Here is a 288,358-nt window from a genome sequence, read left to right on the forward strand (position 1 = left end):
CACTTTAAGAACAATGTTCCCCAAAGTCAAATTGGAAGGATTTGGGGCATTTCACCCTCTACAGTGCACAATATAGTTAAAAGATTCAAGGAATATTATCAAATCTCATTGCGTAAAAGGCAAGACGAAGACAGATACAAGTTAAGATTTTACTATGCAAAGCAGAAGCCCTACATCAACACTGTCCAGAAGAGCTGCCATTCTCTGGGCTCGGTCTCATCTTAGATGGAAAGTAGAACAGTGGAACCGTGTTTTTTGATCCGATGAGTCCACATTTCAAAACGTTTTTGAAAAACATAGCCGTTGTGTTCTCTGGGCCAAAGGGGAAAAGGACGATTCAAGCTGTTATCAGTGTCATGTCCAAAAGCCAGTGTCTGTATGGGCCAGAGTTGTGTGCCCATGGCATGGGTAACTCGCACATCTGTGAAGGCACCATTAACGCAGACAGATATGTACAAATTTTGGAGCAGCATACACTGCCATCCAGCACCATCTTTTCCAGGAACGTCCCGGAATTTTCAGCAGGACAACTCCAAACCACATACTGGCCGAATAAGCAGAGAGTGTGGGTGCTAGAATGGCCTGCCTGCAGTCCTGACCATCTCCAACTGAGAATGTGTGGTCAGGGTTGGGGAGTAACGGAATACTTGTAACGGGATTACGTATTTAAAATACAAAATATATGTAACTGTATTCCACTACATATTTTAGTGTCACGTGTTCCCCGATGGTGCTTTGTGTTTGTGTGAGTGACACTGTGCACTTTCTTTACTTGTGTATTAATAATTTAAGTCATCATGTGGGCTTTTGTAATTACTGCAGTGATTAACAATACATTTTAAAGTGAAAAGCAGACTTTTAGTTTCAGAAGGTTAGTATATAAAATTTAGATAATTTAATAAAAATAAATAAATAAACGGTCAAATATGCAGGCTTTAAAATTACATCCTGTAAAAGCAGTGCCAGTATTTTACTGTAAATATTACTTTTTTCTTTCATTTTTTACATTGTACGAAGATATATTCCAAATTGTTCTTTGATCCCAGGGGATGCAAAGAAAGAGGGTAGGGCCACTAACTTAGTAGGGCTGCATTTCCCAAAAGCATCGTAAGCTAAGTAGATTGTAGAAACCATTGGTGCCAATGGTCCCCACGATCAACATAAGCTTGCAATGCTTTTGGGAAACGCAGCCCAGGTAGTTTAGTTGGTGGGACTGCTAGTGTTCAACCACTGACAGACACAGCACCATTTTTCTCCTAGATGAACTAAAGCACCTTAGGCAAACAAAGCCGCCGTTTGTACTACGTGCAACGTCGTTTTAAAATGAGTTAGTTTAGGGTGATGTTACCGTGTTTAATGTTACTGTTCCAGCCACAAGTAAAGCCAATAAAGCAGGTTTTTCTCTCCATGGACCACCGCTTTTAGTGCTGTGCCGCTTCTTTGCTTTATTAAACTTGTCATGGCCCCTTTCACTTTAAAAACTAAAATCTCTCCCCACTCATTTGTCATGGCCATGCTGTCTTTGTAGAATTTGTATTGCACATCATGTAAAAAAGAATACTTCCACACAATCTCTGAGAGACGGGCTTCAAAGTTGTCCATTTTAACGACAGTAACTTAGGTAACAACTCCTCAGATGGCACGCGTGATTGTAAATAAAAAGTTTTAACCAATCATCAACGCTCTTCCACCAGACCGAGCAGGAGCTGTTGGGGTGTGTCTGACTAATTTAATTAGTCAATCACAGTTAGGTACCAAAGTCAAACTGAGGCCAAGACTTTGACAAGATTTTTATAAATAATGGGAACATGTGAAAGAGAAAATACAATATACTGTATATATGCAATGCAATATATAAGCAATATCACACTCACAATCGTGCTATATGGCCCTACATCAGCACTGCTGTGATTCAGCCGCAGGCCGAGTGCCATAGGTAATCACAGCAGTGCTGATTTAGGGCCATATAGCACGATTGTGAGTGTGATATTGCTTATATACAACAGTTCAATGAACAAGTAAATTAAAAAAAAATTAGGTAAAACTGAGTACGGTCATAAAAATGCATTTGTGCATGGAACTACTTTCTTACGCGACGGATCACAATCTGCCATTGCTGGTTCAAACCAAATGATGAGACCAAGCCTATCAAAAATGACACTTTAGAACTATTGTCATGGCTTGGGCTGTCTCTAACAAGTTATTGGAGAAACAAGGATGTGTGTGTGTGTGTGTGAGTGTGTGTGTGAGTGAGAGAGAGAGATGGAGCGTGTGCCGCAGGGTTGCCAAGGTTTTCCCGCGGAATTGGGCTACTTTTAAACTGTTTCTGCGGGTGGATGTTTGACAATGACGTTTAAATGAAGGCTCTGTCTCTGTTCTGGCTTATGTAATTGTTAAAATGATCTAAAACTATGCAACGTGCAAAGGCCTCGAACTGTGTAGAGTTGCTATTGTGCTCGCTAATAGAGCACATACTGTACAGAGTGCAATTTCCTCTCTTGTGAGTAGCGCTGGGCAGTTTGCGGATCATTCAAAAATGGCTGATTCATTCATATGTTTCAAAACGATTCACAGCCACGGACATCACAACGTTACAAGAGCGAGGACATTGGAGAGTGCGCTTATTGTCTCTGATTTTGCCCATGTTTTTTGATTGCTGTCTGTTCGCTATGCATGCACATGCTTACCAACCAAATAAAAGGAGCCTGATCATTTTGATCAAATGAAAGAGTTATGAAGAGTTATCACTTTTAGCCATTTGAATTCTGTAACATCATACCTAACAACACTGCTCAGCACCAGGTGTGTGTGTGTGTGTGCGCGCATTGGCACTGAATGGACATGATAAAAAGAAATTGTGAATAACCCAAGGGCAGTGACATTAACACAAGCTCTTTGTTTAACATAAAAATGACTATAGTTATCTGTGTTTAATAAACTATGTATAAAGTTTACTTATCGCTTACCTAATAAAATTACACTTTATAAAATACAGCTATTTTGATGTTATGATGTTATCACAGTCTGGGATATGTCAATGATTAGCAATAACATTGATTTTGATGCATTATTATTTTTTGTGCAGTGTCAGATAAAAAAAAGAAAAAAAAAAGAAAAGAAAACACACTCAGGACCTTAGAGGACAAAAATGTCTGCATGAAAAAACTGCCATAAAAAATATTATACATTAATATTATTTTTCACTTTCACTGACTTAGATTTTTTAACCAACATCAGTCCTGATCATAACTACCAAATATTCATTAATTTTCAGGATTTTAACCCTTTAAATGCCAGTTTGTTTACATAATGCAACTGTTGTTTTTACACACACACACACACACACACACACACACACACACATACAAAACACACTTTGACATCCATACCAACACGCCCACACAATTTTAGCTGCATCATATATTAAATTGGCCTGCAGTGTTCTATAATACAGCAAATAGAAAAAAAGCATGTATTTGCTCCATAAGCTAAACATGAGAAAAATGTCAACATCTGTAAAATATTACAATTTAAAATTTTGAAGCCAGGGCTCTGGAATGAAAGCTTAATATCATAGAATTCATGATTTTATGCTTTAATGGCACTGGGATCAAATATTGCCGTTTTAATGGGTTTCAGTGGAGACATTTTTGTATTGAAGGTCCTGAGTGTTACTATTTTGTGTACACAGTGTATTATAAATGTATTTTAAATATCAAAATTCCCCCCGAAATACACACCTTTGGCAAAATTTATGCTGTTGGCATTGACATTGCCAAAATGATAAAAAAAAAGAAGAAAAAAAAAAAAAAGAAAAAGACAAAAATGTCCCGAAGGTTGCATAAGGGTTAAGAATGTTTATTAGGTTTATTAGGTTTGGGAGTAGAATATTTTGAGTTTTGATATTGGGCTAGTTTTATTGGTTATTGTGCTGGTTTCGAAACAGAGACCTGGCAACCCTGGTGTGCATCACCTGTTGCCACTCCCAAGCAGAGATGCTGTAGTGCGTTAGTCAGCTTTCTGAAGATAATGTCATTTTGGTCAAATTCATCCCATTTTCTCTGTGGAAAAATAACCATACTAGCAGGGGTATTCCTCCCTATTTTACGGTAGCTGGTGTGCAAGAGTCTTTCACTTTAGAAACTGCAATGTCCTCCGCCATTTTGAACAGTATTTTCTCTCCAATGTGGAAAGTCCGGTATGAGGTAAGCTCCTTAAGTTTGTGTAATTAATCAGTCTGTTGTGTCTCTCAGCTGTGATGAGCCTTAACGCTGAAGTTGTTTGTTTAAAGCTGTTTAAAGCTATTTCCTAGCTTTAGTAGTGTAGCAGCCTACTGGGCATTCAACCGATCACAATGTATTAATAACGTGAAAAATTACTATTACATAAAAATAAAAAAAATAAAAAATACAAATAAAAAAAATGTTCAGAACTTCTCAAACTACTTCAAAGCGTTTTCATCAAAAAATCCTACACGTGCAGCAATGGCAGCTTTGCAGATCCTTAGCATTTTAACTGTCAGTTTGTCCAGATACTCAGGTGACATTTCACCCCACGCTTCCTGTAGAACTTGCCATAGATGTGGCTGTCTTGTCGGGCACGTCTCACACACCTTATGGTCTAGCTGATCCCACAAATGCTCAATGGGATTAAGATCCATAACACTCTTTTCCAATTATCTGTTGTCCAATGTCTGTGTTTCTTTGCCCACTCTAACCTTTATTTTTTGTTTTTCTGTTTTAAAAGTGGCTTTTTTCCTTGCAATTCTTCCCATAAAGCCTGCACCCCTGAGTCTTCTCTTTACTCTTGTACATGAAACTGGTGCTGAGCGGGTAGAATTCAATGAAGCTGTCAGCTGAGGACATGTGAGGCGTCAAACTAGAGACTCTGATGTACTTATCCTCTTGTTTAGTTGTACATCTGGCCTTCCACATCTCTTTCTGTCCTTGTTAGAACCAGTTGTCCTTTGTCTTTGAAGACTGTAGTGTACACCTTTGTATGAAATCTTCAGTTTTTTGTAAATTTCAAGCATTGTATAGCCTTCATTCCTCAAAACAATGATTGACTGATGAGTTTCTAGAGGAAACTGTTTCTTTTTTGCCATTTTTCACCTAATATTGATCTTAAGACATGCCAGTCTATTGCATACTATGGCAACTCAAAAACAAGCACAAAGACAATGTTAAGCTTGATTTAACGAACCAAATCACTTTCAACTGTGTTTGATATAATGGCGAGTGATTTTCTAGTACCAAATTAGCAATTTAGCATTATTACTCAAGGATAAGGTGTTGGAGTGATGACTGCTGGAAATGGGGCCTGTCTAGATTTGATCAAAAATGATTTTTTTTTCAAATAGTGATGGTGTTTTTTTTGTTGTTTTGTTTTTACATCAGTAATGTCCTGACTATACTTTGTGATCAGTTGAATGCCACTTTGGTGAATTAAAGTACCAATTTCCTTCCAAAACAGCAAAATCTGTACATTATTCCAAACTTTGGCCGCCAGTGTGTGTGTGTGTGTGTATATATATATATATATATATATATATATATATATATATATATATATATATATATATATCAATAATAAGTCTTTATCAATATATATATTTTTTCATTTACTATATTTTCAATAATACCTACTTTTTGGCCCTTAATTTATGACACACACTTGTTCCCTTTAAGTCTAACAAGAGTTATGGATATATAACTATAAACTGTGGTAAAAGTTTCATGTCTATAGGACTACATCTTGAGTTATTTTAAGCTTTGCAGTACCTACTTGCCTGAATTGACAATAGAATTTAACATCTGAATACTGTGTCCTTGTCATACCACAAGATGGCAGTATAGAACAACACTTTTTTCTTTTCTTTTTTGGAACGACTGGAACAAGAATTCTTGTTGTGTATATTTTGCACATATATTTTTAACAAAACAACAAAACAAAAGTTTTTTTTATTTTATTTTATTTATTTATTTTTTTTACTAAATAAGCTAACTGAGGCAAAAGTTTTGCTCTGAATTTCTCCTCCTAGTTTGGGTTTGGTGAAGGCAAATGGAAATCTACCTGTCATCCCTGAATTATTGTACAGTAGATAACAATTTTTTTGAAGATATTGAAAGCTTTATAGAAATTTGCTCTGCTGGAATATAAAAAAAGAGGTAACATAAGCCTTGCTCTGATTATTTAAAATTGTGTTGCTACGTCATGCACATTGTTTGTGAATGGGAACAGGCAGAAGTCAATTTGGCTCTGTTTCAAATCAGACTAATCGGCTTTTGAGGCAAAATATATTCTCTCTAATCTCAACCTCTCCACTGTCCTCACTGAAGTGCAGAAAAAGGTAAAACTGCCATTAAGAAAATCACATTAAGGGGCAGAAATCTGCATGTAATCCCTTGTTTTCTGTCCTCTGTACATGTGTTGCTATTGTGCCGCTTACTGGCAATTTCCATTTACAGTAATCCACTATGCAAACACCTTCTCTGATCTAGCATATTACTATGAACTCAATCATTATACAATAAGTGTTTATTTTAATGATTTGCATTGCATCCTCAATTTACTTTTAAAGCAGACACTTAAAAAGCTAATAAAAATTACATATAACACACAGCAAATTATTGTCCTGCAACCAAATACTGAATGTTGCTATTATCTGACAATAACAGACAGCTCAAATTCAGAACTCTCCATGGACTGGATTCATTCAAATACATGGACAGCATTGACAGGCTCAGATTCAGCCTCTTTGAGTGTCCCATAGGTGTACTGTCAGGCCTGGCTGCACTAATCTCACGTCCTGTCACCAGTCCTGTTACTGTATGCATGTCAGCCTCTGGGATCCTCTGGGAAAGCCCATTGTTTCTCTTCCGCATGCAACTGGATGCTTGGATGGTACAATGATCAAGCAAAATAATCAACTGGCCTTTGTTTTAGACAGCCTACCTCAACAGGAGAAAATAAACTTATGGTAATGAAGCCTTATCATGGGCAATTCAGATGTGAGAGTGATGAGCTCTATGCCAGTCAAGCAGAATCATCCAACACAAGCCTAGACTTTGCAATGAAGTGCTGACAGCCAATTGTCTGAGCTCTGGGTTTCAATGCTTCAAACCCTCTGAAACACCTCCCATCCTCTGAACACCCAAATTTGCTTCTCACTGCTGTATTAATTTAGAAACACTTGTCTTTGTGCTATAGATCCATTAACACAACATTGGCAATATAGTAACATGGTAATATATTGCCAATATATTTGTGAGTGGACAGTCCAATGCAGTGGCCATGATGGATTTCAAAAGAGTTAATAAAAAAAGATAAAGAAGAGCTGCAAACTTCAAATTGTTTGGCAGCTGATGGATAACTTTGCAGGGAATTCTGCTAGCAAATAGTGGAAATCCTTTGGGGGAAAAGTGAATGTTCATAAGCAAAAACTGATATAGTCTAATCAAACATGCCTATCTTCACTTGCTTCTGAGGCAACTTTTGTAAGAAATACACTACATGCCCAAAAGTATGTGTACACCTAATTCTGATTAATAGTGTTGGAGGTTCCGCCCAGGGCGCTATAGAAGCTGGAACTGCTACTGTTCCAATGTGCTTAGTTCCATGGTCTAATACCTATTTTCTTTAATGACCATACACACTCAAATTTCCTTCTAATTTGAACCCCTTATTATGTAGAACTGTCCCTGGACTCCTCTCACTGGCTGCACCCATATCAGTTAAGTGCACCTCAGTAGCGTCGTCACACTCCTGCTAATTATTTGATGAATCGGAGCAATTGTGGGTTTTACGGCCACTGGAATGAGCTCTGTGCATGGGCAGGACAGCAGTGGGGGGGCAAACAGCTCCTCATAAACAAGTCTCTCCCTGACAGAACGGCCAATTCACTCAAATGCAGCGGCACCATTAACGGCTCTTGTAAAACCACTGATGACCTTTAAATATAACTCCATACTACGATACGGCCAACATCTGCAGACGATTATTATAGATCTGACAAGATTCTTTTAAAGAGGCTGCTTTGTCTCTTGTTGAAGAAATAGTATTGTGGTGTCCCCACTTAAATGTTCTGTTTTGGACACATGTTAATGTTTATATTTTGAATCTTTGCAAAATACATTGTTTTACAATTCCGAAATGGAACATTTGGTTTTATCTGTCTGTTCTCTGGAATTGGATTGAGTATGGCAGCATAGATCACAATGTGAGAGCACATTTGTTATTTTTTTAATTATTCAGTCTTGCCATGCTTTATTTTTTTTGGAACTTACTGAAAACCATGACCTTAGCTCCTGATGATATGTCTTAAGATATCAAATTCCTTTACATATTGGCTAACATTGCCATATCCACATGCATTGCAACATGATCACATGGGAAATCGATATGCTGCTTCTGAATGCACATGTACCCTGAAATAGACCAAATTCTGCCAAATTACTGACAAGAGCCACCCTCCATCAGACAAGTTTTTGCATCAGTTAAAGCATGTTCACCTTTCCTTGTGGCTCCACTGATGGCACGCTGCACAAGCAACCTTTAAGACACTGATTCTGGTCCCATGTAAACCAGAAAGTAAACAAGTTTGCATAAACAATGGTGCGGGATTCAGTTGCTTTTGCACTCTAAAATGACTTTTAATCACTCATGGTTAGGTTTAGGTTCTGGGTTAGGGGGAAGAGTTCATAAAATATTAATTCCTGTTGACTGTACTACATCATTAATGACTAAAAAGACAACTTGCTTTTGGGGCCACCCTGTGGACATTTTACCCACATTTATTTTGTAAATGTGTAGGGGTACACTAGCATAGTGATGGCTTCAAAGCTCCAAGACATGAACTAAAAGCCACAAATCTCCAATTTTTATTTAATGGGGTTCACTAAAATAGTTAATATGACAGCTGTAAATGGATGTTACAGGAGAGTCTTCTAGGAAATGAGTACAGGACCGCAGTAAGCTCACTTCCCCCATAAACGCCAGTGAGATTTGAGCCATTTACTGCACAGCAGGAGGGAGGCACAGTTTTTGAATCACACTCAGCATTTCTGCTTTCTGTTACTCTTTAGCAGAGCCCATAAAGTCAAACACAAAGAGACACGGAAGCAGCACTTCTGTCTCCCCATATCACCAAACTGGCAAATCACAGTGACAGAGCTGGAGACAAGGCAGGATAAGCCAATTACAGGTGGCTGGCTGGCAAACCCACCCTGGAGACCGCTACAGGGAATAAAGTTGCCTTCCTTTTTTAAATGTAATTTTTATCTCTTTTCTCATTCTCTCCATTTCTTATCTTTCCTTTTCATTCACTTGCTCACAAACATCCATTTCATCCTGGATAACAAAATTTGCTAAATGATTTGGATAGAGGAAAGAGCTATACCGTACAACGACAACGGTCCTGCGCCAATGTTCTATTCCAGTTATCCATCAAATCTGTATGATTTTTGGGTGATGTGGGACCTTTTCCCTTCAGGAGCCAATCAGGAGGTCTATTTATAGTGAGAGCTAACACAGTGGCCTTCTAAGTGGCAGATGGTATTTGGTGGGGAGTGGGGTGCAGTTTACAGTAAACAGATTCTTTATCCTTGGCAGGTCATGGGGAGCGCTAGAACACCATGGCCATTTAAAAATGGAACATTCCAGCAAACATAGGCTTGAGGAGTCTTGGAAAACATTTGAAAAGCTCAGCACTCATATTATCGATGATTGTAAGTGTAACGCATTATGTCAAAGTGGAAAATCTTTGCCCGTGGGCCAATTAGCGATGTACGGTCTTGTCTTACTTTCCAGTATACTTACAATCTGGAAATAAGGACAACAACTCTGACATGAAGGTTTACTCTGACAGATATGATGTCGTAATTAGATGCTTTTACAACCCCAATTCCGAAAAAGTTGGGACAGTATGAAAAATGCTAACAAAACCAAAAATTTTTGCCCTTTGCTAAATTGCTATATTGAAAGCACTACAACTACACATTATATTATGTTTTAACCTTGTGAATTTCATTTTTTTATTATTTATTTTTTTGTGTACAGTATGTACAGTAATTTTAAATCAGATGATTGCAACACGCTCCAAAAACGTTGGGACAGTCGAATGTTTTCCACTGTGAAACATCACCATTTGTTATAATAACACTTATTAAGCATTTGGGCATTGAATACACAAGTTTGTTAAGTTCATCCATTATGTAGGTCTTTAGCTGCACAATTGTAAGGGGTCTTCATTGCCATATGGTGTGCTTCATAATGTGCCACACATTGGAGACAGGTCAGGACTGCAGGCAGGCCATTCTAGCACTCACACTCTCTGCTCACACAGCTATGCACTTGTAACCCAGGCAGAATGTGGTTTGAAATTGTCCTGCTGGAAAATACAGGGATATCCCTGGAAAAGATGGTGCTGGATGGCAGTATATGTTGCTCCAAAATTTTTACATATCTATCTGCATTCATGGTGTTCTCACAGATGTGTGAGTTACGTATGCCATGGGCACTGACATACCCCTGGCCCGTACAGACACTGGCTTTTGGACCTGATGCTAATAACAGCTTGGATGGTCCTTTTCCTCTTTGGACTGGGGAACACAATGGCTGTGTTTTTCAAAAACTATTTGAAATGTGGACTCATTGGACCAAAAAACACAGTTACACTGTTCTACTTTCCATCTAAGATGAGACAGAGACCAAAGAAGTCGGCAGCTTTTCTGGACAGTGTTGATGTAGGGCTTCTTATTTGCTGAAGAATCTCTTGGCAAATTGACAAGTTTTGAACGATCCTTGCTCTTGTAGGACTAGGCTGTTTTTGGAGGCTATACAGTATACAGTACTATGACACAATTGCCTCACCTGTTTGACATCTCCTGTTTCACATTGCCTTGTTATTTCAACTCGTCAAATTGTTATTAGTTTTAAATTGCCCGTCTCAACTTTTTTGGAGCATGTTGCAGTCAACTGATTTGAAATTACTGTACATAAAAAAAAAAAAATAAAATAAAAAAATAAATAATAATAATAATAATAATATAGCAAAGGCTGAATGTAATTTACAAATCAAGCTTTTTTGGAATTGAGGTTGTACAAGACATGATATTTTGCTCACAGAGAAACATCTTAATGGATGACAAGGAGGGAGCACATGAGAGGAAAATATTGCTGTATCAGACCAAACACAGATGCAGAATTTATTAGGTCTGGCATTTGCAACACATTGTGAGCTCAGCAGGATAGCATCTGCATAAAGTGAGTGCTTCTCAGATTAAAGATAAGCAGCGGCATGAAATGTCAGTTTGTAACTCAGTGATTTGCTTGTTTCAATTGACTAGGATTGTATTTTTGCATAAAATATTTGTGCAATTAAAATAACATTTTCTAAAACAGAATAAAAAATAAAAAATCTAAACTATTTTCATCAGATTTTTTTAATGATAAACTACAGTGGCCCTAATTTGAGCACTTAAAGGGATAGTTCACCCAAAAATGAAAGTTCTCCCATTATTTACTCACCCTCATGGTATCTTAGGTAGGATTGCATGGTATACCAGTACTAACGAAAAATCGAGATACCAAACAATTTAAAACGGTACGATATCATCTTGTTGTTAATTTCAGTACCATATATAAAGTATGCTGCCATTAGCAAAATGTAATGTAATGTGAGAGTTTTGAGATGAAATCAAAGACCATTTGAAAATAATAATAAAAAGCCTCTATATGGCCAAGTGTGATCATTAAACAGCAGATGGATGTAATTTAATGAAATAATATACAGTCACATGCGCTGCGCGCCACAGTATGAATAAGGGGCGCCTCTCTGCCCTGTCATCTCCTTCACACACACACACAGGCACGAACACACAGGCACGCACACGAACACGCACACGCACAGATGCAACACACACTACTAATGCTTGATTTTCATGCAGTGTGTCCAATTGTATCCATCTGCAGAGCCACAGATCAGTGTGTTTAGTGTATAAATGGCTGTGAACTCTCAAATGAACTCTTTCTCCATTGCAGTTCAGAGATTTCAGCTCATGTGTCACGGGAAGCTTGATATAATAAACTCTTCACAAACAGGAAGAACTTCAAAGATCTTACAAAATGAAAGTCCTACTGAAATGAAAGCTCTATTCAACTGATTGCATGAAATTGAAGACATTACGACGAAATATATTACTACTGTATAAAAGTGTAATATTCAAAGCAGTCAAAGGGACAAAGATCATTTTTGGTGCAAAAAAGATCAATATTTAAATACTTTTTAACTATAAACCAGTGCTTCCTGCAGAACGGAAGCATGATTTAGAGTCAGTCATGTGATGACTTCAATCATCCACTAAAAAACACCTTGAGACCACTTGGTTAAAAACAATAGCAAAAATGGCTAGGGAAAGTTATTTCTGAGAAAAGGTCAAACATAATTTGTTTGCAGATGACATTAGCTTTGATTTTTTGGTAACACTTTACAGTAGAGTTCCATTTGTTAACATTAGTTACCAACATTAGTCAACATGAACTAACAATTAACAATACTTTTAGAGCATTTATTAATCTTAGTTAATGTTAATTTTCAACATATACTAATCCAATTATTTCATTCGAAAGTTTTATTTGTTAACATTAGCTAATGCACTATGAACTAACATGAACTTACAATGAACAATTGTATTTTATTAACTAACATTAACTAAGATTAATAAATGCTGAAAAAAATAATATATATATATATATATATATATATATATATATATATATATATATATATATATATATATATATATATATATATATATTGCTCATTGTTTGTTCAAGATACCTCATGCATTTACTACTGTTAGCAAATGGAACCTTTTGTAAAGTTTTACAGATTTTTTTGTATCTAATGCAATGGCATTTTTAAGTGTGACTTACTGTAGTCCAAATGCTAAATGCCACTTTACATAATGCACTACAACATCTATTATTGAAATATTATATTTTATGATGGGGATTTTTATGTGCAGGGTTTTTAATAAAGTCATTTGTTCTCTTGAAGAAAGTTGTCACCTTGAGCTGTTGCTATTTTGTCAGCAGTGTCCTAAAGGTGGCTAAGGCGTGGTATTAAGAAGCACTGGGATGCAGTGGAAGAAGACAGTGTCCTTGATTTTGGGAGAAAAATGGACACAGGTATTGAATGTCTTGAGAGACGGTTGGCTTATGAGCCACTGGGACACACTGTTTCCCAGTTTGTGGCAGTGATGGCCAGCCTAACAGCCAATGAATGACTATCCTCAGTGACTCATGACAAGGTCAGTAATACACTTTTCAATGAGCCCTCCAAAGAATGTGTTTGTGTCTGTGTATTAGGGCTGTCAATAATAATAATAATAATAATAATAATAATAATAATATCTTTTTTTTTTAGCCCAAATACAGACACAAACATATTTAAATCGAGGCCGCAGGCCGAGTGCCGTAGGTAATCACAGCAGTGCTGATTTAGGGCCATATAGCATGATTACGAGTGTGATATTGCTTATATACAACAGTTCAATGAACAAGTAAATTTTAAAAAATGAGGAAAAAATGAGTACAGTCATAAAAACGCATTTGTGCATGGAACTTTCTTACGCGATGGATCAGAATCTGCTGTTGCTGGTTCAAACCAAATGATGCGTCCAAGCCTTCGTTAGTAATTCAAAAATGTCACTTCAGAAATAGTATCACGGCTTGGGCTGTTTCTAACAAGTTGTTGGAGAAACAAGGATGGATGTGTGTGTGTGTGTGTGTGTGTGTGTGTGAGAGAGAGAGAGACGGAGCCTGTGCGATCACCTGTTGCCACTCCAAAGCAGAGATTCTGTCAGCTTTCAGAAGATCAGCTTTCTTAGTGATAAAATAGCCGTCCAAGTGGGGGAATTCCTCTCTATTTCGCGGTAGCCGGTGCGCAAGAGTCATTCACTATAGAAACCGCAATGTCCTCCGCCATTTTAAACAGTATGTATCCAATGTGGAAACTCCAGTAAGAGGTAAGCACCCTGAGTTCTGTAATAAATCAGTCTGTTGTGTCTCTCAACTGTAATGAGCCGTAATGCTGAAGTTGTTCATTTAAAGACATTTAAAGCTACAGTTGTGCTCAAAAGTTTGCATACCCTGGCAGAAATTGTGAAATTTTGGCATTGATTTTGAAAATATGACTGATCATGCAAAAAAACTGTCTTTTATTTAAGGATAGTGATCATATGAAGCCATTTATTATCACATAGTTGTTTGGCTCCTTTTCAAATCATAATGGTAACAGAAATCACCCAAATGGCCCTGATCAAAAGTTTACATACCCTTGAATGTTTGGCCTTGTTACAGACACACAAGGTGACACACACAGGTTTAAATGGCAATTAAAGGTTAATTTCCCACACCTGTGGCTTTTTAAATTGCAATTAGTGTCTGTGTATAAATAGTCAATGAGTTTGTTAGCTCTCACGTGGATGCACTGATCAGGCTAGATACTGAGCCATGGAGAGCAGAAAAGAACTGTCAAAAGATCTGCGTAACAAGGTAATGGAACTTTATAAAGATGGAAAAGGATATAAAAAGATATTCAAAGCCTTGAAAATGCTAGTCAGTACTGTTCAATCACTTAATAAGAAGTGGAAAATTTGGGGATCTCTTGATACCAAGCCAAAGTCAGGTAGACCAAGAAAGATTTCAGCCACAACTGCCAGAAGAATTGTTCGGGATACAAAGAAAAACCCACAGGTAACCTCAGGAGAAATACAGGCTGCTCTGGAAAAAGACGGTGTGGTTGTTTTAAGGAGCACAATATGACGATACTTGAACAAAAATTAGCTGCACGGTTGAGTCACCAGAAAGAAGCCTTTACTGCGCCAATGCCACCAAAAAAAAACAACAACAAAAAAAAACAGTTACAATATGCGTGACAACACCTTGACACGCCTCACAGCTTCAGGCACACTGTAATTTGGAGTGACGAGACCAAAATAGAGCTTTATGGTCACAACCATAAAGGCACGGGGAATCTTGTGAAAACATGAATGCAGCATGTTATCAGAAAATACTGGCAGACAATTTGCATTCTTCTGCACGAAAGCTGCGCATGTGACGCTCTTGGACTTTCCAGCATGACAATGACCCTAAGCACAAGGCCAAGTTGACCCTCCAGTGGTTACAGCAGAAAAAGGTGAAGGTTCTGGAGTGGCCATCACAGCCTCCTGACCTTAATATCATTGAGCCACTCTGGGGAGATCTCAAACATGCTGTTCATGCAAGACGACCAAAGACTTTGCATGACCTGGAGGCATTTTGTCAAGACGAATGGGCAGCTATACCACCTGCAAGAATTTGGGGCCTCATAGACAACTATTACAAAAGATTGCACGCTGTCATTGATGTTAAAGGGGTCAATACACAGTATTAAGAACTAAGGGTATGCAGACTTTTGAACAGGGGTCATTTCATTTTTTTTCTTTGTTGCCATGTCTTGTTTTATGATTGTGCCATTCTGTTATAACCTACAGTTGAATATGAATCCCATTAGAAATAAAAGAAATGTGTGTATGTATATATATATATATATATATATATAATAAAATATTTACATGATATGCCGATTAATCAACTTATTAGCAATTAACTGCATGTATCAATATTTGCTGACGAAAGTTCAATGACATTAAATATTTGTGTGCCGGACGAGTAAAGTATTGAATTGATATTACAAAGAGTGCCATATCATTGAACATAAGCACTCGCCTAATGTCTACAGCAATCCATTTTGTTATCAAGTTGTCAATCTGTCTGACTTATGTTCATACAGGAAGAATTCTTGTAATCTGTCTGTGCTATTTATTTTATTTTGTATTTTTTCATTTGTCTGTTGCTGTACACATGCATTAAACACTTTTGCTCGAATAGACAGCTGGATCAAACACAAAAGAATGCAGGGATCTTGAGACGCCTGTTTGCTAGTTTGACAAGACATGTTGCCTGTACAGCTGGAACTGACTGTCCCCAACTGCCACATAAAAAATTGCATTGATGGTAGGAACATTCCTTATTACATAATTTATGTACAGATTGTGGGCATCATCGATTGCGGTAATTTTTTTAACATGTTATTTTTCATAAAATGAATCACACTTGATTAACGTGTTAAATAGACAGCCCTAAATTTCAATCACTTTTTTTTTCTTCATATATACACATACAAGCCTCAAATGCAGTCATTATGCAGTCGTGGTGCAATCATTCGAAATTTAAGTTGCACCTATGTAGTGTAGAATGCAATCGTTTTATAATTAGTAAACAAGTCTCCTTACTGCTGAATGTAATCTTTTTATCTGCAGCCTCAAGGTACAACATTTTTTATTTTTATTTTTTTTTTCATTTAAGATTGAACAGTAAATTCAATTTTGTTTATCAAGGGAGAAAGAACTTGATAAGTATTATACTTTAAATTATGTATACTGTCATAAGAGCTAATGTATTTGAGATGAGCAGTCTGTAAAGACATCACAGAGGACTAGGAGGGACACAGGGAGTTATAGGAAGCCATGCTGGGTCCATCTAAATTACACAGTCCATAAAACTGTAATAGGAAGACGATCAGTAGCTTATATCAGTAAGACTTCGCAGGGTATTTACCTTTTTATATGGGCATAAATTTTACAGGGACCAAGGGCAGTGGAAACCTTGCTGCCTCAACTGAAAACTGTGCAAGTGACTCGAAATAGAGCCAGAGTCATATACACATGACTAAATATAGTGACAGAGATGGAAAGAGAACAGGAGTGACACATTAGATACTTCAGTTGATATAAATAACAATGGTTAATTTCTGATTTAAATGTATGCTGTGAACCTTACAGTTTCTAAATCTAATTTTAAACATTTTCTAATTGATAAACTCATTGATTTTTTAATTGAACATCTCTTTAATTAAACCAGTAATCTCAGATCTGTTCTTTTGTTGTCAATTAGATATTTTAGATATTGAAATGCTTGCTCTTATCACTATATTGGTGAGGTGAGGTCACTGTTCATTCAAAAAATAACTTTGTGGGTCACTTCATTGATGACCTTTTCTGTGTCCTTATTAATGATGTCATTAATTTATAACATTTATTACCTCATCTGTGAATGCAATATTTTATTGAAAATATTCTTAGCTACTTTAGTCATGGTCTCATCATGTTTACAATAATTTTATGGTCAGTAGTGGTCATTAAATCAAGAACCACATTTACATTAGCAATTATGAGAGATAGATGGTGTTGTCACAGATGACATCATCAATTTCCTCATCAGTGACCACAAAATTAACATTATTGGTTACCCTGTCGATGACCTCAAGAGTGGCTTTGTCAGTTTTGTCAAAATTTGTCAGTGACATCAATTGTGATCTCATTGATTAACTCATGTTAAGTTAATCTGTGCCTCTTTCAAGAGCATCATTATATTTTACAATTATTAATTTGGGAGATGAAAATATGGACATACCTGATTTGTCTTAATTCATTCTGGCATGTCACTCAGGAGGAACATGTATTATCCCACAGTGGTTCCAGGTGCAGTCAAACCAACAGGATATTTGTTGGTCAGATGTGAAATGTAAAAGTACATTATGTTCCCCTAATGATGCTAGCCACAACTAACAAAATTAAGCATTGAAATGACTCAGTATACTTCAGAGGGCGCACATGCTGCTTTTTCACTGCCTCCAATACATTGCCAAGGACTAAACAGTTTCCGTACTGCAGTTTTACATAGTCAACCTTTGACTATTGGCAATATTGACTATGGCTTCTTCTTACCAAGAACTGCTCACTTAGACCAAAAAGGACTGTCTGACAAATGTGTAAAACAACAAATCACATTTTATTTATTTTTTTTTTTCTGTACTGTTTAGGGTGGGTTTATCTGAAATAGCTGATACAACAAAACTAGACAGACAGAAAAAAACAGTGTCTGAGACCAGTGTCTGTCTGCACTGGTCTCAGAACAGGTAGAAAAGCACCTTATTTTCACCGTAACTCCATATAAAGCCTCTGAAAGCTAAATGTTTCAACTTTTGCATGAATACATTTATTCTCATTGTGAAAATGCACTGTAAAAAATAGGAATGCATTTACTAATGTTAATGAACAGAACTGTATTGTACATGTCACACCCCCTTCAGTCCTCCAACTCCAGCCATCATCCTATCTAACTCACCCACATTCTAATCAGCCACACCTGTTCCCAATCTCCTCATCAAAGACTATATAGATAATCACCTCATTCACTCAGGCTGTGTCTCATTTGGAAGGCTGCATCCTCCGGAGGTCGCATTTCTCGGCCTCATACGTCATCGAGGCTGTCTCCTTTCAGAAAAGCGAGTAGGACACTTCGAATGCAGCCTTGGAATTTGGAGGATGCAAGAGGTGTATCCTTCGTGGGCACTCACAACCCACAATTCTTTGCTTCAATGGAAATGTCTAAAAAAAAATGACGCCAATTTGCCCGTAAATATGATGTTCAAACGCAAATAATGTTAATTCCCAAGTTGAAGTACCTCAGTAGATGGGTGCAGAGTATATAATATGTATAATTATATTAATATATAATTAAAATAAAGTATTAGACTAAAACTACACCTGTAAAATCTATTTTCTTTATAACTCTCCTAAAATGTACCTCATACATTCCCTTCCAAAGGGACTTTGTTCTCTTGTTACTCAAAGCGCTCGCGCTTGTTAAAGAGTGGCGTGCTGTCATAGTAACCATGTTACGTTCCGTTTCCTTTTGTCCTATGAAGGCCGCCTCGTTTAAACTAGGCTTGTTTAAAGGAGGACACTCAGTATACTGCAGCCTTCAAAGGACGCATCCTACCTAGCACGCAGCCTTTGAAACGAGACACAGCCTCAGTCTTCATCGAGTCTCTTCTCAGATCGCACTGCTCTCTCCTTCGAGTCCTAGCAGTTGTTTTTCTTTGTATTGCATTTACCAGTTCTAATCTTCTCATCTTTGTTTTGTATATACAGTATTTTGGATATGAAATAAACACTCTGCACTTGGGTTCACTCCTATTTCGGTGTTCATCTCTTCAAGAGAAGGCTCGATCTACAAAATGAACCCAGCATAAGACGATTCGCTTCAATGTGTTCTCGACGCCCAGGGACAAACTCTCCAGTGCCACGAGGACATGCTGCACCAGATTCACAAATAACTGGATACGGTACTGAGTTTATAATCTGCTCCTTCCTCATCAGTGTCCAGTGAAACATCAAGTTCTGTGACACTTCCATCTGGAGCCACGTGTGCACCATCTCCCATTCACATGCAACAAAGTCCCTTAGGGTGCTTTCACACTTGGTTGGATTGCTTGGACCGAACCAGAGTTCATTTCCTCCCCCTGCCCCTGCTGGTCTGTTCACATCATATTTTGTGTCCGAACCGCTGTCCAATTACGTCATCAACATGAGTACAAGCAGCAGCTGTTAACTACTGTAACTAGGCAACAACTCAAGAAGACATCAGCTTCGCTGTGTTATTGAAGTATTCATCTTTACCACCAAAACTTTACATGCACAAAATGATAATTATGTTTGTCTGCTATGGATGCATTGAATGTGCAATGATGTGAAGAATATTAGAGTTTGCCTGCGCAAGCCAGCGGATGCGTTGCAAGAGTTGTTGTAGGGCTTTACTGGTTGTTTAGATCAGTGTTACTATCAGAAATAATTGGTAATTATTTCTTGTTATTAATTAATATTTTAATTAATTAATTGAATCTAACTCATTAAAACCTCATATGGGGCTCCAGTAAATGTAGTGCGCTACATTTGGGAGCGGGTTTGGTTATTAGCAATAATTAATAATTATCAAAGATAATTATTAATTATTAAAATAAATAGAACATTGATGAGAATCAATGTTAGCTTTTTTAATCCTTTAAATCAACAATTATCAAAGATAATCACCAATCATTAACATCGATGAAACATTAATTAAAATTAACACTAGCTTATTGATCATTCAAATTCAACAATCATCAAAGATAATTATCAATTGTCAAAAATCAATAGAATATTAACAAGGATTAATATTGACGGGGCACCACCCTGGAATCAGGGACTAATAACCAGATAGTATAACAGTCTCAATATTAGATTGTTTTCTTAGGAAAATCGACATCCGAAGAATATTGATTTTCGGAGAAAAAAAAACAATGAATGAAGGCTTGAATCCAAGCACTGACATCCCGTCTGCATAACACAGGTGTATGCAAAACAAACCAAAACACTTCTCTTTGAAGTATAATAAAGTTTATTTATGCAGTAATATCAATTAATAATTAATACAATGCAGTCAATAAACTTCCGACATACAACTACAAATTAAACAGTGATATGATTAGATATGGAAATCAAAATAATCCTATAACACATGAAGGTGTGTGTGTGAGAGTGTGTGTGTGTGTGTAAGGAGGGATGCGCACAAAATGGCGGACGTGACTCTCGTGGAGAGTATGTCATGCGAGACTTCCAAATGTGGGCGGAGAGAACCAGTCAATGGTAGCTTAGGGACAAAGCTGAGCTACTATCTACTAGCCAAAAATGTGTGCGAGAATGTTTGTTAGGGGTCGCGTGTGTGTGTGTGTTAGTACGAGAGAGAGAGAGAGAGAATTAAGTGATGGCCCCAAAGCCGATTTCGCGATCGTGGGAGAGAAAGTTGTCACTCAGAGATGCGGTGGATGGCTCGTAAACCGTCCCGCGGTCTTTGATTCTTTAATGGATAAACTCAGTGTGCCGGTCTCACCCGCGATGGCGGAAATGCACAACAGTCCAATGTGGTTGGACTACAATACAACAAATCTCATTCGTGATAATTAATACCCTGAGTGTTAATGAGCGGACTCGGTGGTTCGTAAACTGTACAAGCAATAACCTTGATACACAAGAATAACACACTATAATACAGGTGCATCTCAATAAATTAGAATGTCGTGGAAAAGTTCATTTATTTCAGTAATTCAACTCAAATTGTGAAACTCGTGTATTAAATAAATTCAATGCACACAGACTGAAGTAGTTTAAGTCTTTGGTTCTTTTAATTGTGATGATTTTGGCTCACATTTAACAAAAACCCACCAATTCACTATCTCAACAAATTAGAATATGGTGACATGCCAATCAGCTAATCAACTCAAAACACCTGCAAAGGTTTTCTGAGCCTTCAAAATGGTCTCTCAGTTTGGTTCACTAGGCTACACAATCATGGGGAAGACTGCTGATCTGACAGTTGTCTTGAAGACAATCATTGACACCCTTCACAAGGAGGGTAAGCCACAAACATTCATTGCCAAAGAAGCTGGCTGTTCACAGAGTGCTGAATCCAAGCATGTTAACAGAAAGTTGAGTGGAAGGAAAAAGTGTGGAAGAAAAAGATGCACAACCAACCAAGAGAACCGCAGCCTTATGATTGTCAAGCAAAATCGATTCAAGAATTTGGGTGAACTTCACAAGGAATGGACTGAGGCTGGGGTCAAGGCATCAAGAGCCACCACACACAGACATGTCAAGGAATTTGGCTACAGTTGTCGTATTCCTCTTGTTAAGCCACTCCTGATCCACAGACAACGTCAAAGGCGTCTTACCTGGGCTAAGGAGAAGAACTGGACTGTTGCCCAGTGTTCCAAAGTCCTCTTTTCAGATGAGAGCAAGTTTTGTATTTCATTTGGAAACCAAGGTCCTAGAGTCTGGAGGAAGGGTGGAGAAGCTCATAGCCCAAGTTGCTTGAAGTCCAGTGTTAAGTTTCCACAGTCTGTGATGATTTGAGGTGCAATGTCATCTGCTGGTGTTGGTCCATTGTGTTTTTTGAAAACCAAAGTCACTGCACCCGTTTACCAAGAAATTTTGGAGCACTTCATGCTTCCTTCTGCTGACCAGCTTTTTAAAGATATTGATTTCATTTTCCAGCAGGATTTGGCACCTGCCCACACTGCCAAAAGCACCAAAAGTTGGTTAAATGACCATGGTGTTGGTGTGCTTGACTGGCCAGCAAACTCACCAGACCTGAACCCCATAGAGAATCTATGGGGTATTGTCAAGAGGAAAATGAGAAACAAGAGACCAAAAAATGCAGATGAGCTGAAGGCCACTGTCAAAGAAACCTGGGCTTCCATACCACCTCAGCAGTGCCACAAACTGATCACCTCCATGGCACGCCGAATTGAGGCAGTAATTAAAGCAAAAGGAGCCCCTACCAAGTATTGAGTACATATACAGTAAATGAACATACTTTCCAGAAGGCCAACAATTCACTAAAAGTGTTTTTTTTTATTGGTCTTATGATGTATTCTAATTTTTTGAGATAAATGAACTTTTCCACGACATTCTAATTTATTGAGATGCACCTGTATTCTATCTCTGCCCAGACATAAACCTCTTACTTGAGTCGCATGAGGACGCAGAATGTGTGTTCATCCATCCTTTAACTTCGACTCGGATCCTTGAGGCTCGGGTGATGATGGGAGGCCGTTTCCTCACTCTGTCGGCGGGCGGTACGGCTGCTGATTCTCTTATTCTGAACACTTATTCTCTTCACTTCTGCAGGCAAATGGATGAAGATGTGGATTGCTCGGCGGTCTCCTTCGGATCCGTTAGAGTGTTCGGTGGAACACAGAGTAATCTCAACTCGTCCAGCGAGATGGAGTTTGTATGGCCACAGTTTTAAGTCGGACGTTACTTCCTTGTGCCACAAGGCTACACCTGAGAGCAGCATTGAGCTGCGTCTATGCACGACGAGCAAAGATTCTGGAAGCAAATCCCGGAAGCATTTCAGAGGTATTTCTACTCCTGATGATATCATGGTTGAGGGACGTTCTGTTGTGTGCCTCATCCAATAGGAGTTGAGAGTTTGATCCTTTAGTGAGCAAGGCTTCATGGGATTTGTAGTCTGTTTTGGACTCCCTTTGTTTGATTTTGGCGCGATTTTTATCAGTAAAATTTATGACTTGGTATGTGGGCCTGAGTTAGGTTTTACAACTGTGTTAGGCCTGCCTTTGTCTTCTATCTGAATACATGAGACCCAACAATGTAAAGACTGTCAGCTGCTCTCTGAAGGTGATTTATTTGGATACAAGCTGGTATGAGAAATTCATTAAACCATAATAATTGTGATCAGGAGCCTGCAAAGATGCAAATTATATGTCATCAATCAGGGTTCACTTCCGCGATTTGGTATGACTGTGTTCATATCAGCAGCGAACCGCACCAGAGTTCACATGAACCGTACCCCAGACCACCATTTCAAGTGGACTCGGATGCGGTTATCAGGTGTGCACCCGAGTTCGGAAAACAGTATTCACACCACCTAAACGAACCGAACTTTGATGTAATTCGAACTTGGGTGCGCACCAAAAATGCTAGTGTGAAAGCACCCTTAGCGACACCTCCCAGTTTCTCTGGCATTACAAACGAGTGTGATGGATTTCTACTCCAATGCTCTCTTGCTTTCGAGTTACAATCCCAGCTATTCCTTATGAAAAGAGCAAAAATTGCTCTCCTGACTGCAGTGGGGTTCATCTATCTGGCAACAGGGAGGTACTGTCTCTCAATCTGTTGATGTATTTATCACACACTTCCGAGAAGTCTTTGAACGACCAGCGTGTACTTCTCATCCCAGTGAACAGCTGAGTCACCTTAAGCAAGGTAAAATCTCAGACACGGATTATTCTCTACATTTACACACACTCGCTGCTGCCAGCAATTGGAATGAGCAGGCACTCAATACCACCTATCGTAAGGGACTTACGAGGAATATAAAACTCCAGCTCGCCAGTGTCGATGACTCTAGGGACTTAAACGACTGATTCAACTTTCCTTTCGAGTTGAACATTGTCTCCAGCTTTACCCTGATCAGCCACTTTCATTACCCTTCTACCATTGAGGAGAATATTCTACCATTCCATCATTAAATCTATCTTTGCGTTCGCCTGGGGAGGAGCTTATGCAGCTCTGTTCTACCCGATCAACATCAGCAGAACGAAGAAGGAGACAAGAACTATCAGCTGTGTTTGTACTGTGGAGTGGAGAATCAACTACTTTGTCCTGTCCCATCCGGATGCCCAGACAAAGCAAACTGAATGAAAATATGATTAAATCAAACATGTTAGTAAAACTATCCCAAATGCACTGAAGAACCTTGTATGAAATTCAAATAATAACTTGATAAACAGTCAATCTAACACGAAAACAATTACATAATAGCTCTAAAACCCTTCAAGTGCTGTCATATCTGCTATATTATCAAGATATCCTTTTTTATGAATGGAACCTTAGCACACCTTAAAGAACAGAAAATCACATTACATTTTCCAATGTCATCTTTGATACAGCATTTCCCACAGTCTGTTAAAAATGAGAGTTATTAACATGTCTAACTCCAGTGTGTCAGGATCCCTTTTAAGACCCCCCCTCTCCTAATGACTATGTGTGGAACAAGGTGTTGAGCGGTACAGATTAGCACCCTGTGAACGCTCCCTCAGAATAGAGTACTCTCGGAGGACATTAAGGGCTAGAAAATTACTATGTCACAGCACAACACAGTCTGGAAAAGGTCATCCACACAGCTCTCAGATACCAAGGTGATGTTATTTTAAGCATTATCTGGAGCAATTAAAACCCAGGGACAAGGAGTGAGAGAGACTGTGGATATTCAGAGCGTTGACTGAAATGCCGTGCTGTCTAATAAGTGAATCTTTACTGTCTTAATTCCCTCAGCAAACAGGAGAAATAGTAAAAGGTGGCAGAGAATGAAAATGATGTGGCACAGGAGTGGATTGGGGGCTGTCAGTGCAAAGAGTAGCTTGATTAGGAGTTGACAGGTAATTTGAATGTTAAAACATTGTGTTTGTTTGTGTAATTGTGTCTGTCATTCGGAAAAAAAATACATACAGGTATATATTATGAAAATGGCATGTTATTAGTAAAGATAGAGGTATTAAAGGAATAGCTGAAATAAAAAATTGGAAACTTTGTCATTGTTCCAAAATAATTTCACTTTTTTTTCTTCTGCAAATCACAAAGAATGTCACATTAGCTGATTTCCATACAATGGCAGTTGATAGTGCCTCACTTAAAGCTTAAAATGCAAACCAAAAGTGTTATAAAAGTAATCAGTGTGACTTGTGTATCATATTTCAAGCTTTCTGAAGCTATTTCAATCACTTTATATGATGATCAAGCCTAAATTTAAGTTATTTATCTTTAAATCAAATCAAATATATATATATATATATATATGTGTGTGTGTGTGTTTTAATTTTTTAACTAAGGCTGTACATTTTTAGACTTTACACTATCAGACAAAAAAGTATTAAACCGTATATTTTAAGGTACATGTTCAGGTATATATATATTTCAAATATAAGGAGTGTCACTGGGGTGTTACCGCTCTAAAGGGACCTTTTTTGGGTACATAATTGTACCCTTAAGGAGACGAAAAGGTACTATTCAGGTACATTTTTGTTCTTTGAGGAAAACAATTACATTTAACTTTAAAGGTACACAACTGATCCTTAGGGTACAATTATGTCCCCAAATGAATTACAAACTAGACGTCTAAAAAGGTCCCCTTCAGGGTACCACCCCAGCGACAGTCCTTGCACTTTAAAAAATGTCTGCTTATTCTGAGAGTGTACCTGAATTTCTTCAGCTGGCATTTTTATCACTGTAACAATATGATTTTATCACATGCAGACACTGAGTTATTATTGATGTTTTTTTTCAGAACAACTGGGTTGCTGAGCAAAGCTCTCCTTCACGGAGCATGAAGTCACTTCTTTGTTATGCAGAGGTTGTAATCAGATTGCACAAGAGGTCATGATGGTTCTTGAATGAGTAGGCCACTCTGACATAAGCACACCTGCTTCCATTATTACAACCCTAATGACAAACTCCGCATGCTGCATGCTGGGAGTCCAGCTTCAGAGGGTCCATCTCAAATGGCTGCAGGAACCGGCGACATGTCATCAACGTGCATCAATCGCCGGCGCTACACGAAATACTTCCCCTTCAAAAACAAAAAAAGAAAGAAACGGAGCCCTTCAGATAATGTCTTTCATGGTTCAGTGGCCTTACAGGGGTTCCTCCTGCATGGCCCTGAAATGGGCAAATTAATAGTTGCTTTGAAACAAATTGGAATTACACCCCTCGATGCATTAATGTCAGAATGCAAGCCAGATTCCCTGACAGGGCGAGGGGAGACGAAGCTTTGAGAGGCAATGAGATACTGAGATAAAACGGCATTTACACTCTTTTCTCTCCCCTGTGGTGTGAGGGAATGGTTAAATGACATTGCACACTATGAGTAAAGGACACAACACTGCTGGATAAAGACAACGTTCTGTTGGTGTGCCCAACAATGCAAGCTTCTCTGAATCCATGAGAAACACATTTTAGAACACATCCATCATTTGAGTGATGAAAGTAATGTTTTCATTATCAAACCATAATGCAGAGCAATATTTTATAAGATCTAAGAAATGCTTTCAATCCCTGACAATGACTCTTTAAAGCTTCACCCAAAAATAAAAATTCTGTCACTTACCCTTATGTTGTTCCAAACTTGTATGACTTTCCTTCATCCGTGGAACACAAAAAAAGATGCTAAGCAGAATGGTAGCCTCAGTCAACAATTACTTACTAGTCAAACTTTTCAACAATTGCATGGAAAAAAAAAAAAAAAAAAAAAAAAAAGATGCAATGAAAGCTGAGGCTAACTTTCTGCCTAACATTTTCCTTGTTCCACGGAAGAAAGTCAGTCATACAGGTTTGGAACATTATTTCAACAATATGAAGGAGAGTAAAACATTTTATTTTTGCATGTATGTTCCCTTTAAGACATTTAAGAGCACTTTATCTTGACTGACATGTTTAAATAGTTGTGGTATTGTTAAATCAATAAAAATAATAAAATATATATATATATATATATATATATATATATATATATATATGTGTGTGTGTGTGTGTGTGTGTGTGTGTGTGTAATTGAAAAAAATTACAAGTGATGTTTATTACGAATAAGACATTTTTAAAGTACCTAAATACAGACTCTTCTTGAATTCAAACTGAGGCAGCGAAATTGTTCCACCATTTGCATATTTGAAACAATCTTTAAAACACATGAATAGCCTGAACCAAATGTGAAACATGAGAATGGGTGATAATACTGAGGAATTATAATTATAAACAGCTCTATAAAATGAGGTTTGTAAAATAATAAAATAGAGTTTGCTCTTAATCAATTATTAATATACTCTATAACAGAAATCAACTTTCACTTATACTGTCCTTACAAGTTCGTCAATTTGTATAATGCATTGATAATAAAAAGAAAATACAATCCAAAAAGTAAATAAAAAAAAAGGAATAAAAGCTGATAAACAAATAAACAAAACAAAAAACACTGCTTGGAGAAATTCTGGATACATAACACCAGTATGATGATTAATCTCAGGATCCTTGCATACAGGTTGAGAGGCTTTGACCAGAGACAAATCACATGCCAAAAACAGCATCTAGTTAAGGTAAAAACAGGCTCATATGCCACTGCAGGATCATGTGCGTTCTTCAGTACAAACTGCTATATCTGCCTCATGACTGAGTCAATTTAGTACTCCAAAGACATTTCCCTGGGTTGAGCCCTGATATCCAAAATCCATTCATGACATCTCCCACAGATTTGCAGATGGTGGACTTGATCATACATCGAGTCTGTACATTTTCCTATACATTTTGTAAATATAAAGGTTGATGATTATAAACAGGAAATTAAGGGCATGTCATATTTATCTGGTTTACAAAGATGCATTTGCAGTTCAAGTCTGTTGATTTCATTTTTGAAAGTTATTTTGCATCCCACCATTTAGCAGGAAATGAGCTGATTGTGTACAAGACTGTTACTGTGAGGTATTTGGGATCGCTTGCTCTGCTGTTTCCTCTTTCACTGTGTCTTCCTCAACTTCTCTTAGTTCCTCTTCCTCCTGAAAAATAAAGAGAGTATTAATATTGGTAAGACAAACAGGTAGTCCCACCCCCAAACTCATGCCACTGGTAGAGCCAATGTTGTTGTGTTGGTTTAGCTGTCGAATCAACCTATGAATACCTTCCTTATAGTTGTCTCTGCATATTAAGTTGTGATGGAAGAAAGCTTTTATAACATTACACACTTCACTATTAAGTCAATATTTCTAGCATATACAAAGGCTTTCTTAAGCCTTTTTTTTTCATACATTATTCAGCTTAGGCATTTGTGTGTCCAAACAGCTGCACACGCAACGTCACATCTTACACCAATTTTTGTTACAATAAAATTAAAATCTCAGTTTGAATTTTCAAACAGCTTCTCAGAACTCCAAATCATGGTAATTTTAGCATGTCTATGGCAGTGAACAAAGAGCAACCGGCATGCTAGAGTCACTGACACAACCTGCAGATTTAGAGGAGACAAACAGGAAATGACAGCCATCTAAGTGTTTAAGTGAGTCTGACAGATGCAATTATCCCCTCCTCCAAAGGTTAATAAACACATCTACGCACAGCCACGTGTGATGGCAGAGTCCTGACCACACATTACACTCAAAATAGCAGAAAAGCACATGATGACTCATGGCTTTACTTACAGACCCCGTCAAGAGCGCACACGCACTTCAAACCAGGCATCTCATTAAAGCTTCTATTGTTCTTTCACAATCTTCATATGGTTACAGCAGCTGATCCGATCTGGTTTTATTGAATATCACTAAAGCAGTTCAAAAGGGATCCTACCCCTCTTTAGAGAACATAATATTTACCTAATACGGCTGTCAAAGTTAACACATTAATGCATGCTATTATTAAATAGGCAACTTTTTAACACAGAGCTTCGACTTAACAGTAAATAGAGAAAGACCTTCCTAACTGTTTATTTATAAATCAAATCTGGATGGTGTGAAAAGCAAAGCCATTTGCAGCATTTGTATGGTTGAATTCAAGTTTCATCAGAGCTTGACATGTTTGTGAGTGAAACAACACTGTCATTTGTACAAACATGAAGGTGAAGACCAAAAAAATAAATAAATAAAAATAAAACAATCTTGAAACGTAAGATTAAATATATAAAGTGTGGTGAATGTTGAATTATTGTATCTATTAGTTATTGAAAGTTTGCAGTGGGACCAGTGTTTCTATTTACAGTGCAAATATACAGTATATTCAAAAAAACAATACAGTATAGACACCGATACGAGGGGGACCTACACAGTATTAGGCAGGTGGTTTTAATGTTGTGGCTGATCAGTGTATATATACTGTATATACAGTATACTGTTTAACATGTCACTCAGTGTTTACATTCAACAGCACTCTGTGATCGCTCATATTACTACTACACTACTAAAGCTAGGAAATAGCTTTAAACAGCTTTAAACAACTTCAGCATTAAGGCTCATCACAGCTGAGAGACACAACAGACTGATTAATTACACAAACTCAAGGCGCTTACCTCTTACCAGAGTTTCCACGTTGGAGAGGACAAAATGGTGGAGGAGATTGCAGTTTCTATAGTGAATGACTCTTGCGCACCAGCTACCACGAAATATGGAGGAATACCCTCGCTTGGATGGCTATTTTTCCACTGAGAAAATAGGATGAATTTCACCAAAATGACATTATCTTCAGAAAGCTGACTAACAGACTATAGCATCATCAACAGGTGATCACACACGCTCTCTCTTTCTCTCTCTCTCTCTCTCTCTCTCACACACACACACTCTTTTTTCTCCAACAACTTGTTAGAAACAGCCCAAGCCGTGATTTTAGTTCTAAAGTTACATTTTTGAATTACTATATTGAGTTATTATGTACACATTTCACAGTACAGTTCCCTCGCTTTAACATGACTCTTTTTTTGCACAAAAAATAATAATATATTTGTAAAACATGATAATTGTCCACCCTCATTCTGACCCCTCTGTAAGAAATGCTGAATTTGGTGCTGCTTCTCCTTTAAGACTTTACAGTAAATGACCACTGTAATGATTGGCTCTCTGCTCTTGACTAACCTGTTCTCTCCTTGCCATCTCACTGCTCACTGCTGCTGGACAGGGCTAAGAAAGTGATAAGGTAAAGTAGTCGTTGATGTGTTGTTGTGGAGGTGATCAGATGCAAGTGTCAACCACACAGTGACATCACAATGTAGGAAATAGAGAGTGTTTTGGCAGCTTAGTTTTAACAAATGCTCTTTATGCAGCAAGGAGACAGTGTTGAATTCTGAAATTTACAGTGAGTTTTTATAATACAATGACTTCTTATATGTCAAAAGATCAAGGAACATTTGATTCCTCATGTCATAACCCCTTTAAAGGTGTCATGTACTTTTATTTTATTTTATAATGTTCACTAAGGTCCACTTATAATATTAGTAAGATTTTATTCATAAAAAAAAGTCATAATTTAGAAATAATTGTCAATTTTCTATCCTGTTTTTGGCCCTCTGATTAAAAAGCTCAATTTTCGGGTCATGTCTCCTTTAAGATTTCAATGTAAACACCCACTGCTATGATTGGGTAACATCCTTGCATATGAAATAAGTGTCAACACCCCCGTCTTTACCCGCATGGAATTGTTTTTAAAAAGTTTGGATGGTTAAAAATGGCAACCGGAGGAAATCAGCCATACATGTTTGAGCCAGAGTCTGATCTTGATTCTGAAGAAAATGAACCCCCTCCACAAACACCACGGTTACTGCAGTCTGTGACAGTGTGGTAATCACTCTAATTCATATTGATTCCTTGTCTATTTGCATAATAGGTATTACTTTTTATTCTCGTTTAAACAAAGATGTGACATAACGGTGTTTATCTTGTTACATAGTTGGGGCATTTTCGAACTATCTAACAGTCTGTAACATATGAACAGGGTTGGGGAGTAATGGAATACATGTAACAGGATTACGTATTTAAAATACAAAATATAAGTAACTGTATTCCACTACAGTTAAAATTTAAATAATTGGTAATTAGAATACAGTTACATTCAAAAATTATATTGATTACTGAAGAGATTACTTTGCATTTTATTGTCAAATGTTAGGAACATTAGGAATCAAATGCAAAGAGTCTATTTTTCCACAACCTGGCACTGCACAACGTTTTGTAAACTTTGCAGGCATCTCAAACCTCTTGTGGCTCCAATAATCCCTGTGTTTATCCCTGCCGTGCCGACTCTCATCTCATCACCACTCTAACCGCGAACCTGTGGGCGGGCCAAAGAGGCGATGATGAAGTAGGCGTTGACCTGTTTATGCAGAGGCAGACTTGTGCTGATGTATTCATCTCCATTACGAAATACAGACGAGGAAGTAGAAAACGAGTCGTTAGGAATATTGGTTTCAATAAAGCCTTTTTTTGGACTAACGAATAAGTTTTGAGTTCTGAAACTTACAGTATGTTTTTATAGTAATATGACTTCTTATATGTCAAAAGATTAGGGAACATTTTATTTCTCAATTCACCGACCACTTTATTAGGAACACCTGTACACCTACTTTTTCATGCGATTATCTAATCAGCCAATCATGTGGCAGCAGTGCAATGCATAAAATCACGCAGATACGGGTCAGGAGCTTCAGTTAATGTTCACATCAACCTCCAGATGGGGAAAAAATTTGATTCGAGTGATTTTGACCGTGGCATGATTTTTGGTGCCACACGGGCTGGTTTGAGTATTTCTGTAATTGCTGATCTCCTGGGATTTTCATGGGCAACAGTCTCTAGAGTTTACTCAGAATGGTGCCAAAAAAACAAAAAAAAAAAAACGGGAGTGAGCGGCAGTTCTGTGGACGGAAATACCTTGTTGATGATAGAGGTCAACGGAGAATGGCCAGATTGGTTGTTGACAGAAAGGCTACGGTAACTCAGATAGCCCCTCTGAACAATTGTAGTGAGCAGAATAGCATCTCAGACTGCATCTCATCTCATGATTTAACCTCCAGTGTGCTGTCCGTCTCAGAACAGTTTGAAATGCACCTTATTTTCATCCTAACCCTCCATGAACATTCCTAACCCTCCATCCTCCCTCCATATAAAGCCTCTGAAAGAAAAAGTTTTCAGTTTTTGGATGAACCTATTGATTCTCAATGTGATAATGCTCAGTAAATGTAGGATTTCTAAGGAAAAAAGCGCTAAAGTACACAAGAGTGCATATTGTGTTTAGCAGCGTGGCGTTTCACGATTAATCACTAACATTTTCAAAATGGCATATTGGATAAAACCAGAGACTCTAGTCTTTTGACTCAAACAGGTTTCAGTGTAAAAACTTAATTAGATTTCTTACCAGATGTAGTTTTTTTGCAGTTTCTCCCGAAGACAAACTCTGCTGTGTTCCATACCATGTTGATTAGTCACATGACTCGACGTCGAAAGTTTAACCCTTTACTAACAGCCCAGAGTCATAACTGAACTGAGCTTAACAGAACTCTGAACTGAGGTCAGTCGATTTAAATGAATTTAAATTATGCGTTGCATATAGCGAAGCAAAAATACAACATCCACACTTGTGTACGCAAAGTCGCACAAGGTTAAAGGTGAAGTTTGGAATTTTAATTAATTCCCCAAAAAGTGTAAACACTGTCTACAAGTTGCTATCAAAACACTGGTCTGCTTGTTTGAGCATACCAACCAGCCCAACATAGTAACATTGTTTCAACCAAAGATATGAATTTGAGGTGGGACTATCTGTTAAAATATTTAAACTGATTGACAGCCCTACTTATTACATAGTAATAACAGAGTAAAAAGTGTGATAATACACCCTAATATATTCCACCTTCATTTTTCAAAGAAATTCAAGCATCAGAATTGTGATCCAGGGCTGGTAAAATTTGGCTCCAACAGCTGTCTCAGCAGTTAATCTGAGCAGACAGCTTTGCTTTATTCAGCAGTGTCTCTCCCATATGGGTCTTGTCTCTGTCTGTGGATGACTTCTGATATGCAGCCAGGCCTTTGTGAAAAATGAGTTACTTTTTCCTGAACTCCGGGTACTTTGCTGTTGCTGGCCCATGGGGAGATATAAATCTCATGGTGGGACGACACTTCATGAACCTTGCTGCCGGATCAGCCTGTGCCATCCACCAAATCTCTCTGACAAGCCCGCCAATTTTCCAATTACTTTTTGCACCATACATTATCATCAGGCCAGTCAGCACTTAAATGGGAAAAGGGTAGGAGTGGGTCTGTTGCATGCTAAAAATCTCATAAAGTGCCTTGATTGAGCTTTTTCAGACTCCTGTGGACACACATGGAAGCAAACACACAGCTGTGGTCCCACACGGCATTGCGGTCTGTAATTTAGTGCTTAACCCTTAGTACTTAACCCTAGGAACAGCGTGACATCGGCACTCTTGAGTGTACTGGTCCTGGTGTGTTACCATTGGAGGATTATCACATAAACTCAGATCTTGTGGACAGCTACAGCAATTGCACAGTACTGCAGCCACACAGCAAAGTCACCAAGAGATAGAAAGCAGAAAATAACATAAGGAAAAACTTATTTTCTGTTCTCATATTTATCTTGATATGTGTTTTTTTTTCTTTTTTTTTTTTTTTCATCAGGACAAAGACAACGAGGACACTATAGAATAGGGGTGAATGGGGTAATCTGTGCCTCTTTTTACTCAAGTTGTAAATAAATATGCAGAATTTAATGATGTCTGTATCAACTGAAATTCACAGAAAGTGTCTATAACATATGGAATGCATTTTTGGGGGAAATGCTTTAATACATGGCATAATGTCTAGCAAAAAATATACATGGGCAATTCAAAAACTTGTATGATGACCTGCATACGTTTGCTTTGACATAACTCATTTTACCTGCCATATAGAAAAATCCCTTTGACATGAAAAAAAAAAAAAAGTTTCTAGCATAAAAAAAAGTAATGTGCCTCTCTCAGTCAAAGACAGCTATATATGATGGGCCCTTTCTAAATAAATGGCCACCTGACAAAATTTGAGACCAGCTTGATAGATTGAGGGGGCGACAAGTGTTACTCATAAGTTAAAAGTTACTCATAACTAAAAAGTAGTTAAACTTCAGTCAGGCTACTCTTTCAAACTTACAAGCTACTAACAAAAAGTAGCTAACTACATCGAAGCTATTTCAAATCAAAATCAAATCAAATTACTTTATTGTCACACAATCATATACACAAGTGCAACAGTGGGTGAAAGTCTTGGGTGCAGTTCCGAGCAGTCATGACAGTGATAAGACATATACCAATTTACAATAAACATCAGATTTACACAACACAATTTATATATCTAATATACACATAATTACACACAACACAATATACAAATAATAATATACAATGTAACAATACACACAATATAGAATACACAAACACACAATATAGAATACACAGTATACAATAAAAATAGTATATATAAAATATACAGTAGGTTGTATTGTGCTGTATTGACATTCAGGCGGTCGGTTGATAGTCAGTTGCCAGTGTGTTGTTAAGAGAGAATATAATTTATGACAGTCCAGTGTAAGATAATAAGATTAATAAAGTGCAGTGCTGATGTATATTGATCGTGAAAGATCAAGAGTTCAAAAGTCTGATTGCTTGGGGGAAGAAGCTGTCATGAAGTCGGCTGATGCGGGTGCTGATGCTGCGATACCGCCTGCCTGATGGTAGCAGTGAGAGCAGCTCATGGCTCGGGTGGCTGGAGTCTCTGATGATCTTCTGAGCTTTTTGCACACACCACCTGGTATATATGTCCTGGAGGGAGGGAAGCTCACCTCCAATGATGTGTCTGGCAGTTCGCACCACACTTTGCAGGGCTTTGCTGTTGCCATACCAGGCAGTGATGCAGCCAGTCAGGATGCTCTCTACAGTGCTGGTGTAGAACCGTGTGAGGATGTGGTGGTTCATTCCAAACTTCCTCAGCCGTCTCAGGAAGAAGATGCGCTGGTGAGCCTTCTTCACAACGGCCTCAGTGTGGACGGACCATGTGAGTTCCTCAGTGATGTGGACACCGAGGAACTTGAAGCTGCTGACTCTCTCCACCGGTGCTCCATTGATGGTGATGGAGCTGTGTTCTCTGTCTTTTCTCCTGAAGTCCACCACAAGCTCCTTGGTCTTACTGATGTTGAGGGAGAGGTTGTGCTCCTGACACCAGCGTGTCAGAGTGTGCACCTCCTCTCTGTAGGCTGTTTCATCATTGTCAGTGATCAAACCTACTTCCGTCGTATCATCAGCAAACTTAATGATGACATTGGAGCTGTGTTTTGCCACACAGTCATGTGTGTACAGGGAATACAGGAGTGGGCTGAGAACACAGCCCTGCAGGGCTCCAGTGTTGAGGGTCAGTGATGAGGAGATGTTGCTGCCCATTCTAACCACCTGACGTCTGCTTGACAGGAAGTCCAGGATCCAACTGCACAATGAACTGTTTAAGCACAGAGCCCGGAGTTTCACATCAAGCTTGGAGGGCACTATGGTGTTGAATGCTGAGCTGTAGTCTACAAACAGCATTCTCAAATATGTGTTCCTTTTTTCCAGGTAGGAGAGAGCAGTGTGTAGTGTAGATGCAATGGCATCATCAGTGGAGCAGTTGTTTTGGTATGCAAACTGCAGTGAGTCCAGTGAGGGAGGCAGCACAGAGCAGATGTAATCTCTGATTAGTCTCTCAAAGCATTTTCTGATGATGGGCGTCAGAGCAACAGGACGCCAGTCATTTAAGCAAGTGATTTTGGATTGCTTTGGTACTGGCACAATGGTGGATGCATTGTAAAGCATGTGGGGACCACAGACAAGGAGAGGGAAAATTTGAAAATGTCCATAAAAACACCAGCCAGTTGGTTCGAGCATGCTCTGATGACGCGGCCCGGAATGCCGTCTGGATCCGTGGCTTTATGGATATTCACCCTTCGGAAGGATCGGGTTACATCCGCTACAGACACGGAGAGTGAACTAACCTCTGTAGCTTCGGCCGCGAGAGCTCTCCCTGCGAGGGCAGTGTTATTTCCCTCGAAACGAGCATAAAAAGTATTTAGCTCATCTGGGAGAGAGGCAGCGGTGTTCACGGCGGAGTTTTTATTCCCTTTGAAGTCTGTGATGTTATTAATTCCCTGTCACATGCTTCTAGAGTCAGTGGTGTTGAACTGTCTTTCAATCTTGTCCCTGTACTGGCATTTTGCTGCTCTGATAGTTTTGCGGAGGGCATAACTGGCTTGTTTATGCTCCTCTGTGTTCCCGGAATTAAAAGCGGAGGTCCGTGCATTAAGTGCTGCACGAACATCGCTATTAATCCATGGTTTCTGGTTCGGGTAGATCCGTATAATTTTGGTCAGTACAACGTCCTCTATGGTATCAGCGAAAACCTTGATGTCGTCATCAGAGGCGGACCGGAACATCTCCCAGTCCGTCTTGTAGCACAGAATCTGACTGGTCTGATTGGTCGTCTATTTAAAGATGAATATATTTTAAAATATTTAACAATTAAATTATATTTAATTATGATGACATTAAACAATTAGGGTGACAACATTAAATTTAACATATAAATATGGTATAAACTAATAAAACTAGAAAACTCCCTATTTTACATAACTGAATTAAAATATCAAGATAGGCAGCAGCAAGACACTAAATATTTCACTTCAAAAAAGAAGGCAAAGTTAATTTAAGGCTACACAGGGGCTCCAGTGAAATGAAGTGTCTGGATGAAATAACTCACTAAAATAAATTGGAGTTCCCAATGCTAAATATAACTGAATCGTTTATTGTAACCGGTTCATTTACACAAACTGTCCAAAAGAACCAATTCACTCGAACAATTTGGAATTCTTAGCGCTACATGTGAGAGAGAGAGGTCGGTTCAGGTGAGCGTGTTTGATTACTACCTCTGCTTCATTGCTGCGTGCGCAATCCAATGTGACAGCTTGTTACAGGAAAAGCTGCACTATTGTGAAAATAGCTGAGCTACTAACACGCTACTGAAAAATGTTAAGTTAGCAGTGTTGCTACTTTAGTTAGGTAATCCCCAGCACTGGGGGCAACACATCTTAAACCACATGTCCATCCGCAATCAGACGAAGTGCACTGGCTTTGCCAGAAAATGGTTTTACTGTCCTGTATTTGTCAAAAAAAATAAATAAATAAGAATAATTCCAAAATGTGAAGTTCCTCTCCACTGCACAGAGCTCCCATTTCAAATCTCTCTTTTTTTTCTAAAATAGGGTGCTCATTTTGCTGACAGTGTGACATTTGCTTTGTGAGGCAGAGACATCGTGGAGATGCTAGCCCTCTGCGGGCCTGATCACACTGACAGGCAGTGGCTTTGTGGGATATCTCCATCACTCTCCTCCAGGGACAGCTTGAGCTTTCATTCTGCCATTCACTCTCCATGCAGCAGCCAGCCCTCTGGCTACTGCTTATACATGTATGATAATGAAATGCCACATTGTTCATTCTAATTACATTTTAGATTTTAAAAGGGCAAAAAAAAAAAAAAAAAAATGAAAAAAAAAAAAAATGAAAAAACAAATTAGCTCATGTGAAATACTAAGGGAAGTGCACAAGAGCTTAAGCCAACAAAGATGGAAGAAAAAGCGAGAGCATGGTCTGGACCCTAGATGGCAACAAAAGCCTGTGGCGTGTTAATGCGGAGTCAGAGACCCCTGCTGCCTTACAGCCACACAATCAAACCCCCCTTCCTTTTTTTCTCCCTCTCTCCCATGTTATGTGCCGTAAACTTCATAAAGTGGGATTACAATAAAGCTGTTTAAATATATATATATATATATAAAACATAAAAAGAATTAAAAATTTACAACGCTGCTTTTACTTTAATAAGCTTTAGCATCCTTTATCAAGCTGACACAGTCCTCAAAGAATTAGCAAGCTAATTAGTATAACTTATATCTTTATCGCGTTTTCTGCCTTCATTGTATTTATTTGTGCATCTGTGTTAATGTGAGGAGCGTTTATGTGACAGAGGGAGAGAAACGGCTTTTCAGTCTCCCCTGTCTGATAAGTGCTGGCATGCGCCTGCAATCCCGCTTGCTCTGCCGAAGAAAGAATGATGTCCCATAACAAAGATGAAAACACACAGCATGTAAGAAAGCAGGAGTAACATCTAGAGAAAATGAAGTGCTCTGTCTCAAACCAATGGGTATCTTCAAGCATTGGAGGGAGGGAGAGAGGGATGGATGGATGGATGGATGGATGGAGGAATGAGAGAGAGAGAGAGAGCGCTATCTGGCACAGGGATTATTCATGATACCTCCTTACCATCTCTCTTCATAGAGATGGAGGAAAAATATTAACCAGTAAAAATAATTTGATAAAGCTACACTTTCCTAGAAATTTTTTTTTTTTTAATTTATTTTTTTTGCATATAATACAGTATATTAAGGATCTAATTTACATGTCTGGGTTTGTATAGCTAGCTGAATCTTAAAAGTAAAGGTTCTTTATAAGCATGTATGATTCTTTGAAGAACCTTTAACATCCATGGAACCATCACATTGCACAAAAGGTTCTTGGTAATGGAAAAAGGTTCTTTAGACTATAAAAGTGTTCTTCAAAAAACTTTTTTTTTATAAGGAGGTTCTTTGGGGAATCACAAATGGTTCCACGGCATTGTTGTGAAAACCCCTTTATGGAATCTTAATTTTTAAGAGAGTTTTATTTGTGAAAACAAAATCAAATCAAAAAATGAGCCTATGAAATGAAGCATATTTTAGACAGGTTTTTGTCAATTACTATTTTCATGACAATAAAGCACAAACTCTTCCTTATTTTTTTGTTACAGTAATGCAAAAAACAAAAAAACAAAAAACAAACAAACAAATAAAAAAAAATCCATCTGAACTTACTGTTTCATTGCAATGAATAGAGAGACATTGTTATTATTTAAATCAGTATAATTTAAAGGCAGTACAAAAACTACTTACGTAGAAGTTTCACATTATACTAATAGATGAAGGTATTACTGTATTTATTCTCATTAAGGAAACAAATTATATAGTGGTATATCTTGCACGTGAAAATACCAGGAGATCAGCAGTTACAGAAATACTCAAACCAGCCTGTCTGGCACCAGCAATCATGCCACGGTGTAAATCACTGAAAACAACTTTTTTCCCCATTCTGATGGTTGATGTGAACATTAACTGAAGCTCCTGACCCATATCTGAATGGTTTTATACATTCCACTGCTGCTACACAATTGGCTGATTAGATAATCGCATGAATAAGATGATGTACAGGTGTACCTAATAAAGTGGCCGGTGATATATATACACTGGCGGCCAAAAGTTTGGAAGGAAATTGGTACTTTAATTCACCAAAGAGACATTCAACTGATCACAAAGTATAGTCAGGACACTACTGATGTAAAAAAACAGCACCATCACTATTTGAAAAAAGTCTTTTTTGATCAAATCTAGACAGGCCCCATTTCCAGCAGCCATCACTCCAACACCTTATCCTTAATTAATCATGCTAAATTGCTAATTTGGTACTAGAAAATCACTTTTATCACAATTATATCAAGCACAGTTGAAAGCTGTTTGGCTTGTAAAATTAAGCTTAACTTTGTCTTTGTGTTTGTTTTTGAGTTGCCATAGTATGCAGTAGACTGGCATGTCTTAAGGTCAATGTTATGTCAAAAATGGCAAAAAAGAAACAGCTTTCTCTAGAAATTTGTCAGTCAATCATCATGCTTCATTTTGAGGAATGAAGGCTATACAATGCTTGAAATTGCCAAAAAACTGAAGATTTCATACAAAGGTGTACACTACAGTCTTCAAAGACAAAGGAAAACTGGCTCTAACAAGGACAGAAAGAGATGTGGAAGGCCCTGAAACAACTAAACAGGAGGATAAGTACAACAGAGTCTCTAGTTTGACGCCTCACATGTCCTCAGCTGACAGCTTCATTGAATTCTACCCGCTCAACACCAGTTTCATGTATAACAGTAAAGAGAAGACTCAGGGGTGCAGGCTTTATGGGAAGAATTGCAAAGAAAAAGCCACTTTTGAAACATTAAAAAGTAAAGGTTAGAGTGGGCAAAGAAACACAGACATTGGACAACAGATAATTGGAAAAGAGTGTTATGGATCTTAACCCCATTGAGATTTTGTGGGATCAGCTAGACTGTAAGGTGTGTGAGAAGTGCCCAACAAGACAGCCACATCTATGGCAAGTTCTACAGGAAGTGTGGGGTGAAATGTCACCTGAGTATCTGGACAAACTGACAGCTAAAATGCCAAGGATCTGCAAAGCTATCATTGCTGCACGTGGAGGATTTTTTGATAAGAACTCTTTGAAGTAGTTTAAGAAGTTCTGAACATTTTTTTTTCAAATTGTAATAGTAATTTTTGATGTTATTAATGTCCTGACTATACATTGTGATCAGTTGAATGCCACTTTGGTGAATAAAAGTACCAATTTCTATCCATAAGAGCTAAATCTGTACATTATTCCAAACTTTTGGCCGCCAGTTTATATACATATATATATATATATATATATATATATATATATATATATATATATATATATATATATATATATATATATATTAATGGCTTTATAGGCTTCATTTTCTTCTAGACAAATACGCTTTCTTTTGCTTTTGTTCTTGACTGGTTTCCTGAGATTCGCCCATCTACATGAGTAAACAAATATCTGTGTGGTTCTGGTCTACAAACAAGTACCCAAGGACATGGGTGTGTGTTTTTGCGTGTTTCACTGTAGTAAATACGACAGTTGCATTCAGTCATAAATACTTGCTTCATTAGGCAGCTGAGGCTGTGTGTTACATGCTACATTGAGCCACCTCTGTCCCTATTGTCTCTTTCGCTCACACACCCACTCCCTGCAAAACCCAATCACCAGAAAGCACAATTAAATTTCATGACTATGCATATTTGCGCTTCCCATTTTCATTTATTACAAAGGGCATTCATTAATCTACCTTTTTCCCAGAGAATGGATTTTCATTGTAGTGAGGTGTGACAGATACTGAGGTGAACTAACCAAGAGATGGCTAATTAAATCAGCAGTAAAATGCACAAGCGAGACATTTCTTTTCTTTTTTTTTTTTTGCCCACATCTGATAAGAGCCAATGCTGAGGGGAAGAGGTGTGGTATATGGAAAGGAAGAGGTATTTTCTCTCCATTTCCAATTTCAGATGTTTGAGGTAAAATATGAAATCACAAATAAATGTAAGAGCTCAAACTCAGTGAGAAAATTGGCTGCCGTGGATGGATGCTCTCAGCAAATTAATAGATAGCAAGCTAAAAGTTAAACAACATTCACCATAAAAGCAGGCGCAATAAATAACACACTATTAAAATCGCAGCTAAAACACAAACTCACAGGTGAAAGCAAATGAGTCGCATCTGCGAAGAGAGGCAATGAAATGAATGATGGTAGGACCGAGGAGTGAACCCTGTTACACACCTACATTTACAAAGTATAAAGGAAGCTGTCTTGGGGCCTTTTTTCACCTATTAAAATCAGTCTAAGGTGATGCTTTTTCAGCATGCAGTGTGGTCAGAATAAGTGATGTATGTAGTCATAAAATCAGAGAACCTCACCACAAAATCCTTTAACAAGTGATCAGAGGAAAACCATTTGAGATGCACTTCATAACCTGACTACTTGTGACCGGTGCAAGAAAAAAAAAAAAAAGGTTCTCCCAGATAATCTTGAATTTTAATCTTTCTTGAATTTTAAATATTTCCTTGCAGGTTTTTGTAACCATCAAATTTTAAAACCTTGTTTTAGTGTAATGGACGATTGACAGTTTAGTAGGTGGTTCTTTGCTGCAATCCAGAGTGCATCAAGACAGATTTGCATTAGGACTACAAATATGATGATGGTCATGCGTTTCCCAATTTTGGTAACATTTTGGACCCCATTTACACTTGTATTTAACACTGACCACTTCTGATCGGATTGCCTGAAATGGATGTAAGCACCAGGTATAAACAGGGTTTTGGTTCAGCATGCACTAGTGTGAATCAACAGAGGTGTCAAAGTCCTTGCAGGCCAATGGAAATGCTTTTTAAGCCAGGCTCAGGAAAGAATCGAGACCTCAACAGCACATGATACTATGTGTGTGTGGCCTTTCTGTTATGAATAGCATGCTGTTTGCTGATGCCCATTAATATGAATTATAGCATCACTGAGATACACTCCTCTAAGGCTGCATTTGTTTAACAGTGTGCAGGTCTGTAGGTATGCATATGGGAGTTTGAAAGAATCAAATTTGTTTTTTTTTTTTTTACAAATTTGCTAATGTGTGCAAACATTCCCATAACTATTACAGCATCTTCCTCTGTCAGCAGATATTGGGGGGGATATCCCATCAAATATAGCCAACTTACATAAGACACTGCACATGCACTTACAGTCAAACAGACTCAATGCACTCTTCACAGTTCTGAGTAAGGTCAGAGGGTTGTACATTCTTGTCATGTTCAATGTCATCTTTCAGTGCTGTGATAAAGCAATTCTGTCTTGTTTATTATTAATGCATGTGGAGGGGAGAGCCTCCTCTGTATGCTCTTGTTGTTCTCTGGTGGGTTGACAAGCATACTCCACATGTCTCACCTACTTTTTTTGGATGAACTAAGGAAGCAATCACACCTTTTAATGTTATTTTATGTATAATAGCTCGTTTTTATGAACTAAGATTACAGACAGGGAAGGTTTTTATGACTGTGCTTTAAGACAACATTGCGTTTCTGTGGATGTTATTGAGTGTAACAGTCTGGTTCGGGAAGTAAAAATCCCATTCAGTTTTTCCATAGGGGAATTGATTATTAAAGATAATTTAAACATATGAAGACCTACCATGAGCTCTGAGGTTGTAAATCAATGGTATGTGCTTTTGCTGAAGCCATCAGTCTGCATTATTTCAACTTCTTGGAAAATTTTTTTATTTATTCGCATAATTCCTGGTAAAGAACTACACTACCCATGATCCTGAGAGGGAAATTCCACCAATCAGAGAAACCTGGCAAACAAACTGTGGTAACAGAGCCCAGCAGTGACCACCCACTTCCATGATGCAGTGTGAATGACGCAATCTGAATATTTTGCAATATACTTTATACTGATTCTATACTTATGATCAACAACTTTAAATCAACAGTTTTTTTTTTTTTTTTTCACATAGTTTATTTTTATTACATCATTCACAAGGCTTCATGGTATTGTAGTTCATTTCGTCATGAAAGCAGTCAAGTATACAATCTTGTGCATTTGTCTTTTTGTCCAATTTTTAAATACGTTTTAGCTTCAAATAACATTTTGTAATGATCTGATTCACCCCGGAGCTGGTTGGTTTAATTTGTTTAATAGAAATGTCTATTAGAAATGACTGGGGAAAATACTTAAAAACCAGGACGGCTGAAAAAGTGGGCAGACACTGGACACTGGTCTCTCTAAAACTGCAGTGTGTCATTTCTGCGCCACTAGCAGCACCAAACAGAAATGCAAAAATTACAACTGTTTCCAAACAGATTTATTTTAGTACTTTTGTGTACTAAGAATTATATAGTCAGTAAGATTAATTCAGTAACCGCTCTGACTGATGTGTTTTTGATTCACCTAAAATAAAGGGCTCATAAGAGTCATTCCTTGGGAAATCAGGCTAAATTTGTAGCATCTGGTGTTTTACTTAGTAGATTCAGTATAAGGCAGCGCTGCAGTAATTACTGTCCGAGTATTTTAGTAAGGTGTTCCGCCCGCATCGGCAGAAAATTGTGTGTTCAGGAACCATTTACGGAACAGAAAGTCATGAAAATCATACTGTTCCGGTATTTAAAAAAAAGGAAATTTGATTACATTTGATGTTCTCCATGCCCTTACCTTTTCAAAGTGGTAAGCACAGAGAACTTAGAGCATAAAAGAAAGTAGGCCAAAGGTTAACTACTGTATGAAATGACCAATGGACTAGGTTGCAGCCACTTTAAACAACGACCCTGTGGGTGTATCATAAAAGCTTCTTCATCACTGAAGGGTCCCAACGGTCCACCTTGCTATCAGGTTGTGTCATAGAGGCATTGTAGTTGAGTTGTTAAAATCCACTAAATGCTGAGAAAGTGATCAATGATACAGCTGGAAATTGCCATGGCATCTCCAGGGTCCTGTTTACTCTGTAAATTGGCCCCCGAGAGGGCAGGAAGCATCCGGCTTGCCGAGTTAAAGTGATGGACATGGTTCTGGTACATTGATTTTCCCTATGTCTGAACACTCTCTCCATACAACTCACCAGCAAACAGAGAACACTGAGGTAACCTCTTGCAGGATCATGCTCCCTTTCTCTAATCTTTAACCTTTGGTTTAGGCTGTGTCTCTGACTGGTACACAGCTACAATAACTCACCTCTGTCAAATTCCTATATATGACTGACCTTAGCTCTCAAAGCACCATTGAATTGGCCTTCAGCACAGTTTGGGACTGACACAAGATAGGGTAACCTGAAGGAGAACTGCTAAATCCTTTCAGCTATTAAGATGATGAATTTATGGTTTTTCCCCTTGATCCTGTCAGGTAGCAAGCAAAAGACATCCAGTATCCAGATGAGTAACAATCTCTGATGTCCCCTACAAATTTCATTCCATGGTAAAGCCTGCAGAGTAAGGGACTTAAATAAATAAATAAATAAAAATAATAAATTTTCCCCTCATGATGTTTCAAAAAGGAGTCGTACTTAATTTACAAGTTGGCTATTTCATATGGTCTCGCACAATGTTGTTCACATAAACTCGTCCAACTTCATCACATGCAAATTCCCGGATGTCTAATGTGGAAGTAAGCATGAGTTCCACGCACGAGGCATTAAGGACATACTTATTAATATTATGCCCTTACCTACACCCCTTAACCAATCAGTAGAGTGTGTAAACATGATAGGAAGCTGTTGTGTGTGACAGAAGCAAGTAATTGTCACGTATTAGATGGAAATGATGTCCAGCGACGTCATTGGCTGTAGTGAAAGTCGTAGGAATTCAAACGAGTGCAGTCGCACGATATCATATGAATTAGCCAAATTTAGAAAAGTTGTACGAATCCTGACAATTTCTCTGTGAGAGTGTGTTGAAATTTTCATTTCTGAGTTAACTATCCCTTCAACAACTCAATCCCATAAATAATGACACACTTCAGAAAGTGTCTATTTGACTTATAAAGTGTTACAGAGACAACCAAGAGGACAGTCCCAGTAAATTAGGGTAGTTTAAATGTACCTCAAGGTCAAGTAGTAGCCTACTTCAAACCCTGATTTGTGTCGGGATGATAAAAATGCATTTCTCTAACTGTTATAATTGCTGCAGTAACAAGGCTTTTGACCCCAAAGTCTGCAGAGTGACTGAATTAATAACCCACAAAAGCCGTTCTTTAAGCATTTTCCATTCCAGCTAGAGCAGGGTGCGCCTCGTGGCATTTCAAAAACACAGCATATCTGCTGGAATGTTTTATCACGAAGGTGAGCTGCGGTGACATACGGGTGTAAATAAAGCTCAAACAAGCCCCTCTCCAGCACCTAACGGGCTCTCTAACAAAAGGCCATCCGTATATTATGGCAGAACTGTAATTTTATTACTCGAATCAATTCAGCAGGGCTCTGAGGTGACAGAAAAGGATGTGGCCTTCGCTGGCCGGGGGGTTTTCTAACATGCGCAGGCAGAAAAATATACAGCCTGCATAATAAACTCAACTCCAGCTAATAAAGCCTTTATTGCTGGGCCATGTATGAACTGATACTACTGGCCCAGTTCTCTTGCATGTGCATAAACTAATGAAAATGAACTTTTCCCTTTCCATCTTTTTGGGGCGGGGGGATAGGCAAACATAATTAAGCGATATAATAACACAAACATCTCGACGTGACAAATCATCCACAGAGAAACAACTTAAAAAAAAAAATAATAATAATAATCAAGACCTACAAGGAAAAAAAATAATAATACATTTATGGTGATGAGTGAAATGAGTGAAAATAAAGGCAATGAGTGAAATAAATGCACTGAGAGACAGATAACTGCATGACAAGCTCAGAAGTGTCTTGCACCCTGCAATTAACAACTGCCAGCACTCAGGGGCCCCAAACAGAGAGACCTTCCCCCCACAAGGTAAAAAGGGCATCATCTCCCAGTGCTGCTTATCTGGAACAACACAAGGGCCAAGGTTTGATTCATGTAGCACCATTTACTGGAGCCCAATATGTAACAGAGGGCCCAATCTCAGAGTCTCCAAGTCCACACCTCTGGAAGAGCTCAGGGGCCTCTGAACTTTCAAATATATGGGTGTTTCTTCAAATTCTGCACTTTTATCACTGCTGACTTCTAGAAAGTATTCTCGTAATACACTTTTCATACTTTAATTTTTAAAAGGCTACTATTGATGTCCAATGTACATGCATCGGAGGAGATTTGTGGAAACCGCATTTTTAACATTTTTAAAATAAAATGGCTGCCCTCTCTGTCTTGCTAAGGCATAGCTAACATTGTATGTATCTTATTACACACGACTAACTAATATTTTCACACTTTTTTGCATAATATGGCAAAATTACAGCTTGATTGGAAAATACACCCAATGTGATATTTACCTAAGTTCTCTTCAAACATCAGTTGTCTTGTATTTCATGGCAAACATGCTAATATCACTTGGTAACTTGGTTACCAAGTACATTAACTTTGGAAAAACTTTATTTGGGGCAAAATTGTTTGGTGTGGTGGAAATAAGCCCAGAGCTGGGGGACAGTCATACTTTTTGATCCATTTCACACAATAAATATTGAAAATGTTTATGTTTATTTCACTCTATGTTTAGATGATCATAGTTGCAAACATAATAATATGAATTTTTAAAATGGATTTTCATAGTTTAATATTGAAAGTCTGGGTCTGGGACAAAGACTAAAAAAGTCAAATCTATACAGAAAAGGCATTTGAAAAGTACCATAAATAAATGACGAAGGCCTGGTAAAAAGTTTCCTTGCAAGTTTTAATGTGACCTTCATAAAAAAATAAAAATTAAAAAAATAAAGTAAAAAGTTGATATAAATGCATATGGAAGCTAATATGTTCATATAACTATATTAACTTTGATAATAGATCTGACATGTGTTTATAGAGGGATGGGTTGAGGAGAGTTTGACATTTGTGCCCCAGAGCCCCATGGTCCTTAAATCCAGCTCTGGCCCTATGTATTACAGTTTAGGGTCTATAATGAGCTGTATGCAGAGAGAGCCTGTCAGTGGGACCCTGGGTTTGATTGAGTGGCTGAAATAAAAGATGGCTCTACAAGGTGTGAACCTCTCGTCTCTGTCTCTCTCCCACTAATGCACCCCGCTCGCATCTAGAAGTCAAGGCTGGAAGGGATAACAAATCGCCTCTTCAGTTCCACACTCCTGAAGCGCTGCTACTTCATTCCGTGGCAACAAACCAAAGTGTTGCTCCTCTTTAATGTCGAGGCCCACAATCTTGCCGAGGAGGAGAATTACGGATGAAGCCGGATGCATTTTAAGATGACATTTAAAAAAAAAAAAAAAAACATCCAGACCAACCACAGGTAAAAAGGTTCACAGCATGGCAGAATACAGAACTTTAAATACTTAAACACAGCGCTCATCTCTGGAGTGATCTTTGATTCTTATAATGGAATCAATTATGTTTCAAATGGCAGTCAGTGCTAAAAGACTTTTACCCTTTATGTCTGTATTAACAGTATGATGACTCTTTAGCCAAACACATCGATGACGTTTCAAGTAATATAGTGGTAATCTAGTTCTTAGAAAACCTGTACAAATCCTTGTTTGAATGTCTACTCTATCACTAAATATATTCCATAAAAATATATTCCAAATAATTTCAATAACAGGGTAGAATTTTTAGGCAATGTTCACAATTAAGTTGAATGTGGCCCAAATCTGGTAAAGCAAAATCTCAGGAGATCAGTAGTTACAGTAATACTCAAACCAGCACATCTGATCACATTTTTCCTCATTCTGATGGTTGATGTGAACATTAACTGAAGCTCCTGACCCGTATCTGCATGATTTTATGCACTGCTGCCACATGATTGGCTGATTAGATAATCGCATGGATGATTGTTGGTGCCACACGGGCTGGTTTGAGTATTTCTGTAACTTCTGATCTCCTGGGATTTTCACGCACAACAGTCTCTAAAATGTACACAGAATGGTGCCAAAAACAAAACAAAAATCCAGTGAGGGGCAGTTCTGTGGATGGAAATACCTTGTTGATGAGAGAGCTCAACAGAGAATGGCCAGACTGGTTCAAACTGACAAAGTCTATGGTAACTCAGATAACCACACTGTACAATTGTGGTGAGAAGAATAGCATCTCAGAATGCTATTCTGAGATGCGGGTTGGTGCTATTTTGGCTGTATGAGGGGGACCTACACAATATTAGGCAGGTGATTTTAATGTTGTGGCTGATCTGTGTATGTATTTATGTACATTAGGTCTCAAATGTCTCAAACAGAGATAGTTCACCCAAAAATGACAATTCTCTTATCATTTACTCATCCTCATGCAATCCCAGATGTTTATGACACTCTTTCTTCAGCAGAATGCAAAAGAAGATTTTTAGAAGAATATCTCAGCTCTGTATGTCCATACAATGCAAATGAATGGTGATCAGACCTTTGTAACTCCAAAAATTACATAAAGGAAACATAAAAGAAATCCATATGACTCCAGTGTTTAAATCCATATCTTCAGAAGCAATATAATAGGTGTGGGTGAGAAACAGAACAATATTTAAGTCCTTTTTTACTCTAAATCTCCACTTTAACTTTCACTTTCAGATGTGAAAGTAAAACTAAACAGGCAACACATGCGAATAAACAGAATAGGCCACTGTGGCTTATAGTGTGAACATAGCCTGCGAGCCAATTGATGCTAGTTTAAAAAAGTTAAAGAGCTGCAGCAAACAACAAAAAGGAAGAGTTCCATTTCGTGGATCTTGAGCTGCATATGATCGCTATGGGACACCGTGCCAGTAAAATCACGCCAATTTATTGGCTGATGGCACTTAAGCGATGCCCCCTAGGGAGCTACGCCACGGGCAACAGAAAGGCGCTCGCTTTTCTACCATTGAGTCAGATTTTCTGAGCTTCAGTGCATGAATTCTGAGCGTCTGGCCCGTGCTCATTATGGCCGCGTGTCTGCCAGCGCCGTACGGCCGTATGACTCATGGGAGGCCGGCACAGATGCCGAGGAGATGGGTGCTGAGCAGCAGGCCGACCTTAGGTTCTCTCTGTCACTCTCCCCGGATTCGGCTCGACGTTCTCCCGTGGAGTTTACACGCTGGCATTTGCATTCTAGCTCTGAGGCCTGCACAGCAGTTTCCTTTGGCGCTGAGGACGAAGACGCCATGTCTTGCTGGAGGTTATTACACGTGCAGGGAAGAAGCTGCACCTGGACTGGCCGGATGAAACACAGTAGGATGATCGTAAATCCATCTTGGACGACTGCTTCTTTGTAGGCCAACATGTAACTACGCTGCATGGGCTGATCTTTTTTTCCCCGGACCTCCATCAGGAGACTTCAAAGTCCTGGGATCAACCTTACTTGGGCAGAATTACAAACCAATTGGCCAGAGAGTTTTCAAATGTGTCCTGGCAATGGAGGAGATGCTGACAGCCCATCCCTCTCCTTCTTTGGTGGCAACGTGGAAGTCGAGGCCTACTCTTCCCTCGAAGCCGTGCAGGATGACTTCGTCCTTGTTGAACAAGGCCTACCTGGCTTTGGGTCAAGCGGTTTCGGTTTTGCACATGCTGGCAGTTTTGTAAGCCTACCAAGCCCATTTTATGTTGGATTTAGATAAGGGAGCTGGACTGGATGCTGAGGCCATCGTGTAACTATGCCAGGCTACTGATTTGGCGCTAAGAGCTACCAAACACATTGCACGTGCTGTTGGTCGGAATATGGTGGGCCTCGTGGTGGCAGAACGCCATCTGTGGCTTATGCTCACAGACATTTGTGACAAGGACAAGGCCTTCCTAATGAACACCACTGAGTCACAATCTGGGCTGTTTGGTGATGCAGTACAGTCGGTGGTGGAGAAATTCCATGCTGTAAGACAGCAGACTGCCACATTCCAGCAGATGCTTCCTTGCAGAGAGAGAGAAAAGCCCGTTGCAGCTCCGTGGCGCTCACGTTTGGCATCTTCGCAATGTCTCACCAGAGGACTGCATAAGGCGCCGGACATGAGTTTTGCACCCCTCAGAGGTCATTGGGGTCCTCATACATTCCTGCAATGTCCACGTAAGCGTTTGGATGTTGGCCCATCCCACCCTTTTAAACGGCCGGCAGGACACCAGATGTGAGCCCGAAAGACTTGTGGTGAAACGAAGGATGAGCCCCCATTCAGTGAACGAAACTGGACCGGAAAAACATATCCGTTTCTCTCCTGTTTGCCCTTCGGACAGTACTGGGATGAGTTCACCATTGTACAAGCCTCAAATGCCCGACAACCAGAATATGGTTCTCCCACGCAGCTTGCCCTGGGGAGCAAACATGAAAAAAATGCTTCCCGAATTCAGCGTCTGTCTCAATGACCAAGGGTCTCAAGACATGCATAACAGAATTCGATGTTCATCAAGCACAAGTGCACACAAAACACACAGTGAACGTAAGCACCACAAATTGTCCCCCCATAAAGAATGCTGCGGCCATTGTGGCGAACCAGTTTTCTCAAATAAACATTCCCCCCAATGTTCACATGCTCTTCCCCATTCAAAATACCAGGGAGAAGGTTTTTTTTGCCAGCGTGCCTACTCTAAATGCATATCATGGCGCTCATCATTTATGCCTGAATACAATAAAGGCAGAAACATTATTAAATCTCATTCAACCAGCCACAGTAGTAGAGGCACAAAGGCCCCCCTCCGCTGTGCTGCTGGTTGTGGGGCAGTCGTCAAAAGTAAGCCAAGCGCACCATCTAGTGTTTACAGGTCGTGCTACAGGCGAGAGCCATGCATTAATTAATTTGTCTGCCCGTCTAGCGGCTTGGCAGCAGTTGCAGGGCGATTTGAACTGGGTACTTTGAACGATAGAGCATGGTTGTGTCATTCAATTCAGACGGGCTCCACCAGTATTCAATGGGGTTATTCCGACAGGCGTCTCTGTCCAGGAAGCCCCATTTTGATTTGGGAAATTCACTCTCTCTTAGAAAAAGGGGCAACAGAGGAGGTTACCCCTTCTCAGAGAGAATGCAGCTTTTAAAGTCATTATTTTCTGGTCCCGAAAAAAGACAGCGGCTTGCTTCCCATTCTGGATTTGAGACATTTGAATTTCACCCTAATAAAATGTCAATTCAGAATGCTGATGCAGAAACAAATAATGTCACAAGTACAGCTGGGAGACTGGTTTGTGACAATAGATTTTAAGGAAGCTTACTTCCATATTCAGATTGTTCCGAAACAAAACAGGTGTTTTCTCAGATTCGATTTTGGGGGCAAAGAGTACCAATTATGCATCCTTCCATTCAGACTTGCACTGGCACCACGCACTTTCACAAAATGCATGGATGCAGCTCTTACACCCTTGAATTATCTCGACGATTGGCTGGTGTTAGCTCACTCAGAGACTTTGGCTGCCCAACATCAAGATATTGTTCTCAGCCATTTGAGCAATCTAGGGCTGCATTTAAACTTAGATAAAAGCGTCCTGTTGCCAGAGCAACAGACTCTGTTTCTAGGTGTGGAGCTGGACTTGCAGGCCATGCAGGCACATTTGTCTCCAGCTTGTGTTGTGTCATTATGCCAGTGTCTTATGATGTGCAGAGTGGGATGTTTTCTCCCTGCGAGAACACTTCACAGGCTTTTGGGGCTCATGACCTCGATGTCCGCTGTCATTCCCCTGGGCATGCTGCATGCAAGACTTTTCAGTGCTGGATGAACTCCACAAAGGGACTTCAACCACTGACGCATGCACTTCGTCCTTTCATAGTGATGCGTGGGTGCTACCAAACTCTACTGCCATGGAAATGGACCCGCCTTCTGGTGTCGGCATTCCGTTGGGACAGGTGTATCGCCACAAGGTGATAATGACAAATGCCTCCTCCACGGGTTGGGGCGCTGTACACAAAGTTCATCCTCCATGGGTTGGGGCACTGTACACGAAGGTTGTCCAGTCTATGGATTCTATGTCACGTTACTTACGAAGCGCGTGGTTTACCTTCACCTTCGGGTATTCGAGCCCATTCTACGAGGAGCATGGCATCCTCATGGGCTTTGGCTAGAGGTGCATCCTTGGAGGATATTTGTATGGCGGCAGGGTGGTCCGCTCCGCATACATTTGTTACATTTTATAATCTGGACGAGAGTTTGACTCCTGCTTCCCAGGTTCTCTCTGTTGGAACAGGAGTAAATTCATAATTATTTTTATTCAGATGCTTTAGGGCCACTATATGCTTGCCACATGGGCTTAGGAAACTGGCAGCTACTGTTCGCATGGCGTGAATGTATTTAATTCCCATTGCGATCATACACAGCTTGAGTTCCATGGAAGGGAACGTCTCGGTTATGTATGTAACTTTGGTCCCCTGAGGGGAACGAGATGCTGTGTAGCTGTCCATACTCTCTAGCAGCTGCATAGGCTTGTGCCTTTTGCATAAAATCTGACTCAATGGCTGACTCGTGTCTTTATGGAGCCCGTGATGTAGCTCCCTAGGGGGCGTCAGTTAAGCGGCATCAGCCAATAAATCGGTGTGATTGTATAAGGGCTTCAGACCCTTGACAATTGGACTGTGTCCCATAGCAATCATACGCAGTGTCTCGTTCCCCTCAGGGAACCAAGTTTACGTACGTAACCGAGACGTTTTCCTGTTACCTGTCGTCACCACTATAATGTTTAGCTTGGAAAAGGATATAAAATGATGGCACTAGGAGAAGCAAGACATCCAAGGAGGATAACATATACCAGGTAGTGAGTGTGAGATAAGACAGCGGATCCTATGAAAACACTCAGCACGAGTGTGTCAGCGAGAGCAACTGAGCGAACAAGAGCAAGGAAGAGAGACAGAGAGGTGTGTGGCCTGATTGTCATAGGAAATGTGTGTGTGTGTGTGTGATTAAACAGGACTGTGTCTGGTCTCTGAGGGTCCAAAGGGAGCGGCCGGTGTCACTGCAGGCTGTCACTGAACACATTCTAAAGGCAAAGACTTGTTTAATCCCTGTGGCCCTTGTACACCTCCCACTGTCTAAAGCTTTTTTCTCTGTCGCCACTCGCCTTCCATTGCTTTTGTTCTGAAATGCACAGCTCTCATTCTGTAGCAGCAGGTTACCGATCCGCAGCGTTTCTTCTACGCCTTTGACATATAATAGCCCTATTTACAAGAGATACACAGCACACACAAAGGGGGTCTTGCTGCAAGAACATAATTCTTTATCAGCTGATTTTATGAGCAAGAGATTAGGCCTTTTTACATGCATTTGAAACAAATGTGTCCTGGGTGAACAGATTGTGAGCGCTTTTATCTCAGGAGCTGGTAAACTTTTGAACACATTAAAGAAATGCTTGTTTAACGAACATTATGAAGCAATTTTGAGAAACATATGCTGTATTTCAAACCCTATGGGAAAAAAAAAAAGCTCAGAGGTTACTCGTTCATAGCTCAGGAGACTATAATGGATTTGTTTCACTGAAGTATCAATTTTGTCTCTAATGTTTCTTCTAAAAATTATTTTAAGAAATTAAAACAAATTAGATATTTGCTGACATATAGGATGTGTGTTAGATTACTTCTGACACGTAATCTGCTACTGATTACAAATTACACAACAAAAATTGTAACGTAACAAACTTTTAGATTACACTTTTTAGGTAATCTGATTTTATTACTTTTGCATTAACTGTTGTATGTTTTGATGAAAATCTAATTTTAAATTTAGGCACCAATTTACACTCCTTTGATTAACCTCCTGAGACCTGAACATGACTGCTGTGTTTATTTTTCATTTCCATTTTTGATTTGTAACTAGTAGCCCCTAATAAACATGCAAAATAATAATAATAATAATAATAATAATAATAATAATAATAAATAAAATAAAAAAAAATAGAGCAAATAGTTTTCCTAAAAAATTATGTACTCATAAGGGGACAGCAGTACTAAGTTGAGACATTTATATTAATAATAATAACTAAACTAAATATAATACTAATGACAATCTCAATGTTCTCTCTGCACAGTCAAACAAACAAGTGATATCCAGTGCTGAAACATTTTACCAATCAGAAATTTGCATAATTCTGATACACGTAATGGCAAGTATCGTCCAAGAAATACCGATCATGTTAAAATAAAATCATACATTACAAATTCTGAATCTATGTATTGATTACCATTGTCCCATGTCTGCCAACCATGTGCATACATCATCTGCAGCCTTAAACTGAACTTTTGACAGGATGTTAGGAGTGAATGCATTTGGCTGCACAGGAAAGCTAAAGTATGCTCCCTTGATCCCTAATTTGAAAATGACTTAACCTCCAGTGTGCTGTCTGTCTACACTGGTCTAAGAACAATTCGAAATGCACTTTACTTTCCTCCTAACGCCATATAAAGCCTCAGAAAGCAATCATTTTCAGCTTTTGGATAAAACCATTGATTCTCAATGTGATAATGCACAATGAATATAGAATTTCTTAGGAAAAAAAGGCATTTAGTCCTCGTAAGTAGTCACTGTGTTTAAAAGCGTGCTATTTCACAATAAATAACTCACATTTTCAAAATGGCATATCGGATGAAACTAGAGACTCGTGTTTTGACTCAAACAGGTTTCAATGTAAAAACGTAATGATGTTTCTTAACAGATGTGGTTTTGTTGATGTTTCTCCCAAAGACAATCTCTGCTGTAATCAGCGCCATGTTGTTTTGTCACATGTCTTGGCATGTCAAAATTTTAACCCTTTACTGACAGCCCAGAGTGTTCTGAACTGAGATCAGTCAGTTTAAATGAAATCAAATTATGCATAGCGTATAGTGAAGACAAAACACAATGTCCACGAAGGTGGACACGGGGTCGCAAAAGGTTAAAAAATTAGTAAACATGAAACCCCCTTTCCCCCCCGCCAACCACTCTAAGGTAATGCAATCAATATTATTAATATTATTATAATTACAGTTACTGTAATATGATTATGCACATTTAAAAATGCAACCTAAGTACTTCCAGATTACATGTAGTGTATTACTACCCAACATTTACATTACATTTTTATATGTGGCAGACGATTTTTTCCAACACTGTTGGATTATAGAGCTATAAAATTAATGTGATAAATATATTTTAATAATTTGGTCTTTGAAGGATTTGATGAGAAATAAATTCATATTGAAATCTTCACTTCTGAAACTTCAAAGGAGACACATGTAAGGTTACAAGGGTCTTTTTCTCATGAGACAATTCTGACAAGCAGGAGACCTTGGAAAAAGTCTCAATTTGCTCTTCATTTCATCTCATTGCTGTTTAGATACTATAGAAATCTCATTTGTGATTTTCTTTCCCATGGGAAAGGCTTCAATCATTATAAGACAGCCAAGATGATAGAAGACAATACATGATATATAGTGTCATAAACACCATAACCAACATGGTTTCCATTTATCTTTGCATCTCCACGCTAAGCTTAGAATGCTAACTTTAAGATAATTGCTAACCATCTTGCAGTGTCTGCATTCAATCACGCTCTTTGCTTTAACCTTTTAATTATAGTCATAAGCAATAATTCCATGTTACACTTTTCGCCACGTAGTCAGACCACCATAATTTTTCATATTTTACTTTCTCTTCAGCAAACATCAATTAACCCCCATTTTCCATGCTGCTAGAGTCTCACTAGCTGGACTGTCCATTTAAATATAAATTTTGAAGCAAATGCATTTATTAACTTAATTAGGTTTCCAAGATGACACATACCACCTTTGATTGCACTGTAATTCAAAAAGAGATAGAAATTAAATGTCTGGGAGAACACAAATGCACTTGCCATTTTGCAAAGATAATATTTAAAAATAAGTGTACGGGAAAGCCTAAGCCAACAATGAGGATCTACTTTGCTTTTTAAGTAACCGCTGTTTGGAGGCATGCTGAGATGTGTGGTGGCTCTGAGTCCTGAGTTCCTGAGGCTTGGGGAGGAAGACATCTGGGAATTAAAACAGTGGCCGTCTTACTCAGCTGGTGGCATCTGAACGCTCTTGCAACTTCAAACACCAGCCACTTTGCTTTTATCCGTAATTAAGAGAGCAAGGGAGGTGATAAGCCCGGTTAGAGTATTTATAGTATGTGTGGTATAGATTTCATTTTGTATAAACTTTTTTTTTTTTTTTTAATTCCCTTTTCTCCCAATTTGGGATGCCCAATTCCCACTACTTAGTAGGTCCTTGTGGTGGTGCGGTTACTCACCTCAATCCAGGTGGCGAAGGACAAGACTCGGTTGCCTCCGCTTCTGAAACCGTCAATCCGTGCATCTTATCACGTGGCTCGTTGTGCATGACACCGCGGAGACTTCAAATGTGGAGGCTTATGCTATTCTCCGCGATCCACGCACAACTTACCACACGCCCCATTGAGAACGAGAACCACTAATCGCGACCACGAGGAGGTTACTCCATGTGACTCTACCCTCCCTAGCAACCGGGCCAATTTGGTTGCTTAGGAGACCTGGCTGGAGTCACTCAGCACACCCTGGATTCAAACTCACGACTTCAGGGGTGGTAGTCAGCGTCAATACTCGCTACCCATCCCCCCCCCCCCCCGCCCATTTTGTATTAATTAAAATTATATCAGGGAGTGCTACAGAGAGATTTAGGATACTTCTTTAGCATTAAACATTCTGCGCTGTAAACGGTAAAGGTGTTCAGTTCAGTAAAGCTATATACTATATAAGAATTAAAGCAGCAACTACTGACTAGTCCATTGTATCTCTGACTTTGCAGTAAAATTTAGTGCAATAAATGGCAAATTTTGAATAACATTCAGGCCACCTCCCTGGTCCGTGTACCTTCGGCTAATTTGTTTTCTCATTTTTGTCTTCAAAATGGTATAACCAATAAACCGACTGTTTACTCATTTTTCATATAGAAAGAAATGATTAAAATTGAGAAAACACTTTTATTTTTCATTTTTTATTTTCATATAAGAACTATAAAAACAGGAATTCAGCTCAATTTCTAGTTTTTTCTTTCAAGCACTTAAAATAAGTGTACAATCTTATAATTTCATTTGCACAAGTGGATGGACATGACACGCCCATTTCTACTGATCGGTTAAACCTGCAATGTCATCTGTCTTTCCTCATTCCTTCAGAGCAAGAGCCTTTTCACACGGGACACAGCGAGTGCTAAATCACCTCAAGTTTATCACATTGAGGACAGCTTTTTTTTTTTTTTTTATAGTCAATGCGGTGTTCACGATGTGGTTTCAGGTGCACACGATGCCATGGCAACAGTCAGAAAGGACTTTGTTTTGCCTGACATGTCTATCTGTACACCTTTTTAAAAGTGAAATATATACAGTATGCTATGTGTTAAACAGAATAGAATGAACCTTAAATTTTTAATGGCAACAAATAGTTTTTTGATAATCAACAATTTGATTATGGTTTTAATATTATTACCCAATTATAATAGCCGGCCTTATTAATATTAGGCCTATACCCCATGTGAGAGCCTTGGATTTTTGGCTTGATGTACCAGCAATGAGATTCTCTAAGACCAGTGTGGATTAACGGGCAACACTTTTAATACACTTAATACATTTACCTTTTTGATAAAAAAAAAAAAAAGTTTAATAAAACAGATGATCAATTACTCAGATGATCAATAAATTTATTACACTAGGGATGATAGGGTGAGAGAGCGTTTTCAGTTTCAGATAATTAGGTCTAATTATTATTATTTTTATTTTTTTTAATAAATCAAGAAAAATGCAACTGCATGTCAGCGAATGTCAATCAGGAACAGGGCGTGTTTAGCTGCATTTTATTTCATCAGTTCAATGGAACGGCGAGCTGGCCTCGGATAGGCGGTAAGTGAAAAACTGCACGCAACTCGCGCCATAACAATAAACTTGACAATTGCCGAATAAAGACTGGAAAGCAAAAGGTGTAACTACGAATGAAAATAAAAAATGAAAGAGAATAAAATAAATAATAATACATGAACAATACGGGCGGAGATCCTTCCCTGAACAAAAATCCTAGGTCTTTTTGTGTCCTTGTCCTGCGAGGCTTATTCACATCCAGTGAACATTTGTATTTCAACTTACGTTTCCCCTGCAATTATTGGCTTGATTTAATTTATATTTAATTTAACAACAACAACAACAACAATGACCAGATAACAAAGTACATTTAGTTACAGTTAGATCTGTTGGGCCTCATGTATTCAGATAGAAGACAAAGGCAGGCCTAACACAGTTGTAAAAACATAACTCAAGCCCCCACCTTCTAAGTCGTAAATTTTACTGATAAAAATCAAGCCAAAATCAAACAAAGGGAGTCCAAAACAGACTACAAATCCAGAAAGCCTTGCTCACTGGAGGATCGAACTCTCGACTCCTATTGGATGAGGCACACAACAGAACGTCCCTCGAACATGACATCATCAGGAGTTCTGAAATGCTTAAAGATTTCACTTCCAGCGACTTAGTTCACCGAATACGGAAATAGCTTTTTGCTGCTCTCCGGTGCAACCTCGTGGCACAAGGAAGTAATGTCCAACTTGAAACTGTAGACATACAATCTCCATCTCGCTGGACGAGTTGAGATTACTCTGTGTTCAACCAAACACTCTAACGGATCCGAAGGAGACCGCTGAGCAATTCGCATCTTCATCTGTTTGCCTACAGAAGTGAAGAGATTAAAAGATTTCTCTTCCATCTTCAATCAAGTCGACATTTCTGAGTTCTCCGCCAGCCCGCCGAGAATCAACAGCCGTACCGCCCTCTGAGAATCAACAGCCGTACTGCCCGCCGACAGAGTGAGGAAACGGCCTCCCGTCATCACACGAGCCTCAAGGAACCGGGTCAAAGTTAAAGGATGGAGGAAAACACATTCTACCTGTGTCCGAATGTGATTCAAGTAAGAGGTTTACGTCTGGGCAGAGATAGAATATTATAGCGTGTTATTCTTGTGTTTCAAGGTTTTTGCTTGTACAGTTTACGGACTGCCATGTCCGCTCATTATTAATACTCAGGGTATTAATTATCACAAATTTGTTTTGCTGTATTGTTGTCCAACCAAATTGGATTGTTGTGCATTTTCACCATCGCGGGTGAGACAGAAACTGAGTTCATCCATTAGAGTCAAATAACGCAGGACTTTTACGAGCCCCGCTCGTAAAACCGCGTCTCTGAGTGATGAACACAGCTGCTTTCTCTCCAGCTATCGCGAAATCAGCTTTCGGGCTGTCACTTAATAATCTCTCTCTCTCTCTCTCACTAACCACACTGACACACACACACACACACACTGTCACACACACACCTTATGTGTTATAGGATTATTTTATTTCCATATCTAATCATATCACTGTTTAGTTTGTAGCTGTAAGTCGGAAGTTTATTGACTGCATTGTATTAATTATTAATTGATATTACTGCATAAATAAACTTTGTTTATATTACAAAGAGAAGTGTTTTGGTTTGTTTTGCATTCGCCTGTGTCATGCTGATGGGATGTCAGTGCTCAGATTCAAACCTTCATTCATTGTTTTTTTCCCGAAAATCTATATTCTTCGGATGTCGATTTTCCTAAGAAAACAATCTAATATTGAGACTGTTTTACTATCTGGTTATTAGTCCCTGATTTCAGGGTGATGCCCCGTCAATGTTAATCCTTATTAATATTCTATTGATTTTTGATAATTGATAATTATCTTTGATGATTGTTGAATTTGAATGATCAATAAGCTAGTGTTAATTTTAATTAATGTTTCTTTGATGTTAACAATTGACGATTATCTTTGATAATTGTTGATTTTAAAGGATTAAAAAAGCTAACATTGATTCTCATCAATGTTCTGTTGATTTTAATAATTAGTAATTATCTTTGATAATTATTAATTATTGCTAATAACCAAACTTGCTCCTAAATGTAGCGCACTACATTTACTGGAGCCCCATATGAGGTTTTAATGAGTTAGATCCAATTAATTAATTTAAATATTAATTAATAACTACAGAAATAATTATTAATTACTTCTGATAGTAACACTGATCTAAACAACCGGTAAAGCCCTACAGATCTGTGCACAGCATCCCAATTCATAATTTTCCTTATAAAAAAAAAAAAAAAGCACTGCCACCCCATCCCGCAGTGACAAAAGTGAGTTGGTGAGTTAACTGGCTGTCCTATCCAGGTGTCCATTGCTTGATGAGACTGCAATAAACATGCAATAGTCAGAAGTTTTTCTACGGAATATTAATGGTCATCAAAATGATTAGAATCTATCTGCAAAATCAATCTGCAAATTTTAACTTGGTGAACTCTTATTTGCTATGAACGGTGTTGAGGTAGAACAGATGATGGTGCGTGTTGACCAATCCGTGGAAACAGGAGTGTCAGGCCAGCCCACATGTACAAAACTGTTATAATCTGGGTTTATATGCACGAATGAAAAATTTGTTTTGTTATTTTTGGCTATTTCTTTTTAAACTGAAAAACAAGCAGATACAACATAAATTTTTGTGATGTGATAAAGAGACATAACGGAAATGTGATAAATGAATGGTTTATTGGTTATTTAGTTTTGAAGATAAAAACGAGAAAACTAATTATCCGAAGGTACACGGACCCTCCCTCCACACAAATCAATTTTCATTTGAAACCTCCATTTTCAGTTTCCTAATATCACAGTTTTCAAAGGTATGCAGTAGAGAGCGTTTTTTAAAAGTTTCCGGTTATGGTGAAGGAAAGTTAAGTTTTAGTATGGATAATAGGCATAAACATAGCTAAACCAATTCATTTTTAACCAAAAATATATTAGTTTGGACGTGGCCTTACTACACATCACAATAAATTCATGCACTTTGTACAGTCTTAAAGGTGCTGTGATTTAAATTTGTCTTAATTCAACCACATGCCCTCTCTCTAAAAATCCACCCTCAAAAATAATACCACAGCCCGAACCCAGGCAAAGAGCATTTCTGATTGACTTTGTTTCTGTTTAAGCTGTGGCCTAGTGGCTAATGCATGCGATTTGAAACACTGAGCCATGGTGCTCATGCAGGCAATGTGAGTTAAATTCTGCTTGCAATATTTTCCAGTCTTACAGTACTGCACAAAAGTCTTAGGTGCATTATCTTTTTCACACACAAAAAAAAAATACAAAATAAATAAATAAATAAAAATCTCTTAAAATGGTTATTTTATATATTATGCTTTTAGTGTACGAGTAGGAAAAATCTATTTTAGATTTCAACATTCCCTTTGCAAATAGAATTGAATATAAGAAGAACAAGGAGCCCTACAACAGATGGTATGGCCCCCACAGAGTTCGGATCTCAACTTCATTGAGTCAGTCTGGGATTACATGAAGGGACAAAAGCAACAGACAGCCTAAAAAGACAAATAAACTGTGGCAAGTTCTCCAAGAAGCATGGGACATCCTATCTGCCAACAACCAAGAAAAACTTTGTCCAGGCGTATCTAGGAGAAATGGTGCTGTTTTTTTTTTTTGTTTTGTTTTTTTACTGGAATTTGAATGACGTTAATTGATAAATGAAAACTATTATTTGCATTATTTTTGAAGACATCCTCACTATACAACATTTTTCACAAGTGCCTAAAACTTTTGCACAGTACTGTATTTCTCCCTTAAACTGTATACCCATTATTTCCTCTCTCTAATATCTCTCTAATATTTCCACAATAAAAAGCGTCAACAATTAAGAGGGGGCAAAGATATTATTTCAAAACTAGAAAAAAAATACAGTACATAAGGAATGTCATAAAATATTGATACATCAATTATTGATCAGCATGTTATTTTCTCGCTACGTTTTTGAAGCATCGATATATTACATTAGCCTAAATGTTGTGCTTTCCAATTCACAGTTATTTGGCCTTCCGTTCAATGCAGTCCGATGTAATAGCTTTGGGAGACCACAAGGAGGTGATATAACATTTACTGTATATGTTACCACACATTTACTGTCTATGTTATTGTATAAACTTTTACCACACTAAAAGAAGCTAAATATTGTGTAGCTATGTTTATAGTTGGACATATGAAGCCGCTTAACGTGGTAGAGTTCCTTTTTCAGAAACATGCTAGAGTAAATTAAATTATAGCCTGCCACTCACACTTTACTAACATTATATTGAGACATGTGTGTTAAGAGACAAAGACTACTGTGCAACAAGTAGCCCTATTTATATCTAAAAAAAAAAAGCCGATATAGATCATTGATCTTCAGGAAACTTTTCTGATTATCGATGTGTGAAAAAGGCATTGATCCCAAGGCTAGTATATATACAGTTATCAATATAAACCAACAATCTGAATAACGCCTACAATTTTTAGGACAACCAATTAGCCAAAATGGAATACTGAGAGAAGACAAGAATATAGCGGTAGCAATCCCATTGGGGAATTTTTGTTGAAGTCCTGTCTACATAACAGTTTACTCTCACCTTTGATGAAGAGGTGTCACATTCCTGACAAATCCATCCGTAGCCTGTTTTTTTGGGTGACTTTTTCAGGGGAGGGTCCAGACAGCCGAAGTGGTAACATAGCCGACACTCATCACACCTGTGAGGAAAACAGGCAGTGCGTTAGCAGCGAGAACACATTAAAATGCAGCTGCTGTGCGACCACGCACACACAAATAGCTTATACCCCGCCCAAGAGGCCAGTATGGCCCTAAACAAGCAGATATGATAGATGGTGACAGAGCCATTTGCTGTCAGGTAACAGACGCTTAATAGATTCAAAACACACTGGCACACAACCTCTCACACGGCCTTGTACAGCCATCATAAAACACGCTGCTCGATTGGTCCTGCTGAAATGAGTTTCAGCTCATCCTGTCAATAAATCTCTATTGGATAGTTATTCCAGAGTCAAGGTGTCAAGAAAGAGACTGAGATTCTGTCCTTATAGTTTTGCTCAAACACCATTGCAAACAATATTTTTTTTTAAGTAAAACAAAAAAGACCTTCCTTCGATTGAGTTGTTCCATTTCAAAAGAGTGTCTAAAATGTTAAAACGGTAACCCACACATTTTAATTCAGTTGTTACTTACCCTGATGTTCCAAACCTACATGCTGTAATTATTTGCTGTGGAACACAAAAGGGAATTTTTTTGAACAATCTTAACACAACTGTTTTCTATGCAATGGCACTTCATAGTGACCATGTCCGTTAAGCTCTAGAAAGACATGAAAAAAACATGAAAGTTGTCCATACGACTTGTATGCTATATTTAAAGTCTTCTGAATTCATATGATTGCTTTATGTGAGGAACAGACCAAAGTTAAAGTAATGATTCACTGATAAACTTCCCTTCCAGTGAGCTGTTCAAGGAAAATTCCAGATTTAGTTAACCTCAATCGACAGCATTTGTGGCATAATGTTGATTACCACAAAAACTAATCCCTCCTTTTCTTTAAAGAGGCTCTATTATGCTTTTTGGGATTTTACCTTTCCTTTATTGTGTAATATAGCTGTTTGTGCATGTAAAAGGTCTGCAAAGTTACAAAGTCCATGCCAAAGGGAGTTACACTCTCCCACAGAAAACACTGCTTCTGAACTGCCTGAAACGCCTGGTTTGCAGTCCAGCCATTTCTTCCGTGACATAGCTACGTCACTATGTAATACATTTGCATAATGCCCGCCTCAGGAATGTGCTACTGTTGGGCCTCATGTATTCAGATAGAAGACAAAGGCAGGCCTAACACAGTCGTAAAACCTAACTCAGGCCCACATACAAAGTCATAAATCTTACTGATAAAAACTGCGCCAAAATCAAACAAAGGGAGTCCAAAACAGACTTCAAATCCCATGAAGCCTTGCTCACTAAAGGATCGAACTCTCAACTCCTATTGGATGAGGCACACGACAGAACGCCCCTCAACCATGACATCATCAGGAGTAGAAATACCTCTGAAATGCTTCCGGGATTTGCTTCCAGCAACTTTGCTCGCCGTGCGTAGACGCAGCTCATCGCTGCTCTCAGGTGTAGCCTCGTGGCACAAGGAAGTAATGTCCGACTTGAAACTGTGGCCATACAATCTCCATCTTGCTGGACGAGTTGAGATTACTCTGTGTTCCACCGAACACTCTAATGGATTCGAAGGAGACCGCCGAGCAATCCGCATCTTCATCCATTTGCCTGCAGAATTGGAGAGAGAACAGATTTCTCTTCCATCTTCAATCAAGTCGACATCGCTGATTTCTCCGCCAGCCCGCCGAGAATCAGCAGCCGTACCGCCCGCCGACAGACCGAGTAAACGGCCTCCCGTCATCACCCGAGCCTTGAGGAACCGAGTCGGAGTTAAAGGACGGATGAACACACATATTCTAGCTGCATCCTCATGCGATTCAAGTAAGAGGTTTACGTCTGGGCAGAGATAGAATATTATAGTGTTTTTCTTGTGTATCAAGGTTATTGCTTGTACAGTTTACGGACCGCTGAGTCCGCTCATTGCAGCTAATACTCAAAGTATTAATTATCACGAATGAGATCTGCTGTGTTGTAGTCCAACCACATTGGACTGTTGTGCATTTCCGCCATCGTGGGTGAGACCGCCACACTGAGTTTATCTATTAAAGAATCAAAGACCGCGGGACGGTTTACGAGCCGTCCACCGCATCGCTGAGTGATAAACTAACAGCTGCTTTCTCTCCGTCACTTTATTCTCTCTCTCTCTCCATACTAACCACACACACACACATACACGCGACCCCTCACGAACATTCTCGCACACATTTTTGGCTAGTTGATAGCTTCGTGATAAATCTCAGCTTTGTCCCTAAGCTATCGTACAAGCGGATACACGCGATAAACTGGTAGACGCCATTGACTGGTTTCTCTCCGCCCACATTCACGGCCATATTCTCTTAGCCAGAAGTCTCGCATGACATACTCTCCACGAGAGTCACGTCTGCCATTTTGTGCACGTCCCTCCCTCTCTCACACACACCCTCATGTGTTATAGGATTATTTTGGTTTCCATTTCTAATCTTATCACTGTTTAGTTTGTAGTTGTAAGTCGCAAGTTTATTGACTGCATTGTATTAATTATTAATTGGTATTACTGCATAAATAAACTTTGTAATATTTCAAAGAGAAGTGTTTTGGTTTGTTTTGCATACACCTGTGTCACATGCTGACAGGATGTCAGTGCTCGGATTCAAGCATTCATTCATTATTTTTATTTTTTTTTCGAAAATCGATGTCGATTTCCCTAAGAGAACAATCTAATATTGAGACTGTTATACTATCTGGTTATTAGTCCCTGATTCCAGGGTGGTGCCCTGGCAAAATTAATCCTAATTAATATTCTATTGATTTTTTTGAGAATTGATAATTATCTTTGATGATTGTTGAATTTGTAGGATCAATAAGCTAGTGTTAATTTTAATCAATGTTTCCTGTTGGCAAGGTGTTAATTACCTCGCAAAGCTCCTCGAAGTTTATCTCAGAATCAAGAGAATGTTTTTGCTCAATTGTCAGTTTAGGAAGTACTAATGGTTCCACAAAGTCTGTGGATCTTAACACACCACCAAAAAACATGGGTTGTGTCCCCATCTTCTGATTGGCATCGCCAACTTCTAGCAAAAGTGGAGCCAGTTCTGTAGCATGTCATCTAAAAAATTCAGTGGCAAAGCCGTCTGGCCCTGAAGACTTGCCTGTAGGCAAGGTGTTAATTACCTCACAAAGCTCCTCCAAGTTTATCTCAGAATCAAGAGAATGTTTTTGCTCAATTGTCAGTTTAGGAAGTACTAACGGTTCCACAAAGTTTCTAATATCTTCATCAGTAGACGAAGACGTGGAACTATAGAGATCAAGATAGAATTCTTTAAAGCATTATTAATATCAATGGCTGAGGTAAATATTTCACCACCAGCAGATTTCACTAAGGGAATGGTAGAAAAAGACTCTCTCTGTTTTATATATCTAGCCAGGAGTTTCCCTGCCTTGTCCCCTGACTCAAAGTATGACTGTCTTGCCCTGAACAGCCAAAACTCCACCTTCTGCAACAAAATAGTATTATATCTGTATTTCAATTGGGTCAATTCTCTGAGGCCATTAGACAACATTTGGCATTTCAGCTCTGCCTCTGCACTTTTAATATTCCCTTACAATTCCACGAGTTCTTGTGCTTTGGGTTTTTTGGTGAATGAGGCATACTATATGATCCGGCCCCTAAGAGCCGCCTTAAGTGCCTCCCAAGCCACGCCCACAGAAGATACTGAGGACCAGTTGGTCTCCATTTAGACATTGATTTCAGCCTTTAGCATTTATTGGAATTCAGGATTTTGCAAAAGGGATACATTAAAGTGCCAACTTGATGATTTATTTTTCTCCGTATGTGGCAACACCTCTTAACACACCAGGGCGTGATCTGAGACTAAAATGTTTCCAATTGAGCAATCAACAACAAATGAAATTAGGGATTTGGATATCAAAAAAAAAAAAAAAAAAAAAAAAAATCTATTCTAGAATCAATCTTATGGACTGATGAAAAAAATGTATAGTCCCTACCAGATGGGTTCAAAAGTCTCCAAATATCCGAAAGACCAAGATTTTTACACATCCTGTGAAGCATCAGTGTTGCTCTAGGGGGCTTACACACTTTTGCTTCACTATGATCTAGGACTGAATCCATCAAAAGATTGAAGTCTCCTCCCAATATTATATCATGAGGGGTGCCAGTGGTTTGCAACATCCCTTCAAGATCTATAAAAAAGCCCTGATCATCAGCGTTAGGTGCGTAAATATTAGCCAAAATCAACCTTTGCCCTTCCTAATTTATCTTTAATCTGTTTGAGACATTTGAATTGTAAATGTTTATTAATCAATATAATGACTCCCTTGCTCTTACTTGTGCCAGCACTAAAGAAAGCATATCCACCCCATATCTTCCCAAATTTTTCAGCTTCCTGCGGGGAGAGATGTGTTTCTTGAAGAAACACTATATCATATTTCTTATGTTTAAGAAAATAAATAACCTTCCTTCTTTTTATGGGGTGCCCCAACCCATTCACATTCCATGTGGAGAGAGATAGTACACTTATATTAACAACTGACATATTGATATAATAGAAAAAATAAATTGTGTGCCAAAAACAAAATTATGAAGACCACATTCCCCATTAGTGAAACATTCAACCCCCGAACATCCCCCCGAACAAAACAAACAGAAAAAAGTAAAACGTGCGCATTAACCCCGCGCATGACAGCGCCAACTGGAGACAATCTCTCTAAACTCAAAAGGTCCATGAACGCCCACGAGTCCCCACAACAACTTTGCCATCGGATTGCTCAATTTAATTACATAACAGAAAATACTTTGTGAAATAAACCCAGTCAATAGGAAGAATGAACACAAAGAACATGTAAATTCATTCACAGAACTGTCTCAAAGGTGTGATCTTCCACAAAACAAATTTCAGCTGATATAAAACCATTCAGATTCCTCGGACAGACAAATGAATGTTCAGTGAGCTGGCTGGTATGAGTTCAACGGATGACGTAATCATTCCAATGTCTCGTTAAAAAAAGAAAAAAAAAAAAACCTCAACAAAACAAACCACAGCCAGCAGGAGGAATAAGCACGAAAAACGAACAGATGAATCAACAGCTGTTCCAAAGGAATGTTATTCAACAAAGCTCCAGCCGCTAGGTGGAACAATACAAAAAGAAACAAAACCGGCATCCCGACTCCCCCGGATGATCGAGTCAATTCACTCAGAGACTGCATAAAAGTATATACCATGACTTACACCATCCGTCAGCTTTATAAAAGACATCCTTTGTGTGAGCATGTATATATTTTGTGGTCATCCATAATGTCCACTCTCAATCTGTCCGGGAACTTCAATGCAAAAGTTTCTTTAAGGAAAGTGTTATTCACAAAACAAGCTTCCAGCCTCATGGTGGAGCCAACGCAAAAAACCTAAAATGTCGCCCAGCTTCCTCAAGAGTAAGTACAGCGAGTCAGGCCCACTCACATGAGAAACATCCAATGGTTTACTCAGACATTGATTCTATAAAAGACATTGCCAGATTTGGACATGTGAATACTTTGTGACCGACCTTCGTTTCTATTCTCAGTTAGGCAGGAAACATCAGAGCAAACGAGATCTTTTTCTGATGTAAGAGTTTCTTGCATTCCTTGAACCGATCGCGTTTCTCTCGTCGAACTCGCAAAGTCAGGGAACAAGAAAATATTATGGTTCTTCCAAGAAAGCTTCCCTTTGCTCCTCGCCTGGCGCAACACACGATCTTTATCGGATGATCTCAGAAATCTGGCCAGAATCGATCTGGGCCTGTCTCCCTCAGCAGATCTCCGAGCTGGCACTCTGTGAGCTCGCTCGATTTCCAGCTTGTGGCCTGTTATGTCGAGCAGACTCGGGAAAAACTCGTCTAGGAATTTCACCATATCTCTGCTCTCCTCATGCTCAGGAATTCCAACAATTCGAACGTTATTCCTGCGGTTTCTATTCTCAAGATCTTCAAGCTTTTCAAGGAGATGTTCCAGATCAACTTTGGTCACGGGCGGATTAGCGGTTAATTCCCTCTCTGAAGACTCCAGAAAATCGATTCGTTTTTCAACATCAGTCACTCTTGTAGCTAACTCAGAGAATTTAGTTTCCATCGCCATAATCGATCGACGTATTACAGCAAGATCCTCCAAGTCAGCAAGAATCTTCGTCAACATCACCGACATGTTGGACAACTGACGCCGGATCTCCTCTCCCGCCGCGCCATCCAAATCGAGTCCCCGGTCTGTAGGCCTGTTGGGTCTTTCATCCTGAACACGTAAGTGTCTTTTCATATCTCCAGAGCCTGAGGATTTTGACTTCTTTGCCATGTTTTGCAACAAAGGGCAAATATGTAACTGGGTGTATCAAATTTCACCAGATTATAACATGAGATTAATCGAAAATTCAGCAAAGTGCGCAGAGGTCGTTGCTCACACGTCCGCTCCTTGCATGGCGTCATGTGATCTCTCCATCACCCACTCTTGTAACCACATCAGTAAATTTTGCCTCCATGGCGGTGATCGATCGAAGTATCACAGTAAGATCCTTCAAGTCAGTAACAACCTTCTTCAGCATTGCCGACGTGTTCAGCATCTCCCGCCGCATTTCCCGTATCTCTCCGACTAAATCGACTCCCTGGCTCGCGGCCTGCTCGGGGTTGTCAGCTTGAGCACGTAAGTGTCTTTTAATGTCTCCACAGCCAGATGATTTTGAATTCTTTGACATATTGTCCTCCTAGAACTGTTATAGAACAGAATGTATTGAATCTCACCGGTTTATGTCATAAAAAGTATTAAAACTAGCAAAGTGTGCAGAGCTTGCCGTTCACACGTTCGATCATCGCATGGCGTCACGTGACTACCAATAATGTGTTTTTTTAACATTAAAGCATGTAAACCTATTCTAGTAGAACCCCCCAAATTAAATTTTGAACCTGTAAATGAGCAGAATATGGGCTCTTTAAAGAAATCATGTAAACTACAAAGTTTCAGAAGTGACAACCGTATTTAAATGTTGGAGTGAATCCCCTAAATTATCATTCCACATGTGTACAGAATACAGGACTGACTCCCACAATTGTGATTACTGACAAGTGTAGCCATAGCAATGCTGCAGTGTCTCACACCTGTGAAACATGAATGCCGCCAGTTTAACCCATTTTTTGTTCGCTGTTTTTGAGCAAAGAGATTATCCACTAGAGGTGTATTATCATCTGACAATGTTTAGTTAACTGCTGTCGACAGAATCTCCACGTTTTGTTCATGCACATCTAAGCGGCTGTTGTTAAACAGCGCATGCGCTCTGAACTGTAATGTAAAGGTTACCCCGAGACCGCAGGGCAGATGAGAGAAACTACTGAAGAGACAGACAGACTGTAATTTGTGAATGAAGACACATACCTCTGGAAGTGAGATTTAAACCAGGAGAAGACGGACACATCTCACACGCGCCATTAAATCACATCATTAACAACCAGTAGTTCGGTTCTGTACACACTGTGTGGAATTTTTGAAAAGCGGTTTCCACTACCTGAATTTTTCTGTTTTCTGTTGAGTTAATTCGGTTTTAGAATGCGGTTGTTACTCCCATATTTTACTGAACTGTGTGTGTACAGAACAGGATTAAGCACTAAAAGGTGAACTGACAACCAATTTAGTTGCATTGTGTACGTGGCCAGTGAGGACCTTACAATGGAATTAAATGGGGCCAGTTTTTGTAGGATTTAAAGGCAGAAATGTGAAGCTTCTAATTTTATCAAATTACTTACATTAATTATTCTGTTAAAATTGTATTATTTGAGCTATATAGTTGTTGAAATCAAAGTTTTTTTTTAGTTTTTTTATTAAACGGTCATATTAGGGATTTAGAATTTACAGCATTACATCATCATAGTAATGAAGTTGTAAAATTGAACATAACCTTACACAGAAAAGGTTAGTAAGCTGTTTTATCATACTAAAATAACGTTAACATGCATATTGTTTACGTCTTGTGGCTATACTTTTAAAATAGTGAGTATTTTAATGTTTACGGATTGGCCCCATTCACTTCCATTGTAAGTGGTCATAATATTCCTTTAACCCTAAAACTGCTGCAACTACTGTAGATCAAAGTCAGTGAATCGAACTCATGAACCATATTAGTTCAGAGTTGATCTGGTTAATAAATCGTACTGAATGATTCATTCAAAGCTCACTAACACAATTATCCAGTCACAGAGATCGAGTCAACAGCTCATTGGAGGGGAAGATTATCAGTGAATAATGGCTTAAATTTCTGTCTGTCCCTCACACAAACTATTGCATGACTTCAGAGGACTTGCATGGAATACAGCACACAAGTAATTTGGAATATTTTATGATAATTTTTTTCCCCCTTTAAGTTTAAATAGTAAACAACCGACCTATTTTATTTATAAGATTATTGTAAGAAGTTCTCATTTAACATTCATGAGCTGCAATTGCTCAAAACTCACATGCCCTTCACCCTGCAGTCCAGCTCTCCCCTCTCCTTCCTGTCCATAATTAACTAATTATGTTGTAATCAATACAATAGATTCTGATTTGGCAATGCAAATCAGATAAAGCCGATAAGAGCCAGCAAGGTCAATAGGCTCCTTTCCCATCCTCGTCTCCATTACGGGATGGAGAGGCACCGCTGTCTTATCAGTGAGTCCGCAGGATGGGGGGAGAGTGGGAGAGAAAAAAGAGGGAGACAGGGGCAGACGCCATCTTTTTTCAGTCAGGTGGCGGAGTGGAAACTTCAAAAGGGACTTTTGCGGAGGCAGTGTTGTTCATTGTGTAAATGAACCCAATGCTGTGTGATGTGGAAGCCCTTTTCAAACTCAGGCCCATCACTGACTTCAAATGCTAATTAAAGGACTGGATGGGATGTGGCTCAGTGCTAATGAGCATATAGTCGTATGCTCAAGACACAAGTACACCTTCTGCCAACACTGAACAGTTATATTGCAGGAAAAGGCTAACCCGATCACATTAATATAGTTTTCTGGGCAATATTACTGCATATTACTGAGAAAAGACCAAAAGCAGTGCTGTTCTTTGCTATATTAATTGCAATTATTAAAGGAACAGTTCACACACAAGAAGTCGAACACAATAGTATAAATTTTTGAAGAGTCGTTATGCAATTCTTGCCATATTGACAAAATTCATAGTGATCAGCGACTGTCCAGCTCCAAAAAGGCAAAACACACCAAGAAAGCACCATAAAAAGGATAATAATAGTAATCCATAAGACTTTAATATAAAATATTTCAAGTCTTCTAAAGCCATATTATAGGTTTGTGTGAGGAACAGACTCATATTTAAGTCATTATTCACTGCTAAGTTTCCCCTTCACCGGAAAATCATTTTTAGCCTGCTTCAGCACCCATAACCTCCTAAGACCCGAGCGTGACTGCTATGTGCATTTTCCAATTCCCTTTTTGATTTGTAACAAGTAGCACCTAATAAGCAAAAAAAAAAATATGTGGACAGTGGGACTAACTTGTGAAATTTTTTAATAATAACAAGCTATAGAAAGTCAGATTTTTTTTCTTCAAATTGTTTATTATGTTTCCAGGAGTGTTGGTTATTTATGTTTTTGAGATGTTACAGACATTACAGCTGATTTTCTGTAAAGCTGAATAAATAATTCTTATTCAAAGTAATGACCAGCATCATCCAATCACCGTTGACCATGTTAAGATAAAATTTAGCATTATAAATTCTGAATCTATGTACTAATTACCATTGTCCCATGTCTGCCAAACATGTTGAGTGGTCCAAACATCATCTGCTGTCTAAAACTGATCGGATGTTAGGAGTGAATGCACTTAGCTGCATAGAAAGCTGTAGGATGTCCCTTGCTTCCTATTTAGTGAATGACTTAACCTCCAGTGTGCTGTCTGTATGCACAGGTCTCAGAACAGTTTAATTTACATTAAAATGAAATGAAATGACCCACAGATGTGTTAACATTGAAAGTTATTCAAAATAACTAACATGTTTTTTTTTTCAATTTTTGAGGGAATAATGTCCAAAATCCACATATCTGAGCCCTGATGTGCTTAAAAATGAATGATTTTTTAAAAACTGCATATCAAATGAAACTAGAAACTACTCTTTACACCCAAACAGGTTTCAATGAAAAAAACGTAAAAAAGGTTTCTTACCAGAGGCAAAGTGCTGGCTCTGCGCCCATAGAAGTGCTTCACTAAAATTGACTCCATGCTGTTGTGTCACGTGACTCATTGCGGCAGAAGTTTAACCCTTAAATGACAGTCTAGAGTGTTTTGCGAACAGTATTCAGTCGGTTTAAATTAATGAAAATTATTTGTTGTGTATAGCGAAACCAAAATACCACATCCACGGATGGGGACACAGGGTCACACAAGGTTAAAAATGGTGCATAATTGCAAAGTAATGCTGTTTGTCGTCAATGGCGTAGACGCGCCATTTTTAAATCTAGATGCAGATGTGAGCTTCAGTGGGGTAAAGATTATCAGTTAATGATGACTTGAATTTCGGTTCTCACAGAAATCTACTGTATGACTTCAGAACACAGAGCACAAAGGTCATATGTACTACTTTTATGGTGTGTATTTGCTCTTTTTGGAGCTTGAGAGCCCCTGGTCCTTATGAATTGTCAATGTATGTGAATAACTGCATTGTGACTCTTTAAAACAACAAATGCATAGGAACGACATAAAGGTGAGTAAACAACAGTTTTTTATTTGTCATGAACTCTTCCTTAAAGGAAAAGAAGACACAAAAACATGTAGCATAGACTGATGTTTGGCAGGTTTACATGATATCAAGAGCATCTTTCAAGATGAAAGATAACAATAATGCCACCTCCTCATATTCAACAGAGTAATATAACGCAAGGCTGCACATGCCTCAGTCTGTTTCTGACTAAGCAACCAGAAAAACTTCTGAAGTCCTAAGGGAGCCCTTCAAGGTGCCTTTGTGAAAGGGAATGAGACTACTCTTACCTGTGGTTACCATGCCAACCCGCTATTTCCCCTGAGCTTGACGGAGATGCAACAGGGCAGTCAAAGACAAACAAAACTAAGAATTCCCACTGGATCAACACTAGTCTAGGACCTCAAGAAGACAAAAGTGTAACTTATCAGTTTGACTTGTTCAGTTATTAAAATAAATGTACATAATTAGGGTGCATGGGTGATAATGACTCAAAATTCAAGCTGGTATTTTCAGACACAAGAGCATCAGTGAGGTCAGACATTGGTATTGGCATTCTAACTCACTTGTTCAATGGGGTTCAGGTATGAGCTTGGCGCAGGCCAGTCAAGCTCTTCCACAGCAGACTCAGTAAACAATTTTTTAAGGACCTTGCTTTGTGCACATGGGTATGCTAGAATAGAAAAGGACTCTCCTCAAACTGTTGCCATATATTTGGAAGCACACAATGCTCTAAAATGCCATTGTATGTAGTAGCATTATAGTTTGTCTTCACTGGACTTCATTGAGTAACAGAACTTGTTAATTAGGTGGTGTCAACATACTTTTTGCCATATTCAACAACTATTTAGTATTCAGCAACTTAGCCTGCCCCGATGAATGAACTATGCTGGTAAATGAAAGTCAGCCAAACATAACAGAGGTCATTTACATATAGAAATCTTAGAGACAGTTTCAAAAATGGCCATAGAGGGATAGAAAATGGTCATACATCATGACAGTTTTCTGGTGCAAAAAACCTCTACTAACATTAGAAGATTATTTAAGTGGGAAATTAAAAAATGCAACAAAAGTGTAGTATAAATCCCCTTTAATATCAGCTCTAAAATGCCAATTTGATTAAATTGCATCACAGCGATTATATATAATAAAGTCATATCAACATGCTGTTTCTTGCTCTGTTGAATAAAAAAATTAAAGAAAATAAACGTTTTAATTTCCCTCACCAACAAACACCGCGTCTCTTTATCCCACATGACACTGCAGCAGGAGTAATTTCATAAGCTCATTTAACCCTTTAAAACCTGAAGCTATACCTGCCTGACCCCAGGTAGTCCCTGTTCACCAGTAATGTGACATCAAAAGAAAGAAAATTTTGACTTCCCGGTGTAAATTTTGAAGTCAGTGGTGTAGCCGTTGACATTAGCCATTACAAAGAGTTTTATGCCCAACTTGGTGGGCTTGGCTTTCATATACTGCTTGAAGGATATCCTGGCTTTAGTGGCAACCATCCTCTCATCAACAGCAATGTGCTGTTTAGAGTGGTAAATAGACATGCACCTGTTCTTCATAATGTCCAAGAATGGCTTCACTCTGTGGAGACAGTCATACTCCTCTGTGCCCCATTTCTTATCATACTCTGCATCTTCCATTGGATCGCTGATATGCAGATTGTAGATGTTCAGGACATTATCTCTGGACATCACAGTGGCGGGAAAGGGGACATGAAACAGAGTCTTCTTCCTCCAAAAGTCCCTCATTTTTGGCAGTTCCATCACCCCCATGTAGATAAGCAGACCAATGTACTTCTTAATTTCTTCAGGGCATATATCAACCCATGTGAATTTCCTATCCCTCTCCAGATTTCTCACCACATTCTTATTTGTGTTTGCACACAAGATCTTTATGACCTCTTCATCAAAATATTCAGTGAAAATATCAAGTGGAGACTGTTTCCCAAAAATGAGTGGAGGCTGCACTCCAGGGTTTCTTTTGGGGGTAAACCTTGGAACATTGGGCACTATATCAGGCTCTGCCTCCATCTTGCATACTGTTTGTGCCTCGGTATGCACGGTTTCTTCCTGTTTCTTATCCATATATTTATTGTGACAGAGCAATGAGAAAATGGCTTGCCCTCGGTGACAGACTGTCAACTCAAAGCTGCCTCTATTACATGATCCTCCTCTGTAGTGAGAGAGAGGGTAAAGGAAAAGAAAGAAAAAAATTCCAGCTACTAAAAAATACCCTTCAGTTTGCTCACATCCTGTTATACTACCTTGCCATAAAGATTGCCTTTCACTCATTAGTGGAAGAGTTAACGAGAACTAATGTCCTTCTCTTTTATTATTTTCTACATAAAAAAAAACAAATGGAAAAAAAAAGTTTAGTAAGACAGCCAGCTAACAAGTTCATTTCTGTTTCCTGTGTAAGCAATGCATAGTGTATACAGCTGTCACGTGACAAAAGAACAAAGGACTCGGACCAGATGACTCAGGAGGTGAACTAATCATTTCTGTTTAATGTGTATGTGCATAGCGTATACAGCTGTCATGTGAAAAAAGAACGAACAACTCGGACCAGATGACTCGAGAGGTGAACTAATCATTTCTGTTTCCTGTGTAAGCAATGCATAGCGTATACGGCTGTCACGTGACAAAATAACGAACGACTCGGACCAGATGACTCAGGAGGTGAACTAATCATTTCTGTTTCCTGTGTATGTGCATAGCATATACGGCTGTCACGTGACAAAAGAACGAACGACTTGGACGAGAAGACTCGAGAGGTGAACTAATCATTTCTGTTTCCTGTGTGAGCAATACATAGCATTATACAGCCGTCACATGACAAAAGAACAAACGATTCGGACCAAAAGAGTTGAAAGGTGAACTAAGCATTTCTGTTTCCTGTACAGCGCCTATGCGGTTTTCAGGTAACAAACAAACAGATGTTGCGCAATGCGCATGCGCAGCCAACACAAAATGAACGAATCACTCTCTGAGACTACTTGTTCTTCTGAGTCACATAAAAAATTTGTTCAAAATGAACTAATCGTTCATGAACGATCCATCACTAACACACACACACACACACACACACACACACACACACACACACACACACACACACACACACATATATATATACGGGGCTGAGCAGGCATATCTGTGCAGTAAAGGGGAATTTAAATCACCCCAGGCTTCCTTGCGAAAAGAAGACAAATGACCAGGAGTGTGTGTGTGCGCTGCGCTAATGAGGATGCGGCTATTGCTGCACACAGTCGCCGATTGATTTTGTATGAATCTCCCACTCGGGCAAATAAAGAAAGAGTGAGAGACTCCTCCGCTTTCTGCGGAGGGAAAGTTTAAGACCTGCGGCAGCCATGGAAAACTTGCATTTTATTAGTGGAGCGTGCCCCGATTTGCCATTTACTCCTTTAATTACTTTGCCTTAATTAAACTTTTGTAACATTTGTTGTGTATCACAGTTTAATATCTTTGAATTAAAACACTGCTCAGTGATACAGACCCAAGCCGATAGACGGCCATATAATGATTTCTTAATTGGAATTCAAATTGACAATACCCAATCATCATTGGCAGATCAACAGGAAGTAACCTTTCAAAATGAACTTTTTTTTTTTTTTTTACTTTCCCACTTTCATGTGTGCCAAAGAGATCTATTATAATGGGTTTGCTTTCTTACTGACTACTGAGAACAAATATATTTCTACCCTTTGTGTAAACACTATTCCTTTTACAAGACATTTTGATTATTCAATAGTGTGTATTGTCAACTAAAAATACATAATGTATCACTGCTCCTCTGTTCAAAGCAATGGTGAATTGTGAACTGCGTTAATGAACTGGTGTTCTGACATCTTGATCCAGGGGAAAACCATTTGATTTATAACTAAGTGGACACACTCTCATACCAGAAAAACATCATACTTTTCCTCCATCAACAGGCCTATGATCAAACTCTACACTGTATTTCAAGCAAGACCCTTATTAGAAGAAGCATCCATTCAAAAGGAGATATGAGCCACATCAGATTTTTGAGCAAAGTGGATTTTGAAGCAATTTCCAAGAAAAATTATGTCTTTGATAATGAAGTACCAGGAGTGGATTTAGTGATTTGTGGGCCCTAGGCAAAGAACAGGAATGGGGCCCTCTTCACTGTTATTATTTTATTATTTATTGTGGTATGCCATGAAAAAAAAAAAAAAAAAAGTGGCAGCTCATTCAAATAATCACACAATTTTCTTCAACAACATTCTTTAATCTCTTTCTATGCCATAAAGTTTGCAAGCTTTGGCAAATATAATAAAAAAGTTCTTTCTAGTTCTTTCTCAGAGGTGCTCATTGTAGCAGCCTGGTAAATTTTAAACAAAACTTTGTTACCAGATGAGTCTGTCTCTTCTCACAAGAGTTGCCTATAGCAGCCAGCCAATCAGAATGGATTTTCTGCCAACTTTCACGAGAGAGCATAATAAATAATCACTCACATTTTAATTAAACCCCTATCCATAAAATGTTTTATATAATTGCATGTTTTATAACTGATAAAGAGCACCTATTATGGTTTTTAAACGTGCCTAATTTTGTTTTAAAGGTCTCATACAATAGATTTACATGCATCCAAGGTCAAAAAACACTTTAATTTGCTCATAATTTAAATTGCAGCATTACTTTTTTTCCCCCAGTGTCAAAAACGACTCCTTCAATGGTCCGTTCTAAAGGATTCATTCTAAACTCCCCCTTTCAGAGAGCCTACTCTGCTCTGATTGGTCAGATGTCCCAGTCTGTTGTGATTGTGTACCGCTTAGTGTAGTGTTTGAGGGTGGGTCAAAGCTGTTCGCGAACAGCCAATGAAGACCAGAGGCGGGTTTTTTGTTACCAAATTATGTAGGTTAGTGCAGGAAGTCTGGAATTACTAACGACTCATTTCAGGTATTCAGAACCGGTTCTTTCTTTTGGAAGTCAATAACTCCATTTGTCATGCACTTTGATTTTTGAAACTTTGCAGACGTTTTTACATTCACAAACGGTTATATAACGCACTACATAAAACCATAATAGGTGCTCTTTAATATTCATGTTAAAGCTACACTATGTAACTTTTGGCCCTCTAGCTGTTAAAAAATAAAACCGCATGCGTCTTGCGGAAGAACATTGTTTTGGTTGTGCTCCGGCTCTGCTCCTCTGCACGGATGAATGTGGTTCAAGGCACCGGTGAACACATGGATACAGGACATCTTATCAGAGTGAATGGACAAATAAATAACAAAAGGAAAAGACAGATATCCGAAACATGCCATCTGAGCAGGTAAGTGCCATATCTTATGCTGTTGTTTTGACTTATTGGAAACATTGATGTTTTGAAATAAATGACATTGCAAAAGTTAGGCAACGTTCGTTAACATGAGACATAACGACTGCTAGTCTGATAAGGTCAAACGTGGTAAAGTTTTTATAACTGCAGGATATTCTGACCAAATAGACCATGGTAATAACTAATTTATAGATTGTCATTGTTACCAACCAGTGGTAAACATAATTTCAAGACTCACATGTCCTTGGCAAGCCTAGGACTAAAGGATTTATTTATATAAGTTATTGCTGTTATAAAGAAAAATACACACATGTGCTATCAAGTGAAACATTCTGCACCGATTACAGTATAATTATTGTATTTCACTACACACACACACATACACACACACACACAACTAGACATAAACCATTTCAATAAAATAACTTACCTGTTGAGTAAGAAAAAGCCACCTCTGGGTCGCTTTTAAATCCTTTCAGTTGTCACCATCTCTGAAAAGCCAAGCCGATGTTGATACGGGTTTTATTACGAACTCTGTCGCTTTCCCTTTTTGCTTGTAGACTCTGTTTTTACAACCGGTGATTCCCCGGAGGTTTGCTGTTTTGAATGATCCATGGTCAATTTTTCTCGTTCTTTGTGACAGCAAACTTTCAGCTTCAGCTACTCCCACACACACGCTACAGTAGCCGGAGCTTATTTTCTCTGTGTATGGATATGACATCAACACGCATGGGCGAATGACGTATGAATGCAATTTCCCACTAAATCTGTCCTGACAGCTTTAAAATATAAATCGTTATTATAGGTTTATCAAAGTGTATTTGGGTAAATACATGGTTTGGTAGATGGATTTTTGTTACACTCATTAATAACATTTTTTTATTTTTTAACAAAAAAAGCTAGTGTAGCTTTAAGATAAATGATTGCAATTTCTAAAACTCCATCACACCACAAAATATGAAGGCCTAGTTTCTTATTTCCTGATTTGTAACTAAAACACTAAAACTTTGATTTTAAATACATGTTTTTATTAACATATTCATTGTGGTGCTTTATAAATAGACCACTAATCTGAATAGGTTAGAGGAACTCATCCCACTAGAGAAAAATGCTGAATCCAGTGTTTCCCAGTTAGAAGCTCACCACTACTAAAACTCATCCTCTAGAAGTAAAGCATCTAGACATTCACAGATTTTCAGGGAAAAAAAGAATAATACCTCACATTTTAAGTGATCACCTCTCAGTTTCTGCCGCTCTTTTTTACGTGCAGTACATAAATTGTGGTTTGCGGATCTAGAATGCGGCCGTGTGACCAGAGCGTAGCGCAGAGGTAACATTACCTCAACTCTGAAAGCATGGCCATGTGCTGAAGTTGGAGCACTTGAGACTTCCTTGCCAGTTACCTCCATGAACTTGCACAATTGTGTAAAACCTTGGAATATTCCTTTATTTGCTTGATCTCCATTGACGGTGCTGAAAATAACAGCAATATTAATCATATCGGCGTGATAACAGCGATATTTCAAATTTCAGCTTATGTTATTTTGCATTAATAATAATAAAAAAAATATATATATATTTTGTATTTTTAGGGGGCCCTTAACTTTTAGGGGCCCTAGGCGGTTGCCCACCTTTGCTTAGTGCCAAGTCTGCCTCTGTGAAGTATGATTATTTTAGATTATAAAAAAAGAAATGAAATCACGCATTCACACTTGACTACATTTGGTCAGTTCGATTAAGTCATGACTTTCCGAAAATAATTTACTTCAAAGGAATATAACGGTTTCAATACAAGTTAAAGGGATAGTTCACCTCAAAAAAAAATTTTTTTACTCACCCTCCTGGCATCCCAGATGTGTATGACTTACTTTCTTCTGCTGAACACAAATTAAGATTTTTAGAAGAATATCTCGACTCTGTAGGTCCATACAATGTAAGTGAATGGTGACCAGAAATTTTAATCTCCAAAAATCACACACGTCAGCATACAGGTAATTCATAAGACTCCGGTGGTTTAAGGCATGTTATGATAGATGTGGGTGAGAAACAGATCAATATTTAAGTCCTTTTTTACTATAGCTCTCCATTTTCACTTTTGCATTCTTCTTCTTCTGTTTTTTGGCAATTCACATTCTTCTGGCATATCACCACCTACTAGTCGGGGCAGGTCAAAGATGACACTGGCGGCCAAAAGTTTGGAATAATGTACAGATTTTGCTCTTATGGAAAGAAATTGGTACTTTTATTCACCAAAGTGGCATTCAACTGATCACAATGTATAGTCAGGACATTAATAATGTGAAAAACTGCTATTACAATTTGAATTTGTTTTTTTTAAACTTCTCATCAAAAAATCCTCCATGTGCAGCAATGACAGCTTTACAGATCCTTGGCATTCTAGCTGTCAGTTTGTCCAGATACTCAGGTGATATTTCACCCGACACTTCCTGTAGCACTTGCCATAGATGTGGCTGTCTTGTCGGGCACTTCTCACGCACCTTACAGTCTAGCTGATCCCACAAAAGTTCAATGGGATTAAGATCCATAACACTCTTTTCCAATTATCTGTTGTCCAATGTCTGTGTTTCTTTGCCCACTCTAACCTTTTCTTTTTGTTTTTCTGTTTCAAAAGTGTCTTTTTCTTTGCAATTCTTCCCATAAGGCCTGCACTCCTGAGTCTTCTCTTTACTGTTGTACATGAAACTGGTGTTTCAAGGATAAGGTGCTGGAGTGATGGCTGCTGGAAATGGGGCCTGTCTAGATTTGATAAAAAAATTACTTGTTTCAAACAGTGATGGTGCTGTTTTTCCAAAACAGCAAAATCTGTACATTATTCCAAACTTTTGGCCTCCAGTGTGTGTGTGTGTGTGTGTGTGTGTGTATATATATATATATATATATATATATATATACATATATATATATATATATATATATATACACACACACACACACACACACACACACAGTACTGTGCAAAAGTTTTAGGCACTTGTGAAAAACTTTCAAAGTGAGGATTTCTTAAAAAAAAAAAAAAAAATACATAAATATTTTTCATTAATCAGTTAATGTCATACAAAGTCCAGTAAACAGAAGAGCTAAATCAATATTTGGTGTGAACACTTTTGCCTTCAAAACAACACCAATTCTCCTACTTACAACTGGACACAGTTTTTCTTGGTTGTAAGGATGTTCCAAGCTTCTTGGAGAATTTGCCACAGTTCTTTTATTTATTTAGGCTGTCTCAATTACTTCTGTCTCTTCATGTAATCCCAGACTGACTTGATGTTCAGTGGGGGGCCCTGTGGGGACAATGCCATCTGTTGCAGGGCACCCTGTTCTTCTATTCTATTCGCAAAAGGAATGTTTGGAAGTATAAAATATATATTTCCTATTGACACACTAAAGTAGCAGATATAAATAACCATCTTAAGACAAATGTTTTTGTGAAACATCTTATGTGCCTAAGACTTCTGCACAGTACTGTGTGTGTGTGTGTGTGTGTGTGTGTATGTATGTATATATATATATATATATACACACAGTTGTGCTCAAAAGTTGCATACCCTGGCAGAAATTGTGAAATTTTGGCATTGATTTTGAAAATAGGACTGATCATGCAAAAAAAATTGTCTTTTATTTAAGGATAGTGATCATATGAAGCCATTTATTATCACATAGTTGTCTGTCTCCTTTTTAAATCATAATGATAACAGAAATCACACAAATGGCCCTGATCAAAAGTTTACATACCCTTGAATGCTTGGCATTGTTATAGACACACAAGGTGACACACACAGGTTTAAATGGCAATTAAAGGTTAATTTCCCATACTTGTGGCTTTTTTAATTGCAATTAGTGTCTGTGTATAAATAGTCAATGAGTTTGTTAACTCTCACATGGATGCACTGAGCAGGCTAGATACTGAGCCATGGGGAGCAGAAAATTACTGTCAAAAGACCTGCGTAACAAGGTAATGAAACTTTATAAAGATGGAAAAGGATATAAAAAGATATCCAAAGCCTTGAAAATGCCAGTCAGTACTGTTCAATCACTTATTAAGAAGTGGAAATTTCAGGGATCTCTTGATACCAAGCCAAGGTCAGATAGACCAAGAAAGATTTTAGCCACAACTGCCAGAAGAATTGTTCGGGATACAAAGAAAAACCCACAGGTAACCTCAGGAGAAATACAGGCTGCTCTGGAAAAAGACGGTGTGGTTGTTTCAAGGAGCACAATATAATGATACTTGAACAAAAATGAGCTGTATGGTCGAGTTGCCAGAAAGAAGCCTTTACTGCGCCAATGCCACAAAAAAGTCTGGTTGAAAAGTCCTTGTTTGTGCAGGTGAGGAGATGTAGTTCATCCATTTTGTTAGGAAGAGAGCCTAGATTCAAGAGATGAATACTCGGTAGTGCTGTTCGAAAACCGCGTCGATGGAGCTTGACCAGCGCGCCTGCTCGTCTCCCTCGCCTGAGTCTCTTGAACAACACAGCCGCACCTTCAACTAAAATGTCCAGCAAAACGTCTGAATATTTAAAAACCAGGAAAAGATTGTCTAGTATATGCTGTCGAATGTTCAGCAGTTCGTCTCTGGTCAAACTGACATCTGCGGCACCATCATGATGAACATCATCATTAAAGCTGAAGTGTGTAATTTATTTTGTAATCACTAAAAGGCATTACACTTTTTATAGTGCCAGAGACAGAGTGTTTGCAGTTTTTGAAAAAATAAAATAAAAATAATAATAATAACCTACGATTGGCTTATATATAGTTGTTTCTAAATATTAAGCTGGGATAGGAGAAAGTATTCTACCATCGAAAAAGTTACACACTACAGCTTTTAGAATGGTTTGTGAATCCAGCCATAGGTTGGGATTTGAACCTGGGTTCCTAAATTTGCTAAACAAAAATTATACAACTACACTAACATGTATCACACATAGCGATCGCTAAGGGCACCAAGTGAGCCGAGACTGCCATTGATGCACCATAAAGAAAATATGGTGCGGGGGCCTGGGTAGCTCAGTGGTAAAATACGCTGGCTACCACCCCTGGAGTTCGCTAGTTCGAATCCCAGGGCGTGCTGAGTGACTCCAGCCAGGCCTCCTAAGCAACCAAATTGGCTCGGTTGCTAGGGAGGGTAGAGTCACATGGGGTAATCTCCTCGTGGTCGCTATAATGTGGTTTGTTCTCGGTGGGGCGCATGGTGAATTGAGCGTGGTTGCCGCGGTGGATGGCGTGAAGCCTCCACACGCACTATGTCTCCGTGGCAACGCGCTCGACAAGCCACGTGATAAGATGCGCGGGTTGACTGTCTCAGACGCGGAGGCAACTGGGAATCCCGGACTGAGGCAAATCACTATGTGACCACGAGGACTTAGAGTGCATTGGGAATTGGGCATTCCAAATTGGGAGAAAAAGGGGAAAAAATCTGGTGCATGATGCCCCTTCTTATGTTCTATACAAATAACAAAGATCCCAACCACCAGCATATTGCAAAAGGAGTTTCTGAAGATTCTCTGCGCTATGAGTTGCCATGTCATCCCTGTTCCTCCATGGTTCCTGTAACACACAGGCGCCAACTACTATCTGCTCTGCACACTGCCCGTATGGGCCCTGTCACAAAGTCCTTGATGTTATCAAAGCAATTTAGGTCTGCTTTAATCATTGGGAAAATTGAGCTGCTCGTCCCTCTCCTCCCCTCCAACTCTCTCTTCCAAACTTGGATGGAATCCAATCACTCATAAGAGAGTTTATTGATTGATGTAATCTTATTGGGATGTGAGGTGAGGGGAAAAACACGATTGATTGCTTTTGTCTGTGACACATGTTGCTCTCAGCTAGCGATGCGTATCCCCTTTCATCTACTGTTTAATCTCTAAGAGCAGTTCTTAGAGACCCCCTGGCTTGCTCAGACTCCCTCCTCCCATCATCTCCCTCGATTTTCGGCGCTGGGTAAAAGCCTGGTGGCTCTGTTGCTTGATCTCTTCTCATCCTTTTACTTAGAACTCTATTTCAGCATGACGCTCCTTTTAAAGCCTGAGCCAGGCGGCCGGGTTCAGGACAGGGGCCTTCGTCTACACAACCGGTGATTAGAGAGATATCTCATGACAACTCTGTTTATTCAAAGGAGGTTTAAATACCATATTGTGCAATTATAGATTCCCCTGGATATAAGTAAAGGATATATTTAAGTAAAATGGGCTCATGGCTGATGTGCACACAGTTTTACAAATGATTACTACAGCAATCATCTTGCATTTTAAAGAGACACTAGCAATCACCAACATCAGTTTCCTGGAACACTTAGGCCTGAATGGAAAATTCTACAAGTGATAGCAAAGGGCATAGTGAAAAATATCATGATGAAATTTTGCCTTGTTTAAGATGATCGGTCTAAATTCATCAGTGCCTTAAACAGCATTACAATTTGAATGCAAACGATGGTACTGTTGATGGCAAATTCACCAACATAATAAAAAGTAGAATACACTTAATAATTAAACTTCTTGAATGCAAAATAGAAAAGCTATTCTTTAGAACAAATGGTAACACTTTCAAATAAGGTTGTGTATGTTAACATTAGTTACAATGCTATAGAGAACATGAACAATTTAAAATGTAGTTTTACGGCATTTATAGATCTTGATGTTAATTATTTTCTACATACACAAATACATTTTTAAATATAGCTGCAAGCGGCAATTATCGGGGGCCAAGCACATGTGGAAAAATGACAAAAATAATCTGATTTGAGAGGAAAGATCCTGTGGAACCCTAACCAGCACATTCACTGTTTTCTTAAAGAGCACCTATTATGGTTTTTCAAATATTACCTTTCATGTAGTGCGTTATATAGCTGTTTGTGAATGTAAAAAAGTCTGCAAAGTTTCAAAAATCAAAGATAGTGGTTCGGGTTTATATTCCGATGCATCATTGTCGGACTCGTGCTCAAATTGGCAGACCAATCACAACAGACTGGGACATCTGACCAATCAGAGCAGAGTAGGCTCTCTGAAAGGAGGAGTTTAGAATGAATCCTATAGAACGGATCATTGAAAAAGTCGTTTTTGACACTGGGAAAAAAAAGGTAATACTGCAATTTAAATTATGAGCAAATTAAAGTGTTTTTTGACCTTGGATGCATATAAATCTATTGTATGAGACCTTTAAAACAAAATTAGGCACGTTTAAAACCCATAATAGGTACACTTTAAAAAGTAATTCATGTTTTATTGTAGGTCAATTTAATATTTAAACCATCTCAGCTGCAAGTTTAAAGTTAATCCATAACTGAGATTTAAATCAGAGTTTAAAGTAATGGAGCAACAGGATTAAAGTTAATTCAGATTTACTGTGAAATTTAAATCAGGATCTGATTGAGGATTTAAATGTATTGTGCAAACTTTTTTTATATTTTACTGTACTGTGCAAACGTCTTAGGCACATAAGATGTTTCACAAAAGCATTTGTCTTAAGATGGTTATTTATATCTTCAACTTTAGTGTGTCAATGGGAAATATAAATGTTAGACTCCAAACATTACTTTTGCAAATAGAAAAGATTAGAATAGAAGAACAGGGTGCCCTGCAACAGATGTCATGGCCCCCACAAAGCCCCCCACTGAACATCGTGTCAGTCTGAGATTACATAAAAAGACTGAAGCAATTGAGACAGCCTAAATAGATAGAAGAACTGTGGCAAATTCTTCAAGATGCCTGGAACATCCTATCTGCCAACAACCAAGAAAAACTGTGTCCAGGTGTACCTAGGGGAATTAGTACTGTTTCAAAGTTGGTCACACCGAATATTGATTTTAGCTTTTTTATGTTTATGTTTATGTTTTTTTTTATGGACTTTGTATGACATTAAGTGATAAATGAAAACTATTTATGTCATTATTTTTGAAGACATCCTCACTATGCAACATTTTTCACAAGTGCCTAAAACTTTTGCACAGTACTGTATTTTTATCCTATACGGTTCTGGAGTTAATTCAACTGCTTTGAGCACAGTTGCACAATTAGTATTTTCTTAAGGTATAGCACCCCTAGCATAAAAAATGAAAAACTCTGCATGCTACCTCAGAGTGTTCCATTGTCTATGTGTAAAAAGTTTTGTTAAGTTTGAAAACTGCGCTCACAAGATACAGGCTAATTAGTAATTATAGGCCATGCCCCAATACATATTTGCTTATATCTTCGGAGAAATATGACATATCAAAATTCTTTCAAAAATGTTTTGTCAGGGCGGTCTGTAGATGATGTATACCAAATTTTGAGCCAATCGGACTAACGGTCTAGGAGGAGTTCGAAAAAGTAGGTTTAAAAAAAAAATCAAAATGGCGAAAAGAAAATATAGATGGAAATGAAATCGGAGATATACATTTTGTAGGGCTTGACTCAAGGAATCATATTTTTTTTTCTAGCCATTACGGCCCAACACAGACACCATCCTGGAATGTAAAAGAGTTAAAAGAGCCATAAAAAGCCCACCCTAAGCCTGACATTCTGGTCCCTAGATATGGCTGGACTCCTGCACCAGGAAAAAATAACAGCACACCACTCCATATGAAACTGCACAATTTGAAGTATCATTCATGTCTGTAACACAAATAATGCAGGACTAGTTACACAAGTTAGTACTTAGGGGGGTTTGTTTAAAAGTATGAGCAATAGTAATTGTGATGCTTACCTTAGCAAACACCACTAATTACAAACCCCATGAGGATCTAGCAAAATGTCTTTCATCTCATTCGAGGACATAGAACAAAGTACATTATAACAAAACTAACAAAAAACATTGCTATACTTCAGATAAGCTATAGCTAAAATGCCCCTTTAATGCCAAAATAAAGGCAGGATTACTTTGTAATTGTTTGAAGATTGTAATTAATTAGGTTTTATGCTAAGGGATTAATCTGCATGGCAATTTTGACTGGCTCTTTTGTGGATTAAGTTCCTCTGAGTGAGAGCAATTTCCAAACTGACCTTAAAAAATGCTCTGGTGGTGGAAACGCAAATCCGACAGCTACGTTTAATAGCTAGCTAATGAACTGACGAAACACCAACATTGTAAACCTGTAGACATTTGAAGAAATACTTCTACTGAACACAATGTTTTCTCTTAGCAAACTGAGACAATTAATACTTAAATTCGATAGAGCAATTGAACTTGTGTAGCTGTATTGGCTTTTCCAACATTATCACACAAGAAATCGACATGTTGCTTCCAAAAGTTCATGCACCCTGAAATCAGTCCTTTTCAGCCAAATTACTGAAAAGCACCATTCCCCATAAGACGTTTTTGCATCAATGAACACATTTCCCTCTAGCACTACTGATAAGGCATAATGCAAGCAACCTCTGAGACACGTGTTTTCACGAGGAAACTAGGAAGTAATTGTGGTCACATATATAATGTTGAGCACAATTCTGTGATTGTATTTCTACTCTAAAATATTATAATTTTTTCTACACTGACGGTTAGGTTAAGGGATGGGGCTCGAGTTAATAAAATATGCTGTTGACTATGTTACATCATTTACAACTAAAAATACTACTCGCTTTTGGTGCTACTCTGTGGACATTTCACCCGGAAACTGGAGTTTACCACTGAGGATGTGCCACTGAGGACCACTGATTCATATTTTAGTAGGCATAGACTGATTTCAACAGCAAAACTTTCTACCGACTCATGCTAAATGGATAGTGTGTTCAGTCTGTTATTTACCAGGATCCACAATGTTTCCAGGGCTTACTAGGAAGTGTTTTACCAAAAAGACACTTTGCACGTCTTTAGGCCCAGTACTCTCAACCCATATAGATGGTTCAAACACAGCAAATTTATCACTTGGGTCCAGCGCAATTACTTGGGGAGCGACCACGTGATGGGATCAATATAGCACAAGGCACTCAGCCATTGACTGCCAGCTGTGACAAAGTGCCCCTGTGGCTTTTTGCGAATCCCCCTCTATTGAGGGAGTGGATCAGCCTTTGTGAGCCTCCCTCTTTTTGATTTACTGTTGAGGTGGGAATGGCATTATTAAGAGGCCTTTGTTTTACATGGAGGAGAAGCAATGAGGGGGCTTACAGTGAAAGTTGGAGCGCCAGACAGATGCCCTGACAGAGTAACTCCTCTTTATTACCTCATTACCACACGGCTCACTCATTTACTGTCTTAGTTATAGCCAGGATGGGCATGTGGGGCACTTACTTTAAGAAGAATTAGCCACCTGCGGGATGGCAGTTCATTTCTCAAAGTAGACAGCAGGGGGCCATGGTGTCCCAAATTCAGTATTTTGACTGCCTCTGTGCACTTCCTGGTAACAGCTGATTGAGGGTAAGTTCTGTTATTTGGCCTAAAATGGTGGAGGTTAAACTGTTTAAAAGGGGGCTGATTCCAAATCAGCTGTTAAAGGGATGTTTATCCATTTTATTTAAATAAAGTTCTGTCATATTAACTTACCCTCATGTAGAATAAAGTCCTATAGGGATCAGATTTGTGAACTTATAGTTCTTCAACCAGATCTGGTTTCAGCCAGATTCAACCAGATAATTGAATCAGCGAGCTGACCTCCGGATCCAGGTAAGTCCGATTCGTGAACAAATCGTTCTTTCAACTGGATCAACCAGATTCGAATAGATCATTGAATTAGCAAGCTAACCGCAATATCCGGATCTGTCTGATGCGTTAAAAAATCATTCTTTTAAGGCTTTTATTTCAATAAATTGGTTGATCGGGTTCATAAATCAGACCGATCCAGTTCTTGAATTCAACTCAGAATTAGTAATGATCTGGTCACAACAGTTCTTAAGTAAACAAATCACTTGAGGGGAAGATTATCCGTCAACAGATTTCTGTCTATCAAGCTATCAAACGTCTTCAGAAGACATGGGGTACAGCGCACTACTTTTATGGTTCTTTTATAATGCTTTTTTCAATTTTTGGATCTTTACAGACGAGGTCACTATAAAATATCACTGTATGGAAAGAGGAGCGTAAATTTTTCCTTTTGTGTTCACCTGAAATAACTCTGAATCGTGATCAGTCTGATACATGAACTAATCATTATTTTGAGTCAGTTCTTTTTTAATAAACCAGTTGATCCATTCACCAGTCAGACTGATCCAGATCTGGATTTCAACTCAACAGCACCAGTTGCAGCTGTTAACAGTACACTGGATGGGAATATTAGCAGTGAAAAACAACTTAAATTTCTGTTCCTCAAACAACGCTATCAGATGTCTTCAGAAGACTTGGAATGCAGCACACCAGTCGTATGGACTACTTCTGGTGCTTTTATGATGCTTTTGTCCTTTTAAGAGCTTGACAAACAAGATCACTATGATATATATCTAAGTATATGGGTTTGAAACAACATGAGGGTGAATAAATAATTACGTAATTTTTATTTTTGGGTATTCTATGCCTTTAAATCCTGCCGCAACGCCCCACAGTACCTTGACTCCACTCTGGACCCTTTCCAGACAAGTCTGTTTTGGCAGCAACAGATGCAGTACACAGCCTTCTACCAGGCTTTTGCTAATTAGTTAGGCACCTCTGGGCTGTGCAAGTCATCTAACAATTACACAAAGAAGGGGGAGGTGCTGAATTCAGAATCATATACAGTACACGCAAATGCTCTAGTAAACTGAGTAGGATAAAACACATTGTAGAAGCCATTTTGTAATAGATTTTAGCTGCTTGGCCAGTCTTCCCACACTCTGCAGTCCTAGCGCTTAGAATTTCTCTTTAATGGTGGTGGGGAGTGTGAACGAAAGAAAAAAGAGGTGAAGTCAGCAAAAACAAAATGCTGCCATTAAATCATCTCCCTGGATCCTGTGTCAGGACTGTAATAGGGAAGGCGCTCATCATCGGAAAGGTTACTGCTCTTCCAGAACATTTTCCTCCCCCTCTTTTCCTTCCCCGGTTTCAAACCGGAACGTAGCTGCACTGCTTGTCCAGCCGAACTGATTCTATCTATCTGGTGCAAAATAAGAGGCTCAGAGCTTTGGTGGGCTGACTCGTGTTTGTTGCCTCCACAGATCTGCAGCTTGTTCTTGTCGCCATCGTACAAGCACAAATGCTATTCACTTACTAGCAGTGAATAGCCTGCTGTAGCAAACAGATCATGAGAATCAGTCCACAAAAAATTTGAAAAGAGCTGGCAGAAATCACCAGTTCCAATATGACTGTCTGGCTTCTACATAATTTCTGGGAGTCAGGGTGCACAAGTTTTTATCACTCCACCAGGGAAAAAAGCAATGGTATCTGATTGATACAATAAGTGCACTTCTGAGATAGAACTAATTACTGGACTTGCCAAAGCTTAAGAGGTTAGTGGCATCATTCGGTATGATGGTGGAAAAGTGCTTTTAGACATTCAGAGTTTTGTCTGAGGCACTTGAAAGTAAGTGCAGTCATGAAAACTCTCAGAAAGACTTGGGCATGTTAATGTGGGTATAACATATTGATAGAATATTGGTCTTGGTGGACTGGATCTGCCGCTGCTGTTGCTGCAGTGCAAGTACAGAGACTTGCTATTGCTAGAACATACATACTGAGTTAAGCATGTGGACATGCTGCTGCACAATTAGAAAAACACAAGACATGCTGCTGCACAATTAGACATAAATGAAATCAACATGTAGCATATCTAGACTGTGGAGCTGGAGAGGTGGAGGGTTTCAGTAAAAACTTTTGCAGTGTGTTGCAGTGAAACCGGCTTACTAACAAGTTTAAATGTTAGGCAAAGAGAGAGTACACAAGTTGACTGGCTACCCAATTATACATCAAAAGACCTATAACAGCTTACATTATGTGAGCCGATCGGCTTGACATATCACATGTGAGCGAGCTGATTGACTAACAGATAAGTAAAAAAAAAAAAAATAAAAAAATAAAAAAACTACCAGCTTGAGCTATTCAGAGTTACCTGCCTGTATTTAGTAATTTATCTACTGTAGATACCAACAAGAAGAACTGCATATTCCACTTTGTTTTCTGAGTTATGTTTGTGAAATAGTCTGCACTTATTACATTTGGGTCTACACACATTTACTGCTATTTTCTCCAGTGTTCCTCCGGCGTAGTGGGCGACAGCACATAAGTTGTAGGTCAGAAGGTTGCCGGTTTAATCCCCACAACCACCACCATTGTGTCCTTGAGCAAGGCACTTAACTCCACGTTGCTCTGGGGGGATTGTCCCTGTAATAAGTGCACTGTACGATCCATTAACTGGCCCAACTGAGACTCATTCATCGTGATGTCAATGAGGTGAAAAAGTCAAATGTTTATTAACGCTTGCATTGTCCCTGTAATAAGTGCACTGTAAGTCGCTTTGGATAAACGCATCTGCCAAATGCATAAAAATTTAAAATGTAAATGTTGTAAATGAAGTGGGTCATTCATAGGAAGAATAAGTTGAAAATTGCACTAGATTAATGCCTTTATACTAAAGTCTGCCTCTGTGAGACTAGGCTGTGGCTGACTATGGCTGTTGGAGTCGGACACTGAAGATTTTCTAGCGAAAAACGAGACAACGTAGCTGTTAGATTCTTGATTCAACCTGCACGATCCATTAACTGGCCCAACTGAGACTCATTCATCATGATGGCAATGAGGTGAAAAAGTCAAATGTTTATTAATGCTTGCATGACACAAACGCCTCTGTCTTAAAAGCACACTTACCCAAAAAGATGAATGGCAACGAACATACTGCATATTCACAGGACATAATCTCATTTTAGGTCACATTTAAACATTAACCAAGAAGCTAAAAAAATAAATTAAAATGTCACATATTTACATTAAATAAATAAATAATAATAATCATAAAGAGTTCAAATTAAAAATATTCAAGTACAAATGAACTTTTCCATCCCAAACTATTTGGAACAAAAATGGCAGCATGGCTTATGCCAGAAACACATTTTAAAAAAAGGCAAAAGAGCTCTATACTTTGGTAAGCTAACATCACACGATTCTACAGGTAACCTGTAATCTAACAGGCTCCATCTTGCAGCATTATCTCGGCAAAGCAGATGCAGTAAGTGCCCTGACAAACACTTATACACAGTATGCTGTGAGCTAGACAAGACCACAGTAGAGAAGACAGATAAAGCTCTGGCTAAAGATACAGAGAGGGTAAGAGGTTAAAGGGCAGCTGAAGTCAACCAGAGTGGAGAGATGTGCAAATCCCAGTGAAGGAAGTGTTGTGTCTACACCAGTGCGAGTAAGCAGCTTGAGAGGAACTGAGGGGCAAGGCTGTTCCCCATGGCATGAGGATAGGAGCCACAGGGTACTGTCAGAGTGGTAAGTTTGGGGCATCAGATGTCATCTGCCCGACATCCTGCCACGGAATGAGGCAGCAAGGCTGTCAACAGTGCAATCCACTGTGGTATGAGGGAATGGGAAGGAGGGTTTGGGGTTCAGATGCTATAAGGAGTTTCCAAAGTGTGTAAGGATGTCTTTTTGCCACTGCAAAATATACAGTTACTGTCAAGCCAAAATACCAAAACAGCCTACTTTCACAATTAATTAACGAGTTTTAGCATTCTACAACTTGCCTTATTGCGTAAATCTCATGAAACCTGTCAAGAACATGTCCAGGTCGTATTTCTCCCCAAAATTAGAAAGAAAAAATGAGAAGTCTATTTAAAGACTTAAAGATTTTTTGTATTGTGACATTATATATATAAAAAAGCCTTATATTTTAATTAGTGAAATGAAAAAATAAAATAAAATAAATGATTAAAAAAAAAAATATTCATTATTTTTTATATGTAATATTAATACATTGTTTTTTATATTGCCTTTAATTTAAAATGTTAAAAATTACTACATTGCAGTAGTGAGAATTAAACGAGTCTCATTGAGAATAATGCAACTTACACTCAAAAGTAAAAAGTATTGACCCATTACATTAAAGAAAATGTGCTAAACTGTCATGTAAATTCTGTCATGTAAAAGTCACAAAGCAAAAAATCGAAATGCTCCTGAAAGAGGCTTCATTTTATTTATACTAAATAGAATTTCCATTTTTTTATATTAATTTGACCCGGACATGTTTTCGTGAGATTCACGCTATTATTAGTGATGCTACAGTAACAACTACAGTGTAAGTACGGATATTATCATATTGAGCTATACTGAGCTATATTACACAACCACAACTAGTAAAAATTTCCAATACAATACAATAAAAAAAATAAAAAATAAAATAAAACATTTCTACTATCTAATGACTTTTCACCATATATTTCGCACAACACAAGCAAAAGACAGCAAAGAAACAGTAGCATTAAGACCATTCATAACAAAAAGCAATAAAAACAGAAGACACAATTAGCTTTCAGAACCATATTTGACTCAGTCAACACAGTTGATTAGGTCATGTGATCAGTAGTTAAGCTCAGAGAGAGGGAGGTGTAAAGTATTGTACAGTCAGTGTGTGAAAGAAACAGAGGAAAAAGACTTTGAAAACAAAATGCAAGTCCTGGAGGCCCAAAAGGAATTGGACCTGAAGACAGCTTGCTAAAATGGTGAAAAAGCTCAAAATCCGAGATCCGGCTTAATCCACAGTGCAATACAGTACATGATCCCCAAACCAGTGTCACTGTTCACGTATTCCAGAAAGAACCGTTTAGCAGCCCTATAGGTGTGTATGTGCCTTCAAACTGGCTAACTGATAATCCTCACATAGAGTCCATAAAAAGGCCTTCTATAATATCCAATGAGGGCCGATTTTCTCCCTTTGCAAATGCAATTTAAACTTTTTTTTTTTTTTTTTTTTTAGTTAGTCCACATATGATAGTCGGACCATCGTTTAACCATGATCAAGTCCATGGCGCGGTCCGCTTTGGGCAGAGGACGGTCGAAGGTGGCGGTCAGAAGTGGCCATCTGCGACTCCTCCTCGACCCGAAACGCCGCTCTTCAAACCAGTTAATTTGCCTCTCGCTCTCTCTTTCTCCCTGTCTCTCTCTCTCATCTGTCCTTTTCTAGGGAAGGGTGGAGGAGGTGGTGCCCGGCTCTCACAACCTGTTCAATGCAAAGATAGAAAGAGTCAGGGCAACACACCTCACACCACAGTTGAGGCCAAATACCAGCTCTAACTACCAGATTTAGCATGATGTTGTTAAACGCTGCATAACAACAATACAAGTCAAAAATGTTGACGTAACTGCTCTTTATTCATTATGACCATTTTCCACATTTTAGAGTGATAATAAAGTCACCATAACTATGTAATAAGACAAATGGAAGTACAGGAATTATGTAGTAACCATGGTCAGAAATAAAACAGGGCTCCATGCAAAAAATCCATCTAAAGGGACAAAAATGCCACAGAAACTCAAAATGTGGAGGCAAAAAGTAATAACTGTATTTTGTATTTGTATTGTATTCTAGACCTAGTTACGTATTTTAATTATTCATATGGAGAATTTATTATAAAAAAACTGATTTAAGACTTTAGTATTTAGTATTCAGTAGTATTTTACATAAATGAATGACATAATATATAAGTTAATTTCTGATACTGGTAGAGACCAAAACTAAAGTTAAAATAATCAAAACTCTCTTATATTTTAGATTCTTTAAAGTAGCCACCCTTTGCCTTTTTAACAGCTCTGCACACTCTAGGCTTTCTCTCAACCAGCTTTAAGAGTATTGAAGTATGTATGCTGGCCACTTGTTGGCTGCTTTCACTAACCATTAGTTAGAAAATAAATTTTCTTTGAAAAGAAAGTCTAAGGAAATTCATGTAGACACCACTTATTTCTGTCTACAAACTAATTGCAAACATTTAAGGATAAGCCTTTTGATAACAAGATTTAAGATCATAAGAAACATAAGTCAAACACGTCCAAACTTTTGACTGGTAAAGTATATCTCCTAATCTCCTTTTTCAATGCATTGTAAAAGCTTTAAGGCTTGTCTGAAATACATGTAACTTTCAGTCAACCTAATATACCACTCTAATTACCCAAAACAGCTTCTCGTGATAGAAGCGGCGACTATTTGTGATTTCTATTATGTGAGCGTCAATTATAAGTCTCTTAACCAATGTTTGCTTATATTTTAGCTCACACATAACAAGGTTATGGCATTGAAAAGTATGACGAGGAGGTGTTAAAGAAGCAAAAAAGACAGGATAATTGATCGGGATCTGCTTACATTAAAATAATCCTGTTTGAGGGAACCAAAGCCTTATACCAGGGGCCAAATGCTGACAGTAAATCAGACAGCTCATTACTGCCAAACCAAGTGAGCAAATATATGTGGCAGCCAAATAGAGAGGGCCCTGTGGAGCCGGTGCTGCCTCCCACTCACACATGGATGGCAGAGTACCTAAAATGAAGCCTGAACTTTAATCATGACGAGAATATAACTCCCCTCCCAGATCAAACACACTCTCACACGCACAGATGCTCAGAGACATGCAGCACACGGGCTTACCCACCTCACTAGGTTTTCATTGTCACCCGGGCCCTTGCAGGTGGTGCACTCGGTCCGCGTGTCATCGGCTTTGGGCTTTTTCTGCAGAATAGACTGCCTCTGTCTTCGCTCCCGTGGTGAAGGTTCCTATGGAAACGCGAGCTATTAGAGGCGAGCACCATGTGTTTGAATGAGGCTGGTGAGTGGAGAGTACTGATATTGCTGTGTAAACATACACAAGCTGTCTTCTTTCATCATGCTCTCTAAACATTAAAGGTAGATGAGTGAGATTGACAGTCTTAAAGAAGTGTGGTGTGAGAAGAGGAAGTCAAAGCTCACCTCAATCTTCTCCTCCTCGCAGATGGACGTTCGTTTCCTCTTCTGGCCTCTGGTTCTCTGGATTAGGGAAAATGACATTAAGTGGTCTCAAAATAATGCACATTTTACTTAAAAAAACAAAAAACAAACAAACAAAAAAACAACACAAAATAGATACTTATTAATGCTATTGGCTTTCAGATTCATGTATTTTAGATGAGTCATAGAATTATATTAACACTTATATAAAAAATATCTTCAAATATGGGTTTAAAAAAAAAAAAAAAAAAAAAAAAAAACACTGAACAATTCTGGAAGCCCTAAAGCACAAGGTGAAAAAACGTCAAACAATAGGACTGATCTTGTACAACGATTATTAAGATTATTTACATTTGTTGCCCATTAGCTGCATAACAAATTCATTTGACTAAGTCAGTATAAATCAATAAAAAAAAAAAACTAAAAAAAAAATAAAAAAAAAACTGTCAGAGCAATCAATTCATAATTTTGTAAAAAAAAAAAAAAAGAAAAAAATATTTCAGATGGACAGGGAAAACGAAGATGAAAAAAGTACCACTAAAACTGAGACTGAAAGTGTATTGCAATGTGATGCATACGGTGCTTGCAGCATTAAAAGCTACATTGACTACAATGGTGGAGATCTAGTTTGGTTGTGTTAGACACGGCGTCTAAAACAATAACTCACTTAGTTTGAAATAACTTAAGTCATAATAACGATTTGTTGATTTGATATATATATATATATATATATATATATATATATATAAAAGTCACAATGCGCTTCAGGGCTTTAATAAAAACATGTAAAATTAGATTTGAAAAGCCGCTCGTAAAAATCCAGTTAAGTGGATTGTATGGTAATGTGATGCTGTTCAAGCCCTGTGGCACTAAGCTGAACAGAACAAAGTTTACGCTCTCCATGAGTAAACGGCTCATATAGAGCAGCTGGTGCCTTGCAGCTCACTTTAGCTACTACAGATGTCAAACAGAGGTGCTTCCCTCTAATCCAAATCTCTCATTCAGTCGTTCTCCCCCTTGTATAATATAGAGGGATTCAATCCCTTTGTTTAGAGCCCAAACCAAAGCCCCAACCACAGCCCCTCTCTTTTCAAATATAAGGCCATTCAGCAATTGGGTCACCCCTGACTGTTAAAGTGGATTTTTGTGTGTGCCATGAAGCGAGATTGAGTATCTAAACTCATTCTCCACTGCACTCTCTGCTTTTTCACTCAGATACATGTTTTATTATAATTTTTCTTGTCTACCATCGGCAGATCAACTCTTCATCTCCAACAGTGGCCAATAAATAATGATAAAAAAACAGAAATAAATGTGAGGCACAAATCAAATCAAACATCGCCACCTTAATAAAAATGGTGATATGACTGTGCCAAGCTGGGGCTTTTTAAAAAGGGAAAGAAAAAAACGACAACATATTTAAACAGATTGTGAAAGCATTTCCATCTGTCGCCCTTGGCTTGCCACCACACAGCAGATGGAACACTTATCATTATAAATGCTAACTGCTTCCACACTGCCAATTGGCACTTAAATGCCTCTGCCACTTTTCCCTTGATGGTGGCACCAAAGAAAGGCACTCGTTTATTTCATTATTCCTTCATTACACAAGGTAATCTATTAAAGGCTAGATCAGAGGAGAGCCTGTGCCGAGAACCTAACATTCATTCTAAACGCAATGGCAAAGTACAGTAAAGAGGGTGAAAGGCTGACACAAACAAATTTCTGCACTCAGAAGAGGACAGTCAAGACAACTCAGCTAAATCCAACTTTTTAATTAAGAACCTCACATTACTAAACCTTTAAACAACATTGAATAAATTTTCACAGGATTGGAAAAACTACTGGTGCATACAGAGGCACCATAACAGTGTACCCCTACTGCTGAAAGAAAGCTAATAGCTTACAATTCTTGTAAAATAATACTCAGAAAGGGGTAGTAATGAAAAACAAAAACAAAAACAAAAAAATCATTAGTTTTTTACATTTTCTGAAGAATTGAGTTAGCAAATAGCTCGATGCCAGGGCATTAAGTGGTTGAGAACGTTTTTTTCAGACTGGTTTATAGTGTGTTGCAATGTTGTTGCTAGGGTGTCCGGATGGTTGTTAAGGTGTTGCTAGGTTGTTACGAACTAGCCGATTAAAGCGGTTACTTAATTACAAAAGAGCCCACCTTAACTACAAATGTCCTATCTGGACTATATATGAATTCCCCTTTCAAAGTCTATACGATTTCTAGCCCAATTTATGGCCAGCATAGTGAAAATTGTATCGAACTGTTCAATAGTTTTAGAAAAAAATAGCACACCTCAAAGTGATCCATGTCTGACTTACATACAAAAGTTGAAAACTCAGGGTTAGGGGTTATTTAAATTTTGGAAACATAAATTAATAGAGATACTTGTGTTCACAAACACCAGTAATTTACAGCAAAATCTCCATGCAAAATGCCCTCAGCCTTTCAAATAATTCATAAAGCTTTTCAAGTCAAATAAAAAGTCTTGACAAAATCTCAACGTATGTCAGTTATGAGAGCCGTATGAGTTTTGGGGCCAGTATTCAGAGGTATTGTAACAGTGCAGCACATCAGAGAGCAGTGCTGTGGGTGAACACTACTGACTCCTGAACAGAGGGATGGCGGGAGGTCGATTAGCTGGCCGTGATAAATCAGAACACAGCTTTACAAGGGCTTGCCATGGCGACCACGGCTGGTTAAGAGCATTAAAGATGCAAGGCAGGGGTCCTTTCAGCCTCTACCACACTATGGAGTGCAAGTGAAGATAAATTCTGCAATGAAGCATCTTCCTCTGGCTGAGTTTAGCCGGATCTATAGAAGAGAGCGAAAAATAAAAGCCTTTTAATCCAGCTGTTCTCTGCTGAAGGCTTCGCCTCATTTTGGGCACACATCTCGTAGACAGTAAAGGGAAAACACATTAACCCTGCCGCTCATAAGCAAGCACACACTCAAACGGCAAACAAAAACGATGTACACATCATTCCTTTGCTTTCTTTTTTTTTTTCCTTTTAAACCTCTTTTGACAGCCATCAGCCAGAGTGGCTGCAGTGTTGCAGAATGGCTAAAATTGTGCTTTAATTTTGAATTTGGTTTAAAAATGGCCAGAGACAGGTTTATTGACAAAGCTTTAAAACAAAAGGTTGAAAAATACAAAATAAAGGAGGACTGGAGAGCTTGTCTTTTCTCAGATGGATATCTTTTGTCTTCCTTAAGGGAGCCGGGCTGCCAGAGTGCTATCGCAGGATCAGAGAATGCTGGACAGTGTTAAGCAGAAGCCATGGAGAGCTTGAAAGACATAATTGAAAGCCCTATTTCAAGTCTGGGAAAACACACATACCGCACACACACACCTACCTTCACACCTCAATGTGGTGCTTATACAGCCAGAGGTAAAATATGCTTTAGGCTAGTCGTTCAATGGAGAAATAAATAATGTTTCAATAAAACTGAAACACTGAAGTCGGGATAGGGAGGCGTTGTGCTCTTAAAATGGGATTTGAATGATGGCTTTAGTTAAGCTGTATCTTAGTATCAAGGTGAATCATAAAACAATTGAAGATAAGTGTTTAGGTTGTCAGTTGTTAAGGAATCCACAAATTTCGCCACCGTGACCTTGCGTCTCTCAATGAGAACCTTTGTGAATGCTCCACAGACTAAAGAACAGGTCAATTAACTATTTTAAGTGAGGAGCAAAGAATCAATTTAAAACTTAATGAATGACTGTTTCACCCAATACAACAGCTACAGTCTAACTACAGATCAGAGAGCTGGACCGAGGCACAAACTGGCCTAGTTTTGTCTATAGTCCCTTGAGCCAAGTTAGAAGCCGAACTGCAAGCTCATATCAGTTTTGCTGGAACAGCATGAGTGGATAAACTGTTTGTTATTAGAATGGGTCATCAAATTTCCCTTAGGTGATTTTCACACTGGGTATGTTTGCTACGGTCTGAATCTGGGCGCGATTGTTCCCGGTGCCCCCCAGAGTGTTGGTCACATATGATTCTGTCGAACCCCAGTGCTTTTCCGTCATCAACTTGCGTCATCACAAATGAACACATGATAGAAAACAGCACACGTTGCTATATTTGTGTTTTTTTGTATTAAATTTGTGTCATTATGCACACCAGAGTGAACAAAACTTGCGACTCTGTGTTGCCAGCCGTAACTCAGCAGTTGTACATGTCCAAGAGAAGGCAACTATCTCGGATGCTCACAAAATATCTTTTTGAGGACACAGATGGGTGCATGCTCACTCTCGCACATATATAGAAAGCACCTCACCACTTCTGTGTCCCACATTGCCTCCCTGTCATTCATGGTGCATGTACAGGTGCATCTCAATAAATTAGAATGTCGTGGAAAAGTTCATTTATTTCAGTAATTCAACTCAAATTGTGAAACTCGTGTATTAAATAAATTCAATGCACACAGACTGAAGTAGTTTAAGTCTTTGGTTCTTTTAATTGTGATGATTTTGGCTCACATTTAACAAAAACCCACCAATTCACTATCTCAAAAAATTAGAATACATCATAAGACCAATAAAAAAAACATTTTTAGTGAATTGTTGGCCTTCTGGAAAGTATGTTCATTTACTGTATATGTACTCAATACTTGGTAGGGGCTCCTTTTCCTTTAATTACTGCCTCAATTCGGCGTGGCATGGAGGTGATCAGTTTGTGGCACTGCTGAGATGGTATGGAAGCCCAGGTTTCTTTGACAGTGGCCTTCAGCTCATCTGCATTTTTTGGTCTCTTGTTTCTCATTTTCCTCTTGACAATACCCCGTAGATTCTCTATGGGGTTCAGGTCTGGTGAGTTTGCTGGCCAGTCAAGCACACCAACACCATGGTCATTTAACCAACTTTTGGTGCTTTTGGCAGTGTGGGCAGGTGCCAAATCCTGCTGGAAAATGAAATCAGCATCTTTAAAAAGCTGGTCAGCAGAAGGAAGCATGAAGTGCTCCAAAATTTCTTGGTAAACGGGTGCAGTGACTTTGGTTTTCAAAAAACACAATGGACCAACACCAGCAGATGACATTACACCTCAAATCATCACAGACTGTGGAAACTTAACACTGGACTTCAAGCAACTTGGGCTATGAGCTTCTCCACCCTTCCTCCAGACTCTAGGACCTTGGTTTCCAAATGAAATACAAAACTTGCTCTCATCTGGAAAGAGGACTTTGGAACACTGGGCAACAGTCCAGTTCTTCTCCTTAGCCCAGGTAAGACGCCTCTGACGTTGTCTGTGGTTCAGGAGTGGCTTAACAAGAGGAATACGACAACTGTAGCCAAATTCCTTGACATGTCTGTGTGTGGTGGCTCTTGATGCCTTGACCCCAGCCTCAGTCCATTCCTTGTGAAGTTCACCCAAATTCTTGAATCGATTTTGCTTGACAATCATAAGGTTGCAGTTCTTTTGGTTGGTTGTGCATCTTTTTCTTCCACACTTTTTCCTTCCACTCAACTTTCTGTTAACATGCTTGGATTCAGCACTCTGTGAACAGCCAGCTTCTTTGGCAATGAATGTTTGTGGCTTACCCTCCTTGTGAAGGGTGTCGATGATTGTCTTCTGGACAACTGTCAGATCAGCAGTCTTCCCCATGATTGTGTAGCCTAGTGAACCAAACTGAGAGACCATTTTGAAGGCTCAGGAAACCTTTGCAGGTGTTTTGAGTTGATTAGCTGATTGGCATGTCACAATATTCTAATTTTTTGAGATAGTGAATTGGTGGGTTTTTGTTAAATGTGAGCCAAAATCATCACAATTAAAAGAACCAAAGACTTAAACTACTTCAGTCTGTGTGCACTGAATTTATTTAATACACGAGTTTCACAATTTGAGTTGAATTACTGAAATAAATTAACTTTTCCACGACATTCTAATTTATTGAGATGCACCTGTATGTGTTTGTTTTTGGGCAACTAATGTCATCATGCTTAAAATGACAAAAACGCATGACCAAGTCATTTACGTCCTGAACAAGTGTGCACCCAAGTTGCTTTCTCAGTAATGCGAACTGTGCCTCAGTTCCATTGCAACCGAGCTCAGACCACCTCCTACAGTTAGTCTCGGGTTCCGTACTGCGGTCCACAAAACAGCTTTCACATTACCTACTTTTCATGTGAACTATGACTAAACTGGACTAAACTGCCAGTGTGAAAGCCCCTTTAAAGTCTCCATAAAGTGCTTTGACGAGTGTGGTTTGATTAGGTGTTTTGGCGTATTTTTCTACTGAAACAGGAAGTGGGGCAGGAGACGTTAAATGATTTGTCCCATTTTTAAAGATAGCTAATAGGCTTTAGTTTACAGCCACACACACATATTCCTTTTCCACCATGCTGTTCATGTCAGAGCTGCTTACCGGGGAAACTTGAGAACCGATCTCAATACTGGACAGCTTTTCTAAAGACTTGAGAACTGAATGATGATCTAATTGAGAACAATTAATCCATAGCCAGCCCAAAAACAAACACAGCGCATCACAATCACAAACAATAAGGCTGGAGCCAGTTCTAATACAGATGAATAAGAAAACAAGCTAATAAAAGATAATATATTCATGTTCTGAATCACAATACTCTAAGCATAAAGAATAAAGAACACTAACTTGAGCTGAACATCCCTCCAGCTGCACAAAAAAATATTAATAAACTTGAGCAACTTTCCTTGCATCCAGTTCCCGTATTGCCGTGTCCCATTCAGAAGTGATCATCCCTATGCCTTATTCCCTTCAAAGACAATTACCATCCACTGTGAAAGCTTCAGATGGCTGAAAGGTGATAACGGTCAGTCAGAACTCACTTTTTAAGCGATTCTTATTGGAAAATTTGTTTGGAACCCTACAGCATGGATTGTGCTCCCTTCGAAGATCCATGTGAAGGCATGATCAGCACCAGTTAAAACACAGCAAGGCATGCTGAACAAATGTAGGGGGAGGGTGCATTTTAGTTCAAGAAAGCATTTGATTAGACAAGGTTTCTTGAGTCTCTTTCCCAGGAAGAGAGAGACTGCAGATTTTAAATGCTTATATGTTCTGAAAACTTATTGTGTCGACGTTTAGAAGTACACTAGATATTGGTGACCTTAAGGCTAATAGTTATAGACTAAAAGCAGCCAAACCTTAATTTTTATTACCAGGGGTCTTTAATATTTTGAAATAATTTTGGGTGGCACATTTCATCACAGATTGTTTTGTGAAACTGTTACAATGCAATGCAGGCTTTGCAAAGAGCCTGTTATTTAAAGTCGGGGCAGTGGCAGCTTCTGTGGACCTGGCAGCAAACCTGCAGTTCATGTGTGAGTGAGCAAAAAGCAGCTGACAAAAAGTCAAAGATAAGGTGGAACATGGTCATAATGCTAAAAAAACAAAAACATTATAAGTAGACCTCTGGGGAAAAAGTGACTAAAAATGTCTGATACGACCATTTTAAAGTATGGAATTTTTTCATCAATGAACTCGTGATCTCATGATCATATACTCACAGTCCCTTTCAATTGGAGCTTTTTGGGCCCTGGGTTAATTTCTTGAGGGATAAATTTGATTGGTCCCTTAATCTGCCTCCTGGACCTTTTGGTTCCATCGAGGTCTTTAATCTTTTGAAATAAGTTTGGGTGGCACATTTAATCACAGATTGTTTTGTGAAACTGTTACAATGCAATGCAGGCTTTGCAAAGAGCCTGCTACTGAAAGCAGGGGCAGTGGCAGCTACTGTGGACCTGGCAGCAAACCTGCAGTTCACGTGTGAGTGAGCAAAAAGCAGCTAACAAAAAGTCAAAAAGAAGTTGGAACATGGTCATGATGCTAAACAACATTATTTTATCTGTTATGACCATTTTAAAGTATGGAATTTTTTCATCAATGAACTACTCACAGTCCCTCTCAATTGGAGCTTTTTGGGCTCTGGGCTCATTTCTTGAGGGATAAATTTGATTGGTCCCTTGATCTGCCTCCTGGACCTTTTGGTTCCATCTGGTAGTGTCTCCATGGCGATATCCGCCTCATCACTGCTGGCCTGGTCACACTCAGAGCATTGCCTGGAAAAGGACGAAAAAGACAAGGAGAGATAAAAGAGTCAGGTATTCTTTTGCTTTCATTTGACCTTATCGATTTGTCTATCCTGAGCAATCTTTGAGATGAGAGAGTGGCCTTTCAAGGTCCATGTCAATGTTTTCCATCTGAAGCTGATGTGTGGCATTCATTCCAACAAAAGGGTTGTTAAATATGCCACACAAACAATATATAGAATTGAAACTAAAGGAATAGCTGGATTCTTTAGTGAGAGCAAAAGCTTTTTTTATTATACAGTATTACTGTCTCAGGGGCAAGCAGTTGCAAGTAATTAGGTATGACTTGGCCCCCCGCACAATTTTATCTTTGAAATGCTTTCTAATTTCCATCCAGCAGCGCGGAACAACATCACGCTTTCTTATTCATGGATTAAATGAATTACTCGAATCAGCAGCGAAAGCACTGGGCTCAGCTTGACAAATAAACAAAACACAGAAATGCTCATGCACACAAACTGCAGAGCTCTACATATATTTTCAAAATGACAGTTAGTATAACCTTATGAGAGTAAACACAGGGACTTTTGAAGCACTGAAAATGGAACATTACTCATAGACTTTGATCACATTTTCCAATTTTAATTTCATCATTCCTTTCAGTCTTGCTCTCCAGTCCTGGAGTGTTCCTGTAGCTCAACTGGTAGATCATGGCACAAGCAATGCCAAGGTCATGGTTTCAAACCCTGGGAATGCATGAACTAATAAAAATGAAAACATTCAAAGCACTGTAAGTCACTTTGGATAAAAGCATCAGCCAAATGCATAAAATCTCAAAGCTCTCACCAGTAGCTGTTTTTGGTCTTCTTCGGCATGCGTGTGAGAGGTGGATCTAGGCAGCCCAGGTGGTAGTGAAGTTTACAGGTATCACACAACAGTAAAAGGTGCTGGTCTTGGTTTTTCTTACATATTCCACAGCTGCACAGAACATAAAACCATTTTTATTTACAGCATTCAACCTTAAACAATGCTTTGTAAGACATTATAAGGCAAGATATCTTAGACATTTCTCTGACTTTCAATGCAAAATATTTACAAGTACTATAGGTCAATGATGCCACCTACCATGGGAACATTTCAATGTTTAAAAACTAAATTAGAATACCACTGCACAGGTGTAGTGACTGATGGTTGGCACCTGTTGATATCCTATATATCTTAGACTAGGGCTGCAAGCTGACCTGTAGAGTACAGCTGGGAGGTTGGATGACTTTCCAGGTGATCCTCCCTCTTTCTTGTTTGGCTTTCTCTCTTTGGGAGCCTTCAGGACTGAAGGAGAGTTCAATTTCTACAAATAAAGACAGCACTGAAATTCAACCACACTTCAAACAGACACAAACTATTTAAAGAGCAAACAAACAAGCATAATATTAAACTAGATCTTCTGAAAATTGTTTTCCTGTGCAAAAGCCGCTGCCAAGATGATGGGTTGCTGCATATTTAATGGTTTCTAGCATGTTGCTATGTGGCTGTGTGATGGATCTGCTATCAGAATTACCCAGAAAATCACAACAAAATTGTCCGTAGCCATAAAACAAGGGACAGAATGAGGTGGTCAATGATAGTCTCTTTTATTAGGACTCGCTAAAGCAAGAATAAGGATTAAGTCCAACATCTCCATTGGTGAGAAGGAAACAATAATGAAAAAGTACAAATTTCAGCAAAAAATGGCATTCAGGTTAGATGCAAGAGAGAAAAACAATATTTCAAAAGTATTCCAAGTTTCAAAAGTTGCATTTGCTTAAGCCTCTTAAAATTTTCAGAGGACAACTCACAGCAATCATGATCAGGACTAGACACTTCAAACTAACTAACAAAAAGACTACCTAAACAAGACACATGCTGAATTTAAAGGAGGTGGCCAGCACCATAAACATACAGAAGGGGGTATGACAAAACACATAATTACACAAACACTAACAACACATGTCCTGGAACAAACATCATCAGAGCCATGGATATAATTTTAGTTCATGCAAAAGGCATTCTGTTAGACAAAATCACATTTATTCAACATTTCAACTTTTCCAATGTCCTCTAGAAATTCACAGTTGGTATTTTCCATCCACCCCTTAGATTTCCTATAAAACATTTCCATTTCCTGTTTGCAACTCTTTGCTGCTGGACCAGTTCATCTTGAAATACCCACCACAGGTACCAAACATTTTAATCAAAGAAATGATAACAGATCTAGAGCCTGTTTTAAAGTTATATTTTAGTCAAATCGAATTGTAGTATTTTAATCAAATTATTTTAGTAACATCTTAGTCAAAAAGGAATTTTAACTGGTTTTAAATTATATTTTTCTTCAAGTCAGCTAACTAAGCCTGTGCACTAACTCAGTATAATGGCAAATAAAGATGGTAAACCAAACCAGTGTTGCAGTGTCCTTTCATGTATTTATGTCCAAATATAAAGTCAAGAAATCCTGTGCGGCCTAAATCATGGCTGTCACAGGCTGCTAGAGTGTTCTGGTGAATACCTTTTTGTCCCCCAAAAAAAATGGCAGACAATGGCATACAGTGATGTGTTTGGAAAACCTGTTTGAAAACCGCCAATGATTATTTTTACAATTCCATTGTTGTCACTACTGGTACAGAAAAAAAAAAAAAAAAAAAACATTAAAGCTTTGAGAAAACTTTAATATCAAAGTTAATGTCTGTTTTTTTCCTATGATACAAGAGGAATCCTCTGCACTTAACCTTCCCAATATTTAATTACGGATTTTTTCCAAGTTGTCCATCACATGTACAAATATGAGACTTCATCATAGCTAAGATGCATGCAAAGAACTGCTACCACTCAAATAATGAAAACTCTGTTAAATTAAGAGACCAGACATTTTTGCCTAAGAAGGTCACTTAAAATTACTGCAAGTACACTGAAAAAAAAAATCGAATTTCAATATAGATATCACTTTTATATATGTATACATTGGATATAAAAAGTCTACACATCCCTGTTAAAACAGCAGGTTTTTGTGATGTAAAAAATTAAATACATCCCTGAACTAATACTTAGTTGAAGGACCCTTTGATTTTATTACAGCACTCAGTCTGTTTGGATATTAGCTTGGCACATCTTGACTTGGGAATATTTTCCCACTCTTCTTTGCAAAAATGTTCCAGATCTGTCAAATTGCGAGGGCATCTCCTGTGTACAGCCCTTTTCAGGTACCCTCACAGATTCTCTATAGGATTCAGGTCTGGGCTCTGGCTGGGCCATTCCAAAACATTAATCTTTTTTTTTGCTGAAGCCATTCTTTTGTTTATTTGGATGTGTGCTTTGGATCATTGTCATGCTGACAGGTGAACGATCTCTTAATTTTCAGCTTTCTTGCAGATGCCAGAAGTTTCTGTGCCAAAACTGACTGGTACTTGGAGCTATTCCTGATTCCCTCCACCTTCACTAAAGCCCCAGTTCCAGCTGAAGAAAAGCAGCCCCAAAGCATGATGATGCCACCACCATGCTTCACCATGGGTATGGTGTTCTTTTGCTTATGTGCTGTGCACCAAACATACCTTTTACAATTTTGGGCAAAAAGTTCAATCTTGGTCTCATCAGATCATAACACATTTTTCCACATGGTTTTGGGAGACTGGATGTAGGATTTTACCGGGCTTGGATGTTTTCTTTTGTCAGAAAAGGCTTGGTCTTGCCACCCTGCCCCATAGCCCAGACAGATGAAGAATACGGGAGATAGTTGTCACATGTAGGGAGCAACCAGTACTTGCCAGAAAGAGCTGCAGCTCCTTTAATGTTTCTGCAGGCCTCTTGACAGCCTCCCTGACCAGTTTTCTCTTTGTCTTCTCATTTTGGAGGAACGTTCTGTTCTTGATAATGTCACTGTTGTGCCATACTTACTCCACTTGTTGATGACTGTCTTTCACTGTGTTCCATGGTATATTTAATGCCTTGGAATTTGTTTTGTAGCCCTCACATGAGCGATACCTTTCAACAATGAGATCCTGTTGATGCTTTGTAAGCTCTTTGTGGCCCATGGCTCTTGTAGTAACATGCAACCAAGATGATGTAAGAAAAATCCTATAAGAACAGCTGAGATTTATTTGGAGTTAATCAGAGTCACATCAGGTGAAGACAGGTGCGTACTATTTCACGAGCTTGATGATTGGCTGATTCTGAACACAGCCACATACCCAATTATAAAAGGGTGTGCACCCTTATGCAGTTAAGTTATTCTAAGTTTTTTTTTAATTAATTTTTTCTCTCTAAAATGTGTCACTTTGGTTTTCAGTGGCATTGCATAGGTTGTAATTTTTACATTAAAGGTGCAAAAAGTCTGATACGATTTATCTTTGTTTCATTTTTTACATAAAAAAAAACCTGCTGTTTTAACAGGGGTGTGTAGACTTTTTATATCCACTGTATGTGTGTGTGTGTGTATATATTATATATATATATATATATATATATATATATACACACACACACAGTTGTGCTCAAAATTTTGCATACCTTGGCAGAAATTTTGAAATTTTGGCATTGATTTTGAAAATATGACTGATCATGCAAAAAAACTGTCTTTTATTTTAGGATAGTGATCATATGAAGCCATTTATTATCACATAGTTGTTTGGCTCCTTTTCAAATAATAATGGTAACAGAAATCACCCAAATGCCCCTGATCAAAAGTTTACATACCCTTGAAACAACCACACCATCTTTTTCCAGAGCAGCCTGTATTTCTCCTGAGGTTACCTGTGGGTTTTTCTTTGTATCCCGAACAATTCTTCTGGCAAATCTTTCTTTGGTCTACCTGACCTCGGCTTGGTATCAAGAGATCCCTGAATTTTCCACTTCTTAAGTGATTGAACAGTACTGACTGGCATTTTCAAGGCTTTGGATATCTTTTTATATCCTTTTCCATCTTTATAAATTTCCATTACCATGTTACGCAGATCTTTTGACAATTCTTTTCTGCTCCCCATGGCTCAGTATCTAGCCTGCTCAGTGCATCCACGTGAGAGCTAACAAACTCATTGACTATTTATACACAGACACTAATTGCAATTTAAAAAGCCGCAGGTGTGGGAAATTAACCTTTAATTGCCATTTCAACCAATGTGTGTCACCTTGTGTGTCTGTAACAAGGCCAAACATTCAAGGGTATGTAAACTTTTGATCAGGGCCATATGGGTGATTTCTGTTACCATTATGATTTGAAAAGGAGCCAAACAACTATGTGATAATAAATGGCTTCATATGATCACTATCCTTAAATAAAAGTCCGTTTTTTTTTTTGTTTTTTTTTTTCACGATCAGTCAAATTTTCAAAATCAATGCCAAAATATCACAATTTCTGCCAGGGTATGCAAACTTTTGAGCACAAATGTATATAAATGTAATAAAAAGAGTTCAGTTAATAAATTGTCTAAATAACTAGTAAAGAGCCTTGGATGGGGTTCGGACAGAAGGCAGTGTTCGGGGAAAGAAAAAAAATAGAGCTTCTATACTTTCTGTCTATACATCTGTGTTGCATCTTTTCTGTCTGGGTTCATTAGAAAAATAAACTAGCAGAAACCGGTGGCACAGCAACACAGAATGACTTCTCTCTAGAGCCCCTCTAACCTGAGCGTGCTCAGTTCAATGTGCCCCTGGTAATGGTCCCTCTCCACTGCACCACAGGGATTAGAGCAGGCCAGAGGAGAGCCGAGTGAGGAGATGCCAGACTCCAGACCCCACAAACTCAGGAGGACTGTCTAATTTACACAATTTCACTGGCATTATCTATTTGGAGAAGGTGTTTGCCTAAGAACAAACAAAAAAGAGAAAAGTGTCTCACAAACAGCTTAACAGGCGGCTGGCCATCTGCTGAGGGAGCCAGACAGACTTTGCTGTCTTGCAGAGACTGTGGAGATTCCAATGGTACCCTGGGAGAGGTCATATATTTGACAAAATTTGCAAAAGAAAGGCTTTGCCTGGGGAGCCCATAATGACGTACTGTTTTCCACACATGAAGGTGGCCATATTAAATATTTGATTTAAAACAACTTGAGCTGATATTTATAAAAAAAACAAGCTGTTTCTGAAGCTCAAGTGTGTAATTTTTATTTATTTTTTATGCTAAAATACTTTCTCCTGTCCCATCTTAATTTGCAGAGTCAATTAAAAGTACGCCATTTAGGTTGATTCTCACGAAAAGTCTAAGCACTGTAGTACAATCACATCATTGATCTTCTTGTTTTAGAATCCCAACTGGCCCAACAAAGCAACACTGGCACAACCAACAGCATAGTGTTTGGGTTGGAACTATCTGTTTGCTTGACCAATGGAAGAACTGTTTTTCTTTTTAATGGTCATCAGTTTAGCAAATTCTGTTTGGTGAAGCTAATGGCACATAAATTACATGTTTCACCATTTAACAAGATGAAAGCTTAATAAAATATTAGCATTTGGTGCAAATAGGCCTAAACATTTTGAGAAGGTGAAACGATTCATGCACTACCAAAGATTTTTATTGTTCCATCCCTCTACCCTGTTTCAAAGTGCTCTGCTGAGTTCTTCCTCACCCTGTGTGGCACGAGAGACAGGAGTCTCTCTTGAGAACATCAATAATTTGAGGGTTACGTGCAGACACCAATGACTGATAGGGAATGAAAATGTAGTAGATAGATTATACAAAGGAGCGGGGCGCCTTGACTGATGTTGCTACTTAAGTAGCGCATGTTTTCTAATTATGTGATTTATGACCATCATTGCAGATTCACTGGCTCTCTCTTTTCCAGACCACTCTGCTCTCCTTGCCTCCACGCTCCATTATTGCCGCATTTATCTGCCGAGAGGACATTTTAAGAGAACCTTTTAATTAACCATCTTACACACTCTCTAAGCCGGGTAACCGGTTATTCGGTACAAATTAAGTTTTACACAAATGCACATGGGTGCATACAAATGGAGCTTTCTAAATGTTTTGTTACTGTATCAAAAGCAGCAAAAACATGTGAGATAACAATGTGAGCTATAGTTCTGATCATTGCATAGTTTTAGGTTTGCAAAGAGAAGTGTGGAGTCCGTCGAAGGGATAATTCACCCTCTATGCTTCCACTCATTTATGACGGAATCACAAAGACAAAAAGAGCAACAATGCACATTTAAGGGGTCAGTCCATCCAAATATAAAAATACTGTCATCATTTACTTAACCACATGTTGTTCCAAACCCATATGACTAAGCAGAATGTTAGCTTTAGTCACCATTAACATTCACTGCATCTTTTTCTATAACATGAAGTGACTGAAGTATGAAATCTTATGTGTTTCACAGACATGAAGAGTGAGTGAATGATGACAGACTTTTCAGTTTTGGGTGAATTCTCTCTTTAAGATGTCCCATCTTCATTCAGGATAGGTATCTCATCAAATTCCAGTGACAACCTTACTCTGTAACTCTGCTGCAAGCATATGTGTGTGTGGCCTTGCAGCCTGTCAGAGGGTGGATTTTCTTTTTACTGCTACATTAATTCACATCTCCACATATGCATGCATAATCTGCATAAAACTGAGCAACATTTAGCTCTAACAAAAAGACTTTGACAAACTTTTATGTGTTGAAATATTTTAACACCAGTATCCTTACAATTCTTTACACGGTTGCTGTTACCTATGTCATTTCTGTTTCGGAGCATATCCTGCTAAACGGCATTCTAAGTACAGACTGTTATTTAAACAAAAAGAGAGATCTACAGAACATTTCAGACCTTCACATTTTCGCACTTATTAAGTGACCGTCACCCATGGCGACGCACCTTGGTGATGTGGTTGCCATAGTGAGCAGGGGAGAGGTTGGCGGCTTTTAGCTACAGTCAGGGCTGAGTGCATGCCCAATGACAGGTCAATCAGTTAGCGCAAATGAAAGAATTTCGCAAACAGGAGGCCCATTACAGCGAAGAGAATTACCTCGACGCTGTCTACCCTGTGGGGTGCTGCCTACAATCTAGATTTCTTTCAATCACAGCTCATTACCCAGGTGCAAAAAATCCAGGGAGATTTTTGCTCCCTTTAAAGTCTCAGTTAAAGAGGATTCTGCTAACAATAAACTCCAACTGCTAGATTCACATGACAGTCTCTGAGTACTGAAAGTGTAAAAAAACTGTAAAAGATGTCCATTACACCAAAAATTGTGACTCAAATTGCTTAAAAGTTTAATAATTTAGAAGTTAAAAAGCTGTCATGCACAGTAGACTGGAGTGCACAATACTATATGTGCTTAAATTTATATAATTTATATAATCTACATTTCACCAAAGGTGATTTACCTTGAATTTTCTTTTTTTTTTTTTTAACATCACTTGTCAGTTGTTTTATGTCAACCATGGTCTTCACTGACACTTTTGTTGACTTGGTAAACAAATACACTACATTACTAAATTAAACACACACACACACACACACACACTCTTTATATTAGGGGCAAAATTGTTTGGTGTGGTGTAAATGACTAGGTCGTGATTATTGAAAAAAATCATTTAAATCATATATATAATATATATAAATATTAGAGCCGTCAATATATTAAATATATAAAAAATGTCAATATATTAAAAAAAATAATTACAAGATGTGCTGATTAATCAATCAAATTAATCAATTAATTTGCAATTAATCATATATAATCACATACATCAACATTTGACAAAAACATGAAGGTGAAAATTCCTTATTATGGTCTGGGGGCATGATTAATTGTTATAATTTTTACTTTTTTTTAACATCACACTGAATTGTATTTTAACATGTTAAGTATAGATAGATAGATAGTTAAAAAATACATTTTAAAACAAAAACATTTTAACATGTACATATTTAAATAATTAAAATAGTTTATGACTAACAAAACATTACTTTGAAACTAAGTATAAAGTAAATATGCTTATGATTATATATTTTTAATTTTGTTGTAATGTATCATATACTATTATTAATCACAATTAATTGTGATTAATCATAGAAAATGGTCCGATTTATTTGTTAAAACATATTTATTGATTCACATCCCTAATATTTAATCTATATAATGCATTTCTCAAATTACTTTCGGTGAGCAGCTTGTTTTCTTTGGATCTCTTGCTATTCATTCATGGAAGATTGACGCAACTACCACTCTTTTTCAAATTATAATGTAGCTATACACCAACACTCACAATGCAAAGCTACTGTACTTCCCTAATCCACCATTTAATCATTTATTGAAACTAATTCAGAATTATTAAGAAAAGATCATGGTTATATCACAACCATGAGCACATTCAGCTATGACTGCCAACGTTCACACTTATTCAGTATTCAGCAACATTGTGGTTTTCCAAAAGCGTGATCAATGCCAGCAGTAGTCCCATGTAATAAGGTACGTGCCACCATCTACCATCTATCTAAGGAAGTGGTTTGAATCAGAGGTTGTTTCTTGGAGGGCTCTAAGCTCATTGGAGTTTTGATAGATGAGGCATACAGATGGATCAAGGATAGGATGGGGCAGAGAGATGGGAATAAAGATGGACAGGGGAGAGAGGGATGAGGCGGATGAAGGTAAGCCGTACCTGTCCAAGGATCCCTCCCATCATGCTCCATATGGCTTGGCCCTCGGTCCTCAGACGGCCATTGACATTCTGCAGGTCCTCCAGAGACTCACACAGCTGTGGCAGATAAAACCGCAGCAAGGCGGGAGATAAGATAAGACAAGGACAAGTTGGGCAGCTCCATCTATTACCACACACACACACACACACACACAAGTACAAGCACATAGGCACAAACAAACCTATAATTATTTGAATGGTCAATGCACTTACATACTGCGAACAAAAAACATGTTGATTTTGGGTGAACGATGTACAACACACGAAAATAATAAGAATAATAAGAATAAACATTTTCATAGTTTTAGTAATAGCTATATTTCAAGTCTTTGAAGTTACACAATGGAGATTGTTTGAAGGACAGACCTAAATTTAAGTGTTCAGTTATTAATGGAAAATAATGACATTTGCCACAGTTCTCTCATGAGAGTTTCAGAGAAGTAGTGTGATTAAAAATTGTTCTTTCGTAAATTAATTAATTGCTTCAGTTCACAAAACTGGTCTGAATGACTCATTTATGAATCAGACAGATCAGGTTTTGAGTTCCATTCACTCACAGCTGTTAACAGGTCACTTGCTTCTGTATGTCTTCAGAAGACTTGGAATATAATGTACAAATTGTATGGATCACTTTTACGGTGTTTGTAAACTTGGAGCTTGACAGCCCCAGCCCTCATTCTCTTTCATTATTTGGAAAAGAGTGGCCAGGATATTCTCAAAATTTCTGTGGAAGAAAGAAAGCCATACAGGTTTGGAACAACATAAGGGTGAATAAATAATGACAGAATATTACATGACTGGGTGAACTATTCCTTTAAAAGATCCAGAGCCCAATCAAACCATGAAATACATTAAGATGACATTACACTTCTTGCGTCTACATTTCTCTCACATGCACACACACACAACGGTGGCATTTCGCCATGCAGGGGCCACTCTCAGCTCCAGTCAGTAGATAATCGTCAGGCAGGCGTTTGATAAAGATGATGATGAGAGGAAACAGTGGAGAGGTGAAGTTACTACGGGTGTGTGAGACGAAACTACAGAGAGCTGCCTCTTATCTCTGCTGTCTCTGAAGATGGAGCTTCTACGTGGAGAGCTAACATTTAAAACTGGCTCCTCTCCACAAACACTCCAGATTAATACTTCGGGCTCAGAGGGGTCTAACACATTAAATATTTATCTTGTTTCATATTATTAATCTAACTGATTTCACAAATATTTGATTAATGACAGGGTTTAAATACATATGTGTAATATATAATTAAAAACATTTATGGACTTAAGTTTTATTGCAAATGTGTTGGAGGATTCTAAGGGCCTTTTCACTTTATAGCTTTTGGTGCAGACATGAGTTCATGTGAAGGCAGGGATTGTTTGGTCTGTGTGAAAGCTGTTTTCCAAACTCAGGTGTGTACCAAGGAACCGCACATGCTTGGGAGTCACTTTGAGTACATCTTATGTGGATTCTAAAATGGTTCACAACTGGTATGAAAGCAATCTGGCTTAATTTTCCCAAATAAACCACTATTGATGACTTTTAATTTATATGTGGTTGTATAATGTTGCATTTCTTGGATTTCCATACCTTTTGACCAATTACAGTAAGTTATTTGTGATGGATAAGGATTTTTTTTAAATTTATTTTTTTAAATAATTTAACAGACTAGCCTCCCAAAAAACAATGTCTAGCCAATTTAATATTTTAGAGCGGAGCATAACTATAAAAAAAATAATATCCACTATATTCATTTACTAGGGCTGTCGATTTAACATGTTAGTTTAGTGCTAATAATTATACAAAAAATAGCATAATAAAACCACTCACTTGGGAGGAAGCACAACAGATGGGTGAAGCACAACAGAATACAGGATTCTTTAGACGTGATTTTAAAAGTTTCTACTATTTTTAACTTGACACAACATCCTAAAAATGTACCGTTTATGATACCAGTGAGACCATACTCCAAATGCATCCGTATGAAGTACACACATGTAAACAGACCAACAATTAAAAATAGCGCAGAGGGAACGCAAGAACGACTACGGTGAAAACTGGACACATTAACGAAACTCAATGCAAAAAAGATTACTGTCAACTGTAGGCTTGTTCAATGAAAAGAGAATATAACAAAAAATACTCAGAGTTCATAAGCTATTTTTTGTACTGTCAATCAATGCTTTATCTGCCACAATAATGCAATTTATTTCAAACTGAATTTCAATCCGTATTATATATTTATTATAGGCCCTAAACACCGATCAGCCACAACATTAAAACCACCTGTCTAATATCATGTAGGTCCCCCTCGTACCACCAAAAAAGCTCTGACCTGTCACGGCATGGACTCCACAAGACCTCTGAAGGTGTCCTGTATTATCTGGCACCAAGACATTAGCAGCAGACCCTTTAAGTCCTGTAAGTTGCGAGGTGGAGCCTCCATGGATCAGACTTGTTGGTCCAGCACATCCCATAGATGCTCAATCGGATTGAGATCTGAGGAATTTGGAGGCCAAGTCAACACCTTGAACTCTTTGTCATGTTCCTCAAACCATTCCTGAACTACTTTTTGTGTGGCAGGGCTCATTATCCTGCTGAAAGAGGCCACTGCCATCAGGGAATACCGTTGCCATGAAGGGGTGTACGTGGTCTGCAACAATCTTTAGGTAGGTGGCACGTGTCAAATAAGGACCCAAGGTTTCCCAGCAGAACATTGCCCAGAGCATCACACTGCCTCCGCCGGCCTGGCTTCTTCCCCTTGTGCATCCTGCTGCCATCTCTTCCCCAAGTAAACGACACACACACACACACCCGGCCATCCACATGATCTAAAAGAAAACATGATAAATCAGACCAGACCACCTTCTTCCATTGCTCCATGGTCCAGTTCTGATGCTCATGTGCCCATTATAGGTGCTTTCGATGGTGGGCTGGGGTCAGCATGGGCACTCTGACTGGTCTGTGGCTATGCAGCGAGCTGTGATGCACTGTGTGTTCTGACACCTTTCTATCATAACCAGCATTAAGTTTTTCAGCAATTTGTGCTTCAGTAACTCTTCTGTGGGACTGGACCAGACGGGCTAGCCTTCGCTCCCCATGCGCATCAATGAGCCTTGGGCGCCCATAACCCTGTCGCCGGTTCACTGGTTGTCCTTCCTTGGACCACTTTTTGTAGGTACTAACCACTGCATACCGGGAACAACTCACAAGACCTGCAGTTTTGGAGACCCAGTCATCTAGCCATCACAATTGTACTCTTGTCAGAGTCACTCAGATCCTTGCGCTTGCCCATTTTTGCTTCCAACACATAAAATTCAAGAACTGACTGTTCACTTGCTGCCTAATATATCTCACCCCTTGACAGGTGCCATTGTAACGAGATAATAAATGTTACTCACTTCACCTGTCATGTGTAATGTTGTGCTTGATCAGTGTATATTATATTGATTATTATGCATTATTATGCTTTTTATGAATTATCTTTATTTGGGGGCCTTTCTCAGCAAATAATGATGTCAAATTAAAATCGATTGACAGCCCTATAATTTACATAACTTTTCCAGGCCTGAAAATCACATTTTAAAAATTCCCTGATATGTTCAGGTTTCTCATGACCATGAGAACACTGATACCTGCGTGTCTCCATACATTTTCCGTTCAGCAAACAGCTTGCATTTCTTGCAATGCATCCATGGCACATACAGTTGTGCTCAAAAGTTTGCATACCTTTGGAGAACTGGTAATATATGTACCGTTTTTAAAGAAAACATGAGTGAGCAGGCAAAACACATTTCTTTTATTTCTTATGGGATTCATATTCAACTGTAAGTTATAACAGAATGGCACAATCATAAAACAAAACATGGCAACAAAGAAAAAAATGAAATGACCCCTGTTCAAAAGTCTGCATACCCTTAGTTCTTAATACTGTGTATTGCCCCCTTTAGCATCAATGACAGCGAGCAGTCTTCAATAGTTGTCAATAAGGCCCCAAATTCTTGCAGGTGGTGCCCATTCGTCTTGGCAAAATGCCTCCAGGTCATGCAAAGTCTTTGGTCATCTTGCATGAACCGCACGTTTGAGATCTCCCCAGTGTGGCTCGATGATATTAAGGTCAGGAGACTGTGATGGCCACTCCAGAACCTTCACCTTTTTCTGCTCTTACCACTGGAGGGTCAACTTGGCCTTGTGCTTAGGGTCATTGTCTTGCTGGAAAGTCCAAGAGCGTCCCATGCGCAGCTTTCGTGCAGAAGAATGCAAATTGTCTGCCAGTATTTTCTGATAACATGCTGCATTCATCTTGCCATCAATTTTCACAAGATTCCCCGTGCCTATAGAGCTCACACACCCCCAAAACATCAGTGAGTCACCACCATGCTTCACAGTGGGGATGGTATTCTTTTCACTATAGGCCTTGTTGACCCCTCTCCAAACATAGCGCTTATGGTTGTGACCATAAAGCTCTATTTTGGTCTCGTCACTCCAAATTACAGTGTGCCAGAAGCTGTGAGGCGTGTCAAGGTATTGGCGGGCATATTGTAACCGGGCTTTTTTGTGGCATTGGTGCAGTAAAGGCTTCTTTCTGGCAACTCGACCATGCAGCTCATTTTTGTTCAAGTATCGTCGTATTGTGCTCCTTGAAACAACTACACCGTCTTTTTCCAGAGCAGCCTATATTTCTCCTGAGGATACCTGTGGGTTTTTCTTTGTACCATATGATCACTATCCTTAAATAAAAGACAGTTTTTTTGCATGATCAGTCATATTTTCAAAATCAATGCCAAAATTTCACAATTTCTGCCAGGGTATGCAAACTTTTGAGCACAACTGTACACTTAAGTCCTGTTCTATGCCTATTACATATTTACGCTTTGGCAATTAGACCGAAGGTGCAAAAACATGAATAAAAAGGGAAGCAAACTGCACTTTTTATTTTTTGAGGCAGCAGTCATGGTTGTACGCGCATTAATAGCGCAAACATGCCACAGCAATACGCACCAATTCAGGGAGAAGGGATGCAATCAAGCTCAGGTTCGGACCAAAAAAACTGAAGGTTGAAAACAGCAGAAAAAACTATGTAACACGCCAGATAATTCCGTATTATTAGACTTAATTTTGAAATGACTCAAACCACTGACTTCAACACAACTTTTGTGGATAGGCAGTGAGCTTTCCGCTAATGCTAATTGCCTCAGCATCTCTCTCTGAGGCCGGTGTCGTGCTAATGCATGTTGAGTGCCGTAATTAACACTACACACTCCATTAATAACGCTTAATACATGTGCCGCAAAAAGACTGGATGCCACATTAACTCTTCCAACTTCCTCTCTTTGCTTTCATTCTATTCCTCATTTGCCCAGATGAGAAAACACTACCCAAATCTACTTCAAGAGATCATGTTTTGAAGTAGTGAGGGAAGGAGGCAAATAAAGAACACAGCACAGAATGCAGCTTTTAAATTGATGCTATACAGGATCACTGCTATTTTTCCTCTATGCAGTTGGTCTCACACAATGTAGCTTGAAAAGACATTTCACAGTTGCGTAGTAAATGGAAAGATTGCAGCATAATTGGTGTTATTTAGTAGTTGTGTAGGAGCTTCTCCACACGTACCTGATATACAACTCCAGCAGTGTGTTGTTATTTCCTGGTGTGCATGCCTCTGCTTAAGCACCAATGGCAAAAACAAATCTGCTTCGGACTAGCGCTAATGTTCAAAACAGATGCTTCTAAGAGCCTGGAGTGTCGACAGTAGACGAACCTTATTGTACTCCATGTGCAGCTTCTCCTGCTCGGTCTCCAGCTTGTCTTTGAGGTTCTTCTGTTCCACAATGTTGTCCTGGATCTGAATCATCCTCATGTTCCGCTCTATATGACAATAGACATGAACAAATTGATACTGAGATTGCTATCTGTGTACAGCAAAAGGTATATCAAATAAAGATTGAGGGAGAAAGAAAGAAAGAAAAAAGAGAAGTGCTGGGTGATAGACAGGGAGAGAAAGTGGACTGATAGAGGATAGGCCTCCTGCTGGAACCTAATGGAGTGTGTGCCCAAGGTTACTCCAAACATCTGCTCTTAGCATCACTCATTTGGAAGGCAAGTGCCTAACTGCAAGGCTACAGAGTGGGATGTATGTCTTGCACTCACTGTCTGATACCGCCTGCTGCTCTGCGGTAAGATTAAAGTGTGTCAGGGACAGTAAGCCTTAGACATTACAAAAGGGACAGTTCACACAAAAATACTCGTCCTTATGTAGTTTCAAACCAATTCCAAACTGATAATCTTTCCCTCCAGTGAGCTGTTGTATTGAGAACCACTGCAACCGGATCATTTGTGAATTAATTGTTCTTTTGAGCCAGTTCTTTTCAAGACCTAGACTGAACAATCTGTTCACAAATCAGACTGATTCAGTTCTCAAATTCAACTAATTGAATCAAAGATTCAGTAGCAGTGGATCTCGAGCAGCTTACTCGAGGGGAGACTTATTAGTGAATGATGTCTTGAATATCTGTTCCTTTTAAAAGTTTAAATGACATGGTCATAAGTGTGAACTGTTGTAGTATGGAAAAGAGCTGGGTTGATATTTTACAAAATTCGACTTTTTGTTCCATGGAAACAGAAATAAAAGCATATTGTTGCTGTCTGATGACAAGAGAATAAATCATAAATTTATTTATCCAAGAGAATAAATTTATCTCCAATAAACAAAAAAAAATATATTTTAAGAACATGGAAAAACATTTTCTCATAAACAATATTACAAATGAATTGAAAATAGTCACCTTTAGCACCATAAATAGAATTATATCATTACACATCTGTTAGTGAACTGTTTGATAATTTAATTGGAATTGATTTTGTTTTAGCAAACGTGTACATACACATTTTTTCTTATCATGGGTTCCAATGGCGCATGTTCAGTTGCAAACTCGAGTCTAACTATTCATGTTCCCAGAAATCAGTTGGTAGGTTATTGATTGCTAGAGAATTTATTTTCGGATATAATTGGAGCTTTCACTTACTATTTTAGATCAGTTTTATGACTAGGGTTTCTAGTCCAGACAATGGTTGAGTGGACAGTTTGATTTAGAGACACATTTTCTGGGTCAGAATTAATTTTCACTAGAGGTTTCAAGAAGATGGAAATCTGGCAACCATAAATGGCTCGTATAGTCTACCTTTTAAAGCCACCTGACATTGCGCATGCATGAATGGCTTTGGTTGTCAGGGAAATCACAGAGCTAGTGTGATGTAGGCAATCTCTTCACTACACTTAAGCCGGACAGCTGAGGTATATTAGTTGACACTCTTCAAAACATAAGGGCGGAACATACGCGGTTTTGATGGACACTTCTCAAGGCCTCATGGAGATACTTGTTAAACAGAAGCCTGATAAAACATCTTTTCATTGGTCATTTTGATGCACAATTAAAACATTAGGAAGAGGTCATTCAGCGCATTCCCTCTATGGTAAAAAGTCAAAATTGCCAAAAGTGGAGATACGTGTTTTTCATCGGACAATGACGATATACTGTATAAACAGAGTAAATAATAACAGATTTTTCATTTTTGCCTAACTATTCTTTCATTTTTGGCTGAAATGTAGTATAAATATCAGAAGTGGATAAGAAATGTTAATTTTTCAATATAAACTACAAATTTCTAGTAAAGGGCACTATGTAAATTTGATCAGCCTATCAAAGGCTTGATGAGTTTATTCCAACTTAATGACTTAAACATTTGTTTACAGTAACATTACAGCACTAAAGCCAAAACAGTCAATGGCAAGTGTAAGTCTGGAAAATCATACCCAGGTAGTAGTTAACAAAGTCTGCAGTGAGGGCGGGCTGTTTATGTTTACGGCGGCCATCCATGCTTGCGCTGGTATCGGACGTGTCCACAGGGAAGATGTCCGTGCTGATACCCATGAGCTCGGCTTTACGCATCAGCTTACGGATGGCGGAAGCACTGGAAGTGAGTGGACGGGGAAGCTTCTCTCGGGGCACCCATGCCTGCGGTCGAGTGTTTCGAGACAGCTCTGCCTTCGCCCTGTACTGCTGGAGTCGTGTGTTGATTCGAGCCTATAGGTCAGGAAATTACAGATATTCAAGAATGAATGTCAGCATACAGTTGGACAACAAGCAAAAGAAGTTGTTTATGGGAAACTAATGTTAAAATACAGCTGAGAGCAAATGATAGACCTGTGCAATTAAAGAAATAAATGTTTATAACAACTAACAGGACACAACTGGTCTCTATCTCACACAGCATGCCAACAGACTGTTCATGCTATGTCTGATACATATAGCACACAAAAAAAATTCTGAAAGCTGTCTCAGATCTGATCAGCTGGCTGCTACGGGAGTCAGGGCTCACTAATTTTATCAGTTTTTTATCAGTAACTCACCAGTAACCAGGCAACAACAATGAACACTTCATGGCATCCAATCCTTCAAATATACTCAAAGGAGACTGTATAGTCTGCTTCATTTGCAGACTTTCACCCATTAAATAGTCAATACTTATAAAGTTTAGATGGACCAAAAATCTGACGACAAAGTCAGCATACAATACATTATCAACAAATTCCTCGTTGCTCTATGCAACATTTTGCAAAGAATGCTAAACTATTATTTGAAAAAGTTACCACTTTGTTGCCATTATACATTTCAGAATTACCTGAACCTACAGTAAATGTCAAATTATAACAATGAACTGAGGGCAGTTTTTAAGCAGAATAAGCCACAATGTGAACCACACTTCACTCCAATAGTCACTGTCTAAGTTAGAGCCTCAAAAAGAGACATGCTTCCAAAAAAGACTACAAAGAATAGTGAAGACTTTAGGATAGTCTGTTGGCTCTGACCTGAGCTTCAGGTGTGACTTGCTTTTCTCTCTCTTGCAAGGACACTTTGCAGTAGGACTGCAGTGCCAGGTAGTTCTTCCTTTTCCATTTCCTGTCAAAACGGTCTGCATGCTGCTTGCAGTAGGCAAAGAATGGATCAGCAATGTCCTGTGGGTAAAAAATGGATCATGACTTCAGATACAGTGCTAAGGCTTCGTTCAGGAGCGGGTTTGGTTATTAGCAATAATTATCAAAGATAATTATTAATTATTAAAATCAATAGAACATTTGATTAGAATCACCATTAGCTTATTAATCCTTCATATCAACAATAATCAAAGATAACTATCAAATATCAAAATCAATAGAATATTAAAAAGAATTAATATTGCTGGGGCACCACCCCGGAATTAGGGACTAATAACGAGACAGTATAGCAGTCTCAATATAGGATTGTTCTCTTAGGAAAGTCGACATCCGGAGAACATCGACATTCAAAAGGGAAACAATGAAGGCTTGAATCCGAGCACTGGCATCCCCTGCCAGCCCTTGGCACAGGTGCATGCAGAACAATACCAAAACACTTCTCTTTAAAGTATAACAAAATTTATTGATGCAGTAATATCAATTAATAATCAACACAATGCAGTCGATAAACTTCCAACTTCCAACTACATACTAAAAAGTAACATGATTAGATATGGTAACAAATAAGCCTATAATACATGAGAGGAGGGTAGAGATGTGTGTGTGTGTGTTAATGGGTGTATGTGTGTGTGTGTAAGGAGAGAAGGAGTGCACAAAATGGCGGGCATGGCTCTCGTGGAGAGTGCGTCACGCGAGGTTTCTGGCTAGAGAATGTGGCCGCAAATGTGGGCTGAAGGACTGGTTAATGCCGTCTGCCGTTTAACATGTGTCTCCGCTGGTACGATAACTTAGGGACAGAGCTGGGCTCTATCACCAAGTTATCTGTTTGCCAAATGTGTGTGCGGGTATGTTTGTGAGGGGTCATGTGTGTGTGCGGTTAGTACAAGACAGAGAGAACAGGGTGACACAGATCGTGGGAGAGATGGCAACCGTTAGTTTTATCACTTAGAGGCGTGGTGAACGGCTCGAAATCCATCCGCCACGGTCGTTGGTTCTTCAATGGATAAACTCAGTGTGCCGGTCTTATCCGTGATGGCGGAAATGCACAAACAGCTTAACGTGGTTGGACGACAACACAGCAAATCTCATTCGTGGTAACAGTAAGTTACAGTAATACCCTGAGTATTATTAGCAGCAATGATCAGACTCGGCGGTCCGTAAACTGTACAAGCAATAACCTTAATACACAAGAATAACACACTATAATAATCTATCTCTGTCCAGACGTAAACCTCTTACTTGAGTCACGTGAGGACGTGGGTAGAATGTGTGTTTGTCTGTCGTTTGACTCCGACTTCCTCGAGGCTTGGGTGATGAGCGAAGGTCGTTTCCTCGCTCTGTCGGCTGGCGGTACGGCGACTGATTCTCGGCAGGTTGGCGGAGAAATCAGCGAAGTCGACTCAGTTGGAGGAGGAAGAAAAATCTTCTTTCTTCACTTCTGCAGGAAAAAGGGTGAGAGGCGGATTGCTCAGCGGTCCCCTTCGGATCCATTATCGTGCTCGGTGGAACACGGAGAATCTTGGCTCGTCCAGCGAGATGGAGATATAATGGCCAAAGTTCAGGTATATACGTAACTTCCTTGGGCAGCAAGGCTACACCTGGGAGCAGCAGCGCTGCAACTAGATGCTGCGAATACTGCAGCTGGAAGCAAGGCTTAGGAGGAATCTCCAGGGTTTTATACTCTCGATGACATCATGGTTGAGGGGCACGTTCTGTCGTGCGTTTCATCCAATAGGAGTTGAGAGTTCGATCTTTCAGAATTTCACACCTGTGTGTAAAGTGAGCAAGGCTTGATGGGATCTGTAGTCTGTTTGGACTCCCTTTGTTTGATTTTGGCACTGTTTTTGGGTTATCAGGCTTTGAGTGTTCCTACAGGCCCCAGTCAGGCTTTATGACTGAGTGTAGGCCAGCCTTTGTCTCCTATCTGAGCACATATGGCCCAACACAGATACCCAATACCCAAATTAAATATTTAATCATTCAAGGATTAAACACAAAAAGGACAGGTCAGTTATCAATTCAGAGACTTGTCATCAACAATTCTAAAAATAAAAACATGTACAGTGAAAGTTGTGTGGTGTAGTGGTTAAGGCTCTGGGCTGGTAACCAGAAGGTTGCTGACTCAGTCCTGAAAAGAAACAAACCATAAGTCAACCCGTTTTTGCCCTTGAGAAAGGCATTTAACCCCTGGTTGCTCCAGAGGGATCATCCCGATAATAAGTTCAAGACAGCAATCTATGTTGACATAATCTCAAAGCTGTGGCAACAAATTCCATCAGCCCTGGTTGAGTGGCAATAAATGAAATATTCTATTCTTCAAAAAAAAAAAAAAAAAAGATTCCACATTAATGATTGTTTGAATGACTGTCAACCTGGGCATCACATTTTTCATTTGGCTCTCCCTCGAAAAAATCATAAAATTAATGAACCTGACTGCAAATTAATGAACCTGAGATAATTTTTTCTGTGTCCATTGATTAAAGGGTGAATTGTGTAAATTTTTAGATGTTAAAATATGTTCTCGAATCCCAGTTTAATATGCAGAAACAACTATACGTAATCCATTCTTTGGTTGGTTTCTAAGAACTTTGTTCTATTTGTTTGAGCATCACTCCCAAACTGACATAGCAGCATTGGCTCAACCAATGACATGAGCATTCAGTGAGAATGACCATGACAGAAGGGGAATGTTCGGCAAACATTATATTTGCAATTCCGTTTGATACTGTTATTGATGTAGAAATTAAACGTCACCTTTAAAACAAATGCAGATGTCTGTTCTATTTAAGTAGTATAAAATAATGTTGTATAGAAACTGATGTGGTCAAACAGGATAATCAACTAAACTTCACTTAGGAATACAACATATCTACTTTTTACATGGCATAGAGGTTGCAAAAGGGTTTAAGCCTTGAACAAAATCTCTGGCTGATTTGATTCAGATGTTCTCTGAATCTTCTAAAACAGCTCATTATTGTCCCCGCATCACAATTGCACTAGATTTCATTTGGTGTTCTTGTGCACTCTTTCGCCAGATAATTATAATGTATGATTTCATTATAGCTGGATATGGGAGTATTTCTGAAATACAGGCTTTCACATTCTGGCTGGTGTAATAATGATGCCTAGCATTCCAGATTTTTATAGAACATCAGTGTCTGTGCATTCTCCAATAGATGTGACAAATAGTTGCCCACAAAAAGCCAATAAATATTCCCCTCCCTTTTAAAGGACAAGTTCATTTAGCAGAGACTGAGGGAGCTGAAGTGGAGACAATGACTGATGTAAGGCTGGCAGGAATTTGTAAGGCTGGCGGGAATTTTCTAGTAATGGAGAGGAACTGCAGGTCTGCCTTTCTCAGAAACAGCTTTTTACGGGAAGGAGGGAGCTTTAGAACAATGTGATGCTATACTGTTTCAGCAGTTTCACATCTCTGCAGCTGAGATGTTAGCAGCAAAATTCTCCGAGTCAGTTTTTTTGTTTTTTCGTCGTTAAAGGAACTGTTTACCAAGAAACAAAAATTCTGTCAAAATGTATTCACACCTCATGTAATTTAAAACTTATATGACTTTCTTTCTTGTGAGGAACACAAAAGGAGATGTTTTAATGAAGATTCTGGTCTGCCTTTTCATTAGATTAGCAGTTGACAGTGACTCACTTTAAAGCACAAAAAGGGACCCAAAAGTGTCATAAAAGTAGTCCATTTGACTTGTGCAACAAATTTAAGCAATTTTAGAAATAAATAAAACTAAATTGAATGTAAAACCATATTAAACCAGCTCCAAGCTTACATCTCCATCTTACACACATACACACACACACTTATACACGTTGCACCTCCTCCCTCGTGGGCAGATGGAAGCACAGCCGTTTTCCGTCAACCACAGAATAGTTAAGGCTTAAGGTGTCTCGGTGGATGCTATCAGCCCACTCACCTGTTGATATGAGGCCCTTTGCACAGTTGACTGGATTAAGTGGATTGCCGTGAGTAGGCACTTTTTGCCAGTATTAATCTGCTACGAACGCCACCATCATATGGTTCTCCGATATGGACTGCATATTTAAGCCACGAGGCTGATGGTCTGTGAACACCACATCCTGGGCTGGGATTTTGTTCGACTGGCTGACCTCGTGCTCATAGCCCTCTATCCTGTGCTTATGAGGATCTTTTTGTGATAAACTCACAGATTTTCAATTCAAGCATACATGTGGAAAACATGTAAACATGAAATAATGAAATGGGATCCTAATGAGGCTTAACTCAAAAGGCACTGGATATGAGAAAATTAACCAGTACAAGCCAATTGTATATTACTAATGCCATATTCAAGGGAATAATTATATACTGGAAACCCATTTAATTCAACATGGCTGTGAAAGACTCATTCATTTTATTCAATTGTTAATAAGACCTTAGATTTTGCCCTGTTTCTAACCCAAAAGCAATCGTATTGCTTCAGAAGCCATAGATAATACCAGTAAAGTAGTATGGATTACTTTAATGCTGCCTTTATGTCCTTTTCAGAGCTTGAAAGTGTTCAACCCTATTGACTTACATTAGCCGCATTTCCACTGTTGGGTCAAATGAAGGCGTGTTAGTGCATGCCAAGGCCAGTTGCTTTCCCACTGTCACTTCCGGGGCTTAATCGTGCCTCCTCAGGGCTTATTCTGGGACAAAGGCCAATGGCCTTTGGCCCGCCGATTACCCTTGAGCCAAAGAAGGCCAACTGGGGATTGAGGCATGGTCAATGTCAAAGGCAGAGTTTAGCAAGACACCTGTGCTTCGTTTCATTCAAGTCAGATGTGGGATATTCTGACTTGAATTCTCAGAACTCAGAGCATAAATGAATTCCATTGCCAGATGTTTGGAAAATGACGTTTAAAGTAAACAACTAAAACTGCAACACTCCCGTTAGCATAACAGGGGTTTGACTCTTTCCTAGCAACCCAACTGATAAACAATGCTGCTACGCTAGCATTTGTGCTACAGGTGTACGATCATCAAAAGAGAGTTTAATTTATCGTGTTTTGTACACCAGTCTCTGCAAACGTTTGTTAAACAAGTTTTAATATCTTGTAATATAGGAACTTTGACTCATTGATCGATATCATTTAATAAAAGTGAATGTTTATCACTAACTTTGTATATCTCTGGGTGCCGACATATTTGTGTGACATCACGCACCTGCATCTCAGTGAAAAATTTGCGGACACATCACAAATTCGTTAAGATGCACAATGGACAAAGTGGTGCCCAAAGGAAGAACTTTCCATGGTTCGAGATCATGGATGGTGTGCTGGGAATGAGAATAATAATTTTTCTTTTAATAATTATCTCATTAAACTTGGTGTGAATCCTCACATGCCTTGAAGCCAAACACTGGTGCAGGTTTACAAGACAAGACCATTCAGAAAAGTTAAGAGACACTGACAAACTCAGAGCAGCTTAAGTGCTATTTTAATAGAGTCAGATTGCTCATATAGTGGGGTAAGACACAGACCCCTGGGGCAACAGACACTGATCTCACAAAAAGCTTTTATTAGATAATGATAAAGATTTAGAATGAAGCAACACAGCAAAAGTCTGTTCACAGGTTTGAGACTATTATCAAGCTTACCCTAACTATATGAGCTCATTCTACTTTTACTTATTGCATGGAAAAACATTTGATATTTGGTTCAGATCAAAAGTATATCCATTTTATTCATTGTCTTATGAATAATATAAATAATCGAAAAAGCTGTCAGTAGAGTGTGGAACTGACAAAGGGGAGTTAACTGCTAAATGAAAAAAGGAAGCGGTTATCAACCAATACCATATATCAGCCAATTAATCGACCTGGCAGTGTATATTAAAATTGTCAGGGTTTTGGTAGACCAGATCATATTAGACAACTTTGATATTCCCTGTAGTATGATTACATTAGATGGATAAGAGTTGTTTTTTTTTTTCACATAAATTTTGGTCATACTGTATGCAATGAGACTGATCCATTCTAAAGCACAGACGGAAGGAACACTATGCATTAGAAAGCTGGTATTGCAAGACTGTGAATGATCTGTTAAGACTGTGGAGAAGCAGTATAGATCAGATGGAACATCAAATAAGTGCAGATCAAAGAGGACGACTGCATAACATGATCACACCACTGACCTCTTCAGCAGCAGCTTCGGAGAGCAGCCCTTCCCTCTGAGCACACGTCACATGGAAGAATGAGCGGCACATTCCAGCATCACAGCTGATGCAGACGCCTGTGCGAGCAAAACGTGCATCTTCACACAAACTGCACTCCTGCAAAACAAACCCAAATAGGTCATAACGATACCATGGGTACATGTCTGATCAGTGAATCGCAAAATCCTACAACCAAACATTTGCAGAAAGGAAATCCCAAGGCTAAGCTATAAGGATGGCCTAAAGGTTTGGGGCTAGTGTAAGAGAGGTTTGGGACAGCTGATGGAATTTTCACTTGCCCTGTAGGCCAGTGCTACATTGTAAAAGCATCTTACAGTAGTTGATAATATATTTTTGTGTTTTTTTTAGGGCTGTCAATTTAACGTGTTAATATATATATATATATATATATATATATAAAAAAATAATGCATTAAAAAATGAACATTAATTTTTACAAATCTATATCAGCAGGGGGCAGTTAGCGCAACCCCAGCTGTACAGACAACAAACCACTCCTACTGACAGCAGATTGCACAAGATGAGGATGTGATTTGGCATTCAAACACAGCTGAATGAAGTGCAGTTCCAAATGCTGGGTTTTCTGATGTGTTTTTCTAAGTTTCAAACCTTTACCTGACACAGCGACCTAAAAGTGTTTATGATGCAACGCAACCAAAGTGAGACTGACTGTCTGTCTGACGCATGTGTACATAGACACTTTCTTAGAAAAGCCCTTATTATATGTCTTCTTATATGATAGATTGACGAGTTCAGTTGCAAAGTAGATTGCTGCGCACTGTAGGCCAATGATAATCTTGTTCAATAACATGGAAAAAAGTTATGTATTGCCTTGTATATCCACTTTTTGTTTTGCTTAATCTATGCTTTACTTGTCTACTTCAACAGTGTCATTTATTTTAATAATCTGAATTATTATATTTGTAAAAAATATATATATATATTTTGATTTTGATTAATAGCTCTAGTTTTAAGTTTTCCAAACTTCAAAATTTGTTTGTGATAAAATGTGCTGTTTTAAATGTCGTTAAGGTAACATTATCTAGCTGGTTGAAGTCGATGCGGTATTGTCAAAACTTGATCATTTAAAGCATCAGTTAGAATGCTGCATCATAAGCCATCATTTTCCAGCAGAAGACCGTGTATGATTTTACTAAACAGTCAAAGTAACATTTTAGCTTAAAATATGTTTATTGTAAATTATTTTTTTACAATATAAAAAATATGCTGCTAAAAAAACTTGGCTGTTGGCTAATAATTGTTGGCTGGACCAATACAAATATGAACTAGTGGCCCGACCAGCAGAAAGAAAATATTTTTGAGCCCTGAACCCTCAGAACTGCTTGACTGCTTATTTATTTCCATCATACAACATCAGGGTGTTAATTGTCTAATAGCTTTGGATTGTGCTTCACAATCATGATTTTGAAAAGAATGCAGACATTTTCTTGGATATGCTGACATCAGGTTTCATTACTTTCGTACTAATGACTTGAGGTTATTGCTATTTTCACAAAGTCAAGCAAGGTAAACAGAAAGGTGACTGTGTAACAGAGCTTGGATATAGAAAAGTCTTTAAATACCATTCTAACAATCCTACAGTCATTTACTGTATAGTTCTATATTTAAGATAAGCTGGACAATGAGGCTCTAAAAGCCCATTTAACTTTCTCCAGTTACTGAAGTTCAAAATTACAATAATAACAGCCTTTCTCTAGGAATATACAGCACAAACCATTAAACAAAGCCTTTCAAGCGCTTCTAAAGTAATTTGCTTCCCAGTAAAAGGAACCTCTTCTGACTTACTGACACATAAACAGGGCTCCAGATTAAAAAAAATGACTTAGGAGCCATCGCCTCCTAAACTGAAACATTACGGAGCCAAATGGCTGTTTTTAGTAGCCAAATCACAGATTTTCTCGATTTAGATAGCTGTTCAGAAACAAGATAGAAAGCCAAAGAAAAGGAAGTCAGCTGATAATCCATTCATGGAAGGTTTAATAAACAGTATATATAGTTGAGAAGTTTGCATTCCCTTTTGTCTCATAAATGTTCACACACACCTATCAGAATTTATACAAATATAAGAGAGAAAATATTTTTTTTATTTTATTTAGTACTGCTCTTCAGAATCTATATTACAGATATTTACATAAAGAATAGTATGCATATAGTAGTGTGTTTTCTTCTTGAGCATCAATGAATGTTTGCACCTTGTGTAATAATTGTGTACAAGTCCCTCAATTGTCCTAAGTGTCAAAAGCTTGATATATATATATATATATATATATATATATATATATATATAATTTTAATTGTTTAAAATATTGCCTTAGTCTTTCTTTACTGTTACCGGATGGCCACAGACACAGAGACTACAAGAGTGCAAATTGAATGATGCAATTTATTGTGCTACTCCAATCCCAATCAATAATTACCAGGAGAAAAAAAAGTGGTACACAGTACGGCACTTTTAATTATAAAGAAGACCAAAATACACATGGGACTCTTATTTTGAAATGTCTGCACTTCCAGTTTTGAACACACTGACGGATGATTCGCTGTGAAAGTGAATCTGATTCAAACTGCTAACCTGAACTCCTGAGTTCAAACCCTCAGATCTTTTCAGGTAATTCATGAAAAAGTTCCAGTTCAAAAGAGTAATTTACGACTTTCACGACTCTCTTATTTCACTTATTTTTGGTCGCAGTCTGGAGCCCTGATAAAATAAAGTCAAATAGAGTAAATATCAAAATGTCTTCAGTTGACAGAAATTCTTGGGAGGGCTGTGAAAGACACCCTTAGCTCAGAGACGACAGACAGCATTTCAATTTTTTTGATCATAAAGCCAATTTCATTCATTTTTTAAATAATGCCTCAGGATCACCAGAAAAAGTGCTTACTAGAATCAATATTTATAGATTTTATTTAAATACACAACTCTAAAAGATGTTAGGTTAATATTAGGATAATAGGTATTCTTAAGGTAAGTTTCTTTTATTCTATAAGTGTGTTACAATGTGTTATGTGCTAGTTATGAGTTAATAATAAGTTAGTTACACAGTTATAAAATGTATTATAACTGTTCACACTTGCCTTGGCTCCATACTTTGAGTAGTTCATTTCTGTGAGTGTTACTGGCCGCAGTTTGTCGATATCTCCGAAAGCGACCCCTGGAACATAAAGGGCACACACCACGTGCACCCACCTTTGACAGAACATAGAGTCAAGTTAAATATTTATTATCACAGAGCAGTCTGCTAACTTACAAATCTTTAATTACACAATTAAATGAGAGTTTAGGAACAGTTCCTTGATTACTTTCATTCATGAGCTGAATAACAGAACTTATAATTGGAAATGAAGTTAATTAAGGGGTCCAATATTTAAAGGACAAATCAGTATCTAGTTAATAGTAACCCTTAAAAATACTGCTATTCACCATAGATTTATTCAATACCTCTGGTAGCTTTAACATTTCAGAGGAGGAAATCCTCAATTGCAGGTTCAAATGTACTCTAACTTGACCATTTGCTGTGACAGAATTTCAAATGCAGACTTTGGGAAGGAAAATGTGCAGTCCAATATAAAGATATCCATCTCTGGTGAGCGCACGCTCCACACTTTAATTTGCTGTGTTTTTCATGCTCTAGTGAAGTAGTAAATTTGGGTGCAGGTAGGCCGAGGAGCACTATCAGTGATAACGTGGCTTGAGTCTTCACACTTCAGACGCCTCTCTCTCTCAGCCCTATTCCTCCCTCCTAGCCAAATCCACCACTTTCTTTCTCCTTTACTTTTTCCAGGTCCATCCTGCACATACATATCCCTCTCTATTGCCTTGTCTCCATGTATTTCACAAACATAGCACCTTAGCTCAAAGTGCACTATACAACTTTGAATATACAGTACAAAAGTTAAACAAGTAAATCAAACATTAAAGGACTATTTCACCCAAAAATTAAAACACTGTCATTATCTACTCACCCTATTGTCCAAACATGTATGACTTTCTTTCTTGGAACACAAAAGAAAATGTTATGCCCAATGACAACCTCAGTTACCATTTACTTTCATTGTCAGGAAAAACTATTAAATGTTACTGACTGAGGATAACATTCTCCTTCTGTGTTCAATGGGAGAACAAAAGTCTTACGGGTTTATGACCATTGCTTTAATGAGTCTACTAATGATGATAAAATTTAATATCAGAGCACAAGTGAAGCCCACCTCCCAGCATCAGTCTCCTTGAAGATTCCATCCTGACTCGGGCAAAGTTCACAGCTGGGCGTGACGCCATTCTTGCAAGCGTCACAAAACCATGGTTCCGTTGAGTTCTCCGAGGCAGAGCTCATGATTGAGTCACTTTCACCATCGACACCATAGCAACCTTGGGAAAAAAAGAAAAAGAAATGAAAATCTGAGTATTTCATCTAACTGTTTAGTTGCATAGTTTGTGTGTTGGGATCATTGCTGTTTATATATTTAGACAATATGCTATTAAGAAATGGGAAAATGAAGCTAGTACAAGACAACAAATCCAATAGAATAATCCACATTCTCAAACTAGGCCTACATTTTGAAATTTCATCCTTAAGAGGTCAGATTCCTGGCCTTGTTGTCAGTGTGGACTGAGGGTACTTCACCATTTTGAGCAGTGGTGCTTGTGTGAGAGACCCGGGTTTGATTATAGTCTGAGTCTGATACGAGTCATGTTTCCATCCCATTCCCACTTCTCTCTCTCTCCCTCAACAAAAAGTGCAAAAGCCCAAAAATAAAAGGAAATATTAACATCCTCGTTGTAGTGGGAAAAGTTCAATCTTTAGGGGAGTTATGGCAATGTTGCATTATGACACAGCACAGCGGAGTGCCAAAAGAACAATGCAAGTAGAGCAAGAAAACACTGCCTCTTTACCTGCAAATGTTTAAGATTCTCGTCCTCAGCTAAACTTTTTCCTACAAAACTAACAATAAGGCCATTTGATCAAACGGTAGCATCACAAGTCAAAGATGGGAGCAACGGGCCAATGAAAGCATATTAATGATGTCCCCTAAATTTCCTCAGGTTGCCAAGACAATTACTGTGCTGATCAGGTTACCATGACGCCTATTACACTCAGCAAACGTGCTCCATGCCACCAATAAGGGCGGCAATCAGCTTCTTCTCACCACTGCAGAGATAACTTTCCCCAGACACTGGGGAAATGGAGAGAGAGACAAGCAAATAAAAGTTCAGGTCCTTTGCATACTCACCACAAAAGACCCAAACAGCTAAATGTGCAGAGAATACTTAAGCATCTCTTCCTGTCAAAGCTCTAACAAACAGACCAAACTTCTTGGTTTATTGTGATAAAAATGGCATAGGGTAGAACTTTAGTATAGTAGATATGAATATCTAAAATAAGCAAGCTGAAAGGGTACATTAAAGTGATAGTCTTTTGTGTTCCATGGAATAAAGTAATTTAGGTTTGAACATGAGGGTGTGTAAATTATTTTCTATTCCTAAATGGAGTTTACAATTTTTGCTAAATGTGAACTAAAATGTTGAGCTGGATTATTTATGTGAGCAGGGTTGACCAGATCATGTTTTCCAAAGGAAACACACAACTTTATTGCAAGTGAAGAGTGCACAACATTTCTCACCAGTGGGGGCAAATAAGAGGCTTTTCGAACCCTCATCTCATAGTCATTTTGAACCAAGGGGTAAATAGGTGTCATTATGCAGCCCAGCCTGATGTTTATTTTCTTAAAGAAAGGTATTACGGAAACACTGCTGGCAACAGTTGGGTACGTAATACAGACTGGGTTTTGAACCAAGAGGCTGGAGCTTCCAATGATCAATTTGCTGGTTTAACTGACTTACTGCTGAACAGTCAAGCAAATCTCTGATGTTCCTATTGAACTCAGATACAAAGCTGGACCTGCTAAGCCACAGGGTGCTGGCTAATATGAGCTAAGCTGGAAAAAAGTGATGACTATGGGAGAGCTTCATAATCCTTCAGGGGAAGATTATCCTTGTCAGAAATTACAAGTTTAGCAGTTTAAGAGAGACCTGGGGAAGGGTGTTGACAAAACCAAGGGGAACGCTTTTGGGGGGGGGGGGGGGGGGGGGCGGGATAATGTATCATGATTAATGAAGGATGGTTCAGGATGGATTGAAAGAGTTAAAGCTGAAAAGCAAATTTATACTTGCTAGGCAAACTGTCTTCTTGTTGTTTGCTAACTTATCGGGCAGCAGACGCACTGGATTCTGCCATATTTGTCTTTTGGTTCGCTAGCCGAGTTGTTAGTGTCGTTGCCTTGGCAATGCGCGTGCATGAATTTGGGGGGCAGAGCTTCTGAAGGAGCACTGAAGGGAGGGGTGTGTTTGTTTGGCAGTTGAGTTCAAATATCAAAAGTCTTTCTCAGGAATCGCTTACTCCACCTTCAACTTTGCTTATAACAAAAAGAACTGAAAAAATCAAACAAAAAAAAAAAACACAAGCTTTATTGCAGTAGGTCGATGTGTGTATGTGTATTATCTGTGTTCTTGCAATATATGGTGTTTAATGTCACTCTGAAGATGTTCAAATGTTGACAGCGACATGGAAATTAATCTCAAGGCAAAGTAAATTAGAGCAAATTGCTTTATTAGGATCTCCAATATCCAAAGGGAATAAAATAACTTCATTACATTTCAGACTTTGAAATAAAGCAGATGATTTAATGTCATGGCTGATGACAACTTTATACAGTGGTCTTCAACTTGGTAGCTAGTAGGACTGTGGTACTGGTACTGTTGGTGTCACAGTCTGGCCTGACTGTGCCTCTGTTAACCCTTTCAGTTGGTTCCTGTTATGCTGTACTTCTTCAGTCGGTTCTCGTGTTTGTTTGTTTCTTTAGTTACTCAGTTCTGTTCTCTTTTTGGTTAGAATTTTGATTTATATTATAAATAAAGTCTCAATGCCTCTTGCGTTTGGGTCCTCTCCTTGTCTTCAAGTGACATAACAAACTGGCCAGATTGGACCCAGTAGAGGCAATGGGCATTATTTTCGGTCCAGCTCCAGTCCGAAAGGAATCGGTCTCTCAGGGCACCACCCAGCACAACAACGCTCTGGTGAGCTCCCAGGATGGTCAGGCCTTTCACATCTACTCAATGGAGCTGGCCAGTGAGCTTCACAAGTGGTGCTTTGATGAGACCCAGTTAAAACATCTCCTCCTTTTGGGCTTGGACAATCTGCTCAGTAATGTAGTGCTGGCCAAAATGTTAGTTTTGCCTTTTTGGGACTTTGTGAATCATGTCTGCTGGCTCGCAGAGGTGGAGATCCTGCTCAGGAGATGGAACTCCCATCCTGATTACTCCTCCCTGCCTGTGCCCTATCCATACCTGGGCTCTTTTTGGGCTTCTCACCGCTGCAGGAGGAAGAAGCTCACTGCGGCCCGCCAGGAGGCGGGGGAGCCTGCTGCTGACCACCAGGAGGTGGGGGAGCCTGCTGCTGACCGCCAGGAGCCGGAGGAGCTTGCTGCTGACTGCCAGGAGATGGAGGAGCTTGCTGCTGACCACCAGGAGGCGGAGGAGCCCGCTGCTGACCACCAGGAGGTGGAGGAGCCCGCTCCTGAGGCGGATGAGGCCTCTGCTGACCGCCTGGAGGCGAAGGAGCCTGCAGCTGACCGCCAGGAGGCGAAGGAGCCCGCTGCTGATGCCAGGAGGCGGAGGAGCACGCTGCTGACTGCCCGGAGGTGGAGGAGACCATTGCGGACCAGCAGGAGGTGGAGGGGCTCGGCCAAGAAGCAGATGACCCCATTACAGACTGCCAGGAGGGGTTCGAGTCCACAACATTGTTCCCTATGGCAGTAGTAGGAGGAGGAGACATGTTCCTAAGCCTGATGCTGCTGCAGCTTGCCTGGAGAGGTTGCAGATGGTGGATCTTCATCTGATATTAGAAACTTATGTGTGAGTCTGGAATCCTATTTGGCAGCAGGTGTAAATGATCTGATTCCAGCGATTACTGAAATTAAAGATATGTCTTTTGCCCACTACAGGGTTGATTTCATGCAATTTGTTTGTAATGCATTATGCCATTCTGTTTGCCATTTGTTGATGATGTGTGAATGAATAGATTATGGTACGTTTCAGATTTGAGGATGGTATGGAGCATGTTTTAAGATCTGTAGAAAGTGCTTCTTTAGCAGCAGGGTCTGCTTGTTCATTTCCAAGGATTCCACAATGGCCAGGTACCCAGCAAAAGTAAATATTAAAATTCTGTGCCTCCAGAGCTGACAATTTGGTTAGAATTTTTACAAGGGCTGGGTGGTCATTTTTGAGTGATGCAAGTGCTTGAAGACATGATTTTGAATCTGTTATTATTAAGACATTTCTCTGTTGTGTGGTCTTGTTGTGATCCAGTACTAGAATAATAGCATTGGCCTCTGTTGTGAAAACTGAGCTCAGATTGGGGATCCTTATTCCACTTTTTTGGTGACTGATCACATATGCAGCTGACACGTGATCAAGACTTTGATCTGTCTATAGGTGTGTGTGATGGAAACATCTCTTTGATATCCAGGAGTTGTTGAAGGTATTCATTCAGATGGGTTTCAGATTTTTGTTTTTTTGTGAAATCGAGGATTATTTTTGTTTTTTTTTTAGATTCCAGGGTGGGATACTGAAGAAGTATGTCTGTTCCAGTATGCTTAAGTCAACTTTTATGTTAAGTCAACTTTTATTCGTAGACCAGGAGGTTGGATATGCCTCGGTTTTCTCTCATATAGATATGAATATTGGGGTGAAAAGATTGCATGGTATGCTGGATTTTCTTTGTTGGTCTTTGAGTATTACAGGGCTAATCTGAGACGTCCGTTCTCTAGAGAAAGTTCATTAGCCTCTACATATAAACTTTGAATTGGTGTTGTTCTGAAGGCCCCCAGTGACAGAAGTATGCCTTGATGCTGAATTCTGAGTTCAGTTTAAACCGCGGCAGTGCAGTGGTGTGCACCAGAGACAGATATAAAAACAAAGACGAGCATTAAGCGCATACACTAAAGTCAAGCACACAAACACAACTGTTTGCAGGCTAGGTATATCAAACACATGACCATTTGTGCCTGAATGAAACTACGATCACGAAATTCTTTCACAAACACACACACATAGCAACGAGAGAGTTTATGTGTTATAACATGCCAACAAACAACATGAAAGAAGAGCTCACACCAAATATTGCACTGATTTGCACAGAACGGGAGATGTGCCTCAGAAAATAATGATGAGGCAGTGGTTCAGGAGATGTAGGCGATGTTTTCATGTAATTCTTTTTTTTTCATTGCCTTTCCTCTTGCGAGCTCTCCATTTCATTGGCTTTTGCTTATTGCTGGTCACTCGCTTGTCAGGACAGTTTGCACACTTGATGATAAAGGTTTGAAATTCATCATAGCGTTTGCGACACGGTCGTGCTCTTCTACTCGTAGAGAAAACACATGGAATAGTGCATACAAAATGCTTGATACATTTCTGAAGCAACATCCATACTATGTAAACCACTTTACTATCACCTGTGCAGGTGAGGAGAGGAGAAGCTGACAGCTGCACTCTCACAGAAGCAGATATATCTCACATCCTGGACCAGCAACTTCCAGTTGTGGTTATAGTTAAAAATTAAAATGAATAGGCATGGCACAGATTAACTTTAAATAATAATTAAATACTTTAAATGATTGACAATGCTTTATATATACACACTACCATTCAAAACTTTGGGGTCACTTAAAAACCTTTTGATCTGAAGGCGTATGCTTAAATGTTTGAAATTCGTTTTGTAGACAAAAATATAATTGTGCCAACATATACATTTATTTAATTACAAAACTAAAATGTTATTTAAAAAAAAAAAAAAAAAAAGTTCTTCAAATGGATGACTTGGACTGAATAATTAAGAAAAGCAGCCACTAAGTGCCCAGCATATAGATGGGATCTCAAATACTGTTTAAAAAGCATCCCAGGGTGATACCTCAAGAAGTTGGTTGAGAAAATGCCAAGAGTACATTTCTGCAAAATCTAGGCAAAGTATGGCCACATTTAAGATGCTAAAATATAACATAGTTTTGATTTATTTTGGATTTTTTTAAGTCACAATATAATTCCCATATTTCCATTTCTATTATTCCATAGTTGTGATGACTTTACTATTATTCTAAAATGTGAAAAAAATAAAATAAAATAAAAAAATAAATAAAGAATGAGTAGGTGACCCTAAACTTTTGAACAGTAGTGTGTGTGTGTGTGTGTGTATTTATATATATATATATATATATATATATATATATATATAAATAATCAGTTGAAGTATTTAATAGTATTCAGTGTGTTTTGATAGAACCAATATTTCTTTATACGGTTTTAAAGAAACTAACTGAAAACTTAAGATGTATAGTTAACTAAACTATAAACCATTTATTTAATCTTGTGGATATTCCATGTTTTCTTCACAGCTTGTACTGAATGTAAAAGGCCAGTTTATGTAATGTGACTCATTCTGATTTTTGAAAACAGCTGTTAAGTAAAAAGCTGAAAGGGGAAAAAAATAGAGTAAAAAAGAAATTTTGATGAAACTGAAAAATAAAATACATTGGATGACAAGAGGCATTGTGATGCATCGAGTTTATAATCAAATCGTTACCATCTGAATCATAACTGAATCAAATCATGAGGCCAGTGAACATTAACACATCTAGTGTCATGTACTATATTTTTTAATGTACAATGAGCTTAATGCAAGGCAAGCACGTTTCAGATAAATGCCCCTTTTCAGCTAAATTTAGTGTCGGATTTGGCTGTTGGAATAGATTAATATTTTAAATGGGTCGCATAAGCACAATGAATTTTGACTGTTTTCTGAGGGTTTCTTTTTAGACTAGTCAACTTTACCAACTAAATTAGTAAAAGATTGACCTACACTAAAAAAAAAAAAAATAATAATTTAACTTGTAAAAAGAGGCAATATTACTATGAGTACTTTCTACAAGTGAATACTGTGATGGTCTTTCTACTACAAAAAGTGTCATATAATTCAGTTTGTTATTTGGCATTTCTTTGTACATAAATACGTAAATTTGAATGGAAATACCAAAGTAATATTTACAATATATTTTTTTTTTTATCTTATAAACTGATGCAATTGAAACTGCCAAATGCAAGATAAATGTAGGCTACACAACCAGGTAATAGCTGTGCATGCGCTCTGACATCACAATTGGCACTCAGAGACGGTTGAGCTGGCAAGTTGTCCAACGAAAATCTCGAATCAGCGAATTTATCTCTTCACCTTCATTTATCTTTTTCAACTGAGGTAAGTGGTCGCAATTTGAGAAAAAATATTCGCTTACGAAGCCATTTAGTAACGTTTGCTGGCTTAAGGCAGTCGCACACCGGACAAGAAGCGTAGGACACAGCACAAGTATCAAACACAGGGCACGTCAGAAATTTGAGCAGTCTCCAGAGTCGTAGCTGGGCGCCATCCACAGACACTGAGTGGCAGGGGCGGTGTGTGTGTACCTTCATTGAAAACAGTTGTTTCGAATTTTAGAACGAGCCGTGACATCCACCAGACGCGTCGGGTGTGCGACCACCTTTATTTAACTTTCTACAGTCCTGGTGTGACCTGCCACTGCGCTTTCAAGCATTATCCATTTGTTTAATGGTAACGTTTGCAAACGTGGCTCTTCTTCATGCACATGAATAACTGATGTTACCAAGTTCAACAATTCGCTTGGGAGGCACCAATCTTCCACGCGTCGGTGTCTAACATATTGTGCACCGTTGTATGATATTGTTAATACGGCACTCATAAGCTGTGTAGAATCAGAACTAGCAATGCTCAATGCATGATTGAATCGCTCTTTTGAGTCAATTCTTACCAGTGAATTGGTCTAAATTGCTATGGAAGTGGACTGAATCAGATCGCAGTTCAGTCAGAATCATTTGGACAGTTCACACGCAGGCTCGTTTGAAGAGATTTTCTTACTCAGTAAAACAATAACGGGATGCTTTAGAAGAAAGAGAACAAAAACAGCGCTGGATCGATGAAGTGGATATTTCTTACAAACTAATGAAACAAAACCTGAAAATGCATTTTATGCATTCAAAACGTGTGTGCATTGTTTTGGCAGGAATAGCTGCACAACAATTTATATCCATTCCACAGACTGAGGATTCACCATTTCGCTAAAGTAGCTTATTCAAAGTAAGTTGACCACATACTCACTGTTCTACTTATACAATACAGACAGACAGATAGATAGACAGACAGACTCTCTATATATTTTTTCTTTCCCCCTAGGTGGCACGGTATGAGATGGGTGTGTACATTTATTTGCTTTGAATCAAACAAAAGGCTTGAACTGTTAAAACACTTAAGGCTCAAACATGGAAATGTTGGCTGCAGTCAATCGATCCCTTGTCTTTATGATGATTGTCCTTGTTCGTTTAAAACATGTAATGCCCTTCGGATCCATTTGTCCAGACACCACACAGAATCAATCGCACCATGGGAAGTCCTTTCATTTAGTTGTCTGCTGTGCAGTTCAACTTCCTTTTCTTCAGAGAGGCAATATTTAGCACATTAGCAGCCATCTGAGGATGTATGAGGTAGTAACGTGTATCCAAAAACTGCACCTTCAGGACAAACATTTAATCAACCTTTGCTACTCATAGACACAGGAAACACAGTCAACACTCCCTTGAAGATTTTAAAACTGAAGTCTTGAAAAAATATCCAAATCCCACTGTTTTCCATTATCATCCAGTGGTCTCTGAAGATGACACTAAACCTTTGGTAGAAGCACCAGAGGAAGTGGCCAACCCGCTCTACCCCGCTCTACCACCTGAGCTACAGCCGCCCCACACAGTGGCACAGTGGTGAGAGTGGTGGCTGATAATTTGGGAGTTCATTCTGTGGCAGGATTTGTTGAAAGCTTCACAAGATCGTATGTCTGCCAGTTTTGTTTTGGAGAGCAATCTGAATTTCAGACTACAAAAGATATGGACTTTATCAGCGGAGAGATAAAGAGCAGCATATACTGCATGTTCAGACAGCTTCATCAAGTCCTACTTGCACTCCTTGCTATGGTGTGAAAAACCTTTGTTCACTTTCAGAAAAGCTACATCATTTTGATGTAACTTCTGGTTAACCCCCAGATGTTTCATATGACCTTCATGAGGGTGTTGTTCCAGTAGAACTGGCGTTGTCATTGCATGCCTTCATCAAGAAGAAATATTTTTTCTCTAGTGGATCTCAACAATTGCATTTGTCAGTTCCCTTACAAGTGGAGTTTGATGCTTATTGCATCTTTTGCCTCTCAAAATAGGTTTAAAAGTATCTGAGGATGATGCAGTATGGCAGATGTTAATGACCTTAAAAGACATATTAGAACTTGTAATGTCCCCAATTCATACAGAGGAGAGCATTTGTTACCTTGACAGTAAGATTTCTGAGCACTGACACAGATTTCTAGAAGTTTTTTCCTTTTGAAAAGCTCCTCCCCAAACACCACTTTCTCGAGCACTACCACAAGCTCATTCGGGAATTTGGTCCATTGGCAGATGATGATATTTGTGGATGATGAGATTTGAAGCCAAACACGGCTTCAAGAAAATTTTCAGACAAATGGGCTGTTTCAGGAACATACTGCTGTCCCTTGCAAAGAAACACCAGCTTATGACTGCACTGCATCTCCATGAAGCAAATGAGATCAAGCCATCACTCTCAGTCACAAAAACGTCACATGACTTAAGATGTACTCAAGGATGGCATAAAAGATTTAGTGCAGTGCAGGTATCCATGTCACAGTGGTACATGTTGCAAATAATGTGTGCTTTTTGGGCACCAACAATGCACCTGGAATGTTGCTGTCATGGTTTCACTGCAACCTTGCCCAAATTTGTAGAGGTGTTACAGATTATTTTGGTTTGTTGTCAGACTATTAAGCACATGGTACAATGTGTGCCTCAGGAGCTATGAGTTAAAGCACATAGGCAACATGCAATTACTTGAGCAGAGAGAAACGGTTGATTTCTATCCCCTGACTGCTTACACTTTTGCAGGAAGACAAGTGGCTTCCTTGAACACCATATTTGCCTCTTCTTTTAGGTGTATGATTATTGAAGTTTTTGCAATAATGTACAAGTATGATTTTATATATATATATATATATATATATATATATATATAATGAATTCAATCTTTTCTTTCTGAGGCAGTTTCTTTAATTAGTTCTGCCCTCAGGCATTCCCAGTACTCTTCAGGTCCTTACAAGCATTATCCAAGAGACATTTAATGTTCCAGATTACTTTTCTCTAATGTACAAAGTCATGGAATTTGGGGGCCAGTTTTTTACTTTGAGCTCAATTGAAGATATACAGGATAAGGCTTCTCTGAAAGTGGTACAAACTGAACCGATCACCATAAATCTCAGTGCTGTGGAAGCATCACCTCTACCAGAAGAATCTGATTGCAGGTCGAGCAGTTCTCAGGACATCGTTCTTCTGTCTTCCTCTGATGAAAGTGCCACATTCATGCTGTTCTCAAACATGGTCAGCAAAGTTTGAAATAACTACCTTCTCCTTTGATGTGGAGCTCATGCTTGAGAAAGGAAACAAAGCCTACCAAAAGAATGGCACCCTCTTGAACAATCCAAGAGTGACAAGTAGCATCCTTGAGAAACTAGCAGAGACAATATTTCGTTACACAGCACACCCAACAGGTATCCAAGTTATGAATGTAGTAGAAGCCTTGGCCAAACAGTACCCATACCTCAAAGAGCCAGGGTCATTTAATGGCCTCTATGGATGGCAACAGAGGATCAAATATAAAATGGGCAATTATCTGGCAAAATTAAGAGGCCGTCAGCTTGCTTGTCCAGAGCTGGAGGTGAACTGTTTGAAAACAAAGATGACAAATGAAAAGCCTCCCCCCCCAAAGGCATGACAAGGGTCAAGAAGGCTGAAGTAAACTAACCATTTCATTTTGGGGAAACTAAGGAAATTATAGAGAAGAAGAGAGTTGATTACTCAATGAAATTCAGAAGACAGACAATCAGAGGGTTATTGGTGAGAAAATGGATAAGATTTTCTCATATTGAAGATCAGAAGTCATTAACCACTGCCCTGCTGTTCCAGCTTATGGAGAGATGGCCTGCTCTGTTCAGTGCATCTCGGGTAAACCTCAGTTCACTTTGTCCTGTCCCTTTATAGTTATGTGTAAATCTTTATGCAAGCATGGCTGCAAGATTATTAGAAAGTAATTTCTGTAAGTATATGTTTATTTCATAAGTGTAGCGTGCATGGTTGTCAAAAAAAAAGAAAGTAAAATGTGATTTATTTATTTTTTAAATCGAGTCTGCAACAAAATTTAAAGGTGCGAAAGTATGAGTTCAGGAGAATAACCACAATTCACCTGGAGTGAACCTTTTTGGGAAAACTGGACTTCTACACTCCAAAACTTCTGGCCATGTTTGAGACAAAGTGTGTGGTTGCAGGCACAAAAATAAGAAGTGTGCTGGATTCACTCAGTCAGGTAAAGTGTAAAAGTTTCATATTTACAGTCAGATTCTGCATGATCAATTAGAATTTTGGATTTGTTGACAGGATAGTATAGGTTATGGACAGAGATGCAAATTTTAGGAAATGTTCTTAATCAACAATCGTTAATGAATAAAAATCAATTAATTATTAACAATAACAAACTGTAAATGGTGAACAGCTTGACATAATGTTGCAGTTTTCTTCAATCAAAGCTTTATTTATACAAAGTTTTATTTTTGACTAACCAATCATTCTAATGATTGAAAACTGCAACATTGCATCAGAGATAAATTCCTTACTGTAGAAGGAAATGTGAAAACATGAAACAACCACCGAAGTATATGCATGTAGACTACTGTTCTAATATCATTTAAATAAATACACTTAAGAAGGGCGAGTATTGATATTTTCTTCTTGAATGAATAGTTCACCCAAAAATTTAAATTCTCTCATTTACTCACCCTCATGATATTTCAGGTGTGTATGACATTATTTCTTCAGCAGAACACATTTGAAGAAAAATATCTTAAAACAGTATGTCCTTAGAATTAAACTTTTTAAGCTCCAAAAATCAGACAATCAGTATAAACATCATCCATCCGCTTCTAAAGCGACACGATCACTTTTGTTGTGAAAAAGAGCAGTATTTAACATTCTTCTCTCGGTTGAGACATCCATGATAAGCACACAAACGCACCACTGTGAGTAAACAAACAGATAAAAATACAGATCTAAACCAAAACCAACAAAGCTTCTGTACAGCGTTCCTACTGCTAAGTTATAAACAGCGCTGCCTCAGTTCTTGTGTGTTTCATGTGCCAACACGATTACGTCACGCACATACCGTTGCTGACTTGAAGCATGATTTAAAGTTTTTTTTTTTTTTTTTGAAAGTACTTGAATATGTAACTTTTTAGCAAAAAAAACTATCGTGTCACTTTACGTCGAGTTCACACATCTTCCGTGAGCAGCACATTTTTGTTTCGCCACCCGTATTAACATATTTCACCATTCCCACTGCAAGCATGAGTCGTGAGGTGACGCGTCCCAGCTCTGGGTGCAGTACAACACTAAAATAATCAGGAGATTATTTTATTCATGCAGCACAAACGAAACTTTTACCGGCACAAACCAGCACAAACAAAGCGCAAACAAACAAGACTATTTGGGGTGAATTTGGAGCATGTGGGGGTGCTGAGTGACCTCAGAATGACCTATAAATATTCTTGTAATATCTAAAAATCTGAAGCAGCACAAACGGAAATTTTACCGGCACAAACCAGCACAAACGAAGCACAAACGATTGAGAATATTTTGCCGACGTTTTTCATTGGGTGGGGGGCCAACTTCACGCAGGTACTGAAGTGCTGTTTGGAAAAATGTAATAATCTCACAAACGTGTGTCTTCTGCTCGTGGGGTTCAATTACTTCCTGAACTTAGAATATTCCCCAAAGCTGAGTAGCACATTTGAAGTGTTTCAAAAGATCTTTCTTGAATAGGATGTTCTAAAATTTTCTCCAAAAGTCCATTCTTTGTGCTGAAAACTAATAATACAAGTCTGCTAGTTGTGTACTTTGTTTGACACTTAATACTTGCACTTTTACACGTTGTATTTGTTCCTTTGTGCAGTAAGTATAGTTAAGTATAATAGAGAAAATTTCAAGTATAATAGAGAAGAGACCGAACCAAAGAGACTGAGAGATGTAAAAAATCTAGAATCAAAGTGTGTGCGTGTTTACGTTTGAAGACTGCATGTGTGCAAGCACATACACATATTTGCTCATCTAATGTTTGGACAGGCTCCTGAACACTATTTTTTTTCTCTTTTTTGTAACTACATTCATTCATTCCTAATGTCTGGTCATTTCTGACCGGCAAATGACCAGACAGATGTGTGTGTGTGTGTGTGTGTGTGTGTGTGTGTGTGTGTGCGTGCGCGCATGTCTGAGGACACATACACTCACCCCCACATGCCCATTGGATTCCCAGACAACCTCTGAACCTTTGCTGCATTGGTAAAAATCATACTAAATTTCAGAGCTTGCCTAGGAAACCAAAGGATGTGCGTGTTTGTGTGTGTGTGTATGTGTGTGGGTGTGTGTATGAGTGTGTACACATGTCTGAGGACTTTATGTGTGCAAGTACACAAGCACATATGTGCTCATCAGATGGTTGGACAGGCTCCTGAACACAATTTGTTTTGATTTTTTAGCCCTGCCCTGCCCATTCATTTCCAATGGCTAAAACATGAAAACATTAAAAACTCATTTCCTTCAAAGAATGGCTAAAAACACATCTTTTCCATGAGCACTTAACCAGTCATTAAAAAAAATAAAAAAAATCTTGTTGCACTTTAATCTGTCTTGAATACTACTATTCTGATGCTAGTGAAACTTTGTAATACAGTCTCCTTAACATGATTCGCTTATAATGTACTCCTCTTTTGTAAGTCGCTTTGGATAAATGCATCTGCCAAATGAATAAATGTAAATGTAAAAAAAAAAACAAAAAAAAACATACATATATATATATATATATATATATATATATATATATATATATATATATATATATATATATATATACACACATATACATATATGTATTCTCTGTGGACCAAATAAAATAAAAATAAACATTCAAGCAAGTTACCAACTTAAATTAATTGCACATTTGGGATAATAATTAACTTTACAGTCCAGAACTCATTAGGGTCTTACTGAAATCAATACCGCCAACATGGTAATTGGTGTTCCAATGAGTGCAAAGCCATTACTGAATGATGTGATGCCTTCCATGGGGTACGGATTTAATAAACTTACTCCACTGAATGACAGTGCCGACCATTACAACAGCCAGTAAAATTCCTCTTTTTAGTTTTAATGAACTTCTAAAAGACACCAAACTAACAAACAAGTTGGAGGCAGACAAAGGGATTCATAATTAGCCTTAGCAGACCAGATCAAGCAGCTATAGTGGGGAGTGTCTATTTTACCACTTCTTGGTTAATCTTGGATAATGACGAATATACAAATTGAGTGTGAGTTTAAGATGCTAATCAATAGAAATGTGTGTGAGCGCTGGTTTGGGCTCAGATGGAAATTGTGTGTCAGCTCTGGAAACAAAGAGGTCTTCCACTGTGCTCTGATCAGTAATAAGTCTCCTGCGCTCTTCTCCGATAGAGTCTCTCTCTTTAGAGTTTGAGCAGGGCCATATGTAAGGTCAGAACCTCTTCAGACTGCTGAGCTTCAGAATCAAGCTGTGAGACACTTGTGCACATCTAAGGATGACAGCTTGTCTCTTATCTTCGGTGCAGCTCCCACTGCCCCTATTACTTTATCATTCCCTTTTTTCCTGGCTCTTTCCCAAAAACATTTCCAAATTCTGCAGCCAAGTGGTGTTATTCAAATACTGCAATGTTAAGCAAAACTGCCACTTGAGCTTTCTCTCTGTAAATAGCAAGATTAGAATCTAAATCCTTTGTTTCTGTGGCCACCCATGATCCCCACAGCTTGAGACATGACATTCCATTTTTAACTACAGCTTTAGTATGCTGAAACCAGACTCTTGTCATAGCTCCTCAAATTTGAATTAGACTTTGGCGAAAGCAGCCAGATCCAAAATAATTGACGTGAATAGCAGCCGAGTCTGGTCCAGGAGCCACCATAGGCCTTACTTTCACCTTTATGTTAAGTACACTACATAAACTGTGCACTCTTCTAAGTTGCACTCGTTTAAAGGTCACTTTTTCAAACTAGCGCACAAAATTTCAAGTAAGCATTTGTGACACAGTCAGCTGTGAGGGCCGCCCCACCTTCTGGACCAATCATGCCCTCTCCCACTGGGACTTATGGTACCATGGAACAGCTGGTACAAGCAGGTGGAAAGCAACTGGCCGGGTCAATAATTTTGCTCTGAAACATCGGTCCTACCCTTTGGAAGCTGCTGGCATTACCCATCCTGAAGTGGTGCATAGGAAAGTGACGATATTTGTTCAATTAAAAGGAATGCTCTGGCTTCAATACAAGTTAAAGGGTTGGTTCACTCAAAAATGAAAATTCTCTGAAAATGACTTGCCCTCATGATATCCCAGATGTGTGAGACTTTCTTTCTTCAGCAGAACACATTTGAACAAAAATAGAAAAATATCGGAGCACGTCCCTAAAAGTAGATGGTGATCAGACATTAGAAGCTCCAAAAAGAACAGACAGTCTGCATAAACGTCATCCATACGACTCAAGTGGTTAAATTAATGTCTTCTAAAGTGACACGATCATTTTTGGTACAAAAAATATAAATATTTAAGTACTTTTTAACTATAAAGCATCGCTTCCGGTAAGCAGCAGTATGCATCCGTGATGCAATCAGGTTGGCATGTTCACGTGATGTGCATGCGACACACCCGGAAGAGCAGCGCTGTTTACAACTGTGGAGGAGGAACGCTGTACAGAAGCTTAGCTGATTTTGGTTAAGATCTGTATTTGTATCTGTATGTACAAACAATTGTGGTAAGTCATGGCATCAGCTCATATTATTGCTTCCTGCATTACATGCCACATGTTTACTAAAGCTGCTTCCATCAGCAGTGAGGGATTCACATGTGATAAATGTAAGGAACTAGTCAGGCTGTGGAGAAGGTTAATGAGTTAGAGACCCGCATCTGAACGCTAGAGGAGGTCAGTGAAAAAGAGAAGCCAGTAGATACTGTTTTGGATGCGGGTAGTATAGCGAGCAACACACACACTTTGGTTCCGGCTGTAGAGCCACTGCAGCAGGGGGGTTGGGTGACGTCTCGGCAGCATACTTGCTCAGCAAAGTGACAACACTCTCCCATTCCTGTTAGGGTTTCCAATTGATTCTCCCCACTCAGTGATGCACCCACTGAGAATCATGTTGAAAGACCCTTGGTCATAGGTGATTCTATTGTAAGGAACGTGGAAATAGAGACTCCAGCCATCATCGTTAAAAGCAATTCGGGTGCCAGAGCATCTGACATCAGATCAAATTTACAAGTGCTGGCTAATGCTAAACATAGATTTTCTAAAATTGTTATTCATGTCAGCACTAACGATGTCCAGCTTTGCCAGTCGGAGATCACTAGAGATAATGTTAAAGTGGTGTGTGTACTTGCAAAAATGATGTCAGACTCTGTAATATGCTCTGGCCCTCACCCTGTTCATCGTGGTGAAGAGGTTTATGGTAGATTAGTGTCACTGAATGCCTGGATGTCTAAGTGGTGTCTGGAGAATAGCATAGGATTTAAAGACAATTGGAAGAGTTTTTGGGGTAGACCTGACCTGCTAAATAGAGATGGACTCCATCCCTCCAGGGAAGGTGCCACTCTCCTCTCTAGTAATTTGGCTCATAGTCTTAATAGTGATAGTATTTGACTAACTGGGGCCCAGGTCAGGAAGCAGACAAAATGGCTAATCCGAACATCTGCTAGCTGCCTTGAGACGTCACACAGGTCACATAAACTACAACACATAGAGACTGTATCACCTAGATATCATATAGAGACTGTGTCTGTTTCCTGAACTACTAAATAATTTAGAAAAAAACTGATTAAGATAAACATCATATAAAGATAGGGCTACTAAACATTAGACCTCTTTCAACCAAAGCACTAATTTTAAATTATTACAGATCATAGTTTGGATGTGCTCTGTTTGACTGAAACCTGGGTTAAATCGGATTAATATATTAGTTTAAATGAATCTACTCCCCCAGGTTATTGTTATAAAATGAGCCTCATCTGAAGGGTCGAGGAGGAGGTGTTGCTACAATTTACAGTGATGTTTTTGCTGTTACTCAGAGGACAGGATATAAGTTTAAGTCTTTTGAACAAGTAATACTTAATGTAACACTGACAGATATAAATAAAATATCTGTCATCTTTTGCCCATGCTACAGTATACAGATCACCCAGGACTGATTCTGATTTCCTTGGTGAATGTGCACATTTTCTACCAGATCTAGTAGTTACAGTAGATAGAGCTTTAACTGTTGGTGACTTCAACATTCACACAAATAATGAAAATGACACATTGGGATTAACATTTATCGATATTCTCAACATGCTTGGAGTCAGACAAAATGTGACAGGCCAACTCATCGCAATAATCATACATTAGATTTAATTCTGTCATATGCAGTTGATGTTGATACTTTAGAAATTCTACAGCAGAGCGATGACATCTCAGATCATTACCTTGTCTCTTGTATGCTGCGATCAGCTAATGTTACTCAATCTACACCATGCAATCATTCAGGTAGAAAAATTCTTTCGACCACTAAAGATAGCTTCACTAATAATCTTCCAGATCAATCTCATACACTCAGTAAGCACCAAAGTCTAGAAGAACTTGATGAAATAACAGAAAATATAAATACAATCTTCTCTAGCACTCTTGATAGTGTGGCCCCACTTTAAGGCTGCCCCCTAATAGTTGACCAAACGTTAGTCGATGAGAAGAGTCTTGGTCGACTAAGTTTTGATCGGTCGGTTGGTCGCAAAAAAAATAAAATAAAAAACTCCACAGGAAAATGACGAACACTGGTATTATCGCTGGTTGGATGCTAGGTGGTACTATGGGGTAATTTTCATTTAGCAGGGTTAGGGTTAAACCTACACAATAAAGCAATTTTTATTTATTTTAACTAAATGTGTGTTGTTCAAGGTTTTGAAAGATGGCTTTACAACAGTTGAGAAGGGAAACATCTCTTTTGAAACTAACCTACTTCATCTGTGCATTCTCTACCGGTCTGGTATTTCGTTTTTCAGGAAAACACATCATGTGTGTGAATAAATTAATTGTGTTCCCTCCTTGAGGATATACAATTGTGCTCAAAAAGTGTGCATGCCCTGGAAGAAATTTTGGCATTGATTTTGAAAATATGACTGATCATTCAAAAAAACTGTCTTTTATTTAAGGATAGTGATCATATGAAGCCATTTATTATCATATAGTTGTCTGTCTACTTTTTAAATCATAATGATAACAGAAATCACCCAAATGGCCCTGATCAAAAGTTTACATACCCTTGAATGTTTGGCCTTGTTACAGACACACAAGGTAACACACACAGGTTTAAATGGCAATTAAAGTTTAATTTCCCACACCTGTGGCTTTTTAAATTGCAATTAGTGTCTTTGTATAAATAGTCAATGAGTTTGTTAGCTCTTATGTGGATGCACTGAGCAGGCAAGATACTGAGCCATTGGGAGCAGAAAAGAACTGTCAAAAGACCTGCGTAACAAGGCAATGGAACTTTATAAAGATGGAAAAGGATATAAAAAGATATCCAAATCCTTGAAATGCCAGTCAGTACTGTTCAATCACTTATTAAGAAGTGGAAAATTTGGGGGTCTCTTGATACCAAGCCAAGGTCAGGTAGACCAAGAAAGATTTCAGCCACAACTGCCAGAAGAATTGTTTGGGATACAAAGAAAAACCCACATGTAACCTCAGGAGAAATACAGGCTGCTCTGGAAAAAGACGGCGTGGTTGTTTCAAGGAGCACAATACGATGATACTTGAACAAAAATGAGCTGCATGGTCGAGTTGCCAGAAAGAAGCCTTTACTGCACCAATGCCACAAAAAAGCCCGGTTACAATATGCCCGCCAACACCTTGACAAGCCTCACTGCTTCTGGCACACTGTAATTTGGAGTGACGAGACCAAAATAGACCTTTATGGTCACAACCATAAGCGCTATGTTTGGAGAGGGGTCAACAAGGCTTATAGTGAAAAGAATACCATCCCCACTGTGAAGCATGGTGGTGGCTCACTGATGTTTTGGGGGTGTGTGAGCTCTAAAGGCACGGGGAATCTTGTGAAAATTGATAGCAAGATGAATGCAACATGTTATCAGAAAATACTGGCAGACAATTAGCATTCTTCTGCATGAAAGCTGCACATGGGATGCTCTTGGACTTTCCAGTACGACAATGACCATACGCACAAGGCCAAGTTGACCCTCCAGTGGTTACAGCAGAAAAAGGTGAAGATTCTGGAGTGACCATCACAGTCTCCTGACTTTAAAATCATCGAGCCACTCTGGGGAGATCTCAAACATGCGGTTCATGCAAGACGACCAAAGATTTTGCATGACCTGGAGGCATTTTGCCAAGACGAATGGGCAGCTACACCACCTGCAAGAATTTGAGGCCTCATAGACAACTATTACAAAAGACTGCACGCTGTCATTGATGCTAAAGGGGGCAATACACAAAATTAAGAACAAAAGGTATGCAGACTTTAGAACAGGGGTCATTTAATTTTTTTTCTTTGTTGCCATATTTTGTTTTATGAATGTGCCATTCTTTTATAACCTACAGTTGAATATGAATCCCATAAGAAATAAAAGAAATGTGTTTTACCTGCTCACTCATGTTTTCTTTAAAAATGGTACATATATTATCAATTCTCCAAGGGTATGCAAACTTTTGAGCACAACTGTATATATATATTTATTCGGGGGCTTCAAAAAATGTTCCAGGGCTGAGAAAGAATGTTATAAGTAAGATTGCTAACATTGTTCTACATTACAGAGAAATACTAAACTGTAATAATGAACCTTTAAAATATAAATTTTTCAAGCGCATGCACATAGTGAGCCGCTGCGACACTGGCAAAAGCGGTAATGATTCTGAATGTGTCAGAAAAACCAGCAAGGAGACTGTCTGAACATTTTTTAAATTTACAGAGAGAAATGCACATTAGGGTTGTGCCGACAGAAATGATCTTGGGGATCAACGGTGGTCAGAGTGATCGCCAATAGCTGATGCCTTTGATGATGTCAAGATTATATTTGGCTCGTTTTCCCATTAATGTATTAAATTATTATTATTATTATTATTAAGCTATTATTATTATTAAATTAATATTACAAATAATTTGCCCGTAGACACATACAGGTGCATCTCAATAAATTAGAATGTTGTGGAAAAGTTCATTTATTTCAGTAATTCAACTCAAATTGTGAAACTCGTGTATTAAATAAATTCAATGCACACAGACTGAAGTAGTTTAAGTCTTTGATTCTTTTAATTGTGATGATTTTGGCTCACATTTAACAAAAACCCACCAATTCACTATCTCAAAAAATTAGAATACATCATAAGACCAATAAAAAAAACATTTTTAGTGAATTGTTGGCCTTCTGGAAAGTATGTTCATTTACTGTATATGTACTCAATACTTGGTAGGGGCTCCTATTGCTTTAATTACTGCCTCAATTCGGCGTGGCATGGAGGTGATCAGTTTGTGGCACTGCTGAGGTGGTATGGAAGCCCAGGTTTCTTTGACAGTGGCCTTCAGCTCATCTGCATTTTTTGGTCTCTTGTTTCTCATTTTCCTCTTGATAATACCCCATAGATTCTCTATGAGGTTCAGGTCTGGTGAGTTTGCTGGCCAGTCAAGCACACCAACACCATGGTCATTTAACCAACTTTTGGTGCTTTTGGCAGTGTGGGCAGGTGCCAAATCCTGCTGGAAAATGAAATCAGCATCTTTAAAAAGCTGGTCAACAGAAGGAAGCATGAAGTGCTCCAAAATTACTTGGTAAACGGGTGCAGTGACTTTGGTTTTCAAAAAACACAATGGACCAACACCAGCAGATGACATTGCACCCCAAATCATCACAGATTGTGGAAACTTAACACTGGACTTCAAGCAACTTGGGATATGAGCTTCTCCACCCTTCCTCCAGACTCTAGGACCTTGGTTTCCAAATGAAATACAAAACTTGCTCTCATCTGAAAAGAGGACTTTGGACCACTGGGCAACAGTCCAGTTCTTCTCCTTAGCCCAGGTAAGACGCCTCTGACGTTGTCTGTGGTTCAGGAGTGGCTTAACAAGAGGAATACGACAACTGTAGCCAAATTCCTTGACATGTCTGTGTGTGGTGGCTCTTGATGCCTTGACCCCAGCCTCAGTCCATTCCTTGTGAAGTTCACCCAAATTCTTGAATCGATTTTGCTTGACAATCACAAGGCTGCGGTTCTCTTGGTTGGTTGTGCATCTTTTTCTTCCACACTTTTTCCTTCCACTCAACTTTCTGTTAACATGCTTGGATACAGCACTCTGTGAACAGCCAGCTTCTTCGGCAATGAATGTTTGTGGCTTACCCTCCTTGTGAAGGGTGACAGTGATTGTCTTCTGGACAACTGTCAGATCAGCAGGCTTCCCCATGATTGTGTAGCCTAGTGAACCAAACTGAGAGACCATTTTGAAGGCTCAGGAAACCTTTGCAGGTGTTTTGAGTTGATTAGCTGATTGGCATGTCACCATATTCTAATTTTTTGAGATAGTGAATTGGTGGATTTTTGTTAAATGTGAGCCAAAATCATCACAATTAAAAGAACCAAAGACTTAAACTACTTCAGTCTGTGTGCACTGAATTTATTTAATACACGAGTTTCACAATTTGAGTTGATTTACAGAAATAAATGAACTTTTCCACGACATTCTAATTTATTGAGATGCACCTGTATACTCACGCTTGATGAAACACACTTTATTATATTATTAAGAGCAGATAACTGAACTAAATAATTTAAATAAATGAATTTCATTTTCAAGGCTAAATCACTAAATCAAGAATATTCACCGATCCCTCAGCCTGGGTGTTGCCGATGTAATTGGATACTGCGAGATCAGGTAAGTGCAGCTGAAATGCTATGCACGACATCTGACATAGAAGAGGGCTCCCTTTTTAGCGATACGTGTAGAAATGTGCCCCTGAGAAACCCAGGGACACACGCTAGGAGTCGAGCTGCCCCTAGTGGTACAGTCTCTGACTTCGTCCTCCAAGACACCTTTCAAAATTCTCCAGCGGCCCGCTGGTTGGATGCAGGTGCCCCTCCTTACATTTGCCCTCCTCAGTCAGTTTTCAGTCACGCCACCTTGCGTTTCAAACCGATTGATTCCACACAACGTAGGGGGGACAATTATTTTCAAGCCCAAAGTGGTGTAAGCGGCTCGAATATCCCATTAGCCAGGGAGCCGTATGCAACCCGGGGTCCACCCACACGCGTCGACTGGACTCCTTCCCCACCACGAAGGGGAGGAAGTCGTCCTCATCACTATAGCGATCCGAGTGACTATGATGTTTCAGATGACTCGGACGACCCGTGGTCATACCGACACCAACGCTTGCGCATCCGACAACTCGAGTCCCTCGCAGGGGACATAGAACGCTTTGACCCAAGTAATCGAGATTCAAACATCGACAATTATCTTAGGGAAATTGAGCACTGCCTGATTGATTTGCCTTACGCTTCGTCACGCGAAAAAATAAAGCTTATATGGAAGACCACAGTAAGGAGTGTCCATGCGTTCATGGAAACGCTACCGACTGGTACAAGAAACCGCTACTCAGCTCTGTGTAAAGCCCTACGTGAGGAGTATTCGCTGTATGTCGACGAAGCCTCCGCTACCATTGCTGCTTTCGCCGTCACCCAGAAGAGGCACGAGCCTATAGACGAATATTATAGACGCCTGAGAACCACGTACTTCCAAGGAAATAACGAACCAGGTCTGGAAAGGGAACGAGCTTTCAAGTCTCTTTTCCTTCACAACCTCCACGAGTGCGTGCGATATGACGTCACGATGCACTGTAGAATGGGCAACCCCACCAGCAGGAAATCAGAAAGTACACGCAACTGGCATGGAAGACACACGTGCGCCCTGCCCGAGGGCACGAAGGCAATGCCAGAGCCCTGGGGATCCAAGCCTCGTATGCAGACCTAGCGTTTGAAGGCAACGAAACGCCTTGCGTTAAGGTGAATTCTAGAACAGGACCCCAGAGGCGCCGATCACCCCGCCAGAAGGGTAGACAACAGAACCAGGGGGGTGGTGACCAGACACACCCCCAGGGTCACGGCAGGCCTAAACAACAAAACGTTCGCCGGCCGAAAGGAAATACACAGTTTGAACGATAACCCAAACAAGAAGGTGAGTGGGTAGGCAAGGTTTCAAATCCCCTCAGAGAACAAGATTTGAGAGAGGAAATGGAGGATATTAGGAGAAGCTTGACTGAGTTAGTAACTAAGCTTGACGTGCTCCGTTGTTCACGAGGTCCGTCGACCTCCTCAAAGGAACACGGCACTGAAACCCCGTCAGTATGACTAGGCGATGTACCCCCTCCCGTTAACGCCAAAGTTTACTTTGTAGGTCGGGAAAAGGGGAACAGTGTCCGAGTTGCTCCCCAAAACAGTCACTCATAACATGCCACACCCTCCTTTTCTGACCTTCTTGGGCAATCTGTACCATAAGGGCAACGCCTGACACATGGGTCATTCAGCTCCCGCACACTACTCGACACCAGTTTCGAAATAGTCTAATGGGTTCCAACACCTTCGCAGAGGTGGCTAGAGCAAAGCTCTCCTTGGCAAACCATTATAGACCAAGACCTGCAACGTAAGCATCACAAGCTACATGCAAGATAGGTCGTCTATCACAAAACGGGCCTGGATTGACACTTTTCAAGGGATGATGCTAACAGACCCTGTTTACATATGTCCCATTAATACGGAACCACTGTTAGTTGGTCAGGACCTACTGAACCGATTGGCTCCGCTCATTGACTGCCGTCGTGGACACATGTGGGCTCAGGTTGATATACCGAGACCACTTGGTTCAGAAAACAGTTCGCCAACTTCAGATGCACACGTCGCCATTGTCCAAAAATCCAGCAGAGACGACGACTCCAATAAAAACAATTACAGGGCCTGGGTAAAACCCTTCAGGGTACTATAGTCACTGTACATTTGCACTCCGTTCTTATCAATAACACTTTGCACGCTTTAGGGACTTTGTCAGAGAAAACAACATTATGCGTGTATCGTTAGAGATCTAATGCAGGACCTCCTCAGGGAAATTAGCTCCTCAGTCAACAGTCTGAGTGGTGGAAGGATTCCAGCATACCTGGTCTCCCTAGACCTTGTCGAACAAATCCTTAGATCTGCTACTATCTCCGTTGTGCAACCTTCACAGATACACTTGGCATATAGTTTTGGCATTGCAATTCCAATCCGTGTAAATCCTCAGAACCTCAAAATAGGATTTATCCTCAATCTACCATCATAGGCAGAATATATATAGACTAAAATCTGTATTTAATGTTGGTTTTCAGAGAGGTAATGCACAGATTCACCTCAAAACACCACCAACACTCGCCTACCATGATGAGGACCCCTCGCTCTAACTTATCTCTAAGCTAAACATGTGTACCAAGACAAAGTACATTCATTGGGTTTGTCAAAACGCAACCCCTTTGTTAAGAGAGGTGACTAACTACCTCCCTGAACAAGTGTCATGGTGGCATGTCCATCAAAGATGAAGGAACAGAGACAAAGGTAGAGCGAGCAGGCAGTCGCTGGCTCGTTAACACACCAGCCACCGAAGTCATACGACTGCCATGATACAGCCACTAAACTAAGGCCACTAAACCGAACGGTTTTCTTAATGGTTCCCCAAGGAGCCATCATGCACATTGACGATATTGTCCTCCATCATCTCAACGTCGACAAAAATGATGCAGAAATTGAGATCATGGATACATTTAGAGGTCACAGCCTCACCTTTGATGACACCCTTCAACAGCAGTTTCAAGCTAAAGGGATGGAATTAGTGAAGTTCAGTCTCAAACCGACTGGCTTGACCACTATATTTCATAGTCACATAAGCAGATCGTCATCTTACCGAGAACACCCTATCAGTTTGGTTGCCCTCTGGCTCCTCCTTAGTGGTTGGATCATCATCGCAATTATTGCACACACCATGTACAGGTACATTCAACACCTACAGGCCAGACTGGACTCACTTCTCATACAGCCGCATTTTACATACCAGTCTGAGCCCCTCCCACAGGTTAACCCCATCATTTCCAAGGATAAGCCTTTTAACCTTTAACCCTCCTTTCCTCTAACATTTTGTTCCTAGTAACCAATGTCAGGTTCTACTTTGATTTTGTGTTATGACCAAAGAACAACAAAGGATTGTGTTACGGTTAATGCTGTGCCTTCCAATAACTTGAAATGTTTATGTGTGATGAATGTAGTTTTAGATTTAGCTAGAGGTTCTATGCCCAGATGTGCCTCAATCTCTGTCCAGACGATAAAGCCTCTGTGAACTCTAATGAACTGTATGGACTGTGCAACCATTTTTCTTTCCTATCAGGAATACATGGATGGCGTAACCCACAGGTTACTGTGAACCGACAAGAACTGTTCGGCCCTTCAGTTGCTCTAAAGATGCTGGACAACAACCAACTCTTCAGGACAAAGGGGGGAATGTTGGGCCTCATGTATTCAGATAGAAGACAAAGGCAGGCCTAACAGTCATAAAAACATAACTCAAGCCCTCACACCAAGTCGTAAATCTTCCTGATAAAAATCGCGCCAAAATCAAACAAAGGGAGTCCAAAACAGACTACAAATCCATGAAGCCTTGCTCACTAAAGGATCGAGCTCTCAACTCCTACTGGATGAGGCACAAAACAGAACGTCCCTCAAACATGACATCATCAGGAGTTGAAATACCTCTAAAATGTTTCGTGAGTTACTTCCAGCGACTTTGTTCACCAAATATAGATGTAGTTTTTTTTGCTGCTCTCCGGTGCAACCTCGTGGCACAAGGAAGTAATGTCCGACTTGAAACTGTAGCCATACAATCTCCATCTCGCTGGACGAGTTGAGATTACTCTGTGTTCAACTGAACACTCTAACGGATCCGAAGGAGACCGCCGAGCAATTCGCATCTTCATCCGTTTGCCTACAGAAGTGAAGAGATTAAAGATTTCTCTTCCATCTTCAATCAATTCGACATTTCTGAGTTCTCCGCCAGCCCTCCGACAATCAACAGCCGTACCGCCTGCCGACAGAGCGAGGAAACGGCCTCCCGTCATCACCCGAGCCTCAAGGAACTGGGTCAAAGTTAAAGGACGGAGGAAAACACATTCTACCTGTGTCCTCATGCAATACAAGTAAGAGGTTTACGTCTGGGCAGAGATAGAATATTATAGCGTGTTATTCTTGTGTTTCAAGGTTTTTGCTTGTACAGTTTACGGATCGCCATGTCCGCTCATTATTAATACTCAGGGTATTAATTATCACAAATTTGTTTTGCTGTATTGTGGTCCAACCAAATTGGATTGTGCAATTTCGCCATCGCGGGTGAGACAGAAACTGAGTTCATCCATTAGAGTCAAATAACGCAGGACTTTTACGAGCCCCGCTCGTAAAACCGCGTCTCTGAGTGATGAACACAGCTGCTTTCTCTCCCACTATCGCGAAATCGGCTTTAGGGCTGTCACTTAATCATCACTCTCTCTCTCTCTCTCTCTCAAAAAAAGCTAACATTGATTCTCATCAATGTTCTATTGATTTTAATAATTAGTAATTATCTTTGATAATTATTCATTATTGCTAATAACCAAACTTGCTCCTAAATGTAGTACACTACATTTACTGGAGCCCCATATGAGGTTTTAATGAGTTAGATCCAATTAATTAATTTAAATATTAATTAATAACTATAGAAATAATTATTAATTATTAATTATTTCTGATAGTAACACTGATCTAAACAACCGGTAAAGCCCTACATTACTATTATTCTAAAATGTGAAGAAAAAAAATTATAGTAAAGAATAAGTAAATGTTTCAAAACTTTTGACCAGTAGTGTGTGTGTGTCTGTGTGTGTGTATATATATATATATATATATATATATATATATATATATATATATATATATATATATATATAATTAAATTAATATCATGAATGTGCGACAACTAGTCGACTAATGGCTTAAACTAACGCCTACTAGTCGACTAGGACAATCTTTGGTCGTGGGCAGCCCTACCAACCTTCGATTAAAGAAAATTAAGGAAAAAAGCCCCGCACCATGGTACAATGATCACACTCATGCTCTCAAGAGAGCAGCTCAGAAAATGGAGCGCAATTGGAAGAATACAAAATTAGAGGTATTTCACGGTGCATGGAACGATAGTGTCTGTAGCTACAGACAGGCACTAAAAGCTGCCAGGTCAGCATATTTTAGCAATCTCATAGGAAATAACCACAACAATCCTAGATGTTTATTCAGTAATGTGGCAAAATTGGTTAGGAATAAAGCTTCAACTGAACCAGATACTGTCACAGCACAATAGTAATGACTTCATGAATTTCTTTACTGATAAAATTTAAATAATCAGAAATAAAATTGGAATTATGCAATCATCTGTCACAGTACCTCAGAAAACAGTGTCTCATAATTTTCCTCACGTGCAACTTCAATCCTTCGCTGTCATAGGTCATGAAGAGCAAACAAAACTTAACAAAACATCAATAGCCACAACATGAATGTTAGATCCAATACCAACTAAGCTCTTAAAAGAGGTATTCCCTGTAATCTCAGAACCTCTTCTTAATATTATTAACTCCTCACTATCCTTAGGACATGTCCCAAAAAACTTTAAAATGGCAGTTATCAAACCGCTTATTAAGAAGCCACAACTTGATCCTAGAGAATTGGCCAATTATAGACCGATTTCAAATCACCCGTTTATGTCGAAAATACTAGAAAAGCTTATGTCCTCCCAATTATGTTCATTTCTACAGAGAAAAAGCATATATGAACAATTTCAGTCAGGACTTCAGCCACACCACAGTACAGAGACTTCACTTATCAGAGTTAATAATGACTTGCTCTTATCATCTGATCGCGGCTGCATTTCTCTTCTATTGTTTTTAGATCTTAGTGCTGCATTCAACACGATAGATCATGATATTCTCTTGAATAGGCTAGAGAATTATGTTGGCATTTGTGGACTTGCATTAGCATGGTTTAGGTCCTATTTAGCAGACCGCTACCACTTTGTCTTTGTAAACGAGGAATTGACAAATAAAACAAAGTATGGAGTGCCACAGGTATCAGTTTTAGGGCCTCTGTTTTTCTCCTTATATATGCTTCCCCTGGGAGATATCATCAGGAATCATGGAATAAGTTTCCACTGTTATGCCAACAATACCCAACTTTATATTTCTTATAAACCCGACGGAATTTCACAATTCTCCAAATTAGCAGAGTGTATCAATGAAATCAAAGATTGGATGGCCAGAAATGTCCTTCTACTCAATTCTGACAAAACAGCGGTACTAGTTTTTGGACCAAAAACCTCTAAAAATAAGCCGCTAAAACATAATTTGACTCTCGATGGATGTACATCGTCTTCAACAGCGAAGAACTTAGGTGTTATATTTGATACCAACATATCATTTGAAAATCACATTTCCAATGTTTGTAGAACAGCATTCTTCCACCTAAGAAATATTGCTAAGTTACGACACCTGCTCTCTATTGCTGATGCCAAAAAATGAATGCATGCGTTCATAAATTCAAGACTAGATTATTGTAATGCATTACTGGGAGGATGTCCTGCAAGTTCAATAAATATACTTAAATTAGTTCAAAATGCAGCAGCCAGAGTGCTGACTAGAACCAAGAAATATGATCATATTAGACCCATTTTATCGTCGTTACATTGGCTACCTGTTAAATTTCATATTAATTTAAAAATTCTGTTAACAACATACAAAGCTTTGAATGGTCTAGCTACACAGTACTTAAGTGACCTTCTACCACACTATATTCCATCATGTTCATTACGATCGCAAAACTCTAGCCTGTTAATAGTTCCTAGAACATCAAAATCCACAAAAGGAGGTAGATCCTTTTCCTATATGGCTCCTAAACTATGGAATAATCTCCCTAACACTATTCAAGATGCAGACACACTCACTCAGTTTAAGTCTAGACTAAAGACTCATCTATTTAGCCAGGCATACACCCAATTTATTCTTCACCACACAATTAGGCTGCTTTAGATAGGTCTGCCGAAACCTGAAACATTGATCATGATCTATAAATCTGCAAAAAATTGAATGGCATCTACGCTAATATTATTCTATTTGTTTCCATGTCTCAACCTTAGGACTCCTATCCCGAGGTCACCAGAACTGACCGGATCCAGCTCCATTCCTTCTTGGTATCGGACTCCACTGCTATGTGGCTCTGAGTGATGACGACAAAATGGAGCCAGTGCCAGCCAGACATCACTTCAGTCTATTATGATGGACCTCAGAGGATGATCTGATGCCAACTCCAACCATAAGACATGGGAAACTTCATATGCCACTGCCTGAACCTTGGATTTAGGATAGACCTCACCGAAATTACCAGCTGGTTGAACTGTGAAGCACCTCACTGATCTCGGCCTCCATCACCTTGGTCTAATAATGGACTACTCTTAAAATGGAATACATAGACCATCAATAAATTGCCAACAAAAGCCTTCATCAGCCAACTAACAAAGGACAATGCATCTATATGAACTTTTGCAGTTAATCCAGGATGAACTTCAAAGACATTAGTCATTAATCTTTACAGTTTTGACAAAATCTTTAACACTCACTTAGTTTACTCATTTTAAACCATGACTTGCACTGCACATAAATAAGTAATATTGGCATTATATTCATGCTGTTAGCCAGAGGGGAACTGGCCCCCACAGTGAGCCTGGTTTCTCCCAAGGTTATTTTTCTCCATTAACCAACATCTAATGGAGTTTTGTGTTCCTTGCCATAGTCACCTTTGGCTTGCTCACTGGGTTTCTAAATACAATTATTATTTAATTACTTATTTTTATACACACTTCATAATTATATTTAATCAAACTACACAATGATGACTAAGACTTCATAGATATTACGGTTTAATTTTCTGTTAATGCATGATTTTCTGTAAAGCTGCTTTGAAACGATGTGTGTTGTGAAAAGCGCTATACAAATAAAAATGACGACTTAAAAAAAAATTATTACTTGATATTTTCACAATAGTGCATTTGTGTGCTTATCCTGGATGTCTCAACTGAGAGAAAAATGTGAGATTACGTCCGTAACATGCAAATGCATCACACGAGAGACCACGTAATCTCAGCACTCGTGTGACGTGAACGCATAAGCCTGTTGTTATCATTAAATAAGCGGAAGCGATGCTTTATAGATAAAAAGTACTTAAATATTGATTTTTCGCACCAAAAAGCGATCTTAGCAATTTAGAAGACATTAATTTAGTCATCGGAGTCGTATAGATGACGTTTATGCTGACTGTCTGTGATTTTTGGAACTTCAAAGGTCTGATCACTATCCACTTGCATTTTAAGGACCTACTGAGTGGAGATATTTTTTCTACTTTCTTTAAATGTGTTCTGCTGAAGAAAGAAAGTCACACACATCTGGGATAGTATGAGGGTGAGTAAATTATGAAAGAATTTTCATTTTTGGGTGAACTAATCATTTAAGCTCGATATCAGTATTTGTGGCATATCATCAATTACCACAGAAATTAATTTTGACTCGTCTTTCAGTTTTTGTTTTTCAATTTTTTTATATACTGTATATTTAAAAAATATATATATTTATTAATATTTAATCATGTTATATATATATATATATATATATATATATATATATATATATATATATATATATATACACACACACACACACACACACACACCAACACACACACACTGGCTGCCAAAAGTTTGGAATAATGTACAGATTTAGCTGTATTGGAAGGAAATTGGTACTTTAATTCACCAAAGTGGCATTCAACTGATCACAAAGTCAGGACATTACTGATGTAAAAGAAAAACAACACAATCACTATTTGAAAAAAGTCATTTTTGATCAAATCTAGACAGGCTCCATTTCCAGCAGTCATCACTCCAACACCTTATCCTTGAGTAATCATGCTAAATTGCTAATTTGATACTAGAAATTCACTTGCCATTATATCAAACACAGTTGAAAGCTATTTGGTTCATTAAATCAAGCTTAACATTGTCTTTGTGTTTGTTTTTGAGTTGCCACCATATGCAATAGACTGGCATGTCTTAAGGTCAATATTAGGTCAGAAATGGCAAAAAATAAAACAGTTTTCTCTAGAAACTCATCAGTCAATCATTGTTTTGAGGAATGAAGGCTATACAATGCTTGAAACTGCCAAAAAACTGAAGATGTCATACAAAGGTGTACACTACAGTCTTCAAAGACAAAGGACAACTGGCTCTAGCAAGGACAGAAAGAGATGTGGAAGGCCAGATATACAACTAAACAAGAGGATAAGTACATCAGAGTCTCTAGTTTGAGAAAGAGACGCATCACATGTCCTCAGCTGACAGCTTCATTGAATTCTACCCGCTCAACACCAGTTTTATGTACAACAGTAAAGAGAAGACTCAGGGGTGCAGGCCTTATGGGAAGAATTGCTAAGAAAAAGACACTTTTGAAACAGAAAAACAAAAAGAAAAGGTTAGAGTGGGCAAAGAAACACAGACATTGGACAACAGATAATTGGAAAAGAGTGTTATGGATCTTAACCCCATGTAGCTTTTGTGGGATCAGCTAGACTGTAAGGTGCGTGAGAAGTGCCCGACAAGACAGCCACATCTATGGCAAGTGCTACAGGAAGCATGGGGTGAAATGTCACCTGAGTATCTGAACAAACTAATAGCTAGAATGCCAAGGATCTGCAAAGCTGACATTGCTGCACATGGAGGATTTTATGATGAGAACTCATTGAGTAGTTTAAGAAGTTCTGAAAATTTTTTTTCAAATTGTAATAGTAATTTTTAACGTTATTAATGTCCTGACTATACATTGTGATCAGCTGAATGCCACTTTGGTGAATAAAAGTACCAATTTCTTTCCATAAGAGCAAAATCAGTACATTATTCCATACTTTTGGCCACCAGTGTACATGAAGACTCCAGCTTTGATCTTTGCCTCAGACAGCTTAGGGAAGAAGTCTTGAAGGTACTTGAAGGCTGCCGACTCCTTATCTAGAGCTCTGACAAATTGTTTCATAAGGCCCAATTTGATGTGCATTGGTGGCATCAGCACCTTCCGGGGGTCCACCAGTGGCTCCAACTTGACGTTGTTCCTCCCCACAGAGAACTCGATCCGCTGTGGCCAGTCCTGCCTGTGGTAGTGTGCCTTGGTGTCCCTGCTGTCCCAAAGGCAAAGATAGCATAGAAACTTGGTAAAACCACCTTGGAAACCCATCAGGATTGTCACCATTTTGAAGTCTCCTATGACCTCCCAGCCATACTCATCATACTTCAAGGTGTCTAGCAAGGTCTTGATGCTGTTGTAATCCTCTTTGAGGTGCACCGAGTGAGCCAGAGGAAGAGACGGGCACTTGTTACCATTAAGGACCAGCACGGCTTTAAATAATTACTTTAGTATAAATACATGTTAATTTGGATTCATATGTTGTTTTTTTCTGATTTATGTGAACAAAAAGACACAAATTCACCCGTTTTCTAATTGGAAATAAGTACATTTCAAAATATCACTGTCCTGGTCACAAAAGCAAAGTTTGTGGGGAATAATAGCCATTTTCTATACTTTTGAGGCATAAGCAATTAGGAAATAACACTTACTACCCAGGAAAAAAGAAAAGTGTAATATATTTCTGTTCACAACAGGGTCAGGCAGCAAACATTTACTGTTTTAAAAGTATATCCACAACTTTTAACATATTTAGGTTCTATACTATTAAAGCAGGTGTTTTCAAAGTCTTGGACAGACTCATAGAGCAGAGTACTGTAAATTTGAAAGCGTGCGTTCAGTTTTGAGGGAGAGCAAAGGACGTCCGTGTGCAAGCAGGAAGATTCGTGCTGGCGCAACCGGTACATTGATGTGCTCTCGCATGATATGCATGTGCTCTCAACATTAACAGTTTTATAACACCACAGAGCTATGGTCTATTAAGCTGTACTATGGTCTATTAAGCCAATAATTTTCATTTATCTTCACAAAAATTGTTTTGTATTTATGTATCTTTTGATTTCACTTGGTCAATAATCTCCGTGCCTCCCCTGACATACTCTGGTGCCCACCTGAGGAGGCGTGCCTCCAAGTTTGAAAACCGTAGTAAAGGAATGTTCCAGGTTCAATATAAGTTAAGCAATCGGCAGCATTTGTGGCATAATGTTGATCACCTAAAAAAAAAAAAATATTTCAAATCATCCTTTTCTTTATAAAAAGCAAAAATCTGGGTTACAGGGAGGCACTTACAATGGGAGTGAATGGGGGCCAATTTTTGAACGTTAAAATACTCACTTTTTCAAAAGTATAGCCACAAGACATAAAGGATGTGTAATAAGGATTTTAGTGTAATAAAATCACTTACTAACCTTTTCTGTGTAAAGTTATATCCAGTTTTACAACTTCGTTACCATGACGATGTAATGTCAACAACCCCTAAAACCCTAAAATGACTGTAAAAACTACAATATAATAACTTTACAGCTCAAATAATACACAAGTTTTAACAAAAGAATTAATGCAAGTGCTTTTATAAAATCATAAGCTTCACATTTCTGTTTAAACCCTCTAAAAATTGGCCCCATTCACTTCCATTGTAAGTGTCGATTTTTGCTTTTTTTAAAGAAAAGGAGGGACGAGTCGAAATAAATTTTGTGGTAATCAACATTATGCCACAAATGCTGTTGAGCTTAACTTGTATTGAACAAGGAACACTTCTTTAACATGACATGGTGATCTTGTTTTATCCAAATAATATCCAATCTTTCAACTTCATTGTCATGATAATGTAATGTAAGTAAAGCTCCTTATCCCAGTAAATGTTATATTCGGTATATACTTTAGATACATTATAAATAATTCAAGTTTGCCAGAAAGGGACGTGACATAGCTGTCTATACGTAAAACACCATTTACATGGAGCAAACTTCACCCACAGGATCTGATGTACTTTTACAGTTTTAAATATAAACAGGGCTTTACTGAATATTTAAGCATTTTAACAAAAATATAAGCTTAACGTTTTGCTTTTGTGTGCTCTGTAATGCTGGGCTGGTTTAAGTGTGCTACTGAAACTACAGTACAATTTTTGCTTTAAAAGAGGGGCAAGTCAAAAATATTTTCTGTAGTAAATTTCATTATGCCAAAAAATACTGTAGATTGAGCTTAATTTATATTGAACCAGAAACATTCCTTTAAAGTACTGTAACTCAGCTGGTTTGAGTTGGATTTGGATTTAATTCCTAAAGCATTTTTTTTTTTTTTACTAAACCATCAAAAAATATTATGTAAGGGCATACCTATCCCTAGTGAAGTTATTTTGAAACTCACAATACTTCCTAACTTCTTCAATTCTATTGCCGTCTTCAGGGTATCAGCCAATTAAAAGATTTACATCAATGTGTGCTGCCTCAGCTTTAGACTACAAAGAATCACTGTTGTTCTATTCAGGAAAAACAGGCAGCCTTGAGAAAGTCATGAAAAAAAATAAAACAGGTAAAAGCAGCCCCTTGGGCCTTCTTTTTTTAAACAACAAGCATTAAAGCGGCACAACCTACCCACAACCTCTTTAACAAACGAGAGAGAGAGAATGATGTTTCAAACAGCTCATGAAGCAATGCTGTCTTCATAACAGACTCTGCGGTCCTGTTTAGGCCTCAGTGCAATTTATTCTTTTCATTTCATTCGTACATGAGAGTGAGAGACTGCATGCATCTATGAATCTGGGAGTGTGTGGCTGTGAGAGCTGACACTGCAACACTGTTTCTGGCACGGTAAAGGACTCTTGGATGTTTCAAGGTTGCCCTCTTATTCAGTGGTGCTAGGTTATGAGGTAGCTTGTTTCAGTGAGCTGGCACTAACGGGGGAAGTTTGTGTGTATGCTCGGTAGTCAGCTGTCAGTGGACCAACTTCATCACCGTTTTTATATTACACTGTAAAAAATGTCCATAATTTTAACGGTATATATTTCCTTCAAATATACAGTAAAAACTGATAATATATTAAACAAAACAATACATGTAATTTCACGGTAAAATGTTGTAAAAATTGCAGTTGTTAGATGTTAAAAGTATGGTTTTATTGTATAATTAATGGTATTATTTTAAAAAAATTTTTACATTTAACGGTAAAAAGCATTAAAATACTATACGTTAAAATACATTTTATGAAAAGTACGTCTTTAAGGTAAAAATTATTTAACAAAGTAGGCTACTATATTTTAACAGTTAAAAACATATCAAAATACGGTTTATTGTAGTAAAATGAACGCAGCACATATTATTTATCCTTTACAAGATTTTCTTTTTTTTCTTTTATAACTATATAGACTTCTTTGACTTCCTGTGCAGTGTATTGTGTACTATGCAGAATAGTTCAGTACAAGTTTAGCTCAATGGACACCATTTGTGGTATCATGATGATTACCACAAAAAAAAAAAAAAAGACTCATCGCTCTTAAAAAAAAAATATATAATGCAATGACAAAAAACCCTAAAACAATAAAACAACTGTAAAATCAATTAAAATGTATTAATTTAAATATTTTCATACAATTATAAGCTTTCTTATAAGTCTTTAAACCTTTAAAAATTGGCCACCTTTACTACCATTGTAACCATGATTATCCCAATTTTTAAAAGAAAATGTGGGACGAGCTGAAATAATGTTTTGTAGTAATTAAAATTATTCCACAAATGCTGTCAGTTGGGCATGACTTTTATTATTCTGTGGAATGTTGGTTCAAACCTTAAGGGAACATGTTTTACACTGCAAACTTCACCGTAACGAACCATGTTGTGTGTTCAAGTGAGTCACTACGGATTGCAGCGAAAGTTTTCGTACATATGGAGCATTTAAGGCTCAATTTTACTGTAGACACGACAAGACAGATCAACATCTTGCCACCAGAAATGTCCTCACAGTGTTTACTTGTAATATATATAATATGTCGCCAGTTTAACGACTCACTTAAAGGAACATATCGAAGAAGGACGGGTTGTTCACTGTAAAATTGTCATTTACTTCCCACATGTTCAGGAAACACAGACTGTGTTCTGTGGGTAATATAAGTTACCTTTTTCAGACAGTTTCTCAGTCCTCTGTAACTGATCCTGAAGTTGCAAGCCCTATCGAGAGATGTAGTGAGACTGATGAAGTTGAAGGACACCTTTCAGAAAATTTCAATGATCACTTTCTCAGAAACATTTGTCTTTTCTACTTGAAATTACATGGACAGTTCCTTTTGCCAGCTTCAACAATACAAAATATTGTTGAAGAGATGCAGAGCATACATGAACTGGGACAGACATACACTTTAAATAAATTGAATGTACTTCTGAAACAAGAGTTATCGTTAACAGATGAGGACATAGGTAGAATATGTGATGCTGCGAAGGAATCAGACTTATTCACCATTTGTCATCAAGAACCAATGAAAACCACTTATTCAAGAACTCATGCTTTCAAAAAGATGTTTAAATACACAGAACCTGTAAATGTCAACTTAGGAAGAGATGAAACAATGTCAGAGAGGTTTGCCTAATATGTTCCTTTGAAAGAGACTCTGAAATGTCTATTAGAGTCTGACCTATGGCAGAATTGTGTTCCACAGCATACACATTTGCCATGTGCAGATGTACTTTGTGATGTCAGTGATGGTCACGTATATGAAAACAACTAATTCTTTATTGAAAACCCAACATGTCATTTGAGGTGGTGAACCCATTAGGCTCAGCAAAATGCAGGCACAAAGTACTACCTGTGCATCTTTCATTGGCTAATTTACCACCTCATATAAGATCAAATACAGGTCACGTCACTTGTAATGTTGTGTCGAGAAAAAGATTTCAAACACTTTGGCCAAGACAAAGTTTCTCGGAGCCAATTGCAGACTTGAAAGAAAATGGAATAACTGTGGCAGATAAAACAGTTAAAGGAACTGTTTTGTGTATTGCAGGTGACAATCTGGGGTCCCACAGTATTGTTGGATTCACTGATAATTTTAGTGTTTCTGAATATTTTTGCAGGTATTGCCGATTAACAAGAAGTGATTTTCAGGCGGATCCAAATGCATGTGGTCCCGAACGCACTGCCGCAAGTTACAATTCTGCAGTCTGAGGAACAACAAAACGTTGAAGGTATATCATTCAATTCAGTTTTTAATTCCTTGAATTACTTCAATGTTTGCCTGCCTGGTCTACTAACTTGTTTAGGCCATGACATTTTTGAGGGAATCCTTTCCTATGATTTGGCTGAACTTTACCTGAAGTACTTCATTAAGCAGAAGAAATGGTTCACCTATTCAGTTCTGAATAGATGCATTAAGCGATTCAAATACAGTGCCTCTGATGCCTTGAGTAAGCCATGTGAGGACAGCTCCAATGGGGTTAAGCTATCTGGACAGGCAATTCAGAACTGGAATTTTCAAAGACTTCTCCCTGTGACTGTGTGTGACAAGGTGAAGTATCCACTGGATGATGTTTGGCAGTTGACCCTGCAGCTGAAAGACACTGTTGAGATGATTTGTGCACAGAAAGTTTCATTACCACAGGTATCTTACCTTGATGTGCTCATCCAGGAATACCTTGCTAGTAGAATCTCTCCATTTCCCGGACATAGACTAAAACCCTAACACTATTACTTGCGACATTACACAGCACTGATTTTAAAGTTTGGCCCTCTGATTAGATTGTGGACAATGCGCTTTGAAAGTAAGCACAGTTACTTTAAAAGATGAACTTAAAGAATTTCAAAAACCTCTGCCTCACTCTCCCTGAAAGACATCAAATGTTCCAGGCTTATCTGTCAGAAGGGTCAATGTGCCATCTAACTTTACAAGTTAAAGATAGCACAGCATTTACACAGAGCTGTATGGTGATTCTAGTAAAAATGCAGTGAGGCAGTTTGGTTTCACAGAGAACAATACCAAAGTCTCAGCAGAAGTAATGTACAGAGGTACATTATACAAAAAAGTCCAGTTCTTTGTGACAGAGAATTTAGACTCAATGGAGTCTGGAGAACTTACACTTATCCTGATAAAAGATTAAGTTTTCTGCTGAGAAAATTTAGAGCAGAGTTCATTCCTGAGTACCATTTGTATGAATTTAAAAAACTGAGCAAAATAATGCAATGTGTGAGCATCAGTGACCTGGCAGATTTCTATCCTTTACCATCATACATGATAAATGAGAAACTGGTTATTCCATTGAAGCATAGTGTGGACCAGGACCTGTTTTTCATACAGTTGGTTTAATCATGTAAATTTTTCTTATTGTTTTTGTTCAGAAATGGATGAATCAGGGCTGAACACTATTAGCAGTCCTATTGCTGCTGCATTACCAGACCTCCCAGTCACAACTAAAAAAATCTCTTGAGGACACCTTAAAATTGCTTGGAGTGGAAATACCAGAAGATTTAAAATTTCTTGAGGAATCCGATCTGGTTGCTATACTGAGGCCCATTCAAGCCAGAAAATGTATTTCGGCTTTGAAGGAGACTGGTAAGTCCATGTATTTGTTTCAATTACTAAGACCTTAAAGGAATACCGGTAGTTCAACCCTAAAAGAAAATTATCTTTTCATTTGCTCATCCTTATGCCATGAACACAAATGAAGAGTTTTAGAAGAATTTCTCATCTCTATTGTCACCTAATATGCAAGTAAATGGGTACCAACTCTTTGAAGCGAATAAAAAAAAAAAAAACTTCAACACGTATCAGTAAAGTAATCCAAACGACTAACATGTTTAATAAATGTAAATGTAATTTAAGTGATCCAACTTGTTTTGGATGAACAGACCAAATTTTTCACTACAAATATTCACTTTCAAAATGTGGAAGTCCAAGTAAAGATTGATAGTAAAAAAAGGACTGAAATATTGTTCTGTATATAAATATAAATCTGATTCTCACCCAAATCAATCATATTACTTTAAAAAATAAATTAAACCACTGGAGTCATGTGTATTTATTTTATGCTGCCTTATTTATTTATTAAGTTTCCTGATGAATTAATGCAGGCACTTGAGAGACAGAAAAGCCCAAGTCCTCGCTTACGCAGGGAAATGGTGAGGATTTTTGTTACAGAAGCGATGAAAGTTTGTGCCTGTCCAAGTAAGAATTTAACAGAAGTTGCTAAAAGGATTTTTGCAAAGTATCCAAAGTCTTTGCCAGATGTGATCGAAGAGACTGTGATTGGTCCAGGATACTACTCCTTTGTCAAGCAATTTCAGGCCCGAGTTGAAAACTCGAGAAGGTCCAGCACACCAAAAATAAAAAACGTGTTCACAATACAGATGAAAAAAGAGCTGCAGTTCAAGATACATATGGATGCATTAAATGGGATGTTAAATTTATGCCCCTTAGTGAAACTGCTGAAAGTCAGCAGTTGAAGAAAGAGCAGATGAAGAGTCTCTCACAAAAAACTGACTGGAATCAAGAAGAGGTGAAAGTTCTCATGAAGTCCACATACTACAGTCAACGAAAAGATATCAACAAAGGAACTGACATCGAAACCCTCACTGATGAGTGCCCATTTTTGTTCCAGGAGAGTGGCATGGAAGTCCACTTTCAAGAGCTCACAGGGATACCACTTAAAGACACCTTCCCAGGTAGCATGGACATAAAAGGAAAAAGGCTGGTGGACTTTATGAGGAAAGTTTACACAATCAAGAACATCCATTTATTACAGGCAGTCACAAAACTACAAGTTATGAGAGGACAGAGGAATGGGTGCTCAGAAGATGTGAAAGATATGATTCTTCTCCTTCTGTCCTATTTTGATGAGAAAGAAGAGCTCCTCTTTCATTATGTGGAAGACACATGCCTTGCTAAGGATGTAGAGTTAGAAAACCTACCCGTGACGCCATGCATTGTTGTGTGTGGTAAGTACAAGTTTTGTGATTACAGCACTCCAGAGCTTAAAAAATGTGTGTATATTACATTGATTTTTTTCCCCACAGGACTCTCATGCTATGATGCTGTTCGATTCATGCTGAGTGTGGACCACAAGATTGTGAATGATGACATCCCTAATTTCATCTCCGCTATCTGTCTGATGTTCGGTAGTTACTACTCTTTCAACATCCACTACCCTTCAGAACTGGCCTCAGTGCTCGAGTTCTTGCAGAGGTATGTAAACTTTTTAGTTGACGCGGTTCATTTACTACGTAGGTTCATTTATAGAGTTTTCACAGAATTATTTATTCTTTTCCAAGGTGTTTTTTCATCATAAATCCTGAGAAGGGCACAAAAATTGAGGAGAGGAAGAACAAAAAGTGACTTCTAGTGAACCCAAGAGTGTGCACGTTAATCTCAGACCTTTCTGATCATGAGTGGTGCAAGACATTGTAAAGGTGGGGCTGGTTTTGTACAGTAGGCTAATTCTGAGTTCATACTGCAATAACAGGGAAATTGCCTTAGTTACTTGTTATAACCTCAAGACAGCAAGTTAAGCGGTCTATAAAACAGCTGTATTGAATTACATGTTTGATGGGTTTTTTTTACATGGTGACATGCTGTTTTAAATTATTTACGTTAAATTATTTATGTTGTGCCTGGTTCTGTTCTACATTTTATTGAATAGTTCTTCAAGGAATAGTTCACCCAAAAATGAAAATTTGCTGATAATGTGCTCACCCACAGGCCATCCAAGATGTGTATGTTTTTCTGTCTTCATCTGAACAGAAACAAAGAATTTTAGAAAAAATCTGTAGGTCCATATAATGCTTTCTGATATGTTCTGAAACCAACCAATGGGTCTTTGTAAGAAATGGACCAATATTTAAAACCTGATTAGCTATAATTCGCAGCTTCCGCAAACGGTGTAATGCCCTTGTATTGGAGCCTATCGAGGTCGCAAGCAGAAATAATGTAGTTTTAAATATTGGTCAATTTCTTACAAAAACCTATAGCTTGGCTTCAAAATAGATCAGTTTATCTACTGGAGTCACATGGATTACTTTGATACTGCCTTTATCTGCTGTTTGGGCTCAAAGTTCTGGCACCCATTCACTTGCATTATATGGACCTACAGATCTGATACATTTGTCTAAAATTATTTTTTGTGTTCCAATGAAGACAAAGACATACACATCTTGGGAGGCATGGGGGTGAAAATTATCAATTAAATTACAAGCAAATTCTGATTTTCAGGTGACTTATCACTTCATTGTGATCATATATGAAGGTTTTTCCTCATGTTTAGTAGAATTTTTTTTTAGGCTCTTGCAGTGAACCTTTTATTTAACAGGTTTTACTTAACTTTTATTTTTTTTAAAAGAACAGTTCACCCAAAAATGAAAGTTTGTTGATAAAAGAAAGTCATACACATCTTGGATGGCCTGAGGGTGAATACATTATCAGAAAATGTTCATTTTTAGGGTGAACTATACCTTTAACTTTACAAGCTCTGTTTGAAGTGGCATTGGATTTGTAGTTGCAGCGTTTTAAGTTCTGTCTAAACTGTCAGGACTAACTGGTGCATTTGTCTCTTGTTTAAACCACATCCTACTTCTGTTAAAAAATGAAAAAAAAAAAAAAAAAAAAAAAAGTAATACAACATACTGTATGTCTGTAAATTATTGTCAGTCTTAATTAAAAATTACATTAGACCTCATTGATGTGTTATTCTTTTATGGATTAGGCTTTGATTTAGGTTTGCAAGTTTAAGATATTTGTCAATTAGTGTAACAGTAATCTTAATAAACGTAACCTTAAATGCCTCTCAATGTTTAAAGTATTATTAGAATTATTAAAAAGTAAAAGTTACATTTTTAACTCACGTCATGTGTCAACTGCACAATATATAGCTTATTTCTTGAAGCCAAAGCTCCCAGCTGTTATAGGATGATGCTTTTAGAAATAAATGAAATTACAGTGCTTATTTACAATTTTTTAAAGTAAAATCCATGTAATTGGTTTACAGTATTGAACATATTTAATGTTTTTTTTTTTTTTTTTTTCCTGTAGTTAAAACAGTAGAGTTTCCCTTGTCCTTTGCAGGACTAATTTTACAATTAAGTTTTTAACTATAATTATTACAGTGTAAACCTATTAATTAGACATTTATGAAGTGTAAAATAGACAGTTATGAACCATAATTATTACAGTGCAAACCTTTTAATTAGACAGTTATGAACTGTAAAACACAGTTAGGAACTGTAATTATTACAGTGTAAAACTTTTAATTAGACAGTTATAAACCATAATTATTACAGTGTAAAACTTTTAATTAGACAGTTATGAACTGTAAAATAGACAGTCATGAACCATAAAATACACAGTACACTAAGTACAATTCCATACAGCATAAAATGTTGCTACTGTATTTTTTATGGTAAAGTTCTGGCAACCACAGCTGCTAGTATTTTACCGTAAATTTTACGGGTTTTTTTTTTTTTTTTTTAAATGGTTAGTGTCGTCTAACCAGGATAGAAGAGGCAGTGACCACATCCACGATTCATAGAGACATTCTTAATTTGTAAATGCAGCCTAACTGACTTAGAAAACACTGTCACGGGGTTCCACACCCAAAATAATAAATATATAAATACATATAAATATAAATGGACCAATGACGTGACATGCAATTTTGATGTCCAAACCCCTTTATAGAGTAAAAATAAGGAAAATGTTTATAAAAAACACATTTATTGAATAGTAATCTTTGTTTATCAAATGATATGAACATGTAATGAGGGTTTTACAAAGTTTAAGAATTATTAGACATTATAGTCACACAATGTCATACCAGATAACTGTCCGAACCTCATGGTGAAATGCAAAAAAGCTACAAAAAGTGTTAAAAATCAAATAAAACCTAATATCTCAGCCATAGGCATTATTGTATGAGTGTTGCCAACCATATATTTAAATATTTAAAAAAATATGACATCCAGTTGATTGTTATTCTTTGGAGCATTCTGTCCCAAAACTGGCAGTCAGCCAATGTCATCCGAGATAACAAGCTATCTGGAGCAATTTTATGGGGCATTTTATTTTGACACGTTATCAGACAGGATGTTACACAATCAGGAAGACCCTGAAGGACCCCCAAACAATGGTAAAAGGTTAGCAAGTCTCTTTTAAAATGTGTTTAATTTACCCTTTTCACTCACTGGTACACTATGTAGTAAAATCCTGTGTCATTTGGGATAATGCTAAAAAAACAAATTATGTTAATTTTATGCAAATGTGTTTATTTAATGTGAATTTACATACTTGGAAGTTGAAGGTCAAGGTTGCAGATTTCTATGGGTAGCCAAAACAACTGCCTGATTAAGGTTCAAACTGAGTTTTGTCATACCGGATAACAATTTTGTCATATAGGATAACAGTTATTTTCTGTTAGCCCATAATGTCATCCGTTATCCCGGATGACACGTTTTACATTATATTCTTTTTATACATTTTTCAGCTTTTATTTGTATAATTTCCATTCTTACTGTGATATTAACACATTATTATGAACATTGTTTAGTTAAAAAAAGCGTTTTTGTGTTTTACACGGAGATGATAACGGCATCGTTTTCAAAAATGTGCCCTTTGAAACCCGTTTTCACAAGTTTGTGTTTTCAGGCCCCAAAACGTTGTCGTGTAAATAAACAGCCAAAACGCATAAAAAAGTTTTCCGTTTTTAGTTGAAAACATCGTCGTGTAAACGGCCCCTGAGGTGAGTGAATAGCTTACTTTCTTACTGACAAATTTTCCATAGGTTTGCTTACTTGCTTGCTCTGCCCAAACTTAACATGTTAAACCTGTCGGCATAAAATATTTTTGCAAAATATGTAAGTTTAACTATACCAAATTCTCTTCAACAACCAGACTAGCTAGTTAGCTAGTCCTAGTTTGTTGTAAGCTAATATGCTAACTGAAGCTCAAAATGTGGACATTGCGCATCATTACACATTAATAAAGCCTTAATAAACATGAAATAACGTTTCTTCAGCATGTTAAGCATACTTCATCGTACACAGTGCGTTATTAGTTATTTCATGTTTAAACTTGTGTCAAAATAGAATGCACCATATTCATAACTTTTTTCATTTGCCTAGATGCTTAATATTTATATAATTATTCATCATTAACAGTTAAAATGTATATGTACAGTTTTCACATTTTGATGATTTTTCTAGATGCCACTGTCAAACAAAGAGAGAGCAGCAAGGATTCTTTACAGCGCAGCCTAATTAATTTCCTTGAAAAAACTATTTTCAGTGTGACACCCTTTGCATAACATAAAAATGTATTATTTATGAACATCAATTATGTGTAAGTTGTGTAAAAATGACAATTCATGTGTAAACTCATGAGGTGTCATACAGAGTAACAATTTCAGTCAGGCGGGTTTTTTCCCTTAAAACGCATAATTTCATTTTATGGAGTTGAGAAAACAATAATAGTATGATGCCAAGTACTGTAAAACATTTTCAGACATTTTGCAGCTTAAATCACATTGCAGCATTAAAATGTGGGTAAAGAACTTTAACAAATAGGGACACGTTTAAAGCAAACACATTATAATGAGGAAAAATAATTGTACAAGTTTTATTTTCCGAGCTCTAAATATTGGTTACTGCCTCACTTTATATATTCATTAAGTATTATTGATTAAAAAAGTTGTAATATGATAATATTTTGAAAATTCATTAACATTATCCCATATGACATTTTGAATGGTGTCGTCACAAAATTCTCAATTAAAACACTTAAAATACATTGTTTGAAAATAAGATTTTAGTAATAAGGCAAAAACTACTTTGATGTGCAGTTTTAACCTTATTCGTCACTGAGCCAAAAATAAAGTTGAAGTCAGAAGTTTACATACACTTAGGTTGAAGCCATTAAAACAAATTTATTAACCACGCCACAGATTTAATATTAGCAAACTATAGTTTTGGCAAGTCATTTAGGACATCTACTTTGTGCATGACACAAGTAATTTGTCCAACAATTGTTCATATCACAATTCCAGTGGGTCAGAAGTTTACATACACTAAGTTAACTGTGCCTTTAAGCAGCTTGGGAAATTCCAGAAAATGATGTCAAGCCTTTAAGCAATTAGCTTCTGATAGGCTAACTGGCTAATTGGAGTCAATTGAAGGTGTACCTGTGGATGTATTTTAAGGCCTACCTCCAAACTCAGTGCCTCTTTACTTGACATCATGGGAAAATCAAAAGAAATCAGCCAAGACCTCAGAAAAACAATTGTGGACCTCCACAAGTCTGGTTCATCCTTGGGAGCAGTTTCCAAACTCCTGAAGGTACCACGTTCATCTGTATAAACAATAGTATGCAAGAATAAACACCATGGGAATATGCAGCCATCATACCGCTCAGGAAGGAGATGCATTCTGTCTCCTAGAGATGAATGTAGTTTGGTGCGAAAAGTGCAATCAATCCCAGAACAACATCAAAGGACCTTGTGAAGATGCTAGAGGAAACAAGTAGACAAGTATCTATATCCACATTAAAATGAGTCCTATATCGACATAACCTGAAAGGCTGCTCAGCAAGGAAGAAGCCACTGCTCCAAAACCGCCATAAAAAAGCCAGACCAAGTTAAACAATTTAAAGGCAATGCTACCAAATACTAACAAAGTATATGTAAACTTCTGACCCACTGGGAATGTGATGAAAGAAATAAAAGCTGAAATAAATTATTCTCTCTACAATTATTCTGATATTTCACATTCTTAAAATAAAGTAGTGATCCTAACTGACCTAAGACAGGGAATGTTTTCTACGATTAAATGTCAGGAATTGTGAAAAACTGAGTTTAATGTATTTGGCTAAAGTGTATGTATTATATGTATATACACTAGGGAGCCACTGGCTCCAAAATTCAAAACATTTAGTTGTCACTGCCAAATTATTTTGGTCACCAAAATTACATTGCTCCATATAGATAATTATTCCAAAGCTCCACTACAGTGGTAACTGCCTCATCTATAGCTTCTTTAACAGTGCTGAGAGACAAGACTGGCACAATACAAATCAGTGCTATTATTGCACAGCACTGATTTATTAATGGTTTCCAATCATGTCTAATAAACTCAGCAAAAAAAGAAATGTCCCTTTTTCAGGACATTGTATTTTAAAGATAATTTTGTAAAAATCCAAATAACTTTATAGATCTTTATTGTAAAGGGTTTAAACAATGTTTTCCATGCTTGTTCAATGAATCATAAACAATTAATGAACACGCACCTGTGGAACGGTCGTTAAGACACTAACAGCTTACAGACGGTTTGTTTGTTTGTTTCATTTTTTACGCCATGCCAGCTTCTATAGCTATATTCATGGCAGGAACCAGGTTTAGTTATTTACAATAGTTAAATAAGTTAAATGATGTGTTTAAAATTAGCTTACAGATGGTAGGCAATTAATGTCACAGTTCTAAAAATTTAGGGCACTAAAGAGACCTTTCTACTGACTCTGAAAAACACCAAAAGAAAGATGCCCAGGGTCCCTGCTTATCTGCGTGAACGTGCCTTAGGCATGCTGCATGGAGGCATGAGGACTGCAGATGTGGCCAGGGCAATAAATTGCAATGTCCATACTGCGAGACGCCTAAGACAGCGCTAAAGGGAGAAAGGAAGGACAGCTGATCATCCTCGCAGTGGCAGACCACGTGTAACAACACCTGCATAGGATCGATAAATCCGAATATCACACCTGCGGGACAGGTACAGGATGGCAACAACAACTGCCCGAGTTACACCAGGAACACACAATCCCTCCATCAGTGCTCAGACTGTACGCAATAGGCTGAGAAAGGTTGGACTGAGGGCTTGTAGGCCTGTTATAATGCAGGTCCTTACCAGACATCACCGGCAACAATGTCACCTATGGGCACAAATCCATAGTGCTCTTCAATGATGAGTCGCGATTTTGTCTCACCAGGGGTGATGGTCGGAGGAATGGGCGTTACACTGAGGTCTGTACTCTGGAGCGGGATCGATTTGGAGGTGGAGGGTCCGTCATGGTCTGGGGCGGTGTGTCACAGCATCATCGGACTGAGCTTGTTGTCATTGCATGCAATCTCAATGCTGTGCGTTACAGGGAAGACATCCTCCTCCCTCATGTGGTACCCTTCCTGCAGGCTCATCCTGACATGACCCTCCAGCATGACAATGCTACCAGCCATACTGCTCGTTCTGTGCGTGATTTCCTGCAAGACAGGAATGTCAGTGTTCTGCCATGGCCAGCGAAGAGCCCGGATCTCAATCCTATTGAGCTCGTCTGGGACCTGCTGGATCGGAGAGTGAGGGCTAGGGCCATTCCCCCCAGAAATGTACGGGAACTTGCAAGTGCCTTGGTGGAAAAGTGGGGTAACATCTCAAGCAAGAACTGGCAAATCTGGTGCAGTCCATGAGGAGGAGATGCACTGCAGTACTTAATGCAGCTGGTGGCCACACCAGATTAGTTCAGGGACACATTATTCCATTTCTGTTAGTCACATGTCTGTGAAACTTCTTAAGTTTATGTCTTAGTTGTTGAATCTTTTTATGATCATACAAATATTTACACATGTTAAATTTGCTGAAAATAAAAGCAGTTGAAAGTGAGAGAATGTTTCTTTTTTTGCTGAGTTTATATGTATACTAACCTGAATAAATTTCATTTGATGCTCAAATCCTAATCTCAATTGATTCAAGCAGAAGTGGTTCCTACACTATTTTTTGTGCATGTAGATCTACCTCTGAGGCTTCTGCAAATCAGCATAACATCAGCACAAAAACAAGCGGTAAATAAAGAAATAAATCAGTGAGTAATTGAAAATTAGTAGTGACACATTGATCCAGGCTGCTTGGCTGGTATTAAGCAGGCCTGTCTGAACGAAATGGCCGCCAGTAAAGGAAGGTTTAAAAAGCAATTGATTTTGTTTCCAACGAGTCACAGTCACAATTACCTAATAATGTGGCATGATGAAGATCACTCTCCTTTCAGTGTTTATCACTCTGGCTTGACAATGCAATCTAGTGTACGCCATACTATCAGACAAGTGGTATTTCAAAACAAATTCAGAAAAAAAAAAGCTGAATGTTGTCCGAGCTTTTATTCTTATCTCAGTGAAAAGTGTCTACCTTAAAGGGATAGTTCACCCAAAAATGAAAACTGTGTCATCATTTACTCGCCTTCATGTTTTCCAAACCCCTATGTCTATGAAATAAGATGTTAGAAAGAATGTTAGCCTCAGTCTCCATTCACTTTCATTGTATACAAAAAAAGATGCAAAGAAAGTGAATGATGAGTGATGATAGCATTCCGCCTAACATCTCCTGTTGTATTCCACAGAGAAAAGAAAATAATATGGGTTTGGGCACAATGGGCGCTTAAGATGTCCAAGGTGTCAAATTATACGTTTATGACAGTGAGCAGGCTTAGTGCCAGAAATGGTGGAATTTAATATTGAAATGCATTCTAAAACAAATTTTTCAAAACTTTGTGCAAACATTGGAGGTCAATATTTGAGCAGTCTTTGGTGTAGAGTGGCAGAATTTTGGATTTTACCTTCATGCACGGTCACGCCACAGTTGTCACACTGGATGATCTCATCTGCATCTTCGCTGTTGTCTCCCAGACACACACAGCAGATAAGTATGTGCTCCATCCTCTGGGAGCTCCATGTCTGGGGCCGCTCCAAGAGAGAGTCCTGAGGAAGCAAGGGATAATTTAGCAATCCAACTCCAGTTCGGGGTGTTACACTGATCTAGGACTAGTGTCCTCAACCAAACTTGTCATCTTTGGAGAAAAAAAAATGGGTCTCAGATTAGTAAAAAAAAAAAAAAAAAAGAATAGACAGAAAAACAAAGCCATTCAAAAGCTCCAGCTTTAATTCCATCTCTGTGATTAGAAGACTAGTCAATCCTATAAAGTTCTCAGATAAGCCAATTCACAAGGATTGTTCTTTTGTATCAACAATCTGATGGTGTATGAACCATTGACTGAATTATCTGATTGCTTGTGTAGTCAAATATGCATAATACAATCACAAATGAGAATTAGAGTTCTCGCCTTTTCATTCAACTGAACTTTTGGAAAAATTTTAACAAATGGATAGAGCAGCCATTTATTTAAGTAACACTGAAAAATTAAAAAGGCAAAATAAGCAGAACTTTTAGTGTAATCGAGCTAAAGTCTTCTGTCTTTCCAAGTATATGTGACACAATGCGTGTTTGAATATTTGAAGAAGAGACTTCTGACTTTCGGAGCATGTGTACAACACAGAGGTCAGTTAAGGTCCGATTAACGTGTTGGGTATACATATTGAACAAAGCCGAGTTACATCATATTGTCTACGCAGTAACTTTGTTAGGAACTGAAACATCACGCGGTTGAAGTCGAACTGTAAGAATGATCGTCTGCCCTTTGCTAATGTACGAGACACGAGACAAAATTGCAAAGACATAAAAACCACCTACAATGGAAAACCTCTGTAATAATCTCAAACAATGTTATTTAACTCAGTGGTAATTTTAGCATCTTAAAAGTTGATCTAGGACAGTGTTTCCCAAACATTTTTGCGTAAATACCCCACAGCATCGACACGAAACCTTCGTGAACCAAAGACTACATTTTAGCTTTTGAAAAATTTACAAATTCAACATTTACAATAACTGTTTTTTTTTTATTTATTTATTTTTATGTTGTTTAATCTGAATAAATTTACTTGAAAAAATGAGGACACTGACAAAAGTATTTTTTATAGGTTAAAACTAGAAACTAGAGATAACTAAAAATAAATCCTTGATGTAACAGCTCCAGGTTAACACTTTATTCAATGCATCAATAATTATGTTGTCTTGTAATTGCATATATTAATTTGAATAAATATGTTTTGTAACATGTTCAAAGTATTTTGTAAAAATGTGATATGTAGAACAAGAGCTAAAACAGTACTGTCTCTTTAATGCTGGCGCCATACTAGCCTATTTTTCCAGTGATTTTTTAGGTGTGAGATTCATTAACATAATTGTCGGCCAGGTGGAGGGAGACGAAGCGCACATTAGCGGGAGGCCATTAAACACTTGACCGCCAGGACTGAGTTAATGGCTTAAAGCGCATCAAAATGGTTAGAAAAAATCTTTCTGTCGCTGGGGTGGGCTCCTGTGTTGTCGTCAAGTGACTAATGAATTTCTTCATTTACTGAGGAACTGACGTCAAGCTGATCTGAATGTTTTCATTGCACTCAGCTGCATATCACAAACACTGATTGTAATCAATAGTGATTGTCACAAAGCGTTTTCCTGCCTTTTTTCCTTCACTAAAATTACTTCAGCGAAGCCACAACAGTCTGTTTTTATTCAACGTAATTTCTTTACTCACTGCATTGAACTGTATTTGAAAATATGTGATCTACTGCAAGCCTTGAGGAGATAAAACACAATCACACACTTTTACAAGGTAAAGTTACTCCATGAATCGCACAACCTGGTGCATTTTCTCCCTTGGTTCGGTTCGTATAAGCATATATGAACACAGCAATCGCACTCAGATCCGCACCAAAACAATCAGTCCGATACCACCAGGATGGAGAAGAAATCTGTAGGTCAGCTCGTCAAATATAACGCGAATATAGCCTTTTGGTGGCTCTACTGTATTAGATATACGTCGATCTTCACAACCGTTTCTTTCATTTGGATAGTGGCATAACAGACACAGTTAGGATGCCATCAGCAACTCTTTGACAGATAAAAATACGCTTCTCTATTTCTGTATGAATGCATGTGTGTTCATTTGTGAGAGTGCAAGGAGAGAGAGAAAGCCTCATGACCGTGAGAACAGGTTCTTTTTAATGCAGAAATAATGCAAAAGCAACTTGTTATTTTGGCAACTCTACGTGACAGGGAATCAGAGAAAGAGAGAGAGTTTTGGTGAGTCTGTATGTTTGTCAAGTGACTGTGAAGAACAGAAAGAGTATTAAAGGACAAATTTTTCAATGGCAAATGGAGAGTGTGGATCTCGTCTTTGGACACACATTACATGGAACGAATCAAACCAAACTTTTACTCTCAACACATGACAACAAAATGTCTCTGTGCCAAACTTGCGTAGAGTAGCCTAAAAGATCAATATTGGGACTGTTCAAATGAAGATAACGATTAATTGGAAAATTTCTATTTTTACCCATACCTAATCCTTTTATAATTTAAGTGACATTTTGTTAGGTTTAACAAAGCAAAAATACCTTCTTTTCAGGTAACCCCTGGAACCTGCTTACGTACCCCCTGGGGTACTTGTACCCCCGGTTGGGAATCACTGATTTTGGATACCCTTTTTTTCTCCAGAAAACCATGGGGTGACTCATAACAGCCCTCTACATTGCGAGTAAATCACTTGCATATGCAACCAAATTTGCGCTATGTGATTAAAATATGTCTGTTATTCGCAACTGGCTAGTAAATATTCAGATTTTACTTGCAAAAGACTGAGTTGTGTATTGGCGAAAATTTGAATTTGAGAACGTGTACAATAAATATTTGTACAATCATGTAAATACACATCATACAAGTCCTTCTGCTTCTTTCCATGTATTGTAGTGTCCAAAGACAAGATACAGGCACCTTATTTTTTCTTTCATGTCTCTTTTAATATCCTTTCTGTTGTTTACAGACAGTTGGTGATCAAAAAGTAAAAAATTGACATTAATTCTAATCATACTGTACATTGCACAGATGATGAAAATACAACCGAGTGCAACTCTCATTAATGTGCACTGCACTCATTCAACCATAAACATTTGCTTGCGGAGCTGCCAGTTCTCTTAAAAAGAAAGTAACAATTTACTGCTTGTTATGTATCAATGTAAACTCAATGTAAATCGCACAAGTGCACATAAACACGTAACAAAATGCAGTAATGTAATAAGTGTAATAAATGTGTAAATACAGAGATATTTCAAGGCACAATTACACATCATGAAATATTTTAACTTCAGAAAACACTGTAAATATTAAAGAATTTAACAAATGGCTCGTGACGCATCTATGCAAGTCTTTTTTTTTTTTTTTTTTTTTGCATAGTAGTTTTGATATAGTAGCACTTACATTTTTATTTTCATAATACAATTACTAAATTATTGTTATAATTATGTATATCTTATTGTTTAATTCTATTTTTTAATTATTAGGTTCCATCCTAGTGAATGTTTTGTTAAAAATGTGTATGTAATTTCAAACAGTGACAACAGCTTGTTTCATTGTATCATATAAATTGATAGAATGTGAAATGTGGATAGAATGTGAAATCCTGTGTGTGTGTGTGTGTGTGTGTGTGTGTAGATGCCCCCTTCTTGGATTGCTTAATATCTTTTTTAGTTTTCAGTTGCATTACGCTTACATGTTGTCAAAACAAGTCTGGTAAAATAAAATAAAAATTCTAGCCAATGGCGATTCTTTCTCCAACATGTCCGTAGAGGGTTGCGTAGAATATTCCTGGCACTGAGTCACCAAAACGAAAATATGAGGAACAAAATCACGATGCATTTCTTAATGTTTTTGTGACAAGTGCAGCTTTACTGAGAAACAGAGACTGCCTCATCTTATATTGTGTCACCTGCCATTGGTAGATTACATGACCCACCACTTTTCATTGTGACCATTGTTGTTTTTTGTTCAATGGGGACTATACCAGCCTTTCCAGCAAAATGTTCTTCATAAAAAAGTATCTCATAATGACCAACAACATTATATTGTAACGAATATAGTTAATGAAATAATAAACATTAACTTTTAAGGAGTTAAAAATCACCATTTACAACTGTGGAAAATGCAACTGAAAAAGATTAATGGATGGATGGATGTTTTTTAAATGTGTTAACAGGGAGATCTTACCTCATTGCCCTTCCCATGGGATGTGCTGTGGCTGTCATTGGTCTCCTCTTCATCAAATGAACCTGTGTTCTTGCCTGCCTTCCTCTTTGGTTTCTTTTCTTCTTCCTCACTATCATCACTGCTACTGGTCTCATTCTCATCATCCTCATTGTCGTCTTCATTTCTACCTCCATCCTCCTCTTCCTCACTTCCTCCTTTCTCTTTACCAGATGCCTTGCCTTTCTTTTTTCCAGTGGGTCTCCAGTCATTATCATCCTCACTGTCATAATCATCAACTACATTTAGCTCTTCCATCGTAGTGAAGTCCAGCATTGGCCGATTTCGACGCAAGTTCCATTTTTTAGGCCCTGCCGGGCCCTCCTCGGCAGTACCACTACCGTCTGGTTCTGTGTCTAAGGCTTTCTCTCCTTTCTTGCGGTTCCTGGATGTTCCCCCTGTTTCTTTGCTGCTGGTTTCCTCTAAGAAAGTCTGTTCCTTGGCTTTCTCATCTTCAGTGTCTTCATTTAAATCTTTAGTCTCTTCCTCATCTATGCCCTCTTCGTCGGCTGAGCCAATGGCGTCTGAGTCGCTTTCAGATCCTGCAGCACTGTCTTTTGAGCCCTCCTCATCACTCCCATTGCCGGTGCCCTCTGAACCTAAAAGACCAGGTTAAATTTGAAATTATATCAAATAAACTTTGACAATTAATGGATATATTCTGTAGTCTGCTATTCAGAGACCAAACAAAATATGTACACTGGTGATACTCTACCAAGCCAGGTATTGTGATGATTTTATGTTCATGTTTGTTTAAAAGACATTTTGGTATCAGTCTTTCGATATATAAAATCCATGCTTATTTGATTCCTTTTCAGCTATTCTTTTCATTGACTTGCTGTGTGTTGAATCCCAAATAATTAGTGGCAACATGGGCTTATTTTAAACATGCATAAACTCATTCTGGCATGTCGCATAAACAGAAAGCCTATGGTATGTCTTAAAGATAAGTGAATTAGTAGTACCACTGGACATTAGGAACCATTGCTTTGAAAATGTTTAAATGGAACAAATTGGAAATTACCATGAACCACGCAGGTGTGTTTGGTAATAAATACATTTGTGAGATATCTGTACAATTTTGTGCAGCCCGTGACTATGATGCATTGTACAATCAGAATAATGTGACAGCGTATTTTCATAACATTTTATTTCTGACCAGATAATTTCACATACAGTACAACTTCACAACCCAAATGGGTCAAAGTGTTAGAAATTCATTATCAGCAGGCTGATATTTCTGAACTTTGCTGACAGCGCCTTGAAGGGATAGCTTTGCGTTAACCTCCAGTCTGTCATGGTGATATAGAGCCGATACCAGTGAGACTCCAGTGTTAGTAATGCATTACAGGAGGTCTTATCTACAGGCAGGCAAAAACAGTGACACATTTGGTGATTAAGGTCTCATCTCAAACTTAGCAGCTGTTTCCATGACAGGTGAGAAAATCCAAGCAGGAGGTGAGTATAAAATTACATACTGCAGCATAAATAAATGTTCTAACAGTAACTATCAGTTATGTTTTTAATATTCTAACTGTATGGCACCTGCTACCCCCCTGGAAGAGGAAGAAAGGCGTGTGTGACAGGATCCACAATCCCATTACAAGCACTAGGAAAATAATGAGTTATGAGAAAAATGAAAGTGATCACCTGATGCATCTCCTACTTCAAAATCACTGTCATCTGAGCTGTCATAGTCCAGAGCATCCAACAGAGAATCAGCCAAAGGCTTCACCTGCCGCCTCTTTGACCCCCTGTCCACTATAGAAAGAAATAACACTCTGTTATAACATAGGCTACAATTACAATAAATAAAAGCACATCTAAATGTGGTTAGAAAAGAAAGAGACAATAATTTATAACAATTACTATCTAATGATTCTAATTTGCTGGATGCAGAGGTGTAGCCAAGTGTGGGCCGGGGTGGACCTGGGACCACCCAAATTAGACCCAGACCCACCCAGAATATTAGAGATTATTCTTTGATTTAAATATATATTTATAAAACAGTTTTAAAAAATGCATAATTTCTGATTTCTGAAAGTGTGAAAGAACTGTTTGAATGTGCCACTTCTTTGTTGTTTAGGAACATTAGGTAAAAAATATTTAGGCAAAAACTTGGCCCCTACATTTTTATTGAGGCCCACCCAAAAGTAATTTCCTGGCTACGCCATTGGCTGGATGTAATAATTGTTTTCACCAAATTCACTAAGAGCAATTTTATCTTGTTGTTGATTAATGTACCTATATTCATTGGGTATTTCTGTGGATTTGGGACTGTTAGTTATCACTACATTTGATGTAGTTTTGTTTGGCTTTGTATAGAGTGTGTATTTCATTGGCTTTAATTTTTACTGGTTATTCCTAAGTTTTATTCTTTGGTCTTTATATAAAAGAAATTAAAAAAAAAAAAAATGCAAGGGAGAATACTAAGGAAACTTCTAGTGACAACTAAATTATGAGTAATTATGTGTAATAATTGAATAAGATTGTAAACACTGTCTTCACATTTGTGGCACAATATGTTATGAATTTCTTTGGCAGTGTACATGCACTATTTAAAATGAATTACAAATTATGCTGCTAGGGTTGGCGGTTTTTCCGATTAATTAAAATTTGCTTTTTGACACAATTTTGTATTTTATTTTTTTTTACATCAAGAAATCGAGATTTCGCAAAAAATATTGCAAACGCTATAGTTAGATATGTTGTAAATCCACCAAAGGCTGAATAAGGAAGAGAAAAAGAATTCACAGCGCTCGTCTTAATGCCGCTCCCGATCTGATAAGCTGCACATGTGTGGCGCGCTCCATATGAACGTGACAGGTTAATAACACGGAGACTGATATAAAAGACAGCAGTAATATTCTCAGTACAATTGTACACAGTGTGATTGTAGCTCAGCTTTGTCCATCATTCAGGTATGCAACAGCTTAAGACCATAACTGGCCTCGGCGTGCGCATGTTGATGAACGGTCTCCTATCATTTCTATTTACACATAAAAAAGTGTTAGTTAGGTGACAGTTATTGCGCTTCATTTCAAATCATGGAGAGGCTATATATGGGAGAATCAAACATCTGCTGCTCCTTTTGCCATGATGATTCAGATAGATCGCTAATTATTTCTTTGTTCTTATCTTGTTCTATAGCCAACATTTGGCAAGCGATCATTTTGACAAATTTTTAATGATAAATTATTTCCTATTGCTGCACTGCTCAGCGTAAACCGCTAGAGGGTGCGTCTCTATATGCAGGGGTTTATGAATATACACACAAATTGTTTGATACACAATGAGTACTTTCTAGAACTTGATGGTTTCTAGATATTGATTTCTAGATAACTTTCTAGATAGACTTGGTTTAGATAAAATCAATACTTATACTGGCTAAGAATTATTTTGCAGTTTTCTTATTCTATTATTTCTGAACATCTGCGTTTATTCGATTTGAATTCATTTTACGAATTCAAAGAAACAGGGGCTAGTTGGGGGGGAAGTGTAACCCCCAACTAGCCCCTGTGGTGCATTTGTACATTTTTCTTGCACACCTTTGTTTCCTACAATGAAAAGAACTTGAACCAGGTTGCCTTGCATAAAGAACATGCAATTTGAAGCATGTTGGAGTACATTTAAAAGTCGAAAAAATCGAATCGTCCATAAGTTTGATAAAAATCGAGATTTAATTTTGTTTTGCTATATAGCCCAGTCCTAGATGCTGCAAGAGCCAGACTGAGGCTGTGTTTGTGTCTCAAAGCCTCTACTGAGCTGCCTACCTAGGCATTGCTAGGAATCATAAAGGAATTAGTTGAGAAACCGTTCAGCTTACACTCTCAGCTCAGGTGACTCGGAACCGACTATGTTTCTGATCATGCTGAACGCGTTTACGATGCCCCAATATATTAGGTAAGCACAACTCTGGCACACAGATCGTTAATGTTATTGAGCAGGCTAAAGAAGCCAGTTTCCAGAAGGGAAGACGCACTGTGTTCTCTAATCTAACACAATATAGTAAATGTCTAATATTTCTTACATGTCTTTGACGTGTGTAATATTGTTTGTAAAACTGAATGATGGAGAGAGGAACTTCACTACAGTTAGCACGCGAGCTAAAGCAGCAGTAGCCTCGCGCTATCTGTTCCCGTGTGCTCTGTTATTTCACAACTTGCTTTGCAAATTCTGAAAGTGAATATGCTGTGCTATATTTTCTCTTTCAAAATGTATTCTGTAACAGCGGCAATTACTCACTTTATGGGATTTTCGCGTTTGGATAGCTTGGACAAAGGTACTACGAACGCCTCTTCAGTTCATGTTCTGCGTATTACGTCGGCGGTATTGCGTATTACGTGTACACACTCTACTGACGTTTAGCTCACGGAGTAGGAATGGGAAACCATGGCAACCGCCTCATCACTGCGAACAATGATGTAGCTCATGTGCTCGCTCCACTATAAAAATATAAATAAAAAAACGAAAATAAAATAAATGTTTTTAATGACAATCTTTGTCCTGTTTTCCTGTAAAAAATATCAAAGCATCCTTAAAACAAGACACATTTACTTGAGAAGCAAACGTGTGTAAGGCAATAAGACTGGTTTTCTGGACTGTATATCTTGAATTAAGTATGTATAGGTTTTTTTAACCTCCTTAACTTTGTTAAAAATAAATAAATAAATAAATAAAAAGATTAAAAAAAACCTTTGCCAATAAACTTCACCTTCATGAAGAAAATCTGAAAACAAGTCTTAATATCTTTTGGATTTTTGCTTTTTATGTAAATGTACATTGTTTAAAGGTGGTTTTGAAATTTCTATGGGAAAACAAGACAATAATTAAGAAAGTAAAGAAGACCGTTTGGAGCTATATTTTACCATCTAAATATTAATTACATACTGTATATAATAAATAATTTAATAAATAATAAAATAATTTATTTCCATATGTTGTTTAGCTTGCTTGCAGAAATAGTTTCATTGTTGGAAATACAAGCTGAACATTTTACAGAATCGTAAGTTGTTGATTTATAGGTTTCATATTCCTACAGTATGTACTGTATGTGTTTGTTTGTTTGTTTGTTTGTTTGTTTGTTTACGATTGATTTGTCATGTGGATAAAAATTAAATGTGTGTTTATTAAATACTCATAAAAAAATAAAAATAAAAAAAAAAGAGCACAATATAAGTAACATCTTTACATTACAGATTTTATGATTAAATCAAACATGTCAAAACTATAACTAATGTCATACAGCTGTGGGCTCCAGCTCTAAAACTACAGTGTCTATTTTAAGACAGTTTTAGTCACTTTGATGCTGATATACTGTAATTATACAGTGGAAGCAGGCATCACAATGTTTTACCAGAGACAATGGCAATGTGAGACAGCATGCACATGTTTGATTTGATTACACTATGTAACACATTTTTTTGTTCCTGGGTAGTAAGTGTTATTTCTTAATTGCTTATGCCTCAAAAGTATAGAAAATGGCTATTATTCCCCACAAGCTTTGCTTTTGTGACCAGGACAGTGATATTTTGAAATTTACCTATTTCCAATGAGAAAATGGACGAATTTGTGTCTTTTCGTTCACATAAAGTCAGAAAACAACAACATATGAATCCAAAATCCTTCTTTATCTGTGGTCCGATGAAGACACCGACTTTGATCTTTGCCTCAGACAGCTTAGGGAAGAAGTCTTGAAGGTACTTGAAGGCTGCCGACTCCTTATCTAGTGCTCTGACAAATTGTTTCATAAGGCCCAATTTGATGTGCAGTGGTGGCATCAGCACCTTCCAGGGGTCCACCAGTGGCTCCCACTTGACGTTGTTCCTCCCCACAGAGAACTCGATCTGCTGTGGCCAGTCCTGCCTGTGGTAGTGCGCCTTGGTGTCCCTGCTGTCCCAAAGGCGAAGATAGCAGGGAAACTTGGTAAAACCACCTTAGAGACCCATCAGGAATGTCACCATTTTGAAGTCTCCTATGACCTCCCAGCCGTACTCATCATACTCTAAGGCATCCAGCAAGGTCTTGATGCTGTTGTAATCCTCTTTGAGGTGCACCAAGTGAGCCAGAGGAAGAGACGGGTACTTGTTACCATTATGGACCAGCACGGATTTGAAAATTACTTTAGTATAAATACATGTTAATTTGGATTCATATGTTGTTTTTTTCTGACTTTATGTGAACTAAAAGACACAAATTCACCCGTTTTCTAATTGGAAATAAGTACATTTCAAAATATCACTGTCCTGGTCACAAAAGCAAAGTTTGTGGGGAATAATAGCCATTTTCTATACTTTTGAGGCATAAGTAATTAGGGAATAACACTTACTACCCAGGAACAAAAAAATAAATACATTTTGTTACACAGTGTTAGCACTTTGATTTCCTGTTATTTTATATCCTCACATTAATCTCCCTAAGTTCAAATTCTACAATCAATGCACACTAGCTGCTCATGTTTACACAGCTAGCCCCACAAATGATTAACAGTCAGTAGAGTTTGGAATCTTCTTTACATGAGAATCTCTCCCTTTTCTCTCCCTTCTTCCACTGTTGTCTATAGCCTTTTAAAGTCTGTACATGTATGATATTGTTAGGGGGTGTTTGTAAATGAGATTATTCCATGCCTCACACAAAGAGAACAGTGAGCCCTCTGCTAAATGTATTTATTGGACTAATTTTGTTTGGCACAAATGGTTGGCTACATTTGTATAATGATCTACAATATATTTAAAGGCCACAATTTGATATATATATATATATATATATATATATATATATATATATATATATATATATATATATATTTTTTTTTATTATTTATTATTTTATTTGTTTTATTACAAAGGTTGTGCCTGTCTTGTAGTTCAATAAATATATTTAATAATTCATATCTTGTAAAAAAAAAAAAAGTTACTAGTACAATGATATTTCACTAAATACAAACCCTACATGTAATTAGTCGTCAGGTGAATCAATCTTGGAAAAATGACAGATTTTTAAGAGCAAATATATGTTTTGAAGAGTAACAAGAACAATGTTATGAGAGTGGGGAATGCCTGTTTTGGCTTGTTTTGAGAGAAAGGTTTGTTTCTGTCGTCCTCCATTGACTTTGCCAGTTTAGCAAACAGGAGATGATTAAAATAAATGAGCCTAGATTTATCCTGATACACAGCAAGGGGAAGATTGATGGGGAAAGGCACGCACAAGGTATGATTACGACTGTCCTTGCCCGATGACAAATGGCACTGTATTGTGCTGGAAAGCCACTGTTTTTATCCCTTGGCATCAAAACTCTTTTGGGATATCATCATAAGCATCATCATTATTATCACTGCCACCATTCCATTACCAGCATTTTCCATTGTAGATGACATCTGATATTGCCAGTGAATGAAATGAAATGGGAATGCTTCATATTAGCCAAGGTGAAAATGATTCTGTGGCAGCACATTTCTGTCAGTTTGTTCAAAATGCATACTTTTGATGGAATCTATTGTGGTATCTCATTTTTAATACAGTGGCACTTTACAAAAATTTTGAGGTTTTCTTTTTTCTTTTTTTTTTTTTTTTCTCAGGATTAGTTTGACCTGACCCCCTATTTAATCAGAAACCCTAACCCTAAGTCTGCATATACTAATATAAAGTAAGATGCAGTTTATTGTGTGGCCTGCAGGTATGTTGTATATTGAATTACTGTATTATTGGTTGTTGATTTGTTGTAATATAATATCCATGGCCCAGCAACATCTCTTTGCAGTAATCTAGTACACACACATGCACACACACCAAAAAAAATATATATTTAATTTCATAACAAATTTGAACCAAAAATACCAATAACTGAATTGCATAATCTTTACAATATATATATATATATATACTGTAAAGATTATGCAATTCAATTGAGCACAACTGATATATATATATATATATATATATATATATATATATATATATATATATATATATATATATATATATATATACTTATACAGTTGTGCTCAAAAGTTTGCATACCCTGACAGAAATTGTGAAATTTTGACATTGATTTAGAAAATATGACTGATCATGCAATTTATTTAAAGATAGTGATCATATGAAGCCATTTATTATCACATAGTTGTTTAGCTCCTTTTTAAATCATAATAATAACAGAAATCACCCAAATGGCCCTGATCAAAAGTTTACATACCCTTGAATATTTGGCCTTGTTACAGATACACATGGTGACACACACAGGTTTAAATGGCAATTAAAGGTTAATTTCCCACACCTGTGGCTTTTTAAATTGCAATTAGTGTCTGTGTATAAATAGTCAATGAGTTTGTTAGCTCTCACGTGGATGCATTGAGCAGGCTAGATACTGAGCCATGGGGAGCAGAAAAGAACTGTCAAAAGACCTGCGTAACAAGGTAATGAAACTTTATAAAGATGGAAAAGGATATAAAAATATATCCAAAGCCTTGAAAATGCCAGTCAGTACTGTTCAATCACTTATTAAGAAGTGGAAAATTCGGGGATCTCTTTATACCAAGCCAAGGTCAGGTAGACCAAGAAAGATTTCAGCCACAACTGCTAGAAGAATTGTTTGGGATACAAAGAAAAACCCACAGGTAACCTCAGGAGAAATACAGGCTGCTATGGAAAAAGACGGTGTGGTTGTTTCAAGGAGCACAATATGACGATACTTGAACAAAAATGAGCTGCATTGTCGAGTTGCCAGAAAGAAGCCTTTACTGCGCCTATGCCACAAAAAAGCCCGGTTACAATGTGCCCGACAACACCTTGACATGCCTCACAGCTTCTGGCACACTGTAATTTGGAGTGACGAAACCAAAATAGAGCTTTATGGTCACAACCATAAGCGCTATGTTTGGAGAGGGGTCAACAAGGCCTATAGTGAAAAGAATACCATCCCCACTGTGAAGCATGGTGGTGGCTCACTGATGTTTTGGGGTTGTGTGATCTCTAAAGGCATGGGGAATCTTGTGAAAATTGATGGCAAGATGAATGTAGCATTTTATCAGAAAATACTGGCAGACAACTTGCATTCTTCTGCACGAAAACTGCGCATGGGACACTCTTGGACTTTCCAGCATGACAATGACCCTAAGCACAAGGCCAAATTGACCCTCCAGTGGTTACAGCAGAAAAAGGTGAAGGTTCTGGAGTGGCCATCACAGTCTCCTGACCTTAATATCATCGAGCCACTCTGGGGAGATCTCAAATGTGCGGTTCATGCAAGACGACCAAAGACTTTGCATGACCTGGAGGCATTTTGCCAAGATGAATGGGCAGCTATACCACCTGCAAGAATTTGGGGCCTCATAGACAATTATTACAAAAGAGTGCACGCTGTCATTGATGCTAAAGGGGGCAATACACAGTATTAGGAACTAAGGGTATGCAGACTTTTGAACAGGGGTCATTTCTTTTTTTTCTTGCCATGTTTTGTTTTATGATTGTGCCGTTCTGTTATAACCTACAGTTGAATATGAATCCCATAAGAAATAAAATAAATGTGTTTTGCCTGCTCAATCATATTTTTTAAAAATGGTACATTTATTACCAATTCTCCAAGGGTATGCAAACTTTTGAACACAACTGTATATATATATATATATATACATTAAAAAAGAAAGAAAATTATCTTATCATGCACCTTACATTGTAGCTGATCCCACAAATACTCAATGGGGTTAAGATCCATAACACTTGGGCTCAGCGAGTATTGACGCTGACTACCACCCCTGGAGTCACGAGTTCGAATCCAGGGCGTGCTGAGTTACTCCAGCCAGGTCTCCTAAGCAACCAAATTGGCCCGGTTGCTAGGGAGGGTAGAGTCACATGGGGTAACCTCCTCGTGGTCATGATTAGGGGTTCTTGCTCTCAATGGGGTGCGTGGTAAGTTGTGCGTGGATCGTGGAGAGTAGCATGAGCCTCCACATGCTGTGAGTCTCTGCGGTGTCATGCACAGCGAGCCACGTGATAAGATGCGTGGATTGACTGTCTCAGAAGCGGAGGCAACTGAGACTTGTCCTCCGCTGCCTGGATTGAGGTGAGCAACCGCGCCACCACGAGGACCTACTAAGTAGTGGGAATTGGGCATTCCAAATTGGGATAAAATTAAAAAACACAAAAAAGATCCATAACACTCTTTTCCAATTATCTGTTGTCCAAAATTTCTTTGCCCACTCTAACCTTTTCTTTTTGATTTTCTGTTTCAAAAGTGGCTTTCTCTCTGCAATTCTTCCCATAAGGCCTGCACCCCTGAGTCTTCTCTTTACTGGTGTACATGAAACAGGTGTTGAGTGGGTAGAATTCAATGAATCTGTCAGCTGAGGACATGTGAGGACATGTGAGGTGACTCTCAAACTAGAGACTCTGATGTACTTATCCTCTTGTTTTGTTGTACATCTGGCCTTCCACATCTCTTTCTGTCCTTATTAGAGCCAATTGTCCTTTGTCTTTGAAGACTGTAGTGTATAACTTTGTATGAAATCTTCAGTTTTTTGGCAATTTCAAGCATTGTATAGCCTTCATTCCTCAAAACAATGATTGATTGATGAGTTTCTAGAGAAAGCTGTTTCTTTTTTGCCATTTTTGACCTATTATTGATCTTAAGACATGCCAGTCTATTGCATACTGAGGCAACTCATAAACAAACACAAAGACAATGGTAAGCATGATTTAATTAACCAAATCACTTTCAACTGTGTTTGATATAATGGCAAGTGATTTTTCTAGTACCAAATTAGCAATTTAGCATGATTACTCAAGGATAAGGTGTTGGAGTGATGGCTGCAAGAAATGGGACCTGTCTTGATTTGTTCAAAAATGTCTTTTTTTCAAATAGTGACAGTGCTGTTTTTTACAGCAGTAATGTCCTGACTATACTTTGTGATCAGTTGAATGCCACTTTGGTGAATTAAAGTACCAATTTCCTTCCGAAACAGCAAAATCTGTACATTATTCCACACTTTTGGCTGCCAGTGTGTGTGTGTGCATGTGTGTGTGTGTGTGTGTGTGTGTATAAATATATATTAGGTTAATTAGTTTAATTTTGTCAAACATTACACAGTTAAATTTGATTTAATTTTGTAATAAAATTTAAATGTGTAAATCTTAAAAATAGACTAAAGTATGTTTTGAGTGCATAATTACAGGATATACAGTTATTCCAGCCTGAAATAACTACAGACCATTAGTACAAACCTTTCATCGCAATGTTAGATAAGTATACAGCACTATTCAGTAACTAACACAAATCTACTTTTATGTAAAGATATTCATGTAAATGGTCATGGAGCTATTGGCAGTCAATCAACAGACCCCACTCAAGTACAGAGGAGCTACACTGAGATCTTGAGAAGCTGTCCTTCTGCAGATATCTGTCAGCTTGATGAGGAAAAAGACAGAAGTAATTACATTAAGAACAAGAATAATACAAGGTTTCGGAAATAAAAACATTACTATAGAGACATACTGTGCTTCACCAGCTTTAAAGCCTCATTTGAAGATGAGTAATTGCACTGGCTATTATTTATGAACCCTAAAGATGTATGTAATGGAATGCTCACACTGATCTACTACCTCCGCCAGTTTAATGTTTTGCATTTAAATTGAAATATTTATCCATTCGTATGGTGTAAATCATACCACGTTGGCCGCTGTTTATCTTTGCTGAAGTTCCCAGTGCTTTTCTGTGTGAGCTCTTTCACTGGAGCGTGTGGCTGAAATTGAGTGAATTTGATTACAAACACATTGCCCCTGTGTGGAGATTTTATCTCAGTGTTATATAATGTCACCCTGCGTGTGCAAGCCTGCACTAATTTAACCATCATTTTAGATATGATTATTTACTCCTTTGGAGAGATACAATCCATTTCAATTCAAAATACTCCATTGAACTGGAAATTGAAATGCTTGTGTAACATCTGAGGTTGTTACCCATCCTACCAACCACCAGAGGGAGCCCTCTCCCGAATATTGATCATCACCCATTTCTTCACTGCTCATTTCCTGTTTATATATATGCGTACATATAGCCATGCAGTTCAATTGTTCTTTGTGAAGTATTGCCAGTTTATACTGTCTTACTGAGCGGTTTCCATTGCCATTGTTTATTGATTCATGTTATGACCATTGCCTGTTTTTCTGGATTTACTGCTTTTTGGATAACCCTTTGTTTTGTTTGCCTGGTTGGACTGTCTGTATGTTTTATTGGATTTATCTGCCTGCTTTTCAACTACGTCTCTCTGCCTGCTGTTTTGGATTGTTTGCTTGTGTCTCTTTTAATAAACTTCCTGCACATGGATTCTAACAATGTCTCGATAGCCAGTTTCTTTTTTACAGAATACTTCACCTACCATGGATCCAGCGTAAGTCTTGCAGCTCCAGGCTGCAGTTGCACACCTGTGAGAGGTTTTAAAGGGTTATCAAGACCAGCTGAACAACCTTTGAGCTGCCAACGAATGTTTGACTCACTACATTCATTCACTGCCAGCTCCCCATGCTAAACCAGTAAGCCTTGCTCTTCCTGACAAGTTTGATGGTTCTGCTGAGAAATGCTGGGGTTTTTTACAACATTGTAAAGTTTATTTCTCTAACCAAACTGAATCATTTAATCAAGACGCCAATAAATGTGCCTTTTTATGATGGCTCTGCTTACCAGTAAAGTACTCGATTGGGCCGCCACTGTTTAGGACAAAGATCCTCAAATCCAGACCTTGTTTGACTACTTTTTTCAACAGATCCACTAAGTTTGAGTATCCAGCGGGTGGTCAAGATATCTCTGTTCAGCTGCTTCATTTACGCCAGGGCCATTGATCTGCAGCAGACTACGCAATTCTATTCCAGACACTAGCGGCTCAAAGTGGGTGGAACGATGTTGCTCTGAAAACTTTTCTGCAAGGGGCTTCACCAAGAACTCAAGGCTGAACTGACCTGCAAGGGTGAGGGATTACTCTGAATTCATTACCATGGCTATCAAGATAGATAACCTTCTTCGTAATGCTCCACGGCCCCAGTTTCACTCCGCTTCTAATTCTACAGTCTCAGTACAGGCACAGGCATCCACTGAATCACCCGAACCTATGCAAGTTGTTTACACCCGTATTTCTATGGAGGAACATCGACGTAATGAAAAACATTGCTATTACTGTGGTGAATTGGGTTATCTCAATGCTGCATACCCATACAAGAAATCAAGTTCCCCTGAATCAAGGCTGAAAGTGAGTACCACAAACTTTGTATCGCCTATCCTTCACAGTTTTCTGTCACCTGTAGAGATCTCCATTGGTGATCATAGAAAATGTTACAGCTTTAGTGGATTCTGGGGCTTCTGTGAATCTCAAATCAAGAGATTGTACAAGAACTCAATATTCCCACCATTCAGTGCATTCCAATGATTAATCTCACCACAGCTGACAATGCTCCCATTGGTACTGGTATAACCCAACAAACTTTTCCCATAACCAAGATTGGACTATTTCATGTGGAGAACATTTCACTGTCAAACTCGCCCAATCACACTCTTATCCTGGGTCTTCCTTGGCTGGCCATCCACAATCCTTCTGTCTCCTGGAACCAGGGTGAGCTCACAAAATGGTCTAGTTTCTGTCATGAACATTGTCTCCATGCCTTGTCTTACCACCAGCATTGAAAGCCCTAAATTCCAAATAGTAACCATGATTCCTGAGGAATATGCAGAATTCAATGAAGTTTAGTAAGGTCAAAGCTACTCAACTTCCTCACTGTCAATGGGACTGCGCCATTGAACTTCTGCCTAATATAGCTCCACCGAGAAGCAAGGCTTATCCATTGTCACATCCCGAGACCCTAGCTATGGAAACATACATCGAGGAAGCCCTTGCCTCCGGTTACATTTGTCTCTCAGCAGCTGCAGTTTTATTTATTTATTTTTTCTTCGTGGAGAAAAAGGATGGAGGTCTACGTCCATGTATCGACTATCGAGGCCTGAACTGTCACCTTGAAATACCATTACCCACTGCCACTCATCCCCTCAGCCCTTGAACAACTCCGTGAGGCTAAGATTTATACTAAGCTCGATCTAAGAAGTGCTTATAACCTCATCAGAATCCGAGAAGATGAGTGGAAAACTGCATTTATCACCACCAGGGGGCACTATGAATATCTGGTCATGCCGTATGGACTTGCTAATGCCCCCTCTGTTTTCCAGTCTTTTGTCAATGAGATTTTCAGAGACCTACTGAATCAGTGTGTGGTGGCCTACCTTAACGACATCCTCATCTACCCTCAAAATAAAGAACAACATATCCAGCATGTCAGAACAGTCTTATCACGTCTCCAGGAACACCAGTTATTTGTCAAGGCAGAGAAATGTGAGTTTCATATCCCATACCTCATTCCTATGTTACAATATCAGCCACCAAGTTCTAGAAATGGATGTCTCTAAAATCACAGCAGTTACCGAATGGCCTCGACCTTCCACAATCAAAGAACTACAGCGATTTCTACCGCTGCTTCAAACTACAGTAACATTGCAGCCCCACTCATGTCATTGCTCAAGTGAAAACACAACAAGTTACCATGGAACGACGCATACCAAGCCTTCGTCTCCAAGTCAAGCTTCATGACCGCTCTTATACTAAAACACCCCGACCCCAATCTTCCTTTCATTGTTGAAGTAGACGCTTCTGATTGTGGGATTGGAGCAGTCCTGTCACAACGTCACGGTACCCCAGGCAAGCTTTACCCTTGTGCCTTTTTCTCCAGAAAGTTAAATTCTGCTGAGTGAAACTATGATGAGGGGAACAAGGAAGAGTGGCATCACTGGTTCGAGGGGACAGTCCACCCATTCCAAGTTATCACGGTTCACAAGAACATATAGAGTCAATCCACGTCAAGCCCGATGGTCCTTTGTTCTTCACCAGGTTCAATTTTACTGTTACTTTACCGCCCTGGCAGCAAGAATAGCAAAGCAGATGCACTTTCACACAGGGATGATCCACCCCACATCCAACCTCATCCTGGATCAATCCTACCACCATCTGTCATCATTGCACCGATAGTTGGGATATCATAGAAGAAATACGAGCACAACAGCACGAACCATCACCACCTGACTGCCCCCCAACCAAGCACTTTGTACCACAAGCTCTACATCTGAGAATTATCCAATGGGTCCACACTTCTTTGAGCACAGGACACCCAGGCATCCAAAGAACTATCACACTGGTACGTAATTCCTTCTGGTGGCCATCTGTAATTCGTGATGTTACTAACTATGTGAAGTCTTGTTAAGTGTGTGCACAATCTAAGACCCCCAGGGAACTACCCACAGGATTACTCCAACCACTGCCAATACCCCAAAGACCATGGTCGTCTGTCCATCGATTTTGTCACCGACATGCCAAACTCCAACGGATACACCACCATACTGGTAATTATTGACAGAATCTCAAAATCATGTAGACTTGTCCCTCTCAAGGGTTTACCCACGGCTATGGAAACTGCTAACGTTCTTTCATCAAGTATTCGGAGTCTATGGATTACCAGAAGACATCGTGTCCAATCGAGGTTCATGTACCGAGTTTGGCAGGCATTCTGTAAGCAACTGGACATCAATGTGAGTCTCGCCTCAGGCTATCACCCCCAAGCCAACGGAAAGGTGGGACGTTTAAACCAGGAGATTGGCAGATATCTTCAGAGCTACTGTAGCCGTGAACAGGAAAAGTGGAGCGACTTCTTGCCCTGGGCCGAATACGTACCGAATTCCCTCACTCATACCTCTACAAGACTAACCCCCTTCCAATGTGTGCTGGACTACCAATCCCCGATGTTCCCTTGGTCAGGAGAACCTTCTACGGTGCCAGCGGTTGACGATTGGATTAGGCGAAGCAAGAGGGTGTTGGACAGTGCACATGTCCGGCTACAACGAGCGTAACGCTTTCAGGCTGACTTGCGGAGGTGCCCTCACCCCAACTATCAGCCTGGACAGAGGGTCTGGTTATCCACAAGGGATTTCAAGCTGCGGCTACCCTGCAGGAAGCTCAGTCCAAGGTATGTGGGTCCATTCAGAATTATCCGTCAAATAAACCCCAGTTACTTACCGATTAGAGCTTCCTGCTAACTACCGCATCTCTCCTTCCTTCCATGTGTCCTTGCTGAAACCGGTCAACCCGGTGTCTGGCCCTGGAATCACAAATCCTGAGCCTCCGCCTCCATTGGAGGTTGATGGAGCACCTACATATATGGTCAGAGAGATCATGGACTCAAGACGACGAGGGAGCCAGGTGCAGTATTTGGTGGACTGGGAAGGCTACGGACCAGAGGAGAGATCGTGAGTAGCTGCCAAGGACATAATGGACCCGTCCCTGATCCAATAGTTCCATGATTTATCGGCCTGCCTTTCGATTACGTCTCTCTGCCTGCTGTTAAATTAGACTGTTTGCTTGTGTCTCTTTTAATAAACTTCCTGCACATGGATCCTAACACTGTCTCCATGGCCAGTTCATTACATCTTGTAATTGGCTTATAAAAGTTGGGAGATATTCTTGTAAAAACTGTTGAAACTTAAGCTTATCCAGCCAAAACACAGGAATCCATAAACATGTTGCACAGCATCAACAGTATTAAATAGCAGGGCATCTTAACCACTATCTTATACAGTATAGTTAGGATTTTCTTTAAGCCCAGACTTTCTAAGTTGAGTGTCAATTAAATTAGCATTTTGCATAAGTTTTAACTGTGAATGTTGACTGTACAGTTTAGTTGTTAGCATTTTGTGTATGGTTGGTAAAAAATGGCAAAGCTAGCTCCGGTTCCTTCTTGCCATCAAATTCTGTGAGACTACACCGTTCTAGTGTATCAAAAAGCTTTTAATAGTTTTTTTGCCAGCATGGTCTGAAGATGATCTGACCCAAATTTGGGGAGGATCCAATGAAAGCTGTAAAAGGAGTTAGAAAAAGTAGGTTTTAATTAGCCGTATAATTAAATAACAAATGGATAGTATGGTCGACCAAGGCAAAATTGGTATCATTGGGAATGATGACTAAGACATACCAAGTTTTTCAATTTAAAGCATTGCCAAATATAGCTTTATGATCTCTCTGTGTTGATGTGTTATATGAGAACGGTTTGGCATATCAAGTGTTTAATACATTTTGACCATTACTTGTAGATGTTTTTTTTTTTTTCTGAAAATTCAACGTGGCAGGAAAATCTAGTCAGGCAGAAATTGTAAAAGGTTTTAGTTACAGCCTCAAAATTTGCCCTTTGGATTGTTCAGACTCTCTCCTACCATTGTGCTAAATTTCTCAACTTTTTACCATACGTACCTGTAGGCTGCCATAAAACTAATGTGCATCCTTTTCTCATTTTGTTGCACTAAAAAGGTGCCTCTCTTTGTTGCAAAGTGATAAAAGAAATATTAAATTGCCCAATGCATCAAATTTATTCTAATCAAATTCACTTTGTCTATTGCAATCAGAACAGATTAGTCCTTCAAAAAAATTTAAATGCATTAAAAAAAAAAAAATCTAAACCACTGTTAAATGGCACACTTTTCTCCCCAATTTGGAATGCCCAATTCCCAATGCGCTCTAAGTCCTCGTTGTGGCGTAGTGACTCGCCTCAATCCAGGTGGCAGAGGACGAATCTCAGTTGCCTCCGCATCTGCGACCATCAATCCGCGCTTCTTATCATGTGGCTTGTTAAACTAGTAACCGTGGAGACATAGCGTATGTGGAGGCTTCACGCACAACTCGCCACGCGCCCCACCGAGAGTGAGAACCACACATTATAGTGACCACAAGGAGATTACCCCATGTGACTCTACCCTCCCTAGCAATCAGGCCAATTTGGTTGCTTAGGAGACCTGGCTAGAGTTACTCAGCACGCCCTGCATTCAAACTCGCAACTCCAGGGGTGGTAGTCAGCGTTAATACTCGTTGAACTACCCAGGCCCCAAGTAGCACCATTCTTGAATGAAGGAGATGGGAATCTGAGATCTAGAATGTTCCACAGAATTTGACCTCACTCTTGTATTTATAAAAGCTCTCTTGAATTTGTTTTCATTATTATCAAGAAAACAAGAAACACTATGAGTTTGCAACATTTGCAGCATCATCTGCACTCAAATGAGTAAAATGGTACCATATTCCTCAACTTTTATAAGACCATGCAGGGCAATCGTTGGACTTAATCACTCCCACGCGATGGTGCCAATTTTCAGGCTTCTTTATCTAACACCTTCTGCTAATTGGCTGTCAGCCTAATGTGACTCTTCTTTGCAACTGCTTTTGGAACAACCAGCAGTTACTTCAAAGTTAAACTTTATTTATTTATTTATTTATTTTTTTTTACATGTGGATTCTTCTATTTTGTCAACCTTTTGCATATAGATATCTGTGTCCTATGTCCAAAAAAGAACAGTGGGAAATATTCCTCTGGCCATAATGCATAATGTTTGACTTTGAGGCCATGCCAGTTTTGATGAGGTTAATAGCATAGGTCTTGCTGGCCATTTTCTTTTTCCATGCAAAGATGAAAGGATGACCACACATCCATGTAACATCTTCTGTTCAGAGCCTCGGGCTGGTTCTCTTCAACGAGCAATCTCAACCGTCTGCATGAGATTTCTCTATAAGAAGATATTCAGCTTTAATCGAATCCCTCTCCTGCCTATTTCACTCTGCCATTCTTGGAATTAGATACACTGGGTTTCCTCTTTGAAGTTAAATTTGTGTTTCATTTTTGTATCCTGAATGATAATTTTTGGTTTTTTGTATTTTTATATATATATATATATATATATATATATAAGTGCAAAGCCCTCATGTTCTTCATGGAAGTTTTGATTGAATTTGAGGATTCATATTTGACGTAGAAACATTGGTGGATGTCTCTTGACAAAATGATGAAAACAGCTTGACATTTTCCTTACCTCCTGTAACATCATCTCTCTTGACTCTCTCTAGAGTCTAGACCATTCTCAACTGGTTTTGCTTCAGGACCCATCTAAGTAATAGAAATTTCCTTAAAATCAAATATTGAAATTTGTTAATATAGCTATGAACCAACAATAATACTATCCAGGCCCAAGAATAGTAATATGGCATTGGCTGAAAATGAAAATTGACATGACAAAATGTTTCTTAAATTTGTATGATTTCATTCACTTAGCAGACAATAATTCACCATACAAAACACATTCTGGGGTGCGTTTCCTGTACAACAACTGAACCACCATAGTACGATGCACTGTTAGAGAAACTAACTAGCTAGTCACGATTGTTTCCTGAAACCCTAGTAGCTATGTCGCATATCCATTGTTCAAACCACTTTGGTTCAACAAGCTGGAGGTGTCGTTAATGTCGTTACGCAGGGGGTGGAGTAACAACTTCTGCAGAGATCGAATGGATAACAAATTGTAACAGCTCATTTACATGTTGAGAAAGCCGTTTATTGTGAGACCGCTGCTTAAGACACGAAATAGACGTTAACGTTTATATGCACTTTGTAAGTGCCGTACTCTTTACTACAGATGCAAACTCTTTACAAAGCACTAAGCAGCTCCATAGCAATGATATTTCCCCATGACGCTGCTGTTAATAACGAACATGGCATCTGAGGACTACTTCGCCATTTTCTGTTCTCCATTGTTTCGCTTTATTTTCACATTTCCTCTGTTGCTCGTGTGTTTGTTTTCTTTGCGACCTGTTGCAGCATTGAGCTGCAATAGTGGGGTTTCCCGCTTACCTCACTTTACCGCACTTGAGCACATACATATGCACTCTCTTCAAAAACCAAAAGAATGCCACTTTTATTCTTGACACAATGAGAGATATAGAATTAATATATATGGAGTGAAAGATACAGACTGGGTCTGGCAAATGGGGCTCTGGTGAAGCTGTGTGGTGTTGCATGGCAACAAACATATGATTTTCAACTTGCTTTTCAGTGACAGCGAAGTTAAAACCCTTCACCATCTGAATTTAAATACAAAATATAATATCCCATTTGATGACCAAAAATACTCTGTCATTGTGCAACATGTTTTGTGTTAGTGCTTTTCTAATGCACATGGCATTCATCCAGTAGTTTAAGATTTAGAAGTCCAGCAATGCAGTTCTTAGCTGCACTGTGTTATTATGCTGTGGGAATTTTTATGGAGGTGGTAGGTGATGGCCTGTGGCTCAGCAAGTCGTCGATCAGCAAAGCTGTGACAGCAGTAACACCTTTGCTGTTACAGCTTATGAACACCATGCTGACTTCCTCCTCAAGAAATCCAGCTGGCCAATCAACAGTTCCATAATATTGCCAACATCCCCAGAGTGATTGGCATCATCGATGGCATCCTTATCCCAGTGTGGTGAATGAGCCCTTGTACATTTGCAGGAAGTGCTATCCAGCCATTAATGTTCATGTAGTGTGTGATCACCTGGGGGTCTTCACTGACATTGTGGCAAAATGGCCTGGAAGCACACATGACTCTTTCAAGTTGGCCAATTCAGCAATTTGGTGACAGCTGGCTGCTGGGAGACAGTGGATATCCACTTCACCCATACCTCTTAACATCTGTGCAGCATCCAGCCACCATTGCAGAGGAAAGGGTCAATTAGGCCCATGGAAGGACATGCTCTATAGTGGAGAGGGCTATATGAGTGTGGAAACAGTGTTTTCGCTGCATCAGCAAGTCCAGTGGCGGCTTGAAGCTGAACTGCTCCAAAACATGTGCCGTTGTAATGGTTACTGCAGTTCTCAACAACATTGCAGTCAGGGAAAATGTTCAACTTCCTGAGGAGGAAGAGGGGGTTTGTGCTGGTGCTGTTGATGATGATGAAGATGATGCTGCCGATGATGATGATCCTCTGAACCCACATCAAGGCAGAATGTATCATGACTTCAGGAGCAGAAGTCAGAGAACATTTAATTCAGAATACAACAAATATAACCACAGGTGAAGAGCTGTAGTTCCAACTACACAATTTTGCGATGCAGTTTGCGAATGTTCATTGGAACTACGGTTTCGGGAAACACCAAATCGTTGAACTATGTTGGTAACGATGGAACTTGCGACCATAGCTGGCTAACGATAGTTTTCGGCACAAACATGTTTATCCTCAGTTCGTGTGAATCTGTATTTAATATAGTCTGGGTGATATTTAATAATATCAGATAAGCAGTCCATTTCTGGGTCGCATCCCACCTGTTGAGAACCACTGCTCTAGACCCTAATCATGTCCTTTCCTCTTTTGTCTTGACCAATGTTGCTTAAAAAAGGTGTAAAAAGGCCTCTTTCCTCTCACTGTTCCATTAGTATCATTGAATCTCAGCATCTTATGGTCTATCACAAAGACATGAGGCCATGAACAAAATCATTCCAGTGTGCCCTGGCTAGCACTACCTTCCATGTAGCTTTTCAAACTTGCTACTTTGTATGCTTTGATGTTTCAATCATATTCAGCCAACACGGCCACTTGGATGATCAACAGAAAGAGTGGAAAGCATATGTCAGACAACTTTCAATTTCCCTTAAAAATGTGTGACTATTCATAAAAGTTCTGGCCACTCTCTCCTTGGTGCAGTAGACAGAGCTTCCATTTCCCTGATGGATTGGCTGTCTTATTCCGACAGTGCAGTGCTTCTTTTAGTTTATAGACGTCTCTGTGCTCTTGACGCCACAGTGTGCACTGTCGTTTTTCTCTCTTATCAACCTGCTGCTTTGCTCGGCTCCTAGACATAAACACAAACAAGCAACTAGGGAGGAATATCATTAAATTTTTTTCAGCTCTGAAACTTCCTCCTTAATGCTAGTCTCTATAACTAAGCAGTGAAAATGAAATTACTTTTCCCTGATTAAGCCTTATTTCATTTAGCTTTGTTTTGTTGGATATTTCTAAAGGAAGCTAATGTGCATTCAGGGGCAAATTCACTATACAGTTGCACCATTTTTATTTTTACTTTTGCACATCCTGTATTTTAGTGCAAAATCCTGTGACTTATTCACTAACCACCCACAATCCAGTTAATTCAGATGCTAAATGCGCTAAAATAGCTCTTTGCCGTGAGTATTTTAGTCATTAGCTCTGTCCCAAATGATGCACTATACACTGTACACTAACACTATGCACTCGGCATTATTGTTTTATAATAGCAGGAAATAAGGAAATATGTACATATTCTGTGGGGCAAATTGCCACTAAATCAAATTACGATGGGGTCACAGCACTATGGTTCACCTTTTGATTAATATTTATAGTATTAAAATATATCATTATATCTTTTTTTTTATTGTATTGTAGAAATTGTATCAAAATTTAAGTAGTTGTAAATTGTAGTAAATAATAACATTCTTAACAAATAACAAAAAAAAAAAAAAAAAAAAATTGTTCTGACCATTCTTTCAACTGTACTGTGTGTTAATATATTGAATTTGTGCTAATTAATTTTTAGTTAGAATTTACTAGCACCAGTGCTAACACCTAAATAAGTGCATTAAGAAGTCATGCTGTTGTTGTTCATATCCAAATAAATGTATATATATAAAATATGTAAATTATACATATATATATATATATCCCTCCTGTTTTGTTCAAATTTGGGTAAGGATTATATTTGGGTCATTTTAAAATAAGATTAACCACTCAAATTCAAAATTATTTATTTATTTATTTATTGTCTTACCTACTCATTGTGTCTCTACTGACCAATCTTTTTATACAAAGACTTTTTATATTCCCAGCATGGAAACTCGTCTGTTGTGTCTCTCAGCAGTGATAAGCCTTAATGTTGAAGCTGTTAGTTTCCCAGCTGTAATGTATTAGTAATTCGAGCTTTCATGGAGTGAGAGACAATGCAGATGACCTCAAAGAATCTGCTGGCTGACTGACAGACTTAATGAACCTCAACTGAACTTGCTCAAAACACATAAAAATTGTCTTTTGTCGCCACGGTCTTTTGTCGCCACCTGCTGGCTAAAATCTTTAATGTCACAGTGATAAATGAAAAGACACAAATCTAGCTGCTTTTCCATATCTGTGCTGCTCTTACACTTTAGTTTAACAGCATGAACACAAAGAATCCCAGTGCTGGTGGTGTGAGACTTCAGTACTCTTGGAACGTCTCTTGTCCAAACAGATTCAAGAAACAGAACTAACTGTTGTGTGTGTGCGTGTGTGTGTGTGTGTGTATATATATATATATATATGTATACTGCATATATTCATTTATTTATTTTTCTCGGTTATATCCAAATACAGATTACTTTGCCATTGCAACAGATACAGATACAGATAATGGCTTAGAACATACTACTCACACTAATATATACTACAAAATGGCATAGAATAGTGCAGAATTATGCGATTTGGGACACACCTATTGTCATTCTTTACAGCACAAACATGCCCCCTTTTTGTGTAAATTATATACTGCATCTTATTTACAAAATTCAGCGATACAGTATTTGCCAGTGCAATAAAAGTTACGCCATTACTGCCCTGTGAAATGCAGCTGTATTAACAAAATTAAATTTAAAATGCATGTGTGTGTACATTTTCTATCATGGGAGCAGTTATTCATCAATAATCAAATTATATAATAGATTTTTTTAAATAATATTGAAATGGAATTAGCATCTCAACTGGGCATACTGTATATCCAGATGTACAGTGAACAATTGTAGACGAGCGCACTAATGACATTTTAAAGCTGCACTAATGTACTTTGTGCTCTCTAGCGACATATGTGGTTGAAACTTAAAATTGCATTCGTGTTGCTATTATGAAATTTTACTTGCTTTGATGAAGATGAACAATATTCATATTTACATATTTTGCACATTAATTTTACACTCATAGCAATTTTCTGACACTACACTCAAAGTAGAACAGGGGACTCTCCTTAAACTCCACCAGTTACCAGTATATTTTAATATGATTATTCAAGTGTTTTATCTAGTTTATATGTTTGTATTGTACTACATTTATCAATTTAAGAGGAGAAACTTGTGATATGGCACATACAAGTTCAGTGGAAGACTTATTCAGCTCTGTGTTATTTATGAACACTGGTTAGAGGGCGGAACCCTTGCGATGTGTCCAGCAGGGACATTATACTCGGATGCACACTACAAACAAACACACAACAGCGAGTCCGTGCCATTGATCAAGTGCTGGAGAAAGAACCTCTTATAAAACTAATGCTGAAGGGACTTCACGGGACTTCACTTAAGTCCTTCATGCAGCTTTTGTCAGCATTTTACTACATTAGCATATCAATTCTTACATGCCCGCTGTGCAGCTAGTTTTTCTCACTGTTGATGCTCTGCTCAAATGTCTATTTTAGTGAATTTCTGTCTGTGAAACTGTTTGGAAAATGTTAATAAAGCATTTTTTGTTACATGCTGTATTTTTTTGTTTTATTGTGTTGTTCTTTTCAAAGAGCAAATAAATGCTTTATGACAGGAAATAAGTATATAGAGTCAAATTTAACTACTTTTAAAATCTCAGATGAATCAATTAACCATGAAAACGTATGAGCTTAATCGTGATTAAATGTTTTATCTACAGACAGCCCTACTAAAAATATAAAACAAGGATTCAATAATGATGGGGATGAAATACAGTATACTTTGGTAAACAGAAATGTGCAATATAACAATTACAATAATATGTTTCCTTGAATCATTTCTTCAGCAGTAAATTTATATTATAGAGATGGATACACGCTAAACAAATTAATATGTGCATTGCTGTGCTATGAAATCGGTACATTGTAAACAGCTTGAGCTGAGCATACATTTCATGGGTAACTACCTTATAGGAACTTGGACATAGTGGCTTTAAACAGACAAAAAACGACAAGTGATAGGTTGTGCATTTCTGTGACTGGGACAAAATAAATCAGAAAACATTTACGTACACAACCTTGGTTCCTTGAGTGGGAACGAGATGCTGCATAATGATGCAATGGGAAGCACGTCAGTGATCACGTGGTCTGAAACCCTTATACAATCACACTAATTCATTGGCTGATGATGCTTAAGAGACACCCCCTAAGGAGCTATGTCATTGGCTAATTATAAGTGGCAGCCCACTGTGCCATCTCTCAGATTTTCTGCAAGCGGCACGAGCCTATGCCGCTACTAGAGAGTATGGCCAGCTACGCAGCGTCTCGTTCCCACTCAGGGAACCAAGGTTATGTATGTAACAGGGACATTCCCTTCTGTAGGAACTCCATGCTGTGTGATGACGCAATGGGGAAAGATATACAATCACACCATGTGAACAGTAGCTGCAAACTGTCTAAGCCTGTTTGGCAAGCATACAGTGGTGCACAAGCAAGCTTAAAAATATAAAAAACTATGACTTTACTCCTGTTCCAACTGAGAGAACTCAGTTTATCATTTATAAAACCTCTTTCCTGGAATTTTAAATGGGGAAGAATGTGTGAATATTGGGGGAATTGGGAACAAGCCGGTTTGCTACGACGGACCCAGCATTAATTATGAGGAGGACAGTGTGTGGTATTTATGACAGTGTGATTTGTGTACACTTGTGCTTGTTGTACATCAAATTCTGTTATGCATGCCTTAAGACCTTTAGTCATGGGGGCAGAGGCCAAATTCTAGTTGATAATTCTCAACACTCGCTCCCCAGTGCAAACTGCGGGGGGATACTGATCTACATACTGGTTGTTGGGCGTTCAAAGCATAAATAATGGTGAACTCGTCCGATGCTGTCCTGAGGGCAAACAGGGGAAAGATCTATGCACTTTTATGGTCCAGTTTCGTCTGCTGAATGGGGGCTCACCCTCCGTTTCACCACGAGCATGTCAGGCTCGCATCTGCTATCCAAACGGCTGTTTGAATGGACCCGAACCAGAATCCAAAAGCCTATGTGGCCATGACTGCAGTGACAGAAACGTATGAGGACCCCAGTCCTTTGAAGGGGGTGCACAACTTGTGTCCATTGCTTTGTTCGGCTCTCTGGTGGGGCATTGCGCAGATGTCAGACGTGAGTGCACCGGAGCTATGGTGGGCTTTTCCCTCTCCTGCTGAGGAAGCATTGCTGGCCCAAATCCAGATAGGTCTTGTTCAATGAAGTCAAAGTTAGCCTGCAAGGCTTTGAGGGAAGGGTAGGCCTCGATCTCCATGTGGTCGCCAATGAAAGAGAGAGATGGGCTGCCAGCATCTCTTCTATCGTGGGAACCGAAATGTAACCGTGCTCCGCCGCACGACACACATTAGCATCTTAACCAACTCCACGAAGGAAGTGAGCCTCGTGCAGAGCATCCAGACATTCATCAAATCACACTGCAGGCAATCTGATATCTCCAACATGGCCTCCACATGGTGAAAACCCAGACAGCTCACAAACATGTCGTGAGTATCTCCGCCGAGGATGAACTGCTTACATGGAGGTAAGCACTTCTTGAAAGACATCCTCGTGTTGCCAATCAAAAAGGGAGAATTAATCTTCCTCACTTTGACATAAGTTGCTAGAAACAACACAGGCTTAGACAAATTTGTGCACTGAAGAAAATCTGAGGGATGGTGCTGTGGGCTGATGCTTATAAGGAGCCCATAACGTAGCTCTTTAAGCTTAAGTGCCATCAGCCAATGAATTGGTGTGATTGTATAAGGGCTTCAGACCATGTGATCACTGACACTCTCCCCATCACGCAATGCAGAGTTCCTGTGAAAGGGAACAGTGGCACATACACAAACACACTGTTAGGGAACAAGGAAACTACAGCAATTTTATAAAATACTTAGTCATTAATATTTGTAAATGTTACAGGAAATTAACCAGATTAATGTAGATACATCGTGATCGGTTAACACATGATCGATTCGTAAAAGCATGACAAGCAATATACTGTAAGCTTCAATAACCCTACCAGACATCATATCCAAGCATTACAGCAAGTAAACAACTTTGCCAAACAGTTAACAGATAAATATTCATCCAGACTGCAGCGATGCTGTCCTTAACTGTGTGACTGACTGAACTGAGCAGTGTAGTTTCCCCAGCCCCAACAAGTGACAGCAGGTACATATTTTCTGTGTTTACGGATATGACGTAATGACACAATGGTAAACGACAAAAGCCTGCAATTTCGCACCAAATCTGACCTGACAGCTCAAAATACAAATCATTTTGATAGGCTTGCCATAGTGAATCAGGGCAAGGACATTGTTTTAAACATTTTGAACATTTGTTTATGTACTCCATCAGTAATGACATTTTGTTCATTTTTGACCAAAAAAATATTCTTATAGATGTATACTTTAAAGAAACGATTCAGGGACCTGGATTGCAATGTAGAGATTCTGTACAGTCCCAGCAAAGTATGCAAAAACGTGAAACACAAGATCAGGCACTGTACTGTGCAAATTGCGTTCAGCATAAATTTTGTGCACACATTTTCACTGTTACCTAATTTACATAATTATTTTAGTTTCATGTAACATTTTGTCATATGTGTATGCTTATGATCTTTATGCACAAACTAAAGCATTAATACATTAGGCATGTTTGGCTACTATAAACACGTTAGTTTAAACTAACAAGTTTATCAATGTTAATGCAGTAAATTACTCCACTCCTATGTGTGCGTACAAGTGTACGTTTGTGACCTAGTGGACATTGTCTTCCTGGTAAATCTGGTGTCTCCTGTAGGCTTGTATGTGAGTGTGGGCTTATCAGCGTTGAACAGAGTCTCCCACATTCCCAACCACCTACACTGCCTGAGAGGAAAATAAATTGCTCCCATGCAGTTAATAAGAATGAGAAATATTGAGTGAGACTCACACAACCATTACAAAGAGTGAGAGAGGGAGAGGGAGAGAGCAAGAGAGAGAGAGAGAGAGAGAGAGAGAGAGAGAGAGAGAGAGAATAGAGAGGTTTAAATCACCTTTATTCATACAAGCAACACCAATGTTTTTCAAACATTTTAAATCCTCATATAAAACAAATCAGCAATAATAACGACACATCAAGTGTAATTTTAAAATAAGAAACTTACTACATACACATTTTCCATAATCTTAAAAATATAAATGATAAATTAAACATTTAAAAAAAGCTCTTCTTCATAAACACAACATAATACTTCTTCAAAGCATGCCTCCTCCACTCCTTCCTTCAACATCTGGAATCACAGGGTAAGTTGGCATCAGACTTCTTTGTTGACTTCAGTTCTGCATTTAATACAATACAGCGCCACCTGTTGATTAAGAAACTCCACCACCTCAACATTCCTCCACTTCTCATCCACTGGATTCACAATTTCCTCAGCAAGAGACCACTGGCTATAAAACTGGGCACTGTAACATCATAAACCATCATCACCAATACCGGTGCCCCTCAGGGCTGTATCCTCAGTCCCTTTCTGTACACCCTCTACACAAATGACTGCATTAGTCAGTCACCCATCACCACATACTACAAATACTCTGATGACATTGCCATACTGGGACTACTCAATGACAAGAACTCTGTTACAGCCTACCAACACTCAATCTCTCACTTCACAAAGTGGTGCTCTGACAACTACCTCCAACTGAATGTGGATAAAACAAAAGAACTGGTCATTCACGCATCAAACGCATCCCAGCCAGATGAACAGATCAGCAGTTTCAAATATCTTGGACTCATCATAGATAATAAACTAAGTTTCGATGAACATATCACTGCCATCCAAAAGCGCTCATAGCAAAGACTTTACGTAATACACAAACTCAGAGGTCTGTCTGTTGCCCTGCTTTATAAAAGCATAATTTAGTCCATCGTGTTGCACTGCTCCCCTTGTTTCTTCACAATGTTAACCATTTCCAACAAAAACAAACTCACTAAGATAACACATATTGCCTCCAAAAACCATCAGCCTATCTACTCCCAACCTTTCAGATATGAATGACAGAGCCACCGCACATCTTGCGAAAGTGATAGCAAATGACATTGATCACCCCCTGAATCAGTTTTGTACACTGCTACCCTCCGGTCACAGAAACAGGACTTTAAGATGGAAACAAGCTCATTTTGGCAGATGTTTTATCCCATCAGCCATTGCTGCTCTGAACAAATTAACTCGATAGCACTGATCATTTTTATGCATGTACACAGATTGGAGCAGGGGAATTTATGTTATATGTCATTGTAACAAGGAAGGACACCAGGAACTGGATTCTTCAAACACAGGTAGGGAACTTTTAATTGACCACTTCTCTGGTTTACAGCTTCACAATAACTCATCAGCTTCACAATAACTCATCAGCTTCACAGTAAATTTCTCGACCCAGTCATTCTCTCGATCTGGTGCTGGCATGGTCCTTTTATGCTGCTCTCCCCAATCTCACTACAATTAGAGACAGGTGTTAGTAATAATTTGGCTCAGGTGTATGCACCCTTACCGCTCTCTCTCTCTTGACGGACGCTTGACCACGCACCCGCTGCCATATATCCCCGCTGCCCGACTCAAGCCGGGGAGACATCCGGACTGCCTACCACTCCCTCCCTATTTCTGGACAGGAAGTCGGCAACAGCCATCTGCGCTCTCGGTCTGTGGACCACCTTGAATTTAAAGGGCTGGAGTGCCAGATACCACCGGGTGATCCACACGTTGGTATCCTTCATGCGGTGGAGCCATTGGACTGGGGCGTGATCTGAGCAGAGTGTGAAGCCCCGCCCCAGCAGGTAGTAACGGAGAGTGAGGACTGCCCACTTGATGACCAGGCACTCCTTTTCTACGGTGCTGTACTTTGTTTCCCTCAAGGAGAGCTTGCGGTTGATGTACAGCATCGGGCACTCCTCCCCCTCCACCATCTGCAAGAGTACGACCCCCAGCTCCCTGTCTGAAGCATCCGTCTGCAATACAAAAGGGAGAGAGAAATTAGGTGCATGTAAAAGCAGCCCCCCACAAAGTGCGGCTTTAACCTGCGTCAATGCCTTTTGGCACTGCTCCATCCACTGGACCGGGTCTGGAGCTCCCTTTTTAGTGAGATCAGTCAGCGGGCTGGTGACGTCCAAACAGTTAGGCACAAATCTCCTATAATAGCCAGCCAGCCCCAGAAACTGTCTCACCCCCTTTTTGGTCTTGGGACTCGGGCAGGTCGCAATCACCGCCGTCTTGTCAATTTGGGGACGTACCTGCCCGTGGCCCAAGTGGAACCCCAGATACCGTACCTCCACCCGCCAAATCACTAACTTCTTAGGGTTTGCTGTGAGCCCCGCCTGTCGCAGCGACCTCAGAACTGCCATCAGATGCTGCATATGCCACTGCCAATCATTGCTATAAATGATGATGTCATCCAAATAGGCAGCGGCGTAAGCTGAATGCGGTCTGAGGATTCGGTCCATGAGGCGCTGAAACGTGGCCGGAGCCCCAAACAAACCTAATGGATGTGTCACAAATTGGTGTAATCCGAACGGAGTGGAGAAATCCGTTTTTTTGTTTTCACAGGAAATTGGTGTCAAGGGGATCTGCCAATAATCCTTTGTCAAATCCAGTGTCGATTAAAAATGAGCAGTGCCCAACTGATCAAGCAACTCATCAATACGAGGCATTGTGTCAGCATCAAATTTAATCCACACAGAAATGTACAGACCTGTTGCTCTTAGGCACCAGAACAACCAGGCTGGACCAGTCGCTGTGGGATTCCTCTATTACTCCCATATCGAGCATTGCATCCAATTCTTCCCGAACTATTTATTTTTTTTTATGTTCGGGCAATTGGTAGGGACGGGTACGTACTACCACCCCCGGCTCGGTCTCAATGTGGTGTTGGATGAGGTTCGTGCGACCCGGTAGAGGGAAAACACATCTGCAAATTCTTGTTGTAGTTTGGCAACCTCTGTGAGTTGGTGTAGTGAGAGGTCTCTGCAAGTGACCGGGGTGACGTGACTTTGTTTTGTGTTTACCTCTGGCCCAAGCTCTGCCCTCTCCAGAACTACCATAGCCAACGTCACAGGGGCTGCCTCCCTCCACAATTTCAGGAGGTTAAGGTGATACATTTGACGTGTGCCCCCTCTATCGGTTCGCTTTACATTATAATCGAGATCCCCCACTCATCGTGTGACCTCAAAGGGTCCTTGCCACTTGGCGAGTAATTTGGAGCTCGATGTGGGGAGTAATATGAGTACCTTATCTCCCGGTGCAAATTCCCTTGGCCAAGTTCCCCTGTTGTACAGTCGGCTCTGTCGTTCTTGACCTTGGAGAAAATTCTCCTGTGTTAGTTGCCCCAAGATGTGGAGTTTTGCTCTAAGATCAAGAACATATTGAATTTCATTCTTACTGTTTGAAGGTCCCTCCTCCCAAGCTTCACGTATGACATCAAGCACAACACGCGGGTGCCACACATATAGCAGCTTGAATGGGGAAAACCCTGTGGTGGCTTGCGGGACCTCTTGTACTGCAAATAATAGAGGATCGAGCCATTTGCCCAATTCCTAGCATCCTCATGCACGAACTTACAAATCATATTCTCAAGGGTTTTATTAAATCGCTCCACCAGGCCATCTGTCTGTGGATGGTAAACGCTGGTGCAAATTGACTTAATGCCCAATAATTCGTAAAGCTTGTGTAGTGTCCGTGACATAAAGGTTGTGCCCTGATCAGTGAGGATTTCTTTCGGAATCCCCACCCAGGAGATTATTTTGAAGAGTGCCTCCACAAAACTGCATGCTGAGATGTTGCACAGGGGCACTGAAGTGTTCCAGATCCCCGCAACACCAGCAGGCTGGCCCAGGCACTACACTCACACTTGCGGGTAGACTCTGAAGTCACCGGGAAAGGGATAAACTGGCGCAAGCGAGGAGCCCACTTTGGCGGCAGGTTTCCACACCTCCAGGGTGCAGGAACAGGGACTGGAGAGAGGACAGAGGGAGAGGGGAGTGGAAAGAGATGGGAGAAAACACAGGGGGACGGGAGAGAGAGAGAGAGAGGGCTTCTCAGTGCTTGGGCACGCCGCCATATGGTCTTCCGCCAGCTGGACCGCTTCCTCCAATGACACCGGGCGATGGCACTGGACCTACTCCGCCGTCCCTTCTGGAAGCCGGCAGATCAGCTGTTCCAGCACCACTTAGTCGACCACTCCCTCGATGTCGTGGTCCCCCGCCCGCAGCCATTTCCAGCAGGCATCACGGAGCCGCTGAGAAAAGGCAAACGGGTGACCGGCCCCTTCCAGCTTCATCGAGCAGAACAGTTGACGGTATTGCTCTGGGCTCTGGCCGACCCACTGCAGGATGGTCTTCTTCGGATTGCTGTAGACCAGGAGATTAGCCGCTGGAAGTTGTTGTGCTGCAAGCTGGGCTTCCCTGGACAGCAGAGGGATGAGCCGGGAGTTGTGGAGGCACTCTTCAAAAAAGCCCACTGAGCATGCGGCCAGCCTCAGATTTCAGCAGTACGCTCAAATATGTTAAGAAAGGCTTCAGGGTCATCTTCCATCCCCATCTTCAACAGCGGGTGCAGGGGGCTGCTGTTGTCCGGAGTCGCTGCCGGGCTTTCTCCTGGGTGAGGAGGCTCAGAATGACCTGCCGGTTCTCTGAGCTTCACAATAACTCATCAGCTTCACAGTAAAGTTCTCGACCCAGTCTCTCTCTCAATCTGGCGCTGGCATGGTCCTTTTATGCCGCTCTCCCCAATCTCACTACAATTATGGGGCTTTTCCACTGCACGGTACAGCTCGACTCAACTCTGCTCGCTTTTTGGGGGTTTTCTACTGTGGATAGTACCTGGTACCTGGTACTTTTTTTAGTACCACCTCGGTCGAGGTTCCAAGCGAGCCGAGCCGATACTATATGTGATGTCAAAACCCTGCAGATCACTAATTGTTCAGAGAGAATCGTCACTACCTGTGTCACTGGATTTGCAACACGGGACATCAACCCGCTAGTTTAAAAGTTAGCAACAGTGATAACAATATAATTTGTTCACGCGACTTTCGAATTGTAAAAAGAAATGGCTGTGAGCAAAACCAAGCCGTGGTCAATAAATGAGGTGCAGACGATCCTCTCGTTAGCGACGAACAAAACAATGCTCAGCTGTTGGCCGCACACGGCTACCACTGGACCTACCAACAGTGTAGGGAAAAGTAAAAAAAAAACTTAAAAGTGACTACAGAACCATCAAGGACCACAACAGCCGGAGTGGTTCAAACAGAAGAAAGTGGAAGTGGTTCGACCAAATGGACGCTATCTATGGCAATAGACCGGCGAGCAATGGGAGGGAGAGTGCCCTGGACTCGGCCACGGTGTTGTTGGAGTCCACGATGGAGGATGGTACGTTTTGTTATGATAACTCTATATTCTGCTTGAAAGCTTCACTTTATTTAGTTGACCAGCTACTGGAAAGCTTGCTTCTAAAACAACCAGGCCAATTTAACTGTTACACTTGTGTAAAATCACCATGCAACAACTGCTTTATGCAGCACAATGAGCTAGTAGCTAACAGCTAGCGGTCGTGTTATTGTTTACGGTCAGTAATGTTTGTGTCGCATTTAAGATGATGTCACGGCAGTAGAGGCGGTGCAACTATGACGATCAGCCTATAATCCCACGCACGTTGAGGCGGAACTAAACTGCAGTGGAAAAGCAAGCTCAGGAAAGTCAAGCGAGCAGAGTTGAGTTGAGTCGAACCGTAACGTGCAGTGGAAAAGTGCCATTAGAGACAGGTGTTAGTCATAATTCGGCTCAGGTGTATGCACCCTTACCACTCTCTCTCGACGGACGCTCGACCATGCCCCCGCTGCCACAGTCACATGATGAAAATGTGGGTATCTGCATGTTTTGTGTTTGTGGGGCAGACTGGTGAAAATAAATTTCCTTCTAGGACAATAAAGACAATCTATCAATCTATCTATCTATCTATTGTTCCATTAGGGCACTTCAAATGAAGCATGTTTGTTCTGAACCACACTTTCATAAAAAAATTTGCAACACTTGAAGCATATATTTCCTTAAATGGACATATTTTGGACCTTATTAAAGCACCTTTAACTTGTTCTTGCAAGGACAGTTTAAGTTCTAGACTTTTTTTTTTATTTAGTTCAGCATTTATTTAATCCCTTCTTCATTGACTATCAACATTTTTTCCAGTTCACATATTTCATCATGTAACTTTTTAACTGTAACTTTAACTTTGGATGACATTTGAAAAACATAATTTTGTCAATTTTTTTTTCTTTTTTTTTTTTTTTTTTTTTTTTTGGCATTTTCCCAACTTCCCACCACTGACTTTTTGTTTCATAATTATTATTTTGTAACCTCCATTCTTCCCACAACCATGCAATCCTCTCACAAAAATATTTGTAATTTAACAATTTTGCATTAAAATGCCAATAGTAATGTGACTTTACAGATATAGTTTTGTTTATGTCAATAGTTGCCATATTGTGATCAGAAAAATCTTTAGGAAGAATGGCAGCATTTATTACTCTATTATTAAAACTCCGGCTCAAATATATCCTGTCTAATCTGGCACTATTAACTATATTGTCACTCAGTTTTAACCAAGTATATTGTCTTATCCCATTATTTCTACTTCTCCAAACATCATTCATGGAAAAAATAATTTACATCTACAGTTTTGCCAAACATTTAATCTAAAAAATCATTGATCACTTGGAGGGAATAAAATGATCCTTCTGCAGCCTGAGAAACGATTTCAGAGACAACTGATATCTGCGAAAGTGTGCCTTCGTCTCTTATTTCTGCCTGTCTGTCATCATCCAGTACCTCAGCTGCTAGTATTTTTGATTTGGCAGATAAGCTAATGCTATTCATCGCGTTACTGTCCGTATGCTTGATTTTAACACTCAACCCATCTCCTTCAACAGTATTCTGTACCTCAGTAGTCTCGCCTCCATTTTCCATCACTTTATCCTGTTCATCAACTTCATTTACATTCTCATGTCTTACCTCACTCGCACTCTCAACTATTTCAGCCTGTTTATTCACCGTTTCCTCCTCTGACTTTTCACCTTCACGTCGATCTAAGCTCTCTGTGTTACCCTCCGCATTAATACTCGCCTGAGCTTAACCCTCTATGGCATGAATTGTTATTTTTTGGGGAAAAAAATATATCACCCCATTTTTTGGGAGCTTGGGGGTCCCTGATAGTATATCCATCATAAAATGTCATAAAATGATATTAGTTTGTTGCCTCAGGACAACACTGTGCTATGAGGGTACTGAAACACCAAGGTTTTGTATAGTGCATATGATAAGTGGAATAAGGAAAATAAGCAATATATGCATTAGAAAAAGTTTTATTTTGACAAAAATCAATCACAAATGGTTCCAACCAATCACAAACATCACTGTGTGTGTGTGTGTGTGTGTGTGTGTGTGTGTGTGTGTGTGTGAGAATGTGTGTTTGTGTGGGTTATTGGTTATTGTTTGAATCAGTGCTACTCTTTTTGACAAAGCACACTCTGATTTCCTATTCTGTGTGAAACCTCAGAAAGCAGTTGCTGCTGGATGTAAAACAAAGGTGGACATTACATTTCCGGCACTTGGCTTTTGGTGTACCTGTGCACCCTGGTACCTTGCATCTCCCCTTCTTTTCAGCCATAATCATCCAGTGGGCTGTTGCTTCCAGGCGCACATCAGGGACTGGAATTGGAGCAGCGGGTCCTTTTCTCCTCTTCTTCTCATACTCACCAGCAATTGTGGAACAGGGACGACCTTTCTTGCGCTCCAGGCTTTTTCCACTTTTGCATAGGCCTTCAGCGATGTATGACTTGAAGGTGTACAGCTTCATATATTCCTTCTTTCTCATGCCAGTGCCTTCACAATCTCTTCAGTAGAGCAGCCAGGAGGTCACGATGATCATATCCAGTAAGTGGAACACCAGTCGGTGGTACCACTTCTTTGATCTGATTTTGTTCCGGTACAGTGCAATCAGTGAGTCAAGCAGATCCACCCCACCCATATTCTTTTTGTATACTTTCACCACAGCAGGGCAGGGGACTTTGGTGATCATCTTTCGCTTGTGATCCCACCTGTCAACCTCGGTGACTGGGTGGGCTCCAGTTTAATCACTCAGAAGGGTCACTGAGCGGTTATCGTACCACTTTACAACGTGCAAGTTGGTTTCTCCAACCATGGCCATCTTCTGTTCAAAAGATCCACGTCCTGTTCTCTTCAGCTCAGCATCGCACATCAAGTTGACACCTGGTAGTCTGTTGCCACGAACAGTTACAGTGCAGTGAATTCCCTGCTGAGCCAGTGCAAGCACAAGAGGGACACTCGTGAACTAGTTGTCGAAGAAAAGCTTGTAGTTCTCTTGCTTGGGTATAGGCTGGGCCAGGCGGAGGACAACATTGCCCCTTGCTCCCACATCTGCTAGCTCAGGGGGTTGTACAACTCTCCCTGTGTAGATTTCAAAATTGTGCGGGACACCATCAGAGCCAGCCAAGATGAGTATCTTATAGCCCCATTTCTTTGGTTTTGATGACAGGTATTGCTTCAGTCTATTTCTTCCCTTGAATGGGACCATCTGCTCATCAACAGCCAGCTTCTCACTCATTGGGATTGAGGTAAGATGAGTGACCAGTGGTCAGATCTTGTGGAGTGGATCATCATTTTGCTCCTGTCTCTCTTCATTGTTACTGAAGTGCAGGGATTTTTTGATGGCCTCCCATCTATTCAGTATCATGGTGTCAGCTACATGGGACACTCGGCAGGCTTTGTTCCAAAACATGCGGGTGCCTGGTAAACCAAACAATGACATGTACACCACAATACACAGGAACTGCTCCAATTCTTTTGTAGTGAGTTTAAGCGGCTTGTTTGCATTACATTGTATCACATATAGATTTGACTGCCCTACAATAACTTCCAGAATGTCTTCAGAGAAAAACTGCTTGAAGTACTGGAGGGGGGACATGATATCACTAGATCTTGGAAGCAGGCCCTGCCATTCTGGGTAAGCATTGAAGTATGCATTGTGGGGTGTTCTCCACTGGGGTAGGCGTGGAACATCAACCTCTGCTACATCTTCATCCTCAGACTCAGTCTCATTGTCAACAGACAGGCATTCTTCTAAAAAAGAAAGCAGGAGGCTTATACGTGTCATATACACTTCATCATCCACTGACACGCATGCAACACACACACACACACACACCACACACACGTGCACACACACACGTTACTTTGCTGAATGATCCATAACTGACCTCTGACCTTGAAACTGTCTCTCAAACCTGATTCAGGGATCCACTCTTCCTGACTCTCCTCAAGCTCACTGTCCTCATCGTCACTCTCCTCAAGCTCACTGTCCTCACTGTCAGAGGTAATGACCCTAACTGCTCGATCATGTTCCTTCTGCCCATAAAATGTTCTTGTGTCCATTTCCAGTAAGTATCAGTAGATAGTAAAGTAAAAACATTGACTATTGGTGCATTCAAGTCAAGTCAGAAAGATTGTATATGGCCCAGTAACGAATAAGGTTTTCAATTGACCAAAAATTAAAATAGGTTAAAACTGCACATCAAAGTAGTTTTTGCCTTTTTACTAAAATCTTTTTTTCAGATAATGTATTTTAAGTGTTTTAATTGAGAATCATGTGACAACACCAGTCAAAATGTCATATGGGATAATGTTAATGAATTTTCAAAATATTATCATCTTAAAACTTTTTTAATCAATAATACTTAATGAATATATAAAGTGAGGCAGTAACCAATATTTAGAGATCGGAAAATAAAACTTGAACAATCATTTTTTCTCATTATAATGTGTTTGCTTTAAATGTGACCCTGCTTGTTAAAGTTCTTTACCCACATTTTAACGCTGCAATGTGATTTAAGCTGCAAAATGTCTGAAAATGGGGTTAGCTTACAACAAACTGGGACTAGCTAACTAGCTAGTCTGGTTGAAAAGAATTTGGTATAGTTAAACGTACATATTTTGCAAACATTTTATTCTAATCACTTCTGAACAGGTTTAACATGTTAAGCTTGGGCAGAGCAAGTAAGCAAACCTATGGAAAAATTGTCAGTAGGAAAGTAAGCTACTCACTCACCTCAGTTGAATTTTCCGCCACTGAACAGAGAAAAAACTGCATGGTGATGTCACTAGAGTGGATGGCCTTTTCTTAAAGGGGCAGATTCCCCAATATGACAGGTTGGACAATCATTTAATTGGCAGCATAAGAATAATAATAATAATAAAAAACATCAATTACACACATAATGTACATTCTTTGCTCTTCATGTTGGTGCTGTAGCGCTAAAAAGCTTCCTGTATTTGTCAGTAAGTGGGGAAAAAGAAAGAATTATGAACGTAATTTTTCCTGACCAAAATCACTTGAACGCACATTATGCCATAATTACGACTTCCGAGCTTGTAAAAACAAACTTCCAAGGAGGACTTGAATGCACCATATGGTCCTAATTACTCATCAGAGCACATCTCCACACTTTAGCATGATATTGCCTGAACAAAAGTGGTCTAACTGCACAATGTTTCCCTGAGGCAACAAACCAAAAAACACAGTTTTAGTATATAAATAAAAACAAAATAAGTCTTTAACAATCAAACATACTTCTTTACATACTCATGCACATGCATATATATATATATATATATATATATATATATATATATATATATATATATATATATATATAAAGTTATTTCAATTAAAACATGTTAAAAAGTGATATTTATCTTACCAATTGTTGGCACTGTGTCCCATGCCGCTTTGCTTCCTGAAAGGCTCTACCACCAAACAAAAGGCCACACCCACTTCAGCCCCTCATTTAATGGAACACAGACATGTCAGGTGATATTATTATTTTTTTTATTTAAAAAAAAATCAAAGGGGTGGTGTGAGGTCCAAAAAGGTAGTTTGTTGCCTGAGGGCAACACAATGCCATAGAGGGTTAATATGGACAAGCAAACTGTTTGTGCCCAATGTCACCACACTTAAAACATTTCATACTTCCCATAGTAGCGTAAACCATAAATTACTTACCTTCATCCCAAACATGAAAAGAAATATCCAAAGTAGACTCCTTCAAAAACATAAACACTTGCCATCGAACGTCATAACATGTTTCAATTTAAAATTCCTGCATCCCAAAGTATGGCTTTGATCGGAGTTCAATTCTACCAAAAGCGAGTAAGTTCTCGCTCAATGACATCATCATGAATGAACGGGGGATCATTGGAAATCATAACTTTCAATGTTAAAGCAGCCAGTGGGAAAACTTGATGAAACTTTCCATTAAAAACTAATCCACTCTCAATCACTCGAGCAACTAATGATTCATCCTTAAGAAACTCTACCACTGCTTTATTCATCCTCGATGCCGATGACATATTTTCACAACCAATTTGTTCCCCCACTGCCACCAAAACATCCTCCACTGTTACACCCTGCTCTGGCACTCACTTGTTCCCATGGCGGATCGAAAGAGGCAATGCACGCTCACTTGGGAGCAACACCATTCCCACACTCAACCGGAAATCAAACCGCCAACAACCACTAAACACAAACTAAAATTAGCAGCTACTTTATTATTGCTCTACTAAACACAGATTTTTCAGGGCTAACAGCTCCTTGAAACAGAATTAGTCAGAAATTAAACGTCTTTTCTCACCACTACCTCCACCACCTCCACCACTCCTCCAGAGAGAGAGAGAGAGAGAGAGAGAGAGAGAGATTTTTTTTAAATGTCTGAGATAAACTTAAGTTTTCACAAACAATGTTGCTAGTCCATGAATCGAAACATCTTCCCATGCCTTCATTTTCTTTTATGGTCATAATGAACAATAAGACACAATTTCTCCAGCACCAACACACCACTAAACTATATGTGCACAAACAGTAACGAACCTCCCCCTCTACCTACCAAAAACAAACACTTATTTCCATCACATTAGGCCAGAAGTGTCATGGGTGCATATTGAATTCCCTTCAACAGTGTTGCTGTGTCTATGACAGATAATTACATATTGAATGCTCTTTTTCTTAATTTGTTTCCTAGAGAGAGAAATCCATCTCTTGCATGGTGAATTTTGTCAAGAAATTTCATTTCAATTTCAATTATTTTTTTCAGGTTCATACATTACTTGTGCTATCAGAGACATGAAAAACTGAAATGATCATTCACTGGTTTATATAAAACTATAATATAATATAATATTATAAAAAATAATATTTGCTCTAGAAAAAAAAAGCATGTTTATTTGGTACTACTAGTTACAAATCAAAAAGGGAAATAGAAAATGCACACAGCAGTCATTCTTGGGTCTTAGGAGGTTAACTATTTTAGGTTGTTAAGGTTTTTAACTTTGGTTCTACATAAATGCTGCATCAGAGTCACTTTTCTGTTTTTACAGCGTGTCTTGTTTTCAACATATAGGCAACACCAATCATAATTCATTATGCAAATATCATGATGATGTTATTGTATTTTAAATTCTAAATATTCTATCAATGTGGGTCAATGGGAGATGTTCAAATGTTAATCTTACATTTCTTAGACAGTAGGGTACAATGGGGCTAAAGGCCCCCCTGGGTAAAATACATTTCTTATTTAATTTTCATACAAAACACCAAAAACAACAAAAACTACAATAGCGCTTTCCTAAACACCCGTTTGTCACTATCTACTGCAACATTTTCCTGATCCATGAGGTCATCACGTGCAATGTCTAAAGGTTGATTTTGCATTAGTTTGATCAAATATTTCATATGTTTTTCAAAATTGTGCAAATTTATGTAGCTATTGAGAATCGCAAAAAAAAAAAATATCACTTTTATTTTGAGACAAAATACTTATTTGCAATTTTGAGTTTTGTTCAAGGTGATTAAATCAGTTTTTCACTAGCTGTTCAATAAGTGAAAAGATATTTAAGGTAAAAGCCCCCTTGTTGCAGTGGCTAAAGGCCCCCATAAAACAGACTGGTTTTTTTAAGATTTGTTATAAAGAATGTTCAAAGTGGGGTCACTAATTGATCTTTTCACAATGGAGATTCATTTTGTAACGAGGCTGGCGAGGATGGAGGATCTAAGTGCAGCTTTTAATGGAAACAAAAGATGAACAAAGTAACTCAGAATAAAAATGAAAACAAAACACAGAGAACCAGGTACAGACCATGACAATACATGTGAAGACTGACAAAGGAAACAGGGAAAACAAGGGCTTAAATACACAGGGTCAAACAAGGGAACGAGGAACACCTGTGGAAACAATCAGGGAAAACCAGTCATAAAATGAATCTACAAAAGGACTACAAACTAACAGGAAACAGGAACATGGGAACTAAACAAGAATTTCAACATACAAGTCAATGCAAAAAACAGGAAATATGTTACACATTTGTTTTTAGAATATTTAAGATGTCATGAAATGCCACTTTTGATCGAAATTAACAGGAAACTGTGCACTCTTTTCTGAAGTGGTTATTTAAAATAAGCATTATAAAGTATAAGCATTTTGTTACACAAAAAAAACAAAAAAAAAAACAACTTGCTGTCTCAAAATGTATTAATACATAAGTTGACAAATTTTACCCTACAACTATTGCCGCTAATATTTCAGAACAAAGTTCTAAATGCGCTTACAGTATTTCAGTACCTCAAATATACTGAATATATACTGTATATTTGGTAACCCCAGAAAACAATTTCACAGCCTAATTAAAATGAAATAAGAATATTTATTTGTTTATAAGCATGAGAATGTATTGTATGTCTGTCAGAGGATTCAGCAGTACAATGAATTGGCTCGCTGTGTTAGATTATGGTTGGTAATGCTTCCATTTGGCTGATATTTGACAGCCCAGCAGGTGCATACTGCATTCCCCTTACGAAAGAGAATGCAGACTGCCTGAACTGCTGGCTGCGGTGCTATCGGCTGGAAAGGCAATGTGTGTGTTTTCAATTTGCAACATCTCCCTTTACACAGACCAGCCAATATCTTTGGTTAGCATGCATTAATAACACCACTAAGCAATAATGGTTGTCATACAAGCATGTATTTACCTTGTTCATATAATCACCCAGAGAAACACAGATAAGCGGAGTGACACAAACAGAGATCCAGTGCTGTTATACTAAATATCACCTCTCCTGGAATGTCACTTGTCCAATCAGATTAGAGGACCTGAACTAACAGTTTAATGACATAATCCTACATATATCATCTAGTTTTTGTCATCTGTCTATTATTTAGTGAACAACAATGCTAAAAGAATACTAACATAAACCCTCCAAAATGTCCAAATTTAGTTCACAGTACAATACCAATGAAAAACTTACATGCATACATGTTCTCCTGTTCTGGTGATTCAGTCTGATTAATTTACACACAATTTACAATCTCTAGGTGCTTAATTCCAGTCCATTACACCCTGCTTTTTTTTTTTACTCCAATGCATTTCACATGCAGCACACATGGTATACACTTCACCAGTGTTGGGGGTAACACAATAAAAATAACGTAATATAAATACGTAATCAGATTACTTTTTCGAATAACGAGTAAAGTAGCGCAATATTTTTTTTTTTTAGACCATAATATTGGAGATACTTTTAAAATAAAGTAACACATTGCTTTTGTACAGCTCTACTGTCCCTGTATTTCAAGAAATCAGGAGTAAAATTGTGCAAACTTCGGGGTGGAGACGTAGTGCATGATGGGCATTGTAGTTCTATGGAGTGTGAGGCCAGAGACTATTTAGCAGAGACAACTCACTTGTATTTAAATGAATGGGAGAAACTGGAATGCCCAACCAAGAAGCTCTAGCACCCAACAGTCAATGGATGTAGAAAGGAAGTCCCGCCTTGCAGGTAAAAGTGTCAATCACCTTTTAGATACAGACATCAGTCAACTCGCTAACATGCATGCACATTTCATGTTTTAGCGTAATATGAGGTCAACATTCATTTGAGTGAAACATGATTGATTCATGTGTAATACATGCTGCATTAAAAAAATCTGTAAACACGTTTAGGCAGAGGGACTAGTCTTCCACTGGCCACGACATGATACACGTGGTGAAATATTCACTCAATTCACTGACTTATGCAGCCAAACTGCAACATTCTACATTGATTGTGTATGCAGAGAAAATGTCTTAGTTTTTAAAAATATTCTACATTTTCTTTTTTAGAATACACTAGTTTGATTCATGAAACAAACCGTTTTTATGACATTTTGGTAGCATTAAAAACGATTCCATTCAAATTGTATCAACATGCACCTTTAAAGTTGTGGTGTCTGTATGCACCGTGGATCAACTCAAAACAAGCGTGCACTGAGATGACTTAAGTGAAAAATATACATTTATTCATCAGACTTATTCCTTGAACATGTTAGGCTGGCATTCACCACTGAATTTTATGCTGACTTTTGAAAAACATCTCAAGTTGACTCTGGCATTATCTATGGGCACAGCACATGATGACCTACAGTATGATGCAGGTTCAAGTGTTGGACTTTGCTGCTTTAGGTAAGACAGTGGTTATTCTTCATTATTCATATTGGCTACCATGTTGATGGATAAACCATGCATATTCATGTTATTGATTCTTTATTATAAATATGATGTGAAGACCTACTTTCTAAATATCTGTTTGTTTACTATGTTGTTTTGTCATGAGTGTTGTACAATAGCTAGCATGACCTGTAATGTCTCTTGTATGGAATGCATGGCTTATTTGTATGGAATGCATAGCATAGCAGAAGAGAAAGTGGCTGTGAGAAAAAAGTAACGCAAAAGTAACGTAACGCTTTACTTTCCATAAAAATATCTTTTGAATTAATTAAGTTACTACTAAGTTACTTAATTATTTAGTAATAATTAATAATTTAGTTACTTAGTAATATTCTAATGAGTTACTTGTAAAAGTAATGTTACCCAACACTGCACTTCACAGGGAAATACACACAAACGATATGAACTGCCCTGCATTCATCACAGGCCCACAAATCACTGTTTGGCTCTAGTCAATGTGTGCTGTGAAATACTCGTATTCATTTCCTCCTGATTATGTCATGCTGATGGCAGTGATTACACACACACACACACACACACACACACACGTACAGTATACACTAGGGCTGCTCATTGCACAGAACATCACAAACAATTTACACGTCATTAGCTTTGTTTTTATCATATTTGTTTGACAAAATGTCTAGCTGTGTGGCAAGCAGGCCTTTTATTTGCCATATCAAGAGGAACATCACAGGGAAAACAGCCTGTTGGGGTATGACGCATTAGTTTGAGTGATTAATTAGCATGCATCTGTCTGCTACAAATGTATATGTGCTTTGCACATTTTGACTGGTGTTTACATTTACTAGGAGTGAATGTGCGAGTCTGTGTGACAGCATTTGTGTCATTCATGTCAAATGTCCAATACAGAAACTATTTGCAATATTTGTACACATATATGTGTTTGTGAGTATTTGATATTTGTGTGTGTTGAGTGTAATGTGCAAATTATGTGCAAACGAAGTGAAAATGTTCTTGAGGGTTACAAATTGCCTGCAGAGGGCACTGTACATTACAGCAAAAGATATTGTGACAGAACTACCACAAACTGTTGCCAAATGCCATCAAACCACAAAATCATAAGAATAGGTCACACAAAGCTCTTGTATGTAACTGCACACCCTTTAACCAAAGCCTCTATCTTACTGAAATTTGGTAATCAGACAATACCTAAATGGATATTTCAGCCAAAAATGTATAATTTACTCAACATCCCATTTGTGTTCTATTGTAGAAAAAAGTTTGGATCAACTTTAGTAAATAATGACAATTTTTTTTTGTGTGTTTGTGAACTATTACTTTAATATTAGGAGGATATGAAAGCAATCTGCTAGAAAATGCTAGTTATAACTAGAAAAACAAAACAAAAACAAAAACTCTGTAATAAGATATACTGTATGTGGTAAACCTTTCTGAAACCTGTACTTAAGCTCTTCTGCTGGCACCCACCACCCCAATCAGGTAGCTGGCAGAGAGCTTAAAGCTGCACATTGTCAGAGTGAAGGTGGTTAGGGATAGAGACTCTTTGTGTTGTGTTTGTGTTTACAGTGGGGCTTCAAGTGACTGCTCGCGGCAGGGGTGAGGCCAGAAATCTCCAAATGAGTGGAACTTGGTGAAACAGGGTGACCTCTATTCTGTGCCTAATTTAATCGTGAATATAATGAAGTGTGCCCCTTTCCTCAGCCTTTATGAGTTAATATTCGCTAAGTTGCATAATTACATGTACAATAAGAATAAGTAATTATATATATATATATATATATATATATATATATATATATATATTTATTATTATTATTATTATTATTATTAAGGTCATATTGATGCAATTGGAATGGGGTTGTTTCTGCGTTGTGTTGAATAAAGCACTCAATTGACATCATCTCACGCCTTTAGTGGATTTTATTCTGTTTAAACACATTGAAAAGCGGTGGTCAGTCCCAATAGTCATGCTCATGCATTTTCCTCCACAACCACTTTCTTGGCTGTTGCAAATCTTAATCTTTATGTATGTACAATATAGGACATGTATACAATAATTACACATATTATTTAAAATATAAAGTCTATACCTGTTTAAACACATTAAAAAGTGGTGGTCAGTCCCAATAATCATGCTCATGCATGTTGTATAATGAGGATGAACATTAAATCAAACATTACTACACATAAAACATGGTAGCTTGAGAAGAGAGCATACAATACACTTTCATACATGACAAAACAAAATACATGTTGATGTTAACCCCCCAAAATTAAAATAAAATGAATGAAATTTTTTCTGGGGAGCACTTACCCACCACAACCATTCTCTCAGCACCAGTCAATGGGTGGAGAGTACAGCTTAACAATAATTAAAGAGTCATACACAAAATGAAGTACAGCAAGTGAAGTCACCTTTCTGACCCTGTTACACAATGAAAAATGAAATGGCCATAGAAATAAATACTATAAATTAAAATAAGAGATATTGCAATAAACATTATTATTAGACACTTTTCAGTCCTCCTGCTTTTCACAGGTGTTGGCTGGGTTTCCCGAAGCACCAAGAAGAACGTTAGTATCGCTTAAGTAGTACTTGATCTCTACGGTGCATTTCCCAAAAGTATCGTTAAGTAAAAATGTTTGTAAATTAAAAAGAGCTTTGAACCACTTTAAGTTCATTAAGTGCAAATTAAAAGTATCTTTCTCACATCTTTCACAGTTTATCAGAGACAAAGGACATTGAATAAATTATATATATATATATATATATATATATATATATATATATATATATATATATATATATATATTATTGAAAGCATTGAAATCAACTGGCAGTCTCCACAGTCTGCGCAAGCAACATGATAGGTCTAAATTAGGTCTAAAGATAAATCAAAATTTACATAACACATAATACAGTATAAAGTATTATAATAATGTGAGCAATGAGAGATTGCCTTCATTCTGTTTATAAAGGTCTATGAGTAGTTCAGTACTGATGTCCGTCATTTTAATCCTGTTCTTTGTGCATCTGTTCAGTTTCAAGCCAAAGAAACAACATAGGCTACGTGAGATCCCCTTATTATGATGTGATGCTCATCGGGTACATTCACGTTACATGCACTCCTTGCCTTTTATTAGTCTCTATAAGCTGAGCAAACATCTGAAACCCTGTCTTACCAAAGCCCTAATTATTTATTTAACTGAATTCTGTAATAGTTAATAAGATGATCGTAATGGCTTAAGTTGCAACGTTATCAGGGAACCCAGCGTTGGATATTTCTCCAATGATCGAATCTTTAAAATCTGACAACTCTCCTTTGGCTTACGTTCTGGGCTTCGTGGAGCTGCTGCAATGTCGCAAAATATTTATTTTGATTAGTAGTCTACATAAAATAAGAGGTCTGGTGAAAAACGTGAGTGAATCAGATGTTCTATTTAACAGCTGTCCTATAGAATTGGGGAATGTTACATTAAAATAGAGGCTAAAGGGTAGACAAGCACAGAAGAGAAACTTCTTGTTCAAGAACCATTTCTGAGGTTGTAGCTACTGAATTATGACACATATGACAATTCACCTGTCGTCCCAATGTCCCTGCATCCTGAGAAATTGTGTTCCACGAGAGACAGTGCGTGAGCGCCAAGGCACCAATAAACCTCTAAACACACAGCGAATTAGAGACGCGCATTGACGGCTTCTCTTTCGTCTGTTTTCCAAAATATGATCAAGTGTGCTTCTTCAAACATGTGTATTTGTGTCTAATAGTGTTTCTTGTCATTTGTCACTCCGAGAAGTCTTAGGGCGTACTCACACTAGGCCCAGTTGCCTTGTACCGTGCCCAAGCACGATTGTCCCCTCTCCCCACTCCCCGCTGGCCTGCACTCACTTTGCACTTAACGTTCCAGGCCTGAGCACACTTACGTCATTACGATGCAACTTTTTGTTATGAAGAAAACAGGAAGAAAACCACTCTCGCAGAGCACAATGGAGTCCATCATTGCAACGTTACTTACTTTGTGGCTTATTTTGAGTCGTTTGTGGCACGGTGACACACGGCCCTCTCATATGCCTAATTGTCAAAAGCATCGTACCACTGGATTTGCCAGATTTACGGAGTGCATTCCGTACCTTCAGATACTGAACCCGCAGTTTTTTCAGCTTGTCACGTCTTTGCTCAATGGTTCTTTGGTATCCACGAGCACGAAGATAGTCATGAATTTTACCAAATATCTCGTAGTTCTTGTGTGTTCTTGTGTGTTGTATCCAGTTGTTCCTGTATACTCTCGTCTGCCCAAATTTCCAGTAAACACTGCACCTATGCCGTAGACCAAAGTGATCCCTTTGCCCAGTCACATCATTGATGTCATGTTTCGAGTTCCGTGCTCGGTCACGGTTAGCGATCACACTAGATGCGTACCATGTCTGAGCCAACTGAACCGTGCCCGAGCTCACCTCTTCAAGTGGGCCAAGGCACGTTACAGAGTGATCACACTAGTCAAATGAACTGGACTTTGGGGGTCAAACGTGCTCCGGCACAATACAGATAGCCTAGTGTGAGTACACCCATGCGGGTAGATGACGAGCAAAATTACCAGCTAATTTCATACCCCGCCGTGTCATCTACAGAAACATCTACCACACTCCCATGTAAAATAATAATAATAATAATAATAATAATAATAATAATAATAATGATGATAATAATAATATATTGAGACAAAGCGTGGATACATTATCTTGGTGCTAAGCGCAGTAAGCGGATCTGTTTACAGGCATGAGTGTAGAGAGCTGAAGAGAAAATGAGCGTCTCGGTAAGAAGTGCGCCGCAAGTCCATTTCAGTTCAACACAATCATATCAAACTTTTTTATTTGAAATAAAAACACATTTTTCTAACTATATTTATAACAGGAATATGATGATTATCTTGCATGTGAGCTATTTTGCGTGCAACAAAATGCAGTTTCTATTTATTTGCAAACTGTTCTTATATTCCTGCAGTTTTGATTGGGTGGACCAGCTGTCAATCTGTGTGGACTAGTGCCACTCTGGCCCTTATGTGCATACAAAGCTAGTCCTGGATGAAATGCAGAGGATGCATTCCGGACCTGACATTCTAGCCAAAGCACCCCCAATACAGATTTCCTGTTACAAAAAAACAAAAACAAAAAAAACACAACTATCACCAAGACGTGTATTCAGTGTGTGTGTTTTCATCAGAAAAATGCAACTTTTTGAATGTTTGCTCATCTGCAAAACGTTGTATTTTAATATGCCATTCTAAAAAACTTTTTTGCAATGTTTATGATTCAAATGTATGTGCATCTGCTATTTTTAGATGTTTATCAGATATTTGCACATTAATATTACGCTTAAAGCTAATGCTTAAAGGAAATTCTTTTTTTCGTAATATGATGCTTAAAGAAAATTCTGTCATTATTTACTCATCCTCATGTAGTTCCAACCCCATATTAAGTATTTTTTTTCCATGGAATACACACACACACACACACACGCATACAATATTTAAAAAAAATAATATTTACACATATCTTTTCCATACAACACATCTACTGTATATTGGCAGGTGTGGCAATGCCAAAATATTCATCCACTTGAAAACATAGATTATTACTATAAATAATGTGATTTGTAAAACCTTAAATATTTTCAAAAATCAGACACACGTATTTAAAATCAGGCCAGTTAAAAGTTTTTTATTCTGTTATTAAGCCGTAATGTAGCCAAAACCTATACACTTTGTATGGGGGCGTGCAGTCTGCTGCCCACCAGAATTACACAGCTCCCATCATTTTCCAATAGAAATCTGGGGTTAAGTATGGAACTGGATCAAGCCCTAATTAGCTGCATTTCCACTATCGGACCAAATGAGGGCGTGCTAGTGCGCGCCAGGTCCAGTTGCATTCTCACTGTCACTTTCGGGACTTCATCGTGCCTCTTTAGGGCTTTCTCAAGGCCAATGGTACAGGTTCAGGAAAAATAACAACACTGTGGGCTCAGTACAAATCCGTTAAAATGCACAATGGACAAAGCGGTGTGCAAAGAAATAGATTTTTATGGTTCGAGATCATGAACAATGTGCCGGAACATTGTGGAGAGACCACTCATGGCAGTTACAATCTGTGAGTTGTAAACACTAACTTATCTTGCTAGCTAGCTAATTTTCAGAAACTTGATATTCTAGATAACATGATACCTTAGCTTGAGCTTCCCTCTTGCTTGTGAAATGGGCGGGGTGTGTGACAATGGCACCAGGGCGGCGTATTAAGGGCGGATTTTAGTGCAATGCTGTGAGGCTTTTGGCTCAATGGTGGGAACATAGATCGATTTTGCTCTTGTGACTCGAGGTCCGAGGCTATTGGCTCCGTCTGGGCAGTTGATAGTTCTGTCTCGCACAGTGGAAAAGCTGCTATTGAGGCCCACTGAGGCAGAAATTAATCTGTCCCGAATGCCACTAAACATAGTGTCAAGCTCAAGGTAACATACAGTATAGTATTAGCTGGCACTAGCAGTGTGTGACTGATTGCGAACATGGTGAGTAATACGGATTAACCTGTGTGTAACAGCATTCATCTGTATAAAAAGGACAAAAGCACTATATATGAACAATAAAGTATAAGTCGTATGGACTATAAACACTATTTTCCAAGTCTTCTGAAGCCATGCAATGAATGTATGACTGCAAGGTACTGTATGTCTACTCACTGGTATCAAGGTTAAGTATTAATCCATATGGCCCTTATCAATGTTGTATACAAAAATCTAAAGGCATTATTATGGTTTGACCAACTATTACACACCATTGCACACATGTAGGAAGCTTTATAGAATAAGGCAATTCCCTGTAAACGGTTGACATGCAAGGCTGCTTTAGCTGTCTAGCCGCTTATCAGAGATGATTTAGTAGCTCCGGTTCCTCTGCTTGCAAGGTGTGATCCTGGAATGAAATTCAAGGCATGGCAGCTATCACGTTGCTATCAGTGAATACCCCAGATCACGGGGGTGAGTGTGGGTGGCCTGGGGGCGGGTAGCTTCGGCTCGAGAACAAGATTTTAGTCGTCGCCAAACACACGCCGCCCACAAGTAAATTAGCAGGGCAGGAGGGGAAATGACCTCAAGTGTTTGAGATGTCTGGCCTGATGCAGAAAGAAACATCAGGGAGAAAAATCCTCAGAGGCCATATGAGCACTTTGCTCCAATTTATCTCTCTCCCTCCACAACTTCCCTTCAAATGCCCACAGGTGGAGAAGCGGTTTCCACCTTGTATTTGAATAATTCCCCCCTCTAAAAAATCCCAGGAATATTAAACTAAAATCAGCAGAGATCAGAGAAAAGGGATTATGGCTGAGTAGTAATCAGAGCGTTTCTCTGCAGTGAGTTTTTCCTCCGTCCGTGAACTGAATCTGAATTGACACTGTATGGAAGATTTACATGTGGCTCATACAGTCATTGTGTGATAGAGATGAGGGTAGAAAAGACTGGTTTCAACATCGGCTCTAGTTTTAACATGACAAAATTGTAACTAAACCTAATATTATGACAGAGTTTAGAGGAATATTTCACCCAATAAAATACAAATTCTGACATCATTAACTCACTCTCATATCATTCCATAGTATGCGGTTATCTACTGTATTGTCATCTGAATTATTATACAGTTCTTACTATACTAGGATGAGTGTATAGTGATTGTACTGTATATAGTGACCTTAAAGGAATTCATCCATAAACCCACATTTGCATCCAGATTAAACATTTTGCAACATGTATTAAACGAACATGACGTGCCATTTTTTAAATCTGGACACAAACGTTTATGTTTTTGTTTTTTTTGTTTTTTTAGCTAGACAGCCAATCTAATCTAATTAATATTATTTTGTCAAAAAGTCGTGGAACACATTGTATTTTAAAGTCTTACAATCAGATTACAGTTACTGACTTTCAATTAAGTTAATTACTTTTAAAAGTCGGTTACACGTATTAAGATGCGTCTCGGGTGATCCGATCACATGTGGTCAGGTGAGACATTACTGTTTACACCTGGTCGCTCAAATGCGTCTCCTGTGACCTCTTGTGATCGGATTTGAAGGGGAGGGACTGTTTCATTACGACATACATCAATCACTCTGTCATTCAGTACTTCTCAATCAGATGGCTATCTTGGCTTCCATGTCATCAAACACTGTCGAAGGCTGTCTCAATTGTGAGGACACTTGGAAGGCAGCCTCATTTCACAGCCTTCATTCGCCACATTTTGGAGGATGCAACAGGTGCATCCTTTGTGTCCTTCAGTTACCCATGATCCTTTGCACAATTCAGATAATTAAAAAAAAATATATCAGAAAACAAATCAAACAGATGTGCACCCTCCTGGTGGCTTCCTCCATTTCTACAAAGTAGTTGTAGTGGTCACAAATAATTTATTTATACAAAATTTGTACACCATGACCACGGAAACCTTATGACGTAGCCATATGAACTTACTAAACTGTCTCATTTAGCCTATAGCGCTGATTGCTGAGGAGGAGCTTAGCCTACAGCCTCAGAAGGACTGGTCTTGGAAGGACACAGTCTAACTAGGCTGCAGCCTTTCTTCTGAGAAGCACCCAGTGTGTTACTTCATGATAATAAAATGCAACAAAGTCAGAAAAGAAAAAAAGAAAAAAAAGAGCTATTTTGCCCAAATGCAGCTGAAATTTAATCCAAGCACAAATGCAACATTTCGAGCAGAATTGTCCGTTATTTAATTGGATTACCTGTATTAACCTAAGCTGCAGATGTCCATACTTCTCATAAGTGTTCCTGCATGTTGATTTCAGACACACTGAAGAAGATCCGTGAAGTTCTTGTGTTTGTATATGCTTTAAATTAAAATTTTCCGATCGGACAGTTATTTCCTTTTAAACCACTTGTAACCGGCAAAGTTGAAACAGTTTTAGTGCAGCGGCTGACTGACAGGTGAGGGATGGTGCTTTGCTGCTGCCGGGACGCATACATGACAGATTAGCTTTTACACCTCAAATGGGTTACATGCGTTTTTGACCACATTCATACGTGGTTTTTGTGATCACAAAACGCTTTTGTCCCCATTTACACCTATAATCTGATTACAGTTTTAAAGAAGTAATTAGTAATTTGTTGTGGGTTACTTTTTTGAATAACTTATCAACTTTGATGGCAAGAATTGAAGTTTCTTTAGAAGTTTCCAATACTTTGTGTTCTAAAGGATAATATAACAGGGTGAGTAAATCATGACAGAATTTTAATCTTTGATTGAACTATTCTTTTAGGGTCTTGAAAAATGTATCAAAAACATTCTATGAAGCATTTTAATGTTACATCTGCCAAATGTTCCTGTAACACGGTTAAGGTTGGGAAAGGAGGCGGCAGGAACCAGCTGAACAGTCAAAATAATATTTAATGAAAACAAAAAGACACAAAGACAAATATACACACGGCAGCTGCATGTGGCTCTCTCTCTCCTGAACTGCTGTGTTCCGCCGCATTTATCCCTCTCCTTGGCTGATTAGCCCCATTATGGGCCGGGTGTGCGTAGTCACGGCCCGGCCCCGCCCTCCTCCTCATCACACTCCTCCCTCCTTTGCCTCAGGCTGGGGAACCCCCAGCATGAAGTACATCCACTCAGAAGGGCATTGCCCTTCTGGCTTTTCCCCGCCCCTCTAGGGCTGGGGAGGGGGACGAGGGGAGGGAAAAACAAAACAAAAACAAAAAAGAGCAGAGGGAAAGGGCAAGGCGGAGCGACAGTGAGAGTGAGAGAGAGGAGAGAGAGAAAAAAAAACTTGCTCGCCGGTTTCCCAGACACGCCATCGCCTGGTCCTTGATCACTCCTCCACCCTCTGGAGGACGACATCCACTCCTCCCCGGGCGGACCAGAGCGAGTCCCCCGACCCCTGGTGGATGGAACGCCCCTCCGCATTTTGGTGGCCGGTTGGAACTCCTCCGCCCCTGGCAGCGGCTCCACCATTCCAGGCAGCCGGCAGCGAGCCCCTCCTCCCCTCGTGGATGGCGGCCATTCCTCCACGTCCAGGCAGTCAGCAGCAACTCCTCCATCCCCCAGCGGATGGCCGTGGCTGCTCCTTTGGGTGGATGGCAGTGGCGAGGACTCCACGACAGCGCATCCCTCCTCCTTCCCAGGTTTCGGCACTAATGTAACATGGTTAAGGTTGGGAAAGGAGGAGGCAGGAACTGGCTGAACAGTCAAAATAATATTTAATGAAAACAAAAAGACACAAATACACACATGGCAGCTGCATGTGGCTCTCTTTCTCCTGAACTGCCGCATTCCACCGCATTTATCCCTCTCCTTGGCTGATTAGCACAATCACGGCGCGGCCACGCCCTCCTCCTTGTCACAGTTCCTAATTATATAGGCCTACCTGACTGCAATATAGAGCAGGAAAAAAAATTATTCTTAATTTACACAGACTACTTGTCATACACTTGTAGAGACACTACACCCAAGTGTTCTCTTTCCCTTTTACATATTTGATATATTTATATATTTGCTGAGTATTGAAATGTCCACTATGCTACTCAAAATTATTCAGAACTGAATTCATCAAGAGGCATATTAATCAGAGCTCCACTGTTCACATAGTCTACAACATGTCCTGTGCTTCAGATGCTAAACTCCTGCTGTCATGTGCGGTTGTGCTAAAAATAAGCAGCGCAGCCTTCCTCAAGTTGAGGGGTCTTTCCCCATTGTGCATCCAAGTCATCCATAGCACGACAACTGCAGCAGCCATAAACCTGGGCAAGCAGCTCTGGGAAAAGTTGAGCAAAACATTATATGTCTCTTTGAGCTATGGATAATGCATTAACTCAATCACAGGCTTGTCAGAGGAGCTTCCCTCCCCAGACAAGAGTATGGGTTTATTTCTTAAAGCCGAAGCACTGATTGGATAGGGGAATTATTGTCTGTTGTGGGGGGATGCAAATGAGTCTTTTACAGTCTTCTTTATTGCTTCCTATTAATTTGTTTTGATTTTTCTTGTATTCCACAGGGCCTGTAGCTCATTAGCAGTGATTAATCTTTGAGTTCCACTGCTTTGGTGCCTCCATTTGCTGAACCTCCATTTTGAGCTGGACCTCGTTCCAGAGTTTAACTCCACTTGGAATATGTTCCAAGTTAATTCAGGGTTCATCTTATATTGAAAATTCATTACAATGACTTAAAATATACAGAAAATATATACATAGGTAAAGTCCTTTCTTTCTTTCTTTCTTTTCTTTCTTTCTTCTAATTTTCTTTACTGCATGGAAGCATTTGCCATTTAAGAGCTGACGCAACTGACATTTCAAACGCATACAATGTGTTGCCGCTAGCTTTAGCGTGTTAGCCAACCTCAGTTCAACACTTATCTCAAACATACATTTTCACACAGTATGGGGTGACTGTAAACTATTCAACTTACATTTGTAAGGTGCGGTCTTCACTGCAGATTCTCTAGTTGCTACATTCTCCATACATACCTATTTTCAATTGTTTTGTCAGACCAGCAACTAGTGCACAAGTGTGCAGTTTGGGATGCACCTTTTAACTTTGGTTATAGAATCCAGTTGTTGCTTTCATAACCAAACAGTGTGTGAACATAATTAGCAAATTTGCTGCAGAACAAAAGGCAAATTGCAGTAACTACACTTTTTGTCAAAATTGAGGCATAACCGAAATCTCATCTCATAGATCTTGATTCATCCTGTGGCAGACAGGTTTTAAAGTTTTTTTTCCCTTTTTTTTTTGCATTCTTCATCTGTCTGTCCAAGTATACATGATACAATGCATACAATGTAATCAACTATTTGAAGGAAGGAAATCAAAAATGCTGTGTGTACATATACTGTACATATTTATACATATTAACATGTATGCAGTAAATGCTGGACAAAGCTACAATCACATTATCTGTTGAATAGCTTGTCTCTTACTGTAACGAGTCAGGAGAGAATGGAGAATCTAAATGCAGCATCTTTAATAAACAAAAGAAAACCAGATAACTCAGAATATAAAGAAACAAAACACGGGTAACAAACGTACAGAGTAAGGCATAATACATGCAAAGACTGACAGAGGAAACAAGGAAAAACAAGGGCTTAAATACACAGGGGCAAACAAGGGAACAAGGAACAAGTGTGGAAACAATCAGGGGAAAACCAATTATAAAATAAAACTACAAAAGGACTACAAAAACTAACAGGAAATAGGAACATGGGAACTAAACAAGAATTTCAACATAAGTCCATGCAAAAACAGGGAATATGTGAAAGAGCCCCCCTTTTAAGGAGCGGATTCCAGACGCTCCAAAAACAAAACAAAAACAAATTGTCCCTGGGGTGTGGGGGAAAACAGGTAATTCAGAGGGCACAAGGGGTAAACAGGCAGTTCAAGGGGGCACAAGGGGCAAGGGGAGCAGAGGAACAAGGCAAAGTCAGGGAGGCTTGAAACCAAGGCGAAGCCAGAGGGATGGAGAGCCAGGGTGACACTGCAGGCTCGGAGGACCAAGTAGACCAGAGAAGATCAGGTGGCCGGCCAGGAGAACAGGGAGATCAGAGCAGATCAGGCGGATGGCCAGGAGACCAGGGAGACCAGAGCAGATCAGGAAGATGGCTAGGAGACCAAAGAGACCAGAGCAGGTCAGGCGGATGGCCAGGAGACCAGGGAGTCCGGAGCAGATCAGGCGAACAGCCAGGAGACCAGGGAGACCAGAGCAGATCAGGCGGATGGCCAGGAGACCAGGAAGACCAGAGCAGATCAGGCGGATGGCCAGGAGACCAGGGAGACCAGAGCAGATCAGGCGGATGGCCAGGAGACCAAGGACATGACCTCAAGGTGGGGACTGTGTCAGGAGTCCTGGGAGGCTGCCGCAGGGCCGAGACAGGGTCAGGAGGCCTGGAAGGTGGCCGTTGGACAGGGACTGGTTCAGGCGACAGAGCCGCTGGAGCAATAGTCTCTGGGGGAGCGGGCGGAGCCGCTGGAGGAATAGTTGTACGGAAGCGAACATTCTACGGCTTAGCCCCTCGAGCCTCCCTCGGTGCCCCCAGAGTCTTCCACAATTCCGCCCCCAGAGACTATTTCCCAAGCGGCTCCGCCCCCAGAGATTATTTCCCCAGCGGCTCCGTCCCCAGAGACTATTCCTCCAGTGGATCTGCCCCCTCTCCCAGAGACTATTCCTCCTGCAGCTCTGCCCACTCCCCCAGAGACTATTCCTCCTGCGGTTCCGCCCGCTCCCCCAGAGACTATTCCTCCTGCGGCTCCACCCGCTCCTCCAGAGACTATTCCTCCAGCGGCTCTGCCTTGGCCGTCCACCTGATCTGCTCTGGTCTCCCTGGTCTCCTGGCCATCCGCCTGATCTGCTCTGGTCTCCTGGCCGTCCGCCTGATCTGCTCTGGTCTCCCTGGTCTCCTGGCCATCCGTCAGATCTGCTCTGGTCTCCTTGGTCTCCTGGCCTTCTGCCAGATCTGCTCTGGTCTCCTTGGTCTTCTGGCCATCCACCTGATTTGCCATGGTCTCCCTGGTCTCCTGGCCACCCACCTGATCTGCTCTGGTCTCCCTGTTCTCCTGGCCTCCCGCCTGATCTGCTCTGGTATACTTGGTCCTCCAAGCCTGCAGCGTCACCCTGGCTCTCCATCCTTCCAGCTCCATCTTGGTTTCAAGCCTCCATGACGTTGCCTTGTTCCTCTGCTCCCCTTGCCCCTTGTAACCCCTTGAACTACCTGTTTTTCCCCACACCCCATGGACAATTTGTTTTTGCTTTGTTTTTTGGAGCATCTGGAATCCGCTCCTTAAAACGGGGCTCTGTCACATATTCCCTGTTTTTTGTATTGACGTATGTTGAAATTCTTGTTTAGTTCCCTGTTCATGTTTCCTGTTAGTTTTGTAGTCCTTTGTAGTTTCTTTTCATGATTGGTTCCCCTGATTGTTTCCCCAAGTGTTCCTCGTTCCCTTGTTTTCCCTTGTGTATTTAAGCCCTTATTTTCTCCTGGTTTCTTTGTCAGTCTTCATCTGTATTATGCTGTGCTTTGTACCCTGTGTTTTGTTTCATTATGTTCTGAGTTACCTGGTTTACCTTTATTTTATCAAAAAAGCTGCATTTAGATCCTCATTCCTCTCCTGTCTCATCACAATTTGTAGATAAAAAGTATATAAGTATTGTTTTGTTTCTAAAAATAAACTAGTTAGTTTGTAACTAAGTCAGTGCGTGGTTGAGTGCCCATCCGGAGAGAGAGAAAGCGGTAAGGGCGCTTACACTTGAGCTAAATTATGTCTAACACCTGTCTCTAATTCCAGTGAGCTGGGGAGAGCGGCATAAAAACAGCCACGCCACCGTCAAAAGAGAGAGAGATCGACACGTCAGTCCAGTGTTGGCGTGTATCCTGAATGTCAAAAAGCTGCATGTCTTTTAAGAAGTTTATGTTTATGGAGAGTTTTTATTATTGGTGAAGCTATCTGAGTGAACCCAGGAAAACACTAGAGAGAGTGTACAGGCTGTGCTGAGGGCAAAAAATAAAAGCCTTACTTGATGGTGTCGTGCTTCCCGACTCGTCCTCTCCCCCGTGCAACCTTCACAATATCTATTTCGTATATGTTGAAACTTGACACCGGGAGGCGTACACAGGAAAGTGCACCGTTAGATCGGTTTCATGCTGAAGAAGTACATTTTTTTACATAATGTTTTCTCCCATATATGTAAATGAGTGTAAATGCCAACATCATCATTTATGTCAAAAGGACTGAAGCCTGTCAACCAAAATATGAGCTCATTGATGTCATTAAGTGAGTCTGCTTTTTTATTCCATCCGTTACTCCTGGTCAGAATCTTCCGTTAATTTTTAGTTTATAAGTAGGGTTACGTTCTACCTAAATTTAAAGGTGCAATGCTCAAATATTTAGTAGTGCGTAAACTGTGACTTAGTGCCCATTTATACCACAACTAGGCTAAGTTGTAACATACGTATAGCTGGTGCAACCAGCCCCTGATCAGTATTGAACTATCTCTTTTGAGATTAAGGTAACATGGGGTAGCTGATCCCCAAATTACCCATAGAAAACTATGCCATTTTTATAGCTCTATTCATGACACCTTTAACAATTTTTGTAAAGATGTTCAGCCCTAACAAGAACATGAAATTAACATGAAAGTTTCCTTTCTTCTTTTACAGAATTTAAAAAGTAAGTAGGCTACAGTAAAACTATTATTTCTAATTAATCTCAAAATTGAAATTTCTAAAACAGGATACTGTGGCAAGGAGGAGGGCGGGGCGAGGCCGTTATGACAAATGCATGGCCACTAATCAGGCTAATCAAGCCGACGAGAGGGATAAAGGCAGCTGGAGGCGGCAGTTCATGAGAGAGAGAGCTACAGGCAGCTGCCCCGTATGCGTTTGTGTTTATGTTTTGTCTTTATGTTTTAATTTATCATTAAACATTATTTATATTGTCAAGCCAGTTCTCGCCTCCTCCTTGCCCTTTTACCCTGTTACATTCGTGCCAAAATCTGGGAAGGAGGAGGGATGCGCCGTAGTAGAGCCCTCGCCACTACCACCTGTTACAGATACACTCTCAACATAGACATGGTCTGTATTAGTCTATTAACAGGCTTAATAAGTCTACCAAATCTTGACTGAAGATCCACTTGCACACTCAAAGGTGTCTCCATAGGTATCTCTACAAAAGTAGAACTGTCACACTTGTCAATCTTTGAAACATACACGGTAACATATTTCTGTAGATTTCACAGCATTATTACTGTATAATGAACAAATGCTCACTGTAGAACCTGTGTACAGCATGTTGCTGTAGATCTGCAAAGCATCATGGTCAAATTTCTTTGGCGGGTGTTTTTTTTTTGTTTTTTTCCAGCATTAGAAACAATAATCTGTCTTTGCTGATGGTATACTTTGTATTATTTCCAACACTGATGTTTTCTGGTTTTTGTTATCACACAGACAGTGGAGGACTGACACGTTTATATCCACCATAATGTTAACAGTTACACAAATGATGGGAGTATAATGATATGCTGATGACCACCTGCTTTTCTCCACACTGTTTTGTTGCAAGAGCTTACTGACAAGATTCCACACTTTCTTCAGCCTTTGACCTCAGCAAGGTAACTTTGCTCATTATTTTGCAATGCTACATTAATTTAGCACAGTTTCCTCATGTAAAGTTACCTGTGTGTTTAACTTTAAGAGTGCACTGGGAGAGATACAGTAAGCAGAGAAAGGCACCCTCCTTAGCTAGTAAGCTAGTGTGTATAATATTACCAAAATAAACTATTTGCACATAGATTTTGTTATCTGGTGACATTTAGTTGATAATGGTGCCATCAGTTTGGTGTAAGAGTAACATTATTGGATAAAAGTTAAATTGGAATCATGTGTGTGTGCCCATGTGTATGTGTGTGTGTGTTGGTGTGCTAGCTAGCTCCGTTTGGAGAAGCTTGTCACTCGTTTTTCTCTTGCTAGCTACCGTGAGGCATGGGTTACCAAGTACTGAAGCGGGCCGAGGTGAAACAAAACGCAACAACGTGTAAGACTTTCAAACAGCACAAAATTTTTGATTGGATCATGTTTTTTTTCTGAGCTTCATCGCAGGGCAGACTGCAGCAGCTAAGTTGGATAGATTGTTGCTAGCCTAACTTAAGCATAAAGGGGTCTCATTCCCGACTCGTGGAAGCGTAATACATTCCACTGTATTAAAATTTTTATTTTTCCAATTTTTAATTGTACCATGTGGCTCCTTTTTTTCAGGCTGAGTAGCTGCAGCAAAGTAACCCACAACAATCATTTCAGCTACATACAGGAACTAACTAGTATGCATACAATATGTTTTTCAAGTGCAAACAATGTTGTTCCCTGTCTGTCACTCACTCGACATTGTGTCGATGTAGTGACACTAGGGGTTCCATCTTGAGAGCCCCAACCACCTTTGCTTAAAATAGAAAAGGCCAATGAGAATTGTCGAGTGGAATTTGCATGCCTCTCTCCGCCCCGGACATACGGGTATAAAAGGAGATGGGGTGCACCACTCATTCAGATTTTTTCTTTAGAGCCGAATGCATGCTTGTGTTCGTTCTCTCACCTTTCGCTTACGCTCCCATCCCCCAGCATGCTCGTTCTATCCGGAAGAGCTGTCGAGTGATGCAGGCGGCCCGCCTCAGGGCGAGATTAATGTGTTGTTTGCAGCTCGCGACAAGGATGAGCTTTCAGTCACAGCATCGGGGGGTGGGCTTCTGCTATCGGAAGCGGACGAATCTTCTGAGCTCCCGCCCACGGGCGGTAGAGCACAGGATGAGGTGGATGTTGAAATGGCAGCCGTGCTTGCCCGGGCAGCTGTGAACATCGGGCTAAAGTGGAAGCCTCCACCCTGCCCTGAGCGTTCGTAGCTAGATGATTGGTTTCTGGGCTCGGAGTATGACCCACGGCCACGCCATGCCCTGGTGTCCTTCTTCCCGGAAGTGCATGAGAAGCTAACAAATTCGTGGAAGGCACCTTTTTCTACTCATACACGCTGCGCGGGCTCGTCCACTCTGACTACCCTCGACAGTGGAGCGGCTAAAGGATATGTCGAGCTTCCCCAGGTAGAGCGCGCCATAGCGGTGCATTTATGCACGCAGGGCGCAGCCAATTGGCGCAACCGACCAAGGCTCCCTTCCAAGGCCTGTAAGTTCTCTTCCTCTTTAATGACGAAGGCTTACAAGGCCGCGGGTCAGGCCACTTCCACCCTGCACGCCATGGCCATCCTGCAGGTCCACCAGGCCAAGGCGCTGAAAGATCTGCACAAGGGTAGGACTGACCTGGGGCTGATGCAGGAACTGCGTACTGCGACCGACCTCACCTTACGTGCGACGAAGGTCGTGGCGCATGCCCTGGGTCAGACGATGTCCACTCTAGTGGTCCAAGAGCGGCATCTGTGGCTTAACCTTGCGGAGATGCGTGACGCAGAGAAAGTCCGCTTTCTTGATGCGCCTATCTCCCAAGGGGGTCTTTTTGGTGACACCGTTAAGGATTTCACCCATCAGTTCTCGACGGTGAGGAAGCAGACCGAGGCGATTAAGCACATCCTGCCACGGCGTGACTCGGCCGCCTTCATGCCTCTGAAGTCCCATGCCTTGTCTGCTTCTCACCAGAGCCATTCCCCTGCGGTGCTGGCCCCGGCTCCTGTACCATCGGAGCCCGTATGCCGGCCTCAGAGAAAGAGATCATCCCATGGGAAGTCAGCTCCACCTGCCCGTCAGCCGGACCCCAAGAACCCCAGACTGGCTTCGAGGCGGTCCTGATATGGGCAGCCTAGGGATGAGGCAACTACTTTTGACTGGTCTGACCCGGGTGATCTCTCCAGCCCCACCATCACCCTTGGGCCAGCGCGTTGTGAGTATTCCATCGCCGAGTGCCCTCTGGGTTTATCCTCAATAAAAGAGCAGTTTCCTCATTCCCTGGGCCAGCGCACTCACGACGGCCAGGCGCTGGAAGTCTTTCCAGTCAATCAGGCGAATGCAAGTACCTCCCATTCCCTTGTTTTCCGTTGAGAGACAGCCAGCGAACAGATAAGTATGCTGATCTCTGGGGTATGAAATCAGGATTGGTTCGCGGCCATCGACCTGAAGGACGCGTACTTTCACGTATTGATCCTTCCTCGACACAGACCCTTTCTTCGGTTTGCATTGGAGGGACGAGCATAACAGTACAAGGTCCTCCCCTTCGGTCTGTCCCTGTCCCCTCACGTCTTTACCAAGGTCGCAGAGGCTGCCCTGGCCCCGCTGAGGGAAAAGGGCATATGCATTCTCAATTATCTCGACGACTGGCTAATCCTAGCTCACTCGCGAGATATATTGTGTACACACAGAGACCCTGTGCTTCAGCACCTCAACCAACTCGGGCTTCAGGTCAACTGGGAGAAGAGCAAGCTCTAACCTGTGCAGAGAATCTCTTTTCTCGGTATGGAGTTGGACTCGGTCTCTCTCAAGGCACGTCTTATGACTGAATGTGCTCAGTCAGTGCTGACCAGCCTGAAGACCTTCAGGCAAAAAGTAGCGGTACCAGTGAAACAATAAAAAAAGAATAATATAAAAAAGGAGGCGCCACGACCTGTGCCAGGGTTACGTATCTTATGTGTTCCAGTGAGCCATTTTTACTCACAACAACATACACTGTACTCTCCCATCGATCTGCTAACTTCTTTTTGCCTCATTCTCCTTTATTTGTAAGAAGCACTCTGTCACCCAACTCAAAAAAATGACGTTTGCTTTTCCTGTCATAATACTCGCTTGTTTGCTTTGCTGTCTTTGTGCGACTGTCATTGCTTCCCTCAAATATTTCCCAAGAGACTGGACATACTTGCTGTCTTGCATACTTGCAAAAGTCTTATCCAAAATGACACTCTCAAACAAAATGTCCACTGGCAATCTCAGTGTTCAGCCGAACATCAAGAAAAAGGGTGGAAACCTATTGGTCTCATGTCTCGCACAATTATATGCAAGCGTAAGACTATTCAGCATCTGAGGCCACTTTGCTTTAGACCTCGGATGTAACAAACGGATCATATCACCCAGGGTATGGTTAAACCTCTCCATTTGTCCATTACCCATTGGATAATATGGCGTAGTGTGCGATTTTCCCACACCTGACAATTTCAACAACTCTTCAATCAGGGAGCTCTCAAAGTTTTCTAGATACAGAAGAATTTGTTCCACAGGACAGGTGCAACAGATTCTGCAATCTGAAATGGTCGCTGACAACCAACACATCCACTGACCTGTTGTTGGTATCTTCCACTGACCAGAAGTCAATACATTCCATCTCAAGTGGGGCACTCATTTGAATCAACACTAGCGGAGCTCTTGCCTCTGGTTCAGGCCTTTTACACAAGATACATCTCTTACACTGTGTAACATACTTCCTTGTGTCTTTCTCCATAGACTCCCAGAAGAAACATTGTCTAGCCAACCAGAGAGTGCGATGTTGGTCCTGATGACCAGCATAATCATGTACACCCTTCAGGACAACACCTCTAAGTGCTGTGGGCACCACAAATTGTGAAATCTTTTTCTTTGTCACGTTATTCTTAGAGACTCTATAAAGAATACCCAACCTCATGATAAGTTTACCACATTGACAGAGAATCTTCACTGTTTATTTAGACTCATGAACCTTCTGTCTCCTAGAAGGTCTTCTGTCTCTCTCCTCAAAGAATTTCACTCTGGTAATTACAGGATCCTGGCTCTATTTATCCAGCAACTCATCATGAGTAAAGCTATGGAGCGGATTTTGCTCTACATCCACCAAACTCTCCAAGTGCTGCACATACGAAATAAGAACAACTGACGAGTTTTGGCGAGAGACTTTTCCAGCAGTGCAGCTCTGTGCTACATTCACATTCACACCACCTATTTTTGACTCTGCCAGCCCGTCCACAGCATTGTCATCCACACGCTCACATGACAAATAGAACATTAACTTCATCAACTGTCTCAGTTTCATGCATCAGAATGTCATAAGGTGTTCTGTGCATTCAACCAGCGGAAGTCAGTACATATCCTCAATTCACCATTTATCTTCCACACTAATACCAATGGTGACACAAACTCACTGCTGGACTTTCTTATAATCTCCTTTTGCTCCATTTCATCTAATGTCTCTCTCAATTTCAAATAATGAGCTGGCAAAATTTGGCGATATGAAAGCCAAAAGGGCCTATCATCCGTAACTTGGATGCGGTGACGAAACCCCTTGGTTTCTCCAGAGTCCAAGCTATGTCTCGAAAATACACACACGTATTTTTCAACCAGGCCAACAAGCTTGTTCCTCCAAAAGGACGACACCTCACAATCTCCAACGTTTACATCACTCAACCCCAGCTCGTCCAACCGATTGTTGCCTATAGTGCTAGCTCCAGATGTGGAACTTTTCACTGTGAGGCTACTGCATGACTTGTCATGACCCACCTTGCCATCATTTTGACAAACTACACTGTCAGTGACTTGTTCGAGATCCTCCAAAGCAATACAAGGGTGCACATCAGCCACTTTTGCATTTTTCCTCAACACATTTTCTACATTTGTTGGGTTGACCATTTTCACTGGGAGCCAACCATCACCCCACAAAGGTGAAACCACCCTCCCCACTAAAACATTGCGATGTACACAATGATTGGTACTTGGTTCAATTACCACAGTGCTCCCCACAGAGAGTACCGATCCTGGAGGTAAACAGCCCCAGACAAGATGCTCGCTCATAGGTTGAAGTGTCACAGCTGACTTCAACTTCACCATGCTCACCTTGTCAGGAATTTAATCTCCCCTCTTTCTCTCCACACACGAGAGCATGCACAGAAAATTGCTATTTTCTGATTGGATGGGGGTATCAGGTTTACTCACCACCTTCCAAAATCTCTCTGTGCACTTCATCTAACTGATCAGAGGTTTCAAGACTGCCAAGAATGATTTGATCCTTTTGTCTCCTCATGATAAGGACAGGAGCACTGAAGCTGACCCCGTATACTTTAAGCTTTAAATTGCACACACCATCAGGGCTAGTTTGCTTACCACCACAACCCACCAGGACAATATTTGGAGTACTCTGAATGTCTTGGATCCAGCACTCCGGCATCTCTGAGCTGAGGAACTATCTCCACGCTTGTGTTTTTGCCATGGAGCCACTGTCCAGCATCCCCTGAAGTTCAACTCTGTCCTGTACCAAAACACTTGCATAAAACAAACTGTCACTCTGATTAATTTGCATGCTGTTTTGTAAAACCACAGTCTTTGTTTTGTCAACATTTTCACAAGAGAAGGAATAGACAGACTCAATGTCTGTTTCACCAGAGGAATTTCTGCACAGCTTCACATTGTCCTCTGCCCAAAGGGAGCTTTCTAGTTTCCCTGAAACAACACTTTTTCTTGCTGACCAGAGCTCACCCTGGACATAGTTTTGTCTCAGTTATAGCTCATATGTCCAGCTGCAAAACACTTGAAACACAAATTATGCATTCTGCAATGAGCAGTCGTGCTGTGCTGAATACTATTACACACTTTGCATTTGCAAGTCTGATTTCTGTTTTGCTTAGGCCCGGCACCACTCATAGACTGAGTGTTGCATACTAATGCCTTTTCCAGCAAAGTCAGTACTTTGTCCAATGCATTATCATCAGCTACAGCTGTCACTTGTTAATACTTAGTACAAAGTGAGCGTGTCAAATTAGCTCCAGGCTCAGAGACAGGTGTGGTAAGTTGAGCTTCCATTTTCTTTTCAACTCATCAAGTTGCTCTTACACCTCAGATGCAGTCCTCGATTGTACTGGTTTACTCTTGAAAACTAGCGCTAGTTCTTTGTCTGGGCAGTTTTGAATGAACATGACTGCTAATTCTTTACTTCTGTTATCCAGAGTTCTACCCTCCCACCTTAAACTTTGCTCAGCTACATCCGCTGCTTTGTTCAGCCTTATCCAAAAGTCCCAAGCACTCTCGTTGGAATAAGGTCTTACAGAATAGAAGTCAGCCAATGGGATACCTGAACTGCTGGAGTCACTGAAGTGCTGTTTCAAAACAGAAAATACAGAATCAACAGTAGGTGTAGTTGTACCGTTGCACAGCCACACTTTCATTACATCTCTGGCCTGCCCCATTACTCTGTTCATTATCTCATCAACCATTTCATAATTTGTCACATCGAGTTTGTTCAGATATACTCTTATCAGTTCCTCCCATTCCATAATGGAATACCTATCAGAACTATATCCTCTAAAGTGAGGCGGTGCCACCACCTCAGTTTTCAGAATTAGATTAATTTCTGATGCATCAATGACAATGGTATTTGACTGTTCAATTACTTGGTCACAAACACCTTAGAAATTTCTATTTGATGGAGAATATGAGAGCTCATTTCTCATCATGCACATTCTGACTGATTCCCCAATCTCACTCCCGATTTGTTTTATGAGACTACTTATCTGACTTGACAGTTCAGGTTCATGAGTATTGTACTCACAGTTACCGGCTTTAGCAATTGGACTCCAGTGCATTTTGATTCTGTCATTCGCAGCCTCACCGACTGTTCTACCTCGCCCCTTACTACTGTACACAGGACCCATAAACAGCCCACTTTTGTCAGTTGTACCCAAATTTGCGCCCCACCCCCTAATGGCCATAAGTACATTGTAGTCCCAAACTGAATCATTTTTCTCAGCATTCATTTCACAATTGTCAAATTATACACTCAAACATAGAAAAACATAAACACAAAAATTTCAATGACAATTGATTTGTGTTATGACCCAGAAAATTTCCAAATATCCTTATACCTCACTTATAATGTATTTCACTCTCTTATTTCACACTTAATCAATCACAAACCAAATCAGTTGACAATGTTGTGTTCCTTTACACACACAGTTCATCAGGCTAATCGGCGATGCTCTTTGATGAACCAGTCTTCTCCGCTGAAACCCACCAGCCCAACAGTCTGTACATCGATCACCACAATATACTTTCAGCAACGGCCCAAAGCACCAAATCTCATATGTTGGCAGCCTCCCCACAGACACCAGCCAAGACCTCAGTCATCCAAGCACCTCACAGGAAACAGCAGCAACTGACCGAACTCTCATCGCGTCTCCAGTTCCCCCAACAACAGTCAAACTCCACTCAGCAACACCGGCGGTCAATAAATGGTCAACCATTTGACGCGTCACTGTGCCAGTTGTGTAGTGGTTGTTCTTCTGCAGTGTGATTTTTTTAAAATAAATGTTAAATAATGGAATTTCCACACAAAACTGTAGTCTGCTGGGGGTTATTTATTCTCAATGCCTGTGTAGCACAAACACAAAGAGACAAACTGAAGCTCCTGACCCGTATCTGTATAATTTTATGCACTGCACTGCTACCACACAATTGGCTGATTAGATAATCGCATGGTGCCAGATGGGCTGGTTTGAGTATTTCTGTAACTGCTGATCTCCTGGGATTTTCACGCATAACAGTCCCTAGAATTTACTCCGAATGGTGCCAAAAACAAATAACATCCAGTGAGCGGCAGTTCTACAGATGGAAATGCCTTGTTGATGAGAGAGGTCAACAGAGAATGGCCAAACTGGTTCGAACTGACAAAGTCTACGGTAACTCTGTACAATTGTGGTGAGAAAAATGGCATCTCAGAATGCTATACTGAGATGCGGGTTGGCGCTGTTTTAGCGGCACGAGGGGGGACCTACACAATATTAGGCAGGTGGTTTTAATATTGTGGCTGATCGGTGTATAACAGTTTCTCACATTTAACCATTTAAACATGAAATGAACAAAACACAGATATGATATTATAACAGTTTAGCCGAGCCAGCGGACTCGTACCTCTCCTCTCTGTTGGCATCACTGGAAAGAGGCCGAACCTGGATCTCGCTACAGCTTATACTCTAGTTTATGCATGACATCAGGCGACATGCATGCTGTGACCATTATCCCCGGTAATACACAACAAACTCCTTGCAAAATAACCCATATCAAATAAAAACAAAATAAAACAAAATGAATTCATAATCTGGGGTAACAACATATCCCTGATACACATGCTAAGCTCATTTGCTGGACAATAAATTACACTCCAGAAGATATGGAGTGTTTCCATTATGGCCTCTTTGAATTTCTTTGATTCATTTTCAAAATAAAGCATTTATACTTTCACTGCACCCCTCTCCCTTTTTTGGGTTCAGGTGGATGAGGTGGGGTGGTAGTTGGTGGGAGCAGGGACAGTGAGCTGGGTATTTTAGTGTTTACTAATTAACTTCCATCCTTCATGCTGTCTGGATGAATGCTCTATGAGGGAGGAGAGAGTGGGAGCTAAATGCCACGACTGATGAATGAATTTCAATTAGTCCAATCAGCCATGATTTTCATGCTGCTGTCAATAATATGTATAATTGTGAGCTTATCTATGTTTGCCATGCTGTTTGTGATTTTCTTTCGGATACCCAAAGGAGTGAACTGTGCTCTATCCTTCCAGCATTAACTGAGGAGTCAGCAGGAATGTGCTGTGTATCCTGGGCAGGCATTTACACACCATTTTAAAGTGGCTTCTGTGGTATTGGAATTATAAATTAAATTCACTATTGGTGATTAACTCTAATAGAATCTGTTGGGGTAGCTTAAAGCCCAAAGTAAACTTCGGTCAAACGCAAACACTGTGATGTAATTCTCGTCATCAGCAGAGTGTTCAAGCATCGTATATGCGCTGCTTGATTTTTCATACTCCTGGAATTATTTGCACTAATTAATAGGTCCAAAAGGTGGCAACACTCACATTTGAGCCGTTGTTGTCATGAAGAATCGCTAGAAGAAGATGTAATCACCGGTAAACAACAGGAGGCAAAGGTAAAACATCAACAGTGAATGTACACATCAAGAATGTGTGTGTGAGGAGGTCTGGAGATACCTGTAATTGTAAAACTCGAGTCTGAAGGACTATAAAGACATATTTATAGGTCTATACTATAAACTGTACTCAAGTAAAAGTACAATTACTTAAAAAAAATAATTACTCAAGTAAAAGTAAAAATGCTAACATAAATAATTACTTGAGTAAGTGTAACAAAGTATCCAGTTAAGAGTACTCAAGTAGTTTGTAACTTGTTACTTTCATAAATGACATAATGGATGTTAACTCCCTACATTCCATTACATAACACACATTTAATTTGTATTACAGAATAATAATAATAATAATAATAATAATAATAATAATTATTATTATTATTATTAATGGAAAATCTGTCATCATTCACCATCATGTTGGTCCAAACACATGACTTTCTTTCTTCCATGCAACACAATAAGGATATTTTAGACAGAATGTTAGCCATAGTCACCATTTACTTTCAGTGAATGTGTTTATATATATATATATATATATATATATATATATATATATATATATATATATATATATATATATATATATATACAGTGGTGTGAAAAAGTGTTTGCCCCCTTCCTGATTTCTTATTTTTTTGCATGTTTGTCACACTTAAATGTTTCAGATCATCAAACAAGTTTAAATATTAGTCAAAAATAACACAAGTAAACATAAAATGCAGTTTTTAAATGAAGGTTGTTATTATTAAGGGAAAACAAAATCCAAACCTACATGGCCCCATGTGAAAAAGTGTTTGCCCCACCTGTTAAAACATAACTTAACTGTGGTTTATCACACCTGAGTTCAATTTCTCTAGCCACACCCAGGCCTGATTACTGCCACACCTGTTCTCAATCAAGAAATCACTTAAATAGGACCTGCCTGACAAAGTGAAGTAGACCAAAAGATCTGCAAAAGCTAGACATCATACCGAGATCCAAAGAAATTCAGGAACAAATGAGAAAGAAAGTAATTGAGATCTATCAGTCTGGAAAAGGTTATAAAGCCATTTCTAAAGCTTTGGGACTCCAGAGAACCACAGTGAGAGCCATTATCCACTAATGGCGAAAACATGGAACAGTTGTGAACCTTCCCAGAAGTGGCCGGCCGACCAAAATTACCCCAAGAGCGCAGCGACGACTCATCCAAGAGGTCACAAAAGACCCCACAACAACATCCAAAGAACTGCAGGCCTCACTTGCCTCAGTTAAGGTGTTCATGACTCCACCATAAGAAAGAGACTGGGCAAAAATGGCCTGCATGGCAGAGTTCCAAGACGAAAACCACTGCTGAGCAAAAAGAACATTAAGGCTCGTCTCATTTTTGCCAGAAAACATCTTGATGATCCCCAAGACTTTTGGGAAAATACTCTGTGTACTGACGAGACAAAAGTTGAACTTTTTGGAAGGTGTGTGTCCTATTACATCTGGCGTAAAAGTAACACCGCATTTCATAAAAAGAACATCATACCAACAGTAAAATATGGTGGTGGTAGTGTGATGGTCTGGGGCTGTTTTGCTGCTTCAGGACCTGGAAGACGTGCTGTGATAAATGGAAGCATGAATTCTGCTGTCTACCAAAAAATCCTGAAGGAGAATGTCCGGCCATCTGTTCGTGACCTCAAGCTGAAGCGAACTTGGGTTCTGCAGCAGGACAATGATCCAAAACACACCAGCAAGTCCACCTCTGAATGGCTGAAGAAAAACAAAATGAAGACTTTGGAGTGGCCTAGTCAAAGTCCTGACCTGAATCCTATTGAGATGCTGTGGCATGACCTCGAAAACATGACCTGTTCATGCTCGAAAACCCTCCAATGTGGCTGAATTACAACAATTCTGCAAAGATGAGTGGGCCAAAATTCCTGCACAGCGCTTTAAAAGACTCATTGCAAGTTATCGCAAATGCTTGATTGCAGTTGTTGCTGCTAAGGGTGGCCCAACCAGTTATTAGGTTTAGGGGGCAATCACATTTTCACACAGGGCCATGTAGGTTTGGATTTTGTTTTCCCTTAATAACAACAACCTTCATTTAAAAACTGCATTTTGTGTTTACTTGTGTTATCTTTGACTAATATTTAAACTTGTTTGATGATCTGAAACATTTAAGTGTGACAAACATGCAAAAAAATAAGAAATCAGGAAGGGGGCAAACACTTTTTCACACCACTGTATATATTATACACTTTTCTTTTTTAAATTGAATGGTGGCTGAGACTGTCAGTCCCTAACATTCTGTCTAACATCTTTTGGGTTCCACAGAATACAGAAGGTCACACAGATTTGGAACAACATGAGGGTAGGGAAATGATGACGGAATATTAAATTATGCCTGAGCTATAACTTTAAAGGGGTAGTTAACCCAAAAATGAAAATTCTCTCATCATTTACTCACCCTCATGCCATCCTAGATGTGTATGACTTCCTTTCTTCTGCAGAACACAAATTAAGATTTTTAAAAGAATATTTCAGCTCTCTAGGTCAGTACAATGCAAGTGAATGGGTGCCAAACTTTTTATGCTCTAAAAAGCAAATGCAGACACCATAAAAATAATCCATATGACTCCAGTGGTTAAATCCATACCTTCAGAAGTGATATGATTGGTGTGGATGAGAAACAGAACAATATTTAAGTCAGTTTTTGCTTGAAGTTCTTCTTCCAGCCCAACAGGGGGTGATGTGCAGAGAAGAATGTGAAACACAAGAAGAAGAAAGTGAAAGTGATCTGTTTCTCATCCACACCTATCATATTGCTTCTGAAGATATGGATTTAACCACTGGAGTCTTATGGATTACTTTTATGCTGACTTATGTGATTTTGTTTTAGCTTTAAAATGTTGGCACCCATTCACTTGCATTGTAAGGACCAAAAGAGCTGAGAAATTCTTCTAAAAATCTTCATTTGTGTTCTGCAGAAGAAAGGAAATCATACACATCTGGGATGGTATAAGGGTGAAAATTCTCTTATCATTTACTCACCCTTATACCATTTTTGGGTGAACTATCCCTTTAAGGGCTCTTGTCAGATCTGGATGAATTTATCAGTAAGAAGAGAGGTTTGGAAACCTTTATAGTAATTATTACAGTGAAAATGTGTACACTAAAAAACTGATGTCACAAGAGCCCATATTTAAAAAATCACCATGAAAATGACCATTACCATGTCACAGAAAAGCCCACGTTATCATTAGAGCCAAATCTTACCTCAGCGTGCTGCCTTAAGTTGGAGCTGCAATTTTAATCTTGAAATATCAGCTTGTCTTGGTGTTAAATGAAGGCATTGCATGAAGAAACTATTCTTTTTTTTACTGTGCAGAGCGAAGAAAGTATTTCACTTAGTGAAAAGAGCATGATGCTGCAGCAGTGATGGTCTCGTCTTGAGTGACAGTCTGTGACAGCGTGCGCAGCTGTTTGAACTTCCGCTGTTGTAAAAGTCCCATTCAATAATCTCTCAATAAATTACACATTAATTAAATTAAACCCAGCAATGTAACGACAGGAAAGCCGCCCATCATAACAAAGTAAAAGTACAAAATTTCATTAGAAGTTTACTTGAGTGAGAGTAAAAAGTACCCACTTTAAAACCTACTCTAAAAGTAATTTCTTTTCCAAAAGTTTACTCAAATAAATGTAACGGAGTAAATGTACCGCGTTATTACCCACATCAGGTAACATGCACGTGACAGCCGCCTGTGAATGCCTGCACTGTCAAATGGAGTATACTTTGACAGGCTCGCATTTGCCTGTATGCAAAAGTATCGAAAAATAAAATCGAAGTATACTTTGGGCTTAAGAAAGCAACTTATTGTGTGCATCATGACAACTTAGAGAATTACAGGCTGCTGTGTTAGGGAAGCTACTTTACAACTACAACTACTTTTTACTTTGAGTAGCTTATAGCTTGGCAAGTTACAGTTTCAATGTGTTTAAAGTAGTTAAAGATGTTAAATAATACAATCAAACTATAAAAAATTAAGTTAGCTAAAATAAAGCATAAAGTGGATAACTACTATACTATGAAACTCTTTAAGGGGTAAATATATATTTTTTTATTCATAATTACTGAATATAAGCTATATATACAGCTCTGGAAAAAATTAAGAGACCACTGCAAAATTATCAGTTTCTCTATTTACTTATCACTGATTCTCCACCAAATTTCACAGTGGGTGCAAGACACTGTGGCTTGAAGGCCTCTCCAGGACTCCATCTAACCATTAGACGACCAGGTCTAATCAACAAGGCTGGAATCTGACATATTCGTCTTTGTGAAGGACGCATGAATCAAGCCATGTACAAGGTTATCCTGGAAGAATTCTTGCTTCTTTCTGCTCTGACAATGTTCCCCAGCAGGACAATGCTCCATGCCACACAGCCAGGTCAATCAAGGTGTAGATGGAGGCCCTCCAGATCAAAACCCTGTCATGGCCAGCCCAATCTCCAGACCTGAACCCCATTGAAAACCTCTGGAATGTGATCAAGAGGAAGATGGATGGCCACAAACCATCAAACAAAGCAATTTAATTTTTGCAGCAGGAGTGGCATAAAATCACCAAACAGCAATGTGAAAGACTGGTAGAGAGCATGCCAAGAAGCAGGAAAGCTGTGTTCCATATGGTTATTCCACCAAATATTGATTTCTGAACTCTTCCTAAGTTGAAACATTAGTTCTGTGTTGTTTAAAAATTAATATGAACTTGTTTTCTTTGCATTATTTGAGGTCTGAAAACAATGTATCTTTTTTGTTATTTTGACCAGTTGTCATTTTCTGCAAATAAATGCTCTAAATGACAATATTTTTATTTGGAATTTGGGAGAATATTGTCAGTACTTTATAGAATAAAACAAAAATGTTCATTTTACTCAAACACATACATATAAATAGTAAATCCAGAGAAACTGATAATTTTGCTGTGGTCTCTTAATTTTTTCCAGAGCTGTATATACAGTACAGTATATACCAATCAAAGCAGTGCTTACAGTATCTGACACAAAAACAATGGTAACAGGTAATTTTTACACCAAATACAGCTAGTAAAACTATAAATCATACCTTAATGGTATAACTGGATCATAAAAATGTAAGTTTTGCTATCAAAAAAAGAAAGCAAAATGTTGGGTAGGTACATCTGTACAAGGATTCAAATTAATTAGCGAATCATTATGTTTGTTTGTTTATTTATTTTAAATAAACTGTTTGAACAAACTGATTCACTAAAATGAATCAGCCTTCTAACATTATACTGTATATGTGTGAGAGGAGAAATTAGATTTATTAGATTAATCTATTTATTTATTTATAATTTTTGCCTTAGTTTGCTCAGCTGTAAAGATGACAAAAAATAGTGATGTAGCATTTTGTCAGGCAACACTACTCATTGAAAAAAGTTGCTTCCACTGGAAGACTGCTTTCTAAACAGCTAAGCTTCTGTTGTGCTACTAAAATATTTAGTTAAGTTAGTAGTGTCGCTACATTTAGTTACAGTAGTTACTCCCCAACACTTATTATAAGCTACTGTTTTTCAAGACCAAATATAGCATTTGACAAGTTTTCTCCTTAAACATACTCAATAAGAAAACAAGGAGGTTTAGGCTACTTCTAGCAACATTAATAACGGATAATAAAGGATTATATAAAGGATTAGTTAGGTAATAACGGATATAAAAGTTCTTCAACCCACCCTTCTGCACAATAACAAATAGCAGCATCTTCAAACTTCTATCCTAGTCCTGAGCATGAGTAAATATCAAAACCAAAGACATCCTTCCCAGATTTGAAAGGGCACATAATTTTCCTCTCCTGTCACAAATACAAAAAGTGCTCAAACATCAAAGGAACTTACAGTGTGCAACAAGGAGAGGTTTTAGCATTCTAAAGCTCTTCCACTTTACAGAAAAATAACATCTTAATTTGAGATTTTGCAGCAGCACTTTGAAGCCTACTGCCTGACGGACACTATAGAGTGATTAGCATTTGTGAGCACATGGGCTTGAAGCGACTTGAGCTAGATATACATACATAAAGAAGCAGCTATTAGTAACCAAATCATGGCCTGATATCCAGTTTGCCTTTTCAAATTCACCTTATATGGGGCTTTATACTGATGAGCAAAGGTTATGCCAGTGCACAAGGCTGGTCTGGTTTGCTGGTTTTAGGCACAGATCAGCTGGGAGACAAGCTAAAGCGGCTGGACACCAGCTTGACCATGCTGGGAGATCAGCTTATACTGGTTTAAGATGTTTGTTTCTTTTTTCTGCCTGCATTTTGTGATAGACCAATGAAACACCAGTTTAAAATAGTTGATAATGATTATGATGATGGCTGATGGTCACTGTACACGTCACTGGACTTCCTTTTCCTGTTGCTGACGGCACGCTGCATGAGTGTTTGTAGCCTGCTTAGCATTGCTTATTCTCATACGTTCATCATTTTATCCTTTGTCATTTTACCCTTTGTCATTTTACCACGTGTTTCGGGTTTTTCCACTTTTCTACTGTTTCATCTGTGTATATTGTTTTTTTACCTGTTGCGGCTGGTGCCTAGCTCGAGTCTGTGTTTGTAGCCTGCTAGCTTTTTTTTTAGCATCGCTTATCCATCTGTTTTCAGCCTTTAATCCTTAACTTCAGCCATTTTTCAGCACGCATCGAGTTTTCCCCCGCATTATTCTCTTATTGCGACTCAACTGCGTAAATTTTCCACGTGCATCTGCTTTCTATTTTTAACAGTGCGCACCCATTTTTCTCCTCTGTGTTACACGGATTATTGCATCGATCTCAAAGCACTGCTTATCAAGAACAGCCATAACAACAAACAATTGCGTGAGGGATTCACATCGATCTCAAACCCTCACTGCTCAGGAACAACCAACAACAATAACAACAAACAACTGCGGTACACGTAAGTCATGGCATCCGCTCATGTTATTTCTTCCTGCATTGCATGTCACATGTTTACAATAGCCTCTTCCGTCAGCAGTGAGGGATTCACATGTGATAAATGTAAGGAATTAGTCAGGCTGATGGTGAAGGTTAATTAGTTAGAGACATGCATTTGAAAGCTAGTGGAGGTCAGTGAGAAAGAGAAGCCGGTAGATACTGATTCGGATGCGGGCAGTACAGAAAGCAACACACACTTTGGTTCTGGCTGTAGAGGCCCCGCAGCAGGGTGTTTGGGTGACGTATCGGCGGCATACTTGCTCAGCAAAGTGACACAACTCTCCCATTCTTGTTAGGGTTTCCAATCGATTCTCCCCACTCAGTGATGCACCCACTGAGAATAATGTTGAAAGAGCCCTTGTTTTTGGTGATTCTATTGTAAGGAACGTGGAAATAGAGACTCCAGCCACTATTGTTGAATGGATTTCGGGTGCCAGAGTGTCTGACATCAGATCAAATTTACAAGTGCTGGCTAATGCTAAACATAGATTTTCTAAAATTGTTATTCATGTCGGCACTAATGATGTCCTACTTCGTCAGTCAGAAATCACTAGAGATAATGTTAAAGAGGTGTGTGAATTTTCAAAAATGATGTCAGACACTGTAACACGTCGTGGTGATGAGGTTTATAGTAGATTAGTGTCACTGAATTGCTGGATGTCTGAGTGGTGTCTGGAGAATAGAATAGGATTTATAGACAATTGAAAGAGTTTTTGGGGTAGACCTGACCTGCTAAAGAGAGATGGACTCCATCCCTCCAGGGAAGGTGCCACTCTCCTCTCTAGTAATTTGGCTCATAGTCTTAATCATGATAGTATTTGACTAACTGGGGCCCAGGTCAGGAAGCAGACAAACTGGTTAACCCGAACATCTGCTAGCTGCCTTGAGATGCCACACAGGTCACATAAACTACAACACATAGAGACTGTATCACCTAGATATCATGTAGAGACTGTGTCTGTTCCCCAAACTACCAAACACAAACCCCTCACTAAATCATTTAGAAAAAATGTGATTAAGGTCAAACTTGAACAAAACAAACAAATTAAAGATAAACATCTTATAAATATAGGGCTACTAAACATTAGATCTCTTTCTACCAAAGCACTAATTGTAAATGAAATTATTACAGATCATAGTTTGGATGTGCTCTGTTTGACTGAAACCTGGCTTAAACCGATGAATATATTAGTTTAAATGAATCTACTCCCCCAGGTTATTGTTATAAAAATGAGCCTCAACTGAAGGGTCGAGGAGGAGGTGTTGCTACAATTTACAGTGAAGTTTGTGGTGTTACTCAGAGGACAGGATATAAATGTAAGTCTTTTGAACTAATAATGCTTAATGTGACACCGTCAGATATAGATATAAACAACAACAACAACAAAAACTCTGTTGTCTTTTACCCTTGCTACAGTATATAGATCACCCAGGCCATATTCTGATTTCCTTGGTGAATTTGCAAATTTTTTATCAGATCTTTTAGTTAATGTAGATAGAGCTTTAATTGTTGGTGACTTCAACATTAACATAGATAATGAAAATGACACATTGGGATTAGCATTTATCGATATTCTCAACTCTCTTGGAGTCAGATAAAATGTAACAGGACCAATTGATTGCCATAATCATATGCTTGATTTAATTCTGTCATATGGAGTTGATATTAATAATATTATAACTTATTAATTATGAATGATTAATAATACTAATCGTCTCTTATATGCTGCGATCAGCTAATGTTACTCAATCTACACCATGCTATCATTCGGGTAGAACTATTCTTTCGACCACTAAAGATAGCTTCACTAATATCTTCCAGATCTAACTCATTCACTCAGTAAATCCCAAAGCCTAGAAGAACTTGATGAAATAACAGAAAATATAAAGACAGTCATCTCTAGCACTCTTGATAGTGTCGCCCACCCCCCCCCCCCCCCTTTCGATTAAAGAAAATTAAAGAAAAAAGCCCTGCACCACGGTACAATTATCACACTCATGCTCTCAAGAGAGCAGCTCGGAAAATGGAGCACAAGTGGAAGAATACAAAATTAGAGGTATTTTGCGGTGCATGGAAGGATAGTGTCACAAACTCAAGGACTCCTCCTGCTCAACACCAGAGGTCCCTCTTGCCTAAGTTCTGAGGGCACCTCGAACTACACTTCCCAGCATGCAAACCTGAACTGATTACACTCACACCTGTTCCGTATTTCATAGACTATTTAAGCGCTGTTCAAACAATAATCATTGCAAAGTCTTGCTTTGCTCCTGCTAACATTTCTGAGAGTTTACCTCTGTTTATATTGCCTGCCTGTGTTCGACTTCTGCCTGTTTCCCATCGTTTGATTCTCTGCTGCCTGCCTTGTTTACCTATTGTTTACCTGGACTCTTACTGTGATTGTTTGCTGCCTGCCCTGACCATTGCCTGTTTATTACTACGTCTCTCATCTGCCTATGCTGTTCAATTACTGGTGATTTACCCTGCCTGTCAGTTTATGAGCTGCACATTTACTATTAAACCGCATATGGATCTTAACCTCTGTTCTCCGGAGTCTGTGTTACAGATAGTGTCTGTAGCTACAGACAGGCACTAAAAGCTGCCAGGTCAGCATATTTTAGCAAACTCATAGAAAATAACCACAACAATCCTAGGTGCTTTTCAGTACTGTGGCTAAACTGGTAAGGAATAAAGCCTCAACAGAACCAAATATTCCATCGCAGCACGAGTAATGACTTCATGAATTTCTTAACTGATAAAATTGAAATAATCAGAAATAAAATTGGAATTATGCAATCATCTGTCACAGTACCTCAGAAAACAGTGTCTCATAATTTTCCTCACGTGCAACTTCAATCCTTCCCTGTCATAGGTCATGAAGAGCTAACAAAACTTGTCAAAACATCAAAAGCCACATGTTTGTTAGATCCAATACCAAATAAGCTCTTAAAAGAGGTATTCCCTGTAATGGCAGAACCTCTTCTTAATATTATTAACTCCTCACTATCCATAGGACATGTCCCAAGAAACTTTAAAATGGCAGTTATCAAACCACTTATTAAGAAGCCACAACTTGATCCTGGAGAACTAGCTAATTATAAACTGATTTCAAATCTCTGTTTATGTTGAAAATACTAGAAAAGGTAGTATCCTCCCACATATGTTCATTTCTACAGAGAAATAGTATATATGAACAATTTCAGTCAGGATTTATGCCTCATCACAGTACAGAGACTGCACTTATCAGAGTTACAAATGACTGCACTTATCAGAGTTACACTTGCTCTTATCATCTGATCGCGGCTGCATTGCACTTCTAGTGCTTTTAGATCTTAGTGCTGCATTCGACACGATAGATCACAACATTCTTTTGGATAGGCTAGAGAATTATGTTGGCATTTGTGGAGTTGCATTTGTGGTTTAGGTCCTATTTAACAAAAGTAAAGTATGGAGTGCCACAGGGATCAGTTTTAGGAACTCTGCTTTTCTCCTTGTATATGCTTCCCCTGGGAGATATTATCAGGAATTGTGGAATAAGTTTCCACTGTTATGCCGACAATACCCAACTTTATATTTCTTCAAAACCTGATGAGATTTCACAATTCTCCAAATTAGCAGAGTGTATCAATGAAATAAATGATTGGATGGTCAGAAATGTCCTTCTACTCAATTCCGACAAAACAGAGGTACTAATTATTGGACCAAAAACCTTTAAAAATAAGCCGCTAAAATATAATTTGACTCTCGATGGATGCACTGTTACATCGTCTTCAACAGCGAAGAACTTCGTGTTATATTTTATACCAATCTGTTCTTTGAAAATCTAATTACCAATGTTTGTAGAACAGCATTCTTCCACCTAAGAAATATTGCTAAATTACGACACATGCTCTCTGTTGCTGATGCCGAAAAACTAATTCATGCATTCATGACCTCAAGAATAGATTATTGTGATGCATTACTGGAAGGATGTCCAGCAAGATCAGTAAATAAACTTGGTTCAAAATGCAGCAGCCAGAGTGCTGATGAGAACCAAGAAATATGATCATATTAGCCCCATTTTATCATCGTTACATTGGCTACTGTCATGTGTATTTTGTTGGTTCATGTTTTTCATGTCTTTTATTTTGAAAATCTAGTTCCTGTTTCATGTCATGTGGTTCCCTTGACAGGTGATTTCATGTTTCCCTCCATGTTCATGTGTGTTGTTTTCATTGGTTTATTGTATCGTTATCTTGTTTAGAGTTGTTAGTGTTTACTGGTTAACTTTGTCATGTGTTCTCCATTGTCCATGTATATAACCCTCATGTTTTCCATTGTCCAGTGTCAGGTATTGTTGTTGTAACTTTGGTTGTTAGTTCAAGTTTATGTCAAGTCAAGTTTATGTCAAGCCAAGTTCATGTTTATGTTTTATTTACATTTGTAGTTAGGGTTTATGGATTACACTGTTGGAATAAATTTGCACTTGGGTTCTTTACTTCATGGTCATCGTCTTTGTCATTGCCAGTGCCAGCAACAACGTTACAGAATACCTGACCCACAAAAATGAACCCAGCAATCCAACTCCTATGCCTACATCAGGGGAATTGTCCCCTGGAGGATTATGTGTAGGACATTTGCGCTCTGGCATGCTGGGTGGACTTTAATGAGGTTGCCCTCAAATATATTTTCCGTTTTGGATTAAATGAGCCAATCTCTTTGCTGATGCCAGACGGTCAGAGTACCCACAACCTGGCTCATTATATCAACCTCGCCCTGCAGATTATTGGTTCTACGTTCACTGTGGTGGAGGCGGATGCCGAGCCAGAGTTCCACGTCATGGCTGCCAAGCCAGAGTTCCACGTCATGGCCGCCAAGCCAGAGTTCCTCGTCATGGTCGCTGAGCTAGCGCCATCTTTTGCCCTGGATCCTCAGCCTGCTTCATGCCATGTCACAACCATGCCTGAACCTGATCCATGTCATGTCACAGCCACGCCTGAGCCTGCTCCATGTCATGACACAGCAACGCCTCAGCCTGCTTCATGCCATATCACAGCAACGCCTCAGCCTGCTCCATGTCATGTCACAGCAACACTTCAGCCTGCTTCAAGCCATGTCACAGTAATGCCTCAGCCTGCTTCATGCCATGTCACAGCAACGCCTCAGCCTGTTCCATGCCATGTCACAGCAATGCCCAGCCTGCTCCATGCCATGTCACAGCAATGCCTCAGCCTGCTCCATGCCATGTCACAGCAACGCCTCAGCCTGCTCCATGCCATGTCACAGCAACTCCTGAGCCTGCTCCATGCCATGTTACAGCCACACCTGAGCCTGCTCCATGCTATGCCACATCTGAGCTATTGGACCTGGAGATGGTTCCCACCCTTGTACCCACCATATGTATGCTTCCTCAGGATCAGACAAGGGGAATTTCCCGATCCTCCGAATTCGCCTAGACCTTCCGAGCCCTGGACTCCGCCTTGGTTCTCCGAGCCCTCAGTTTCACCTTGGCTCTATGTCCCTTCGGTTTCTCCGGGGTCCGTCGTCCCACCAGCTCTGTCTTGGTCAGTCGGTCACCTGGCTCTGCCTGAGCTCTCCAATCCCACAGCTACGCTTCGTCAATCCGAGCCTGTGGCTTCACCGGGGACCTCCTTTCCTACTGCTCTGCCTTGGTCCTCAGTCCCACCGGCTCCGCCTCTGTCCTCCGATCCCCCAGCTCCACCTCAGTCCTCCAAGCCTTGGGTGCTACCTCGGTTCTCCGAACCTCCGGCTCCACCATGGTCCTTCGAGCCATCGGCTACTGTCCGGGCACCAAGTTCCCTGGTGTTGCCCCTCAAGTCTCTCACGGCCCCGCCTTCCATGGCTTCGCCCCTCGAGCCGCTCAGGGCCCCAATTTCCATTGACTCTGCCAGGTCATGCCCCATGCCATGTCTTGTCTAGCCACGCTTCAAGATGTGTTCTCCCATGTCCATATATATAACCCTCATGTTTTCCATTGTCCAGTGTCAGGTATTGTTGTTGTAACTTTGGTTGTTAGTTCAAGTTTATGTCAAGTCAAGTTTATGTCAAGCCAAGTTCATGTTTATGTTTTATTTACATTTGTAGTTAGGGTTTATGGATTACACTGTTGAAATAAATTTGCACTTGGGTTCTTTAATTCAAGGTCATCGTTTTTGTCATTGCCAATGCCAGCAACAAAATTACAGCTACCTGTTAAATTTCATATTAATTTTAAAATTCTATTAACTACATACAAAGCTTTAAATGGTTTAGCTCTGCAGTACTTAAGTGACCTTCTACCACGCTATATTCCATCATGTTCATTACTATCACAAAATTCTGGCCTGTTAATAGTTCCTAGAATATCAAAATACACAAAAGGAGGTAGATCCTTTTCATATTTGGCTCCTAAACTATGGAATAGTCTCCCTAACACTGTTTGAGATGCAGACACACTCACAAATTGACACATCTATTTAGCCAGGCATACACCTAATTTATCCTTCAACTCACAATTAGGCTGCTTTAGTTAGGTCTGCCGGAACCAGAAACAATGATCATGATCTACAACTCTGCAATAAATTGACTGGCATCTATGCTAATATTATTTTATTTGTTTCTCTGTCTCAACCTCAGGACTTCTATCCTGAGGTCACCAGAACCGGCTGGATCCAGCTCCATTCCTGTTTCATGTTGGACTCCACTGCTACATGTCTCTGAGTGATGATGACTAAATGCAGCCAGTGCCAGCCAAACATCACTTCAGTCTATTACAATGGACTTCAGAGGATGAACTGATGCCAGCTCCAACCATAAGACATGGGATAATTCATATGCCATTGCCTGAACCTTGGATTTAGGATAGACCTCACTGCAATTACAGGCCAGGTTGAACTGCGATGCACTTAACTGATCTCTGCCTGCATCACCTCGGTTTAATGATGGACTACACTCTTGAAATAGAATACATAGACTATCAATTAATTGCCAACAAAACCCTTCGTCAGCCAACTAACAAAGACAATTGCATCAATGTGAACTTCTGCAGTTAATGCAGGATGGACTTCAAAAACATTAGTCATTAATCTTACATTTCATACAAAATCTTTGTTTTAAACACTGACCCATAACACTTACTTAGTTTAATAATTTTGAACCATGACTTGCACTATACATAAGTAATACTGGCATTATATTCATGATATTAGCCTGAGGGGAACTGGCACCCACAATGAGTCTGATTTCTCCCAAGGTTATTTTTCTCCATTAACCAACATCTTATGGAGTTTTGTGTTCCTTGCCACAGTCGCCTTCGGCTTTCTCACTGGGGTTATAAATAAAATTATGATTTAATTACTTATTTTTAAACACAATTCACAATCATATTTTATCAAACTACACAATGATGACTCTAAGACATTATAGATATTACAGTTTTATCTTCTGTTATTGCCTGATCTTTGGTAAAGCTGCTTTGAAATGATGTGTGTTGTGAAAGGCGCTATACAAATAAAAATGACTTGACTTGATGATGAAAATTATGATTTAAAAAAAAAAAAAAAAAAAGTTGTTTGTTGACTTTTCAGGCAAATAGTGACCATTGTGGCCCCTTTAAATTAATATACATTTTGGGTGATCTGTTTGAACTGGGATGATGCTAAAGACAGGTGTAAAAGGGGTCCAAAACGTTTTGAGATTTGTCCACTTCAACCATATTCACGGGTGGTTGAAAGTGGTCAAAAATGCAGGTGAAGACATTGGGCTCGTAGTGTAAACGCTCATCTGTTCAAATCCTTTCGGACAGCAGTGCAGTGTCATCTACTCACCTATCAATCAATCAATCAATCAATCAATCAATCAATCAATCAACCAATCAATCAATCACTGCACTAAAACTAGACTTTAAACTTTTTGTTTAAACAAATAAAAGTATGACCTGAACATTTAATACATGTACATGCACAATAACTTAAGAACACAAGAAGTATAATGACAAGAAACAGTGCAATCTACAGGAGTCTGCAGTTGCGTGTAAGTGTGTTTATTTCATTGTGTTACTTTGTTGTAGAGTGGTATTCATTGCTAGACTTGTGCTGTTTGTTTACTGTCTTGAACTTGCGTCGCTTAAATGTGGGTTGGTGTGTGTGTGTGTGCTATATTGTTTTGACTTGTCCAAGGGTATTCGCTGTTAGACTGTTAGCGTTGGTTGTCCAGTGTGTGTAAAACGTCATGGTTACTGGTGTAACCTCCATTCCCTGATGGAGGGAACGAGACGTTGGTGTCGATGTAGTGACATTAGGGGTCACTCTTGGGAGCCCGAGACACCTCTGGTCTTTGATAAAAGGCCAATGAAAATTGGCGAGTGGTGTTTGCATGCCACTCCCCCGGACATACGGGTATAAAAGGAGCTGGTATGCAACCACTCATTCAGGTTTTACGCTGAGGAGCCGATATAAGGTCCGGCCATTTCAGCGGGTAGTTCAGCGTTGTGGCAGGAGGGACCAATGTCTCGTTCCCTCAATCAGGGAATGGAGGTTACACCAGTAACCATGACGTTCCCTATCTGTCACTCATTCAATGTTGGTGTCGATGTAGTGACACTAGGGGTCCCTATACAAAACGCCACAAAGCTGAACTGTGTTACGTGAACTGACGGTGTGTGGTGGGCAGACTTGCTGTGTGCCTCATAGCCAGCACACCAGGTCGACATGTAACCTCCCCCAACACAGTTATGAGCATCGAACAGCCCTTTTTGGGGACAAGTCGACTACCCAAAGATAGAGACAGGCTTAACCCAGTCGTGGCCTCTTTTCCCCTTCTCTTTTTCCACTCCCTAAAAAAGAAGGGGGATTATCCGACTGGGCCGCCAGGTCTAGTCGGGGGGTGTCCCTTCCAAGGGGAGGACACCGTGGAGACCACACCTCGCCCCAAGAGAGGGGGGGATATTTAAGTGGAAGAATACGTCACATGGTCTTTCCAACCATGTGGAGAGCCTTCAAGGTAGATCCTGCCCAATGAGGAAGGAGTTACTACAAACATGGAGACTGGGGCAGAGGGGCTCTGCCCAAGGAAGATGCAGTTTGCCAGCAGGGAAACGAATTAGCAGAAGATATAGATCGCATGGGGTTAGCCTTACAGGGAACCACCACATGCGGAGCACCTACCCCAGAACCGGGCTCTTATCTAGCGCATGTACTGGGCCGGCAGCGAGTCTCTCCGAAAACTCGACTGCCACAGGGCTCGGAGGAAGCCAACCAGGGAACAAATTTTGTGAACACTACTGGGAATTAATGGTGCACGTCTTCAGCTTAAAAGGAGGTGGAAGGCGCTATGTGCAAGCGATACACCCAGCCGGCTATCCCGGGCTGATCCGCTTGTGTTGTGTGCCACTACCTGGGATGAAACCGGTTCCACCCGGAGGTTGTAGAACCTTGCAAAGGTGTTGGGTGTTGCCCAGCCTGCTACTCTGCAAATGTCTGTTAGAGAAGCACCTCAGGCCAAGGCCCAAGAAGCCGCTACACCACGAGTAGAATGGGCTCGTAGCCCTACCAGGGGCGGCATGTTTTGGGCGAGATATACCATAGTTATGGCGTCAACGAGCCAGTGGGTGATCCTCTGCTTGGAGACAGCGCTTCCTTTCCGCTGTGCACCAAAGCAGACAAAGAGCTGCTCAGAGATTCTAAAGCTCTGCGTGCGATCCAAATAGATGCGTAAAGCGTGCACCGGACACAGCGACAACAGGGCTGGGTCTGCCTCCTCCTGGGGCAGCGCTTGCAGGTTCACCAATTAGTCCCTAAAGGGGTGGTGGGAACCTTGGGCACATAGCCCGGTCAGGGTCTCAGGATCACGTGAGAGTAACCTGGACCGAACTCCAGGCACATTTCGCTGACAGAGAACGCTTGCAGGTCACCTACCCTCTTGATGGAAGTGAGCGCAGTCAGGAGGGCAGTCTTCAAGGAGAGTACCTTAAGCTCGGCTGACTGCAAAGGCTCAAAGGGGGCTCTCTGTAGACCCTGAAGAACTACAGAGGTCCGATGAGGGAACGAGGCACGGCCTGGAGGGATTCAGCCTCCTGGCACCTCTTAGGAACCTGATGATCAGATCATGCTTCTCTAAGGACTTACCGTCGACTGCGTCATGGTGTGCTGCTATGGCAGCAACGTACACCTTCAAGGTGGAAGGGGACAGCCTCCCTTCCAACCTCTCTTGCAGGAAGGAAAGCACTGATCTGACTGTGCATCTCTGGGGGTCTTCCCGATGGGAAGAACACCACTTAGCGAACAGACGCCACTTAAAGGCATACAGGCGCCTTGTAGAGGGATCCTTAGCCTGAGTGAACATGTCTACCATCGCAGGTGGTAGGTCTAGGCACAGGTGCCGGATGGTGACCCTTCCCTGAGAAAGAAGGTCCTTCCTCAGGGGAATTTGCCAGGGGGGAGCTGTCACGAGGAGCGTGAGGTCCGAGCACCATGTCTGGGTGGGCCAGTAGGGTGCTACAAGGATGACCTGCTCCTCATCCTCCATGACCTTGCACAGGGTATGTGCAAGCAGGCTCACTGGGGAAAACGCATATTTGCGAATGCCAGGGGGCCAGCTGTGTGCCAGCACATCTATGCCGAGGGAGGCCTCGGTCAGGGCGTACCAGAGCGGGCAGTGGGGAGGATTCTTGGGAGGCGAACAGGTGCACCTGTGCCTGTCGAATCGACACCAAATCAGCTGGACCACCTGAAGGTGGAGTCTCCACTCTCTCCTGAGGGTAACCTGTTGTGACGGCGCGTCCGCCGTAGTGTTGAGGTTGCCCGGGATGTGAGTGGCTTGCAGCGACTTGATGTGCTGCTGACTCCAGAGGAGGAGACGGCGGGCGAGTTGTGACATACAACGAGAGCGCAAACCACCTTGGCGGTTGACATATGCTACCGTTGTAATGTTGTCTGTCTGAACTAACACGTGCTTGCACTGGATCAACGGCCGAAACCTCTGCAGGGCAAGCAGAATTGCCAACAACTCGAGGCAGTTGTTGTGCCAATGCAGTAGCGGACCCGTCCAGAGGCCGGCGGCTGCGTGCCCATTGCAAAGGTGCCCCAGCCCATTTTGGAGGCTTCTGTCGTGACCCCGACGTGCCTGGGGACCAGTTCTAGAGGAACACCTGCCCTTAGGAACGAGAGGTCGGTCCAAGGGCTGAAAAGACAGAGACAGACCAACGTGATGGCCACGCGGTGTGTCCTGTGGCGCCATGGCCGTCTCGGGACTCGAGTCTGGAGCCAGTGCTGAAGCAGCCTCATATGCATCAACCCGAGCGGGGTGGCCACCGCCGAGGATGCCATATGCCCCAGGAGCCTCTGAGGGAGTTTCAGTGGAACCACTGTTCCCTGTTTGAACTCCTTCAAACAGGCCAGCACCGACTGGGCATGCTCGTTCGTAAGGCGCGCCATCAAGGAGACTGAGTCCAACTCCAAACCGAGAAAAGAGATGCTCTGAACCAGGAGGAGCTTGCCCTTTTCCCAGTTGACCCGAAGCCCTAGTCGGCTGAGGTGTGAGAGCACCAGGTCCCTGTGTGCACACAACACGTCTCGAGAGTGAGCTAGGATTAGCCAGTCGTCGAGATAGTTGAGAACGCGAATGCCCACCTCCCTTAACGGGGCAAGGGCAGCCTCGGCGACCTTCGTAAAGACATGAGGAGACAGGGACAGGCCAAAAGGGAGGACTTCGTACTGATACGCCTGACCCTCGAACGCGAACCGCAGGAAGGGTCTGTGTCGAGGAAGGATCGAGGCGTGGAAGTACGCATCCTTCAGGTCTACCGCCGCGAACCAATCTTGATGATGGACGCTCGCCAGAATGCGTTTTCGCATCAGCATCTTGAATGAGAGTCTGTGTAAAGCCTAGTTCAGAACTCACAGGTCCAAGATTGGCCTCAACCCACCACCTTTTTTTGGTACGATGAAGTAGGGGCTGAAAAAACCCCTTCTTCATCTCGGCTGGAGGGACAAGTTCTATCGCGCCCTTCCGTAGGAGGGTAGCGATCTCCGCGCAAGGTAGCAGCGTTTTCATCTTTCACCAAGGTGAAGTGGACACCGCTGAACCTGGGCAGATGCCCGGCGAAGTGAATCGCGCAGCCGAGTCAGACGGTCCGGACCAGACCTCGTGACGGATTGGAAAGTGCAAGCCATGCGTCCAAGTTCCGCACAAGGGGGACCAAAGGGACAACGTCATCGGATGTACCGGCAGGTGGGGCCTCGCGGCGGGGTGGAGCTCGAGGTGCCACACCACGTCGTGGCCATGTTGAGTCTAAAGACATTGAAGCACTTACCTGGCTCCTTGCGACCACCCCCGGAACAGCCTGGGACGGGGGAGGAAGAGGCCTGTCCTCGTGACCTGTGGAGACTGTCACATCGGGGGTGGATTTGTGCCACAGCTGGGCGCTCAGGGGCGGGAGACTGCCGCTGGAGCGCCAAACCTGCCAAATGGAGTGGTGGACGGTGGTCGTGATGATAGCCGTACACACTGGATACGTAACCCAGGGAACAAGGAAACCGCTCTTGAGTACTGCAGCCACTTGGGCATGCAGCGCAATTAAATGCAAAAGGTAACAAAAAGATGAAGATCTGCTTACCAGCTTCAGAGCAGTGGGTTTCGTTGTCCCTGGGTCGCCCGTCTCAAGGGCACTTTGAAGCCTTTCACGGGTTCTGGGCGGCCGTGAGACGGGTGGCATCTGCTTCCTGCGGTGGGCTCCACGCCGGGGCTGGGCCCGGGCCGAAGGGGCGGGCTGCGGCGGAGCCGGTGCAGTCACCGCAGGGGGACGCCCTTGGTGATGAGTAGATGGGGTGTGGGATCTTGAGCCGCGCCGGGGCAGGATATGCCGGCTAGCATCCATCTACTGCTCTACCATCGAGAACTGCTGGGTAAAGTCCTCGACGGTGTCGCCGAATAGGCCTGCCTGGGAAATGGGAGCAGCAAGGAATCATGTCTTGTCGGCCTCACCCATCTCGACCAGGTTGAGCCAAAGGTGGCGCTCCTGGACCACTAGTGTGGCCATTGTTCACTCGGAGATCAAGGTTGGTCGCCTAGCGCAGTTCCTGCGTCAATCCCGGGGCGGAACTACCCTCGTGCAGTTCCTTTAACACCTTGGCAGACTTGCAGGAGAGCCATGGCGTGCAGGGCGGAGGCGGCTTGTCCAGCGGCACCGTAGGCCTTGGCCGTCAGAGACGATGTAAACCTACAGGCCTTGGACGGGGGCTTTGGGCACCCATGCCAGGTGGAGGCGCTCTGTGGGCATAGGTGCACTGCGAGTGCCTTTATCCACCGGGGGATTGCCGAATAGCCCTTGGCCGCCCCACCATCGAGGGTAGTGAGGGCGGGGAAGCTGAAAAGATCGGGACCGGGCAGTAAAAAGTGCCTCCCGCGACCTTGTCAGCTCTTCATGCACTTCCGGGAAGAAAGGAACGGGGGCGGGGCGTGGCTTTGAGCCCAGGAACCAATCACCGAGCCGCGAGGATTCAGGGAAGAGCAGTGGAATCCACTCTAACCGACGCTCGCGGCTGCCCGGGAAAGCATGTCATCATCTCCGCGTCAGCCTGTGACTGGGCAATCGACCCCGAAGGGAGGAGCCCAGCTAAGGCTTCCGACTGGATGAGCCCACTCTCCGATGCTGCGCTCGAGAGCTCATCACTTTCGCGGGCTCCGAATAAGAGGTCGAACTCGCCGTGAGACGAACCGGCGGACTCACCCGGAAGCCCGATCGGGGCAGACGAGCGTGCTGGGGAATGGGAGGTCCGCGGGGGCATACCTGGCGGAGGCGGTCCCATTGGGGTCTCCAAATCGCCCCCAGTGCTAGCCGCCCTGGCCTCATACCCGTGGGTAAAAGGACTGAGGCGGGAGCCTCTGGGTTGGCTCGCTTTCTTACGAAGGCGAGCCGCGACCACAACGTTGCCATGGACATATTCTCGCAATGAGAACATGACCATCCACGAACACTGTCTCCGCGTGAGCAGTGCCCAGACATGAAAGACAGTGATCGTGACCATTAGAAGGCGAGTGATATCGAGCACAACCAGGAATAACACACAATCGGAAAAACATCTTTAAAAAGACATGTCTTTAAAAAGACGTTCCGTGCGTGCGCTCTTTTAGAGAAATATATACTCTTTTAGAGGGGAAAAATGCTCTTTCAGAAAATATACTCTCTAGTTTTTCTGCCGAAGCACCCAGGGGCGTTCTCTGAAGTGCACCAGTGCAGAGGGGGGAGAAGCCGCTGAAATGTGCCGGCAGATCCAGCAGAGATGAATGAACAGTAATATTCAGCTCAATGAGCATGACTGTTCGGCTCCGAAGAGAAAATCTGAATGAGTGGTTGCATACCAGCTCCTTTTATACTCGTATGTCCGGGGGAGTGGCATGCAAATACCACTCGCCAATTTTCATTGGACTTTTATCAAAGACCAGAGGTGTCTCGGGCTCCCAAGAGTGACCCCTAGTGTCACTACATCGACACCAACTTCGAGTGAGTGACAGATAGGGAAATATCATTGTTTTTAGTGTCTATAAACAGTGCTTCACTTGTATTATTTATTGCTAAAGTGCAGCATAATTTATTTAACATTCAACACACTTCTCTGCCCTCCACCACCTGACACATCACTGACAGCAGATGTCTTCGCTACATTTTTTTACTAATAAGGTTACAACCATCAGCAATACTTTCACAGCACCACACCATGTCAAACACCTGTCTCCTGTATGCAACTCTTCTGTCTTTATGTTCTCTCCTCTGACTGACACTGAAGTCTCTAAACTTCTCCTCTCCAACCACTCCACCACCTGTTCCCTTGACCCCTTTCGTTCTCACCTTCTCCAGGCCATTTCTCCGTCCATCCTACCTGCACTCACACACATAATTAACACATCTCTACTTACAGGCACTTTTCCCACTACATTTAAGCAGGCTCGAGTAACCCCACTGCTGAAGAAACCTGCACTTAATCCCACACAAATAGAACACTACAAACCAGTCTTCCTCATCCCATTCATGGCAAAAACACTTGAAAGGGCAGTTTTCAATCAAATCTCTGCCTGTCACAGAACAAGCTGCTGGATGACAATCAGTCAGGCTTCAAAAGTGGACACTCCACCGAGACTACCCAGCTGTCTGTCACTGAGTCGCTGAGATGGGCGAAAGCTGAATCCAGATCATCCATCCTGATTCTGCTGGACCTTTCTGCAGCCTTTGACACAGTCAACCATCAGATCTTACTCTCTACCCTCTCCTCACTAGGCATCACAGGAACTGTGCTTGACTGATTTAATTCCTATCTCTCAGGTAGGTCCTTCAAGTTAGCCTGGAGGGGTGAGGTATCCAAGCCACATCATCTACTTACTGGGGTACCTCAGGGATCAGTGCTTGGGCCACTTCTCTCCTCTATATACACAACATCACTGGGACCCATCATTCAGGCACATGGTTCCTCTTACCACTGCTACGCTGATGACACACAGCTCTACTTGTCTTTCCAGCCCAATGACACCACAGTGACTGCTCAAATCTCTGCCTGCCTGGCAGACATCTCGGCCTGGATGAAGGAACACCACCTGCAACTCAACCCAGCCAAGACCGAACTCCTTGTCTTTCCAGCCAACCCTGCTGTTGAACACAACATCACCGTGCAGCTGGATGCAACTACAGTAATGCCTTCCAAAACAGTCAGAAATCTAGGGGTAACCATCAATAACAAACTAAATGTCACAGACCACATCTCAAAGACCGTAAGATCATGTAGATTTACACTCTACAATATCAGGAAGATAAGACCCTTCCTCTCTGAACATGCCACACAACTTCTTGTTCAGTCACTTGTCATAACTAGACTGGACTACTGTAATGCTCTCATTGCAGGCCTACCTGCATGTGCAATTAGACCCCTGCAAATGATCCAAAATGCAGCAGCACGTCTGGTTTTTAATCAACCAAAGAGAGCGCATGTTACACCACTCCTTGTCTCTCTCCACTGGCTGCCGGTTAATGCACGTATCAAATTCAAGGCTCTGATGCTGGCATACAGAACAGTCACTGGGTCTGCTACAGCATACCTAAAATAATTTCTGCAGAGCTATGCGCCCACTAGAAGCCTGCAGTCGGCTAAGGAACATTGCCTTGTTGTACCAACACAAAGAGGCACCAAAACACTTTTCCGGACTTTCGGCTTCATCGTACCACATTGGTGGAATTACCTTCCCAACTCCATCCGTGAAGCTGACTCACTTTCTGTCTTCAAAAAATCACAAAACACATCTTTTCCATGAGCACTTAAAAAAAAAGAAAAAAAATTCTTGTTGCAATTTAATCTGTTTTGAATACTATTCTGATGCTAGTGAAACTTTGTAATATGCCACTTTTTCGTACCACTGTCTCCTTAAGATGATTCGCTTATGTTTTTCCTCTTTTGCTCTCACTGCTACCATCAGGCAGGCAGTATCACAGCATCAGGACCCGCACCAGCACCAGCCGACTTCATGACAGCTTCTTCCCCCAAGCAATCAAACTTTTGAACTCTTGATCTCTCACAATCAATCAGCACTGCACTTTATTAATCTTATTACCTCACACTGGACTGTCATAAATTATATTCTCTCTTAACAACACACTGGTAACTGACTATCAACCGACAGCCTGAATGTCAATACAGTACAATACAACCTACTGTACATTTTATATATACTATATATACTATTTTTTATTATATAATGTGTATTCTATATTGTGTGTATGTGTATTTTATGTTGTCTGTATTGTATAATGTACATTGTATGTTATTATTTGTATATTATGTTGTGTGTAAATATGTGTATATTAGATTTTAAATTGTGTTGTGTAAATCTGAAGTTTATTGTAAATTGGTATAGGTCTCATCACTGTCACAACTGCTATGTTGCTCGGAACTGCACCCAAGAATTTCACACACTATTGCACATGGTTGTGTGACAGTAAAAGTGATTTGATTTTGATTTGATTTGATTTGATTTTGTAAGTTGCTTTGGATAAAAGCATCTGCCAAATGAATTAATGTAAATGTAAATGTAAACAATAAGACTGGCTTTATTGTTCCTTGTAGCATCTGGACCAATCAGACACTCAATAATTCATTATTTAATGAATAATCCAACAGACATCTCAAGACCCTAACAGGCAAAGGTCCAAGTAGGCCCAAGCAGACTCCGAGATGTCTGCTCTCCCACTAATCATTATCAGCTTTTACTCCCCCTTTGCTCACACTGGTCCAGCAACTAGTGGACCTCCAGAGACATTCCAGGTGGGGGAAGGAAGCCACATGCAAAAGCAAAGGAATGTGAAAAAGTAACTCACTCCATTCCCCCATAGGAAAGACACATAAAGCCCATAAAACAGACTTTTCTTCATTAATTTATAGACAAACTGTTCTGTAAATTAACATGCATATCCCCAGGACATTGTGTGTATGATTATTACTGTCTCGTATAGTGTCTTTTGTACTTATACCGTTTTATGCATGCTTTATGACAGAACCACTAGATAATGTAAAATTATTGGTATCATGCTTCCTATCAAATTAATCCTTGTATGACTCTCTGCACATTGGTGTATCTCAATGCCTTATAGCATGCATTGTATGCTTGTTATATTAATCAGAGCATAAAGGGGCACAAACTGCTAGCTTACTCAAAATCATGCAAATGAGTCAGCTTCCAAACAAAGGAACTTTCCCAGCTGGAAAATTGCAGCTTTCTCATTGGTCAAGCCAAACTCGAGAGGAGTGACCTGCCTCAGGAGTTAAAGGGCACTGTCAGAGTGACCTCCCCCTCTCTCTTCTCTCTTCTCTTCTCTCTCTTGCTGCTTCTACTGGTTGCTGTTCGTGTGGGACCGGAAACACCTGGTCCGACCATGAGGTCGCGGGCCGACAGGCCTCAAACACATCAAGCCATGTGTAACTTCCTCGACCATAACGGAGTCAAACTAACACCACAAGTTCATAATTTCTTCATTCAATGCAGAAGAAATTGATTGCAACTTCAACACCATCGACTCAAGGAACCATTAAGACTTTCTCCTGAGACTGCATCTGGGCACTCTCTCAACAGCCAAGGCATTGCAAGTATCGTACAATTAACTAACTAAACAGAGGTTTAGTATAAGCTGTGAACCCCTTTGTTGACAAAGGTGCTTTGAAGTAAGAAATTGATGGTTCTTTCAGATGGTTAAATAACACTTTTCATAGCTTCATTCCCCTGTTCTGTTCCGGTGTCATTCACTTTCACTTTTCCATTTCTCATGTATGCGTGATTTGTGTGTATGTGTTTGTTTAGATTAGTTATGTGTTCGTGATTTAGTTAAATAAAGCTTTTGTGTACATTCTTGCGAAATGATTCTGGTCTGCTTGTAAATCAACATCAATTTAATGATTTGATCACAGCTGCATGCTAAGTAAGAGTTATTTTTCTGTGGCCACGAAAAATATTCTTTCTGAGAGTTGATAGACAATCAATTTATAATTAAATATAACGAGTTATGATTAATTATTCATATTTCCCTTTTAAAGATAATTTGACGGTGGTATATTTTGATAAATAAGAATATTTATAAATATTTTGATATTAATACAATAGAAATTGTGAGCGGATACAATGAGATGTTGTATTACAGTTTTAATGGTGGAGAACACACCACACACACACACACACACACACACACACACACAGACATGTTGGTGCAGCTATCATTATGAGGACTCTCCACAGACATAATGATTTTTATACTGTACAAACTATAGATTCTATCCCCGAACCCTAACCCTAACCCTACCCCTAAACCTAACCCTCACAAAACTTTCTGCATTTTTCATTTTCAATAAAACATAATTTAGTATGTTTTTTAAGCGATTTGAATTATGGGGACACTAGAAATGTCCTCATAAACCACATTTATAGCATAATACCCTTGTAATTACCAGTTTGTAACCTAAAAAAAAGTCCTCGTAAAGCACTTAAACCTGCCCACACACACACACACACACACACACACACACACACACACACAAAACACACAAGCTGGTTTGGGTTTTGTGAGGTTTCGGTACATAGGTGTCTCTAATGCACAAAATGTCTTGAAATTACAAGGACACTTGGAATTCCCACATGGAAACCTGAAGTTTGCACGGTTTTTGTGCACTTTAACATGCTTGATATATCTAGGGATTGTGTCTGCAAAGAAACAACATTGTTTGCACTTGAAAACATATTGTATGCATACTAGTTAGTTCCTGTATGTAGCTGAAATGATTGTTGGGGTTTTCTTTGCTGCAGCTACTCAGCCTGAAAGAAAAGAGCCAAATGATACAAAAAGAAGAACCTGTGACAGTTAAAAATTGGAAAAAAAATCTTAATACAGTGGAATGTATTATTCTTCCACAAGTCAGGAATGAGACCCCTGTATGCTCAAGTTAGGCTAGCAACAGTCTATCCTACTTAGCTACTAAAGTCTGCCCTGCGATGAAGCTCGGAAATAACATGATCCTATCAAAAATGTTGTTTTGTTTAAAAGTCTTAACCGTTGTTGCATTTTGTTTAGCCTCGGCCCGCTTCAGTACTTGGTAACCCATGCCTTATGGTAGCTAGCAAGAGAAAAACGAGTGACAAGCTTCTCTAAACTGAGCTAACTAGTGCACCAACACACACATACACGCGGGCACACACACACACACGATTCCAATTTAACTTTTATCCAATAATGTTACTCCTACACCAAACTGATGATGTTATCAACTAAATGTCACCAGATAACAAAATCTATGTGCAAATAGTTTCTTTTGGTAATATTATGCACACTAGCTTACTAGCTAAGGAGGGTGCCTTTCTCTACTTCTCTTTCCTAGCGCACTCTTGAAGTTAAACACACAGGTAACTTTACATGAGGAAACTGCGCTAAATTAACATAGCATTGCAAAATAATGTGCAAGGTTACCTTGCTGAAGTCAAAGGCTGAAGAAAGTGTGGAATCTTGTCAGTAAACTCTTGCAACAAAATAATGTGGAGAAAAGCTGGTGTCCATCAGCATATCGTTATACTCCCATAATTTGTGTAACTGTTAACGTTATAGAGGATATGAACATGCCGGGTCCTCCTCTGTCTGCATGATAACAAAAACTAGTAAGTGTCTGTGTTGGCAGTAATGCAATGTGTACCATCAGCAAAGACAGATTATTGTTTCACTGCTGAAAAAAAAAATAAAAAAAAATAAAATCCCACTCAAAATTACTATATTGTTAGTCACAGGAAAAATATATTTACTGTAGAATTCACCCGCCAAAGAAATTTGACCATGATGCTTTGCAGATCTACAGCAACATGCTGTATACAGGTTCTACAGTAAGCATTTCTTCATTATACAGTAATAATGCTGTGAAAACTACAGAAATGTGTTACAATGCTCCTGTTTCCCACAAAATTGACATTCCCCTCCCACTTCTATATTTAGGTGCACCACATGTCCGTCCATAGATATGGCCCCATGAATAATCCTCCACTGTATATCAACAGTTCGCTTCTCTACAGGGGATTTATACAGGGTCCTCCACCTGTCCCTCACAAGAAAATCTGGACTTAACCCTTTAAAGCCTGAGCCCAAAATTCCAAAAATTCCATTCTGTGCCAGAATATGATATTCATATCCATATTCATATTACATTCATATTCATATAACATCACACACCTGAACTGTATATACCATATTGAAGAGAAGAACTAGGGCTTTCAAATGATATAAATATATGTATGATTATTTAAGGCTAATCATCCTTTATCAATAAGATTTCACACAGCAATTTTTACAAAAATCTTCTCCGGCCACCATACTTCATCAGACAACTGCATTTTCAACCATTTTAATTACAAGCTGGAGGGAAACTTAACTAATGAAAGAGAAATTATTTGAGTGTTTCAATAAAGCTATTACATGTACAAATGTAGTACAGTTTTTGTCTTATTATTGCTATATATATTTTTTTATATCTATAAATATATAGCCATACATGGTTCATGCATATATTGCAGAATATTGAAAAATATAAGCACTAGATTGCCATATATGAAAATGTATTATTTAATATATCACATTATATTTTCCAATATATTCACATATATTTTTGTTTCGTAAGGGGGTCACGTAAATTTTTCCAGGAAAAACTAGCTAGCACTACTACTACAAATAAATGCTTCGTAACTAAAAAGGTTTGACTAATGTCAAGCTAATGTTTATTTAGCAAGTTTCACAGAAATTTGTTTAAAAATAGAGGCTAGCTGCCGATGGTCATCTAATCTTTCCCAGAAATAACTAGTGTTACTCCTACAAATAAATGCTTCTTAAAAAAAAAAAAAATTTAGACTTTCAATTGACAATATTGACAACACATGTTAAATAACTTGTCTTACTATGAAAGATCGCCTCAGTTTTCAATTTGAAGCAGCAAGTCCAACACTTGAGGTAATTTCCCAGGGTATCCTCTCTGGCTCCGCTCAGGCAGATGGAGGATGACGCTGATGAGGATACATTTATTATTCACGCCTAGTAACCCTTTAACCAATCATATGTGCTTTTAGCTTATATTGTCATGAGTATCTGGCAGTTTTCAGAAATAAAATCGGTGATTGGATGGCAAAGATATTGAGATAGGAACCATGGGAATAATTGTTCCCAAATTTGAACTCTCCGGCTGGTAAGGGTTAACAGTGCTGGCTTTTTGTCTCTTCAATGAAACTTGATGCATTATTTTTACTGGAGTGCAATATATTGCTTTCTTTGATGCATGTTTAAAGTGTTCTAACTGAGGGGTCTTGAAAAATAAAACAACTTCACCTTCATTCTCCTTATTTATGGCAGGAGATATCCTTATTTCTGGAAACTCTTGAATATTTCTCATGTCTTGTGCATGACTCTGCCCTAAATTCACTTGGTAATGCATTACAGATTTCTTCCTTCAGTTTTGATATAAGGCATGAAGACTTCAACCATGTCATCTCTTGAAGTACCTTGATAGATTTCCATCCCTTCTCATCCAGGAGATGTCCCAGTTTCTGAATGCCATTCCTCAATAAGCATCTCCGCACACTCACAAAGGACAACAATCTAGTCTGAATTAATGGGTTAAAAAACAACAGTTCCTATGGAGCCCAGTGTCCTGGATCATCCACATCTTGTTCCACTCTAAAATCAGTTCTCCATGACTGTAACATAGATAAGCTCACCTCCTCCAGTTTCATTAAAAATAAGTGTCTATCTAATCCAAGTCCACCTGCCCATGTCACATCTTTATTGTTAAGAAGTCTTTGCACAGCTTGTATCCTAAAGGCCCGAATACAATTCCTCAGATCCACTAAGCCTTGACCACCCTCCTGGACTGGTGAATAAAGTGTGGCTGCACGAATCCAGTGCTGTCCACTCCAGAAGAAATAACAATTGTCCTTTGTATATTAGAAATAAGTTCCTCAGGTGGCTCCATAACAATGGCCCTATGCCACAACATGGACTCAGCCAGATTATTTACAACCAGAACTCTCCCTCTATAGGACAACTATGGTAATTTCGACAATCTGGCAGACACCTATTCCAGCAAACCCTCCCAATTTTTATTTTGAAATTGATCATTCCCCAAAAAAACTCAAAAAGTTTTCAGTCCATCCTGTCCCCACTGTAAACCACCCAGGAGTTTCGGAAATCCAATACCTTCCCACCTGCCAATGATAAACCCTTCACTTTTTGCCCAATTAACTTTAGCAGAGGAAGCTTTTTCATATATCCCAATATTTTAAATTAAGGCTGTAATATCCTCTTGACTTCAGTAATGTCATCTGTATAAGCTGATAAAAACACTGTAAAATTGTCATTTAAATTAGGAATTACAATTCCTTTAAGGTTCCTCCTTAACCTATATAATGAAGGTTCAATAATCAAACTATATAACTGCCCAGAAAATGGACAGCCTTGCCTACTGCCTCTTAACACTGGTATTGGTGCACTTAATCCACCACCTGCTTTGCCAATAACAAAAACATTAGAATACAACAACCGAATGTAAGATCTACCCACCCTAGCAACCGGGCCAATTGGTTGCTTAGGAAGCCTGACTGGAGTCACTCAGCATGCCCTGGATTCAAACTTGCAACTCCAGGTGTGGTAGTCAGCGTCTTTATTCGCTGAGCTACCAATATAAATTGATTACATTAAATTACATCACTTAATAAAAAGAGATTGTCCATTATAGACCTTTCAGGCATACAGAATGTTTGATCATTTTGAACCAATAAATCTAAAAAATGATTTAGCCTATTTGGGTAACACTTTATTTTAATGTGTCCTTCTTACACATATTACATCTATTTACTATAGTAATAACAATCAATTATGCATAATTACAAGCAACTAACCCTAAACCAAACCCTTACCCTAAAACTATAGTAAGTACATGTTGTTAATTAGTAATAATCAGTCATTACTTTTGTAATTACACTGTAACAAGGACACATTAAAATAAAGTGAGCAGAATTTTTGGAGAATATTTTATAATACAAACACAACAAAGATACTGGTCTCCAATTTTAGAGAAGTCCTAAGTCCCCTTTCTTTGGCAGCAAAGACAAGACTGCTTGATGACAACTTGTGGGAAGTGATTTGCTTCTGATGCATTCTAACAGTACTTCATAAAAGTTTTGTCATATTATATCCCAGAATTGTTGATAAAACTCTAAAGGTAACCCATCAATTCCAGGAGAACGGCCAATGGATAGCTGACACATTACCTCTGTGAGTTCTTTAAATGTAATTATACTGTCCAGCACCTTTTGCTGCTCATCCCCAAGTTGAGGTAAATCTTTAAGCAAATCATCAGCAGTTCCAGTATCACAGCTACCAGCACTATATAACTGTTTATAAAAGACTCTTGTCAACTTCCTCATTTCAGCTGGATTTGATGTTACAGATCCATCAGGGCGGCGACAATGACACATCTGTTTTTGCTGGAAAGTTTTTCTTTCAAGATTAAAAAAGAATGTACTGGGAGCATCCATATCCCTGATAGAGCAAAACCTTGCCCTTATCAATGCTCCGTTCACTTGCTCTTGTAAAAATGAATTAAGTTCTTGTTTTTTTCTTTTTTAAAACATCACAATGTACATCTTCATTACTATTTACAAGAATTCTCTCCAACAACCCAATGTCTTTTTGTGAAATGTTCACTGTTGTTTTTACCATTGTTGATGTATGGAAAGTATCATTCTGACAAAATAATCTTATATTGATTTTACCCACATCCCACCATTGACAAAGGCTCTCAAATGAATCCTTCCTCAACTTCCAGTCAAAACTTCCACTTGAAATTTTTCACAGAAAAAAGTGTCCTGTAATAATTTAACATTCAGATGCCAGTAATAATTACATTTTGATGTCTTCTTCATATTTAAATCCAAAGTGACCATATGATTGTCTGAAAACCGAGAAATGCAAACATTAATTACTTTATTATTCCATGTCTTCTTCAAATAAAGTCTATCCAACCTTGCACCACAAACTCTATTGTCAGACACTTTAAGCCATGTATACAGTCTGATTCCTATATTTCTTGTTCTCCACACATTTATTAATTAAAATTTTTGCATCATTTTAATAGTGTGACACCTGATTGGCTATGAGGCTCCTCTCCATTCCTGTCAATTGTACAGTCTGTTGTAAAATTCCAGCCAACCCCCCATTCGGAACCACTATTAGGGGCATAAATATTAACAGACAGAGAGAGAGAGAGAGAGAGAGGGGGAGAGAGAGAGAGAGAGAGAGAGAGAGAGAGAGAGAGAGAGAGAGAGAGAGAGAGAGAGAGAGACTGACATGCTTTTGATTGAATAAAATTTATAGTAAAGGACACATTCAGTTCTGTAATTGTGTATAGTGTACATTGTCATTCATATATAAGGGCTTAGTATTGGGCTTGTTTATTTATTCTGTCAAACATAGCTCCAAGAAATCTGTTCTGCTTGGTGTTACTCTTTATGGCCACTTCTCAGAAGAGGAAAGGGTAAAAGGGGAGAAAAAGAGGGGGAGAGAGAGAGAGAGAGAGAGAGAGAGAGAGAGAGAGAGAGAGAGAGAGAGAGAGAGAGAGAGAAAATCAAACACTCTCTGAATTGGGCCCAAATATCCAAGGTTAATTTTTTGAGAAAGCTGCAGTGCCTAGATAAGACCATCCCTGCAAATGAGTTCTGCCTGCCTGGATTACAGCTAAATTTATGCAGCTTTCCTTATCCTTTCACAAGCTCCTCTGAAGTGGCATAATTAACTTGCACACATAAAATGTGCACATTTACTGCTTGGTGGTAACCATTCCTCATTTCATCACTTTTATTTTATTTTATTTTATTTTATTTTTTGACACTGTTCAAAAAGGTATTATTTTATTTATTTTTTCCTTTCACATAAGTTTAAATATTTAACTGACAGCTGAAACAATATTGATACTTTTACTCCCTTCAGCATTTTGTGTTCAGTCAAAATATAAAATTATTTTCAAAAATGTTGTTTACCATGCTGATTAACATTTTAACCCTGGAGGTTATGGTAGCACAAAAGCCAC

At 39.4% G+C, this 288,358-nt stretch overlaps 1 protein-coding gene across 2 annotated transcripts; it reads right to left on the reverse strand.

The window, feature by feature from the left end:
- Nucleotides 1-27,059: 27,059 nt before the first annotated feature.
- On the reverse strand, nucleotides 27,060-191,209 carry LOC127420929 (PHD finger protein 14-like). Of its 2 annotated transcripts, XM_051663569.1 has the most exons (18): nucleotides 191,126-191,209; nucleotides 188,531-188,641; nucleotides 186,845-187,479; nucleotides 182,523-182,664; nucleotides 133,775-133,934; nucleotides 132,644-132,755; nucleotides 129,507-129,644; nucleotides 123,227-123,373; nucleotides 122,171-122,441; nucleotides 120,119-120,225; nucleotides 114,318-114,413; nucleotides 105,946-106,052; nucleotides 105,551-105,682; nucleotides 104,572-104,734; nucleotides 96,662-96,718; nucleotides 96,348-96,469; nucleotides 62,755-62,872; nucleotides 27,060-28,048 (listed from the first exon to the last, which is right to left on the reverse strand). In XM_051663569.1, coding segments are annotated over exons 1-18 (2,703 nt in total). In that variant the 5' UTR covers nucleotides 191,127-191,209; the 3' UTR covers nucleotides 27,060-27,964. The 2 variants fall into 2 exon arrangements, with proteins under 2 accessions (XP_051519529.1, XP_051519530.1); XM_051663570.1 differs by lacking the exons at nucleotides 27,060-28,048; nucleotides 62,755-62,872 and adding an exon at nucleotides 92,509-94,924.
- Nucleotides 191,210-288,358: the final 97,149 nt, after the last annotated feature.

Source organism: Myxocyprinus asiaticus, chromosome 30 (genome assembly GCF_019703515.2).
Source record: "Myxocyprinus asiaticus isolate MX2 ecotype Aquarium Trade chromosome 30, UBuf_Myxa_2, whole genome shotgun sequence".
Taxonomy (NCBI): domain Eukaryota; kingdom Metazoa; phylum Chordata; class Actinopteri; order Cypriniformes; family Catostomidae; genus Myxocyprinus; species Myxocyprinus asiaticus.

Excerpts from the sequence above, each read along its gene's own strand:
- LOC127420929 (XM_051663569.1), bottom strand. Across the intron at positions 105,683-105,945 it reads CTCCCAGCTGTACTCTACAG|CTGTGGAATATGTAAGAAAA; the intron begins GTCAGCTTGCAG and ends TGTTCTGTGCAG. Across the intron at positions 104,735-105,550 it reads AAGACCAAAAACAGCTACTG|GCAATGCTCTGAGTGTGACC; the intron begins GTGAGAGCTTTG and ends GTCCTTTTCCAG.